Source organism: Hippichthys cyanospilos, chromosome 1 (genome assembly GCF_059441005.1).
Source record: "Hippichthys cyanospilos isolate Australia breed blue-spotted pipefish chromosome 1, RoL_Hcya_1.0, whole genome shotgun sequence".
In the NCBI taxonomy this organism is placed as follows: domain Eukaryota; kingdom Metazoa; phylum Chordata; class Actinopteri; order Syngnathiformes; family Syngnathidae; genus Hippichthys; species Hippichthys cyanospilos.
Genome location: NC_142369.1, coordinates 11,437,890 through 11,681,682, shown reverse-complemented (window position 1 = coordinate 11,681,682; position 243,793 = coordinate 11,437,890). Strand labels below are relative to the sequence as shown.

Here is a 243,793-nt window from a genome sequence, read left to right as displayed (position 1 = left end):
GTATGAGCATGAAAAGGCCATGGGAAGGCCTGAGCAAACTGGAGTTGAATTTGGGAGTCTTCTGCTAACCATTCTACCAAGAAATAATCAAATGTAAGCATTATTTATTTATTTATTTATTTATTTATTTATTTATTTATTTATTTATTTATTTATTTGTTCACATTGAAATATAATTTAGTTTTTTTCTGAGGTTATTTTTTGACCTTGTTCTTATTGTGAAAGTAAAACCGGATCATAAGCGCTATACTGACAGCTTGATCGTAGCCCCCCTACCGGTTGGATTAATCCTGTTCAAAGAGGGTGGAAAAGTGCTGTTTTAATATCGTTTGTTTGTGGGGGTCGTCGCCGGGAGCAGAAATGTCTTCAGGTGTGATTGTTCGATCACTTTTGTCAGTTTCAACCCGCCAAATGCCGAGTTTAACGCAGTCTTTTTATTTGTTTCCAGATTTCTGCATTGACTCGTCGGCGGAAAAGACGACGAAAGAAGAGGAGCGGGTTGTTTTTCGGCTAATGCTGGAATAAAACGCCACCGTTCAGTTAGTTCTTTTACAGGGTGGTTTGTTGTTCTGTGGGGCTTTTTTTCACGCGAGCCGAGGGGACGACAGAGGACAGCAGCAGAATGGCGTTCTTCGTGAAAAAGAAGAAATTCAAGTTCCAGACGCATTTGACGCTGGAGGAGCTGAGCGCGGTGCCTTTCGTCAACGGAGTTCTCTTTTGCAAAGTTCGTCTGCTGGACGGAGACTTCGTCGCTTCCTCCTCCAGGTCATTTTGCACGAAATATGATCATAGTACACCTTTATTCTTTATTATTCGTCACGGTTTTTCCCCCACATCGCCGCTGTTGTGTTTTGGACCGCTGTGGTTGATATTATGAGGTTTGTGAATCGTTGCCAATCACCATAATAACTTAAGTTAGGGGTTCAACACTCTAGGGTTTAAATCAGGGTGTTAAGACTGTTTTAGTGATTCAAAGGAAGGTCTCCAACTACGGCTAAGCAATTAATCGAATTCCAATTGGGATCATAATGAAGTAGAATGCATATGTACACATAGCAAAACCTACAATCTGAAAAACACAACAGCATCTCTGCTTTATTTTGGACTTAAGTAAAGTTGGCAAGATATTGGCAGATTCGGACTTTCGCGATCAATACCTCTCAGATAAAACGTCGTCGAAACACCAAAGTCGCCTTTATGCCTCCTTCGTAACACAGACTACCAGCTACAATGTCAAAAAAAGACATTTGTAAAATATTTAAACCGTTTCTTTCGGTGAAAAGACGCAATTGAGCTCTATGAGCAGCAGAGGCTGGGCGAGCGCGCAAGGGACAGTCTGCAAATTACTAGATGAGGAGGGGGAAAAAAACAATAACGCCACAATTTGTGATTATGAATTCAACGAACAAATCAAAGACATTAACATAATCATATTGGGACAGTGCTTTTGAATAAAAAAAGCGTTTGTTTAATTTTGGATAATTTGTGTACTTAAAAATCATTAATAAACTGTATATTCATCTATAGCTCCAATATTGTTTAATATAAGGAGTCCAAAATCACTGGGCATTCATGACATTTTCATGATCGCACTACGACACTCGTTTTTTAAATGAATTCTTTTGATAAATTTTGGGGCTTTATTTTAAATGCTTGTTAATCATTTATACCCTCAAAAAGAATCAGTGGCTCCCCTTTTTGAGTTGGGGTAAACCCTCCTAAATCACTACAACCATCAATAAAGTACTCCCAATTATGCAACAACTGCTGGTTTTCTAATAAATTCCTTTGCCTAATTTTAAGGATTTTTTAAATGCATATTGACCATAATTTACCAATATATTGATCAATAGCTCTGCTGTTGGTTGAGTTAGGGACTCCAAAATCACCACAGACAACAGTGACACCCCACGCCTTATGCTACATTCTTAGGTTTTCAAATAAATCCCTCTGCAAAATTTTAAGGATTTTTTTATGATTACTGATCAATATTTACCAATATATTGATCAATAGCTCTGAGTTTGGTTGGGTTAAAGACTCCAAAGTCACCCCACACATCAGTGACACCCCTCCCCTTATGCTACATCCTCTGGTTTTCAAAAAAATCCCTCTGCCTAATTTTAAGGATGTTTTTTATGATTATTGATCAATAATTACCCATATATTGATCAATAGCTCTGCTGTTGGTTGGGTTAGGGACTCCAAAATCACCACACACATCAGTGGCATCCTTACCCTTAGGCTACATCCTCTGGTTTTCAAATAAAGCCCTCTGCCTAATTTTAAGGAATTTTTTATAGTTATTGATCAATAATTACCCATATATTGATCAATAGCTCTGCTGTTGATTGGGTTAGGGACTCCAAACTCACCAAACACATTAGTGACATTCCTACCCTTATGCTACAACCTCTGGTTTTCAAATAAATCCCTCTGCCTAATTTTAAGGATTTTTTTATGATTATTGATCAATAATGACCCATATATTGATCAATAGCTCTGCTGTTGGTTGGGTTAGGGACTCCAAAATCACCACACACATCAGTGGCATCCTTACCCTTAGGCTACATCCTCTGGTTTTCAAATAAAGCCCTCTGCCTAATTTTAAGGAATTTTTTATAGTTATTGATCAATAATTACCCATATATTGATCAATAGCTCTGCTGTTGATTGGGTTAGGGACTCCAAACCCACCAAACACATTAGTGACATCCCTACCCTTATGCTACAACCTCTGGTTTTCAAATAAATCCCTCTGCCTAATTTTAAGGATTTTTTTTATGATTATTGATCAATATTTACCCATATATTGATCAATAGCTCTGCTGTTGATTGGGTTAGGGACTCCAAACTCACCAAACACATTAGGTTCATCCCTACCCTGATGCTACATCCTCTGGTTTTCAAATAAATCCCTCTGCCTAATTTTAAGGATTGCTTTATGATTATTGGTCAATATTTACCCATATATTGATCAATAGCTCTGCTGTTGATTGGGTTAGGGACTCCAAACTCACCAAACACATTAGGGACATCCCTACCCTTATGCTACATCCTCTGGTTTTCAAATAAATCCCTCTGCCTAATTTTAAGGATTTTTTTTGTTTATTGATCAATATTTATCAATATATTGATCAATAGCTCTGCTGTTGGTTGGGTTAGAGACTCCAAAATCACGGCACACAACAGTGGCTTACCTCCCCTTAGGCTACATTCTCTGGATTTCAAATAATACCCTCTGCCTAATTTTAAGGATTTTTTTTATGACTATTGATCAATATTTACACATATATTGATCAATAGCTCTGAGTTTGGTTGGGTTAGGGATTCCAAAATCACCACACACATCGATGACATCCCTCTCCTTATGCTACATCCTCTGGTTTTCAAATATATCCCTCTGCCTAATTTTAAGGATTTTTTTATGATTATTGATCAATAATTACCCATATATTGATCAATAGCTCTGCTGTTGGTTGGGTTAGGGACTACAAAATCACCACACACATCAGTGGCATCCCTCCCATGAGGCTACATTTCCTGGTTTTGAAATAAGTCCCTCTGCCTAATTTTAAGGAATATTTGATCATTATTGATCAATATTTACCCATATATTGATCAATAGCTCTGCTGTTGGTTGGGTTAGGGACTCCAAAGTCACCCCACACATCAGTGACATCCATCCCCTTATGCTACATCCTCTGGTTTACAAATAAATCCCTCTGCCTAATTTTAAGGATTTTTTTATGATTATTGATCAATAATTACCCATATATTGATCAATAGCTCTGCTGTTGATTGGGTTAGGGATTCCAAAATCACCAAACACATTAGTGGCATCCTCACCCTTAGGCTACAATTTCTGGTTTTCAAAAAAAATCCCTCTGCCTAATTTTAAGGAATTTTTTATGGTTATTGATCAATATTTACCCATATATTGATCAATAGCTCTGCTGTTGGTTGGGTTAGGGACTCCAAAGTCACCCCACACATCAGCGACATCCCTCCCCTTATGCTACATCCTCTGGTTTACAAAAAAATCCCTCTGCCTAATTTTAAGGATTTTTTTATGATTCTTGATCAATAATTACCCATATATTGATCAATAGCTCTGCTGTTGGTTGGGTTAGAGATTCCAAAAACACCACACAACTCGGTGACAACCTTCCCCTTATGCTACATTCTCTGGTTTTCAAATAAATCTCTTTTCCAAGTTTTAAGGATTTTTTTTATGGTTATTGATCAATATTTATCCATATATTGATCAATAGCTCTGTTGTTGATTGGGTTAGGGACTCCAAACTCACCTAACACATTAGTGACATCACTCCTCTTATGCTACATCCTCTGGTTTTCAAATAAATCCCTTTGCCTAATTTTAAGGAATATTTTATCATTATTGATCAATATTTACCCATATATTGATCAATAGCTCTGCTGTTGGTTGGGTTAGGGACTCCAAAATCACAAAACACATTAGTGACATCCCTACCCTTATGCTACAAGCTCTGGTTTTCAAATAAATCCCTCTGCCTAATTTTAAGGATTTTAAGGATGGGTAAATATTGATCAATAATCATAAATAAAACTCTTAAAATTAGGCAGAGGGATTTTTTTGAAAACCAAAGAATGTAGCATAAGGGGAGGGGTGTCACTGATGTGTGTGATGATTTTGGGGTCCCTTACCCCACCAAACTCAGAGCTATTGATCAATATATTAGTAAATATTGATCAATAATAGTAAATAATTCCTTAAAATTAGACAAAGAGATTAATCTTAAAACCGGGGAATGTAGCATAAAGGGGTGGGATACCACCGATGTGTTTGGTGATTTTGGAGTCCCTAACCCAACCAACAGCAAAGCTATTGATCAGTATATGAGTAAATATTGCTCAATATTAATAAAAAAAAAAATCCTTAAAAATAGGCAGAGGGATTTATTTGAAAACTAAAGAATGTAGCATGAAGGGAGGAATGTCATTGATGTTTTTGGGGAATTTGGAGTCTCTAACTCAACTAACAGCAAAGTTATTGATCAATATATTGATACATATTGATCAATAATCATAAAAAAATCCTTAAAATAAGGCAGAGGGATTTATTTGAAAACCAGAGGTTGTAGCATAAGGGTAGGGATGTCCCTAATGTGTTTGGTGATTTTGGAGTCCCTAACCCACTCAACAGCAGAGCTATTGATCAATATATGGGTAAATATTGATCCATAATCATAAAAAAATCCTTAAAATTAGGCAGAGGGACTAATTTCAAAACCAGGAAATGTAGCCTAATGGGAGGGATGCCACTGATGTGTGTGGTGATTTTGTAGTCCCTAACCCAACCAACAGCCGAGCTATTGATCAATATATGTGTAAATATTGATTAATAATAATAAAATATTCTTTAAAAATAGGCAGAGGGAATTATTTGAAAACCAGAGAATGTAGCATAAGGCTAGGGATGCCACTGATGTGTGTGTTGATTTTGGAGTCTCTAACCTGACCAACAGCAGAGCTATTGATCAATATATGGGTAAATATTAATCAATAATATAAAAAAAATCCTTAAAATCTGGCAAAGAGATTTATTTGAAAACCAGAGAATGTAGCCTAATGGGAGAGATGCCACTGATGTGTGTGGTGATTTTGGAGTCCCTAACCAAACCAAACTCAGAGCTATTGATCAATATATTGGTAAATATTGATCAGTAATCATAAAAAAATCCTTAAAATTTGGCAGAGGTTTTTTTTTTTAAACCAGCGAATGTAGCATAGGGGGAGGGATGTCACTAATGTGTTTGGTGAGTTTGGAGTCCCTAACCCAATCAACAGCAGAGCTATTGATCAATATATGGGTAAATATTGATCATTAATCATAAAAAATATCTTAAAATTAGGCAGAGGGATATATATGAAAACCAGAGGATGTAGCATAAGGAGAGGGATGTCATCGATGTGTGTGGTGATTTTGGGGTCCTTAACTCAACCAAACTCAGAGCTACTGATCAATATATTTGTAAATATTGATCAATAATAGTAAAAAAAAATCTTAAAATTAGGCAAAGAGATTAATCTGAAAACCAGGGAATGTAGCATAAGGGATGGGATACCACCGATGTGTTTGGTGATTTTGGAGTCCCTAACCCAACCAACAGCAGAGCTATTGATCAATATATGGGTAATTATTGATCAATAATCATAAAAAAAATCCTTAAAATTAGGCAGAGGGATATATTTGAAAACCAGAGAATGTAGCATAAGGAGAGAGATGTCATTGATGTGTGGGGTGACTTTGGAGTCCCTAACCCAACCAACAGCAGAGCTATTGATCAATATATGGGTAAATATTGACCAATAATGATAAAATATTCCTTAAAATTAGGCAGAGGGTCTATTTTCAAAACCAGGAAATGTAGCCTAATAGGAGGGATGCCACTGATGTGTGTGGTGATTTTGTAGTCCCTAGCCCAACCAACAGCAGAGCTATTGATCAATATATGGTTAATTATTGATCAATAATCATAAAAAAATCCTTAAAATTAGGCAGAGGGATTTATTTGAAAACAAGAGGATGTAGCATAAGGGGAGGGATGTCACTGATGTGTGGGGTGATTTTGGAGTCTTTAACGCAACCAAACTCAGAGCTATTGATCAATATATTGGTAAATATTGATCAGTAATCATAAAAAAAATCCTTAAAATTTGGCAGAGGGATTTATTAGAAAACCAGCGAATGTAGCATAGGGGGAGGGGTGTCACTGATGTGTGTGGTGATTTTGGAGTCCCTAACCCAATTAACAGCCGAGCTATTGATCAATATATGGGTAAATATTGATCAATAATGACAAAATATTCCTTAAATTTAGGCAAAGGGAATTATTTGAAAACCAGAGAATGTAGCCTAAGGGTAAGGATGCCACTGATGTGTGTGGTGATTTAGGAGTCCCTAACCCAACCAACAGCAGAGCTATTGATCAATATATGGTTAAATATTGATCAATAATCATAAATAAAATCCTTAAAATTTGGCAGAGGGATTTATTAGAAAACCAGCAAATGTAGCATAGGGGGAGGGGTGTCACTGATGTGTGTGGTCATTTTGGAGTCCCTAACACAACCAACAGCAGAGCTATTGATCAATATATTGATACATATTGATCAATAAATTAAAAAAAATTCTTAAAAATAGGAAGAGGGCTTTATTTCAAAATCAGTAAATGTAGCCTAAGGGGAGGGATGCCACTGATGTGTGTGGTGATTTTGGAGTCCCTAACACAACCAACAGCAGAGCTATTGATCAATATATGGTTAAATATTGATCAATAATCATAAATAAAATCCTTAAAATTAGGCAGAGGGATTTATTTGAAAACCAGAGGATGTAGCATAAGGGGAGGGATGTCACTGATGTTTGGGGTGACTTTGGAGTCTTTAACCCTACCAAACTCAGAGCTATTGATCAATATATGTGTATATATTGATCAGTAATCATAAAAAAATCCTTAAAATTAGGCAGAGGGACTTATTTGAAAACCAGGCAATGTAGCGTAAGAAGAAAGATGTCACTGATGTGTGTGGTGATTTTGGAATCCCTAACCCAACCAACAGCAGAGCTATTGATCAATATATGGTTAAATATTGATCAATAATGATAAAATATTCCTTAAAATCAAGCAAAGGGATTTATTTGAAATCCAGAGGATGTAGCATAAGGGAAGGGATGTCACTGATGTGTTTGGTGATTTTGGAGTCCCTAAATCAATCAACAGCCGAGTTATTGATCAATTTATGGGTAAATATTGATCAATAATGATAAAATATTCCTTAAAATTAGGCAAAGAGATTTATTTAAAAACCAGAGAATGTAGCCTAAGGGTAGGGATGCCACTGATGTGTGTGGTCATTTTGGAGTCCCTAACCCAACCAACAGCAGAGCTATTGATCAATATATTGATACATATTGATCAATAAATTAAAAAAAATTCTTAAAAATAGGAAGAGGGCTTTATTTCAAAATCAGTAAATGTAGCCTAAGGGGAGGGATGCCACTGATGTGTGTGGTGATTTTGGAGTCCCTAACACAACCAACAGCAGAGCTATTGATCAATATATGGTTAAATATTGAACAATAATCATAAATAAAATCCTTAAAATTGGGCAGAGGGATTTATTTGAAAACCAGAGGATGTAGCATAAGGGGAGGGATGTCACTGATTTGTGTGGTAATTTTGGAGTCTCTAACTCAACCGACAGCAGAGCTATTGATCAATATATTGGCAAATTATGGTCAATATGCATTTAAAAAAATTCTTAAAATTAGGCAAAGGAATTTATTAGAAAACCAGCAGTTGTTGGATAATTGGGAGTACTTCATTGATGGTGTAGTGATTTAGGAGTGTTTACCCCAACTCAAAAAGGGGAGCCACTGATTCATTTGAGGGTATAAATGATTAACAAGCATTTAAAATAAATCCCCCAAATTTATCAAAATAATTTATTTAAAAAACGAGTGTTGTAGTGTGATCATGAAAATGTCATGAATGTGCCCAGTGATTTTGGACTCCTTATATTAAACAGTATTGGAGCTATAGATGGATATTCAGTTTATTAATGATTTTTAAGTACAAACATTGTCCAAAATTAAACAAACGCTTTTTTTTATCCAAAAGCACTGTCTCAATATGATTATGTTAATGTCTTTGATGTGTTCGTTGAATTCATAATCACAAATTGTGGCGTTATTGTTTTTTCCCCCTCCTCATCTAGTATTTTGCAGACGGTCCCTTGCGCGCTCACCCAGCCTCTGCTGCTCATAGAGATCAATTGCGTCTTTTCACCGAAAGAAACGGTTTAAATATTTTACAAATGTCTTTTTTTGACATTGTAGCTGGTAGTCCGTGTTATGAAGGAGGTATAAAGGCGACTTTGGTGTTTCGACGACGTTTTGTCTGAGAGGTACTGATCGCGAAAGTCCGAATCTGCCAATATCTTGCCAACTTTACTTAAGTTTATTTTGGCAGGCCCGAAGTCCCAACGCTATTTTAAAGCCTTACTTTGAATATGACTTGGAACCTTTGCTTAGATACGTAACCGTGGCTTGAATTTACTTTTGAAACCCGTGGTGCCAGCCGACCTGGTTTGGAATAGAGCTGAACGATTTTGGAAGCGATAATCTAAGATATTTTTCCTCCAATATTGCTTTTGCAATGTATCATGTATTTTTTACCCCCCAAGGTCCTCTTCCCAAGTACTTAAAACGGAACCAATTGCTTGATTTCTACTGCAATAATCAATCAGAATAATTATACATTTGTTTTTGATAATGTGGAAAACTGGTTTGCATGTCCGCCTCACAGTTCAGAGGTTGTGAGTTCGGTTCTGGCTCCATTCTTTCTGTGTGGCATGCTCTCCCCATGCCCACGTATGTTTTCTCTGGGTAGTCTGGTTTCCTCCCACATTCCAAAGATATGCATGGTGGGTTACATTACACATATAATTTCTTTAGGTGTGTTTGTGAGTGTGCATGTTTGTTCATCTTTGTGCCCCTTGCAACCAGTTCATGGTGCATTGCCCGAAGATGGCTGGGATAGGCACCAGCAAGGCAGCAGAGGATGAGGATCAATGCTTAAGGTTTATGCACCAATAGAGGAAAATGAACGATGAATTAATATGAATGGCAATTTATTTAACTAACTTCAATTAAAATGGTTTGGTTATTTATTAAACATTTTGACTTGCAGTGTTTTGAGCCTTCGCCACGATAACTTCAAAACATTCTACCAAACAAATGTGGCATAATGTAAGTCACTAAGTCATATATGTATTTTTTTTTTTTTTATCCATCTCCGGGGCAGCCATTTTCCAACCAAAATTCCACAGTTGTTCTTGGCTTAGGTAATAGCCAATGACAGGTCATCTTGTGAAAGTCACATGACCAAAATCAGTTGATGAGATGGATTCTTCAATTGTGAGAAGACAAAATCAAAAGGGCTAAAACACATCTGCTGCACAATTACACTGCTGTGTGTATGTATATTACTGTGTTTCTATAATGTTATGCTGCTTTTATAGAATGACTGTTATTGTTGGTGATTGCGCTCCCTGGCACGGATATTATTTATCCGAGAAAGACCTTCTCAATGTCCCCATTTCTGCACCCCCACCTTTCTGGATGTTACGTAACTGTCCCAACCCTTTTCTCGGTTATCATATTCACGCATTCAAACAATTCTCTCTCTCTTTCGCTCCCTTGTTCTCTCAACCTATCAGATTAGTGTTATGTCACTAGTGTGACAATGCATGTCTTTGTCCCCCACCCACCATTCCCTCCCTTTTCCTCTCTCTGTCACATGTCTCAAATTTGACCTCGACGTCTTAGTCAGTCCACCATCACGTCATGACATCATCATTTCATCTCGGATGTCAAATCAAATTCCGAGAGGGACACACCCTTGCAGAATTTGTCAATCAAATTTGGACACTGCCATCCCTTTTAGCAAGCACATGCCTGTACAGTTACAATCAATCAAACATGGACACTGAAATGCCTCCTAATCATATCACTGAATAATCATCGCTGAGATAGGTCCCATCCATCAAACATAGATATGGAAACTCCTATCATGTTCATCAATCATACCAACTGGGGCCTGACAGATTTGGATTTTTTTAAGCGGCCAAATCTGCGTTTTGGCAGAGTAAAATTCAGATAACCAATTAACAAGGCAAGTAGTAATTTGAAAATTATATACAATTTAATAACGAATTGTAAAATTTCTTCTTTTTTGGTGACAACGCAGTAGAGTTGTGAACTACAGGCAGAGTATTTGACTGTTAAACAATACTTTGGCCTAGGGCTAGGCAAAAAAAAACAAATTAATTTGATTAATTCATCATTCTGACAATCTACAGTTTGAGAACTAGCTAAACTTGTGAAATTGAGGTTTTGCCAGAATGCTTGATGGGTGGTTTACAATCTGTGTTTACAATAATTCCTCGCGACTTCGTTTTGGTATTCAAATGAATTTTGTCCATTAGGAATAGCTAATATTAGACAAATTATAAATATTAAGTTTATGTTAAAAAGTATAGATTCTATATGTGTGAACATTTTGCGCAGAATTTACCTTCTATTAAGTCAAACCTTCAGCTTAATGTTGGGTTTATTACTTTAGATTGAAATCACAATCGGACAAAATGACTGAAAAAATTGTAGGATTTATTTTATGACCACTTCGGAAACGCCTAGCCCTACTTTGACCTTGAGTTTTAACTTTTACAACAGAAAAACTGTGAAAAATTAACCAGTTTTTTTGTTTTGTTCAAGTTTGACAAAAAAAAAACCTGACCAATTCGCAACCGATTTTTGATTATTCTTGAAGTTCTAATATCAGCAAATTAAATTACGCTGACAGCTGTAATTCACTCATTACTAACGCACCTGCCATTCAATCAATTGCACCGTGACATGTCTATGCTGCATCAAATGTGCGCATGAATCAACTTGTGTCCTTTGAAATTGGTCATAGATTAGCCACTGCCGAAGCTGTCAATCAAACACAGCCTCCTGTCAATCAGTCGGTCACTGAGACCCCTTCCGTCAGAATGTCAAGCAATGTCACCAATGACACGCCCCTGCAGTGCCTGTCAATCAATCACTGCTCAACACTCTTCGGCCAACAGTTGTCAATAAATCCTGGCATCATTCACGCCCCCTTTTTAGTATAGCCAGTTAAACACAGCAGCAGAGACCCGCCCCTCTCAATCAAAGCGACACGCCCATCCAGCTGTGAGACCACGGAAGACAAAAATTTGCTTCGTCATTTTACCCATCGCATCCTTCCCAGCAAACTGAAATTTATGAGAATACTTTTTTGCGACTTGAATGCTACAGTGATTGTGAACAGCTGTGGAGGACTTTGAAAAAAAAAAAAAAAAGATTTCGGAATTCTGACAGGCAGCCAGCTCGAAAGACTTTCATACTGGAATGTTTGGAAATCTGACACGGTTGAAATCTAGAACAGCGCACCGATTTGTAAATGTCCTACTTGTGTACATCTTACATGCAATACGTTTTGTCAGGCTATAAACATGAATCAGAAATCACAATGAATTAAAAAAAAAAAAGTGGGTTAGAAAGAGGACTGAATGTGCTTTGGCCTCCTCTGGTCTTTTTTTTTTTTTTTTTTGGGCATCTGCTTCTTATTCTCCTTCTGAGCCTTTAACATTTTGGACATTTATCAACTCCAAACGTTTGATGACTGCATCCTGGCTCTGCAGAGAAACCACGTGCTTCCTGGGAAGAGCCAACAAAGCAGATGAGAGAACTGAAGGGGATTTCTAATTCACTATTAGCTCACCTAACCCTTTATTGGGCACAGCAACCGTTTTTGGCCGGTAGTCTAAACAGGCAAAAATGAGTTTTATTAGGCACACGTCCTAAACAGGCAAGAATTTTCAGAATTTTAGAAAAATTTAGGGGTACACTTTAAACAATGGCTGTTACGGACGTTTTTGACCATTTTGCAGAAAGCTGCCGTTGTTTCTAGTAAATGGCTAAAGTAGTCTGATTGATAAACCAGCTCTCGTTTGGGAAGACAGCGAAACTTTGTTTATCTTGCAGGATGTTTTCCAGACTCTCAATAGGTGAAAATTTGTGCAATCCATGGGAAAATGTTTTGATAAGTTTCACGCTCGTGAGAAAAGTTACTAAGTTTTAGAATGGCAAATGCATTGTAAAAAAAAAAAGCCATCGGTCGACCCTTTTTTTCATTTCTATCAAAAGGCCCTTTCTTAGTTTTGTTTACAACAAAACTAAAACAACACAAAAAATAATTTGATATATGGGTATGCTCCTAAACCAAAATAGACTTGTCGGGGTTACGTGATGTTGTTTAGCTCCACGTCAGCTCACATGTTGCACACATGTGCGACATGTTGCCGAGCTCATGCGGTCCCAAGTGGATGGCGATGTTGACGCATAGCAGAGGCCCGCGAGAATCTTGTTACGACACGCTCGCCCGCCTCTTTTGCTTCCTGGGATCTGTCAGGTCGGGGGACCTTGTTGTTTTGCCTTTGACTATCCCGCGAGATCCCTCAAAGTGCAAATGTCGGCCATTGCGAGATGGGTGAATGCTCTTTAGATTTTTCAAATGATTTTTATGTCTAATATTTTAGTTTTTTGGGGGGGGGGACTCATATTCTTGGATTTGGGGATATTTTTGACTAACATGTTATTATATGCTACTTTTACGGAGCGATTTATATTGATGCACAAGAAGATTAAATTGACAATTTTGTTTTCCAAGGGGTGTGTTGTTTGAGCTAGAGGTATTCAATCAATTCGAGCCATTTTTTAAATTAAAATTGTCTAAATCCTCTGATTTCAGATGCTTAACAGTATATATTAAAATGCTTATTATTTTTTTGTGAAGGCAGACTAATAATGTTTTGTTTAATCAGAATGATATTTGCAATATCTGCTTTACTTTGAAAATCATTCATGCCAATATTTGGACACGTGAACAAAACCAAAAACTGAGTCTTTACAAATTTATGGGAGAAAACAATCATTTACATTTTACTAAAATTACTGTTATTCGTAGCTGTCGTATATGATATTTAATTCATATGTGTTTGAAGCTGGGGTAATCTCACAAGTGAATCTCACACTGCTAACTTTTTGCATAAATCAATAACTGGGAAGTAGCTCTCAGTTTTGGTTTTGTTTAATTATTAAACAATACTAAAAGAAGTTATTAAAAGTAATAATTACAAAAAAAAGGATTTTGAGGCAAGGTCACACAAAGTAAAATTTTATCCCATTATTATTTGAATTTATTTCAACAGCATAAGCGATAGAATCCACTACTTTGACAAAATTTGTTAGAAAGCCCAGCCGCAACCTCCTAATATTGGTAAATTAAATCAGCCAAGCTCTAATATTTCCTCACATATTTGAAGACTAATTTGTCTTTATGTGAATATGAGTGATTGTCTTTGTAGCTTGCAACCAGTCCAGGTTGTACTATGTCTCTCACCCAAAATTAGTGACCCAAGTTAGGCTAAACGATATACAAAATGAATGATGACATGCATTTCTGGGGAAATTTACAGATGAGTGAGGTTAGCGTCGAGTAGTGGCTTTTCAACAGCTGCTTCCTGTTTTCAGCTTGATTTTTGCCTCATTTGCATATTGTGTGCGTGCTGCTGTCTGTGTGTGATGATTCTGCGTCGAAACAAGATAAATTGGTATAGTGTGAGTAATAAAAAAAGATACACCCAGGTGGAATGAGATGTTATTTCATTTCAGTATGAAATGGAGAAATCCTTAAAAAAAATGACCTGTATGTCATTTTCATGTTTTTTTTTTGTTTGTTTTTTTTCATCTTCCCCCTTTTTCTGTTTATTTTTCGTTGCACCAAATTAACAAAAAAAAAAATGTATTAGAACGACAACCGTCAGTCACACACATCCAATAGTAACAATAATTTAAAAATTATTTGTGTGGACCAGTTTTGGCACAGTTTATCAGTAAAAGCATAAAAGTCTGATGGGACTTGAAACTATCTGCTGGCTTTGGCTTTCCACTCTGTGGGCACATTAGGTCTGACCCAAACTGCCACTCTCAATCCAGTCTTGATGTCATGTCCGGGTCTGCTTCCTCAGCACTGTCCTATCTGACGTTTCTTCTCGTGACCCAGCCCGGAACGTGGCCTGTTTGTGTTTCTGATCAGCAGGCCTCATTGTGCTTGATAACAACTTATGTCCACATATGCGCGTGTTTGTTTAACCTTGTCTTTTAGGAGCAATCACCTAGTTTTTATCTTAAGAAAAATGCTAGTTGTTGCTCCTTATTGACGAGCTGATCAGTTGTCCAAAAGTTGAAAAAGCTTCATGTTTTGTTCTTTGGTTACTGGTCCTTTTAGACGCTTTCCATATTAGCATGTTAGCTAAAGCACTTGGTTTAGCATCCTTATAATCCTGTGATTAAAAACGCCAGTGTGAAGCTGACCAATGTCTGCATTACATTTTTTATTAATGCGGGTAATTCCAATATGTAATTGTTGCATTTGTGATGCATTTTTACAATTTATTAATATGCCAACTGGTCCACAAACGAGAGACACAAGTTCTTTGCTCTGACGTTTACTGTCGTTTTGCACTTTTCAACTTGACATGCTTCATCCACACTTTCCACCAACAGTTCACACTGTAGAAATAACAAGACTTTTTACAATTACAAGACCCCAAGATACCTAAAATCCTCCATTAGGGGCAGGACCTCATCCCCGACCCGTAGAGGGCACTCAACCCTTTTCCGACTGAGGAGCATCCCCCTGCCCCAAATTTGTAATGTTTTTTGAAGTACTTGTTGTTAAACACAGTACCAAATTACTTTGAACCTGTGAACACACAAATTCAACTTGATACTTTTTAGATGCGTTGAAAACCCAAATCTTACTTATTTTTTTCTTTATAAAATAAACCTGTGTTTCGGTCAAGGCCAAGGTGCAAAACATTGTGTGACTGTACGTCAAATGTTATTTTACTTTTATATTTATTTTTTTGTTTATCTTTCTTTCAAAGTAGAATGTAGATTCCATTTTCCAATTTTAGTGTGGTTATCTTATTTTAAAGCGGTGATTGGCAGGCGTTTTTACAAGTCCCACTTCCTGGTTGAAACTGATTAATTGGCGAACATTCTGGATTGGGTAAATGTAGTTTCTCTTTGCCGCTGTTGGTGAAAAGGAGAAACAAACCTTCTGCTTGATGAATTTGTTCTCGTCATGTTGTCATTTGTGGACTAAATATTTAGAAAAGAGTGTGAAAGGTTAGGAGAACAAGAAGGTTGACCTTCTAAACAAATTGGAGACCAACAAGAAGTGGGCTCTGGATCCTTGTACGTCACACGGCGACGTCTCCCTGGAGACCCAACAAAGCTAACACTCCTAAGGAATGTTGTTCTTCCTTTTTTTACTCACTCTGGTCGACCACCCCTGTCGTTCCTGATAAGGACGCTTCACCCGAGGCTTCCCATGAACTCATGGCATTCCTGATTCAAGAAATATTTAATAAAACTGGATAGAATTCATGATATATATGGTATAATTAGCTAGAATGTAAATTATTAAACAGATTTTGTCACTTTTTTGGAAGAGATATTTTGCTGTTCCTGCCTTGTCCATCAGGGGCAGTGGAGAAAGTCTTAGGTGCTCTCTCAGGCAGTAGGAGTTGTCATTCTTTGCAGAGGATAAATAGTATATGACTGCGAGTTTAGTAATTTGCCTTGCTTGTGTTAAAATGCCACAACCCACATGCTGTTCATTAGCCTGTCTTATTGTATTTTGAATTGTTTGCTAGCATTAGGCTAGTAGAGGGTGAAGCTCATTTAGTGCCAATTATTTTCTGACCCTGCTCTACCCTACTACATTTTTTTTCTTAAAAATATATAATTACGTAATTGTGTTTGAATATCTGGACTCCGAAGAGGCATGAATAAACATTCTTGGGTCAATGTTAAATAGGGCACGACCAGTTCGTCTGCTGGCTGATTATATCGATTATATTTTAAGGTCTTTCCAAAGTGAACTGAGTTCACTTCACGATAAGCAGTAGTTTGGATCGGGGACAGTTCTTTCGATTAGTCTTACGGCCAATTGTTATTATTTGGAAAGACCTTAAAATATAATAGCTATAATCAGCCAGCAGACGAACTGGTCGTGCCCTATTTAACATTGAGCCAAGAATGTTTATTGATGTCTCTTCGGAGTCCGGATATTCAATCACAATTACGTAATTATATATTTTTAAGAAAAAAAAAAGTAGTAGGGTAGAGCAGGGTCAGAAAATAATTGGCACTAAATGAGCTTCCCCCTCCGTAAGACTAATCGAAAGAACTGTCCCCGATCCAAACTACTGCTTATCGTGAAGTGAACTGAGTTCACTGCCATGACACCAAGCTCATATCTAAACTTTTTGTTAGTCAAAGCAAACAACTGCTTTCATCTCTAAAAACGCTCACGTCGGTTAATTGGTATCACAAGGCTCCCCTGTGTGTAACAACTTTTTCATGATGGCCACATTTTGACCCCAGCTACAGATTATGTTTTATTTCCATCCCCTTCTAAGTATCATGGTGAGTGTTGCCCACCACAGGATGTTGAAAAGGAGACAAGTGGTAAAAATCACACGCTTAGTTGCGGGACCCACGTTGAACAATGGCAGTGGCAGAGGGGGAAGGGTCGAATGTGAGAAGCAGCTGCCACCACCAGCATACACCGTATTTGTATGCACATTCACGTGTGTGTGTGTGTGTGTTTAGTTTTCGAGTCATGTCCAAGTCTTAAACTACAAGGTGGTCACCATAGAGACATCCTGCCTATCAACAACTTTCCTTGTGCGATAGAAGTCTGAGTATGGAGCCTGTATGGTGTTGTTTTGTTGATAAAATGTCTTTTTGATTACAGTGAACCTCTGTTTTATCATGGGGGATACGTTCCAGAACCACCCCAGCAGCAAATGACAGGACTCTTAAATGATATGATGTTTCAAAATGGTCCTTAATGAACGCATAGCCTTTCCCAGGGAAAAAAAAAAACAATCTTGTCATTTCCAGCAAATTGCCTCTTTCGTGTTTTCCTCTTTTAGCATTAAGAGACGGCGGTAATTATTCTAGAAATAACATAACAGAGTGCTTGCAGCTGTTTGGTCTGCCTTATGAACTTTCTTTGGGAAAGTTTGCATACAATAGTGCGCTTCTATGTTACAGCAATAATCATTACAATTAAAGACAGTTGGTCGGACTCTGACCTTGTTGGCTTAATTTATTCGGTTTTATGGGAAGGCAGTATCTGCCAGTTTTCCTGTGTCTTTTCAGATTGTCTTCTTGCAAACTTTTTGGTCTTTGGATGCTGAATTTTTTCCTCCCTAAAATGTTATGGTTGGGTTATTGGAGGTTTTTTTTTCTTGGTGGCAAGTCAGGAAATTTTGCTGCCACACTAAGCTCACAGATGATGACAAAAACTCAATGTCAGAATTTAGGTTCATTCATTTGTCAAGTACACAAGGTTCAACTTTGGTAGCAATCAGACAAAATCTCTGGAAAATGTGCATTTGCTTTTTCTCCACACATGAAGGCTCAATTTCTCCAGAATGCTTCTTGTGATTTTTAAAATTATTTCTGTGTTGTACTCAGGTGAATGTGGCCTTTCCAAACACACTTTGCAGTTTGTCATTTTTTTTAATCTTGTCATGTTGGTCCAAATTGACCCTATGATGACTATTTTAAGACAAAATGGCAAACTTTGTGTCTTCTCTGACATGGTTGCTTGAGACCTAACCCCCCCCCCCCCCCCCCCCCCCTAAACAGGGTAGAAATGACTTGTGTTGACCACCTGAAGTCAGCTGAAATGAGCTTGAACAATTGGCTCTGGCGGCTGAATTTTCACAATGTGTACATTTATTTCTGACTTTCTTTTATGTGTCAGCTAGTTTTCATCTGTTTGTGCGTTTGCGTGTGCAGGGAGGAAGTGCGCGAGAACTGCGTACGATGGAGGAAGAGGTTCTCTTTCGTGTCCAAGATGAGCGCAAACCCGCATACGGGCGTGCTGGACCCGTCCATCTGCCGGGTTTCTGTTAGGAAGGTAAATACTACGAAAGATGACGTCTTGAATTTTTTGGGGGGTTTCTGCGTGCAACCTACTGTATTGTTGCAAAAATAAATACCAGGTCAATCAATTGCCCCTGGAAATTAGCTGCCTTGCATCTCCATGTAAATCAACAATATCATAGCTGTGATGCAGTCTTTTGTCAATAAATAAAAGGCTTCAGATTGTGAGGTGTAAAATGGACTCCTTAAGTGAACGTATCCTTCTTCCTGTTTTATTCTCCCAGGAGCTGAAAGGCGGGAAAGCATACACGAAGGTAAGAGCCTCACCGGAGGTGGGAGATCCCAAATATAGAAAATAAGTATTTGTCTGCCATCCTGCCGACACCTCCGACACTCTGCGTCCTTTGTTTGGTTTCCTGTAATTTGCTAAATTTAGCCGATTTCCCTCCTTGGAAGTGAGGCTTCCTCGCATGAACCTCGAAGAAAAACAGTAGCTGCCGGTAAAACCCAGGAAACGCAGAGAGTGAAGAATGGCGACCTCTTGGTCAGGTGTCCTGCCATGTTAAAGAAACAACATGACTGCAGATTTTTGTCTGATGAATATAGTGTAAATTTTACATTTAAAACTTGTGTGAATGTGTGCATGGCAATTCTGACTAGAGGCAAACATCTTAAAGGGACAATGTGTAAGATTTAGACCATTTTTCATTACAGACAGCAGAAGGTGCTGGATTTACCATTTTCCGTAGCAAGAACAGTCATGACAGCCTTCGGAGGAGCCCCCCCCCCCCCCCCCCCCCCATGTAATATAATTTAATGATAACAAGACCTACGATTATATATAAAACGTACTGTTGGTCATCAAGAAAACATTTGTTTGCAAGTTTTTGAAATGTATAATCATTTCATTTTTCTTTTTAATAAAAAGTGCTCTAAATCTTACACATTGTCCTTTTAAGATAAGCACAAATTTTAAGCGTCACTGTATTTGTAAAACTAAAAGTTTAAGTGGAAACTTACAATAGATCACAAACTCTCAAGCATGAAGTTGGACTACATAAAAATTGAAAGCCAAATTTAGATTGTAGGTATAATTTTGGATAACAAAAAAGAAGTGGTTTCAGATTACAAACTGTTTTGAGCGGCATTTAGGTAAAAACTTGAATGCAATTACATCACTTCTTGTGAATGCGAATCTTACGTGAGACAAAATGTGTTATTTATACTAATGTTTAACTGCCAATTGAGAATGCTTGCGCTCATTAGTCGATGGCAGGAGGGCAGGGCAGGAGTTGCAATCTACTCTCGCTCCAACTGCCATTCACATGTCTTGTAGACGTGCTCTAGAGCCCTGCTTCCCAAAGTAACACACGCTCTGACAGAGACTTAGAATGGAGCTACTGTAGGGCATTGTAAACTCTCTTCCCGAGATTTCTTTTGAAATGAATTGGAATTTCAAGTGTAAGATCTAATTGTTATCATGTTTGGTCATCCTACAGGCTTCACTTTAATTTGATATCTGGGCGCTGCTAATATAACCGCGGCTCTCCGTTAGACTACAAAGGATGGAGAGGGATAACTGTACAGTTACTGTATAAGGTTTAATAATTTAATTAAGAATGTGTACTGCAATAATATTTGTCTTAAATATGAAAATTATACTTTTCACATTTAAATAAATTCACATGCATGAAAATTCCATGTGGGGTGGGGGGGTGACGCTACTTCGCGGTTGTTCACTTATCGCGGGAGGGTTCCGGTCCCCATTAACCTAAAAAAACAAGGGTTCATTGTATATCGAAGTCCGATTGTGAGTTCTGTCTCGTCCATGTCCCTCAGCTGGGTTTCGCAGACCTGAACATGGCGGAGTTTGCCGGCTCGGGTTCCACGGTGCGCTGCTGCCTGCTGGAAGGCTACGACACCAAGAACACGCGACAGGACAATTCCATTCTCAAAGTTGGCATCTCTTAGCATCTGCTAGCATTTATTTATTCAGTGGTAAAACTTTTTTTGTGTGTGTTTCGGAAAGGTAATCATCGGGATGACCCTCCTGTCCGGTGACCCCTGTTTTAAAACGTAAGGGGTTTTTTTGTATTCAGAAAGTTAAGGTCAGCCTTTTCTCATGAGCAAAAATATATTTATGAATTATTTGGGGTGTGTTTTCCTTTGCTCAGCCCGGCCAGCACGGCCAAGAGCATCTCGGTCCCGGGGCGCGAGCACACCCTGCAGCTGGACTGTAAGGGGGAGGGAACCAAGGCGGAACCCGGTCCGCCGGGAGGGATTTCTCTGGGCCGAACGCCCAAACATCGGCCTTCCATCGTTAGCTCAGGTACATGTCCACGAATGCTTGAACTAATTCTATATCTGCAGGCAACCACTGAATTTCACCTGCAAAGTCTGACAACAACATTTTATGAGCACAAACTTAGATTATAAAGATAAACTGTATGTTGTTTTCCCTTGTTTGCGGACAGGTCTTCTGGAAGACCCTGAAAGTAATCCATGTTGTCCTGGAGAACTTTTCCAGTCTGGACATTCTCGCAACTCCAGCTATGCCAGCCAGCAGAGCAAAATCTCTGGTTTGTTTTCCTTTAGCTAAGCATGTTTTTCTTTAGTTTAGCGTGCGCAGTATAGCTTTAGCCACGCCTCCTTTGTCCTGCAGGCTACAGCACGGAACACTCTTGCTCCTCCAGCCTGTCAGACTTGACCCATCGTAGGAACACCTCCACCGGCAGCAGCACCTCAGGGGGCCTGGGGGGCTTCGCTACCGACACCCCCGTTGACGGAGAAAGAGAAACGGGCCGCTCCGAGAGACCCCCCCGGCCTCCAAGGCCGCTCCTACCCACCAACAGGCCCCCTAGGTACACACTCATCTTCAATCTCAGATGTCAGCATAGCACAAACTTAAAAAACAAAAACATGTAAGTGGAGGTCTTGAAAACAATACTCTTCGACAATGACTTTACATAGAACTAACTTTAGACTATAACTCAAGAACAAAATTCAACATGACTTATGATAAAAACTGGCGAACGCAAATTTAGATTACAAGAATATTTTTAGTGTCAATTTACATGACAAAAAAAATGAACAACTTTTTTTCCTCCTTTTGAAAACAAAAAAATTTGATGCCTGATCTGAGATAACAAAGAACTGTGTGAGCACGAATTTAGGTTAATATCTTGTGCGTGCAAATTTAGAGAACAATGACTTCTCTAGACAAACTTGGAATCTTGTGCGCGCTAATTTCAATAACAAAAAACTTGTGAAAACAAGGAATGTGTCCCAACCTATATTTTGGACATTCAAATTCATATTTTGTGTGTCGGCTACAGGAGGAAGCAGGACTCTGTGGAGAGTCAGCCATCTTGGGTGAACGACACTCGTATGGACGCCGACGACATTGTGGAGAAGATTGTCCAGAGCCAAAACTTTGAGGATGTCAGCAACACTGAAGGTGCTTATACAGTATCACTAGAATAAAAAGTAAAACAGAAAAAACAAATCAGTCTCTCTCGTACAAGGTGTATGCAACCTCAACCAAATTGATAAGAAAAAAAGTTTAAATGTGGCATGTAAAAGTTTTTTTTTTTATGAAATAAGAGTAATACATGTTTGAATAATAAATAAAGGATGATTGTATTCATGTAAATATCTTTTAATATATCTAATTGAATTGTAATAAAAAAAACAATTCCGAATTATAACATGAAAATTAGAAATGTTTGTTTTTCAAACAGATGCCAGTATGAGTATTTACTCTTGTGTACACACTGATACAAAGTAGCTATACCACTAGTATTTATAATGCAGAAAAAAAAATGAACAAGGACCTTTCTGTCTTTCTAACACACCATAATTCACCAGATGTGTAATACGGCTGCAGTGTAGGACCAGCTACTAGCAAGAAAGACTTATTCAATGTCAAATTTTGGTGACTGGTATCGACTTCCACAACAAGTACCCAATACCTTGAAACAGGGCGGTATCACCCTGATGCTGATATCTGACCTTGGTACTTTCTCATCTCGAGTGAAACTAGCAATTTTAATACATTTTTAAAAAATGGACTGATTATGCATCATTAATAGAAAATAATCACATTTCAAGTTTATTATTTACAAATTGCCATTGTATCTCCTCCACTCCCCCATGCAGACAGCAACCTACGTCTCTTTGTCAACCGAGACGGCAGCACTGCACTCAGCGCCATCCGGCTGGGCAACAGGTGAGCGGTCCGCCATCTGCGTCGAATCTGCCATCTTGCGTCTGTAGAAAAGCACTGATCAGTCGCTCCGCCCCCTCAGGGTTTCGGCCGGCGGCTACGAACCTGTGGTCATCGAGACCCACTAAACAGGAAGGATTTGTTTCCCCTCTCCCATGCTGGATTTAGCTGGTCTGAAGACGGCACTGCGGGAGAAACACAGCAGTTTGCACTTTAACCACTAAGTGTCATCTTGTTTTATACACCGAGATCTTCGTGGTGTCCTCGGTGACATGAGCATTGTCAAATGGACGGTAGTGTCGCAAATGTAATGTCGCAGCAACGCAACTGGATCAAAAATCAACATCACAGGTAGGGCTCGATCGAAAAATCAAAACAATATGATCGATTTTGAAAACCGCAAAAATCAGCAACTTTTTTTTCATATTTGCACTCATTTTTATTTTTGACCTACTAGTGTGCTACGTCAGAACAAAGATGAATACATTCAAATCTGCTTTTGACAGATTTTCTTTGTTGTTAACAAATAGTAAAGGACAGAGTATTGTAAATGTTTTTGTTTACATATAATTTAATGAATCAACCAATGAATCACATTTTATTTTGACTTTTTTAATTTTATTTTCCAAAAATTGAATATAAAAATTGGCCTCAAAAGCATCAACATTGGTTGGTCCCTCAAGAAAATTACCAGGATTGTCCCTCACTAAACGTCGAAGATACAAGTAGTTCATTGCGACAGTTCATTTGCGATTCAGCCATGTTCTGTTGAATGATAGGATAAGAAAGGATTTCTGTACTAATATGAAAATTAATGTAACCTGGTGTGACAATTTTTGATGTTTTAATATGTTGGAAATTGTCTCAGGTTTTTCCTCTAACATTTCGAATATTACTGTATTGCGATATTGTCATTATTATCATTGTGAAACTCTTGCGATATCTTACCTCAATCACAACGTGACTTACTGGGGACACCAAGGTGATTTCAATTGTGTTCTTAGTTCATAATCACGCAAAACTTTGCTTGTGTTTGTGCTTCGACAGGCAAACGTTTAGTTCGCTAATAAGCACATTGTTCATTTGAGTGCTTGAAACTCCAGCGAAACACTAGTGACTTTCATGGAGCCACTTTTTACACGTTTTTTTTTTTAAATCCCAGTTCATTGTCCCGTGGTCTAAGGTACTGACACAGATGGTGGCAGTTCCGATAGCTTCCAATGTTGTATCATAGGGGGATGTTACCTGTGTATAGGTGTAACACCATAAAATAGCCATTTCTGCGTTGAAAGCACTTGCTGCTTTCTGATTTTATCTAATTATCCAAAGCTGCAGCGGCAGCGTGAACATGCTCAACAGACACTGCAGTGCCCTGCTTCACACGGGCGTTGCGGCGTCACGTAAACGCATAGCAACCCTAACCCTATTGCTTTAGACGAACCATGGCCAGCGAATCCCAAGTCAGATACGACGGCAGAAGCAAGCAAATTCGCAGGTTCGAATTGGAATCCCCCATCTTTTTCGTACCTTAGACCCAGGATGGTGTGTGTGTATGTGTGTATGTGAAAGAAGCCAGGAGAGTGAGTCCCTGTGGATCAGGGAACCCAAAGTGAGCCACTTAGAAGTTTTTGGAGCCTGTGACTGTTTCTCTTTCTGTGCCCGAAGCATCTTCGCTTCCAGCAAGAGCGCTAATGACGGCCAAGAGACACAAGGCATCCATTTGCTTTTTATTTTATTTTTTTATTATTCAGCCTTCTTGAAAAGTCTAAACCTCATTTGTGGTCGCTCTGCTGCCCCCTGGTGGAGCAACTAGTGTTTACAGCCAACAGTTCACAAAAAGCTTGAGAAACGGCAAAGAAATGTTTACAAACAGCTGGCTGCTTGCAACGTTTTCTTTGTTGACATTTGTTTTGGCCTTCCTTCTTTAGGATTTTTTTTCCCTACCCGAACAGTGACATTAAGTACTGTTGTTTTTTGTTTGTTTTTTCGGTAAGTTTTTGATAGTCACACATTTTGTTGTTGAAAAACGCACATGCATGGTTAGATTTAGTTCACGCATGGGGGATGAACCACTGATTTGTTAGGTTTACACCGCCTATTATTCTTGTACTCTTTAAAAAAAACAACATTTATTTATATATTTTTTTCCTTTTATTCTATGACGGTTTTGTCCGGAGGATGGATGGTTATAAGCTATGCACACGACTCTCCTTCCTTTTTTTTTCTCACACTATTAGTTCTAACAAGAGAATTATAACAAAGCTAGTATTCACCTAAAGTTATATTGAAATACTTTTGTAACACTTCTAAACAATAAAAATTTACTCCATTACTTTTGCACGGAGTACTTATTTGTATATACACATAATGCAATATTTTCACTATCACATGGTCCCTAATTGTCTAGTCATATGAAAATTAAGAATTTTTACCCCCATTGGCTGGCAGTCAAATCATGGAAGGGAAAAAAACACTGCAGACAACAATACGTATGCAAGATATAAGAAATTATCCTTCACACAATATACTGCCCCCTCTTTTAGTGTAGTACAAGGACTGACCAGCAGAGGGGAGTGACAGCCAATTAGTTCATTTTGAGCGGTTTATAAGGAAGTACAGTACTGTAAATCAGTGGTTTTCAACCGTTTTGCAGTGATGTACGCCCGTGAAATACGCCAGTGCAAAGCATTTTTTCGGAGGGGGGTGGAGCTTAAAACATGTCATCAATGTCTGATTTATAAACATTAGACCCGTTCAAACTTCATTTGTATTAGTCCACAAAAAAATAATTAGCCTAAAGAGTCCTCATTTGAATCAGTTGGAAAAATATTAAAGATAAAGCGTCCTGTTTTGGGGTTGTAGTAGAGATATGTTCACAAAAATAAATTAACTTAATTGTTCATAAATATTTCCGCAAAAAAATGTCTACTGTACATAAACTGTCAGACTTGTTATCAAAAAGAAATAATCATAAGTAAATATTTGTCCGCAGAAAAATACTCAACATAACGCGTTCTGTTTTGGGGTTATAGTAGAGATCTATTCACAACAATGAATAATTAACATGATTAATATTTGTCCTCCAAAAAATAATCAACATAAAGTGCCAGACCTGTTTTCAAACAAAATATTTATAAATAAGTGTTTGTGCACAAAAGAATATTCAACTTTTTTTTGATCATAGTAGAGACGTGGTCATGAAAAATAAATCATTAACTTGACAAGTAACGAGTGTTGGCACATGACAAATTGGGTCGTACCATTCTAGTATCTAGAATCCGTTTTTTTTTTGTTTTGTTTTTACAATAATAAAATTGAATAACCTACTGAATATAAAATGTGTTCTATGAACTTGTATTTTCCTGAAACAATTAATTCAATAATTATTTTTTAAAGTATGTTTGCGTGTTTGTTTGTTTAATTTAAAATCTCGAGTACCCTCAGGGGTACTAGTACCCCCATTTCAGAATCACTGTAGATAATGGATGGAGTAACGGATTCATGTCATATTTTTTCCACATATTTCATTATAAATATATGAAGTAAAAACATATCCCCGTTGGAAGGTGACAAGATAGAGACGTTAACAAAAAAGCACATTTTAATACGGAATCAGAATATTATTAGTCTAACAGCATAATTGTTTGTCATTTTAACCAGTCACAATATCAAAAGATACCAATGTTGCAAAAGGTGTTTTGTATATGTGTGTGCGTGTGTGTGTGTGTGTGTGTGTAGCTGAATTTGTGTTTTCCCAAAATGTTAAACGGCTGTCAGTTGGCCTGGTAGGCTTATAATTGCAATCTTAATGTGAATATGGGTCTCGTATCCCCTGCAGCTGAGTAAATAAAAGTCCACTTCATGAATGCAGTGTCAATTATTCCTAATTGGTAATTATCGATCGTTTTCCCACGCTAAAAGCAAGAAAAGGAGGTAAGAAAAAAATGGAGTGGATCACATGACCGTGGTTATTTCCTGCTGCGCTAACTTGTTCTGCCTAGCCGCCACTCGCAGCTGCTCCGCGGCGCTGTGCTCCCTCCTCCGACTCGCTCACACGCCCGCTCCCCTCCCCCGCCCCCCCAAGGCCTCCGTCGAGCTCCACAAGGACCCAAAACTCATCCATTTCCGCCCCCTTGTTTTGTTGGACTCACTCGGGGGTAAGAAGAACAAGAAGCCCACCAGCGCTCATTATGGCGACAGCGGCGGTGTCTGCCACGGCCGGTGGCCCCAGCCCCGGCCCCGGCCCGGGGACAGAGCTGGTACGCGGACAGGCGTTCGACGTCGGGCCTCGCTACAGCAATCTGTCGTACATTGGCGAGGGAGCCTACGGGATGGTGTGGTGAGTGAGACCGCGCGCCGAGCACCCCAAAGCCGCCTTACGTAAACCAGTGGTCCGCCGCCGCTGGAACACACCTCCGGTTAGCCAGTTAGCTTAGCTACACGGCTAAACGCTGTTTGGTTTGCTAGCCTCCGCCGCTACAGCGTCAAAACGGAACAAATTAAACGATTGAGTTCGTTCAGCGACCCCAACTTTGACGCACTCATATGTTTATACTGACATCGCGACAACTCAGCGTGACTTTATTTCATGATTTTGGAGTTGAACTTAGCGTAATCAACACATTTGCTTGTTGAGGAAAAAAGTGTTTTAATCGCCTCTGCTTTGTGTATTTATGTCACGCCAGCGCCAACAAAATGACATTTTAAGTTAAATACATTTACCATGCAGTGTATTTTGAAGACGATATTTCAGAAAAGCACCGTGGCCATGAAAATATCACGCATTATTGTGTTTTTTGTTTTTGTTTTCAAATGCTGACATTACAATTCTCATGATCGATATCGGTACGCGCGAATCGTATTGAGATTTTATTCAGATTTGAATGTGACTCGTTATTTAAATGGTTTGATTTCACCAAAACTTATTTCGCCTTTTCTTAACGTTTTACAGATTTGTGTATCAATCTTGATATCACTGGATACAATATAACAAGATTTTTTTTCTCCCGTTTTGTGTTTTGCTACATTTTTTCTGTAATATGTCTTGTATTAATGCCAGTACGTAACAGATAAAAGGTGTATATGTACTTATGTTTACTTAATATATAATTTATTTGCGCAAATTTCCCATTTTTGGGTTCACATTTTGTTGCTAACACTTACGTTACAAAATTTTCAATGCAAAAATTGCAATCTGCTGTCAGCTTCAGATGTTTTTTATTTTGATGGTTCAATCAAGAGAAAAACGTTTTTTTAGAGTTGATTCAGTACAAGCTGACCGAATGTCGTTATCTTCGCAGAGGAATTAAGTGTAAGAGAAAGGTGCATTTAGCTATTCCAGATATTTTTTTAATCTCATCGTTTTTCTGTAATGCTAGATATCAATTGATACAATTTGGATCTGCTACAGGTACTGTAATTAGGAATTTTCAATACCCCTTGATTTTCAAACCAATACCAGTATCAGTGCACAATTATTTAGTAGTCATTGATACCAATACCACAAGTACTTTTTGATCCAATGACAATAAAACCAATGACAAATAATTTTGAACACATGTCTACAAATCCCATCCAGTTTACCATAAACCTGTGAGAAATTGTCAATTTTCTATTTCAATGGTTTTCTTATTTTTAGCCGTGTGCAAATCCACATTGATTAAATACTGTCGAAGATTTTTCAGGTTTTATATTTGTTTCATTCATTTCAGGTATTACATTTCTTTTTTTTCGGCCGCAGGTTCCCTTTTGATGTTGAATTGTGAATTTAGGCATCAATAAATTTTTTAATTGTTAATTTTTAAATTTCAGAGTGTGGGCAACCTTTGCTGCTTCTTGCGGCCTTATGAGCTCACATTATGTAATTCAAGCATTCTCGTGTATTTTGCCTATGTTTTTGCTTGTCAGAGCAGTCATGGGTAATTCTTACAGACCTCGTACAGTTACATGGTTTTACACACACACACACACACACACACACACACACACACACAAATATAAACAGTATACTGAATATAAATAGAGAGAGCGAGAGATATATGTATGTAAACATACTATGTAGCTGTTAGATATGCACTGCTGCTTTATAGCACTCAAATGCAACATTGATGTAATTCTATTCCTGGAGCCCCTATTTTCAGTAAAACAATTCCTTTTTTTAAATTTCTTTTAACAAAAACGCAACTTAAGTCTGATAATAACCCTTTATCATGCCTGACACTTTTTATATAACTGAACTTCTAAGGATTTTTTTTTTTGTCTTCAAGGTTTTTATTTAGAAAAAAAGAACCTATAGTTATGAATGCAAATAATCATTTTTAGCATCAAACACAAGTTAAAAATGATTCGGAAATACTGATTTTTTTTTTTTTTTTTTCCTTTCGGTCCCTGCTCATTTCCGTGTCTCAGTCTCACGTCATTGTTTGCGATGGGAGTGCGCTTGCGTCAGGGGTTTGAGTGCCATTTATCAAGTTCCCTTGTAAATATAAAAGTCAAAATGCTGAAAATGTTTTCTTAATAAAAAAAATTGACATTTTGCAAAATCTAGAAATATTGGAGAAGTAACGATTTAAATATTTGCAGCAATGACTTTCAAAATACAATACAAAAATAGAGTAGAAAAGTATACCAAAATAGTGCATATAAATTGTCAGTAATTGGAAGAAAATTTTAAAAAGCAATATATTCAAGATTGTTTTTATTATTGTAGGGTTCAGTCTTTTTTTGTTAGTGATTGTGCAACTTTTTACTTAAGTAAACTTTTACCTCGGATACTCGAATGTTGCACTACCACTACATTGAAAATGTGGACAAGGAAATAAGCAACTACAAAAAATACTGTTTAACAACGGCGACCTGAGCTTTTGTTTCTTTTTTTGTGACTTTTTTTTTTTAAACCACAGTTGGTTGCATTCAATTCCATTTGTATTTATTTTGTCCAACTTCAATTTGAGTTACATTTTTGTTGTTTGCAGCAAAGAAGGTTCGGTGTCGAAATTGAAGAGGTAGAGACGTTATCACGAATGTTATCTTTACGAGTGCCGCACATTAAACAGTCCCCCTTCTGTGTGTCTGCATCCACTGTTGTAAAGAATGTGACGTATGTAACGACATTTTCCCCTATCATTTTTTTGGCAAAGTTTGTATGTTTTTAAAAATATATTAATTATAACCCTTTCAAAAATACTTTTTGTCAAAGTTTGCCTCGCTATTTTTCATTCGTGCCAGATTTGTTGTGGACTTCATTGATTTCGATATTTAGCAGAACCATATTTGAATAATTGGTCAAACAAGCTGATTCATTAAAAAAAAATAAGAAAAAGAATGAAATAAATTATTTTCTGGTTCTTTAATGCTTAAAATAATAATGCACCACAGTCAGAACATTTACCTCTTTTCAAATAATTTATTTATGTTTAGCGTCACGACAGAGATTCTTGAATATAGAATACCTTGAAATAAGGCCATGTATCGGCCAGATACCAATAGTTGGTATGGGTACCCGCCCAAGTAACAGCCTACACAAAAGCAGTTATGCTAAAGCAGAGCAACCCCGTTGTTGACTGCACATTCATAAAGCCACATTTAAATGTGTTTTCTATGACAAAACAATTTCCCATTTGTGACTTTAGCGCCTTCTTCATGCTCAAGGCAAAATCTAAACATCGCTTTGCGGCCCTCGTCGATTCTTTGCACTGCTGCGGTCCTCTTGAAACACCATTGTGGTGCTTGTCGCCGTAGCAACGCTTCTGCCTGTGACATCATTAGCAACCCCCCCAGCCTGTCCTCAAAGCCCATGGCAAAGAACGAGAGGCTGCAAAGGAGATGTCGTTTATGAGATTGTGCTCGACAAGCCCGCATAAATGGCAAACTCATTGCTCATTATATGGTGACAAATTTATTAGTTCTGATGGGGACAAAAGTACTACCTTTTTCAAATTGAAGCTCCTCAACTAACCTTAACATAGTCATTGTAATAGTCTCTTGGCTTTAAGATGCCATAATGGGATTGAAGAACTGGTTTTGTCCAATTGAAGCGCCTTGAGTCACTTCAACTTAGTTCTTTGGCACCGAGATAGTGGCAAAGAACTACATTTGTCGAAATGGCACTCTTCATTTCACTTCATTTTGTTTCTTGGCACCAAGTTTCCATAAAATGGCATCAACAAACTATTCTTGTTGAAATGAAGCCGCCTAACTCAACAATTTTTGGTCAATATTGAAATCTCAATTATTCATCATGTTTTGTCAAACATGTTTATTTAGTGCCCTTTTTTAAACAAGCAGTATATAAACAAGGCTTCAAGGCTCGGTACTTACAAATAATAAAAAATAAACTGAAATAAATCAAGTAGATAAAACAAATTCTCAAGACATGGCAATAACTGTTAACACATTTAACTTACTTGCTGAATGTAAACCTATGAAAAAATAAGCCTTAGAACCAAGCACATTATTTATTTTAATGCATTTTAAAATTATAATTAAAATGTCATTTTCAGTCTTTTCAAACCAAATGTATTCAAATTTTTGCTGATTGGATTTTTCAAAATAGATCTCAATTGACAGCACTGAATATACTGTATTAGGAATCAGGTGAGCTACTCAATGCCATTTCACACTGGTAAATAATATATTAGGGTGAGAAAAGCTGAGGCTTTTGTCACGCAAGCATGTGGGAAACATTGCCCCCCCCCCCGGGTGGTAGGGTGAGCTTAATTAATCGTGGCAGCCAATATTGTGATCGCGATTAAAATATGATTAATTGTGCAGCCCTAGGCGGACGTGTTAACCAATGCGCCACCGAGTTGCTCTAGCTGTAGTATCGTTTTATTAAATTTCAGGCACACAAGCTGGTGGGTGTATCTGCTTGTGTTGTGTTCAAAGCCTCCGCACACCCTCGGACTTTGCCACGTTTGGCTCATTTGGTGTCCCCTTATTGCCCTGAAGCACAGCGAGCTGCTTCCTCCGACCCTTCCCCGGTACCCAATCCTCCCATCCACACGTCGTCATGGTAACATTAGTATTACATAACGCGGCGGCTGCGGCGCAAAGCCTTTGCATTTCCGTCTCCATGGCAACACCGCCGAGGACGAAGAAGCAGGAAATGCGACGGAACTGTCATCGTTCGGCAAAAAAAAAGAAAAAAATCAAGGAAACCTATTGTTGTGTTTTCACAAGAGTTGCGGGCTGTCTTTAAAACAGGCATTTGTGAAAATACACCAAGGATATACTATAGTTGCATCCTAAAAAAAACTAAATATAGCTACGCTTACCTTTTAGCACTTTTGTGTTGCTTGAAAATGGAAGCTAATCGCCCACCCTTGTTCTCAAGTCAAGGGTGAGAAAAATCAATTGTGGCAGTCCGACTTTCGGTTAGATCGGTCAAAATTAACTTGGCGGGTTTCAGTTACAGACTCTGGGCGGACTGGCACTCAAACTGCTGCTGACATTGATAGGCAGGTGTTGTAATTGTCTTGCACCCAACTTCCTGTTTTGATTTAACCAAACGAGTCATGCCTGAAACAATACCTCAATTGCTGTAGTTATGACACGGCATAATCTTATTTATTGTCAGGGTCTGATCAGTGTGGAGTTTTTGAAGCTGATGTAGATTTATTTTTAAACTTATTGTTGATTATACAGCCGTTGTACCCAAGTAACTGGTCTCAAAATGTTTTTTTTTTATTGAATTGTATACTATAAACCTATAATCCTAAATATATATTGTATAAAGATCTTTGTTGATAAGGTCATTCTATGGATCTGTCATTCAAAACAAATACATGTTAATTTTTAGCAATGCAAGTTGTGCAAGGAATTGAACTTTCTGCCTCTTTTTTTGACTAAAATAACTCTTTAAATAAAACAAATAGAATCGTCCGGACACATAAAACAAACAAATGTAGAAAATTAATGACACACATTCAACTACCGCACTCCTCTGAATACGAACGAGCTATGTTCTGGGTGCCCGTTCTCATTAGCTGAATTTGTTCGTAAGAAGTCAGTGATAAAAATCAGCCGGGAAAAAGAATGCCAGTCAGAAAAAAAACAAGCAAAACTGTTGTTGTTTAGTACATGAAAGCTGCTCTGGAATGGACAGATCAAGTTGACCTTTGTCACTATACCATGCTTCTGGGAGGAACTTCAAAATAAAAGCATACCAAGGTTGTTTGTTTTCTACACTTCTTGATATGGTACAGTTTATTTTGAAGCAGTGACTGCCCCCCCAGAACATTTCTGCTCCCCTGCATAACATTTCTTGCTTAAATTAAATGGAGAGGATTGGCATGCAGTGCATTATCCCCATGTTCTGTACAGTATTTTATAGCACTCTGGCCCATCCCTATTAGTTACTGCCCGGTAAATGTGTCTATCCTCCCTGGGTCATTTTACTTGTTGTTAAGCAATATCACCGCAAAGCTGAGCTTTATTGGTTGACAGTTGGCGTATTATCTTTGCCCCTTTTTTTTTTTTTTTTTTTTGCCACAAATCGCCCGAAAAGAAAAACCCCACATGCTCGGCCCTGAATAAATACGTTAAAATATGAGCATGTTAGCATCATGCTGAGTGCAACAGAAGCCGCCGTCAGTATCTTTCAGCTCTGCCTCCCACTCACACACACTCTCACACATGCACACGTGCACTCACACACAATTCCTCCCACACAAACGCCTTCTCCCACACACATGCACATTCCTCACAGCCAAGTGGAAAGGAAGGTCAGTCACATTGCCCTGGCAGAAGGCTGGCACGCCGCTGTTTACATTTGGCCATCACCATGGCAACCACTTTTCTTCTTCTGTCGCACAATGTGGGCGTTCTTTGCTCTCTGCGGCGTTTAAAAAAAAATAAAATAAAAAATCACTACGCGGCCGAGGGAGAGAGAAGAAAGCGGCAGCAGTTGTAGTAATAGTAGTCGCGTTTGTCTCTGTTCTTATTACATCAGCACGCTCACATGGTATTGCTCATTTACGCGCATGTCAGGTCTGGGAAGACGGATAACAATCTGACGTATCCAAGCGTGATTAACAAGGCGACCATTTTGTTTATTGCTTGGCTTGTAAGTTGAATTGTATGAGAATATGACCACACTCATAAATGTTTGTGTGTGATTGGTAAACTTCTGCTCGAGAGACACATTTGGTTTTTAACTCATTCACTGAATTGAATGACAGCAATTGATGTCATCGCTCCATTTTTAAAGCTATGTACAATATTGTATCAAAGATGAATAAATAGGTTGTGTTTTTTTATATTTATTCATATTCGTATTTTAATAAACACTGCTCTCTGCAGTTCTAGGTAATAGATGTCAGAATGCCCTCGTGCTTGGATTGCCCAAGTTTCGTAACCAAACACAAACCTTAGGGCTGCACGACTATGGACAAAATAGTAGTCACGATTATTTTGGTCAATGTTGAAATCACGATTATTAATCATGATTATTCATCATGTTTGGTTAAACACATCTATTTCTTGCCGTTTTTTTTTTTTTTACCAAGCAGTGTATAAACAAGACATCAAGGCGTGATACTTACAAATGGTAATAATAGACTAAAATAAATAAAGTAAATCATAATTTAAAAAAATCCACTTAAGACATGGCAAAACCTTGGCGCACAGGGCAACACAGCTAATTTACTTGCTGAGTGCAAACCAATGAAAAAAACAGCCAATATCATGATCGCGATTAAAATTCGATTAATTGTGCAGCCCTAACAGATACCAGGTGAATATAGCACAATAAATACATCATTAACTTTCAGCTTATTTGGTCTGTGTCCCCCAAACCCAGCTCGGCGTACGACCGTGACAACAAGCTGCGCGTGGCCATCAAGAAGATCAGTCCCTTCGAGCACCAGACATACTGCCAGCGCACGCTACGCGAGATCAAGATCTTACTGCGCTTCAAGCACGAGAACATTATCGGAATCAACGACATCATACGCACGCCCACCATCGATCAGATGAAGGATGTGTATCCTTAACCTGCTACGTAGGAGCGTTATTCTGAATTGATTGGACAAAAGAAATATTCCTGCAGATCTGGGAATATTTACAGTAAAAATTCTGAGGATTTTTATTTTTAATTGAAGCAAAGTCTTCAAATGAAACATTGAGTAATAATCAAAGTAGTTGATCAAAATAATAATCGATTGTGTGTGACTGTGGATAGTTGCAACAATCTTAATGCATACTTTGACAGTGTGTAATTGCACCCCATCAGATATTGATAACCGTCACCTTGAGCAGTAGAAATAATCTGGACGTGCAAGTGAGTTTTTTTGCTAGCTGTCAATGATAAGTGCCACCATAAACATTAAAACAGAGTGACTATAAATACTCCACAGTCCAAAAAAAAAAGTAATTGCGAGCACAATTTATGCGTCATGATGAATGGGATCGCTCCTGTCAACTGTAGTTCAGGATGACTACTGTACATGTAGCACAATAGAAATTAATATAAGTAGATAAGTATGATGAAGGACATTTCACTGGAAGTTCTCAACTGTGTTATGCAACGTTTGAACTTCACAGGTCTTTAAATATGACATAAACCAAGAACTACCTACCCCCCATGAAGCACCATTGGAGTGTGGCTCACAAGTCCTTAAGAGAACACAAAGCATGTACTACTTTCCCACACTAAACTCCCTTTAATTACAACTTACAGGCACTTACAGAAAGCACAAAAAATGAACTTCTTTGCCCCCATTAAACTCCTTGGACTGAAGCTCATAGGTCCTTATAGATTATGCAAAACAAGAACTACCACCCTAAAAAGTCAATTTCATCGAAAATCACAGGTGTTTACAAATCACGCAAAACAGTTTTCTCCCACTAAACTTCATCTGACTGATGCTCAGGACTTTTGCGAACTTCCCCAAGTGTGAAGTTTTCCTCAACGATGACATCGCTCAGTTACATCGTACAGGACCTGATGGAGACGGACTTGTACAAGCTGCTTAAGACCCAGCACCTGAGCAATGACCACATTTGCTACTTCCTCTACCAGATCTTGCGAGGCCTCAAGTACATCCACTCGGCCAACGTGTTGCACCGTGACCTCAAGCCCTCCAACCTCCTTCTCAACACCACCTGTGATCTCAAGGTGCAACCCAGCATCCGGTCCCCTATTCACATTAACGTGGTCTTGCGTCCTCCTCACCGTCAACATTTGTTTGGTCACAGATCTGCGACTTCGGTTTGGCCCGGGTGGCCGACCCGGACCACGACCACACCGGCTTCCTGACGGAGTATGTGGCCACGCGCTGGTACCGAGCTCCCGAGATCATGCTCAACTCCAAGGTGCGCTTGTTTCTAAACAAATTGAAAGGAAATGTTGTCTTATGTAAAATGTGAGTTTGACAATGTAGGTAAATGGCTATGTAACAGTGTGCTCGGTTGCGTAACCCGGACCCCACTCTTGAGGTTTTTTCTGCCCATGATTCAGTAGCTAGGGAGAGCCAAGATCTGCCATTTCCAAGAGACTACACTAAAGGCATGTCAAAGGCAAACAGGAATGGATTGCGTAATCACTTGTAGCTGTTGATATAATGGAGGTGACATTATTTGGCTGATTTTTGCCCATCACTAGTGTTTGGTGATGCCTTTTAAATCCCATAGGTCCTTCATAAGTTCCTCTAGAAGACAAAAGAAGGTGCCAAAGCACTACTTTTCAAAACCAGGCTCTGACCTACATAGATGACTTTTATTCGCTCGCATCAACATGCAATATTTCATTGAAACCTTGCTGGTAATATAGCACTACAAATCTTTTTCAGTGAATTATAGAGAATATGAGCTAACTAAAAATGTTGTGAGCAGAGACTGGAGGATGCGGTGCTCCCTTGACCAAGGAAATATAGAATCTGTGCATGCTTGCTAATGCTTTTTCCCCTGAAGTTGGTTTGGTGATCAACTCTCTAAGTAAAATGTATAAATAAGAAAAGTAAATGCTCAATATAAATTTTACATACTGAACATTCTTTTCCCAATTGAACTTTTTTTAAAGTGATCTAAATCTCATCTGGCCTATCTGTCCCTTTTGTCAAATCAAATGTGGCCAGCAATAGCAACTTACTTACAAAGTTACTTTGTAAAAGTCGTCTCATGTCTGTGAGTTGACTTTCAGGGCTACACCAAGTCCATAGACATCTGGTCAGTGGGCTGCATCCTGGCTGAGATGCTGTCCAATCGACCCATCTTTCCCGGGAAACACTACCTGGATCAGCTCAACCACATTCTGGGTAAAACCTTTTTTGTTTGGTTGTTTTAACCTTCATCTTGATGTGTGTCTATCCTCACGTGAATCTTCTTGTCCTCTCTCAGGTATTTTGGGTTCTCCTTCTCAGGAGGACCTCAACTGCATCATCAACATCAAAGCCAGGAACTATTTACTTTCTCTCCCGCTGCGTGGCAAAGTGGCCTGGAACCGCCTCTTCCCCAACGCTGATGCCAAAGGTCTGAACCTACAAGAAAATGCACAACACAAAAAAAATCTAATAAATAAATCCATGGCATGCTCCTTGTATGCGTGCAATGTGCGCGTCGTATAATTATCCATGATAGTTGCCTATTTGCACCGCTGAAATGAAGTCAAGTGACAACCCATATTTAAAAAAAAATAAACAAAAAAAACTTCCATTATTTTTGGTCACACATTAGTCTTCACATGATTTTGCAACCAATAAGAGAAGGAAAGGGATGACGTTAGTTGTGATGTCGACCATGGTTATATTTAAAAAATAGATAAACAAAAATTGCTGAAAGTTTCAGAAGCAAAATCAAATACAAATGAGCGTTTGAAAAAAAACAATGCTTTAAATTTATGAAAGTCAAATGATTTTAGCGAAAATGTGCTGCTTCTGTCAATCAATTTCATGCACGAGCTTTTGGGGTTGGTTTCAAATGTATTTTCGAGTGTTACAGTTTGGCCATACGGAAGGAGGTCGAACATTTTAATTTTTACTTTTTGAGATTACACATTACTTAATGTTTTTTTTTTTTTCTTTTTTAATAAATCTTGCACTCTATGCAGGTTTGGACACCCAACACGTAGTTTCTTAAAGTAATTATGACCACTCAATCTTTCCTTAATATAAAATTTAACAGTTGTTCATAACTGTACAATAGAGCTGTCAGCTATGTAATAACTTCTGCACAACACAACACATAAAATAAATAAATAATCCAATTATTGACACTGATAAGGCACACTGGTAAAATGAAATCCATTTCAAGTGACTCCTGCTTCAAGTTCATCGGGAGAATGGCAAGAGTGTGCAAAGCAGTAATCAGAGCAAAGGGTGGCTATTAGAAAGAAACTAGAACATAAAGCATGTTTTCAGTTCTTTTCCCTTTTTTTGTCGAATACATAACCCCGCATCCATAGGCTTGATGCCTTCACTAAGAATCTACTATGTAAATACTCATCAAAATAAAGAACACATAAAGGGAAGACTTGTTTTTGGAAATTGAACCCTAGTACTAACAAAAGCACTCCAAGAATAACAAAAATGAAAGTTGACATCAAATGTAAAAATAACTGAATAAATGAATTACCAGGATGGAAATTCCTGAACAAATATTATCCTTTTCTGGGCCTTTTTTTTTTTTTTACTGTGTGAACTACAGCTGTAACAATTATTCACACAACTTGGATATTTCCATAGTAAATTTACCAGAAAGCCAACAAAGCACCCCTATTTGCTGACACCTGTGCACTACACTCACATGGTCAGGTCACCATGTTTTAGGTCCTTACTCATACACAGATATTACACTGACACGTGAGGTTGGCGACCACGTGGGCAAAATAATATGCCTTTCATCGTGTTAAAGTGCAAAATTGACCTTTATCCAATCAACCTATCCGTTACTGTAGTTGTAAACTACTCCATTCTCAAACCAGATCAAGCGAGCTCTGTCATTGGTGTGGCTCCCTCTAGTGGACAATATGGTACATTGCGGATATTTTCACGCTGTCTTTGTTCATGTCAGCGTTGGATCTGCTGGACAAGATGCTCACCTTCAACCCCCACAAGAGGATCGAGGTGGAGGAGGCCCTGGCGCACCCCTACTTGGAACAATACTATGACCCCACCGATGAGGTGAGTGACGCCTCGGTGACCCCGCACATGTTTTCAATGCGGTGTTGACGTTTGCGTTTTGCCACAGCCGGTCGCCGAAGCGCCGTTCAAGTTCGACATGGAGCTAGACGACCTTCCCAAGGAGACTCTGAAGGAGCTTATCTTTGAGGAGACGGCACGCTTCCAGCCCGGGTTCCGGTCCTAACACCTCGCGGCAGGTCAGTAAATGGCTTCAGAATGCTTTGCAGCAAAAGCTACACAGTGGCCGAGCATTGCTAGAATCAAAGTGAAATTTAACAATGCATTTAACAATGAAGCATTTAACAATGAAGAGTAACCCCATTTTTTTGTTTATCCTGCAGATGATTCCCTTCCGCTGCCCCCCCCCCCCCCCCCCCCCCCCCCCAAAACCCACTTCCTCCACACTGTTGTTGCAGGTTTTTTTTTTTTTTTTTTTTTTACTACTCGTTTTGATTCCCAGACCCATCGGTTGTTGCTCATCAAGTCCACTTTGCTCAGGAATGGCGTCAGGAATCAATCAGTCTGTCGTTCCAGGATGAGGTAGGGGTGGGCCAGCGGCTCGGCTTCTGGGGGTCCATCGCAGCTAGGGGTGATTTTCAAACCCTCCCCCCTTTTCCTTTCAAAGTTTTTTCTTTTTCCGTCGTCGCCTGCACGTCATGCCCCCCCCAAAAAACGAGTGATTTATGCAAAGAGTCGACATCATCAGCCACAAAAAAAAAAAGCCATGGTTCTGATGGTTTTCCCACAGAATCGTCCTTTTATTGTACATGAAGCTTCTGTTTTAGCCTTCGCGGGTCAGCACGGGACAGTCTTAATGTGTTTGAAAGGGAAAGAAAGAAAAAAACACCCCCATAGTTTATTCTTTCTAAATGGTAAAACGTGTGTTTATGTTGGGAAACTGATTATATTTTCCTTGTGTGCGTGTGTGCGTGGCCTGCTGAGAAGACAAGTGTGCCCCCTCTGCATGACTGTTACCAGCTGTGTATACAAAGAGCATGTCAAGTGCCACACGGGCCTTTACCGTTCCGCCTCCAACAAGGTGCTTCAGCGTCCCCCCCACCCCCTTTTTTTATTTTTATTAATGCATATATATATATATATATATATATATATATACACACACACACATAAAAAGTGTGAATGTGTGTGTATGTGAAAAGCTCAGCCGCCGTCCACGTGTCACAGGAGTAGCGCCTACAAAATCTCAAAATGCGCATTCTGATGTCTAATTGCAACACAAAAACTGGGGGCAGGTGGGTTCGCGTCCGCTCGATCATTTTAAAACGCACGTAAAACTCCGTTTAGCTGGCAGGTAACTAACAAAGTGCGACATTTAGTTTGGGCGGCAGTCCCACAAACCATGAAAGACAAAAAGTCAAAAAGGGCGTTAATTTATTTCATTATTCAAATACATGACTTCAAATTAGCGGCTATCTAAGAATAGTGTGGAACATTGCTTTTTCCTCACAAACATTAATGCCGTATGAAGGGCAATCGTTTTGATTCAATAGTAATTTAGATTATGGGAGGCTATGTTTCCTCTCATTAAATAAATAAAGATTAGGACAAATAAATGTCACTTAATTAGTTTCTCTTGAAATTGAGCCAAAAACACTACAGTGGATTGGGCTGAATTTACGTGTTGACATTTTGAAGAAATTTTGAAATAACAAGTGGATTTATCCCACTGTGTTAATCTCTGGTGCAATTATTACCCTTTTCATGGCCAATCTGTTTGAGGCTGCTTTTTCTCAAAAATTAAAATTCAGCACCAAAACCAACTAGCATGCCCTGGAAAGCATTTTGACTTTTTTTTTTTTTTTAAAGCTTGTTCTACCCCAGGTTTTTGACATCGTAGCCTTGAATTAGTTGCCAGCTAGCTAGCTTGTAGGTGCCGGTCGCTAATTTGTTGCAGCGCGAGGACCAACAAACTGCTACAAAAGTGTATTTTGTGTTTTTCTCACAAAAATGAACATTACATGAAACCGAATAAACTCAACTTGGTTTGCATCACACACTTGATATTCGCTGTCAGCTAACTACGTAGCTAGCAGGTGGTTTGTTTGTTTTTTTTTCCCCCCCTCCCACAAATGGTGACTGCTGCATGACCAACAAATGAGACGAGAATGTAAATGTTGTTTTGGGAACGCTGCTTTCCCTCCAAAACAGGAATGCTTGCAGCATGAAGGCCAACAAACTCAATTCAAAAATCTGTTTTGACAGCTCATACTTGCAATTAGCTTTGGGCGCTCCTGTTGCTAATCTCTTTAGGAATTTTGAAAATAATTGCTTTAAAAAGGTGTGGCCTAGCCAAAAGTTCTTAAAGATACAGTTGACTTAAGTAGTTTTGCACTTTCTCAGCTGAGCAGATAAAAAAAAAAAAAAACAATAAAGCATCAAATGCTCCTGCGGCGGTTTGTACATATATATTGTAAGCGTATTTGTTTGGGGGGAGGCGTTCAAAGGCACCGGGAAGCAGCAGCGTCGGAACGGTTTGTGTGCTGATCAGCGCTTGTGCTCCGTTCTTTTGTGTCTGTTCGTGCCTTCTTTGACAATTCTGTGTGCAGCTTCTGACGTGATCAATCAAAGGAAAAAAAAGTGAGCTTTGTACATTTGACAAAAGATTTGTTGCCACCGCTGTATGCGCGAGTGTATGTGTGCGATTTGTGAAGAAAAAAATATATATTTTTCCCTTTTTTTCCCCCCCTTTTTTGTGCAGATATTTTTATTGTCCAATGAATGTTCAGTTTCTATCAGACACTAAATGATCTTGTTGCTTCACCGTGTTTTGATCAATTGTGAAGAAAAGATTTCAAAAAAAGGACAAAAAAAAAGTCCCGCTTGTGTTTTTAAAAAGTGTGTCTGCTTCAGTTTTTTTGTTTTTGGGGTCAAATGATTTTGTTGTCGTGTGAAGAATTTTGCTCTTACTGTTGAAGACTGTTTTTAAAATGTGAATTACTCAATGGTCTTTTCAAAGCCAAGAATAAGAAAAACACAAAGAAAATAAACAATCAGTATTGAGGCAATTGGACTGCTCTCAACAGTACACAATTGCCAAATCGTTTTTTTTTTTTTTGAGCAATCACTTCTAAATGTGTTTAATTAGAAAATGATTAATAAAAACTAGTTTTACCCCAACTTCTCCATGCTTGGTCACTGTTTATTTTTTGGTGCGTCATCAATGATCATTTGGAAAACTTTTTTTTCCTCTCTCAATAAAATGAAACTGTAGTGTACACTTTAAAGCATAGGTGTGGAACTCCAGTCCTCAAGGGCCGGTATCCTGAATGATTTCCAGGTTTGTCTCCTCAACACACCTGATTCAAATGATTATCTCATTAGTAAACTATAGGAGCTTGTAACTGATCCTAATAATTTGAATCAGGTGTGTTTGAGAGAGGTTAGAAAGCATGCAGAATACCAGCCCTCGCGGACCAGAATTCCACACTGTTTCCATACAAACGTGCACAATTCATTAAAAAAAAATTGTTTATTACGGATTATTTTGAAGACAGGTACATAAAATATTTGATTTTTGGGGGGAGAGGGGCAAAACTTAAAATATTCACAAATTAACATTCATTTTTTAATTATTTAAAGTGAAGATTTATTTTTAATTCTGTTATATACTTTGGGAAATGGGTGCAATAAAATAAATGTGCCCTAATGCAAATCATTGCCATGACCCGACAAAAAAAAAAAAATCTTTTCCTTTCAACTTTTCCCTTCAGGAGTCGCTACTGCGAATCAGTTTTATAGGTTTGATTCGCATATTTGATTGGGCAGAGGTTTTATATCGGATGCCCTTCCTGACACAACCCTCTTATTCATTTGGGCTTGGGACCAGCACAAAAAGGTACTGGCTTGTACCCCCTTGCGTGTATACGGTATACAAATCGGCGGCTCAGTCGGACAGTGGTTAGGACGTCCGCCTCACACTTCAGCGACCCGAGTTCAAATGCACCTCACTCCGGCCTTCCTGTGTGGAGTTAGCATGTTCTCTCTCCGGGCACCCCCACACTCTAAAAACGTGCATGGCAGGTGTTGGCCATACTAAATTGTCCTTGGGTGTGATTGGGAGTGTGAATGGTTGTTCGCTTCTGCGTGCCCTGCAATTGGCCTGCAATCAGTTCAGGGTGCCCCCCACCTACTGCCTGAAGCCAGCTGGGCTAGGCACCAGCAAACCTGTGACCCTTGTGTGGATAAGCGGTTCTTAAAAAATAAGATTAAATGGATGTATACACGTTTTAAATCCAAAAGAGAGCGTGTGGGAATTAAGCATTTTCTATCCTCTCTGCTCGGATGTGGTTTGTTGCCTCACTCCCAGGGGCTGACGCTCTAGTTGTGTTGCAATAACAGCGACTCGCGTTTATGCTTTGATTTTTGTAATTTGAGGATTATGCTCTCGAAATAGATAAATTGGTAAAAAGAAAAAAGAAAAAAAGACGCGATTGTAGAAGGCTCAAAAGTCATATATGTGAATTAAAGGGTGACACACAAACGATAAACTCTGATTTAACAACGGCGTCCTTCTATTGGTCGCTTTTGTTTACTTGCGATATAACCACGTGTTAGTGACGCGGCAACGCATGCACACTGACGTTTCAGACGTCGGGCACGTGTCTTGTCGGCGGCGCGCGCAGTCAAAAACAAGCCAGGTCCTTTTGCCTTCTCTTCTGCAACTTTGATTGGCTTTTTCCTTTTAGCTCCGCCTTACCGTGCCGCCGATTGGTCCGGCTCCCAAAATACTGGTACCCGATTGGACGCTATTTGTAGCCGCGGTTTAGTAGCTAGGCTTCTGCTGCTGCCATCACAAACCTCGATAGAACTCGAAGATCGTCGTTTGTCGTTCTAATTGGAAGACAACACAAACGTTTTCTGATTTATCGAAACAAATAACGTACACCTGTTGAGTGTGACGTTTACTTGATGTCAAGAACGAAAAGAAACGTGTCTGTACATTGTCTTGAAACAAAGGAATCGGATGTCATTATGGAGTGACTAAATTGATCGTCCTTACTATGTAAACATCCGTTATAGTGAAGATTTGGCGTAGAATGGGTTAGGTTTTAGAACTATCAAAGATATTTGAGAACTACATTCCGTTTGACATAAATAAAAGTTGATGTTTCCGCATGACGAGTTAGTCGTGAGAAAATCCCCACGGCGCTTAAAGGCAGCACTTGCTTTAGGAAGAAAAGCTGGTTTATTTGCTTTTATTTTTTTTTTTTGCTTGCTAAGTTTAGCGCTGCAACCTTTGCAATATTTGAACTTACTGCCGCTGGCAAGATTCGCCTCGTTGCTGTTTATCTGAATTATTGATCACCGGAGCAGAAACCAAACAAGTCCCGCGGACTGCGTGGCAGCCCATGGCCGAGAGAGAGACACCTTCGTCCCGCCTGACAAGCCCCCGTCGCCCGCCCACGAGGATTTACCGGAAACCCGAGCATCATCCCACCGCCCGGGCGCCTTACATGGGCGTTCAATTGGCCTAGACGCGTTGCTGCAGCCTGCATGGGACGGTGACCCTCTGTGCAGGCTCCCCGGGAGTCAACGAGTGTTTTCGGGGGTGAGTGACCTGTTTTGGAGGACACGCTTGCTGGTCCTTGAACGTCTCATTAGGATTTCAGCGCGTTTTGGTTCACCATGTTCTCGCTGTTTTGTTAAATAAATATTTCATGCTTGTTTTGATTTGGGACGATATTTTTCACGGTTGCCAACATGAAATTCTTCACAGGGAGTCTATCTGTTATTATTGTTATTTTTTCAAATCACATTTTATGAGAAGCAGCCCAAGGCTGTCTCTGCGGTGTTGTGTTTAAGTGCACCTCGTCCCTCTCGATACTGCTGTTGTTTTCATTGAAGTCAGCTTGGCAGCTGCATTAAAAAAAATGCGCGTCCAAACAGTAGTGACGTAATCGACACTTGTCATGTGAGCTCATGAGTGTTTTGTTTTATTCAATCACTTGCGTAAAGTCAAAATGTCTTTAGCACAATGAGACGTTTTATCGATTGAGCCTGTCTAAAATTAACCCAGCGTGCGCGCGCGTGTGAATGTGTCTGACTTTAAAGTGACCTCAGCCAGCTTTTTTTTTCATGAGTGATTAAATATGACAGCCTAACCTCTTTTATAAGCAATGACGTTCATCTTTATATGCATTGCTTTGTTTTATGATTCAATGACTAGCTGTGACTTTAAGATAAACCCAGGAAAAAACATGATTTGTATGTTTTTTTTTCCACGCGTGAAATTCATATTCTCGTCTTGTATTTATTTACACATCCGGGTACCTGCCTGCCTCCCTACCCCTCTTCCTTCCTCACTTGGCGCGTTCACGTCGCATGGGAAATTATCCTAACAGTAATCACGGCGACCTGGAATGCCCGAAAAGCTCACAAAGCAACTGAATTACGTTTGTAGACCTAAGAATGAATACCAAAAATGTCCGCTCTTCTTGACCATTTTAACAAAAAAACACGTGTAGGCTTAATTATTGACCATTATTTTTTAGTTAGAACATAGTGAATAATTACAACCAAATCCCACTCCTAAAAATGTATATATTCTGCTCTGTTAGAGTAACAGAGTAATACTGAAGTATCTATCTATCTATCTATCTATCTATCTATCTATCTATCTATCTATCTATCTATCTATCTATCTATCTATCTATCTATCTATCTATCTATCTATCTATCTATCTATCTATCTATCTATCTCAAATACTAGGTTAATCTTACTAATAATAGCAATCAGGATTATCAGATTAAGGATATATTGCATTGCCGTCATTTAAAAGTAGTTGTATGTAAATAACGATTAGTAAATGAGTAAAATTAAAGAAAAAAGAGCTACACGTTATGAGAACGACGTAGTTTTATGTGTGTGTGTGTGTGTGTGTGGGGGGGGGGGGGGGCAGGATCGTGGAAAAACATCTCAATGCGTAGTTTCCCCATCTTTCCCAGGGGAACCTGAAGACAGCGCCGTTACTGATTGGCCATTGCAGCCGTCAATCGCTTTCGCAGCGCCCTCCCGCGTGGGTGACGTTTTCGTGCCAAATCGGGCAGGCCAGTGCGAGACGCGCACAACAAAAGACAACAAAAGCTCGCGTGGGGGCCCAAAATGCGAGCGGTCGGTGGCCTAACACTTGCCTATTATTCCGACACACTTCTACTCATGGACCGGAACCGAACGTAATGACTTTTACGAGGAAATTGTGACGACAACAAAGAGCTTGTGTAGCGTTCGCGTGCGTTTCCGTGCTCGACAGGCTGTGTCCTTCTCAACAAACATTCAGGTGCGTGACAACACTTTATATCAGTGATTTTTCGTGTAACAATTTTTGCAAAATCTTGTAACAAATACAACTAAATACGTGTTCTGTCGTGGTGGCTTCACGGATCAGATTAAATGCTGGGAAAAACGACCACGTTGCACCGAGCTGAGTTATCGTCGAAGAGTTGACACAAAAGAGACATTCAATGTTTTATTCGGTCAAAAACGCGAGTTTTGTTGCTAAGTTTTGTCTGGGGTCGGGAAGGCAGCGAGGCTTTTGTCTGCACTTCCCATGTGAGCGTGTTTCTTTGTTGTTGCTTGAACTGCTCACTTCCTCTTTTCTTTTTCTCACCTGTGCAAACAAAAGAAGTAAAAAGGGCCGTGGAAAAGAATGACCAATTGTTTGGGATTTTAAAAACATCAGTAGTTTATGGTCACTAAGTAGACATCGACGTTAATGCGACTTGACAAGTCATTTTTAGCCCAATACAAGCAATTTGCGTGACAACGTAATTAAACTTTTTAAAAACTCGACAGTAAAGGTGTTGTGTGGTCCTGATGGCTTCGAGTGGCCGACACTTGCTCGGAAAAAGCTGTCGCGTTGTTGTACCAGCTCAGTTTCCTTTCTTTTATGCATTGTTGATTATTACAGTAATTAGGTGGAAACGTGTTGCTGAATAATAACACATTAATTGAAGCTAAAACGACAATAAAGGTGTTGTGAGGTCGTGGTGGCTTCAGTTGCCCCAACGGTGCTGGGAAAAAGCAATGCCTGACTCTTTGTTGCAATTTTGCAGTTTACTTCCTTTCGCATTTAGTGCCCCCCCCCCCTCTTTTTTTTTTAAATCTCGAGTGCCATCTCACAATTTGTGGCTCCGGGTAATTTGACGACAAAAATATGTCCGATTTAAGAATGTGCCAAGTCCCTTTTCAGCACAATAAAATGTGTTTCGTGGTGGTGGTTGCTTCACGTACCTTAACCGTGGTGGGGAAAATAAAGCGTTATGTACTTTTTCTTTTTTGTCTGTTGCGAGTGGGATTGCGCATGCGCATCAGTCTTTGAAGGCACAGACGGTGAGCATGGGTGTTCGTGGCTTAATTAAAGTGGGCTAATTAGATGAGGAGATGAGAGCTGTCTGACACACATGCGCACTAAGCGCACACGCAGACGTTGATTGACCGCTTTTGTGTGTGCGTGCGCTAAATGGCTACTTCCTGTTCAGCCCTTTGTTTGCTGTTTTGGTTTTATACCCTTTCCAACTCGTTGCGACTTCACTTGAAACTTGGTATTGTGTGTGTGTGTGTGTGTGCGCGCGCGTGCGCGCGCGCTGTCATGCAGGATGTCAAATATACTATAAATATAAAAATATACTTTAGGCAACAAAACAAGAGATAGTTGCTGTTGTTGTTAGTAGCTGGCAAAGGTCCTCGTCGACTTAATTTTCTCTGTGGTAAAGTCGACTTTTTACAAAATAAGTTCAGACATCCAGGTCAGTGTTTTGTCTGTAAAAACATTTTTTTCTCACGTTCAATACACAAAATGAGAGAGGGGAGAGAAACAGCGACCTCCTTAGGTGGTAGAATTTCCGTCAACAACAAAAAGGACGTCATAGTCCCGCCTCCATGGAGTTTGATTGATACTAAGGTCCGCGAAGGCCTCCTTGTTTTTCCTATCATTACCATTCAATAGATGCGTTGAAGTACATATGGATAATAGAGCTTTATTTTGTATACGGTTTATCATCCCGCCTCTGACTACCGTTACTGGTCACTAAAACGTTAGCTTTTTTGTTGTTTCTTAGGCTTGGCTTAAGAAGATGATCATGAACGGGGTGTAGAAATGCACACGCTGAGTTAAGTTTTAATTTCACTTCCTGATTAGAAATCCAGCCACCAAAAAAATATTTCATGAGAAATTGAATTAGCAATGCACCAAAGATAAGATTTTATCATTTATATTTATATATTTAACTGTGGAAAGCTTGAAATACCACGACATAGGCCCTTTAATGTGTTTATTGTTTAGAAACTATGGAGACCATTTTTTTTTAGTTCTTAGGATGCGCTGATGACCATGGGTGCTTCTTGAACTTCTGAAGTTTTGCAAGGATCTAAAATTCATTTAACATTCATACCAATTAAGAAAGATCAACAAACATGCTTATTGTGCGGTAGTTTGTCCAGTCCTTTGATTTTTACTTCAAAAGGATTTCGCATCAAAGGGAAAGCACTAGGGAGATGAAATTTCACCAAGATGTCAAAGTCCAACATGTCAAAGTCCAACATGGCACGACCACTTAGTTATTAAACACTCCAGGAGTGTGCCATGACCTAAAAGCACCCGCACAAGTTTGACATAAAAAAAAAAATGAAGAATTGATGTTTGTATTTAAATTTTGTTGGTAATTTTTTTCAGTTTTTACTGAAAATGAATATCCGCTTCAAACAGACCCTTTGACTACTACTGACTGTTATTTGTATTGTCCCTGAAAAGAAAGAACAACCCCTAGTTACTTCTCTCCAAACCTAGCAGGGGGTGAAGCGGCAGTAAAACAGGCCAAAAAACAAGACCACGAAATGCAATCAAATTGTAGCTGGAGTTGCAAAAATCTGTTAACAATTCCTAATCGTCTTAGTCTCAGTCCTGGTTCTCGGCCCTCGTAGTCATTGGAACCCGGTAACCCAAGTCACTGTGATGTCGACACGAGTTTAGCGATATGGCCACGCTCTACAACGTCACGGCTCTTCTCTGTCCCCTCCTCTCCGGCAGGCGTGATTTCCTGTCGCGGCGTCGGCGTGGAGCTGCCACGCGCCCCATCCCACCGGCACCACGACGGCCCTGGCTTGCATCCTCCGGTGTCTGTTCTGCCAGCAAGTCCAGCGGAGCTGCAACCCGTCCGGAACGGACGCCGGCGAGGAGCTGCGGCCCTCGGACATGGTCAAGATGACCAAGTCCAAGACCTTCCAGGCCTACTTGCCCAGCTGCCACCGCACGTACAGCTGCATACACTGCAGAGCGCACCTGGCCAACCATGACGAGCTCATCTCCAAGGTATCCCGTGCCAGAGTCTGGATGTCACGTGTGAAATTGGCCGGGGGCCAGGTTTTCAAATTGGGGTTTGAAGACATGGAACTCGGATCCAAGTTAGCCTTTTAAAGCCAGGTTTGGTTTAAAATTGGGTGTATCTTGTTTCTGAATTTTAAAACGAGGTTGTTTCCACACCGGGTTTCAAGATGGGGTTGGGGTTTCAGATTAGGCTTTTGAGACAGCGTTATGGTTTCAATTAGCTTCACAAATTGGGTTTTCAAACCAGCGTTAGGGTTTCAAATTGGAGTTTTTAGTCAGCGTAATGGTGTCAACGATAAAAGAGTTAGGTTTTCAAGCTAGGGTTAAGTTTTGGAATTTTTTGCTCAATGATAGTTTCAAGATGCTCAAAGTTAGGGCTTCAAATGAAGGTTTCAAGCCTGGGTTATGAGCTAGTGGTGTGGTGTCAAAGTTACAAGTTAGGCTTTCAAATTGGGGTTTCAAGCAAGGGTTAAGATTTAAGTTTGGATTTCTGGCCAAAGTGTCGGTTTTAAGACAAGGTTAGGGCTTCAAATTAGGGTTTTAAGCCTGGGTTATGAGTCTGGTATGATGTCAAAAGTTAGGCTTTCAAATTAGGGTTTCAAGGAACCTTTGGGGATTTAAATCTAATCAAGCGTTAGGGATTTGGATCTCAAGCCAACATGTTAGTCTCAAGGCAAGGTTATGACTTCTAATTAGGGTTTCAAGCCTAGGTTATGTGCCATTGGTATGGTGTCAAAAGTTAGGCTTTCAAATGAGGGTTTCAAGCAACCTTTGGGATTTAAATTTGGGTTTCAAGCCAAGAAGATCTTTTCAGGCTAAGGTTAGAGCTTGAATTTTGTGTTTCAAGTCTGGGTTATGGTTTCAAACGGGGCTTCTTCAAAGTTTCATTTCAAACATGGGTTAAGATTCCAAATGAAAAGTTTTGGAGCCAGGATTAGGGTTTTAAACAAGAGGTAGGATTTTTAAATTAGGGTTTGAAGACGGTGCGGCCCGACATTAACGTGAAACTCTTTGTCTCTTTTCAGTCGTTTCAGGGCAGCCAAGGAAGAGCGTACCTCTTCAACTCCGTGTAAGTTATCCCCACGCACGTCACCGCATTAATCCAAAAATCAATAGGATGCCCCCCCCCCGAAGCCAAATTCAAACATCAAAAAACAGCCTGTTTTGGTTCATAACAGCAACTTTAAAACTTTTATTTTTAATCCTTCATAACCAAGAATATCGCAACATTAAATTCATTAAAAAAATTCGTTAAGCCATGCTCGTAATATTCAAGAAAGGTGTTGATTTTGGTTCATAGTGACCACTTTGAGGTCCTTCAGCTAGGGCTGCACGATTATGGTCAAAATAATAATCACGATTATTTTGAAATCACGGCTTTTCATCATGTTTGGTCGTCTATTGACTTTTTTACAAGCAGTATGTAAACAAGGCTTCAAGGCTTGATACTTACAAGTAATATAAATAATAAACTAAAATGAATAAATAACTTACTTGCTGAGTGCAAACCAATGAAAAAAATGAAGCCTAAGCCTACTTTGAACCAAGCACATTGTTGACTTTTCAGCAAATTTTAATCTATTAGCTGTCAATATAATTTTTGGTCATTTCACACCGAATTTCCAATTTTTTTGCCAATCGGATTACTCATAATGGGTCTCAATTGACGGCTAGCACGGTACATATTAGAAATCATATTAGGAAACTCAATGCCATTTCACACTGGTAAATAATATATTAGGGAGAGAAAAGCAGAGGCTGTGGGAAACATTGCCCCTGGTGGTAGAATGACAAAGCGCTTGATTTGACATGTAATCAGACGGCTTTTTAAATGTTTATATCGCCAAGGATCGGCTTAATTAATCGTGGCAGCCAATACCATGATCGTGATTAAAATTCGATTAACTGCGCAGCCCTACCTTCAGCCTATTTTTATTTCAACAAAGTCGATTCCATGTGAGCATTAAATTTGGCGATCACGAACACACCTCATTTTGGTTTGAAGTTTCCATTTTAGTTTCTTGGTCAATTTATCAAAAAAAAATGAAGATCCTAAAAACTCCAGAAATGTGCAATTTTGTTTAAATTTGGGTATTTCCAAGACTCCTTCCAACGTTTTGAAAATTCAGCCCCTGAATTGCCTTTGACTTAACATGAAATTTGGTAGCCATAGCTGATCATTTGTACGTACGGCATGATTGACATTCCCTCGGGTGTGCTCGCAGGGTGAACGTGGGTTGCGGTCCGGCCGAGGAGCGGGTTCTCCTCACGGGTCTTCACGCCGTGGCCGACATCTACTGTGAAAACTGTAAAACTACGCTGGGCTGGAAATATGTGAGTTGACTCGCAGTCCTTTTTTCCTAATGAAATGAGCATCGCAACACTGAAAGCTCCATCATAATTTTAGTTGTTTTAACAGCTTGAGTCATTTATAAAAAGTATTCAAAACACATCAATTCATAATCAAGCAAATAAGCAATTCACCAATAATAATTCTATCCTGGGCTGGGCCGTATGGTTAAAAAAAATACTGTATAATCTCAATTTTCTTGAATCATTCTGGATGATTGATTTTTGATTCTTTGTAATGGAAGAAGTAAACCCCCAAAACATTTAAAGGTTTGATTTATTAAATACAATCCAGTGGAAAATACTCATTAAACTGTAAGAAACTTCAATAACTTATGCATAAAGAAAGTTAATTTATGTAGCAATTTTTAGCAGTAAAAGTTTGTATTTTGTCTACTCAATTACAGATATTATAGATAATTATAATTCTGCACAATTAACCAAATAAAACATATAATTCCCTTTGAGTGAAAAGGACATCACCTGTGCTCAAGGCTTGGGTAACGACCAATAATGCCTCGTCTATTGGTCATGTGACAAGAGTAAACTGAACCGTGATTGGTCATTATCGCGTCCTTATTTGGGATTACAGTCAATTTCTGTTCAATAAATCATTAACTTAATTATTTATAGTCACAAAATATCGTCAACATAAAGTGTCACACCTGTTGACAAAAAATAATAATTACAAATACATATTTGGACAGAGAAATATATTAAACCTAAGGCGTCCTTTTTTTAGGATTACAGTTCAGAAAAATAGGTCATTGACTTAATTATTCATATTTAACCACAAAAATAGTCAACATAAAGTGCCAAACCCATTCACAAAAATAAGATAATTATAAATAAATATTTGTCCAGAGAAAAATATTCAACATAAAAAGCTCCTTTTTTTGGGGTTACAGTAGAGATCTATTCACAAAAATAAACCATTAAATTATTGACCACAAAAAATAATGAAACTAAAGTGTCAGACCTGTTCTCAAAAGGGAATATTCATTAATTAATAATTGAACCTAAAATTTGCTTTAGGAACTTATATTTTCCTGAAAATAATTCAAGGATTTTAGCATGTATGTTTTATTTAAAATCTCAAGAACCCCCTGGAGTTCCTTCAAGTACCCCCAGGGGTACCCGCACCCCATTTGAAAACCACTACTAAATCTAAACAACATTTCCTTTAAAAATGACCTTACAGTAAAGTAGTTAATAGCCCCTATCCAGCCACTTTGACAAAATCCCGTCAATTTTCCAAACGAAATCAAATGAATTTGATTTATTTCTAGCACGCATTTTTCCAAGACTAGACATTTGTAGTCGCGCTAAGCTAACGTTAGCGCGTGCGTTTCAGGAGCACGCCTTTGAGAGCAGTCAGAAGTACAAAGAGGGAAAGTTCATCATCGAGCTGGCTCACATGATCAAGGACAACGGATGGGAGTGATTGTACTCTGGCGCTCTTGGACGCTGGCTTGTTTGACCGCGGCCGCCACATGCACCCCGCCCAGAAAGCCCCCCCCCCCCCCCCCCCCCCATGGTATTGTGACATCATCACGCCGCAGGAGGCCACCCCGCTTTAGCAACTCATGGCGTCATCGTGGCAGCCGCTCGCGGGACGATGATGGACCACTTTTTTTTTTTTTTTTTTTACCTTCGCCGCAAAGCGGTTCGCATCTATTGGCTATTTTGTTTGATTTTCACGTGACGCGTTGCTAGCGCCGACGTGGTTTTGAGAACTACATGTAGCAGCGGCCAAGGAGCTAGCGCCTCGTCAGCGAGCCGGCAGCGGCAAGTTAGCGTTTTAGCCGGTCGGCGAGCTAGCGCGCTAATGTCGGATTTTATTAGTGATATTCACCCCGTTTCGGTTTCTCCCTTGCTCTTTTCTTTCCCCGCGTTCAGATAAAGCAGTATTTATCCATACAAAATTATGAATATATTAATATCTAAATACGACTATATATGAAGAAAGTAATCTGTAGTGTTTGATAAGGTCGAGAGTGGCTGGTCCCATTTGATAAACTGTCCTTAGAAAGAGTTATTTCATGCGTAAAAAACTGGTTACAGTTCCTTCATGCGTAGATTATACATACATTATGAATTTATCGAAATATATATATATATATATTATACAGTCAATGTCTTTCTCATTCATGCACACGCGTGTATTTACATATGATGTGTGTGTTTGCACTTTGCAGAGGCTTCTGCTTCACATCAGCTTGGAGGTCAAAAGAATGTTACATTTTTTCTCATATTTTACATTTTCTCGTGTTTGGCAGTAAGCGCTCCCATTTTGCAACTATTGTTTTTTAATAGGGATTGTTTTTTTTTTTCCAATTAAGTTTTTCCTGAGGCATGCATTTTCTTGTTTTAATGATTGACTTTTATTTGCGTGACATTTTTTAAACATTTGTTGTTGTTTTGTGGTGGGTAAGTTTTGAAAGTTAGGTTATTTTCGGTATTTGTAAATATTGTGGATGTTTTTCACATTTTATTTGTCAGGTTGTAGGCTTGCAACATTTGCTTTTTTTGTTTTGGCTGACGGTCCAACTTTATATCGTTTTACTTGTGTGATGGACAAACAGTTAACGTTTTCAAGTTTGTCATCATGGGTAGTATTTTTATTTTTAGACAGGTAGATAGACAGATGATGTTACTGAACAGTTTTTTTTTCCACTTTAATGTGGTTTCAATATTTTCTTGCTTTTTCACTTTTTAAAAAAACGTCTTTTGCTTTTCTGATCCTTTTGCAACCTTTTTTTTTTTGCCCTCTCGGCATCTTGTACGCTTAACATTTATGATTACTGACAAGTTTCGGTGCACTTTATAAAGTTTTCATCACCTTTGGCCTCCAAGCTGCAGCCAATCACATGCCTTTGCAAAACAAATGATGTACGTTGTGCAGTGCATAACCCCGCCCCTCATTAAAAAGACAGACGCTATATCCACTTGTGCACATTTGGCGGGATGAGAGAAAAGTGATTGATTACTTTGCCGGCGAAGGTCAGTCCGATCACGCCGCTTTCCCCCCTCGGATCCTCAAAAAAAAGTTTGAGTTTAGCATTAGTAACTACTTGAAAAACAAACCGTGGAGAAATTGTCCTTTTTGTACATGGTGACATCATATTTAAGCTTTTTATACATATATTTCTACCGGCTTTCTTCTGTTATAGCCCCAACTGAAGCACTTTTGTGTGTGTGTGTGTGTGTGTGTGTGTGTGTGTATGCGTGTGTGATGCTGGCCCATTGTTTGCTTAGCTTGTTAGCTTATTTGTTTAGTGCTCCGGACATCAAGGGCGAGCTGGAATCTCCCGCCATCTTGCCCCACCAGCCATTTTGGAGGTCTTGTTAGTCTTTTTTTTGGGCCGCCACTTGATTGTATTTCCTGTTATTTATGAGCTTCTTGCTGGCCTTAGCGATTCTTGCGTTCCCAAATCAGGGCTCCTTGCTCCCTTTTTTTTTTTTTAAGTATAAAACAAATAGTTTTCGGGACAGAATCAATTTGTGTTAACTTGGCATCCCCCAAACTGTTCATGTTGGTAGAATTGGGAACATGACCTCATTGTTTACAAGCTCGACTTGAGTTTCATGTTGTGATCATTTTAATTCCGTTGTCGTGGGGCGTTTGTTTTGATTGCCAATGAGTCAAAATGGTGGATTCACGCACTCCGAAAAAAAGTGTTCAGTCAGTGAAGCATTCAAGCGCATGTAAAGTTGGGAACTATCACATCCGTGACTTGGATGATCACACTATTGAGTAATAGCCTTTCAAAAAGCTTCAGTGACAAGCAAAGTGCGTGTTTTACGTCCTTCCCTAACTCCGCGGTGCACTTGCTCGTCGGAATCTTGCACAAGATGTTTATACCTGTGACTTTTGTTCCTCCCGGCCATTCCAGCCGGCCAGGACTTTACATTCAAACACTTGTGCGTTTGGGGACTGTCACATGACCGGCAATCCCACCTAGCGGCAACTTTACAATCAATGCTGTGTTCAAGCGCTCACAGAGTGGGTAGTGACAGAAAAATGGCACACACCATATGACCTGTGAGTGGCGTTTGAAATTTTAATAAACGGGATAAATATTTGTTTTGGTTACCAAGCATCTCCTTGAATCAGTGGTGTGTTCAAGTTTTGTACACCCTGGCACTCCCAACAAGCTGCAGCTTTCCAGTCAATGGCGTGTTCAAGCGCTCTTGTAAACTTGAGAATTGCCCCCTTACTCCTGTGACTGGTTTCTCATCCAAAATGTCTGCATGGACAAAAGTTTCATTTAGCCCACGCCACCTGAGCAGCAGCTTGCCAAAGTGCCAGCGGTGCATTCAAGCACTGCCATGAAACTGAGAAATGAACGTTGTATTTTTAATTTTTTTCTCTAGGAATACCCCAGGAAAAAGAAAAGGACATTTGTCTTGTGCCACCTTGGCACGCCTTCCAAAACTAGGTTTCCAAAACACAAGTGGTGCATTTGAGCGCTTACGTAAAGTTTGGAAACCACTAAATTCATGAAGAAAAAAAACAAATGGAAGTTTAGTTTACTTTGGCGCAATTTTTGGCATAAAGCCGTGAGTCATTAGTTTCTAGTTGGTATTAAGGGAATAGCGTTCATTTATTTTTTTGTGCGCGTAGAAGGACCTCCATCTTGGCGGGCACCGTCGGTGCTACCAAAAAGAGAAAAACACAAATTCTGTCCAAATGGCAAAATCCAAAAACCTGTGGAATGTTTGATTTTTTTTTTTGATGGCAGCAACAAAAATGACATGCGCTGCTGCCAACTTGTTTACTTGTCCGATATCACGGGCGACCGCCGCCGCCATGTTGAAATGGATTGGGGCAGCATGTTGTATTTATGACTATATTATGATGGTTCTTTTCTTGTCGGTGCCTGTTTTCTTGCGTTTCTTCTTGGGATTGTTCTGATGCTGCTTTTTGATTTGCTTTGCATTCTGCCTCAGTAGACCGATGATGTCACGCGTCGTCTCTTTTCACTCGTGTCAACTATCTGATACCACAATAAATTTTCAAAGCTATTCACTTGCTCAACTCGTTTGGAGAGTCGCGCTCACATTTTTTAGTGATGCTGGGATTGAGAGGCGTCAAATTGAGACATTCATACACACAAACAACCCGCCCCATTAAAAGTTTTAACCCTTGTGCAATGTTTTGACAATATAACATCATTCTCACAGTACTTTAACCAGAACATGGCACACAGAAGTGATAAATAAGTGGTCGTGTCTGTTGTCACCATCTGGGTGAAATTTCAGCTCCCTAGTGTCTTCTTTCAATGCTAAATAAATTGTCGTGTCATTTTGAACTGACATGTCACCATCAGGGTGAAATTTCAGCTCCCTAGTGTCTTCTTTCAATGCTTTCCCTTTGATGTAAAGGTCAGGAAATACAAGGTTTAAACAAAAGTTAGTGTTTCAAATTAAGGTTTAAAGCTTGGATAGGGTTTCCATCCATGTTGAGGTTTTCTTAGGTTTTCAAACTAGGGTTAAAGTTTGTTGTAGTCTTTCAAATGAGGTTCAGAGGTTAAAATTGTTAGGGTTTTAACCCATTTTTAGGGTTTCAAACTAGGACTTCAAATTTGGGATCAGGTTTCAAATAAGGGTTAAGGATTAGGGTTTCAAAGTACAGTAATTTCCGCACTATAAGTTGCACCTAAAAGCCTCGATTTTTTTTTTGAAAAAGCTGACGGTGCGCCTTATAATCAGGTGCGCCTTATATATGGATCAATATTGAGATTGGGATTGGTAGATGGGGAATGAACTGATAAAGTAAGCTTTACCTGTTTACAGTTGAACAAGGTTGATCATATTAACATTGAGTTATTATGCTATTGAGAGTTATCATTGTTATTACTTTGAGTATTGCTAAATTGTGATTGAAAAAGTTGTCAAATATGTCATTAATTGAGGGTGCGCCTTATAATCCGGTGCGCCTTATATATGGAAAAAGTTTTAAAATATGTCATGCCTTGAGGGTGCGCCTTATAATGCGTTGCGCCTTATGGTGCGGAAAATGTGGTAATGTTTTTAACTGGTTATGATTTCAAAGAAGGGTTTCAAAATAGGGTTAAAGTTTGCGTTTTGATTTCAGTAAAACATTTGTTTTGACACCATTCACTCGGCTGGGGTAGGCTCTAGCGCTCCACAACCCTGGTGAGGATAAGCGGTCAAGATGGCGCATGGATGGATATTTCATGCCACATGGTGAGCGGGGCGACTTCAGTAAACAAAAATATGGAAATATCGGCACTATAAAACTGAAAAGAATGTAAACGGCCAATAAGCCAAATATCATTTATATGCATGTATTTAATTCTGGAACATGGAAAAAAACATGATCTAAGTCTTTTAATGTTTCAGATGAGGGTTATCTTTTCAAAGAAGCATTTTCATCACGAGATGAGCCCCCGTCAGCACTATTTTCTTGGGGGCATCAATGTCAATTGTTTCCCCCGGGCATCCACATTTTTTTGCATTGTCCATTAAGATTCTGAAAAAGATCTCCATCTTGATGTTTGCGCTCCATCAAATCAGTGATATCAGGAGTCTTGATCATGTGATTTCCAGACTACCCTTTCATGCAGTGATGCTGTCACCATGACGACGGGATTGCCCCCGTCTGCCCCCCTCAACCACCTGAGCTGTAAACCTTGTCAAAAGCGTGTAACCCTCTCCTGACCGCCCTAAATGATGCTGCTGCTATTCTGGGATGTTTGTGATGTCATCGGTGGGAGGGGTTATCCCTCGTGCTCGATGGCGGTGAGTCACAGCTGTAGGCAAGCGAGGCGGGGTTTTAGGGGATGGGTAGGGGTGGGGGGGGGGGGGGGGGGGGGGGCTCTGGCCACTTGTGGTGCCGCAGTGTTGACTCCCAACACAACACGCAGGAAAGAGGAGGCCGTGCTGTTTTGATTCTCTCGGGGGCAACGTCATCATACACGCAGGCAGTACCCGCATCCGCGTCTCCATGGCGACGAAAACATAGTTTGAGCTCTAACTGGTGGGCGGTGTGATTGGCAGTCGTGCTGACCAATGAAAGGCGAGCAAAATTATGTCATTGGGATGGAGGAGCGTAAACAACCGAAGATGCGCTGTCCAGGAACACTTTTGCTGGAGCAGAACTCAGCTGGTATCAGGCACAGACTGGCCAGTACGGACTTAGAAGAAAAAGCTAAATCATTGTTGCGTAAAGTCGTGGGCAGCCATACTGTTTCCCTCAATGCATTAACTGGCTACCTAGGTGGGCCTAAAGTGCAAATCACATGAAAAACTAAACAAAAAAAGGTCATTGCAAAAAAAATAAAAAATTAAAGCACCTTATAAAGCATGCAAAAAAGGAGCAAACAAAAAATGGTGCTAAGTACGCAAGAAACGATGTTTCTTTACATGCATTAATTGGCAACTTCGGTGTACCTGACGTGTGAATCTCACGGAAAACTAAACAAAAAAAAGGTAATTGCAAACAAAAAACAAAAAAAAAACTTATAAAGCATGCAAAAAAGGAACATGCAAGAAAAAAGCACACAAAAACAGCACGCAAAAATAGGATCTTGTAAGAAAAAAGCACACAAAAAAGGAGCTTGCAATAAAACAAGGAACACGCAAGAAAATAGGAGTATGCAAAAAGGGCACACAAGATAAAAAAGACAGCATAAAAGAAACAAAGCACGCAAGAAAAAAGGAATGCAAGAAACTTGACTGTTTGCCTACGAGCATTAATTTGCAACAAAAACCCCAAAAGAGCACGCAAAAAAAGGAGCATGAAAGAAAAGCTCTCAGGAAAAAAAGCAGGAAACATGACGATGTCTCCTCGTTTTTTTTTAAGACAGTATTTTAAGGGGAAAAAAAAAAAAAACAACAACCTTTTATTATAGTAAGGATTTTTACGTATTTATTTTTTAGAAAAAAAGGACCGTGTATTAGGGCTTGGCTATAAATCAAATTTGGGGAAATTTTCATTTAAAAATTGCTGAGGGGAGAAGATTGTTGTATTGTGAAAAAGATTTTTGAAAGGGCTTTTTCGTCTAACTTCGCCCAGCCTCGCTAATATAAGGCATTAAAAATAAACTTGTTTTGTTCCTACCAAAATATTAAAAAAAAAATACTCATCGATATTGTCTGAGTGTACATTGGAAAAAAATTAAACTCCAAATGTATCTGCTTGAGAGCCACTAGAAGTCACAATGGGTATTTTTTTTTTTTTTTTTTTTTAGTTAAGTGGGCCAAGGCTGTATTACAAAAACAAATCAAAGAGCAATTTCTGGGTAAAAGAAAATGTTTTTAGAGAGCAGACCTCATGATGGGTGCGTTGCTTTTGATTGCGGTTTCACAATGGTCTCATTGTCAGACGCTTTCATGTAGGCCTTTTTAAAAGCAACAAATGACAGCCTGCTGCTTTTCCATGCGCACAAAATTTGTTTTGCTTTCTTTGAAGGAACGTTTCAATGACAACAGGATGATGAATATTCTCACCTTCATCATCTCCATTCGATTAAAAAAAAAAAACATCGGCCTTTTTCATTGGACATTACTGTAAAGATGTAGACAATAAAGTGCAGATCGGTCAAAAATAAAAGTATTTATTATTTGACGACAATGACAATTTCACTACGATAATAAAAGTAAAAATGATCAAATGGAGGTTGATGAGATTGCCGCTACCAGGAGCTGAAGTCTCCAAAGGTGCTCTTTCCTTTCGCCTTCTTGGCGGCGCCGGCGGCACTGCTTGTAGAAGGTCCGCTTTCTTCTTCTGTGGTCGGTCGTTTCCTGGTGGACGACAAGACACGCGTCTTATTCGTGATTTTTTTTTTTTTTTTTTTAAACGGGATACTCCAGTCTTAAGTATGGGTAAAACCAAGTTTGCGGTAAAGTTACTGCTAAGGCAAGGGAAATGACTTTAGAAAATATAATAAACAAACAAATGCTCCAAATATATCTTTATTTTAAATTTGGCCTTTAGGAAGACTAAAAACAATGCCAAGCAAGCTTACTGTCAAGCAGAGGGGTTATTGTTTAGGCTTAAGTAGTGATGGGCAAATGAAGCCGCATGAACCACTTGCGGTATTTTGGTACTCCTTTAGATAGTGCCCGGGGTTTAAAAATAAAGGCTAGCGCACCGGGAATTTATTAAATAATGTATTGAATTTCCGTTGTGCCATCTAGAGGAGCAAAAAAAACAAAAAACAAACTTCAAATCAAGACTTCATTTTCCCCAAACAGTAGGGGTTCGGAAAAGTAAAGGTTTCATCACAAAATAAAAAGTAAAATTAATATATGAGAATTAGGTTGGGTTTGGGGTTAGAAAAAAAAAGTTCTAGGATTTAGCATCCATTAAAAAAATGAAGTAAGGTTGGGATTAGAGTTCTGGTTAGAAGATTAGAACCTTGTTATGTAATACAATATATAATTAGGTTACATCATCGATGGGGTTTTGCATATGATGTAAAGGTAAACAAATACGAAAGAACAAATGACCGTATTTCCCGCACTATAAGGCTGACCTTATAATCCAGTGCGCTTTACACAGCGCATAAACCTCGTTTTCATTTTTTGGGGACGAAAAAAAAAAAATCAAATAATTTAATCATATAAATTCTTCCATTTATGCCCCTGTATTTTGGATATACATGTATCTTTTACAATTAAAATTCTTAAAACACAGTTTGAAATTTTGCTATGCTATATATGCAAAGCAATTTATATGGGACAAGACGCAAAAAACCCACGTTTTTGTCAAAAGAGGCACAATTTTATAAAAATGAATCTAGGAACTGCTTTTAACCCCCCCAAAAAAAAGCAACACATTTTTTTTGGTTGCAATTTGATTAAAAAATATTTAATATTTACTTGAATCAATTATATTCTTTTCATTTCTGACTGTCTTAATCATAATGTCTTTAGCGTAGCTCCATCTCGTGGATGCTTAACGCAACCCCAGCCACTACCGTAGCTTCTATTCTATGCGCCTTATAATGCCTTATTCATGAAAACAGTTTAAATTAGGCCATTCATTGAAGGTGCGCCTTATAGTACGGAAAATACGGTAATACGGTTATTTAAAGGATTCGGGACCCAAAACCTTTTACTTATGACATACCTTTAAACTATTAGGTTATTGCACTTACTTAATATACTGCAAAATTTTGGACATGGCTTCCAAAAAATGAATAAATACATAAAAAAACGGCGGGCGGAGTCCTGTTGCGCTTACGCTGCGGTGGGGTTGATGTATTTTCCCACGCCTTGCTTGAAAGTCTTGGGCGCCTGTGCTTCCCGGGCTTTCCTCAGGGTGGCGCTGGCCTGCTCCTCCTCCTCCTCCTTCTTCTTCTGCTCCTTCTCACGCTCGGCCGCGATCTGATTGTCAATCCAAATGAAAACGCGGCTCCGCGGCATGGGGCCGAAGCAAAGGCGAACCAACCTCGGCGTCGGCCTCTTCGTACGGGTCCACGAACACCGTCGCGCTTATGATCTTGATCTCAGACTGTTGGACAGAAAAATAGTAGCTTTCTTGTTTACTATACTAGTTTTTTGTACGCATTTTTTTTTTTTTTGCTGCAGTGTGTTGCAAGGGCTACAAAAACGCTACAAAGTGGCTTTTGTTGTCTCGCGTCATCAAGAATGTGCTTCTTACCTTTGGTTTGTCTGTTTTAACGTCACTCTCCACATTCTCCATGGCAGTCAGCGTTTCGAACCCACCGACGACCCTGTTGGATGAGGAAATATGAAAATGACCTCAAAAATGATCTCAAAAGGACTTCCGGGGGCATTTCTTTAAACAATCATATGAATGATTAACGTTTTAAAATATCTATTAAGACACAAAAATGTGTTCTATTAATAAAATGTGTTTTCTTTCTACAACCACAGCTCCTAATTTCTATTTTAATAACTTGAAAACAAGATGTAAAGAATGTTTATTATGTATATAAATAGTTCTATATTATCTCATTTTAACAAATAATTCTTGACAACTTTTCCGGCATTCAATTACAGTCGCCCTCATTGGTTTTAATGTGGCTCTCCATTCTCTTGGCATCTGCAGTACATATGTTCTGTCACCGGGGGCAGATTTTTTGTTTTTTTTTGTTTTGAATAAGCAGTAAAGAAAACAACGCTCTTGAAATAAAGAGTTTACCTTCCAAACACGGTGTGTTTTCTGTCGAGGTAGGCGCAGGAGCGGAATGTGATGAAGCTGGTGAAAAACAAAAAAAAATGGTGAACTTTTTTGTGGATACAGTTTCAAATTATACAGTCAAGAGATTTTGAAAAAATAGGAGATTAACTACAATCTATAATTAATTGATCAGTTTTTAACCTCACCTAAAAAATTCTGGAGAAAACCCCACAGTTTCTAATTTATATACCATGTGTTATTGTGGCATATCAAAAGATAAAAGTGGGTTCAGTCACGTTTTTCTTGAACAGATGCAGTCATAACTATTGACCTTCTGCAGTAATTGAGACTAGTCCCATGTGCTGGCTGCAACCTTTAGTTTGGACCGTCAGGAAGAATGGTGCTGTTTTCTTTTGTCAATTGCCAAATAATTAGAAAGCAAAATTACGATAAAACATTATCTATACTATCTGTTGAAGACCTGCTCAAATGTGGGTTGTTTTCGAGTTTAGTTCGGCAGAGAGCTTTGCAAGGGCTCGTTACCTTAGCGTCTTTGTTGTTATTGGTAATTGTGTCTGCCGGGTGCTTTTCATTTATGTGGTAGGCTAAAATTCAGATGCTGGTAAGCAAGCTCCTTCATACAAACAAAATGCATATCAATTTGTTGCCTTTACCAAAAGTGCAGTCAGAACATTTTTTAAACGAAATTTACATTTCATCAGACTGATAACTCTCACATGCTCTTCCATTTTCACATCTTCCTACTGCCTCTGGCACACGTTAGATTAACTCAATTAAAAAAAAACACTTAAATATGACTGTAATTAACTCATAGTAATAGATCTGTTCATCTGAAACCCCTCATTTAAAATACACAGCTTTACCGTCAATGTGAAAATAAGTAAAGAAAAAAAAAAAACAGACCAAGAAACATTGCCATTTTATCATGTCTTACAACTGGGACTTGTTGGTGTTTGGACCCGAATTGGCCATGCTCAGAATCCCTCGGCCCGTGTGGGACAGGTTCGGCCGGAATTCGTCCTTGAAAGGTTTCCCCCAAAAGGATTCTCCACCTGGAACGACAACGTAAAAGCATCGCCTTTACGCACCGTACTTAGCAAACCATTTCGTTGCGTATTGCATGTCCTATCGCGAGCGGGCTCGAGGACGAAGCGCCATGCGGGGGGCGGTTCAATTTGAGAGCGGTAGTGTTGAGCTCGGTTAAGATTTTTGTAGGGTCAGGTTCATTCACATAACCGAGCGCATCAAAAATGCTGCTGACATTCCACATTTGATTAAAGATGAAGACTTAGTGAGAACGTAAACGTACACCTAGCAGACAGGTGACATTTGTACATAATTGATCAGCTGGCTGACATTTCACCTCCACGTGTTAGGAAGAAGAAAAACAATCTCAGTAGGAGATCGTTTTCTCTGACGAGCGTCGAACAGAAAAACGTGGCGTGTCTTGCTTGACGTACGGAAAGGAGTAACAGTTCGTTTGGGTGGCCATGTTTCATAGCTTAAATTATTTTGTATCTTGTACCATGAGAATGCTTTTCAAAATACCCTTATCTGACATTTGAAAAGGTTTGAAAAAAAGCCTTGTTACAGATCCGGGTTCGGGTTACTCATGAGTTCCTGACACGATTGCAAATGTAAACAAGCAACAGGTAAGGAATTGTGTCTGACTTTTGAGGTTGAATTCATACGAAATGTCAAGCAAACACTTCAAACGAGGGATATTTTTTTTCTCCCTTTGATGATGCTAGAAATGATGGAAAAAGACCGAAATTGCAGGCGAGGCGGTTAACGGTTGCTACTTGATACGTGTCTGGCAACAATTAACGGTATTTTCATGTTTTGCGGTGTTAGTTCTGTACGCGTGTGTTGTTTCCAAGTGACGAATGAATGTCAGGCACCGGTCTGGAACTCAGCGCCTTCATAAATCTGTCATCGTGCCAGCGTTTATGTGAGGACAGACATACTTTGTGTTAACTGGCTGCCCTTTCGGCTCGGCGGCTTAAAAAAAAAAGTGGGGGAGAAAAAAAAAAGACACACCCAGCACGGCGGGCGGCCTCATACCGCACCCTCCTTCCCTCCCCCCTGCGTCACACGTCTTGAGTGCTTCTTTTCTCCGGAGTAAATTTAGACGCGGCCTCCACTTACATGTGATGTGGCCTCTCTGTGTTTACACACTCCCAAAAAGGAGCTGTGAATAATTGAACACAGAGGGGGTGTTATGCAAGGCTCTAAGTGTGTTCCTGATGGTACCTGTGCCCGTGCCGGTCGGGTCGCCTCCTTGAATCTGGAAGGGAAGAAGAAGAAAACTTGAGAAGTTTTGCAGGAGGTTTCAAATACTTTTTCAGCAACACAGAAGAGGTCTGTTGCGTCGAGCCACAAGAGCTCATCTCTCTGACCTATTGCAAGTTAGGCATTGGTAGAAAAGATTTGACGGTCTCATTCACTATAAAAAAATATATATATATGACATTCAATCCCACATACTTAAGTATCAATTTTAATACTTAAGTATCTGGAAATGAATGTCCTCAATGTATTTAAGTATCTGTGTTCAATGTCCGGATTCTTAAAATACGTCCCTGGCAATGAATGAGTTAAAAGAAAAAAAAGTTTTAAATTTTCAGTTTTCAATTTTCTGCCTTGTTTGTTTTTTGTTCATAGTTGTTGCGAAGAATTACGAACAAGATCAGTGTCTTTTTTTCCCCCCACATAGATGAATATCTTTCATTCGTAATCACAACACGAGTTAAGGTTTTATGAGGTCAGGCTTGTGTGACGGGTTGTCGATCCAAACAAATGTGTTTTGAGGCCGCTTAGCACTCGGTGGCAGTGCATCATGGGATATGGAAAGCGCATGAGTTGTGTACTCACCATGAAATTGCGAATAGACCTGTGAAAGATGGTGCCATCATAGTAGCCTTTTTTACACAGCCCGATGAAGTTCTCGCCCGCTTTGGGGATCTGAGGAAGCACAGGGCACATCAAACTGAAAGTACATCGCTAATATGTAGAGCGCCGTGTAGATTGCGTTAACTTCCTGCAGCGAGTTGAGTGTGATGCACAGATTAGCATGAATGTCTGATTAGCATCACACACATGTGCTTGGTGAAGCTGCTGACACTGCGGGAGTGTTATCATTGCAGGGCCTAATCATTGCAATTTTTTTTAGGCCAATGGAGACAGTTTGGTAAATATATAAACATGTGGTTACGATTAATGGATTAAATATTTATAATGAATTACATAATTTATTTCCTTCTGATGGATTTGAATAGGTTACATGTAGATTTTCACCATTCAAATGGGACCCATTCACTGCAAATACTAAGGGGCAACATTAAATAAGTTGTTTAAACAAAGTATTCAGTTCAACGAATGCATTGTGCGCCACAACTAATGAAGTTATGCGGACATTCATTTTTGTTCTATGTGTTTGACTTACCAGTAGATCAACAGATGTCATATTTAACAAATTGTGCATAATATATGTTGCACTATGCAATTTATGATTTGCTATTATTTTTAAGCAAACTGTGATTTAAGGTTGTGTGTAAATCAGTGACATCCAGGTCAGGTCATTCAATCCAAAGTGCTAATGAAGAATTTTATTTTCAAATAACAAGGGAGGGCTCACTTAATTTTACATTTAATTAAATAACGTACCTTGAATGAATGTCGAAAACCCTTGAAAACTACATACAAATAAGTGTTTGCGATTGAATGAATTAATCGGTCAGGTCCTAGTAATATGTTTTATGTTTTCTTTTTCTTGGGAGGGTGGGTGGAACGGAACATATGAATGGCAAATGGTAAAAATAATTTGAGTTTCATGTTTTGGAGTTGTCAAGGCAAAGCTAAAAATGACAAAGTCGCAGTTATTCGCTTTAGGGTTCCACACTGCAATACAGTATACAAATATCATTTCCTTTTGCACATTGGCGATATAATTTCTGATTAAATATGAGTTTCATGATTGGTTTGAGAGTTTGTATCGCTAGTTATTCTACACTTTTGAGTTGACCCAGCAAACACAAAATGCCACACATCGCGATACAACAACAATTTACCTTTTTCTATCCACAGCATGCTCGTTATGTTGATGCTATTTGTTAATCCTCTTTGATTGCTGCATTCTACTTGACTGTTAAGAGTTGTGTTTTTATTTTCTTTGTCTGCGGAAGCCCAGGGTAACTAACTAGTGTTGACGTATTTGGCCAAGTTTTATTGCACCATTATGCACTGAAACCAATGGTGACATGTACCATATTTTCCACACTATAAGGCGCACCCTCAATTAATGACATATTTTTCTATATATAAGGCGCACCAGATTATAAGGCGCACTCTCAATTAATGACATATTTTAAAACTTTTTCAATCACAATATGGTAATACTCAAATAATAATAACTCAAATAATAACTCTAAACTCTCAATAGCGTAATAACTCAGTCAATATGACCAACCTTGTTCAACTGTAAACACACAAAAGAAACAGGTAAAGCTTACTTATTATCAGTTCATTCCCCATCTATGAATCCCAATCTCAATATTGATCCATATATAAGGTGCACCTGATTATAAGGCGCACCATCAGGCTTTTAAAAAAATTAAGGCTTTTAGGTGTGCCTTATAGTGCGGAAAATACGTTTTTTGTATTCGCTAACTCACTCACTTGGAACATGCTTGCAAAATATGGTCTATCTGAGGCGCTGTCGTGCGCGTGCTGCATTCACATAAAACCAGTAAACAGCATCTTTGAATATTTCATATTGCGTCTTTAAGGCCCCTTTAAACAAAGTGAGACAGGTGGATGTTGAATGTCTTGCTTTTTATACTCAGTATTCTGACTCAAAAAATGGAGAGTTGTTAAGGCGCCGGGGAAATCTATTAAAACCCTTGTGTGTGTGTGCACTTGAGTGTGTGTGTGTTGGCGAAGGTCCTTTTTAAGTCGCTGCCCACACACCACTTTTGGGTCCGTACAAAGCAATTAACAATTAACAATTCACATACGTAAATGATTTGTCTAGACGTTTTCATTTAGTGTCAAAGGAGCTATTATCTTTCCAACAAGGTCAAGTGTGTTTGTCTGTTGAGAAGCTTCGTTCCGAAAAGGGGCAAGCAGCATTGACGTCATTCATGTCATATTTAAACGTGGCCCGAGGCGTCAAAGACATTTGACAACTCGTCTTTTGTTCAGCTGAAAACCAAGAGCCCAGGTTAGGAAATCTTCTCGGTGGGGGCCTGCATATGACAGTGTGTATTTGTGTGTGTGCGCATGCCTTTGTGAGAGTCTGGGCTCCAAAATGCTTGGGATTGGCAATGAAATTTTTGAGACGCGCTGCCGAGAGGCTCCACATTGTCATCAGCAATGCCAGCGTGGGAATAAGGTTTGTTGTAGCGACCGTTCACATACCTAAAGTCTGTCTTGCTTGAATTGCCCTCAGGCTAGCAGGACAAAAACATAGCAAAAGCGGCGACCGCTCCAACTGATTGACACTCATATAAGATGGTGAACTAGAGTGGGCCAAGCCTAAGGTTTTTAAAGTTAGGCAAAAATTATTTGGGAAAATGTCTTATCTTTCAGATGACTACTGGATGAAATCAATTTAGCCCCAATTTTGACAAATTGACAGTCATGTTGCCAGCCTTATTCAATAAATAAGAATTATTTTTCTGTATTATTCATTTCTTTATACGAAAATCTATTTTGAGAACCTCATACACCCTGATATTTTGAAAAAAAAAATCTGTAAATTAATACCTAGGATTGACTATATGTACTCTGTAAACACATATTAATATGTCTTTGTAATTTAATGAGTTAATTGTACCCAGGACTTGAACTGAATCATCAACGCAACATTGATCAACAATCACTTCCAAAATGGCCACACCAATGAATCCTGCCTTACTTTGAGCGCTGTTGATGTAAAAAGTAATCCATGGGAATCCTTATCAAGGAATGCCAATAAGGCGAATTGTCTGAAATTATTTAATTTTAAAAATGGGAATTTAATGATTAAAATGGGGGGGGACTATTTTACTGCAGATCCATTCCAAGTCCTGTGCTGATTTACAAAAAAATATTCACCTTAATTACGATATAAAAACTAATCGGTCTACAATGCTGTTGTTTATCACTCAGACTAACCCCTGAAATCCTATTTTATCCCATTCAGTTGAGGAGTATCCACGGTAACGTCCATTCTGATGTCATGTTATGCCGTGTCCAATGAGCGGTGCTGGAGGTGTTAGTCACATGTCTTGTCAGCAGGGTGGGGGGTGGGGTTTCTGAGACATGCGGAGGAAGGTGAGCTGAGGATTTGTGTGATGGAGAGCGTATGCGACATGCAAGCGCCGCTCATTAATTCCTAAACAGCGGGACGCAAATAGAGCACTGTGAAGAGCACTGGGGGAGGAGAGGGGGATGGGAGTGTGTCCGAGCTTCGTTCCCATTGGCTGGAGTGATAACCAATCATACAAAAATAAAACAAAATAAAGAATACCTTGTCACAGTGTAACTCGACGTTAAGATCCCCTTTGTTTGTGTGCAGGCGAACGTAACCTTTCTTCTTGATGTAGCTGTAGCGCACTGTGTCGTCTGCGATGGCATCTATGGCACAAAAACACATTCACGTCAAGACTCATGGGCTTGTTTTGCTCCTTTTCATCTCGCGCATGTTTGACTGTAGGACAACAACATCTTTGTAAAGATCAGCGGCCAGCAATAAAGCGCTACGCACAAACAGAGGTGTGATCGCTTTCCTTCGTCGCGGGTGTCAGCTGGGCAAGCCAATGGTATTTAAATTGTGCATAATTTTTTGAACAGATGAACACCGCATTTTAAGGTTTCTGTAAATTGCACTTGATGTTGTAGCGAAATTATTTCCATTAAATTTGCAGAGTTGTGTCTTCAAATACATGTACGGATCTCTAATTAACTTAGTGCCACAATTTGTTTTAATCTTATGGCTACAACTATATGTTTTGTTTCTTTCTTTTAATCTAAATGTTTGAAATACATATGGTAAAAACAATAAGGATTTGTTTTATTGAGCCAAGTTACCAAAAACAAAAACTGTATACATACAATAATAAGTAAGTCCTCTTCATCTTTGTACATTTCAGAGCAAGGCTGGGCATCATGACCAAAGCGCGCGATTCATCACTTGTTCAAAAACAAGCTATGGTACATAACCACTTGTAGAAAATCTCAACTTCACATTTTAGCAATCCTATGAATTGCCAAGAAATATTTCAAAATCTGCACTTTTTAAGTTCAGTGAAAAACATTACCCCCGAACCAATTTTGCAATTATAACAAATATTTAAAAACAACGAAAAACAAAAGTCAGCGGTTTAAGTCAACTTTTTTTTTTTCCTAATTTATCCAAACAAGTCAATTTGACCTGTAACATAACAGGAGGGTTAAGAATTTGAATCATGCTTTGTGGTTTTAAACAGTAATCAGTACTTCTCCTGAAGTATGGCATAAGAGCATGTTTTCCACCTGTGTTAATTACCACAGTACTGTTCAGTTGACTTGCCTGCTTGGTTGGTGGTGGCTGGCGTCATGGCCGTGGATGTGAAGGAGGCGGCGACCCTGCCCGTCGAATAATGCGCCTGAAGGACAGACAGCAAGGCGCTGACATCGACTTCTGAATAATCAACATTATATAGGTCAATGGGGCAAATACAAATTTTTGGATAGAAAGGAAAACTCTATGAGGCCGGTTCATGCTAAAAGGGAAACAACATGTGAATGTGTAACATTAGGGGAGATGATTATAAACTCTAGATGGCTTTGTTTAGATCCTCTTTATTACTAAGTAGATACAGTAGATGCTCTAGTTGTCGTGCAGACGCTCACTCGCGTCGTCTGACCTGAATTCTCCTCACTTGCTACGCCAAACGCAAAGATGCGCCGGCATCCAGATTAAAGATATCTCTGCAATTAAGTGGGCACACAGATGGTGGCGCTAGCACAACAGACACTGATTTTTTACCACATTTTTTTTATTGGACTACATTCAAGAAAGACTGCATCAGTCAGCCAAATAAACTGAGTTCTAACATATAGATGTGCATTTTTATATGGGCCGTATTCTTGCTTGCATACAATAATTATGGTAATGGGATGAGCTGGAGGGCAAAAGTTAGTTGGCTGTTAGCAGCCAGCGCACTATGCCCCACAACAAATAACTTTAAATTTTAAATACAACAAAATATATAAAAAAAAAAATACTAAGGTGAGCTTTATTCTGTTTTCGTACAGTTTTTACATTGCCACACTTTTAGTGCTTCCTATACATGGTAACACATAAAATACCAGAATGTGACCCTAAAATTAAGGATGCGTCGTACACCTTTGTTTGGGGAATTATGGTAAGTTTTGTTTTTCTTTACCATGTATGAGTTTGAGTGTTTGGCTCCCTCTTATGGACACAATGGACATAACATTTCGGCTTCCTCAATGCAGCTACGCCACTTGTTCAGTCAATTATGGTTGCAAATATGATTTCAACCAAAATTCGCTATGTACTGCATCCACTGACCGTGTTGAGCTTGTCTGTCTTCTTGGCCTCGGGTTCCTTCATGGTAGCAGCCAGCAGTTGGTCCCCCTTGTAATCCTTGTATAGTTCGGCAAGGGTCTCTCGGGTCTCCAGATTGGTGGTCTTCAGATGGTACGAAGGGTCCTGCTTGGCCTTCTCCTCGTCTGGAACATAACAAACATTCTTCATATTTTTTTAAAAATATATACATACAGAAAAAAAAGTTTTGATGGGCATCTGACCAGGATCAAGCACTTTGAGGTCGTTTTTCACATGGAAAAAATTGGAGACGTTGAATTTGTCCAGGTTTGTTGGATCCTAGCAGAGAAAAATAAATGATTACCAAGTTTCCTTATTGATAAGTATTTCAAAGGACACTTTCAAAGGAAAACCTGAAGTGTGATGATGTCTTTTCTGGTAAATTCTTCATCAGTCAGTAGATCTTTGAAACTTTTGGGCTTGATGTTGAGCTGCTCCACTGCCTGAACATACGCAGAAACACAGAAGACACAAGTGTCCTTATAATCTGCGGTGGCAAAATTTAAAGTCTCTTTTAGCAACATAGCTAATACATTTGTGTGTCACATTTCAAAATTAAGCCTTTATATTTTTTGTACTTTTTCTAGTATTTGGAAATTTTTCCAATCTGCAAATGTATTTTTTAAAAAATGTATTTCTGTGTATGATGTTGTGACTAACCTCATAAGAAAACACATTGCCAGTGACCTTGTTGGCGACGATGTGAGAATTGTTAGTGAAGACAGAATACAGAACAGGACAGTGATATTTGCCTAAAAAAAACACAAGGACAATTCACCTATGAAACAAGACTTTTTTTTTTAGTAGTAGAACAAACACGTAAATTTTGGTTTCATTCTATACCTAACTACAAAAAAAAAAAAAAAAAAAAAAAAAAACAATCAAGTCATAATAATTACCTTCATTGTTCTTGGAAAAGTTCAGTTTGACGAGTGACTTAGCCTCCAGTTTCTGCAAATAAAAAAAGGCAATACTTTAAGAAAAAAACCCTTTCAAAGAAGAACATTTTCAACAAAGATGCGGGAAGATATTCTAAAAGAAAAAAAAAGTCAGTTTTTTAGTTTTGCTTGGCCAAATTGATCATTTCTCAGGGGATTGGGAAAGAAACAAGAACGAAAATCTGTCAATGACTAAAGAAATATATTTTCAACCCCCCCCAAAAGTCACAAATTAGTGGTGATATACCGCCAATATGTATTTTTGATTAAAAATGGAGATTAGCTCGACCCAAATGTCCCTGTTTTAATTTAAAGAATGAAAATAAAATCAATTAATAAGACAATCGGAACTGTGAATATGCAGGCATCGACTGTATTCCACAAAATATTTTGTTACCTCTCCAGATATGGGATTAGTCCCATACTTCTTGATCCAAGGAATAATACTCCTAAAAGAGAGAGTGCATATCTTGTTAAGTTTAAAAGTAAAATCCGCTCATGATGGAATCTGAAAGTACTCACAGCAGGTCAAAGACGATGCCATCTGCAGTACACACAGGATAAGAAAATGGCTGAAGCGACAAGCTGAGGTGGGAGGAAAAAAATGGTTTAAGGTTTGCTTGCGTGTGCTTCGGCATTCAATTTTAACATGAATCGGCCAGTTAACATAAATTGTCCAGTTGACAAAATAGCACACCTGCAGTGGTCGAATGGAAGCCGTCTGAAGTTGGCCCGTGGGATTTCTGACAGCCAAAGCAAAACAAAAGCAACACTTAATAATGACATATTTATCTTATTAGTCTTTGATTTAACTGTAGTTTAAGCATGTGTGTGGAAATCTGTGAGATACAGCTTTACTTTTTAGGGAAGTTGTAAAAAGACAAAATCATTTGTGACAATCAAAAAGGATAAATTTTAATACTAACGTTCACTAACTCATCATTAACACTCTCTTAATATTGTTATATTTTTCCAACTCGTAACATTATAAGAATGAAGACATTTTTTGTATAATTTTCAAGTTTACTTATTCCTGATTAAAAAAAAAAGTGTAATACAACAACAAGTTATATTCTTGGATAATAAAGAAACATGTTTTGGTTTAAACAGGGTAGTATTCATTTAGCTCGGTTGCAATAAGTAAACCCCATATTAAATATTGTGATAATATTAACTAATTTAACTCATCCGAAAACAAAGTTTGAATTTACCTGCCCGCTTGCCTCCATAAAAGTTGGTGTACTCTGTGCACGTAATGTACCTATATGGTTGGAAAATAAATAAACGACGCTTTTAATCCATGTAAACACACAATGAAATGACTTAAATACACTTGAATCGTCTGAATTTACTGTAGTTAGAATGCTCGCAATAGGTAGCTTGTTAACATTAGCCACGAAGCTAGCAACAACAGGTTCGTTTTGACTGTGAGATGACTGTCATATTAACATGAATTTTACGCTTACATTTTGTCCTTTTGATGCTGCCGCTTGCCCATGGTTGCGTCTTTTTTAAGCTAAACAAGCTAAAGGATGCTTTTAGACTGAGTTCCGCGTGCCGCCTAGCTAACTACAAAAAGACCCGGATGTTGATCTTCTTCTTCGTTTCCTTTTTCATAATCGTCATCGTCGTCGTTTTATTTATTTATTTTTTTTCAACGGGAACTCAAGCCCTCTCCACAAGCAAACCATTTTACTGCTTAATTTATGAACTACTTTTTCAGCACGAGTTTAAGCAGTAATATTTTGGTCGCACTGATTATACAGCACATGATATGTATAGTTTGAAATAATTTTAGGTACGTTAATTATTTTAACGAATATCAAGAAATAGTTATCGCTACATCTTTCAAGAGGATTTTCAGTACGTTTTTTTTGCGGAGTTGCACGGGTTTTATATGTAGTAATGAAGGTTTCCGAATGGCGCACCTTGGGTCTTTCTTTTAAAATATCACACAAATCTGGCCTTTGAACAAGGGTGGGTAGGTGATGATCACCAAATCCATCTTCATATAAAAAGTATTTTAATTACTATGATTACTTTATTACTATTACTATTAAGAGTTTAAAACAATTGCCATTTTAAATGCCAGTTTTATCAAATAAAATATTTTGATAAATGCTGCCCGTTATTACAATCAATTCCTTATGTCAAAGGACCGGTCCATATTCAGTGAGATTTCTTCATGCAAAACAAAAACATATTCAGTATATACTTGTAAACATTGTAATTCACACTGTTTATGACAAGGAGACAAAGATTTCAAACTCATGTATATGTATTTTATTTCTTCTTGGCATTTTATCAACAGAATATATTTGCATATGCACATGGAGAGGATAATTCTTCACAATGACTTCAACACGAGGATCGCAAACCAACTTGAAAGGCAAGAACAAGGAGCGAGTAGGTTAGTGGATTTATACATTCACGCTTTCTAAAGCAAGGGCACGCCAAGAACACAAGTTTCTACCAACGCCCTTAAAAAAAAACATTGAGATATTTGACGGGGTTTGCACCTGAGTTCCAACCGTCGTTCACAAATCAAATATGCAGCCCAAACAACCAATTTCATCCACGTCGTCGCCCTTGGCACTTAAATCTGTCAGGCGGAAACTTGCAAAAGAACACAAACACATACAGAACGCAGACAACAAAGTGAACATAAGTGCGATAATGACAATGTTGTTCTTTTTGTGTTGTTCCCTCAGAGAACACTTCTAGTCCGCAGAACGATATGAACGCACGTCCTGAAAACAAAGTAAAAACTCTCTGGTGTGATAAAACAGTCTTTGAGTGTCACCGAAGGAGGAAAAAAAAAAGGGGGGGGGGGGGGGGGTCCTAAAATCACCGCAAATCCATCACAGACACAGCGTCGTTGGAGATGGTGATGTGGCCAGCATGCTGCGTGTGAGGAAAACACACAAATCAATTAGAAATTAAGAAGACGCATTATGCTGTTTTCAAAATTATCCAGTTCTTCCTGCACTTTGGAGTCCAGATAACTTGAAATTCTGATTGATTGATAGATATAGAGATAGATAGATAGATAGATAGATAGATAGATAGATAGATAGATAGATAGATAGATAGATAGATAGATAGATAGATAGATAGATAGATAGATAGATAGATAGATAGATAGATAGATAGATAGATAGATAGATAGAGATAGATAGATAGAGAGAGAGAGAGAGAGAGAGAGAGAGAGAGAGAGAGATAGATAGATAGATAGATAGATAGATAGATAGATAGATAGATAGATAGATAGATAGATAGATAGATAGATAGATAGATAGATAGATAGATAGATAGATAGATAGATAGATAGATAGATAGATAGATAGATAGAGATAGATATAGATAGATAGATAGATAGATAGATAGATAGATAGATAGATAGATAGATAGATAGATAGATAGATAGATAGATAGATAGATAGATAGATAGATAGATAGATAGATAGATAGATAGATAGATAGATAGATAGATAGATAGATAGATAGATAGATAGATAGATAGATAGATAGATAGATAGATAGATAGATAGATAGATAGATAGATAGATAGATAGATAGATAGATAGATAGATAGATAGATAGATAGATAGATAGATAGATAGATAGATACTTTATTCATCCCCGTAGGGAAATTCACATTTCTAGCAGTATCCTCAAGTCGAGATATAAAATATGAGAAATAAAATACACAAAGATACACATAAGTCCAGTACAGAAGTATACTTAAGGTGCTTGTTAACAGTGTAAACAGAATAGTGTGAATCGTTGGAGTCTAGTGCAAGTATAATTAAGGTGCTTGTATAAAGTGAATAGTGCAGTGCAGAGTATGAGTATGAGAGTATGAGTTTGTGCCTTGACGTGTACTCACTGTAAATAGAGGCGGGTCTTTACTGTGAGGGTGAAAGCCCTTCTGCTTACAAGAGGAGATCTCATTAGTTCCTCGATCTGTCAGTCTGAAGTAGCCAATCCTGGAAGAAAAATCTATTTTTAGTTTGGTCAGACCACCAATTTTTGTTCTTGTGGAAAGGCAAGACTTACTCATTGAATTTAGGCGAGCAGACGATGGCGATGGCCTCGGGCAGCATCATCTGGTACGAGCAATGTGTGTGCAGGTCTACGCTGGACAGGAAAGCTGTCTGGGTTGGGTGAGTCTAAGGAAAAGGAGAAAAAAAAAGGGAAATAAATCAATAAATAAACAAATAAAAATGCTCTATGAACATGTATAATAATCATAATCATCATAAACAATCCACTATAATATAAAATATGTATTATAAACATACAATAAAAAAGAAAAGAAAACTGAAAAATTGCTAAATATATACAGTAAGTAGAATTACAATGTACAAAAAATGAATACAACAAAACAGATAAAATATGAAAAAGAACTAACATAAATAAATTATGAATGAAATAGAAAAATAAAATATATAAAAAAAGAAATGCAAATTAAATATATTAATACAAAAGTAAAAAATAAGTCAACTAGCAACAACCAACTTTTACATCAGAGTTTTGCAGTTTTTTAAAATTCAGCTTTTTTTCTTTTAAAAAAAATATATTTTTTTAAAAGTCATTAAATGTCACTTTAATACAAGACATTTGGTAGACTAATCTATGAGTAGACCAACAAAAAGTCACAAAATGTCATGCTCGACATGTCACAGGAAGACAGCCATTGTGGTTTGAAGCACTTTTACGGTACTATTAGTTTTGTTTTTTTAAACAATTATTTACTAACACATTTTCAACATCCTCCAATCTTAATCTTTCGCTTAGATACTTTTTTTTTAAAGTAGGTTTTGACCTCTGCTAATGTTGATGTGTCCCGCTTTTATTTTGGTATCTTTTGAATTCCTCCCACATTGCCTTTAAGTGGTTTTGGTTCAATTTTATCTTCTCCCAATAGTGAAGTTTAGTGATTTTACTGTGGTAAGCAGATTAGGTATCTTAGCTCTGTTGCTTAGGACTTCAAATCCTGTGACTCATGTTTGGCTAAGATATAGCATTACTTGACTCCTACGTGAATAACTGCATGTAGGCGTGCTTGGATACTTGACTCCTCCTCCTCTAAAGTCAAACTTATTGCCTGTGCGGCTAACGCTAATGTCACGTGACAGGTTTTTCAAGTTTGCGATGGAGTGAGAGGACACAGAGAGATTTTTCTGATTCAGAGGTGGACTTACATGAATCCAGCCCAGCGTGATGAGGTCATACTGGTCCTGTATGAGGAAGAGCTCCTCCTCGTTCTCCGTGTCGCAATAGTCCGGGCCGCCGCATTGCTTGGGAACGATGACGTGCGTCACGGTGAATGTGTTTCTGGTCTGCGAAGAAAAAAAAATTGGGAAGACTTGTTCGGCCTTTCGCTACCCTTACATCTGAAATCTTATATAAATATAAAAAGTTTACCATTGTGATTTAAACATGTTTTATGCTAATAAAAATGAAAACATGTTAATGACTGTCAATGTCAATAAGCAAAAACATCAAAATGTGCTATTTGTTTAAACTTGAGTGAGAAAGGTGCAAGGCAAATAATCTTGAGTCTCAAGCATTTTTAGTGTTCCGACTTTTAGCAAATACTTTTAATTTTATGAGCACTAAATGCACAGCTTCCAAAAGCAATGCTGGATTTTTCTTAGATTAAGTATTTTTTTAAAGATAAAAACATACAATTTTGCTTTATTTTTTTTCTTTTCAAAATTTACAAACACAAAAGTGGAATATTTGTGTACAATAGTATTTTCAGAGAAAAACTCTCTCAGTAGTACAGTCGAACCTCTATATAGTGAACCTCTACAAAGTGAATCTCTCTTCATAGTGAACGAATCTTTACGGTCCCTTGCAAAACAGCTATATTTGACGTGTATGTAAAACCTCCTCATAGTGAAACTCCACATAGTGAATAATCTCTTCATAGTGATGCTATTAGTCAGTCCCTTGACAGCATCTACCTCTATATTGTGAATATCTGAATTTATCGAAAATTGTGAAGTTGTAAAATTGGGCGCACTGTCGGGATTTCCTCCCTGCCTAGCCGCTCTCGCGCGCCGCGACTTTCTCTTGCATTTTCACTTCGTCCGCCGTCCACTGCGCACGCGTTTCTCCGCTGGTCATCCCTCCGAAAATTCTAAGATGTCGGAATCTGCCGTGAAAAGTATGGATGCTAGATCTATAAGTCGGAAGCGAAAGCCTTTGTCGTTGGAGGAGAAGTGCGACATAATTCGGAAGTGTGCGAGTGGAGGCATACCGTGCAACCTCGTATTGACAGTTACTTTCTCCGCGCTGATGACATGCACTGATCATGTTTTATTATGATCATATACTGTATTCATTAACTATTGTTGAATAGTAATAAAGAGTTTTGTTCAATGTAAAATGTTTTTACATTAGTTTTACCGCATTAGATTTTAGTGTTTAAACAACTTAAGTTGTTTAATGTACATTTATTTACATATTTATTTTTAAAAAAACGTATATAAAATTATTTACGTATTTATTAAAAAATTATTCACATATTTCATCAATGAATTCTGAACATTTTAGGAAAACCTCTATAAAGTGAATCTCTCTTCATAGTGAACTTCTCTCCTCGGACCCTTGAAGTTCACTATGTAGAGGTTCGACTGTATACGATGAAAAGTGTAAAGACAGAATTGATTTTGACCACAATTGCCGCTACCGGTATTACAAATCACATCTTGTTTAAAAATATTTATCTACTATTACATTAATAAGTTAATAAAAACATTCGCATCATAGATGCAAAGTTATTGGTATATACACAGTACGCATCACGTCTTTTACACATGAAGAACAATGTAATTGTATAGATAAAATAAAATTTAGGTCATCCTATGTGACGTACATATAGTATACTGTAGCTAATTTAAGTCTTAAAAGAGGGATAAATATTTGGACGTTTGACTGACTTACCAGTTTCCCGCAGAGGATGCCGCACGTTTCAACGGCCCGGCTGGTGTTGGCCTCGGCCAGCCGTAAGAAACTTCGGCACAATTCCGAAGGCACGAGCAACTGGCGAAGCGCATCCACTGTCAGTTCTGCCAACAGCAGGTACAAGAGTATGGGGAAAATTATGACATGACATGGACCCAAACAAGACATCATCATATTTTGTTTGTTAATTGTGGTCACATTATCGATATAATAAAAAATGGCACACACAAAATGACATTTTGTGGGATTCGGGCTTGTGGGTTAGGGTATATGCTAAAAATGTTTCAGCTAACTTATCTTAGCTTGGCTTGCTATCACAAACTTACCATTGTTCCCAGGGCTGACCAGTGAGCCAGGTTTAAGGGACCGGTCGAAGCTGGGCGGGGCTACGGATGAGGGTGGGCGGTTCCCAGATAGGTCCCTGGGACTGGGTGGTTGGGTGGGTGAGATGATGGGCGGGCCCTGGATGCCCGGAATGAGAGGCGTGTCTGGGGGAGGTGCCGAAGGCTGGCCGAACTCCAACAGAACGCGTTGTCGCTCTCGCTCCAGGTCCTGGCGACGAATCATCTCCTCGAAGGCGCTGAACTGTTCCTGTTCCTGCTGCCGTCGCTGCATCTCGGCCACGCGTTCTCGTTCGGCATCCAGGGCCCGCTGACGGGATTGCTGTAGGGCCATAGCCTCCTCTTCCGCTTTCTGGAAGGGCCACATGTCATAGTTCAGGTTTTATGACTTTCTAACATCATACTTTTATCATATTTAATGTATCCTTATCTCTAATACACGATGTTAAGCAGTGAAAGCTGTATTTTTTTTTTTATTAAAAGGCACACTGTGTAATATTTGACAGTTTGGATTTTTTTCAGCCGATGCAGGGTTTGGAAAAAAATAAAAAATAATAAAAAAATTGGCCAATTGAATTAAAAGTTATAATGAATAAAATAGCATGTATTTCCCCCTGATGTATTTCAATAGATATCAATTATTTACGGATTTTAACTCTTCACAGACCGGCCTGGCGCTCATAGTCAGAGAAGAGCTGTATTTGTGTCAGATTTAACACATGCAGGCTTAATTTAAGTTGCACAAAATATTTTATGATTTTGTTTCCATTATTTTTTCCCAAACAGAACTGACTTTGTTGTGTGTAAAACACTGACATCCATTCTTTGCATAACTTTTGTGCATTGCTCATCTAATCATTGCTTGAAAAATTTAGACTTGCTTTGCGTAGCGTGGGTCTGCAGAATGAGCTTTTTACTCTACATGTTCAACATGATTGTTTTGCCAACCATTCATACTTGTCTCCTTTTATTCAGTCCTGCTTACCTTCTTGATACGATACTGATCATAGTCTTGTTCATATCTCTTGATAAGTGCTATCTTCAGGATTTCAGCTTGAGGAAAAGCCACATCCTTCAATTTCTGGAAGACACAAAAAAATTAGAAGGAAGTAAAATAATATATATATCCTTTTGTGTGTACCTTTTGCGTGTCCTTTTTCTCTGGAATGTTTGCTGTTTTATAGTCCAGATGCTTGGGAAGCTTTTCTACGAAGAGCCTAGGTGGGAACAAAACCAACAATAAAGTCAAGATTCCTGGAAAACATCTCCACGGTGGCCTGAGGGGGCTTCTCTTACGTGATGTACTTGTTGTAGAGAACGAAGGCATGCTCAATGTTACCCTCCTCGGCGTAGATGTGTGCCATTCGGATCATCTCCATACCCGAGCGGAAGTAGCGACGAAGGGGAACTTCATCATTGATGTCCACCGAGCTCCCCTTCTTGGTCAGGATGCGGACGCGCTCCTCTGGCGGCAAACTGACGTCACTGTGGTCCGTCATGGCCGCGGCCCAATCTTGATTACTATAATCATAAAGGAAGAATTGTTTGCCGTTTCATGAAGATTTTTTAATTGATATTTTTATATTAAATAACGTTGTTCAGCAATATCTAGACTTGCAAATATTTTGTTATTTTTATTTTATTTGACGGTAATGCGCACTACATGCACCTGTTGCCATCCATATGACAGAAAAATATCGTTTTCATCTAGTAAAGACACCAAATTGAGTCGGTGAATTTAACAGTAATTCGAGAACAGATCATCATTATTTTTGTTTGATTTGATGGAATTTTTGCTTGGTATGTGCTGTAATATTTCAATGAAAATGCAAGCTTCGTATCAATGGGATGCACTGATCTAATGTACTGACAGCTAACGCATCTAAAGTTGTTATGATTAGAATAACAGACCTCATATGGGACTTTTTCCATTGGTGTGTGTGAGAGTTTAATACAATCCGAAGCAGAAAAGTCTCACTTACTGCCACTCCGTGTGTAATAAACGACACAAGATTAATTTAAGCGTAATTTAATATCACAACCATCGAAGTAGTTCGAAAGTGTCATGTATGGAAATTTGCAACTTTTGTCTCCCATCGTGTTACGAAATGTCTAACTGAGCGCAGCCAAATGACTTCATACTATCGATATCGTGTTAGCCGCATGTAGCTAACCTGGGGACTTTTTCGACATAAATGGACCAGAAAGAAGACCAAAATGACCATAAACGAGATTTGGCGACTTCCTTACCTGGTCGCAGTGTGAAATTACGATCCTACATACATCTATCTTCAATCGGGATCCAACTCAGTATTCGCAAACTATGATAATGGAGGGAACTGAGCCTACTGGTCATCCGAACGCTTCCGCAATCACATCAACTTCCGGTTAACGCATCTCCACGTGAGGGAAGATAAGGATGTGGTTGGACAACGCGGAGCATACGCCATATGTAGTCGGAAGTTCAAGCAGAGAAACACAAAGATGGCGTTCACGGCATGAACTCACAGTAACTGGCGGTATGGTCCTGAATTTAATTCTTAACACTGCAGCATGTGAAGTGCTGTACGTGGGCCAAATATCATCACAAAATAAACGACTTAATGCTGTACTAACTGGTATTATAAGTGTTAAAATCTGCCCGGTATAGTGTGGCTCGTTGGTCTAGGGGTATGATTCTCGCTTTGGGTGCGAGAGGTCCCGGGTTCAAATCCCGGACGAGCCCTCGTCTTTTTGTAAGACTGTTTGAAAGTGCATTCGTATTCACAAACCTTTGCGCAATTCCAATGAGTATGTGCGAAAGGTATAAATAAATTCAAATTTTTTTTTTTCCCCGGTGAAGGATGTTGCAGTACCCGAGTGAATCGCGCGGAGGCGTAGTGTGACATCACGCCGGAACACAACTCCAGCATTGTACTGTACAGTAGGCGTCTTTGGAGGATTCTGTACGTTTCATCTCAATGGGACGAAGAAGTGAGAAAATGAGGCGGCGAAATCATACCATCATTATCTGACTCATTCCCACTGCCCCGCCGTTCGCCTGTAAACTGAATGTGATATCGCCGGCGTGTCAGCGGGACGTCTGCCTTGGACTAGAGCTGACGTCAAGGCTACTCTTGTGGCAGCATCCGCGGGTAAGGTATGGAAGCTAATGACAGACTGGAAGCTAACGTACGCTACCTGCTCGCTAAAATAGCCCCTCAATGCCACCGAGTGGGCATGTTAAAAGACTATTATAAATAAAAATAGACCATAAGCAGTCGTGCTCGTAATCCTCGCAGCGACGACTCTTGAAAAGGTGTTCTTTTGAATCCATTTGAATCATTTGAACTGGCTGAACGTCAAAGTCATTACGTGGAGTAATGACTCAATTCTTTCCCGCATGTTGGAATATATATTAATCTACAATTTACTTGATTGAAAAAATGCCGCCGGTTATTATCTGTAACTTGCTTCCGAGGTAATCTTTTATTTAGTTTGTGTTCTAATAAACGTCTCAGGGATATAGTTTTGCATAGATTCAAATAACACAAATCACAAAAATTCCTTAGCCAGTCATGAGCTACAATCTGTACTCAATTAAAGTAATGTTTCTTTATGTATAATGACTCATAAAAAGTTAAAAATAGTCCTTCAATAGCAACAATGGCGCCCTGAGATATGAGCTAACTTCTTTCTCAAGCACAATTGTAACTAAAAAACAATGGGGAATCCGCTGCTTGCTCGTCAGTGTCGTAGTATTATTTGTTTTTTATTGGAGTTTAAGATTATACACTTTTACTAATTTGTTCAGCTAGTCTTTACTTTTAATTTATGAAAATACCATAATACTAACAAAAATACTATATAATTAAATATTATTTAAAAGTAACAATACCACAGTAATACAAATTAACCAATGAACTAAATAAAAACTGCTGAAATAATGTAATAAATATTGCAGTAGTCTTAGCAACGTAAATGTGTGGCTGGCCAGATTAAAAATGGCTTTATTTTGCTTATGTTATTAATGCCACAAGCAATAATTCAAATAGGTATGTTTCTATCTGTGTATTATAATCTGATGGTGACAGAAATATTGTGGTATAACTGCATCGCTGTATTAAAATTGCAGCATATTTAGGTACTGAAAAAGAGCATATATTTCCCATTTAACACAATAATTTTATTATTAAATGTAAATATTTGATTTTTGGTACAGTAAGACCCCTGTACCATGTTGGGTTTGGATAAATAAATGTTAGCATTTTTTTGTTATAATTCCTAGCAAGTCAACAGTGTCCCATTGCTAATTAGCTATTTTAAGAAAAGATTATTTTAAAAGTTTAATTTATTCAAAAATAAATTCTGCTCAAAAAGTCCTAGTGAGGTCCACAATCTAACCCAAATCCAAGCCCCTATGTTATGTTTTTTGTTTTTCCACATTTGACAGCTTCAACCTGTTCCAACTTTAAACTGTTCACTACAATTGTTTTGCCCAAATGTCTAAATTTCAGCAACAACAAATTAGATTTTTTTTTTTTTCTTCCCTTCTTGCGTTTACCTGTGGTTTCACCATTTTTGGAGCATTTTTTACTTTGTAAATTTAAATTGTTCAGCTCATCTTTAGCACTAAATCTTTTCAACATTTCAAGAAAAAAGCCCAACATTTTGAATGTATTTTCACTCCAGTTTCTATCATTTTTAACCCAATTGTAACTGTTTTCCTGAAACGATTCAGCTTATTCCTACTAAAATTGTTTCCCCCACATTTCTAAATGAAACGAGAAAAACACCATAATTCACTATCATTTAATATCTTTCCACATAATTAATTTAAACCTTGACTTTGAAACCATCAAATTGGGCATTGGTCCATGTCTAAATTGAACAAATTAGTATCCTTGTTTACCGATTTCAAAACCAGTAAGTCATTATTTTGTTTCGTACATTTAATTGTTGACACAATTAAAAACAATGTTTTCGGTTTCACGCCGTAACTACAAAAAAGCCTGCGACAAAAATGCGGTTGACAGTTTTAATGTACAGTACAGTACATCCTCAGACTCAATGGCACGTGTTGAAGAATCCCAAACTGCCATGATGAGAAATAATCTTTTTGTTTTCAGGCCCCAAATACGCAGCGCTATGTAAACAAACGGCCCAATGACCCAGTTTGATTGTTTTAATGTCAAGCGAGCGCTCAAGTCTGCATCCTGCCTTTTTACCTGTGACGGTAATGTGGAAAAACCTCTCATTTAACCATGAGTGTTCCTTTGTGGGAACAACAATGTGATTGCTGAAGCGGTTTGTGGCTAATGACAGTCCTGCTGTCGCTGACTGCAAAGTTACCCATTAATTAAGGGGGTGTGACTCAATCACCTGGAAGCCCACCAGGATAAAAATGAGATGAAGATCTGATGATGCTCTTATTTTGAGAGTTGGAGAATTCTGCGTACACTGCTGGCACCGTTTTATGTCAGCTCAGAACTTGTTTGGCAGTAAACATTCCCATCTTGAATTCAAAGTCATTTCTTGCTCACGTTTCTTTGAATTCCACACACCTAGAGTGACTCAACTGGGCACCAAACCCCAAGGTAGGATGATTCTCCTAAAAGTTATTCTTGTTTGCGGGCCAAAGTCCAATGCACTTTTGCTGAAATAACGACCTTCTCTGTAAGTAATGAAAAAAAAAACTGTTCTTGTACTATTGTAGCTTTTTTGCTAGGTAAATCTCAAAATACATTGAGCTTGATTAAAAGTACAACTTTATTTTTAATGTCATACTTCTATTGAATGATTTATCCCTATCCCCCCAAAAAACCTTTTGACCCTTTTGTGTCAATAAAAAAAATACCACCATCTTGAAAAATATATATTTTTTAATCTCCTTGAAAACTTTATTTTTGTAAGATTGCTACTTAATTCCTGTTTTATTTGGACTTCTAACAAAAAAATAGATTCATAACTGATAACAATCACAATTTCATCAATTTTTCCTAAAATAAGAAAAATGTCTTTAGAAAAATTTGAATGGTTTTAAAATTCCTATTGTTTCATTTTTTGTCTAAATGAGTATGAAAAAGGAAAAAAAAACTGAAAAGTCCCAAATGTATTTTTATCTCAAGATTGCAACGTAATTCCTGTTTATTAGTACTATCCAACATTTTAGATTCAGAAATTTGTTTTTTGTTAACAAAATTAACATTTCATCTAAAATGTTAATATATTGCAAATTATTGTTCAGGAAAAAAAAACGTTTTTATACGATTTAAAAATATTGCCTTTAAAAACCAGAATTTGTGAACAATTGGGTTATGAAACCATTGTACATACTTTACGTACACATGTATTTTTTTTTTTTAAGTGTGAATGGTTGCATTGTCGGTTTTCTCAGCCACCTGCTTCAGATGCTAACTGAGCTGAAGAAATGGTTCTTTTTTAATAATAGGCAATATAGAGACTTTTTTTTTTTCTCACCACCCGACACTGAGACTTGTTAAGGTTGAGGTTGGCTGCGTGCTTTCCCCTCAAATTGTTGTGGAGTTCTTTAAGTCCCGTATCTGAACGGTGACGACTATCTGTCTGCCCTCAGCGTTTGTTTTATTGTCTGCACCGATCCAAACAGGCCTTGGACTCTGGAACGGTCATATGCGAGCGGACACCCTGACTGCACTTCTGACATTCATGTCATGTGCTGTCATCATTGTTGTTGACTCAGCGGTGATTCAAAAAGTAAAGAGCTGCTTTTATTTTCTTAACTCTTTTAATGCCAGTGACGTATTTTCACGTTTTTTAAGAGTCCACAGATTCAATCCCAATAAATATCCATTTAATACTTAAGTATCTGTAAATTAAGGTCCTCAGTAATATACTGAAGTATCAATTTACTACTTACGAGTTAGAGTTTTCTTATTATCATAAGATAACAGTTGAACTTTTTTTTCTACTTTTTTTTTCTTTTGCTTAGGAGGCACTGCAGGCTAGGTTTCCTCATGGGAAATGCAGTCTTTCTTCAGGCAAAGCACTACTGCTTTTGTCCATATGGTGGTGCCATAATCAACAAAAAAACTTCTTAAGTCTTTTTTTTTAGGTTTAATTTAGGTCAAGTTCAATTAAGTTTAATTGTTGTTGGCATGTTGGAGTGTCGTCACCGTTTAGAGACTCGTCTCCCTCTTCCTTTGTCTGCTAGGAAAGGAAAGCTAAAAAGGCAGCTAATTAACTTCAAAGAGCCAGCTTGTTGACTCTACAAGCCAGCAACTAACCACACCATGTCCTTTTTGTAAGTCTCATCAAAAAAATAAAAGAAAAAGGTAATTACTGGTGGCAGACATGATTAACACTAACTGAAACCTTGACTTTTTAAAATTATAGTAAATCGACAAACCAGTTATCGACCCTTGTCCATGCAACCCTCGTTCCTTGTTTACCTTCTGACTTATTTAAACAAAAGGAAAAAACACCGGAGGCTCAACGCTAAATGTTTTCATGTGCAAATAAACAAGTCAAGTATAACTAAGCTTCATCGTGTTTAACGTAGACTAACACACGGTCAGTTTGCTTTCAATTAATTTAAGGAAGCCTGTTAAGGTAGCAAGGAGTCAATCTTGGCCCAGAACAACAATTGGTTGGTAGTTGATTGAAACATCCTCACCACCACTTCATTAAAACAAAAAAATGTTGTTTGCTAAAGTAAAAATAGGTTTTAACTAACACGTTGCATTGTTAGAATTCCCCACAATTGACAAAAGTCAAAAACACGGTTAGGAAGCAAAGTGAGCATAACTTTCAAGACAACGACTTGCACTAATTCTCTACCATTGACTAAAGAATTATATTCTGCTTTACTGTGACACTTAGTTCACATAGCAGTTTGCACTGATAAAACTCCCAACAACTCACAAAGGAAATCCTTAAAATGATACTTAACATATTTATCCTTTTTTCCGCTGTAGAAAAGGAACATTTTATCAATAATTATTATTTCCTAACCATAATTTTTATTTCAGTTTTTTAAAAACATATTTTGTAATTCACTGTTGACTGAAAACTGCATCACCTGTAGCCAGGGCTCACGTAGTAGACAATCACGGTCGTTACCTGAACCCTGAACATGTGATGTCACTTTCAGTCAACAGCAGATGTGTTTATAAAGACATTAAAACTCAAACAGGTATATGAAAAATAATAACACAATCAAGTTATTTAGAAATGGAAGGGTACCAATGCCAAGTGGAGATATTGGGCCTTTTTTCAAGGTAACTCACGATGGCACGGTGGACCAAACATGCCTAATTTTAATTATACACCAAATAAAGTAATGTTTTACTAAAAAAAATGACTAAATAAGTAACATTAAAGTGTATGATGACGTCCTGTTCCAAGTGGAGGAGTTCAAATGTCTCGGGGTTTTATTCACAATTCAGGGCAGGACAAAGCGGGAGATCGACAGGCGTATCGGCGCAATCTCGCAAGTCGATTAATCGATTAGATTTTGATTTATTTTTGACTGCTCTAGCACTGATCAAATAATCTGATATTGAAAAAAAAGGCTTAAAATCACTTAGCAAAGACTGTACCATTCAATTTTATGACCGCCTGGTTGAGGTATCACTTGACTTACATAACTATATTCTTTGATCATATGCAAGTCAAAAACAACTACGTTTTCTGGCAACGAGTTTTAGCCCCCAACTCATGAAGTTCGAGTTGGCGTATGTGAGAGCAGAACCCAACTTACACTGATCAAGTTAACCCTCAATTGACCCCAACAATCAATATTTAATGAATCATGCCTGTCCTGGTCATGCAGAACATCTGTAGCCAGTAGCATGTCTTGCCAGACTTTTATTAACTTTGTATTCATTTCAATCAGTTTGATGAGCTGAAGACCAAAATGCTTTCTGTTTGTCATCGCACGATGTGCACCCGCACCGAGTAGTCACAACGGCAGCACGTCACTAAAGAAAAGCCAAGCCCCAAAAATGCAAAGTGCATCCGAGTGCTCTATAAATGTCCTTGAAATGGCCAAGGAATGCTCCAGTGTGGTTTCAGAGGAGGAGCTTTGACTCAGTGCTTAACATCGATGTCTGAGCCAAGCGGCCAGTAGTTGTACTCCTTCGGCCGACATCCTCGCCGACTTTCCGGTGAGTGCCTGTTACCTTTTTCCTGCGTTCCACCTGGTTCGGCGGTAAGACCACACCCTCGTCCAGGGTGAGGCACTCGCCTGTTACTGAACGAGCCTATTTGTCACACGTGAATCAATGTTTCACGTGTTTGAAGTGAGCGTATGTATGTGTGCTCGGTGTATATTATGGTTTGGCCTGCAGCCAAAATGTGTGAGAGGGCGCTTGTGAAGCGGTGTCGTCTTTGGAAACATCAACAATGATTCCTCCCACCCATGTCACTCACGTCATGCTGTCAAGTGCAGGAATGCAATGAGAAGGGTAGTACAGCACTCAGATTATCAGGTCTGAGTGTTGAGTTTGGAATATTCCTGTAGTACTTCATTACTGGGCTGAATTGATTTGGTTCACTGACTCATGGTTCGCAACGCCGATTTGATGATTTGGTTTGCACCGAGTAAACATCAGAGACTGAGCCGATTTTGGTGAACAGATTCTGAGGAAACACAATAGTGGTGCTGCAATTTATGATTTTAGTAATCCCTTCATCTGTCGATGAATTGAAGAGAAAAAAAAATCCATCCCTTTATTCAAAAAAAGGATAGTTTTTTCAAATTGATAGTTGAGAAACCATGATTCAGTTAATGCTTGTAAAATGTTGGAAATTGGCATAAATGTTGATCTTTGTTTTCCAAAGTAAAAGCAAATGTTTTATTTTGAAGCATAAAGACGATCAGCTTGTCTTCATGGATGTTGACAGAGATCGAAGAATAGTTTGATTTGGACAATTTTAAATAAAAAAAAGTGCATAGTACACATAAATATGTGGACACCAACACAATTTGCAAATGCTAGCTAGCTAGTTAGCATTCACGATTAGTAGCAATTACCATTTAATGTCAACTTAACTACCCTTTTGTTCACACAGACAAAATGTTATGTGTACATTACACAAGTTCATAGTGTCCAAGTAATTTTCAGTTGTTTCTTTAACAATATTCCATGTGTAAACTTTAGTGGAGCTGCCTGTTAGCTACAATGAGGTTTGAGAAAAGAAAAAGTCCCGTTTTTTATTTTTGTCTTCTTGACGAGCAGACTGGGCTTTTTTTGTTTTGACTGCCCCCCCCTACAGGTTATAATTTGAACACCTAAAACTGAGCCATTAGAAACCATTTGTGACAAGTTATGTCGTCAGATAATACAGTCTTAGTGCTTTTTGGGAAGTATTTGCTTTATTTTGGGAAGCGCTATGTGATAATACTGTATTGTCTTTAATGAAACATGCTAACAACTAAATCAGAGATAGTCTTTGTGACATTTTTTTTTTCTTCTTAAGTACTGCTGTGATATGCCTTTTCCACCTTGCAATAATTTAAGATTTTTTTTGTGACTTCTTTTTTAATTGGAGATTATCCCATACTTGTGTTATCGCCTGCATACATCTTCAAGATAGGTCTGTGTAGAAAACTGTGGTGCAAACATTGTTCCAGTGAAGCTTTGAGGCGGATATATTTAGCTGATCTATTTTTAAAGTTTACTACCTTACTTGGTCAACTTTATTTTCCCCCTGTCCTAATGGTCAAAACCTCGAAAATTTGTTTTGGAAAATTATTACCACACAATCAACAAAGGAAAACTGTTGTCATTTATTGTGCAAACTTTTCTACCCTTCCCTTTCTTATCGGCAGATAGTAGTCCAACCAGCGCAGAAGCCATGTTGATTTGCTGCCGCCATGACCTCACACCTTCCGGCGCCCTCCGATCACTCGCCGTCTTTGCCCTGGCTTTCATCTTGCTGCTCTGTCAAGTAGCTGCACAGGAAAATGTTAAGAGCCCCTCCCCAGCTCAGGTTCTGAAGGACCTGCTGGCCCGTCATGGCGACAACAGCACCATCACTGTGCCACAGCTGCGCTCCCTACTGGCCCTTCTCAGCCAGGGTCAAGGCAACGCTGAAGCCGATGCAGTACGCCATGATGTGACCACCACAACCTTGCCACCCAAACTGAACAAGTCTAAGGTGAGAGGAAAGGAGAAGTAGGTGGTTCCTAAACAACCTAAGTTCATGAGTCAAAATTTGTTTTGCTGTAGGGCTAAAAGTCACAGATATTTTAATACAGCGGGCCCCCGTGTTAGGAGATTCATCTGTTCCGCGGTTGGGATCGTAAGGCAAATTCACCGTATGGCGGGCAATCCAAACCTATGTTAAAAAGCTAATGCGATTAGAACCCCAGGTAAAAATATCAAAATTGTACATACATAATTAAAATTGGTACCAAAATAGTATCGTAAGTGCTATGTATATACTGTATAATATACATGTATACATTTAGAACACATCATAAATAAAAAAATATAGAAAGGATTTATTTACCATTGATTGGCGCTTGTTATGCCCATATTCCCTAGTTCTTGATTATCTACAGCATAGTTTCCATATAAATCATCTTCTTTCTCTCTTTAACATCACTAGCAATCTTGGGAACCCTGGCTAACCCATTCAAGTTTGAATTAAGCAGTAAAATGCACTATAAATACGATTTTGTAACCACTCACGGCAGAACATAGCTTTACCATTCCGCCATTTTGAAACGAGTGTGGCCGACCAATAGCAGACCAGCATCTCTGTGAGGAGACGCCGACCAATATCAGACCAGCATTGTAGTGACTCATTGCATGGAGGCAGTTAGACCGCAACAGAAAATAAGTGCAATTACCTAAAAACGCCTGCAGATGGGGACCAAACCACACAGCTACAGCCAACCCCCTAGGGTCATGATAGTGTTTTTTTTGTCACAAAGCCGGGAAAATACCGTAAAGAGGGGATGAAAACACTCAGTATTCCACATCGCAACATGAAAAAAACGTAAGCCAGGGACGCTGTAACCCGGGGGTCCACTGTACTGGTAATCAGTATCTGTTGATTCTTGTGTCAATTGATAAATCTGTTAAAAAAAAATTAATTTTCACCAAAAGCACATCTGATTTGGATTATAGGGACTCACTGCAGAGTCTGTAGTGTTCTTACGGTTAACTGACTCACTCAAGCACTGTTAAACTGATGATTTGATTAATTGTATTCAATTCTGTATAAAAATCACCGGAATCAGCACAAACATGGTGGGCCACTCCTTAAAAAAGCTGTCTTAAGACTTCACTGGAAGAAACACAGGCCACTGCATATTTCTCCGGCTTAATGTCATAGAGGATTGCCAGGTTCACCCTATGAGTTTCAGTCTTTAATGCACTGCCAAGAACACAAAATGATCAGGTAGAAGGTCAATCTCAGTTCACATGACTAAAGGTGCTGTTATATTACCATTTTGTAACCATCCCTTACAGTAACTGTATTTATTTATTTGTTTATTTGCATTTTCCAGTGCTTGCCAGAGGACACGTTGGCCATCTACAGCATGGGCGAGCAGTCTCGTCTGGACGGGCGGGGCTTGCAGGAGTTGTGCCCCACCATGTTGCAGCAGTTGGATGCCGGCGCGTGCCGTGCCCACAATCGAGACGAGCTAAGCAGTGACATCTCGCCGAGGCCGACTGATGCTGAAGGTACAACATTTATAACAACAGTTTTTTATATCAGGGGCTAGGCCTTTTCCTAAGAGCACTGATAAGTGACAGTAAGATGGGATACAACAATGCTTTCATTGAGAGTTACTTGAACATCAAATGTAACATGGATATATATATATATATATATATATATATATATATATATATATATATATATATATATATATATATATATATATATATATATATATATATATATATATATATATATATATATATAGTTGTATAGTTATAAAAATAAATGTTAATTGCAGCACTAATATATACATATAATCTGTGTGTGTGTGTGTGTGTGTGTGGGGAGGGGGGTCTAATAGTTGAAAGAAAAAGCAAATACAGTAGGTGCAATGTTTTTCATTGGACAGTTACTATAGTATTTCTTGTTTCTGTTTCAATTGTGTTCCCTAAGGTCTCCCATACTTCTAAAAGTCATGCACGTTTCTTTAAAAAAATATGTCAAAAAATTTTATTATTATTTTTACTACAAAAATATAAGAAGCTGTTCTGTGATGTTTCCTCTTGTGCAGTGACAATATTAAGTCCCTTGTTGTCTCTTGATGGCAACAACATAATATGCCATTTCATGTTTGGTGTCATCTTTTGAGTTTTATTTCATAAGATATATGGATTATTTTCACTGAACGACGACACAATCAGCCCTGACACCTGGTCTGATATGAGTTTTTGTTCCTCTAGGTCACACTGAAAACTTGCAGCGGCTCATTGTCTAATGTGTTATTTGTTGCACAGATTCTCCTTATCTAACTCTTTTCACAGGCTGTAACTAACATGACCCAGTGTATGTAGTTTGTGTTGATAATTGAATACCTTAATGCAACCACTCCCACCCCCTACCTCCTTCCCCAGTTTGGGGCTTTTCCTTCCTGAGCGTGTCTGTGGTGAATGTCTTCGCCCTCACCGGAGTCTTCATGGTGCCTGCGATGAAGACGCGCTACATGAAACACATCTTCCAATTTTTCATCGCGCTCGCCGTTGGCACGCTCTACTCCACCGCCGTCCTGCAGCTGCTGCCGGAGGTTTGATGTCCTGACGCCCTTTCCAACCCTGTTCACTTGCATCCCACCTTACGCGGCTAAGTCACAAATGCTCGGAGAGCTTCCCGCAAATAGTTGAGCACACTCCTTCACCTTACCTCAGGCCTCGCTTTTTCCTTCCTGTCTTTGTTGAGTGGCTTGGCTTGCTGCACGGGTTTCTCTTTATCCTGCTAATTCATCCATCCATCCACCATTGTGTGGAAAAAACATTGGGCTCTTCATTTGGGCATGAATGGAAGTTTGTCTGCTTTTCTTGAGTAATTAGGGTTAATTCCCCCCACCCCCCCTCTTTTTTTTTCGACAGGGCCTAAGGCCAGAGCATGGTGCAACACCTGAATGGACAAAAGAATCACTGTCCATATGTGTATATGTGTGTGTGTGTGCTAGTAGACCCTTTTACACACTTTTACAAATTGGCCAATTGAATATTTTACAGAGTGGGATTTGTTAGTCTGCACGTTTCATGCAGAAACTAGCTAGGGGTTTTACAAACCTTTTTTGTTTTCTACAGGTTAGCAGATGAAACATCTAGTCCCTTGGTCGGTGGTCCTGTAATATATTATTTTTTAGGCAAGCACCAGCTAAACGGTGCAAAGCATTTTTGGAAGAAAAAATATACTTAATAAAGAGTGCTGTGCCATCCATGCCTGAGTTATTAAGATTTGGAACTACATTTGTAGTGGTACCTATAGGTGTATTTAATTTAATTTAATTTAATTCAGCAAATCCAGAAGCTAGATCATGTCACACCTGTTTTATTTCTCTGGCTCGATTGCCAGAAAATTGCATCACAATTGACAATGAGCATTTGCAATAAACTTAACAAAATATAGGCATACAACATTTTGCAAATAATTCTTGGACAATTTAGCAGTAAATTAATTGGTGTTCAATTAACTTGCTCTTAATTTGAAAAGAAAAATGTACTGTTCCTGTCAGATATTCACAAGCATTACATTTGCCATCTACAGAAACCCTGTTATAATCTACCACATTTGAGAATCTCTGATCTAGTTGACACGTTGATGTTTGCGCATGCATATACCTCACTGAAATCAACAGGTGGTTGGTCAATGCAGCGGTGCCTCAAGCGTGTGGGAATATGTTCCTGAACATGAGATTGATAACAGGATGACAAACAAAATCTGCAAGTCCACACTCAAATAACCTGTTTGGAAGGGCCTCCTAATGCTAGTTGATGACCAGTTTAAATTTTCACTTCACCTAATTTGCCTCTGACTTGCAGTGTGAACTGGGCTAGTCCCTGTATGTATGTGTGTTTAATTTCCACTTGATTTTCTTCTGTAACAACGAAAATGAGCACAGTCGAAACATGGAATTGGAGGTGCGCAATAAGGCTGCTGCGTCTTTGAGGAAGTCGAGATTCACCGCCACTGTTCTTCTTGTGGTTCATCCGATTCAATCGTTTAACTCATCCCACTAACAACCTCTCTGTCTTTCTCCACTCCCACCTTTCCCTCCCTCCATCTCCTCTCCCCTTCTCTGGTCACCGTTCAGTGTGGGGCTATGGGTTCCTGTGTGTGACTCTCATCTCGCTGTGCTCGCTGGTGGGGGCCAGCGTGGTGCCCTTCATGAAGAAAACCTTTTACAAGCGTCTGCTGCTCTACTTCATTGCGCTGGCCATCGGCACGCTCTACTCAAACGCCCTATTCCAGCTCATCCCAGAGGTAGTCGATTGCCCGAACCTAACAAGGCCTTGTCAGCATTAACCTAAAAATACAGCAAGTTATAGCCTGACTAATTAATTGGCCAGCCGATTTAATTGGGCAGTTGTGGCCCTTCAAACAAAACTAAATAATAGATAAAAAAAATAATTGGCCAAATGGTCGATATTACCTTTACGTACTCCAACCTTTTGCAATAATTGCATGCAAGTAACACTGGTCTCATTAACACGCGTGAATCCATCCAATGACCTTGCATCCGTAAATACATGTTCTGAAATTTATTGATAAGCTCATGCTGTGGACCTGTCATTAAGCACAAATTACAGTGTTCCCTCATTACTTCCTGCTTCATCTTTTGTGTCCTGTGTGCTTCGCACATTTATTATTGTGGAGAGACGTGCTGTGAAAGTTCCCTGCATGCCAAACAGATGAGTTAACTGTAAATGCACATGCCACAGGCACTCCTCGGACATCGACCTACAGAGATTTACATAAATCTTAAATTATGAAACCTTATACAGTAACTGTACTGTTATCCTTTTCCGTTTCTACCCCTTGGCTGTAGTCGGGGAACACAGAGGGCCAGAGTTGCTCCTGGGGTAACGACACTCAAACGTCAAACTAGAGTGGAGCCTGTAGCTGACCAAACATGATAACAAGCAGAGTTGACACTTGAAATTCCTACTTTGGTCCTACTTCGCAGATTTCACTTTTCACAGTTTTTTTCGACCCCCATTAACTGTGAAGAATGAGGGAACACTGTAAGTCTTAATTTTGCAGGCAATAATTTGTTGAGCAATGCGAGGACATTGGGCAAAGAATTGACCTGGATTCAACACACAACCTAAAGACAGAGTTTGTTTAAATATTGTCATACGTATTGCAAAATGAAATGAGCATAAAAACTAACACAAATGACAAGAATGAATATCCTTATAACTTGTTCTTTTCTATAAGAGCCAAAAATAGTTATTTTGAGGAGTGGAGCCATTATTTAGCCACACTAGCCTGCAAGTTAGCTTAGTGCCCAGTAGTTCCCACGACAGTAGCAGTCATGAAAGTTTTTATACATCACTCTTGACCCATGTTTTTGTGTTAGCAAAGGTTGTGCTTGAAGCTATATAAATACTGTATATTTTTCTTCCGCCATGTCAGGCCTTTGGCTTTGACCCGCTGGTCGACTTCTACGTGTCAAAGTCTGCTGTGGTGTTTGGAGGCTTTTACCTGTTCTTCTTCACTGAGAAGATCCTTAAAGTACTCCTCAAGCAGAAGCACACTGTGAGTGACATTAAATTATAATTACTGGGGAATATAAAATAGAGTGCCTTTATTGTAATTTTATACACACAATTAACGCACAATGGGCACATTATTTAGACAGATTTGTGTGACAAATGCACTTGTCACTCAAGAGTTATGTAAGGAGTATATCTGAATCAAACCATACCAATTGATATGATATATAGAGAAAAATAATCCAGAGTTGTGCAACAGTACATTTTTCCTTGCAAGACTACATTGGATTTTATAATTTTATCGGGCCTAGAAATATCCCACATAAAATAATCTACCTATGCATTCACTTTGGGGGGGAAAAAAGTCAGTCTACAGTAGACAAAAGTCACACTTTAAGAGCGTGTTGGTTAAATAATCCATATTTTAATGGAGGTTCTTCTCTTAACTGAAGACTGTCTGTCTGTCCGCCAAAGGGTCATGGTCACAGCCATTACTCCAGCGCCAAACACTACTCTGGACCTGACGGAGATATGGAGGAAGGGGAGAAGTTGCAGCAGAACGGGGAAGTGAGCGGCGGCCATGTTGTGGGAAAAATGGACGCTGGCGAGGGCGAGCTCATGCTACGACACTCACAGACCCAGCAGGTACCGCTTCAAAGTCTACACCAGTTTTTTTTTTTCGCATTTAGGACTCACACAAGCATTTGAGCTTCCTCTCATAGAACACAGAGTGCATGTTCTTTGAGCGTGAGGATGACATAATCCAGACTGACTCCTAAAATGAGTCCATTTCAAACACTCTAGACTCTAAAGACTAAAAATTATACAATCAGGATTCACTCCTACAATGATTGTAGATACAATAATCCAGTCACTCCTGGAAAGACTAAAAATGATAATAACAGGTTTCACACTTACAAAGATTGTAGGTAAAATAATTCAGTCACCCCTTTAAAGACTGTGTCCAAAATAATTTAAAATCACATCTTGAGAAAGCATAAAACTAAGAAACCAGTGTGGCTTGATTGATTGGTTTATTTTAAAGAAGGGCAGTGTAATTTACCAAAACATGATAAACATGGTTTCATAAAAATGCCAAAAGGCTAATTTTCATCATTTATTTACCAGAGTATCAGCAAAACATAGACGAAATAGTTGCGAGTCACTCCGAGAAAGAATGTTGGCAAAATATTTTTGTCACTTCTAAAAAGAATGTAAAATCATGCTTTGGAGAAAGTGTTTACAAAATCATTCAAAAGTTGCGTATTGGAAATCTGTTGTAAAAATAATCCCGTGTGATTTACAGAAAATGTAGAGAAGACAAATTGTAATCTAAGATTCATTTTTTATAATGGACAGCATGCAGTGACATTGATCGCAATGGAAAATATGGCTGCACCTGATTTAGCGAGTGCTGCACCTGATTTAGCGAGTCGCGACTTTCAATCTGTAGTCCATACATAAAACCAGAAGACACAATAAAGAACAACAATGACACATGAAACTGCCATCATATACAGTACACATCTTATAAATCATACAGACGCCGTATAAAATACATTTCCAATAAAAAGTGCAGGGTAAAAAGTTCATATTCTGAGTGAGTGTGTAAAATGGAAAATGTAATTTTATATAATAATTAATCTAGTCATTTCCTAAAAAAAAGTGTATTTTTAAATTCTAGGATCTGCAGAGTGTGGAGGGCGGCGGGCATGCCAGCAGGAGCGGCGGCTGCCATTGGCTAAAGGGAACGTCATACTCTGACATCGGCACACTGGCCTGGATGATCACGCTGAGTGACGGCTTGCACAACTTCATCGACGGCCTGGCCATCGGCGCCTCCTTCACCGCTTCCGTCTTTCAAGGCATCAGCACCTCAGTGGCCATCTTGTGCGAGGAGTTCCCTCACGAGCTGGGTCAGTATTGAGTCCATCGCTGTTTTATTTGTATACATTTTGAGGAATTTAAACAAAGGTTGTATACGTTTAAACAAAAAATACAGACTATATATTGCATTATAACAGTAGTCATGAAACTCTTGATTTGCGTCTGCATGACTGTAATGTATTGCCCCCTATTGGCCAAGTGGCTTCAACTCATGTCACCAGGAACTCAAGGAAAGCATGAACCTTTCAAAATTCTAACACTGCCTACTTCAAAATCCCCCGCTTTTTGTCGATTTTTTTTTCAGTGCTAACTCATCTTTTTGTGATCGGACAAACTGTAAACTGCATCTAAATCGGACAAACTTCTATCAATTCATTCTTCCTCCTCTCTTCCGAATGACCCGCATCCTCCAGGCGACTTTGTCATCCTGCTGAACGCCGGTATGACCATCCAGCAGGCGCTCTTTTTCAACTTTGTGTCGGCCTGCTGTTGCTACCTGGGAATGGGCTTTGGCATCCTGGCTGGAAACAGCTTCTCACCCAACTGGATCTTTGCCCTAGCGGGAGGCATGTTCCTGTACATATCTCTGGCGGACATGGTCAGTGCCTGGTTCACTGATTTTTATCATTATTTCTGCTCCCTGCTGATGCAATAATCAAGTCAGTGCCAAAAAGAACTTCAATGAAATGAATCCATCCATCCATTTTCTGAAGCTCGTATCCTCATCAAATATAGTTAATCGTCAGATCTTTTTCTGTATTGAGTCTATTTCTACTTTATGCATCCGTGGATGCACTAAATCACTTTTTGTTCCAAAAACGATTGTTGAATGCTCCTTTGTTTATAGGCGAGCGCGCCTTCCGTCCATGGAGGTTGACAATATAGCAAGCCGGGATTTAGCGAAAACGTTTTGAAATGCCTCGTATGTAACAATGTCATGGAAATAATGTAACGTTTTGATCTCTTCTCAATGTCGTCATTTCGTGCACCATTATAAAATGATGACACAATCACAATCATTGTTGAAGTGACTTAAGGTGTTTCTTTTGGACTACGTTGAACGCAGAAAAAAGTGTTTGAACCATTAGAGCATTTTCAATGGGTTTAAGATATTTTGTATTCCATGAATCCAAAAAAAATCTTTGAACCGCAAAAGCATTTTCAGTGCTATGCTACTATGATAAAATATCAATAAACTCTCGTTTCACGCCACGCAGATAGCAAATAATCTTGTGATGCACAATCTGTAATTTAATTTCCTATTTGGGTATTGTCATTACAACAACACATACACGCACATACACAAGTAGCAAAAATGAAACAAGCAACTTTTGGCAGATGATGCCTCAGGAGATGAGATGTAAGCTTAATGGATCTTCAAAGTTGTTTTGGACTTAAGGTCAAAATGGCCATTTTTGCCCAATTTTGTTTAGAGGTCAAATTTCCTCAGCATTTAAGTGCATAAAATCTTTGATGATGTCCTTACCTGCTATTGGAATATATTTTTCAGTGGCCTTTGTTTTCATCAAGTCTGGTTGTTATATGCTCAAATGTCACAAATGATTTTAAATGGAATTTAGTGTATAAACAGAATATATGAAAAACAAAATGTTCATTTTTTGACCAATTTTGAACCTTTTGCCAGAGTAAATATTTTATCATATGTGGAAAGAGCATAAACAAAACACGTAAGCACATTGGAGAACTTATCCATACGGATTTTTTTTAAAGTTGATTAATTTCTGATAACCGATTAATCATCAAATGAATGATTTATTTATTTTTAATCTCATAATGCTTACAACAACTAGGACATGAATGAGAAAAACATTTGAGTCGTTTCCAACCCTGTGTCCTGTTTTTTTTCCCTCACAGTTCCCGGAGATGAACGAGGTGAGTCGTGAGGAGGAGGACGCCGGCGGCAGCAGCTTCCTGCTGACGTTCGCCATCCAAAACGCCGGCCTGCTGACAGGCTTTGGCATCATGCTGCTGCTGACCACCTACTCCGGACACATCCAGCTCGGTTAGCCGCCATTTTGCTTCCTGGATGTCGTGTGACCGAGTGACTGTCGATGGCAAGGAGCCTTCAGGAAGTGATGGGAGCTAACGGGCTGGTTACTGCGGCGTTCTTCTTGGGTTTTGGCTCCTAAAGCAAGCAAGCAGGTGTTTTTTTTTTTTTTTTTTTTTTTTTAAAGCTCCAGTAAACCTGTTCGTTTTTCAGCAACTACCAGATAGGATAATGAATCTGCAACTGTGCCGACAACATTGTAGTTATTTAAAAAAAAAAAAAAAAAAGCTCAGCTTGTTGATTTAAAGTGACGTTGCCGACCAAAGATTAGAATATTTTCTCCTCATTGCTTATTTGTACTTGTTTAGTTTGTTTTTAAATTAAAAGTTAAACAGCGTAGCGGCTAACGCTAATTGCAGTAGCAACTTGTTTGGATGTTGTTCTCAGTTATTACTGAGAACGACTATTAGTTATTGTGTGTGTGTTTGTGTGTGTGTGTGTGTGTGTGTGTGTGTGTGTCTTCACTGGCAGTATGTAGACCAAAATTAAGTAGATATATCAATTGAAATCCAAATTCATTGAAATTTAGGCCATAAATGACTTCTCCAACCCTAACCCTTGATTAATTATTTTACCAATCAAATTGTTGGACAACTTCATTTAAACCTAACCCTTTTTTTCATCGTTGTAGTAAAAAAAAAAAAAAGGGATAGTATTGTTACATAAATAAAAGGCACAATTTAACTACAGCTAATATGACTTAATGTATTTAATTTATATTTATAATTCAGCATCAATGAATTAATTTGTGATTCATTCATCATCGAAAAATCACATCCTCATCTCCCGAGTTCATAGATATTGTGATTTTGATTTAAAACAATACTCAAGAAAAATATAATTGTACATGTAGGCCAGCTACTGTATTTGTCTTAGAAACAATGGCTTTACATTTATTTAATTTTGCCACCAAAAAACAATGTATTTAATGGACTTGGACTTGATGTGAAGATACACACACTTTTGTTATGTTTATGTAATTTTTTTTCCCGTGTTTGTTTACTGGGCTGTGTGCTTGAGATGGTTTTCCAGAGTTACAGATGCTGTTACGCACAGTACTTTAGCTGCAGCATCATGTATTTGATATCACATCAAAGTAATGCAGTATGACTTTTCTGTGCGCCGGACGATATGCATTTTTTAAAAGATGATTCTGATATTTGATTAAATAAAATTTCATTCATTTTCCAATCATTGTAAAAAAAAAAAAAAACAAGGTAAAAAATAACTCCTGTTTCGGTATCTCAATGCTTACAGCAATAAAGATATTAAATACAGGCAAAACATTTTTTTTTGACAATACTGTAGTTTGTTCTGTACTGTTTAACTGCAACGAAAACGTTTTATTTTGCCCTCTGATTTAAATCGTGGAAAGTGTCATTAAGATGGAAAATGGATTTTGAGCTCAGCTCTGTTGTTGCTGCTGCTCGACACTGAAAATGTACACGGGAGATTATTTATTGATTCTTTTATGCTTTTTTTTATGCCTACCATGACAGCTGGACATTCTCAATTTTTTTGGAACAGTGAAAATCAATGTGTGTAAGTGGGCGTGCGTCACACTTGGATTGTGTTACTGTGAATTCCAGTCAACTGGATTGATCGTTCGCATTTGTAATTATGTGAACTGCTAGAAGGCACCAGATCTTGTTGGTGCCCCCCACCCCACCCCATTCTTTATCTGTTTTTATATCATATATAAAGAAAAATCTTTTTCCAAGAAAATCAAGATTGTGTGCTATTTATGCCAACTTTATACTTGACCAATAAAAGATTTTTCCATGAATGTGTCTGATTTATTACAATGTTTTCTTTATCTCAAATATACATCCATCCATTGTCTAGAGTCACTTTATAAAGACAAACATGCATTTTTTTTCGATATATAACTGAGATCATTCATGAAATAATAATGAAGGTAGACAAGCAATTTAAATCTTCAAAACGTTTGTGCCAAAAACAGTAATTCTGTGTTTTTATGTATTTGAATTTTGAAAATAAAAGAAAAATGCAAACATGTCACTTTATGTAAAAGGTTGATGACAACTTGTTTTCATTATATAAGAGTAGATTGTAATGTTCGTTTTTTTATAGTTAAATTTTACAATTGTTTTTTTTTAAATGCATGACATGCCACTTATGTAGAATATCAGATACATTTTTCTGTATCTATAAACACTAATTTTTTTAATGTACAAAGCATTTCAGTATTAGGTTTTTGCCAGTTTTGCATTTGTGATTCTTAAAATTGATGTCTTTATGCATCCATGGAGAAAAAATACTAATTATTTTCCCAGTTGATTTCCCCCATTTACCCAATCAACGCATGCTCTCTTATGTTCACTAGAGGGCGGTAAGCAAACAAGATTTCATGTGTTGCCACTCATTTTTTCAGCGAACAAACTTAGAAGCGTGCTCACTGCGCATGCGTTCTTTATCCTGCTCAAGACGCCGTACAAAGATAAGAAAACACATTTAAAAGTGAAAACATCTCATAAAAGAGGTGACATTTCCACTAGGATGCCTTCGGAGAGGGACAGACGCTGATCGTAAGAAGGTGGGTGGATTGATTGCCTCTTGCTCGTCCACACGACCAAGTTTTTGGCGTGTTTAGCCACGTTATGCTAACGATTTAGCTGTCGTGGTTGATTGACGCGCTGTCGTCAGAGGTGATTTTCACCTGTCATAACTGCTACACAACCTCCAAAGTCTGATTAGTGTTGAAACTTCAAAAGGTGAGAATACGGTCTCCTTAATTTTACATAACCGATGGTCAGATTACAAAAAAATCCTCCTATTTGGAATATGAAAAAAAAACACTTTTTCTAGCAAACAAAACATTTATGATCGCTCTCAGAGTCTTTCTCTGTTATATATTAATAATACGTACAAGAGACTATAGTCTCAAAGGGCTTCACAAATACACAACAGCATCCCCAGAACCAAGCTCCTGGAGGGCCAAGGAAAAAATTAAAAGGCCATATGGGGAAAAATAAGAGACTTTGAGAAGGGGCCGCAGCTGTGAGGAGACCCCCTTCAGGCATAACAGGCCGCAATAGGTGCCAAGATAACACATTGTGCGATTATGAAGGCAACATGATGCTGGGAGACATCTTTTCAGTAAGGTCTGTCCATATCCACAGCAGCACCTCCGCGGAGGTGGTCTGCCTCAGAATTCGCTCCGGTCAGACAGGGCAAATATGATATAAGAGTGATGGATTTAGTTTTCATCTTCAACTCATCGAATGCAGCATATGCCTCTTGTCTATACGCTGCTAAAGAACTTGATGATATCTAAAACATGAGAACATTTAGGAGATAAAAAGAGTTGTTTGGTAGAGCTCACTGATTTAATGGTTTCAAGGTGAAGCCATGGCCTGTGCCCGGGTACCACTGGATGAGCAGCAGGTGACAGAGAGAGACTCACTGGGCAAGGAGCGCACGCTGCCCGCTCTGGTAAGTGGCCGTCCCCTATTGTTGGTGTTGATGTACTTGCTGTCTCTCATGGTCCAATTTTTTTATTTATTTATTTTAATTCAGCACCCCGATAGAAAGGAGGAGCGCCTGTTTGTGCCTTACGTGCCGTTGTCAGCAAACGCCTGTCCGGCTGAGGTGGAGGAGTTCCTGGAACGCAGCAGATTCATCTTAGATGATTTGGAATGGCTACTTTCACTGCAGCATGACAAATTTTGGTGTCAGGTGAAAAGTGTTTTTATTACATCCCTCGGCTTACTTGAGCAAACCGTGTTAATTTAGTCTTACAATGTCCATCAGCTTAATGCTAGCGTCAAATGAAAAAGGGGCAAAAAAGTGCTAAACTTGTATTGATATTACAGTTGAATGAAAGCCTTAAGCAGCGTATAATTGAACACAAACAGACGAAACACGCGTTCCCTCCCACATTCAAAAAAAAAAAAGCATGGTAGTCATATTAGAGACTTTAAATTGTCCTTAGGTGTGTCTGTGAGTATGATTGGTCCTTGTGTGTCCTGGTTGACAACCGGTTCAGGGTGAAGACAGGCAGTTCTTGTGATAAGTGTGTGTGTGTTCCTGTACACCTATACTTGTGAGAACCGTTTTGAGTTTTCTACCCACATAGTGAGGACATTGTGGAGAAGTGAGGACGTTTAGCCTCACTTACTCAAGCCTTTTTTGAGAGTCAAGACTTGCTTTTAGACGTTTGAATTGAGTTAGGGTTGAGGCTAGGGTTAAGCAATCATTTCTGATGTATTGTTTCAATAAATGTCCTCACAAGTACAGTGTGTGTGAATATATATATATATATATATATATATATATATATATATATATATATACACACACACATATATATGTACATATATATGTATGTATGTGGCTGGATGGATGGGGTTCATGAATTAAAAAAAAATCTTTCTCTTTCTCAGGTTGTGTTTGACAGGTCGTTACAGAATTGCTTGGACTCGTATGTCCACCATGCCCCTCGGAGCCTCGACCTGACCTCTGCAACCTCATCTCCGTCGGTGACGGAAACTCAGCGTTCTCTTCACCGTGCCGTCTTTTTCACCTTCCTCAGGATGGCCACTCATAAGGAGTCCAAGGTGCGTCCAGTGTCATAATCAACAATGTCCTCATACTTTGAGTCAAACTGCTAGAGAAGCAAAATCCAGCGAAGCTGCTTGAATTTTTATTTTATATATAAATTGACTTTTGCTGTAGTTTTTTTTTCTCAGGACAGATATCAACGGTGTTCTTGTTTTTCAGGAGAACTTCATCACGCCCGCCGTTTTCGGGGAAATCCTGTACGAGAACTTCCTGTTTGACGTTCCCAAGATGATGGACCTGTGCGTGCTGTTCGGGAAGGGCAACGCACCGCTGCTGCACAAGATGATTGGTGATGATTGCCACCTCAGATAGTTGAAGACTCGTTTTTGTACTTTGTGTAGCTTATCTCATCTTCTGCTGAACTTGTTTATGTCCAGAGAACATCTTCATTCAGCAGCCATCTTACTACAGAGACCTGGAAGACACTGTGCCCACTGTTTTGGAGGTGAGACCAATAAATTACAATAAATTAAGTTGAAGAAATTGTGATCAATTGAGTTGTGATTATGATTCAGATAACATCAGTCAGAAAACGACTGATATGTTGTCGATGGATCGATTGATTTTTGCACCTCGGTTTAATACTGATCATGTTGCCCGTCAGGTGTTTGACACCATTGTAGATAAGTGCGGCCTCCGCTGTGACGGCGCCGTCGCTGCCGAGCCCATGAAGCTCAACGCGCACAAGCAGCCGACCGCCGTCAGCATGAATGAGCAGGTCAGACCGCCGCAGTGAAGGTATCAAAGGCCAGTTGGCATAACATGATCACTTTCCATTCATTTCTTGTCTTTGTAGGACTTTGTGGAAATTGTTCTGTACTTGTGTGACACAAGCAGTACTTTGCACGCCTTCCTCAGCGTCTTCCCCGCCGCTTGTGCCACTTTGCACTCGCATAGCTTCCTCTGCAGGTAGACTGATGTAGGCTGGCAACTTTACGCTGAACGGTGATGCTCGTTACATTTACTTTACGCTTTGTACTTTCCTCCTGGTGCAGATTGACTTCTTTTTACGAGAGCGTCGTGCCTGAACTGGAAAAGGCCTTGAAAAAGAGGAACTTTGAAGATAAAAGGTCAGTGTCTCATGACCTAGCTAACACAAAGTTAGGGTGTCTCGGAGAGATCACATTTCAGAACGCTACTATCGCTATGCTATATTTGTATTATAGTTCTTAATATTGTTGGAATGTTGGCACTAAATGTAGCCAAATCGGGCACATTGTACTTTTTTTTTTTTTTTTTTTTTTTTTGCTTGGTTTCTCAGAAAATATAGGAAGGTTCAGGCCCTAAGCCAATTAAGGCCTGAAGCCAGGATGACTCCAAACCATGAAATTTGACAGACTGTCAAGGGTAGATCCACAAAAGTCTTAAGAATCCATATCTGAAGAGACAGAAGTGCCATATTTTATTGTGTTTGACCTTTTTTTTGGGTTACATCAAGTTTGATTGGAAATTCAACCCTGAATGCATTGTCATCCAGCGAGATGAAATTTGCCTAGGGATCATTTTGGGCTGTATTTTGGATGTTTAGAAAATTCAGTCCTTGGCACAAGTTCGAATTATCATGAAACTGGGCAAGCATGTCTATCATAAGAAACCATGCCTCAAAAGACTCAGGAGGTTGGTCATTTTGGGATGAAGCAATTGCTTTAGTGTTAATTTGGCATTTCCAGGTGTCCTTCAAAGTTGAACTGGTCCTAGAAATGTTATTACAGATATTTGCAAAAAATGCCTTATGAATCTGAAAATGTCTTTGCAGTCTCCAGGAAGACTTGTGGCGGAGGTTGTCCCATTCTCGCCGCAAGATGCTGGAGACGGCTCAACTGCTGCTGCACCACACCTGCCTGCAGCCCATCCTGGAGGGGTGAGGCCACCGCGTCTCAAAACACACTAATGCTAATGCTAACAAGTGCGCATGTCGTCCTCCAGGGTAGAAAACATGCAAACATTTGCCGAAGAGCTGCTGCAACACTTCACCTCATTTTTGTCTGAGAAAAGGTCAGGGTGCTTTGGCTCTCACAGCTTGCGTCATAAGGGGAGATTGATTTGTTCTGCGCTTATGTTTTTGTTGTCCTCGTAGGTTTTTGTGCGATTACGACGAGCTGTTTCCCATTGCAGATGATGTCAGCCTCCTTCAACAAGCACTTCCTACCGTGTATCCTCTCATCGTCCATGTGGCCAACAAAACAGTAGCATTATTTAAAAAAAAAACTAACATTGGTTTCCAATTTTAGCGTTAACATTATTTTCTCACATTAGCTTACAATGTTATCTTCTTATTGTGAGCTTCCTTTATTAGGTTCGATGTCAGCTACTTTCCAAATATTAAGAGCTAAACATGACCAAAGATTTTGAAATGTGCTTCCAATACTCCCAACTTTAAATATTAGCTTTTTAAATTGGTTTCCAGGATTACCACTCACATGAAATCAAATGTGTAGCTTCCAACATCAGTTTCCAGTTTCATTTTCTAAACAAAACCAATGTGAATTCAAAGTAACAAAAGAATGTTAAAACAAAAACACATTTTGTAGGAGCCTCAACTTGTGCGCCTCAGTGATGAGACCAGGACGTCTTACCTGCTCCAAGGTGTCCACAGTGCTTGGGACAGCATGGGCAAACGCAAACCGCAATCCTTAGTGTCCTCGTCGCAATCAACCAATGAGGGCGCAACGGCTGGAGCTACATCCTCCATTGGTCGGGATTTGAGGGAACCACAAGGCGGCCATGAAAGCCCCAAAGGGGCTGAGGCCAGGTTGGATACCCCCCGTAAAGGAACCAATGTAAGCTCTTCCGGAAAAAAAAAAAAAAAAAAAAAGTCACCTCATCATGTAATATAAAAGGCTGCATTTTTATTTCTCTTCCCAGGGTGATATTTGTCCAGTGAGTGAGGCGGAGCTGGAGTCGCTAGTGTCTTGCATCCGGGACCTCTTACCCGACCTGGGCGAGGGCTTCCTACTGGCATGCCTGCAGGAGTACGGCTACGACTCAGAAGTGGTCATCAACAACATACTGGAGGGGCGACTGGCCCCCAACTTGGATACGCTGGACCGTGCCATGCCTAGGTGGTCTCACATAAACGGCATCATATTCTGTATACCAACGTAAATCGTAAAATTGGGGAGAAGTAAGCACTGGTAATTAAATATATTTAGGTTAAGAGCACTTAATAACTCTCAAATTTAAATTAAGGATGCTGGAAGTCTTTAAAGGTCCTGAATTTTAATTGTTCTCAGGGATTACGTATGACTAATTAAGTGAAAATTCTAAATTTGCTTCCCTAACATCTTCAGATGTCACCGTATTTGCAATGTCAACATATTGAGACTTAAATGCATCGAGTAAATTTCTGGGTTTCTTTTGTGTGTTTGTTTTGAGGCCGGTGAAAGAAGCTCTTCCTGACGTCCTGAACAGCAGATCCAACGTGTTTGACGACGACGAGTTTGACGTCTTCCGCAGGGATCGCGTGGACATGACACGCGTCTGGAAGGGGAGGAGGTGCGAGACCATTTGACTACGCTGTGGTTTAAAGCCTTAAAGCCTGGCTTGAAATCTTGATTTGAACTTGAATTTAAAACCCACACTCATGGCTTCTAATACTATAATGAAACCCTCAAATATTTAATGCCTCACATTTAAATATCCATAAATAAAAAAACTCCAACAGGAAAGGCGAGAGCGTGGAGGAGCTACTCAATGACAAGCAGCACATATCTGAGCAACGTGTACGCTACCAGGCCTACCAGACAGTGGTGGATGAGGTTGAGCTACAGGCAGGAGATGCGGCGAGGGCGTCCGCTAACTACGCCATGGGCGATGACTATGACGATGAGTACGATGACACATACGACATGAACCAAATCGGAGCCAACGACCTGGACGGTGACAGTCTGCTGAACAGGAGGTATAGTACAGTGAGGACTAACATTTGTAAATTTGTCATATAGCGTTTTTCTTTGAGGTTTGGTTCTGAGTAACTATTGAGGAGCTTCATTTCTGAAGTCAGTTTATTGAACAATTTAAAAAAAAACATCTGAAAAAAGACTAAACAAAAATTAAAAATAAAACATAGGTGGACCTCGAACTTAACCCTGTGGAACCCCATAAGATATCTTAGCATGTAGTCTTTTGCTGCCGTCATGTGGAAGCTATGAAGATTACGAGGTAACATTCATACTTGAGGTAACATTCGACTTAAAGGAAAGAGGGAAAAGAAGGGACTCAGGTTTGGCACAGTGTCTTGCCTGGAGTGTTGGATGTTTGCGTTCAGCCTTAGTTTCCTCATTTGTATGACTTCTCACCACTGATTTAGACAAATGCTAACTGATGAGTTTCCACTTCAGACCCTTCACGCAACCCCGAGTCCTCCAGGCAGCAAGTAATGCTAGGGAAGTAGAGGATGATGAAGAGCAGGAAGAGGACCAAGCGCTCCAGGTAAGCATCCACATGAATGTCTTGTTGCAGACCTCTTTGTTTGAATCCTTAATCTAGGCTTGAAACACTAAACCAGGCTTGAAGCTCTAATTTGAGACCCCGAGGACTTCTGATGATTTTAAGCCTTAACCCTGGCTCAGAACTCAATACTTCAAACCTTAACCATTACTTAAGACAAACCCAGACTTGAAACTAGTGAAGGACAAATGAAGCTATATGAAGCAATTGCGATATTTCTTGATTCCTTAAGACATCATTCTAGGTTCAAAGATGCAGTGGAAATGCAATAAAGTTCCACTACACTAGTGTTGATCTTTCAACCAAGAGCACCATCTAGAGAAGTCACTATTACATGTATTTACAAGGCTTTAAACCTGACCGGGGCTTTTTTTCCCACAGAGCAATGTAAACAAGGACCAGTTCATTCAGGACCCGGCGCTGCTGAGGGAGCGAGCCGAGGCCAGACGAGCCGCCATGCAGCAGAGGAAAGGGTAAGGCGCTCACAGAGAAACCTGCGCCAACAACGGACACGTTTGCCTATTAAACTTCAAACCAATCCTCCTCCTTAGCTTCCAGCCACAACGTTCCAGCCAAGTGGTGGGCCGGCCCAAAGGTCAGGGACAGACGCTGGAAACATTCCTGGACAGACGCAAAAAAGAAGCCAACAAGGGCCGCGGGGCCAACCACAACCGCCGCAACATGGCCGACCGCAAGAGGAACAAAGGTATGATCCCCTCGTGATGGAACGTTCCAAAGAAGATGACGACTGCTGCTTTTTTTAATGACTGACACTCTCTTCTTGGACAAATAGTTTATTTGATCGGAAACCAAAGTGGCAGCACAGTCAGGACATGTTTATTTTTGCGATGAGAAAGCAAAATGTGACGTTTGGAAGAAATGGAAGGTTATTGCGTTAACCGTTTTGCACCTTCGCAAACCACAAAGTAACAGTTTTGTACACGGACCTGATCGGACAGCACTTTGTAATCACAGCTCATGAAAATGCTTACAATAAATACTTGAATAAGGTCTCTAACCTGCGTCACACTTTTAACATGTAAAACACACTCAAGGCTTTAAGCTGATAGCGCCTTGACATTATTTTGGACCCATCGGTGCCGGACTTGCCTGCTGAGGTTTTTTGTGGCTGCAGATGCAAAAGCATAAACACCAGAACACTGTTCTGATTGTGGGCAAATTTCCCTGATGAAACACTGGACAAGAAACAGAGTTTGATCCCTTGGAGGAAGCACTGATGTCCTTAAAAATAAAAGAGTGTCAAAAAGTGGAGTGTTCCCACGGTGGCTGCTAACTGTCTCTATGGATACCGCCTGAGCAAGGAAAAAGACTAAAATGGACCTTCTGTCAATTTAGGAGGGAAAATAAACAAATAAAAATGGATCTCAACTTGCAAATATTTTGAAGCTCTCACCCAGGATGCTGCGCTTGCACAGCGGGCAGGTGTGATGCAGCAGCAGCCAGGGATCCACGCAGTTCCGGTGGTACTCGTGCCGGCACGGCAACACGCGAAGACACTACGGACATGCACGCGTCAATCATCTCATATTCAAGTAGATTTATCCATCTTACCTGATTGTGGTTGAAAGCCTCCAAGCAAACGGCGCAGTTGTCTGTCTCGCCGCGCCGCACTTTGGGCCTCCTATAAATTTTGGTCCGGAGGGAGGACATGGTCTTCAGGACGTCCTGTTTCGGGAGAGACTGAAGGCGACGCGGTCATTAATGATCCATTTACAACTTTGGAAGCCTACGCGGACTCACCTCCATGTTGTCGCGGAGTTGGTTATCGTTGTTATGCCGATGGGCCTGCAGGATGACGCCGGTGCTGAGGATGAGCGCCACCCACAGGATGGTATCCCACAGCTGCTGCAGGTACTTCTGAACATCATAGAGAAATGAGAGGAATCGAACTGATCTGATCTTAAAATGATGTCATGATAATACACACCTGCACTTGTGAGTTGGTCTCCCCTGTGCAGATGACGCCCTGCCACTCACCGTAGCGCCCTCCTCTGGAGCGCCCGCAACTTGACCACAGCGTCAGTGTGGCGCCCTGCCCCCCCCACACACACACACAGACGGCTCATGATTGTTCTCCAGGGCTCCATGGGCCACTAGATTTCAGTCTCACCAGGTTGTCATGTAGGACGCTGGTGAAGGTGATCTTCGCAGTTGCGTGGAGGCCCCTAAACACACACACACTCACTCAGTACATCAACATGTCGGCATAGTGGCGTGCTAGAATACCTGAGCAATGCGCCGATGAGCCTGGTGACGTTCTCCGACGTCTGGATGATGATGACGGGCTTGGACAGAACCTGTGATAGATCCATCTCAACCAAAACACAGTTTTTATCATTATCTACGTATACACACACACACACATTTATTTCCTTCTTACTTCTCTGACTGTGTTTTGGTTGAGCGCCAGGATGATGAGCGCTGATGCTCCGAGTACTAATGCTCGCTTCATCTGCTCAACAAATAAAATGGACAACATTGTATGGATCAATAAAAAGTCTGCCCCCCCCCCCCCCCCCCCCAAAAAAAAAAAAAAAAAGTATTTACTGTACAGATGATTCCACACATTTTCTGCACTCCTCATTATACCTTTCCCCACCAACTCAAAGGACAACGACAATTATTTACACCCACCCCAAAAAAAGTTTTTTATATTGTTCCACAATATTCAATGACAACATTCCAATATATTTCATGACCAAATTTTAACCCAACTCAAACCTTTCCAATTAATCTGACAGCATTTTACTTATAAAAACATGTACACGCAATGTCCGCAGAAATTCGATTCTCTAGTCTTATTACCCTGCTGACCACCGCCTCGGCGAAGGACTCCTGTTGCTTCCCAAGGGACCCTTGGTGGTCCTCCACGGGCATCACGCCGATCCAAACCTCCCCTTCCTCCGTGTCATCAGAGTTATCCTGCTGCACCACGTCCCGAATCTAAACAAACAAGATTTAAGCGCACGCACGTTGGGTAATAACATTCCGATAACTTAGTGTACTGCACAGACCAGAACAAGCTCTCCCTCCAGGCTCTCAGGATCTTCGCCCGGGCCTTCGGTGCTCGCTCCCTGGCCGGCGGTCACCACCTCCCCGCGGAGCAGAGCGCCTCTAAGCCGCTCCTCCGCGTATACCTCCACTATGGCGATCCGCGGAGGAGCCGCTGCCGCCGCCGCCGCCAAAGGCAGCAGCAACCCCAGCCACAGAAGCACCGCCAGCGGGGACGCCATGGTGGTCCAGTCCCGTAGCGAGAAAGCAAATGCGTATTCAATTGGCTTTTTAGCACCGATGCGCTTAGCTGTCAGCCATCGTTTTACTTGAGCAAATGCGAAAGAATGTAAACAAGCAAATAGCACTTCCGGACCATACCGGAAACTGCGAGGGATTACTATCAACATCTCAACTCTAGTCTATAGTACAATATCTAGGGCTACGAAACGTGTACACAGTTTGTATTCGCTAAAAAATATTTAGCATGACATGTATGTCATTTCTACATTAAATGAGACCGGGCATTCCTTCAAAATAGTGTTTAGGAATCATGTCTAACTCAGAATTCAAAGATTTTCATACTCACTTCCGGTGTTGCGGCAATTTATTTACTTAGAAAATTGTTGAATGCGTCTCTGATTTTTCTTGTCAAACTACTTTTTTTTTAATCCACGAAACCCCCGCAATGTACACATTTAGGAATCGTTGCTGTTTGGTGCATTGAATGATTGAATTTATTTACACAGAATGTTGAGCTATTCGACTTGTGAGAGTGGTCTTTGAACGCACCTCCAGTCAATCGCTACCGCGGTTGTTCAGTGCAATACTGTCCAGTACTGTACTTGCTTTCTTTTCCTTTTCCTCGCAGGCATCGATCGTTGAAAGAAGGTACTTTAAATTTGCAAAACTGTTTATAAAAGTGAAATAAAATAGCATCAAAGTTTGTTTTTCGTGTCTTTAAATTAATAAACGCTACCTCCCCTCCTTTCGCACGTTCTTTTTTCCACAGGCATGCGGATGATACTGATGCAAACGCAGACTTTTGCACAGTTTAAAAGATATACAGCTTACATCAATATTCCTGATATTACGTGTTTTTACAAACACACTAAAAAAAGACTGAAACACGCAACGTCAAAATCCCAATTTCTGCGCGCTGTCCATGAATGCAACATAAGAGCCGCCCAGCTCGTCGGATTTATCCTCTTTTTAATCGTTTGCGCGTGTGCGTGTGCTCGCACGCGCGCGTTACACACTGCGAGACAGTCAGTCGTACCTGGATCAGGCGAGACCCACAGCATCAAGAAGACGCCAATAATGACGACTTTTTTGGTACCGCTTGCACTCCACGTTGAGTGGCGGGACTCGAACGTGCTTGGAGGCTGTGGATGTGCAACAAGTGACTGACGGAGCAAGAGTGGAACTCCCTAAAACACCCCGCTGCGATGTCGTTGCTGTGTGTCAGAGGTGAGTGTACTCTCTACCTTTATGAAATAATCGTTATACGTAACGCGGAGCTAATGTACTACCAGTAATAGCGAAGTCTGAAACTCCCATTGTCCTTGGAGTGGTCCACCTGTGCAATTTACGAGTGGGCGACCGGATTTTTTCAAAGGGGGACACCTGTGTCACCAGAAGTACTACAGTTGCTATTTACACCATACTTGCGTTAGAGTCCGCTAGAGTTTAGTGGGGGTTTTTTCAGCAAATGTAATTTTTTTTTTAAAAAAGTATTTTTTTTCTACATGCTAGATACATCAACGCGCCCTTCGAATTACACTTTCACGTACATTTTTGCCAGCGTTCGCCCCTTAGTGGGATAGGGGCTAAAGCATTTTAGGTTAGGTGGGAAAAAAATTAAACATTCTGCCAACATTGTCCTATTTATTAAACTTTAGCGCTTGATTTGTGCACATAAAAATTACCAACATAAAGCGCCCTCCTTTGGAATCATATAATAAATAAAGATGAGGATTTTTAAATAAAGTTTTCAAGCTATTAACAGGTGATGCTAGGTGGCATATGACAGTTAAGATTGAAATTTTTGTGAAATTAAATAGCCTGCTGAATATGAAATTATTTTTATGAACTTACTTAGCATATTTTCCTATATATAGTTCCTATATGTAATTCAATAATTATTTTTAATGGGTTTGGTATGGATGCAACGTTTTAAGTTTATTTTAAAATCTCAGGTACCCCCTGAGTGCCTTCAAGTATCCCCAAGAGTACACATACTCCCATTTGAGAGCTACGTTTAGAGAATGTTCGCTGATTATATTTTCTGAAGATGAAGCAAAAATAAAGTAAATAAAGTAAAACACTTTCACACTTGTGACAAATGTCACATGTAGCGTAGAAATGTGCCATTTAAATGGTCAATTTCATGCTAGTCTTTAGCCGCAATGTTTTCCGTAGTAGTGACATTAGCATCAGTTCTGTAAAAGTACGTTGTTTTTACTGTGCAATTAATTGCATTTCTCATGAGGTAGCCTGCTGAGCTGAATTGCTCAGGTTCCGTATGTGTTGTTAGTATTGTTATTAGTATTAGCATGTTTGTGATGTTATGTTTCCCATATGCGGTATTTTTCACAGCTTGACACACAAAACAGGTTTGTGCTGCTCACCCCCCCCCCCCCCCCCACACACACACATAACACACAATTAACACATAACTAGTGTATGTGGGGTTAATATTTATTGTTTGAAAAACACCATAAAATCATAATGAATCTGATTGTGGTTGCACTTTTTCAAGGTTACAATGTTGTTTTAATGGTATACAACATCAAGGTGAGCCATCGTCGTGGTTTTTTTTTTTTTTTAGGCGTTGTAGACACTTGTTTGCCATTTTTGTGTGATTGATGCCAGAGGCAAGATCACCCCACTGCCCAACTCGCTTCTTCTGGTCTGATAAGACTGCAGCTGGGTCCGGTTTTGGATCAATAACTAGTGTGTTGTACATCTTCATTGTGAGTGTCTGATACACAATAATATCACGTTTTGATCATGTCAAATGTTGCCCTGGGAGAGAAAGAAACTCAATCTCGACAAACCAGAAAAACAACCTGTTAACATTTGTAGTTTTCCCTCCTTCCATTTTCTAATGTCTGGAGGACTCTTTAATAATTTGAACAAAATTCAAATTGAACTTGAAATTTAATCCAATTTAAGGCTGTATGGAACCTAAGGGGTACAACAATTACTGAAATACAGTATTTAGTTGCTATTATCATTTAAATGGATATTAAACTTATTTAGCCATTTTCATTAGTTAAAACTTACTGTTTTGTCAATAATTATTTTGATTGCTTAATGATTTTTTTATATGCAAAAACAATATTTACTTGCTGTTGACTGAGTGACATCGCATGTGCTCAAGCATCAGCTAACAGCCAATCATGGCTCATCTTGCAAATGTCACATGACTAAAGACATAAAACAGCCTTGATTTGTTGTTACCGGAGCCTTGAGCACTTGTGATGTCATTTTCAGCCGGCAGCAAATGGAAAATGTAGGTTTAAGGGTATTAAATGTTCATGAAAAAATAATTTAGTTGACAAAATATTAACGTTTTACTTCTGAAAATGGCAAAATAAAAATGTTGTATCCCTTTAAATCAGGTGTTAGCTTTAGAGGCAGTCTGACATTAGCATAGCGTAGCATTTCTCACATAATAACTAAATGTCCTCCATTTCCTCCATTTTTTTTATCAACAAAACAATGTAATTAAAAAAAACATAAAGTTAATGTGAGATAAGGAAAGGGCCACGTTGAAGAAAAGGAGGTGACCACCAGAAGGGCACAGCTCTGGATAAAAAGTGACCACTAGGAAGTGACAGGTGACAACAGGAAGTGCAGAGGCAACAGGAAGAACAGAACAAGGAAGTAAGATTCACGCGTGGTGGGAGGGGCTGAGCGTGTAATCCTTTAGCCATCTGCTGCTGTTGCGTGTGTTTGCGATGTGTGTTTTGGAATGTGGAGCTCACATGGGCCGGACCTTTCATGATAATGCCACTTCCTGATCATCAAAGTGATGTCACTCCCTCACGCTGTTTTACCGCCGACCACGATGGGTCCTTGGGTGTGCTCATTATAGCAGATTTCCAAAAGCTAAAAATAAATTTCAGGCAATCTGAGTTTCTGTCACGACCCTATTTTTTCCCTTAAAGTATTTATTGATGGTATTTTAAAGTCAGTTCTCAGAAAAACCTAACTTCCTATTATCAGATCCGTCTTTTCCAAAGCCCAATCTTTGCATGACTTAGCATAGCGTGCGCACAGTAAAGAATATGACATCATAATTCTCTGACCATTTAATCCCATGCATGACTCATCACATGATCAGATTACGGTTATTCCCTTTTTTTTTGGGGACAAAGCTCAGTCTCAAGCTCAGCGGGTCCATGTTGACACTCTGCTTGCTAGCACGCCGGTTAGCTTGTCGTTAGCCTCGGCGTGGCGCTTAAGGCATTATCCTGTCAGGATTATCTGTTTGCAAACGCTGGCCCGCTGTCACACAATTGCAAGCACGTGCGCACTGGTGACCCGTTTCTCCCGCCTTCTAATCGCAGCGTGGCCCAAAGCCACGCTGACCTGTGATGCCCACGAGATGTCTGACTCAACTTTGACGGCCGCCGCCAGTCGACATCGCCGCAGAGTCCATCGAAAATCCTTTGTGTCTGCTTAGCCTTGTCTTGTTTTCTCAGCGCGCTCCCTGATTTTCCAGCTTGATTGAATAAAACGTCACTGCTGATTTGCATGGAAACCTCATCGAGATAACCACTTTAGCTTTAATTGCCGATTAACTTTTTCACGTTAAAAGTCATTTCACGTCAGCGCTACACGTTTTTTTTTTGTTAGAAAACTGCAATTATGTTTGTGTGATACAATGATATAGAGCTGAAATCACCATTATTCATCGTGTTTGGTCAAACGTGTCTATTTGGTGCCCTTTTTTTAAGCAAGCGGTATATCAACAAGACTTCAAGGCTTGGTACTTACAAATCATAATAATAAACTAAAATAAGTAAATAAATAAAGTACATTCTTATTAAAACATATCCACAAGACAAGGTAAAAACCTGGCACACAGCTAACTTAGTTGCCGAGTACAAACCAATGAAAAAAAGAAGCCTACTTAGAACCAAGCACATTATTTACTTTTAAGCAAATTTTAATCAATTAGCAGTCAAAAGGTCCTCTTCGGTCATTTCAAACCAAATGTATTGCAATTTTTTGCCAATCGGATTTTTCAAAATGGGTCTCGATATATATTAGAAATCAGGTGAGAAACCCAAGGCCATTTCACACTGGTAAATAATATACAGTATTAGGGTGAGAAAAGCGGAGACTTTTGTCATGCAAACATGTGGGAAACATTGCCTCCTGGTGGTAGGATGACAAAGTGCTTGATTTGACAGGTTGGGAGCCAGCTTTTTAATCGTTAATATCGCCGAGGATCATCTTAAATAATCGTGGCAGCCAGTATCGTGATCGTGATTAAAATTCAATTACTTGTGCATGATAATATATCTTTTTTCTCCACAGTGAAGAAAGCCAAGCTTCATGGGCCACCAGGTGAGAGTTTTTTTTATGCTTATTTCCTATTTTGTCTTTTCATGCAGCAAGGGATTCCATCCATGAGCCTGTCTTGATACAGAATTATAGTGGTAATATTGGTATCTGTGGCTAATTTTCCCGCACTAACGTACTGAAAATCTTAGGTTTTAGAAAACTGTGATTACTTTTGCTGTCAGTCACCCTCACCACCTACATAAAAGTTGTTCAGAACTCCCTCTGTACATCTTTTTTTCAGAGGTGCGCATTTCGTTAATACTTGACGTAGTGTCTATCAGTTCATCGCCGACAAATGCCCGTTTTGCTGACGGCAAAATACGGCAAATTAAAAATGTGCAATTTTCATCCTTGGTAATAATCGTCGTAATGTCCGTCATATGTCTGTCAGCCCGTTAACGTTTACGTAAACGTTAATTAGATGCAAATGAGTTCTTATCAATGCAAAATCTTTGCATGTGCTAGCGCGTATCAAAGGGAAATACCTGGTACCATCGAAAATGCTAACGAGCTAAACGCATTCGTTTATATGACATGCTGAAGTTAAGAACTAACATTAGCTAGCTCGTTATCCACAGTCACAAGTTGTTGGATCAACATACTAACTAATTTGGGACACGTTATCATAAATGACAAAGACAGGACAACTTACAGACAGTCGTGGGCCAGATTTGACAGAGAAACATAACAACGTGTGCATCACTGACTGACTGCTCTCAATTAAAGCAATACCGCCATTCTCACTACAAAATGTAATACCAACATCGGCCATAGGTGGCGCCAAAAAACTAACTCAAGCCAAACAAAGCACACATGAATGAACTGTTAGACTAAATCAGTTCGAAAACATCATTATTTCAGGTGCGGCCAATGCGATCCGGTCCCAGTTGATCCATGAACCGGTACCAGGCCGCCGACCGGTGGCTGGAGACCAAAGGCTCAACCCTTTCAAATATTTCAAGTGCGCTGTTATTTTTGTGTTTCTTTTGCAAGAAAAAAAAAAAAAAACTTTTCAAGCCAGTTCTTGTCGACACTTGATTCGTACAATTGCAAATTTTAGAGACCCCGGTGTCGGTATTGTCCCCTGGTGCAAAATGCTTTCCAGTTGGGTCAGACTTGACGAGCACCAGACGAAAAAGAGGCGTCCCAGTCTGCTGTTCTACTTTAGCAAACTTGATCTGATTTTTATTAATAAGCGATATCTTTGGTCGCCCGTGGGGAGTGGACGCTCAAATCTCCAAGGCGCGATGGGACGTCCCTAGAGCCGATTGGCCTGGAAAACGCGTCGCTCCTTAAATTAGTCCAACAATCACTTTGATTTAATCTTTGTCCGCTGTGGACATTGTTCCGTTCCGTAAATCTTTTCCATGTCCTCTGAGCAGAGATTCAGAATGACGCTTTAGAACTTTATTTTGAAAATTCAGTCCCTGAAGCCATTTTCACTTTGCAATATGAAATTTGGTAGACTTGTCTATCATAAAAAAAAACAAAAAACACTAAACATTTTCTACTAGCCGTGCTTGATAAAAACATCTGCTTCATTGGTTTGAAGCGGCCATTTTAGAATAAATGTAGTTAGTGTTCAGGGGTCCTTTGACATTTGACAGACAAATCTCTGATGAGCAGACCCACAAAAAAATCTCAAGACGCCTTAAAATTTCTTAAAATTGAAACACTGAAAGCCAGTCGAAGTCAGGATCGTGATATTTGGCCGGCCTGTCTACCATGAGTGGACCCACAAAAAAAAAAAAAGTCTCCAGAGGGCATACCAGAAAGCAGACGGGAAGATTATATTTGGATTTTAAACAGGCGTTTTGGGTCATAGAAGCCATATTCCACAACACAGAGGAAGACTGGCATTTTGATATCAAGCATCATTTTATTTTGCACAAAAATTCATCTTAAGACCGTCTCTCTTTCCCCGATCCCCCTCAACACTGGTAATAGAGCATTTGCTACCCACCGAGCGCTGACTAAATGTCATCTCGGCGCGCCGTGCTGCACACGTCCATGTGTGACCGAAATATAACTTATTTATTTTCATAAGTGGCCGAGGCTTAATTATAAATGACACACGCTGCTCCCCCCCTCGAGAGGCCTTCAGCATGCTGGGATACGATCTGCCGCTCATTGAATGAAAGTGCATAATAGTAAAATACAGAGACAGGGAGAAAATAAACACAATGTGTCACCGAAGCGTATCTCATTAAGTGATTGATAGATGATACGACATGAATTCTTTTACCCGTCTGTCACCGGCCTTCTACGTTTTTATTTGACATTTTACAAGAATCTAGCAGGAGTTATTAAAACATTAAAAAGTATATGTTTTCTTCGCATTCCACTCGGCACTTGGGCATTGGTACTCTTCTCCTTATTATTTTTTTTAAATAGTCCAGACATTCAATCACGGTACTTATTCACTTTTTTTTAATGTTTCAAGTATTTGGCTAAAGGAGTACCTAAAAATGGCTGGTAACCAAATGAATTTAAGTCCTAAAGGAAATTATTACTTTTGGGTAACTATGTACTAAAGTATTTGATTACTTAAGGGACTAAAATAATAAAGTATTCATTTACTTTAGGTTCTCAAGGACTTAAGTTATCAAGCACTAGTTAATTAATACTAAAGTAAAGATTACTTTGGGTATTAAAGCCATTGATAAGATTTGGTTGATAAATAAAAAGTTACTTTTAAGTACTGGGGTAAACAATTACCTTCGGTAACTACATACTAAAAAACTCTAAAAAAAAATTACTTCAGCTGACAAAAGTACTAATGTAATTGATTACTTTCGGTAATCAAGTACAGCCAAAAAAAGCCTTACTATACATTATGATACTATACATACTGTATACTGAGTTACTTTTAGCCAAAACATGAACTTTTAACTGCTAAAATGGCCAATATCTATCTATCTATCTATCTATATATATATATATATATATATATATATATATATATATATATATATATATATATATTTATATATATATTTATATATATATATATATATATATATATATATATTTATATATATATATATATATATATATATATATATATATATATATATATATATATATATATATATATATATTTATATATATATATATATATATATATATATATATATATATTTATATATATATATATATATATATATATATATATATATATATATATATAGAGGGTTAAATGGACTCTTAAAAAAATGTAAACACGTCTTTAGTATTGAATGAGTTGAAGAGACAATCACATGATCTTGATCCGTAGTTCTAATCCTATGGTGGCAGACGGGGCAGAGGCGTTTCAACCACCATAACACCACAGACACAGGACTGAGGCAAAACACACAAACAAAATTAAAAAAAACAAAACAACTGAAAACATTAAAAAAAAAAAAAGCAGCAAGAAAAGCAAAAATCAAAATGGAAGCAAACAACAAAACAAATTCAATATATATATATATATATATATATATATATATATATATATATATATATATATATATATATATATATATATTTATGCCTGGCAAATTAGATTAAAAAAAATGATTTTGTGATTTGTTTTGTCTTTCCAGATAAGTTCAACGCCTACGTGACACTCAAGGTTCAGAATGTGAAGAGCACGACCATCGCGGTCCGCGGCAACCAGCCGTGCTGGGAGCAAGACTTCATGTTGTGAGTAGCAAACCTGAAAACCAATGTTCGAAAATGCCATCATATCTGATTTAGAGGACTTGGATTTTTGTCGAAACACATTCAGATGACTTCCTATTGAAATTGAGGCCGGACGCCGGTGGTCGGGCTCCGAGTACCACAGCGACTGAATGCCGCTAACATGCTAATTAGCGCCATTTGTCTCATTAGTAATGGTAGGGCCCAATGGGGGGGTGCGCTGGGTTGGCGGGGGCTGTTTTTGTAAGTGGCCTCCTCCAGATGACATGTGTCAATCAAACACGACAACGGCATGGCAAAGGCTGGGAGATGTGCGCATCTTTATTTTGTTTGTGTGTGTGTGTGTGTGTGTGTGTGTGTGTGTGTGTGTGTGTGCGCGTGCCTGTGTACGCACCAGCTGTGATGAATGACAACCAAAGTTAGATGGCAAACATCATGAATATGCAAATCAGGAGGAGACAGCCTAGATGCCACCTCTGTGTTGAAATCTCAAATTGTGTTTTGGGCTGCAAAATTGTCCAAAAGGTTGTGTTTGAGGATATAAAGTCAGGTTTTGGCACCTCTTCCTCCAAATCATCAATCGTGACAAAAAGGAGGTTTCTACTAGAGCTTGATCGACAAGGATTTTCTTTATTAGGCCCATAACAATTTTTGATAGAAAATTATATAGATTAAAGATTGATCGTCCAATTAATTAAAAAAATATATAATAAAGAAAATAGCATGTGTTTCCTCCCAATGAATTTCAATACATGTCAAATCATACGCATATTATCACTCTTCATGGGCTGGCCTGGTGCCTACTCAACATTCTCAAATCAAGAGTAAATATATTTTTCGAAAACTTTCCTTTTAGTTCCCATAATGCATTGCAAGGAACAATTAATGAAGTTGTTAACCCTTTCTAATTGATCCTTGTCATATGTGTTTGTGTTATTAGCAGTTGACCGGGTGTCATATTTAACACAAATGCTTCGTTTATGAATTAGGAAATAAACGTCATAAAAATCGTTTTCAATTTAAACACTTTATGTGTACAGTGGACCCCCGCCATACGAAATTAATCCATTCCGGAGTTAGGATCGTAAAGCAAAATCGTCGTATGACGGGCAATAGAAACCTATGCTAATTAGCAAATGCTTATAAAACCTTAGTTAAAGACATCAAAATTGCATATACATATTAAAAATTAGTAACAAAATAGTAAAGAAAGTGCTATTTATATACAATATACATGTAATACATGTATATAATTAAATAACATCATAAATAAAACAATTATATAGGAAAAAGTAAATTTTATTCACCTTCGGAGTGATGTGACTTGAACTACCGTAGTTACGGCCATATTCCCTAGCGAGGGTAGCCTAGCCTAGCCTTCTTCGTATTTCTTGACTATCTCCAGGTTCATTTCCACACTAATCATCTTCTTACTTCTCCCTTTAACATCACTAGCAATTTTAGGACCCGTGGCTAATCGACAAAAGTTTGAATTAAGCACTAAAATGCACAATAAATACCATATTTTAAGCACTCACATGAGATCAAGTCTTTGGCATATTGGCATCTTAGTGACACTGTAACGCCGACCAATAGCAGACCAGCATCTTGGGACGCAGTGACGCTGACCAATAGCAGACCAACAGCTTAGTGACTTATGCAGTGACGCGTGTAGTGACGTATGAGCGTGGTGCGACTCGCAGAGTCATACGCAAGCACACTGACAGCCAAGTTTGAATTTTGTAATTGTTATTGATGCCGTAAAGCGGGAAAATTGCCATGAAGAGGGGACGAAAAACTTAGTATTCCACGTCGGAACGTGAAAAAAACGTAAGCCAGGGACGTCGTAACCTGGGGGTCCACTGTATATAGTTTTCAAACACAAACGTGTACCAGTATTTGTGTATTAGTGTATTTTTTTGTATGTTCACAAAAGTGCTTATTTTTCCAATAACATAATCGATTTTGCTTTGTTGTGTATACATATCACTATCCAACCTTATTGATTTTTGCTTTCTTTGTAGTGAGATCAGTCATCAGGATTCTGGCCTGGTGGCTGAACTATGGAATAAGGGGTTAATTTGGGACACGTTGATAGGCACGGCCCTCCTCCCGCTTGACACCATTCCACAGTCTAATGAGGTAATACACACACACGTCACACACACTCACACACAGACTGTTCTCTAACGTGTTGCGCGTGTTATAGGAGGGTCCTGGAGAGTGGACTTGTCTGGACTCTGAGGTTCTGATGAGGGAAGACAAGATCTGCGGTACCAGCAAGCCAACTTCGCACCAATTGCTGCTGGATGCGCGCTTTGAGATGCCTTTAGGTCAGTTCACAATTTCAAAATGAGGGTAACACATTCAGGTTTCATTCAAAATTCCAAGTTACGTTCTCTTTTTTCCAAATAGGGTTTCAAGACAGGGCTTGTGTGACTTATTAAAGGGCCCGTATCATGGAAATCCAACTCTTTGGAAGGACTGTATTAACATGTTAGATTATGCCGATTACATTGCCTTTACATACCCACCTTATCCGAGAAGATGTTCATCCGGACAATTACTGTTGTCGTGCATAATTCAACCGGAACTTTTGTCATGAGTAGTGGTTTCCCAAGGGGTCCAATTGGATGGAGGAAGGGGTATTGCTGTGTGCACTCTCTTGACACGTTTTTTTTTTTTCTTAGTTGGCAGCTCCAGTTCATTTCATTGTCAGTAAAACACCTGTTTTTGCCTTCTTCGTTCACCCCATCTCTGACACCCATTAATGATTTCTATAATGTTAGCTTTTTTGTTGTTGTTTCGTCGTGGCACTCGGCTTTTGAACAATTTCTTGAAAGGGGCACAGCAGTGAAATAGTGAGAGGTGGGGTTTAGAATTCCACCCACCAAAATCTCATATTTCTCAAGAAATTACATTTCCAATACACCAAAGGTAAGATTTTATAATTTATGTGCAGGAAAGCTTAAAATACCATGATATTGTATCTTTAAATTATAATGTCAAGTCTGGGTTATAAGTTTTTGCTTATTTCGTGCCTAAGTCAGGGTTTCAAATTTAGGTTTCAAGTCAGGATGAGGGTACTTTCCAAATTGGGGTTCAAGAGACGGTTTCAAAGCTATTTACAAATTTCAAAGTAGGGTTTCATGTCAGGGTTGCAGTTTGAAGTGTTTTTTTGTTTTTTTTAAATAATAGTTACAGGTTCAAAGTAGGGTTTCACACAAACCCAAGTCCAAAAAGTGTGAGTACATTTGGAGTAATAGTGTCAGTTGTTTCTGGATACAGTATTTGTAACCTCTCTTTTGTATATTAAACAACACATATTTCTGTTAAATCACATTTCTACATGTCATTTTACATATTTGTCGGTTTTTTGTTGTAGAAATCCCAGAGGATGAAGCTCAATACTGGACCCGCAAACTGGATCGCATTAACAATATGAACATCGACGAGCAGGACGTGAGTTCACGTCTCTTCCCGTGCATTTTGCTGACATCTAGCGGTGAACAGTGCTCATTACAGTCATCAGAACACTGTTGAAGCAGTAATGGGAAATTTTGTTTTTTAAATCAGTATCCGCCACATGACGACAGCATTCACGGAGGACGGATGGCATCAGCGCCCTCGCAGTGCTGTAAGTAGCACTTTTTCATATTCATAAATCAGTCAAAATTCATACTCATTGTGTCTGTGTTAGAATTGTAAGTTTGGGTTTTGAGACATGGTTTGGATTTCAAATTGGGGTCTTAACGGTCACACATGCACTTGTGTGCATCTTCTTCTCTTGGTCTTTCTTTTGGCGTGAATCTTGAATCATCATCATCATCAGCTACATCATCAGTGGTCTTAATTTCCCTGAGTGACTTTTCTTCTTGCTCTTGTGGTTTTTCTGCTCACTTGCCATCAGGCAACTGGACTTATTTTGGATGGACTGACCGGAAAAGTACGTAACATGGAACTCCAATTTGGTTTGTGAACCAGGATTCTTGTTTTAATCAAGGGTTAGGATTTCAAAATAGCTTCAGGCCAAATTATTTTTTTCCTTTAATAGCTTCAAAACAAGATTGTGATTGGGTGATTGTGAAATTTGGATTTCAAGTCTGGATTATGCCTTTGAATAGGGCTCAGTGTTTCAATTGAGGGTTTCAAGGTTGGGTAATGGTTTTAAGTAAGGACTACGCTTTAAAAATTAAGAATTAGAAGACAACGGTTTTGAGTTGCAATATACCTTTTCACCACTAGAGGAAAGCATTTCTCTAACTTTACTTTCGTCCATGTTTTCCAGTAGATCTTACAGGGCTTGCTTGATGGCCTGAGATCGAATAATTCATCAACATTTGATCAAAAAAAATGAATTAAAAAAACACATATAGTAAGTCTTCTCTTGTAAGGAATTTCATTTGCTTTGTCCAATCTTTCCTTATCACAGAATTCTCTTACGTGGGAAACAATGGTACATTTCCTGCTCAAACGTGCAAGTACGTCATCAAAACACAGTAATGTGTAACAACACAAGCAATTAAATGAAAAATATATTGTCCAAAACCTGTTCACTAAACAAAAACAAAACATGTTTCAAAAACTGCACTATTTGTAGAATAATGCAAATACAGTGCAGTACTATACTTAACCTCAGTATTATATACTGTTCTGTATTTTTAATATTGAGTTTTGTCCGTCTTGGGAACAAATGAGTCTATTTTGAGTTGTGTTGCCTTCATTTTTATGCATTATGAAAATGTTTGTTTCCCTGCATATCATACAATGATGCTAATTACAAGTAATTGTCCCGTTGCTCATCACTGATGTCTGCTGATTCTTGTGTGTTGCGCCACAAGCAGTTTCCTCTGAGAAGGTAAATTGCCAGAATTATACTGAGCAAGAATGGATTTGTTGTTTTTCAAGGTCTCGTGCATTTGAGCCTTTCCGACTCCTGAATGTTATTTACTTTAAAAAAAAAAAAAAAAGGACTAGGGACTGTGACTTTTTTTTTCCAAAAGTGGTGTGTGCCATATTGTCCTCCTTTACACAGCTTTCGACGACCACGACAGCGCAATGGATGACCAAGACAGCGAAGCTGGTGTCCGAGTGCCACCTCCGCGCTACCACAACGCCTCACAGACCAACTCTTCTGCCCACCAGTACCCCATTGGGGGCCGGGTCCAGAACCGGCACCTCTTGCGGGACTCTGACTCGGTGAACAGCTTGGATATGGACTATCCAAACCTCCGGGGTTCCAGGTAAACATGGACTACCGTGATTTGTTTTCGCCTTGATTTCATGCTTTCTTTTATGTCTTCTATATTGACTTTTTCTTTTCTTTGCGTTGACCTTCATTGCTGTCGCACATTTTCTTTTCCTTTGCATTCCCGCCCAGGCGGTCAAGCAGCAGGCGCAGCATAAGAATAGTCCCTGTGGACTCAGGCATGGGTGTAGAGGATTGGGAGGGCAAGTACAAAGTTCCTGACCCAGGAGTACTCGATGACTACTTGGACCAGGAGCAGAAGATGTGGGAGGATGAGGATAAGAGCATCATCTACCGGCTCACAGATGCATCAAACTCACATGAGTCCAGAGGCAGCAGGTTCTACCAGACAGTGGAGTGTGATGCGCTCTCACCTGAAGACCGTGAGACGCACCACCGGCCACCTGGTTTCAGTACTGGGGACGTCCGGTTGGTTTACAGGGAAGCCGGCAGCTTTGAGGACGAATCGTCCCCTCCTGAAATCGACATTATCCCATCCATCAAACGCCTCCAACAGCATGTGGACCGGGAAGGTCTGCTCTTCAAGACCAGGTTATGGGCTAAGACCGCATTGGAGGACAGTTACGCAGCTTTTCGTGAGGAGGAAGAGGCCCGAGAAGTGGCCAGGATCAGAAGTGAATTTGGATCTGTGGGTTCCGATGAAATGCAGTACTCCTTCGGATCTGACGAGGAACTTGAGGACGCAATGTTCACTGAGGCTGATGTCACATACGAGTATGAGTCATACCATTATCCAAGCAGATATGGGCCCCACCTTGGAGGGTCTAGAATGGGACCAGATCCCAGCTTGTTGCCAGAGGATGAGTGCTGTGAGGACTACATCGACCCAATGGATGAACTCAAGTGCTTGGTTGACTCCGTTTCGCAGTACCTGGCCGTGAAAGAGGAGGAACTCAACAGCTTTGAGTCTCAGCAGAAACCACTGAGGCGGAAACTGCCATCATTGCCCGTTGTGCCGCCCGACAGTCAAAGTGAGCATGTCAAAGCTGACGACGGCATACCTGAGGACGTTAAAGCCGAAGCGGTAAAAGCTGAGGACATCAAAACTGAGGACATCAAAGCCGAGGATAAAGCCGGCATTAAAAATGTCATGACATCATTGTTCAGTACAATTACAGGATCCAAAAACACAGCTGAAGCAGAGGCCTCAGACCTTCCCAAGGCCCCCACTGCTGAGTCTGGTGTCTTCAAATTGCTATCTATAATCCCCAAAAGTAGCCCTGAACCCACGGAAACTTCCACAGGGACGCCCACTGACCCACCGTCCACCAAGGTGTTCCCCCAGTCCGAGTCTGGCATCTCCAAACTTCTTTCTTTCATCCCCAAAAGTGGTGGCATGTCCCCCCCTGTGGCAATAGTTCCTCCCGCCTCCCAGGAGCCACCTACTGAGAAGAAATTTTCTCTGCAGTCTCTGATACCTTTTCAATCATCAGAAACCTCTCAGCAAGCTGAAGCTAGTACGGCTGCTACGAGTTCAGAGGCACAAGGTGCTAACATAGCCACATCTGGTTTAGAATCTGTGTTGGGTAGGCTTAGTCCTATGAGGCTGTTTTCAAGCACACCACCATCAACAGAACCATCCCCATCAAGAGGGTCTTCCCCTCAAGCATCAGACCCACAAAGTACCTCGGCCACCAGGAATCAACCTGTAGCCCCAATTCCAAGTACTAACAATAGTTCAGAAGGACAATCAAGGCCAAATTCTGGGAGCGGATCCCTTGAACTCCTTCCAGACACAGGAAGTGGATCAGTAGAGCTTCTTCCAGAAACAGAATCATCTGGTGAACTACCGGATATACAGCAGATAACTCCCATGTTACCAGAATCAAATCCTGAACCTGCTCCAGAAGATATGGGCTTGTTCAGTCCTTTTAGGAAATCTCTCTCCAGTCTGATATCCACAAATCCTCCTGAAACCTCCACAACAAGCACCAAACCGGCAGAGGAATCATTTTTAAGCAGCAAACTCAAAATCCCATTCTTCTCCTCTGAAGAGCCTCCCACTGCAAGCCAAGCCAAACCTGAGGGAGGGGTTCTCTCTGGGTTTCTTAAGTTTGCCACTGGGGATGACAAAAATGTGCAGCCAAGGAGTCCATCCCCAAGTACCATGAGAACACCCTCTCTTAGCCGCACAGCACTACTTGAAAGCACTCCAAAAGGCAATGCTGAAACAGGCTGGTTTTCAAACCTGTTCAAAGTGACTCAAAGTGAAGTAGCAAAGGAACCCACAAAGGCTCCAGTGACTCCCAGTGTGACACTCACAAAACCTAGTGGGCTAACGGAACCACACACTCAACAATTAGAAGGTTCTACGGACGGGATAGAAACATTGTTGGCCAACAATCCACCGAGTCAGACTGATATTCAAACTAAGGATCAACCAGAATCACGTCCAGAAACACCACAGCCTCAAGGGTTTTTGTCTGGGTTGTTGAAACTTGGCCCTACAGAGGAGTCTAAACAACACCAACCAGGGGACAGTCAGCCTCAACAGGGGGGACTCTTTTCAGGGATATTTTCATCACCTTCTTCACCTTCACCTCAAACACAGAACCCTACTGCTCAAACATCAACAGGACTCTTATCTGGATTCTTAAAATTCGCCTCTGACAACATTACGGCTCCTACAAATCAGCCATCAGCAACAGGGCCACAAACCCACTCTGGCCAAGTACCTGGTCAAGAACAAGATGCAGGTACACAAACCCCAATAGGCGGACTGTTGTCTGGGCTCTTAAAGAAAGCCACAGACTCTGTTACTCAACCTAGTCAACCACAGGAGGTCAAAACAGATGGGGTGAATGAAACGACTAAAATAAGTGAAAATAAACCAAACTTTCCTCAAAGGACACCTCAGTCAGAGGTTCTGTCAGGAGAAATAAAATCAGGTTCGTTGGAAAGTTCGCAACCTGAGAAGCTCGACCAGCAGATAGAAGTTACCTCAGATCAACATAAAAAACTAGCCCCAAAAACCACAGCGACAACACCTCAGCCACCGAAAGGACCTTCAACAACCCAAACTGCGCAGTCAACCAATCAGCAATCAGGCAATTTGTTGTCTGGGCTATTTAACAAGATAGTAGAACCTACCACTTCCTCACCTCAACCGCAGTCTGCAACCCCACAGCAAGGCGGCTTCCTCTCTGGCCTCTTTGGAATGGGAAGTCAAGACCCAGCCCCTGAAAATTTACAAAACCAGCAACAAAGTGGTACATCAGGACGGCAAACTTCTCAGCAACCAGGCATCAGACCGAATTTACACAGGCAAAATCAAATACCCCCACAGCAGCCCCCAGGCAGTCCTGCAGGAATGCTTTCTGGATTTTTTAGTAAAATCGCAGATGTAGGAACACAGTCAACTTCTTCTCCATCAGGTACTCAACAAGATCAGCAAAAAGCACAAACCATAGGTCCCAAGGCAGCTCAGCAATCTCCCAGTCAACAAGGGGGTTTCCTGTCTGGACTCTTTTCATCTAGTCCTCCTACTCAAGTTCAGCACCACCAGCAATCACCTGTGAGTCCTTCCAACAGGCAGCCACTGAGGAGGCAAAGTCAGATACCTCAGCAACCAGCTGCCCCTGTGGCCGAGCCGCAACAAAGTGGATTATTGTCAGGGCTGTTTAGTAAATTAACAACGGATAACACAGCTCAACAACCAGCCTCGCAGGGGGGTCTTCAACAGGGTGGTAAATCAAATGCTACTGGATCCCAGCAAAATTCAGGACCACCTGGTCACCAAGGAGGATTCCTGTCTGGTCTATTAAATCAAACTCCCTCTGCCCAACAGCAACCTCTGGGAAAAAGTCCTCAGCCTGCAACAAATGAACAACCCAGTCAGAGTGGAAGCCTAATCTCTGGCTTTCTGAAGCTTGCATCTGGTGAGAGTGCACAACAGGTTCATCAGGCACCCAAGACTGAGGGCGGTCCACCCGGCCAAAGCCCAGCCGCATCGGAATCGGGTGGGATATTTTCTGGCCTGCTCAACAAAATTTCCGTTAATGTGGAGCAAGCATCGTCTGCAGCTGATCAGGCAAATCCCAAACCAACACAGCAACCACAGCCACAGCGTGTAGTACAAGGACGTCCACAAATTCAGAGAACAAAACCAGTGGAAATGCAATCCATACATGAGGTGGTAGGAGAGAAGGACTCAAAAGATCAAAAAGGCTTCCTCTCAGGTCTGTTTAGTTCCACGGAAGACTCATCCTCAAAAAAACCCATCCTTGTTAAGGGTGAAACCAAACCATCCAACATGAGTAGCACATCGCCTGGTCTGTTGTCCACCATCTTTAAAACCTCCCCCAGTGACAAGAGCTCGACTGCGCAGGAAAAAGAGATTGAGAAAGGCCTTCTTAACCGTTTGTTGCCCAAGATTACAGAGAATGCTCCTTCAAGTACATCAACAGTCACATCTTCTGTTACAGTTCCCATTGGTCTCAACCCTTCAGAAGAACCTTCGCCACAGGTTTTGAAAATTCCCACAGTGTCCCCCACCCAGCGTTACCTTGAAGAAATTCAGCGTCTCTTGTATGGAACGGCAGAAGAATATGGCTACAAGGACCTTTTGTACAACTTCACAGAGCATGGCGTGATTCCGCCCGAACTCTACGAGCACCAATGTCTCATTGAAGCACTCCTGTGGCAGCAGCTCAACGACTACGCGCTCGCCGAGGCTCTGGCTGCTCAAGCTCATGAAGGCTACCAGGAATGCCGAGCAGCTTCGACAGTTGTAGGCAGAGCATCCCAGTGGGATGGTCACTCTTGGCCAAGTCCTAAAGAAATGGATGTCAGTCATTTTAATGTTCCATCCCATCCGTGGAAGGATGCTGCTGGCCAACTTTTTGAGAACAGAAATCGTTTCCTGGAACCTGATGAAGACCTAGTTTTATTTGACATGACCTGCAGGAACAAGATGCCATGGACCAGCTGCGACCACTTGGATGAACTTGGCAGGAAGCCGCAACCATGGATTACACAGGGTGGAGGTTTAAACCTGTCTAGCGCAAAGTCAAAGACTAGACTAAACCGATGTCAGTCCCTTACAGAGTTCAACTATGTGGCGGAGAATGCATCAGTTATTAAAGATAGGACTATTGATGACTTTAGCTTGAAGTCAGCGACAGACTTTTTAAAACAACTCGCTACCAAAAAAGGTCCGGTGGATCTAACTCGTTGTGCCATGGATTTAAGCAGATCAGCTGGGGCCTCTGTGTTTACCGATGATCAAATGCTCTTTGAGGACTCTGAATGGTACCAACAGTGGCTTTCATTGCTGGATCAAGGGCTGTGGTGGCCAGCAGAAACTGGGGACTGTGGATATTACGTATACACCAATGGAGACTTTATTTACTCCCTTTTAACTGATAGAGCTGGTAGGCACCTTTATGCTTGTGCAGCCCCAGAAGACCTACAGACACTCAGTAACATTTCAGAAAACATTGCACACATTGTGACCCAGAAAGAACAGGAAAAAGTGACCTTGTGTGGATTTAAAATACCTCTCTGCTCGGACGAAAAAGCTTCTTGTTTTCCAGAGCAACTACACACCAGTCCAGGACTTATCGATTCGCCGGAAGATCTCACCTCAGCCCTACGTAAAGGTGAAAAAATCATGAACATGAACTTGGAAAGTTTCTCTCAGATGTTTCAAGAATCCCTTTCCTCACAATTAGAAGCGCCCGTGGACTTCACCATGTATAAACTAAAAAAGATCACAGTAGGAGCATCAGATAACCTTCACAGCCACTGTGAGCCTCCATTGAAACCCACTGATCTGACCACAAACTCTTCTAAAGCACCTCACGGAGGACCATATTGGATGAATCAACGGGTGAAGGAAGCACCAACACCCCCATCTGTACCCTCTCCAAGGTCCTACAAGCCTCTGTCTCCCAAGAACCATCAACAAATTCCTGAAATTAGGATTGGGCATGTGGATGATGCACCTGCTGACCAATCTCAACCAAAGACAAAATCTGTACCTTCAAGAGGAACCTTTTCCAAGGCAAATGATGCTGATAAGCATAAATCTCAACCACTGCTACCCTCATCACCTGCATTAACTAGCAAGCTGTCCTCAAATGTTGCCAGGTCCCTTCCCCAGACTCCATCAGCATCAAAGATACCTGAACCAATTCAAAAGAAACTCCCCCATTCATCAAATGTTACTCCGGTCTTTTCAGCACCTTCATCATCAATAGCTCTAGTTGCTTCAACTACAATGATTTCTTCTCGGAGACCTCAACTAGCAAGGCAACAGTCTCAGGCAGGGAAGTCCAGAGACTCAATGCAAACCACCAAGACTGCAGTCTCTGGGTTTTGCAATGCGAGTAAGACTCCTCTTGCTGATTCTCCAGCTTCCATTATGAAAGATTCTGGCAAAGGTTCACCGCAGCTCCACATCCTGAATCCCTGTGCAAATGATGAAGCCAAGCTTTTCAACAAAAATCGTTATATCGGCTCACCAAGTGGCCATTGGTCAAGTGAAAACCTCTTGGATTTTTCCATCACAAGCACTAAGATTGAGTCTTCAAATTTAAAAGATCAAACAGAAGCTTTGAAGCAAAAATCAGCAATTGTTGTTGACTTTTCCAAACACAAGTTCAAACGATGTAAGGAATCAGAGAGAAATGTGGACTTGACTGACAAGGGAGCTGTTAATCTTACCAAACAGATGGAGGAGGAGGAGGAGGAAAAAGAAGTAGAGTGGCATTTTTCAGGAACTGTAACTATTCCGAGAACCTCAGGGACCACCTGTGTACCTCCTCATCGGCACTGCACACCTGTAGGACAATCATCCAGTACTCAAATGCATGATAAAAGATTGCCTGCAACCAAAAGCACTGTTCAACCTGCTCATGCATGTAACAATGTGGCCTCATCTGCCAGGAAAGAGAGAAATCATACCATCCGACCATCTTCTCCTCAAATGAATCCGGATCCCAAGCAAGTCCACATTGAAGAACAGCAACCAAATTTCACTTTTAATTTGCAAAGGCAACCACGTGGACCCTTAGTTGCGGAATTTTGGGTTGACAGTAAAAGAGCATCATTAAAATCCACTTCTTGCCAGTCTCTTGAAAACCAGATCACAGTACCGGCAAACTCAGTCAAAGCTGTACAAGATATGTCAGCTAAAACAGCAAAATCCTTGTCTAAAGGAGACAAACTTGTGTCAAAAGACACAGGGTTGCCCATTGAAGCACTTGCCCTGACAAAGAGAAAAACAGTCAGTCCAGAGAAAAAACACCCACATCTGTGTCATCAGGAATCCCTTGACTTGTCATATAGAGAAGTAAATGATGTCTTAGGACATCCTCTGCCTGTCGAATCCCATGGAAACAATGAAAAACACTCAGCAAGAACAGAGGCTCTTCAAAAATACCACCAGAAGGTCCAGTTACACTCACAGCATTCTCTCAAACAATCCCAAAAGCAAGTTTCAGCACCAGCCAATTCCATTAAGGCTGCACTTGACATGTCCTCAAAACCAACAGACGTGAAAACATTGGTAACAAACATGAAAATGGATGATGCTCAGACCAAAGGAATTTCCTTAATCAAAGAAAAACAGACTGACCGCCACCTGGCAAGAAATAATTCCGTTGGTGTTGCTCTTATCAAAGACCCTCCCTCTCAAGAATCCTTTGATTGGATTCAATGTCAACAATGGCAGAGTATAGTTTCCCTTCAACCCCAGTTAACTCATTCGGATGCCATATCACCAGCTATGCTCTTAGCATCCACTTCGGTAGTTGCCACAACAGGAGGTCCATTGGATATGTCACCTAAGCCAGTTGAGGGCACACCAATAAAACCTACACAGTCTTACTCTGATCTTCATGAAGCAGTTTCTCTCATTAATAAGCCAACTGCACGAGCATTGGCTAGAAAAGATTCTGTTGGCCTTCCACTGGTAGTTGAACCAGAATCTATGTATAAAATAACTCCAGCTGAACCAGGGCAAAGAAGGGTTTCTTTGACTGGACTCAGCACAACAGAGACCCTCCACAGGCAGATATCCAACTGCCATACCACTGAGCTTTTGCACTCCACGCACCAGCAAATCCTGCAAGGAAACAAACCAGTAGACTTCTCAGGAAAAGACAGTGTAAAAACAAATATCCCCAGTAATTACTCCGAACCAGAACATGGACTTCCAGTAAACTTCACTAATGTGAGGAAAGAGTCTTTTGAACGAGAAGAAACTAGTAAGCAGACCAAAAATAAGTTTTTGCAAGGTTTGGTGGATCTGACTGTGGATACTCAAAGTAAGACCACAAATAGTCAGAGTCATAATGCAAATGATCTTTCCTCACCTACTTCATATCAACGCTGCCTTTCCCAGCAGCAGGAGTGCAGAACAATTCATACTCAACAAATATACAAATATTCACCCTATCATCACATTACTTCTCAACAAGGTATGACTGACCTTTCAGCAACAGAATGTCCAATTGTACCAACATCTGCTGTTCAAGCTACTCTAGATGGCGCATCCTCCAATGGCAGGTATCACCAGGCCAATACGGGAATTGCTGAAGCCAAGAAACTTGACCAAATACATTCAGACATACCAACACAAATCAGCTTTGAAGGCTATAGGAAACCAGTTGATTCAGTTACTCCACTATCAATGGTAACAATTTTGCCAAAACAAGATCCTATGAAACCTAAAATTCTCAACAAGCAACCAACTGTTGGTAGCTTGGAGGAAAGCCCCATGCAAAGTGTCACAACAAGTCTTCATAAATCATCCTTTATGCAGATACAAGTTCCACAAAGTATCAAGATCTCGCAGCCTTTGGATCATCATTCGTCACCTGTGTCAGTTCAAGCATCTGAAAAACAAAGACCAGACAATTCATTGAGCTCAGTAGATACTCAATCTTTGGGGACAATTGCATCCCCTCAATTATCAGAACAAACTAACGCGACTGTGCAAAGTAATGTACCAAATGTAATTTCAATTTCTACCAGTTCTACTCAGCTTGCACCAGGATTTACTCTAGACTCACAACCTACAACCTTAAAACACGAGCCTTTAAAGCAAATAAATGAACAGAGTTTTAAATCTGATCTCCAAACAGTCGAACGGGGTATTCAACCAGAACTACACAGGCAGAAAGTGATGCCTTCATCCCAATCAGGATCCTCTTCTGTCAAAGGGTTGGTTTCATTGTTTAGTGGTCAAGGTTCCCAGCTTCATGTCGGTGTAAAACCAGCGGTGGTAACACCCCAGCCCACTATAGCCCACAAGTCTACACCTGTACATCAAATGTCTCAGGTTATGTCCATGGGGATTGTTCATTGTGACCTTGTTGCGCGTTCTGCTGATGTGAGCATACCGTCGGCAGTGGGTACCTTACCATCCGAACCAGCAACCTCAGAAAAAGACTTGCCAATCCTGCCATCTCTCATTCCTGGATCTCATGACAAAGTTGATATGAACGCATCCATTGACTTGACCAATCAAGGATCCGTGACATCATCATCCAGTATCACAATTCAGAAAGACCAAACCCCACCAAAAACAAACCTATTAAGCTCAGAATCAGCATCAAATGAACCAAATAGAGCCACACGTTCCAAAGTCACCCTCTCTACAGACACTTCAGTGGAACCCTCACTTAAACTGTCTGAAAGTTCATTCGAAGCTTTGCCAGAAGAACCCAACACAAAATCCCTCGATCTCTGTCTCGGAAGGGACCAGTCACAGGAAAAAAGGAACCTAGCCAAATCTGTTTATATTGGCATTAATGCCACAGACACGTCGCCTGTCGATAAACTGATGGATCCAAGTGAGCCAATACAATATGTCAGACTACCCCATATATTTGTCTCAGCTGCTAGTTCACCTGAAGATGAGTCAACTGAAGACGATCCCAAAGAGCTCAAACAAATCAGCACTGAGGAAGATAACACTGCAACTGCTATAACACTGATAGAGTGTAGGAAGGATTCCGAACCTGCTGATGAAGATATACCTTTTGATAATGGGGTTAAAGGTGTCAGTAGCACCGAGACCACACCCTGCTCATCCGAGAGGTTACCACAGACCACAATAAATGATTTGAATGTAGATGACCAGAGCCAAGAAAAACAGCATTCATCCACGGAAGCCTTCATCTCAGAAACGGATCTCAAAGCAGAGCGCCATGATGTTTGTGAACCACCTGTTGAAAACCCAGTCATACAACTCGATGAAGATAAGCCACCTAGTGACCTGACAACGTCTACCCATGAACCTGAAAAAAGTGAAGAACCTCCAAATGAGGGAATCATAACTACAGAAATTGTATCAACTAACAAAGAGTCTTTCAATGAACTGAAAGAACCACCAAAAGATGTAAAACCATCTGAAGAAATCCAACAACTTGATGACAAAACAGAAAGTAATGCAACCTTTCTTGATTCTCAAGTCAGTTCCGTCAAAGAATCTTCCAAGGAAGACAGTCCAACAGCCAAGCCGGATGAACAAACCGATGAACAAGAAAATAGACTATTTTCTATATTTGGCAGCTCTACTGCTAGCCCAGAGCAAACTGCCTCCATGTCCGGACAATCAATACTTGGAGGTATTCTCCCTAGTACAGCTACCAAAGATACAGCTGGTTCTGGTTTACTCTCAATGTTTGGTGTGTCAAGTCCCCCAGTGTCCCCTGAAACTAAAGGACCACTGCTCCATTCAAAACCACAAGAGCCACAAGGAAAAGGTATACTCTCAATGTTTGGTGGATCAAATATCCCAGCTTCTCTTGAAACCAAAGGATCATCACATTCTTCGACCTCACAAGAACCACAAGCAAAGGGTTTACTCTCAATGTTTGGTGGGTCAAATGCACAAGCCTTCTCTGAAACAACAGCAGCATTACCCCAGTCAACACCACACGAGCCACAAGGGAAAGGACTACTCTCAATGTTTGGTGGGTCAAATGTACCAGTGTCACCTGGAACCAAAGGGCCGTCACCTTCTTCAATTCCTCCAGAACCACGAGCGAAAGGATTACTGTCAATGTTTGGTGGGTCAAATACCCCAGCATCCCCTGGAATCAAAGGGCAATCACCTTCTTCAATCCCACAAGAATCACAAGGAAAAGCTTTGCTCTCAATGTTTGGTGGCTCCAGCAGTAATCCACCAGCTGGGCAAAGATCAGCTGGACCAACTGCTGTAGGTGCGCCACCAAGAGGTCCTCCACTCAAAGAACCTCCAGGAAGAACATTGTTTTCCATGTTTGGGGGACCTGCACCCCAGCAGGGGCCAAGTCCAAGAGGTCCTCCTCCATCTAGTGCTGGATCTGCTTTATTCAGTGGAATTCTCCAAGGCTCATCCAATAAAGAAAGTCCAGGTACAGGCCTGTTTTCCAAGTTTGGAAGTTCCAGTTCCCCAACTCAGATTGGACCAAGAATGCCTGCGGCAGGAGAAACAGCAGCATCGGGACTCAGAGCTTCAGAGCCCCCCGGAAAAGGACTGTTTTCGATGTTTGGTGGACAGAACCAACAGAATCAAACAGCAGAATCAGAGGGCAGTTTTAAAGTGTCTTCTGTGTTCTCGCTTGGAGGAAGCTCTGATGGAAATAAAACTAAAACTGGGTTTGGGATGTTTGGAATGTCTTTCATGGAGGAGTCCAAAAAAGAGCCACCATCCGTTGTTCTTGAGAACAGGGATAGTCGTACAAATGAAGATGTAAAACCCCCAGAAACAAAAGAGGCTCTTGAGATGGCGGCCATACCAAGTGAAGACTTAAAACCCCCAGAAATGAAAGAGTCACTTGAGATAGAGCCCATCATACCAAGTGAGGACTTAAAATTCCCAGAAATGAAAGAGGCTCTCGAAATGGAACCTACACCAAGTGAAGACATTAAACCTCCAGAAATGAAAGAGGCTCTCGAAATTGAGCCTACACCAAGTGAAGACATTAAACCTCCAGAAATGAAAGAGGCTCTTGAAATGGAACCTATACCAAGTGGTGACCTCAAATCCCTAGAAATGAAGGAAGCTCTTGAGATAAAACCTAGAGAAAGTGAACAACTAAAACCCCCCGACACCACAGAAAATGTAGACCCTCAGCCTTCCCCTTCAAACCTGAACGATATTTTGCCAGAAAAGCAATGTGAGGAAACCCAAAACAATGCCAAACAGACTTCTGTCATTGCTGTTCCTATACCAAAAGAGGAAATACATGATAAAATTCCATTGTGTGCTGAAAATGATCATGATGTTGGGTCAGAAACACAAAATTTACCAGCAGGCCGTGACACTGTACATCAGAAAGATATGGCTTTGGAAGAACAATCAGAAAAAGAATCAAGCAGAGAAGGTGACAAAGAAGTCAGTGAAACAGAGATCGAAACAGATTTTAAGAGAACTTTAGCATCAGACATAAAGGACAGTGTAAACAAATCTGAAACAATTATGACTTGTGAAAATGAAGATGTCAACATGATTGCGATGCAGCATTTGCAACCTGCTACTGAAAACATACCAATATGTGAGTTGAAAACACATGAATCAAAAGTAACCCCAAGCATTGTCAGTGAAAACGAAGAACTCCACATTAAGCAACCAATTCAGAAAGAACAAACAATTGACGCGGAAAAAATAACCACTGAAGCATCTGAGGTTCCTGGTGATAAGGTAGAGGAAGTTCCTATAGTTAAAGCTGAGGAACCCGCTACAGAACCAACGACTTCTCTTCCACCCTTACAAATTTTAGCGACTGCAGAGGAACCAATTAAGGCAGAACCTTCGGAGGAAATGTCATTTCAACCAGACCAACCCTCTGATAGGTCTATTCCAGTGGTGTTGACAACAGTTGAAGATAAAAGTCTTGAAATAAACTCACCAGAAATCTCATCAGACTCAATGCACATAAAGGCTACACCATCGAATTTACCACCACTACAGCCTACACCCAGACCTCTTTCAGGTAGACCACCTATCCCACAAGGACAAAGGATGGGATCACCAAGACTAGGAGGCCCTCCACAAATGGGGGGACCAAGAATGCCTGGGCCCAGACCACTGCGACCTCAAAAGCCCCCTGAGCCAACTCCGTTTTCTGGCTTCATGTCTATGTTCTCCAACACTCCAAGCACACCTAGTAAACAGCCAACTGTTGGTGGATTCTTCTCAAGCTCACCTGGCTCTCTGTTTGGGCCCTCTGCACCTCGTCAACAGCAAAAACCACAACAACAATCACAGAAAAGCTCATTTTTTGGTTTTCCAAGTAGCATTGCCCCCGAATCCCTAACAGGGGATATTCTTGGTATGTTCAAGAGTCCCGAAGCAACTAAATCTGAGGAATTGCAACCTTCATCTGCAAATCCTGATGAATTTGTGAAGACCACTGAGGACACCATGCCTGAGAAAGGTTCTCTAGAGGAAGTGGAGCATACAGATAAGAAAGATGGCGAGGAAAGTCCTACTCCTGAACAAGAGATAGAAGTATCAGAGAAAACTTTAGAGCACGAAGAACAATCTGACGTGTCTGACAAAGCAGTGTCACTTCCTCTTAGTGAAGGCGAAAGCTCTGTACCCGAGACCAAAACCACCCTCGATATGCCAAACATTTCTGCACCTAAATTTGGCTTTTTATCAGTTGCTGCTGAAGGAACATCATCAATCGGATCCTTCTTCTCATCTACATCAACAACGGTGGATGTTAAAGCGTCTCAGCCTCCACAGACTGATGGGGGGCTTTTCTCTGGTTTGAAAAACCTTTCAGTGGGCATTTTCCAGGATGAGAAGCAACCAGGAAAGGAAGAACCTCCATCGGTTTTTGGCGTGAAACTTGGTTCAATGTTCGGCGCTTCGGATTCTCCCAAGTCTGCTGTTGTTGTCACTGCTCAACCGCAGCCCCAAACAGTGAAACCTGCTGATGAACTGGACAAACTTTCCCAAGGTTCAGGAGACACGGAGAGTGACACGGAAGGGCCAAGCGGGACTTCCAAAACTGAAAGCTGCGACAGCCTAGCCGAGTCACCGCAGACAGGAATTGCTTCAGAGGTAGTGTCATTGGCAGGAGGTTCGGATGAACCGCAGGTACGAGAGATTCCGTTTGAGGGAGATGATGGCCCGTCTACACCACCGAACAAAGAACCTCCACAGAACCTACTGATGCACAAAACAGCTCCAAGGCCAGTGCTTGTCATCATGCTAATGCTAGCTTTTCCTTTACTTTGTTTTTCATTTCCTACCCTTTCTGACTTCCTATCCTTTTGGTTAAATGTCCTTGTGTTTTAAACTAAACATCACAAACAGGAACTGACTTGTAAGGGACTTAGGAGAAACCAGATCTCTGCCAAGTTTTGGTGTTGGCAGAGGTCTGGTTTCAAGAGTCAACAATAAACTTTTTCTCAATGTCTTGAACCAGTAAGCTTTTAAACTGCTGAACCAACAATTTAGAGGCTTTAGCGTCAATTATTTTTTTTATCAAAACATGCATGTAAATGATGTACAGCATGTAATTACATTACACCAAATTACATTACTGAATGTTCTCATAAAACTTTACCCACTTTTTTTTAAATAGAAATATCGACAACTATTTAGAGTAATCAGTCAATCTCATGCATTTTTTTTAAACTTACATTAGTCCCCAACAACCTTAACATACATTTGAAAACAGATTAAAACGGACATAATGTATTAAAACCCACTTGTTTCAAAGTATCCATGATTATCTGTTAAGAAATGAGAAATGATCATAATTGAAAGGAAACAATGACAACTCTTATTTTTTCTTCACTTTTTAACTTGAAGTTGAACTAGAAGTTGAAAACTTACTTCACCAATAAAAGAGAATTCAACATTGTTAATTTAAACACCAAAATGTTCAACCAAACAGTTTCATTTGGTCCAATGAAAGTCTTAACTCATGCATAGCTAACATGATATCACGTTAAACGATAGAATGGTAATTATAAACCATAGATCAGCAGCTGCTTTAACATGCACCGAGCTGGAACACATACAAAGAGAACAAGTAATAGTTATCACAGGCTTAGGTCCTGCCATAATAAGTCATAAGAAGTTCTGTGATAGAGACTTTTTGTAGGTCTTTCAAGAACTTAACATGGTTTGTTTCTTTGCAAACGCTCAAGACGATTACGAGTCCGGCGCAAGTTTGATCAAAAACGACTGGTCCGAGCCATTGCAAATGAAGAGTGCAGATGAAAACCTCTGCCAAGGACTGCTCAGCATTCCGTGTCCAGCTACATCAGCTAGCACCTACATAACAGTATTACAGCTTTCTTGACAGAGATGAAGAGGCCGAAGATCTTTTTATTTGTGAGGTGTGTGTAATTCGGCCTACGTTCACCTCCCTGAACGACGCTCTCAGTCGCGGCCAATTTCTTATATGAATCAATGCGGGCGCGATAGATTCATGACTGCGTGGCAGTGCAGACGGGAATAAAAGGAGGGGCGGGAGAGGCTGTTTGGAATGCGGCCAAGACAAAGTAAATCACCGCCACTTTCCTCGTTAGCTGTCGGCATCACGGAGCAGCCTCGCAGACGTCTGCTGGGTTTCACCTCTAAAGCTTCACTCTCAACAATTAAATATTGTCAGCAAGCATACAGTAGGCTGCATTGAGGATTTTTTTGGTTGAAAATCCAGCCCCTGAAATGATTATTATATCAAAACATAATTTGGGAGGTATGTCTATCATAAGTAGACCCACAATAAACCACGCCTGAAAAGGTAGTCGGACATTTTGGGTTCAGTTGGATATGTTAGTTTGAATTAGGACGTTTTTAGGCCTACTACTGAAAGATTTTTGGGGAGAAAAATTCAACTTCCAAAGACAGTTTGCCTCAGTAGAATGAGATTTAGAAGGCCTGTCTCTTAAGACCTACGCAAAAAAAAAAATTGAAATGGCCAATGCCAACAAGATATTGGAAGTCTACTATATTTCTAACTAGCCTTTATATTGGCCAATTTTGAAATCTAAAGAGTCCTTTGAAACGTTTGATTAACATTCAGACCCTGAAGCTTTATGAAGCCAATCACGAGCAGACCCACGAAAAGTCTTCCCAACTTGTTTTGAAATTGCTTCTTTAGAGTAAATTTTGTCAATTCTAGTGATTCTTCAAAGAAGTTATTTTATTTTTTGAGGGAAAATTCAGCCCCTTAAGTCAATTTCACTGAGCAACCTAAAATTTGGCAGGCACGCAAAAAATCTCTGGAAATGTGCACAAAAAAGACACGAAAACTCTGTCATTTTGGAATAAAACAATGCCCTCCCCCCAAAAAATTAAAAACACCCTCCCTTCCAACCCACAGTAGTTTCCCACCCTCGCAACCCACCTCTGTGCATTTGGTATTTTTTTTTTGTTATCTTTAATACTAAACAATAATTTGCAGTATTTCATTGCGCATGATACTAAAAACAGGATTTCGGCTCTTCAACAGCCCGCCTCCAAGCAATCGCTTGGACTGTTCGGGCAACCTGAGCCGGAGCAGCTCCCAGCTCAGCTTCGAACCTGAGTCGGGACGTCCACTGGGGGGATGCCTCCACCCCCCTGCCCAGGATAGCCAAGCGCACATGTGGGACCAGGAAAAGGTTGAAAATCCCACTCCAGAGACCACTGAGTTGAGGGACACCTCCATTCTGACATCCAAACCCATCTGGGACTGCGGTGATAACAAGACCAGAACTGACATCAGGTATGTCAGCTGACCTATGGATGCAAAATGATATTGCAATATTGGCAAAATTGTACAATGCCGGTCCAGCCACAAAATAATTGATTTTTCATCCGGTTAGGACGTCGCTGGACGACACTCCTCTGTGTTCTCCTTCGAAGATTCGTTGGCTCAAAGCATACTACAAAGTCAGGGCCAATCTCCTCCTGGTAGGGCGATTCACACTGTTCTTTATTTTCCCCCACCACCCAGTTTCGCTTTCATCCCGAATGCACTGTGGCTTGGTTGACTTTCTGCTTCCGGTTTTGCACGTTTACTTTCAGGTTTAATCTTGGTTTTGTTTTGCAAGTCGATGGAACGATTCAGACATGAAAGCAATGTTGATTGATCTCCTGCAAATTGGTGGATCATTCCAGGCTTTAATTGTTATTAGATAGTTGCCAACTTTTTGTTTATTTTTGCTGTTTGTGTTAGGATATGTATTGCCACGTTTTAATGCTTATTGATGTACTTCAAATGTTGGGATCATTCCAGACTTTAATGCTGATTGTTATGCAAGTTGGGCATGTGATTCTTTGATTTAATACTGATAGCTGTGTTGCAAATCTTTAATTCTGATTGTTGTTCTGAAATTGTAAGGATAGCTCCAGGTTTCAATACTGATTGTTATGATGCAAATGTGCTGAAAGCTCCAGACTTTAATGCTGACTTTTGAAATGAAATAATACATATGCATACTTTAATTTTGATCGCTGTACTGCAAGTGTGCGGGAATCCCAGGCTTTAATACTTCTTTTTTTTTCTTTTTTTGATGATTGTTATGTTGCGACTGTCGATAGTTCCAGACTTTAATAATAATTATGGTCGTCGGACTATGCTTTAATGCTTGTTGTTCTAACAGTGTTTGGAGAGCACCAGGCTTTAATGTTCATTGTCATTCTGCAAGTGTTCAATTGCTTTCTGACTTTAATGCTGATTGTTGTGCTGCAAGTGTGTGGATAGTTCCAAACTTTAATGTTAATTGTAGTACCGCAAGTGTGTAAATAGCTTCCAGACTTAAATGCTGATTGTTGCACCAGTCCCAGGCTTTGATTCTGATTCTTATCCTGAAAGTTCATGTACAGCTTCAAGCTTTAAAGCTGATTGTTATGCAGCAAGTGCGTCGATCATTATCACCTTTAATGCTAAATGTTGTGCTACAAGTTTGGGGTAGCTCCCAACGCTAATACTAATTGTTGTTCTGAAAGTATAAGTATAGCTCTAGGCTTTAATTCTTTGTTATTCTCCAAGTGTGCAGATAGTTTCAGACATAGATGATTATTGTTCTGAAAGTGTATGGATAGCTCTAAGTTTTAATTGGGATTGTTGAACTGCCAATGGGCGAGAAGTTCCCGACTGTAATGCTTATTATCCAGCTGAAAGTATAAGGTAGCTCGACTGCTTTAATGGTGATTGATATGTTGCGAGTGTCCATAGTTCCAGACTTTAATGATAATTATGGTAGCTGTACTTTGCTTTAATGCTTGTTGTTGTTCTAACAGTGTTTGGAGCGCACCAGGCTTTAATGCTCATTATCGTTCTGCAAGTGTTCAGTTATTCAGACTTTAATGCTGATTGTTGAGCTATAACTGTAGGACAGGTCTGGTCCTTCAAGGCGGTCAAAATACTACAAGCGTGGGTTACAGATTTTAACATTGCGAGTTTAAGGCTTTAATGTAGATTGCTGGACCACAAATGATGGGATTGGTCATAGGCTTTAATGCTTCTGCAGCCTTGCTTTCATAGTGTTTGTTGTGCTGCAACTGTGTGGATCTTACTTTCATCCTCTAATTATGATTGCAGTGCTGTAAAGTGTATGCTGTTCCCTGTCATTTTCCTGTCATGTTTCATTGTTTATTGTGTATTAACATCAGAATGAAACAAGTGGTTTTCCCCCGCAGCATCAAAAATAGCTTTATTTTTCTTTCTCCATGGTCAGTGTCAGCATGGCAACCATGTGACATTTCTGTCGTCCCACCGCTGTCTCTTTATTTATCATGCACACAGACAGCATCTATACTATTTTTCTACTCACCTCACTTTCGTGGTTGCTGTCTCGTGTGCTGATGTGTCAGCTTTCATTTAATGAGTTTATTTCTATTGTGCAAGATGGCAGCTCTCGTGACCAGAAGAGTGACTAGTAATAAGAAGAGTAACATGTTGAAGGTCAAAACATCATCTTGTGATGCCAACAACAACATCTAATCTAACCATCGAGGTACAAATGAATGCATGCAATTAATGCCACTATAAAAAAATGAATCCCCTTGTTATTACCTCTGCCAAGGAGTTTTCAGTCATGTTTTTTTTGTTGTTGTTTTTTTATGCTTTTGAATTATCAGGATGACACAAAATTACTTTACAGAATAACTTTGAGAGAGGAGGAAGGTGGGAGGAGGAGGGTGGGTGGAGGGGTCCAAGGAAGAAGCCATTACATTTTGGTGGGGATCCAAGATTTTTTTTTTTTTTCACTTTTGTTAACTTTTTTTTTTCCTCTTGGCAGACGTTCGCATTGGATGGCAAAGTGGTCTTGTTCTAAATAAGTTATTCGGATGGATGGATGGATGGATGGATGATGGATGGATGGATGGATGGACGGATGTGGTGTTTTTTCTTAAACACTTTCCAAGTAATGATGGCAAGCCAGTAAGTGTAGGAAATCCTCCGCTCCCCCAAATTTAGTAGTGAGAGAGAGTGAGTGAATGAGTGGGAGACTGAGAGAGAGAGAGCCAGATAGTGGGATAGGGAGAGATAGAGTTGGAGAAATGGGGTGGTGGTTTAGGGAAGGAAAACGATAAAGAGAGAGAGGAAAGGGAACAAGGTATGAGAGAAGGAAGGAGGCTGGACAGAAATGGGTGGAGGAGAGAAGGAAGATGAGAAGGAGGGACAAAGTGAGAGAGCGGGTAGGAGGGGGGAGAGAGAGAGAGAGAGAGGGAGTGAGATTAGTGCAAGCACTGAGCGGCTCCAGCAGTGAGAAGAAGCAAGAGAAGGAAGAAGGACAATGAGGATGATGATGATGATGATGAAGAGGGCACTTGCCGTGATCTTGATTGGACATACAAACTGCTTGAAATGGCTTTGATTGACCACCCGGTGAAAACATGCCGGAAAATCCACTTTGGAGGATTTGTCCGGCAACTGGCGCGCCGCTCTTCAGGGCTCGGGTAAGTGCATGGCGACTATTTCTTCATTAAGGAGAGGAGACATTTGAAGAATGAATCCAAGTTCCGGATCCTCCACCTCATTCACATCTTCCAACCCGACCCGTTGAACCTCCATCTTCAAGTGACAAGTGCTTTCTATTTTTAACCAATCACGGTGCACTTTCACCCTCCTGCAAATATGTCACTTGCCAGGAGAGCGAGACTGCCTGTTGGGGTCTCGGACACGTCTCATGACTAACACCAGACAGACCGGCAGTTTGATTCTCAATAGTCAGGAAGACAAGCAAAAAAAAAAAGTCCTGACAATAATTTCAATAGATATTATTGATAATTCGCTTTACCACAGAGCAAACAAGAAGTCGATTGAGGGGTGGGTTTTTATGCCTTTTCTAAAGCTTTGAACAAATGGCAACCAATCAGAAAGGATAGCAATCGGAAGTAATGCAAAGAACTTGTACTTGAAATTCCAGGAGCTTTCCATCCTCCCTTCTCTTTGAACTAAATGGAGCGAAATGGTTCCAATCTAATATATGTACTCACAAACGTTCCCGGACTGCTTAGAAAAAAAAAAAAAAAAGTATTACAACTCCACACATAGCAGGAGCTCTTTTTTAACACCTGATAAACTACCCTGTAACTAAATTTTGACTATGACAACAGTTTTAATTAGTTTCTAGACCGATAAAAACATTTTAGGCTGATTTTCATATCTGGCAGAGTGAAATTAATAGGTAGATAATTTTGAATAAAAAAAAAAAGCAATCAAATAACTTGTATTTCGGATTATTTATTGCTTGCACATTTTTAAGGGGAGATGTTAGCATGTAATTTTCTCTAATATAATGTGTTAATATGTAGAAAAAAGTCAGGAAAATTTACGAAAATTTGTCTCATTTTTATGGGTAAAAAGATTATTTAATGGTTTGAGTTCTTATGGTCCAAAGGCACAATGATCCTCCAGAGGTTCCTAGTTCCATTTAAAGCTCCTGACACCTTAAATTATTTGTACTTATAAGAGTAAAAGTCCTGCACCTAAAAGGTTACGATCAGATATGAAAAGAACCGTAGGGTACTGAACCACTTGGGCCCTGATGAACTACCCTGACACTAAATTACTTCCAAACACATTCCACAAAAGTTCCTAGTTCCACCTTTTAGTTCTAAAACTTTTAGTTAAAAAAAATACATACATACCCGTCTCAAAGTGCTCAAAAGTTCTATGCATTTAGCAGTCTTTTTTTTTGCCCTAATTAATTTCTGTGTAACTTTGTTTAGCTAATGATTTTTGCAGTCCAACCCAACAAGAGTCATCAAAAAGTTCTGACTTCCTGATAATGTTCTTTCAACTTTGAGTTGGGAAACGTACAACGTGAAACCCTGCCTGAAGGTCTCCAGGAGCTCTTAAGAGTACCAGCTCCGTAGCATTGTCTTTCAGTAACTATTTTGGAACTAAGTATACAATATTTGTAGTCCGATTCCAAACATACATTCGTCATCCAAAATTTCTCTATTCAATTTCAAGTTCCTGAACATCCTGATACTTGGAACCTTTTGGTTTTTGGTTTCAATCATGTACAGTAGAACTCCTCTACAACAAAATCTTGTTGGCAGCCAGAAATTTTTCACAACAGGGGACTTTTCACAATAGCAAATCTATGTCTCGGATGTAAACATAAAAAAACATGTTGTGCAATCTACAATCTGACTGAAGTTAAACAAAACTGTCCGACATTGAAAAAAAGAAAAATACATTTTCATGCTTACGTCATAATGTTTTTCACGTTACTTCATCTTTCACATTTATTACTTTGGTCCCGTCTTCAAGTGTTTAGTCAGTTCAAGCTTGACACGTCCGTGAGCTCCGCGCAGCTACACACGTCAAAATACATTATTTCGGCAACCGCGCCCCTCCATGCGGAGTTCATGCAGGTCAGATTTTTCGGACCACTACCTTTTGGAATTTCTTTACAAATGGAAAACATGGTGGACGAAGGGAAAACATAGCTTATGGAAGTTCGCCGGTACAAACACCTTTATGATTGGTCTGAAAAGGACTAGCGTGACCTAAATACCGTAAACAACTCCTGGCGGGCACCACACTGTGGAAAGGTGAGGAGTCTGTCAAAAAAAATGCTTGGAAGAATTTTGATCGTCTGAATCTACTAGATTGTCTACCTCTGTTATAGAGTAGTGTTTGGATGCTGTAGACTCCATTTACGGCCACCTATAAAGGGAGAATATAATCTAATATAATATAATCTAGACTGCGGGGGAAAGCCGCACCGAGTGTAAAGTCCTGCAAAATTTGTGCTGCAAGCTTGTTTTTGCTGTAGTGAATTTCAATGCAAAGCAAAAGCATAAAAAAACAAACATTTTGTATTGTAAGGGGAAGTAAGAAAGAGGGAAAAGATTATTTTTGTTTCATTGTAGAGGAGTTTTACTGTATCTGCTGAACCGACCCAAAAGGTGACCCTATCAAAAGTACTAGCGCCCCTAATGGATCCGCTGTTGAATTGCTGTGCACCAGTTGACATTTGCATCTTACGAGTATCACTTGCAAAGCTAAACTTAACTCACAGGATTTTTCAATGTCGCACGCGGTTGTTACCTGACCTTGCAAGTAACATAGTTTTTTTTCTACTAGTAAAATTGTTTGTTGAGCTCAAGCTAAAGCTGTTAGCACCGGGAAGCTAACAGTTTGTCATTCACTTGAGTGGCACAGAGGGGGAAGAGAGGGCTGATTGGATTACACTTTCCAGAATGCACTCTCGACGGACATGCCTTGAATACGTGTGTGTGTTTGTGTGTGTATGTCGGTGTGTAAGGAGTGGCGATGCTAAATCAATTAGCTTGCGCGGGACAACCAGGCTAATGAAGGCGGCAGACATGACTCAGTCCCATAAGTGTGTGTTAGGTGTGTTGTGTTGTTTTTGTTGTCGTTGTGGGTGGGTGTGTACAGTACTTTCCTGTCTTTCTATCCTCGGCCGACATGATGGGATTGATTTGAAAACTCTATAATTTCCACTTTTGTGTCTTTGTCTTTGTGTGGTAGGTGCAGTATGGACAGATTTAGGTGGTCATCATTGTTTTTGGGTTCTTTTCTTTCTATCTTTGCGCATTGCAATACGACTATTTTTTTAAACTCCATTTTGTATGTGCAAGTTTTTGTCTTTCTGTCTTTGTCAGACCCAAACGTGAAAGTTTTGGCTGCTTCACATTTTCTTGTTGTGTTGTTCTGTGTTTTGTCTCTTTTTGGTACTATATCTACCAATATGGGTGTCAAACATACGGCAGAACCGGCTCGTGAAGGGGCTTAATCCGGCCCACATTATTGTCATGTAAAGTATAAAAAAAAGACTAATTTTCTAAATAAATGAAAAAATGGACATTTTTATGATTAATAGTAATGGTAATGTTTTATGATTAATTGTGACATTGTGCTTGTACTATTTTGGACAGTATTAAAAAAGAATAACAAATGTTGTACAGAATCGATAACTAGACTATAAAGCGTTGACGTTCAATAAGATTATTATCTTCAAAAATTGTATACCTAAACCGTTATCCTTTTTTACAATAACAAAAGAAAAAAGCAATATAAACCAACTTTCAACAACTGTCAATTATTTTTTTACAGTGTTTGTACGGGTTACAGCTTAGTCTAAAACAGAACAAAATAACCAAGTGAATCAAAGTGCCTGAAACTAAAGAAAAAAAAAGAACATTTTTATTTTATTGCAATAGTCTTGACATGACAAAAACAAAGCCTTTTCCCTGGGGTCATCTGCGCCCGCCCAGGGGGGCCTGCCCCGCTATTTTACAAACACTGGTCTAAACCTAACTTTATGGCCCACTAAAAAGTATTACCTCCCAATCAAGGGTCTTCTTTTGGTCACTGGAACTAATTCCTTTTCTCCATTCACACCATAACTCTTCAGGTACTCTTCTAGGTACTTATGGAACATGTTTTGTAGTCTGATTTGGTCAAAATTTTCCATCACAATTCGCTTTTCCCATTAGCTTGATGTGGTTTTATTTTGCCCAGTCAGCCTCTATTCATAAACGTTCGCTAAACCTTTAATATTTTTTTTTTTCTGGTAATCTCGGACACGCAGTCCCTCCAAAATGTTATGTGGTTGTCAATGAAGGGTGTTTTTGTCTCTGGTGAAGGTGAGCAGAGGACGTTTTTATATTGATGTCTGTCTTGTTTCATACGCGCTCTTTTCTTTATTGCCTCCAATAGAAAAAATCTGATTGATGGCGAGCGGATGCGCTGCCTTAAAACTCTCCCATTGATTGTCTCTGCGTGAAACGGTCACAAGAGCTCGACTGCCGTTTAGCGACGATCAATATCGTCTTAGGAAGGAGGAAATCTTGGGAAACGGAAGATTGGCGTGTCAGTTGCGATGCGTTTCAGCGTCAAAATGTTGGTGTTTTTTCCCCCCTCCTGTAGCAATTTGTGTACATTAAGAAACAGAAATGTGACGAGAGCATGACAGCGTAAAAGCCTGGTAATGCACCACGATGTCAAAACAGCCATTTCGTTGTCATAATTCGTCACTCAAACCTACAATTTAAATTTCATTTTACTGATTGATGTATGTAAATACAATTGAACTGCATGCTACACACTTGTACTATAGTAGATTGAAAACACGTTTAAGCTATTGTGCAATGTAAAATTATGCACAATTTAAATATTTCATTCAGTTAATTTTTTGAAGACATTTTTAATACTAAAATACATTCCGGTATTTTACTTGATTTATATACTGTATATTTTTTTATTGTTTGTAACTGGATTTTGTTCTGCCTCCCATTTATTAGCGGTGTAGTACCAATGTTGACCTCTAGAAGGTGGCAGTCTTTTCTATTTGATACTGTGAATTGACAAAGAAGAATGAAAGCAGCAAGTATCGCAAGACAGCCTAGTTTTTGTGGAATATTACCGAATGTGAAGTGGGGCTGACAAGAGTCCTCAAGTAATTTGACGCCCTCATTAAAAAAAAAAAAAAAAACACTCAAGGCATTTTTATTGCTCCTGATACCTGCTTTTTAGTATTCACATCAGAAAATGTATAAATGTATAAACACATATGTATAAATATATCAAGCCAATCCCAGGGACAAATGTTAATGTTCTGCATGACAGTAAGACGCGCCAAAAATGTAGCCAGCTTCAAAATAAACCTAGTTTACCAAATAATATCGGAACACGAACGCCTCAGTGTGCTTTTATTTTGAATTTTTTCCCTGCAGTGTATGGTAGCTTGACTAGTCTTTCTGCTGCAACTGTTGCTCCCGCCCAGATTAAAAAGACAAAACAAAACACAATGTTGTTTTGGAATCATGTTCACTCGCCGATTCAGACTGCTAACAATTGCCTTAATTAAGGCACCTGTTGCCAGCTGTGGCGCTGGCTCCACTATAGCTGCGTCCAGCGTAAGCTAACAATTAGCTAGCAGTGCTCGAGTGCTTCATTTAATATGTTGTTGACGGCATGTTCCTTATGAGCGCATTTTAAGAAAGCATAGACCAAAATTTGTGGGGAGGAAAGTTTGTAGAGAAAAAATTAGTGTCCTGCTCAGCACAATTTAAGATGAAGGAAAAAGAAATGTTGATCATCAAAAATTAATTAAAGTTGGCTACTCATAATTAAGTGAAAATGTGTTGTTTGGTCTCTTGTGTTTATACTTGTTTTTCCACATAGCAAAAAAACATTTTATTTTTTTCCAAATGTTCAATATTTGGTAGGATTTTTTTCCAGGACATCTGAATATGTCCTGAATAAATGAATAATGAATAAATGAATAAACATACTCGATAGAGGCAGCCCTAATGTGAAGTTTTCATCCATCCATTTGACTTTTTATAAGAAAAAAAAGCCGTTGGTTCATCTCATACTGTACATCTTTGGCCATGATTATTAATATGTATATTGTGAGATTTGTTTGGAAAATAACAGAATTCATTTTATGCTGCTTATTATCCAATTATATGCATGTTTATATTGTCTGAGGAATTCAGATTTACTACTGTTATGACTAACAAATCTTTAGAAAATGAATCTGCGAAAATGAAATGTAAATTTCAAGAGAAAAAAATTAGATAATTTATAGAGTGAATGGTGAAATTTGTGTAAAAAAAATCTGGAAACTATTTTATACTTTTATATAACTATTATATATTTGTAAACAATTATTTTCTCATCAAAAGACATTCATTTCCCAGTCTATTTTCTTTTCACCAAAAGAAAACATCTGAGTATAAGCTTGCTTACTCTGCTTTTCTGGTCACTGATGTTTGACGGTTGTTTACTGAAGCGCAGAAGATGCTTGAAATAACTTTTTTGCAAGAAAAAAGAGATACTCCTCTTTCTTAGTGGTTAGAACACAATTTTCTTGCAGAAATGCTCAAACAGGAAAATCCGCCCTGAAAACGACCGGCATTGAATGACTTCAACTTATTTCCAACACGCCAGTCGGCGCACAATCTCTCTCCTGCGTTCACCTTGGAAAAAATGTCATCATATAGCCTAGCTTCAACGCTCATATAATCGACTGGAACAGAAGCCAAAATGTGCATATAAATGTATAGACACACCAAAGTTAAGAGCGATTCCCAGAGAGACCAAATGCCTTCGGTGCCAGCAAATTGAAATATTCCCAAATGTGGAACATCAAAGGAGCGTCAAGTGTAGAGATGAAAATGTACTTTAACAGGAATCAAACTTAGCCTGAAGCTAACGCCAGTCAGCACATTATTGCACTTATGGACATGCTTAACGATGTCAAAGTGCTTTGGCGTGAAAAGAGCTTCCCAGGCTGATGAACCTTTTAACCAGGAAATGTGTGGGTGTTGGAACACCCCCTAGGTAAAGTCTTTGAAGTTTTGAAATGAAATTAGGGTTATTTCATCATGAAAACATTGGTTGTTTCTTATCAGATTGTAAGCATCTGGTTTAACTTCCTTCTTGAAGGGGGGCATGAAGGATTTGGCGCGTGATGAACAACAGTTGCTGTGATTTACAGTCACCCTTTTTTTTGACAGCAAAGGACTTTGGAGCGCACTTCCAGGATGCTGACATCCAGTCAATGTGTCAGTCAATGAATATAATTAAGAGTATTGTGTGAGGGCTATAAGTCAACAGTCACATAAAAAGACATGAAATATTCCCAATATTTCCTCCTTGGGGCTCATTGCGACATGCAGGAGCTTTCAGAAATCCTTAATTAGATCAAATCCAGATATTGTACATGGTAACCATTTCATTAAAGCAGTGGTTCTCAACCATTTTGCAGTTATGTACGCCCAGTGAAAGTACCCCTTAACCAGTGCAAAGCATTTTAGGGAAAAAGACTTAAAACATGCCCTCAGTGTCTGATTTATTAAACTTTAGACCCTTTCAAACTTCATTTGTATTGGTCCACAAAAAATAAAAAAAATCAACCAAAACCGTCTTCTTTTGGATCCTATTAGAAATCTGTTAAAAAAATGCTCTATGTATGTGTATATATATATATATATATATATATATATATATATATATATATATATATATATATATATATATATACATATATATATATATATTGCTATATGTTCGGTATTACACAGTTTTGCATAAACATGTCAGGAGAATACCTTGTCATTTGTTCCATGCATCTGTGTTTATATTCTCTAAAAGTTATCCTTATTTTTGCAAAAAAAAAAAAAAATCAAAAAAGACTTGCGTTACACTTTCATTATTGCACAAAATGTTCATCAGGAACATCATTCCTCAAATGTCTCAATTTTCCTATTGTATTTTGATATACGGAAATATTTACTAAATTAAATAATATGAATATGGATATGAATATTTTTACTAACTATATAAATGTTATTTGTTTATATATTTATTTTTTAGCCAATTTGCAGCCTGCTGACTTGGGATAAAAAAACCTACCTCCTGTGGGTATAATTTGCAGAAATATGGTTGTCGCCCTTTGACGATAATGTGGGGGACACCGTAAGGAAAATGTTCTCCAGAAATCGCTCCGGTGGGCCTCATGGAGCCAGTGTTCCCCCTAAGGGAGGAACCAAGAGCAAGAAGCGAGCTCCTAACCCAAAGGTTGCACTGGTCATCCGTGGGAAAATCCACCGGCTGTTACAAGGGTCCGTGGACCACCAATTGCCCGATCCTCAGCATTATGATGTGGACGAAGCTGATCAGGAAAAATGTGCAAAGGACCACAGACAGCTGTATCACAAAGCGGCATCCAAGGATGAATCCTGCTCCTCAGCCGTTGTGTCAAACGGCAAAGAACACGCACCCCCACCAGCCCAACCGTGTGTCGGTGAAGTTGAGCTCACTCGAGAAGGGTGTTTACGCATCCCCTGCACCCTGCAGCGCAAAAGCGGAAAATCCCCCGCCAATCGGAAGCGAATCTCCTTCGAAGGTTTGCTCCCATTATCTCCGGAGCTTCCTCCCACCACCAGTCCGCTTTCTGGTTCCACTAGACCAGACAGGAATGGCATCTTGGTCACTTCAGCCCGTGCTCGACCCAAAAGACCTTACTCTGCTGGGGACACTTTGGATTATGACTTTACCACTCCCCTCCCAGGACCACCAGAGCCAGAAGAAGAGGAAGGGCGTCTGGGTGAGGAGGAGTCCAGTGCCATCATTGATCACATTCTCAAAGAGCTGCGCGGGATCAACAAGATCCAGGAGGAGATCTCAGACCTGAGAGATTACCTAACCTCAGTGAAGGGCTCTGTGGAGGAGGTGTCGTCCTGTGTAGATGCAGTCTTGCTGGAAATTGAGGGCATTCGCTCCAGTGGGAAGGAAGATCAAGGGCAAGGTGCATACGCGGGTACCTGGTCAGGGGCAGTGCGCATGGATGGGCCCTCTGCTCGCAGGAGGCCAGCTAGTGCCTACGGCAGTTTAGGGAGTGGCGCGGGAAAATCCACCCATTTCCTTGACGTTCACAAAGGGGAATTGCGACGGCCGAAGGCAAAGGACTACTCTGTAGCTTCAATTGCGGAATCAGCCAATCATCTGGACCCAGAGGAACTTGAGGATACTTCGGACCTCAGCTCGGACATCCCAGAGGGTGCGCTAGCCAGAAAGCTGAGCTTTGGCCAAGACTGCCTGAGCACCACCTCCTTGTCTTCTCAAAGTTCAAAGTCCGAGTCGGATTTGGAGAGACCTGATGATCAAGCAAAGGATCACTGGGCGACCACCACACTGCCACACCAGGCTGCTGGTGAGCGTCTTTGGGACGTTGAACCTTCATACCTGCAGGATCATAAATCAGAGGCTTTTTATGATGGAGCAGTTGGTTGGGATCACTATGCCACCAGGATTTCATCAGATCATGGCTCTGGTGGATCCAAGCCACATTACCCCAACTCATCTTCACGTCGCGAGAACTGGCAAACACGAAGGTCAAAATCCCAGCCGGGATTTCAGACAAACTTTGGAAATTATATCACAGATTGTTCGTACCCTAAAAGTTCTGGTTACCATTCTTTTGATGGTCATTATGAATACTCAAATGGATTTGACTATGACCAATCAAGAAATCAGGTAGGTAGTTATGATGGAACATATATACCACATGAAGACACCACAGCTGGGACATGGACATCACAGGGCAAGCCCTTTGTACCACATTCTGACAACAGACTCCCTCAACCCGGTCAGGAAGATCTTCAAACGAACTTCAACGTCAGGCGTATAAGTCGGGCTGTTTCCGACTTTAGTTCGGCTTTGCGAGGAGCGCTTCGCAAACTTGAGCTCCCCCCAGACCAGAATCTGGAAGATGTAACGGACTTTGACATATCCACGCTTTCTGACATGCCTCCAAAATCTTTTAGCTGGGACCTGGTGAGCCAAAACCTACCTTTAGAAGAAGCTGAAGAAGACTTTGCAGCCACCAGCCAACATTACCCAAGCTGTGACCTAGTAGCCTACTCCGAGTCCATGTCCACCAGTGTGCCAGTTCAAACATCTGTTCCTGAGGAACTGCCTCTGGATTGGAATGTCAAGAACCAACTGTCTCAGGGTACCACCACTGAATCCTTGTCAGTTGCAGAACCAGAGGAACAAGGAGAAAGTGTCCAAGTCAAGTCAGCTACCCAAGACGTGGAACAAAACCTGGAGATAAGCCAGATGGATGAACGCAAGTTAAAATGTGTCAGGAGTTTCCAGCAGATACTACGGGAGAAGCGGGAGCTGAGGCGAAACCTTGCCAGTTTGTCCACCTCCTCTCAGGAGGGCTTTGAAGCAGGTAGTCCTTAAGTAGAAATTATTTCATCTTTATTGCACCTCCATTCAAAATACAGTTTCAAATATTTTTAATAGAGAAAGGACCAGCCCCTCTTGTCCAAAGACAGAAAGGATAGACTCACAATTTTGTTGTACCGACTGTACTATCACAGGAAAGGATTTGTTTTATTCTCTTCTACCCTAATGACAGAAACTTGGTTTGTTTTGCTCAATAAATCCCCCAAAGACCTGTTTCACTTAGTGACGTGAAATTTTGTAGGCTTGTCCATCATTAGTAGACGCACTCTAAATTCTAAGTCATGCCTAAAATGGCACAAGGAAGCAGGTGTATCAGTGGGAATTTGGACATTTCCTGGATTCTACAGTTCATTATAACCTTGAGAATTTTGGAAACTAGAGCACCAGAAGCTAGTTTTATTTTAGCAACATGAAATATGGAAAGCTTGCCTATTAAGAGTTGACAGACAAAAACAGTCTCAAGAAGCTATTCATTGCCTGACTGCTACCAAATTCCTGTTTCATCATACACAAACGGGCGGCACTATTGTAAATCTACATCAGTATAGGAAGGCGGTGATTATTCTCCATATGAACTTTCACTATGATGTCACAATTCTGTGAAATTGAGAATCTTTCTTACAGACACATTCAGGAAATTGGCAGTCCACAAAAGTATTACTTTGCTGTTTAAATTCAGTTTGGTTGGGTCGGCAGGTACTTCAGACAGATATCACAAAACTTTAAAAAGTTCATTTTTCATGCAGCTTTTTCTCTGTTAAGAGATAAACACAAAATGCTCAGTCATAACTTCAATATCATTTTTACTCATTCTGTGTTTTCATTTCATAGCACTTCCGAGGAGTACAACTGTTAAACGATTCGCACTAATATCAATTTTACGCCGTCGGTCTTGTCGTCTCCGCTATAGCCAAGATTTTCGTACCCCCACGAGGGTCATTCATCCATCACCTGCCAATGAAGAGCACTGAGCTCCAGCTGCGTTGGCCATTTGCTGAATTAGAATGTATGAATTATCTCCTGGGGAAGCAAAGATATCTTTTTTTTTTTTTTAATAGCCAGATGGACACGCTAATGAACACTGATGAGCTCAGTCATCTGTTAGCGCTTCAGCATTCCTTTACACTTTGCCGTATGTCTTGTGCTGTCTTGCAGGTGGAAGTCAAGATGGAGATCAGGTTTCTGACTGTGTGGTTTCTCTGCCTCCCGACATTACTAACATTACATCCCCCCAAGATCTTGTTCATGTGTAATTTGATGGAATGTTTCTTTGGTGTCGGGTTGAATTCAGACTGTTGCGTCATATTGCCGTATTGATGACAAATAGTGTGTATTTCGGACCTGAGTGTGACGCTCCTCTTGCAAGTATTTTTATGTTCTTCTAAATTATTATTATGATGGTAAATGGCCTTTCACTTATATAGCGCTTTTCTACCTTGGGTACTCAAAGCGCTTTACACTAGCTAGTCATTTACCTACTGATGACGCAGCATCAGGAGCAATTAGGGGTTCAGTGTTGGCTGGGGGTTCAGTGGTCTTGCTCAAGGACACTTCGACATGGTCTTGACGGTCGGGGGATCGAACCCACAGCCTCTTAGCTGGGAGATGACCACTCTACCACCGAGCCATGCCGATGATCCATCCATTAATTTTCTTAATCAATCTCAATGAAAAACTGTTGCATTGAAAAATCAAATACAGTTTCGGGAGTAGATCCACAAATAAGTCCCATTTTCAGTGATTTTTCAAAACTCTTCTTAGAGAGCATTTGACAATCATCCTCCCACAAGCAGTTTTATTTTGGAACATCAAGTTTTTTAGACATTTATCATGACTAGACCTGCAAAAAATAGTGTCAGCCATTTTCAGGCCAATTTGAACATTTCCAGGGATGTTTCAAAAATAAAGTTGGGGGAAAATTCAACCCCGTAAGCTGTTTGAATTTAGCCACAAGAACTCTAGGTATTTCATTGGAACTGTCATTTCATTAGGAGTGTAATCATAATTGCTTTTTAATGCAAAAATGTGGGATCTCCCAAGTCTGAGTCACCTGATTTTGAGGATCTAGTCCTATTTGATATTTCCCTGAAATATTAAGGGCTGTTTTATTTATTTATTTTTTCAAATGACTTGTCCAACACTTTTTTTTAAATGATTAGTGATGCACTGTTTTACACCAAGTAGCCTAAATTATTTAAATGTTCTCCCCACTGGTTGCCATTTTATTTTTCAGGTAGGTTGCTATACTGCATGCAGTACAGGCAAACTTCCTCAGAGACTATATTGAAGTAAATATAATCTGTAAGGGGCCAGCGCTAAATTCATAGACAATTTGTTGTTTTTATAGAGCAAGATAACTCACAGAAAAAATTAGTTTGTTTTCTCGCGAGATATTGGAATGATGCTGTCTTTAGCATGCTGTGCTGAAAGTCAACCAAGCCACCTCTATCTTGACTCGCTTCCATGTGCATGCTCCTTGTCGTGTCCATAAACCTCTAAAAAGATGTCCATGTATCCCACCTGCCTTGAAATCTTTGACTTTTGACTTTGTGTTTCAGAGCCAAGATGGCGACCCCAGCAGGCAGCCGTGGACAAAGTCGGGGTCAGTCAATGCCCTTTTGTACTCTGTTTGGGAATATCCACTACAGAATGTCACCCATTTTTATGTGTGTATTTGTTTATAGAGAAAACGCACCATTTGGCATTGACAGCATGCCGGACCTCCGAAAGCGGAGGCCCATTCCCCTTGTTAGTGAAGTGGTAAGGTCAAATAATTGTCTTTAACATATTATTAAAAAAAGACGGGAGCAATCATAACGATTTAAAAAAATATATGAATCAAATAATCAGAAAACAACATGAGCTTGTTTTTTAGCTGCTTGCTCATTCTGTACTGTAACCTTTGATTTTCTTCCTCCTACTCCTCCTCTTCCTCCTCTTCTTGCTTCCAGGCTATGGTGAGTAAAGCACACCAACGGTATTTGTTGTGTTTGGAATAATGTGGGACGAGCTTGCACGCTTTTACGCGTTCTTTTGAATTTTTGCAATATTTACCGTAGACGCCCACATCTTTGCTCTCTCTGACTACGCTCCTCGCAAACAAAATGAACTCATATTAAGTCATGAAAGCAAGTCCTTGCTCTTCTGTTCAAGGAGATTCCTCCACTGTTGACTCATGGTTAAAGAGCTCATTTTCAGTCGTTTACTCAAGGTTGTGTTATGACTCGGCGGCCACGGTTACACAAGACATAGTGCGGCATGGGATTTTTTTTCTTCGAGTCCTGCTATGTTTTGTGGGATGCCAAAGAATTAAATATCACTCCATGTCCCACTGCTAACAGCTACATTTTGTTGCATTGAACACTTTTTACTATTACTCACTAGATTGATTTTAACGACAAAATACGATTTTTGCTCGACATCTCATGGCTCATCACATTCGCCAATTCCGTCTCCCATACATCCTGTTTTGTCCATGGTGTCCCTGAAATGTGACGGCCATGGCCAGCAGGAGCGTCATGCATTGTGAATGTGACTTTAGACAAACTCCAGTCAAGATTGTTTACCTTCATCAAGGCAAGGCAGTGGAAATTGAATAACGCATTTCATGTACTTGGTAAGATTTAGATATATTGGTCTCCATAGGGAGTTCATCTTCAAGCAACACATTTTAAATCAATATGCATTATATATTTGAAAGTAATCCTTTAAAAACCAAACAACTGTCGACATTTATCAGTTAAGCATTCAAAAAGGTGCACAAATTTAGCTTTTGTATGACTACACAAATCTTGGGCTGCAAATAATGATCATTTTCATAATATATTAATCTCTTGATTCATTTGTTGATTAATAGATGAATCAGATGTTCCCAAACTTTGCAATAAAAAAAATTCCATATGCAAGCATTTAGGAATGAAAGCATTTGCCTGTTTTCTTAAATTCTTTAATTGTTTTAAGCCTCCTAGTGCTTCTTTTTATAATGCTTTTTAGACATTTCAAGATCAATGGCCCAAAATAAAAGTAAAAACGGATAATTGCATTGTGTGATTCAACACAATGATAGTCAAGGACACACCTAATTTGTGCAACTCTATCCTTTTGTTTCTTTCTTTTTATATTTTAATAGATGGACATACAGTATCCTAGTTAAAAAGACTCACCCCCTGTGGCGTGATATGTAGAAAAGGTCCGCACTGTCCTTACTCTTCGGCAGTGCAGGTCTCTTTTCTTTGCTTTGGAGGTTGCAATAAGATTAACCAATTCGATCGATAATCTGAACATTTCAAGTTCATTTTAAAGGAAAACACATTTTTTCAGGAGTAAATCCCCAATTGGATTCAGTCTATTATAATATTTTGCGAGTCCAGTGACCGGGTCAGTGACAAGTCTGAGTTCACCTGTTTGCGTCGGATAAGAATACAAGAACCTCATTCTTCTGGCTACATTTTCCAGACCATGATCCAGTCCAGAAAGGCCGGCCTGTCCCACACCCTGGCCACACGGACCTCTCTCAAGGACAAAGAGCTTGTGAGTCAAGACGTAGCACAAAACGAGTCCCTCAAGAGTTCTGTGATGTCTTGGATTTTTGTTGCCATGGATGCAAATGAACATGAGCAGCCAATGAATGTCAGTGGAGTCATTGGTGACTGTTGGGCATTTCCAAACAGAAGTGCCACGTGTACAAGAAGACGCTTCAGGCCCTCATCTACCCCATCTCCTGCACAACCCCACACAATTTTGAGGTGTGGACCGCCACCACGCCCACCTACTGCTACGAGTGCGAGGGGCTGCTGTGGGGCATCGCTCGACAGGGCATGCGCTGTGCCGAGTGTGGCGTCAAAGTCCACGAGAAGTGCCAAGAGCTGCTCAATGCCGATTGCCTGCAGCGTGAGTGGAAAGAGCTCCCCGCGCCAAAATCCAATTCGAGACGTCGCACCATCCCATTTTCCGTTGTCTTCCTCAGGAGCCGCGGAGAAGAGCTCCAAGACGGGAGCCGAGGACAGGACTCAACACATCATCATGGCCATGAAGGACAGAATGAAGATTCGTGAGAGGAACAAGCCAGAGATCTTTGAGGAGATCCGCAGAGTGTTTGACATGTCCAGGACGCTCCATGGACAGCACATGAAAAATGTCAAGCAGAACATCCTGGACGGGACCTCTAAGTGGTCAGCCAAAATCACCATCAACGGTACGTCTTCTACTCCAGAACATCATTGCACCTTCCTGTTTGGGTTACTCACAAAAGGCCCACGACTATTGGGCTTTCTGATGACATTTGGGGCCGAGTTCCAGATAAAATATTAAACGTTAAAACATCTCACATTTTTTAATTGGAATTAGCATCCTAACAGTCTTCTATTTTGACATTGTGAGACCAAGGGGGTGCTTAACAATTGATCAACAAGTGTAAACAGGACCAACCCTAAACCCTAGCCCTTAACTCTAAACTCTAACCCTAAAACCTAACCCTAATCCCAAACCCTAAACCCTAACCCTCCAACCCTAACCCAGGACCCCCCCAACCCTAAACCCTTAACTCTAAAACCTTATTATACCTAACCCTAACCTTAAACCCTAACCCTAATCCCAAACTCTTACCCTAAACCCTAAACTTGCTTATGGAACTGCCTGTTAGCTGCAGCTATAACAATAACAATATCTATATCAATAACTCCCTGTAGGCCATCATCTCCCTGCACGTGGAAAGGACCAACTTGGTCAACTTTTTTTGCCCCCAACCCTAATATGTATTTTTAATTATTTATTCTGAAGTTGACAGCCAGCATGGGGAGCTGGCCTACGTGGTTTGTATGGCCATTTTAGCGCACCTCATTGCAAGCCATGAGTGCATGCACATCATGGAGAGAATGATGAAAAGAATGAGCATGGCAGACTAGCCCAAAATTTGGAACAACCTCTTGGGCAAAAGTGCCATTGTAGTTTGTGTCTGCAGATGAACAACAGTGTCAGCTCAAACCTAACCAACTTTACCTCGCTGCAAACCGTTGGCACCTCCCGCGCATCCAGGGTGCCACTGTTACCACGGCAACCTGACACGTGGCAGCATGCAATGGCAGTGGTTGTTGCTGTGGCAACAATCACACCTTGTCTCCGTAGTTCATCAAAGGCAGGGACGTCATTCAGACTTTTTTTTTTTTAACACGTCTTCATAGATACTTGAGTGGAACTGAAATAGTTGCACAAGGTTGCTCAGGAAGTACTTCTATTCATTGTCTTTGAAAATAGTTGGTATTAGATATTGAGTGTTATTTTGCATAATGTGTGTGTGTGGTGTGTTTTTGTTATGAAATTTGAACAGCCTTGTACTCCCTCTGGTCTCATAGTTGTAAGTGCGCAAGGTCTCCAGGCCAAGGACCGAACCGGTTCCAGTGACCCGTACGTCACCATCCAAGTGGGCAAGACCAAGAAAAGGACAAAGACCATCTATGGAAACTTGAATCCGGTCTGGGAGGAGAAATTCACTTTGTGAGTTCCACCTTTGACATCCGTCATCAAGGATATTTTATCTCAAAGTTTGTTCTTCACTCGCCTCATTTTTCCAGCGAGTGCCACAACTCGTCAGACCGCGTGAAACTGCGCGTCTGGGATGAAGATGATGACATCAAGTCGCGGGTGAAGCAGCGACTCAAGAGGGAGTCGGACGACTTTCTGGGCCAGAGCATCATCGAGGTCCGCACGCTCAGCGGCGAGATGGACGTCTGGTACAACTTGGGTACGTATGCTCCACTGCAGCAGAGCATCACTGTGGACTACCTTCACAGAGGTCCTGCTCATTTTTTGTAGTCCATACAAGGCACATTGTGCAAAAAATACAAAAGCATTAAACCATCATGATTCAGTTATTGGTTTGGCCGTAACATGCCAGGAAGTAGGGAAATAATTGAGTTTAAGTAAATGTTTTATCATTGAATGCAAAAACATTCAGCCTGAGTTGATGAACCACAACAGAAATCAAAGAATGTTTACTGTTGGGAAGTTGACATTTCAAGCAATTGAACAAATTTAATTTAAAAAGGAGTTTAAATGTTTAATCGATTATTGCAATAATTATTTTTTTTTATAGCAACATGGTTATGTGAAGAGACTATTTTGGCATTTGGAACAATTAATTTATTATTTATTATAATAAATTAATTTGTGTATTTAATAGATGAATATTTTCATCCAAATATATTTTACATCTATTTAAATGTATTTAATTAAACTTCATGAAAAGTTACTGTTGAGAAGCAGAAATTTTGAGTAACTTGTCCAATTACTCAAAATTTTTGCTTCTCAACAATAACTTGTCATGAAGTTTAATTAACTATATTTTAATAGATGTAAAATATATTTGGATGAAAATATTCATATATTAATTACATAAATTAGTATGGACTACAGAAAATGAGCTGGACCTCTGTGAAGGTAGACCATTTTTAATCAGTTAGCAAGCAGTTATTAAAATCAAATATATTCTTACATTACTATGTTTACTAAATATGATATATCCATATATATATATATATATATATATATATATTTATACAGCATATATGTTATATATATCTAATTATATACATCTAAATATGTATATTGAGGCAATACATATTGTTGAGAAGCTAAAATTTTGAACAAATGTAAATTTTTAAGGCATCTACAATAAAGGATTCATCAGTTATCAAAATAATATAAATTTATAGTACAATACAAAATAATTTACAAATGGATTAGTTGTTGATTCATTGTTTCACCTCCTTACTGAAGCCAGACATTTGACATGCCTGTCAAGAGTAGACCCACAGAAAATGTCTCAAAAAGCCTTTCTGATAAAGATGCAAGAAGTCCGCCATTTTGGTTGGAAGCGAACCTTTTGACCATTTTCAATAGCTCGACTAAGTCAATGGCTCTACAACCTCTTCCTTATGCATTTACCACGCCAAAGCAGAAGCTGTATGTCGTCTGCCTTTTCTCTGTTACAGGAAGGTGCAAAGTCCCCGTCGGCAGACGTGACGATTTAGGCAGTCCGTCGAATTGCGTTAGCGGATGTCTTGTCAGACAGGTGTTCATAGCACTTGCGCTTTATTTAGCTACAGTATTTAAGTATATTTGAGGATAGACCTAACGCATTTTTAGCTGCATGTTTTCACACGTCTTGAGATACCTCTGCTAGATTATTCAGCAAGCAAGCACTTGTTGATTTCAGTGAGAAATCCATGTTGTCGTAACGTGCGATTCCCAATTGATCAAATTCAAAGAGACTACTAGACAAGCTGCGCTGTGTAAGTCAGCCAGAGGCGCTACGCCAAGAAAGGCTATCACATTCTTAGTGTATATGATGGAAGGAGGAATTCATATCTGTCGAAATGCATCACAAGGCAAAATTTAAGCCAGGTCCTCCCAAAAAAAAAAATCACGGAAACTGAAATAGTGAAAAATGGTTACCGACTATGTTCCCCCCTTTCGTGTTACAACATCGATCTCAGTCTTTGTAAGTTACTGTTGATAGGTACAGTACAAAAGTACTGAATACCTTACACAATCTCCATTCTCGATTAACTTTCCACTAGGGCTGAAACGAGTCCTTGAGAAATTCAAGTGTCTTAATTAAAAAAATAATGCTTGAGGCATCCTTTATTGCCCGAAATACTGGCTTTTTAGTGCAAACATTCTAAAAGTTACCTCAAGCTGAATGCATTGTTAATGCTCTGCATGACAGTTAAACATGCTGGAAACGAGAAGGCCAACTTCAAAATGTTTTTCGCTTACTAAATAATCAATAGACACACACTTTGGTGTGCTTCTATTTTGAAGTTGTTCCATGCAGTGTTTCACAGCATAATAACTAACGTATTTTTCGGACTATAAGGTGCAACTTTTTTCTCATGATTTGAGCCCTGCGGCTTAGAACATTGTGGCTTATTGGCAGGTTTTTTTTTGTTTTTTTTAAGCCTCCAGGAGACAATCGGCTGGTAAAGGAAATGTGTCTGTCTGTTCAAGGTGTCAACTTATGGAAAAATTAAAAACAAACAAAGAACATAGAACTGAAAAAAATGTGAATCAATAGCTGTGCTCAAAAAGAGTTTGAAAAATGTGAATATTTATGTATAGATTGAATAAGATCTAGTATAAAAGTTTGTGTTGTGTAAATATGATCTATATATATATATATATATATATATATATATATATATATATATATATATATATATATATATATATATATATATATATATATACATATGAATTATGTGCAATGTCTTTAACAATTAACAGTAATTAAACAAGGGAGACAGAAAAAGACGCTACCCAAGTATTGATTTTGAGTTTGAACTACATGTCGTTCGTTGTTTTGTTGAAAATGCACATCCATCCATCCATCCATCCATTTTCTCTAAACATGTTGGTGGTAAACATGCAAGCGTGTTCCTATTGAAGATAGGAAGTTGCTGTAAGCAGGCGATTAAAAAATAAATCTTAAATAAAAATGAAAAAAATGTCTATACCACATATTTCTGCGTATATATCTGATGTTACGACCTATGTCTTATAGTCCGGTGTAGCGTATAGTCCAAAGAATACTGTAGTCTTTCTACTGCAATTGTTGCTCTTAACTCCTGATACACAAACACAACATCCTAATGACATATTTAATCACCAATTCTGGGGCGAACAAACAACTTAATGACAGTGTTTTCAGGAGTTACGTGTGGCTCAGTCTTTGTCATAGCTGCGTTTAGCATTAATTAGCTGCTAGCTAGCAGCGCTCAATTGCACAAATAGGCTGGCGTGATAGACTTAAACGACTGCACACTTTAAGGCTGACAGCCTGAAACAGTTGCCGTTCCTACTGATCACATATTACCAAACCATGCTGATTCAAATGTGCTTTTTCTGCCCTTTTTTTGCAGAACAAAATTTATGGGGCGAAAGTGAAAAATGCTGATCATCAAAAGTTGGTCATTCAAAATGAAATCGAAATGGGTTATTTGGTCTACTGTGTTTGGAATTGTTTTTCACCAGGCAAAGAAACATATATACTTTTTATTTCTATCCGATTACATGATATTTGATTCAGATTTCACAACAGGCTTTCTGAATACCAATAATACTTGACAACTGCAGCTTACCTCTCTGCAGGTTGAGATTCACTAAATTGTTTTAACTTGTGTGTGCGATTACAGAAAAGCGTACCGACAAGTCAGCGGTATCAGGCGCCATCCGACTACAGATCAGCATGGAGATTGAAGGCGAGGAAAAGGTGGCGCCATACCACGTGCAGTACACCTGTCTCCACGAGGTAAGTCGCTTGCTCCACCTCTTGTTAGGCTCCCAGGTGGAAACAGCTACCTAATGGGCGGTTGCGATGATTTCCCGTAGAATATTTTTCATCTGGTGACGGACGTGGAGGGCGGCGGCGCGGTGAAATTCCCGACGGCGCAGGGCGACGACGCCTGGAAGGTTTACTTTGACGAGGTGCAGCAGGAATTGGTGGACGAGTTTGCCATGCGATACGGCGTCGAGCCTATCTACCAGGCCATGACGTAAGGCGAATGTCAGTCATTCACATTAAGTTGAGGTTGTAGAAGGCACGGTACCAATTATGGTCTTGCTACAAATTTACAGCAGCTTACTGATCTTTTTAGTTTGTCTGAAGTTACAATATTTACCATATTTCTTCAACACTTTTTTTCTTTTGTACCTCCGGTCAGCCACTTCTCGTGCCTGTCGTCCAAGTACATGCTGTCAGGTGTGCCGGCCGTGATGAGCACACTGCTGGCCAACATCAACGCCTTCTATGCACACCCCAGCGCCACCACCACCAACGTCTCCGCGCCCGCCAGGTTCGCCGCATCCAATTTTGGGGTGAGTGCCATTCCCGTAAAAAGGTTCGTCGTTTGAGTTATAGCATCAGGTGTTAAGACCCTATCCCATTGAGATGAGAGCATTTTCCTAACAAAATTTTTGAGGTTAAACGATAGAAGATTTAAACTACAAATTATCAGTGAAGATACATCAAATTATGAGTTTTGAAAACGGTAGCAAATGCGCATTCATGTCTGGGTTTGTTAAGGTCACAATTGCTCTTAAGGCATTCATGTCGCAAAAACATTTTGAAAATGTGACAACAACAATTAACCCATTCAAGCCCAAAATTTTCCTGGACATAAAATCATCCAAGTCTTATGCCATTGTATACTGGTATGTATTTTTTTAAATAAAACTTTATTCACAAAAGACAACAATTAGGATTTTCATGCAAAAAACAGAAATGTATGTATAGTGTTTTTTTCCATCCAAAACTCTGACTTTATTCTTAAAAGATTGTGGCATTTCTTGAAAAAAATGCAGCTATTTAACCGCCATACAATTTTGATTATTTCTCAGAAAAAAATAAAAAATCTCTGTCATATGGTTTTTGATTTGGTTCTCTCAAATTCGGACTTCATCCATTTATAATTGCTGTTTTACCACAGTTAAAAGCTGTTTTCCTCTCACAAGATTACAACATTTTTCTTAAAAAAAAAATTGTGTATTTATTTTGTGGTAATAATGTATTTAAATTTAACATTTTCACAAATAATATAACATTAGACACATAAAATGACAAGTTTCTTACAAACATAGCTATGTTTATTATATTTTATTTTAATGTTATGAGATTCTATCTTTATTTGATGACTTGACTAAAAGAACAAAAATTCTTGCGCGCTTGCAAGTTTTTTCCACATAAAAACTTGGTGGGCTGTCACGGAAAGAATTATATTATTATATGATTAGAATTTCTTTTCATGAAAAAAAAAAAAAACAATACTTTTTATAGCAACTTCCACAAAATCCACCGCAGCCTTAATAGTAGCGCTTACATTTCTTCACCTTTTATATATGATTTGTTTAGGTGCTGCGCGTGATAGTAGACGGGTGTAAAAGTGGCAGTTAAGGCAGGATGACAGCGTGGTCCCGCTGTGAGCTGTGAGCTGTGCCAACTGTTTGTAGTCCAATTACCCGCACACCCACACCGGCCACGACCAACTTAACTGAAGTCTAACGAGAAAAAATTGTGAAATTGCACCATGCTGCCAAGCTTATTAGTGAGCAACGGCTCAGGGAACAAACCTTCAAAGTTCACCAGACGCTGGGAGATGGCGGCAGGAACTGCCGCTTACCACCGCCAGGGAGTCCTGATGCTGACCTGGCGTTGACGCAGGCCCCAAGAGAGGTGACGGCTCTTTTTTCATGAGCGAGTGCGCCGGTCCGCATCGAACTGAGGCTGTTTGACAGTCCTGTTGGACTTAAGTTCAGCTTGGCCATTTCCCGGATTTCGTCAAAGACGAACTATAGGAACAGATTTTTAACTAGTGGAACAGATTTTATCCGGTTGATACACTGTGGCAAATTTGAACGAGTCAACATACAACACAGAGTTCTTAAAAGTCGAAACCAAGAAATGCCCCTGAAAGTATATTTCAACTAGAAATATGAAATGTAATAGCGTTGTCTATCATGCGTAGACCCACAAAAAAGTAGCAAGACGCCCTGCCCTGAAGATGCAAGAAGTCTGATCTTTTACTTTAACTCCTGGGTGTCGATTATCATACAGGTGCCCAATTCAACTTTGGCATCAAATCGGTTCAGTCCGTCTGTGTATTTTTGCCCAACCTTCCGCCACCACGAGAGGGTGACATTTGACAATTTTTTTTCTGGTCTGTCATTCAGCAGGTGCTGGAGTACTGCACTAACACGAATTCTTTTTTCTGTTTCAGTACTTCTACATAAAGTTAACACTATGTTTCTGCAGTTACACTGCAAACGAAATGTAACACAGTAATATAAGTGTAATACGAAAACAAAGCCAGCTAAGGGGCAGGTGACAGAAAGACAATTAACAAACATGTGCACTGGATGGCATTAGCATGCATTACATCAGTGGTCCCCAACCGTGGATCAACTGGTACCAGGCAGCGTGGGCTGCACCCGAAATAATGTTTTGGAGATGATTTAGTTTAACAGTTTATGAACTGTTAAACTAAATCATCGTTTGTGCTTGATCTTTGTTTTTTTGGCGCCGCCTCTGGCTGGTATTGATATTACATACATAGTGAGAAGGATCATGTGGATTTTAGAGCAGCCAGTCCCTCTCCTCTAAATCTAAGGCGTTGACCGGTCTGTTGTGATAAAAAGGTTGGGGACCACTGCTTTACATGACATTTAATTGGTGGGTGTCCGTTCTCATTTATAACTGCCTTCCCTACAGGTAAAGAAGACTGTTTCATTAACATTTGTCTAAATTTCATCTGTTACATACACCACAAGTAAAACAAAGTATTGCTGAAGTTGAATCTACTTAAGAATGCCTTTAAATAGGGAATTATAAAACTATCTCAAGAAGCTTCTTTCTTTCATTGCCTGCCCAACGGCCAATCAGAGAAAGAATGCAAAATTGTTCTGCATTCCCAGAATGCTCTTCTGGGAAAATGAAGCCAGGACTGAAAAAGGGAGCAACTACAAATAAATCTTGCTAGTGGCCAAGTTATGACATTTGCAATCCTTACAATGACTTTGATGATTGGCTTAGTAAAGCCATGTAATGTTCCCAATATGAAACAAAGGTGAAACCCTCTTGTTGTTTAGCCCTCATGAAAAAGAGATAAATTCTTCTTCTGGCTGTCATTTGGAGCTTTTTTTTTCTTTCCAACAGAGAGATCGGTTTGTCAAGCTTTTGGATCAGCTGCACAATTCCCTGAGGATTGATCTCTCCATGTACAGAGTGAGTGTGCAGGAAAATCTAACTATTTAAAACTACATAGGAAAGAGAAAAGCAAGCAGCTCCATTTTTAATTGTGTTTTAAAAATCCAATTTCAATCAAATAATGTAGCCTATGTCCTAATGTTATGTCTTATTTTCTTTAAACCATGACATTTATTTGATATTTTTCATTAGAAAGCTTAAACTTTAAAAAGTCTGGTAATTCCATTGAAAAATAAGTATTTCCCTTTTTCTCACATTTTGGTTTTTGTTTTATTTATTTTATTTAAAAAAATCTTTCATGACTTAATATCTTGGATGATGGAAGAAAATCTGAAATATGTAGTATTTACATTTATCTGCACAAGCATATATTTGAAAACCTGCGAAAAACACTATTTAATATGTTTTATAAAACTTAATTGTATTCATTTGAAAAACACTTCTCAAAAACTGCCAAATTAATGAATACTTTATTGTCAAACAAAAAGCACTTTTTCAAATTTAATTTTTAATTCAATCACAACATAAAATGACTTAAATGGTGTTTGGGATAAAATATGTAGCGGCTTCAAGTCACATGGTGTCCATGAGCAATAACAATAAAATTTTAGACACACTTTTTTTCCTCCATTTTGTTCAGTGCGTATAAAACACTGCTTTTAAACTCACAAACATCTAATTCATGTGTCCTTTTCCTCAGAACAACTTTCCCGCCAGCTGTAAGCCCCGCCTCCAGGATCTCAAGTCCACAGTGGACCTTCTCACTAGCATCACGTTCTTCAGGATGAAGGTACAAACCTGTTTGCACTAATTGCTTACATGCTAATATGGTAAATGCTAACATCCTGAGGTGTGCCATTATTTGCTCGCTTTTCACAATCAACGACAATCCAATTTTCACCGCTTACTCAGTTAAGCGATTGGATTATCGGGAGAATATGCCTTTACAAAGATATTCTGCGACAACATGGTCTTGTCCATGTGGTCCAGGTCCTGGAGCTGCCTAGCCCCCCCAGAGCGTCGTCGGTGGTGCGTGATTGTGTCAAGGCTTGCCTCAACTCCACCTACGAATACATCTTCAACAACTGCCTAGAACTCTTTAACCGGCAATTCCAGACCACCGCCCCAACGGTCAGTAAACCGCGAGAACCTGCGTGCATGTGGTGGGAATACCTACAGTTCTCTTGACTTTTTCCAAACTCCTCGTGAATTTTATTCTGCAGCTTGAGCCAGAAAAGCGCAAAAAGAAGAAGAGGGAAAAAGTAGAGGGAGAAAATGAAGAAGAGGAGGAAGAGGAAGAAGATGAGGAGGAAGAAAAAAACGACGAGAGCCAACCGCCAGAGGAGCAGGGCCCGAGCATCCAGAATCTGGATTTCTGGCCCAAACTTATCACCCTCATCGTTTCCATCATCGAAGAGGACAAGAATTCCTACACGCCTATCATCAACCAGTCAGTCGTCTTTTGTTTTTAAACCTTTCTTTTAACAATTTATCTGCCATTGATAGTTGAACTCCTTGACACCTGAATTTACTGTATTTTTGATCACGTAAAAATAATGGGTTGCGTTTAAGTAGATACTAAAGTAATTAAGTTGAGAATATTTTAAGTTCTGCACATCAAAATTTCACATACTTTATATACTATATATATATATATATATATATATATATATATATATATATATATATATATATATATATATATATATATATATATGTATGTATATATATATATGTATGTATATATACAGTGTATATATATATATATATATATATATATATATATATATATATATATATATATAAACACACTTTCATTATTGCTAATATTGTTCATTAAGGCCATATGGCGTAATAGTCTGTAATGTATGTATCCATTTTCGCTCAGCTGCCAGCCTTTGCTCCCGAGTCCAAAAACCGTTCGTCTCCAATCCAATTCCTGCCATTCCATTGGTGTATCCATTTTCCTCCTCCCACAGTTCAACATTTTCCCACAATTCCACTTCTTTCTGTATTTTCCTTGTATCTTCTAGATTATTTGGCCTATTCAAAACATTCCAACCTTGTAATATTCAAAATACTTCACAGAATCAAGCCATTCAAACATTCGACATCATTCCACCATTCATCGCCTCTCCCTGCAGCATTTACACCTTCACACGCAATTTATTCAGGAATTGCACCTTTTCTAGTATTATTTTCAAGAAGTTGTGTTCTGGGAGCCCAAAACTATTTTCACTTGGCTACATGAAAAATCATGAGTTATGACTGAAGACATAGGATATCTTCCATATTTGACATTTCCGGCGCATTCTGTCCAATTGCTACCAAATTTTGAACCATATAAACTAAACGTAAGAAATTACTATATGAGCACCACAATCTCTGCAATCTCAACATGAAAAATCACCCACAACGGAATTCCTTTCCCGCAGTTCTTTGTAATAGAATCGAAGGGTCGTGTCAAATGTGGGTCAAAAATGGCGTCAAATTTTGATTATTCGCCACTTGCCATAAAACATAAACCTCATTTCCACTCCTTTCAGGTTTCCTCAGGAACTGAATGTGGGAAAAGTCAGCGCTGAGGTGATGTGGACACTGTTTGCTCAGGATGTCAAGTATGCTATGGAGGGTAAGCTTATTTGCCAGTCTGTATGTGTGTTTTGTGTGTGTGTGTGTGTGTGTGTGCGTGCGTGTGTCAGTATATATATATATATATATATATATATATATATATATATATATATATATATATATATATATATATATATATATAAAAAATATTTTATTTTCTTATTAATTTTGCTGAGTCTTTTCTGTTATTTGATAATCTTTGTGTCTCCAGTTTTGGCTAAAGGTGGCCAGAACCGCAGGATTGTTGGTGAGCGTTGTTGGCTAGCATTGTCAGTGTGTATTATAGACATATTTTTAGTCTTGTCTAGAAAAATATCTGTGGTCCTGGATTTCTTCAGAGTTGTATTTTTCTACTTTCAACTGTCATATAAGTGTAAAAAGAAGTTTGACCATCAAACCATCAACTCCTCAACTTCTGTTAGCGTACCAACTGTTAGCATGTTAGCTTCAGAGCAATCCTGATTTTAAATGATACCTAGCAGAAAGACAGAAACTTGTTGTTGATGATCAGTAGTTTTTTTCGTGTCCATCGTTTCTATTCTAAAATATGTTAGCATTTCATTATTTCCTATTTAAACTAATACTTCACAATGTAATACTTATCCTGAACTATTTGGTTTAGAGATTTCTGTATTAGTTGCTAGTTCATTATAAATAAGCATCCCAATTGTTGGCATGTTAGCATTTGATCAAGTTCTACTTAAAATGCTGCCTGACAAATGGACGTGGTGCAAAATCCTGATTGATCTTCATTCGCACTTACTGGACTCCGGTTGCCATATGATAGTATGCCAAATGTGAGCCTATTATCATTTTTTATCCACCAGCTTGAGCACATTTTCCCCTAAGATCTTACAAATTGCAAGCACGCTGGTTTCGGGGATTCGTTGCGTCACCCGGTGGTTAGCATTCTACTTTTTATGCTTGTATGGCAGTTAATAATACAGGATAGCGTTGGTGTAAAATTTGTGAGGGTGTGTTTGAAGATGCATTTTTGAGCGTAGCGATCCATCATTGTGGCTTTTTTGCTGCGTCGCCGCTTTCTCCATAAAGTTTATCATCACCATCATCCTCCTCCTTTTCATTTCTGCTGTCACTTTTTTTGTTGTTGTTTTGTTTTTGTTTTTGTTGCCACTTTGTCGCCATGGCAGCAGCAGCTCCCGGCACCTTCCGCATCCGCAGAATAGACTTCCAGCATGGTAAGCCCACAAAATGGAGATGTAAAGATTATTTTACATCTTGGTCCTAGAAAGTATTATTTCCATCGTGGTGTTAGGATAAAAAAGAAGGGACTGGAGATTTGCGGACAATTTTAGAAATGGAGGGATGGCTGATAAGAATGAAAAAGGTGGGCTGGTACGTTAAGGAAAGAGTTGGTTGCTGGTATGTTCAGGAAAAGGGGGATTGTTGATATGTTTAGAAAAGTGGGAGTTGCTGGTATGTTTGGGAAGAAGCGGTGGTAAGAAAGGTAGCATTGCTGGCAAATTTAGTGGTTAAGTCAGGAAAGGGCCGATCATTGGTAGGTGAAAATGATTGTTGGTAAATGAAAGAAAGGCCAGTTTAGGAAAGGATTTGATTATAATCTTTGGAATGGTGCTTTGCTGGTAAATTTAGGTAAACCGGTTGCCGTTAATTCATGCTTCTTGTGGAAAGTTAGGGAAAGTAGCATTAAGAAAGAGATATTACTGGTAGATTTAGGAAAGTAGAATTGCTAGTAAATAAGGAAAATGGTGTTCACTTGTAAAATTTGAAATGGAGGAGCTAATTAGAACATGCGGTCAGAAAGAAAGCGTGAATTTCTGCAAAATTTAGAAAAGGAGAAGAACTTTGTAAAGGGAAATTGCGAGTAAATTCAGGATTGTTGCGTTGCTGGTAAATTCAGGAAAGCGATGTTCTTGGTAAATTTATGTAAGCAAGCAAGTGGGGTTGGTTGTAAATTTTAAAAAAGGTCTGTGTTCGCTGGTAATTTTGGGATGTAAAATAAGTTTGATGTTAATTTGTTTTCCCTAGAGCACAATCAACATCGTCTGTGCAAGGCTTCCGATTACATGAATCTTCACTTCAAGGTCAAGTGGCTCTACAATGAGTACGTCTCGGATCTTCCCGCCTTCGCTGACGTTGTTCCCGAGTATTCTTCGTAAGCCGCCATCTTACTCGTGTGGATCCATCTCATCTACTGTGTGTCCGCGACGCCGTCCGCATTCACTGGCCTGTTTTGGTTGTTGTCTCCAGGTGGTTCCTGCCGTTCGTCTTGGCCTGGCTGGCTGAGAATGAAGACGTTTCCATGGAGTTTATGCATGGAGCATTGGAGAGGGACAAGCGGGACGGAGTGAGTCAATACACACACACATAAACTGTACCTTTGATCAACATACCTGCAAACTCCCCTTTTACCAAATTTAACAGAAATCTCTCTATTCAAAGCATAGAAGCAACACTCCCACCAACTTCCCTCTTCCTAAATTTTCCAACCTAAATTTACCAATAGTCTTCCTAATGTTTACTAGCGAGGTGGATACTAAAAGTTACCCGCAATCTCCCCATTCCGAAAGTCCCATTTTCTAAATTTACCTGCAGTAATCCTCTCCTAATTTATGAGTTGTACAGTAACTTCTTCCCTAATTTACTAGCTATAACTTCTTCACTAAATGTACTAGCAATCACCCTTTCCAAATTTACAAGCCACAACCCCATTTTTCCTAAATGTATCAGCACCCGCCATTAACCTGTATTGCAATTGCCATTTCATGAATTTACCAGAAAACTTGCTTTTAAATCCCCAGTAATAACTCTGACCCTAAATGCACCAGCAATGACTTTTCCCAAATTTCCTCGTAACTCCACCTTCCAAATCCTAACTTAACCCCTGGGAGAAATTTTGACCCAACTTGGGTCAACTTGGTCTAATCCTTTCTATGGCAATTTGTGAACAGGGTGCAATAGAAATTTTTGTGTCGAGACCCCAAAACCACTGGGTAGTACTAGTGGCCAATTTATGACATTTACAAGCCTTTCAATTTCTTCATTGATTGGTTTAGCCTGACTCCCTTAATGCAAAGTTCTTGCGATGCATTGTTGGACTTGAAGTTGCCAAAAGGCTTCCATCCAAGAACTAAATGTTGCAGGAAAGCATTTATTTTGCTGCAGGGAAGCATTTTATTACATGCAATTATTTTATTGCAGTCGCCCTAATACCTAAGTTTGCCAACAATCTCCTCTTTTGCACAAGCAAAATCCCTTCACAAGTCGACTTTCCTACGGTGTAATGAAGAACAGCATGAATCTCCTGCCTTCATTTTCATCTCCTTATTTTTCCTCGTCTGTCCAGTTCCAGTCGACGTCGGAGCACGCTTTGTTCTCCTGCTCGGTGGTGGACGTTTTCACTCAGCTCAACCAAAGCTTCGGGATCATCCGCAAGCTGGAATGTCCCGACCCTGCCGTGCTGGCGCAGTACAACAGACGATTCGCCAAGGTGACATCAGCAGCCATGACATCACATCAGTATGCTCAAAACCCATTGGTGGGAAGTGGTGTGAACGTGACTCCCATGATGCCTTGTTGCATTATAGAGCTGTTAACATGGTTAACACAAATGATTATTATCAGTCGTTAGATGAAAAGATTATTATTGAGGATATTTTTTTTTTTGCATGAACTGGTTGCTCGCTGTGCTAACATTCTCAGTTAAAAGTGATTTTTTTCTTGCTTGCTTGTTATTGTTTGTTCAGACCATCACCAAAGTGCTGCTGCAGTACTGCGCCCTGCTGGCCAAGAACTTTCCATCTTACTGCGACAAGGAGAAGATTGTCAGTATACAATGTCATAGATGTCAAATTTTTTGGAGCGTACGTGACCTTGTGTTGTTTTTGTGTCCGTGTTCCTGTTTTGTAGCCGTGCGTACTGATGAACAACATCCAGCAGATGAGAGTCCTTCTGGAAAGGATGTTTGAGTCCATGGGAGCAAAGCAGGTTAGCCAGTTTATTTTTTCAATTGTAGTTCTTGTTGTGGTTTGAAGTTTTATCTCTTGTACTTTTATAAGTGCACTTTTAAATGGACTAAACGAACAAGCAAGAAATGACAGCAATCAAGTAAATGCCGATAGAAAATATACAGTCTGAAGAAGGATGTCCTTTTTCCATGCTTTTCACTCTGCTTTGAAGATGGTTTTCTTGATTTTTGAGTGCTTTGTTTTCTTGGCAGTTTACAGTTGAGGAAGAGAGGGTATGTTGCTTCTTTTAGATCCCCGAAGCCCAGTCTTCATTTCCTCTCTTGATCCTAATAATTATCATTTATTTTCTCATGATAAAAGTGTGTTATTATAATTATTGTCACAGCAGGTACCCCTGTGCTCCCGTGTGTGGACTTTTTCATTGTGTTCAAGCTTTAGCTCGTCAATAACCCATTATTTAAAATAATCGGTGGTCCCCCAACTTTCCTGAATTTACAATACCTATTGTGTTTAAATGTACAACTATGTCCCATACCTTATATTCACCAGCACTTCCTATTTTCCTTAAGTTGCCTATTTCACGCTTTTCTCATTTAATTATCAATCTCCTTTTTCCTAGTGACAGCAATCCCCCTTATTTAAATTCACAACAATCACCATTGTCATTAATGTACCAACAATCTGACTTTCCTGAATCTACCCCGAATCTCCCTTTTGTAATCTTACAATACCCTTCACTCAAATATACAGCAATCTCCTTTCCGTAACCTCATGACAATTTCACTCTCTGAAACTTACCAGCAAACTCTTGTCTGAAATTTACCTACAAATCCATTTAAATTGATCAGAAATCCACACATGGTAAAGGTTTGCTGCTATTCCTTTCCTTAACTGGTTAGCATCACCTTTCCCATAGTTAATAGCAATCTCACTTCCCCAAATTCATCAGCAATCTTTACCCTTCACAAATAGGCCAACAATCTTCCTTTCCCTTATTTGCCAGCAATTCCACTGTGAATCTTATCGGTAAAGCACATTCCCAATTGACCCTTTTCCAAACCAATATCCCCTTTCCTTTACTTAGCAATAAACCCCTTTCGAAAATTGACCAGCAACTAAATTTTTATCTAAACTTGCCAACAATCTACCTCTTTGTTACTTACCTGCTCCCCGTTTCATTAAGTTCCCAGCAATCTCTTTTGTTTTTCATTTAACTTTGAATATCGTTGCCTCTTTCCAAAAGTTGGAGAATGAGGAAGAGGAGGAGTTTGATGAAGAGGTGCGTACATCTGTCGCACGATCATATGGCCCCACCTCCTCTGTAGATATGTCAAACATTTGTTTTTTATTTTTTGTTTGCGTTTGCTAACCCTACCCCTTGCAGGCCAATAATGATGTTGAAGGCCCTGAGGATGATGAAGGGGTGGGTATGCTATGCTAGCGCAATAGCGACAAAGCACCCTTTTCAATTTATTATTTAGTAAATCATTATTTCCTTTTTGGCTCAGTCGGGGTGCTCTGACTCGGAAGGCTCAGAGGTGAGTGGCGGCGGCCATTTTTTAGCATTAGCATAGTTAGCTTTTGATTGTTCCCTCTGATGATTAAAAAGTTAGCAGCAATATAAAGCAACTTGTTTTTACCCTTTGATGATGGTGAGGAAGAATAGCTAAATCCACTTCCTGTTTGTGGCTTCCTGTCTCATTTCTCTTCACCTATGCGCTCAGATGGACAACAAAGAGAAGGAAAACAAGGTCCGACTGACTGTGTGGGCGCATGTGTGCGAATTCAGGCGTGTGTGTCTGTGTTTATTAAATAATCAGTGTTTGTGCATCTGCTGGGAACATTTGGTTCTTTTTGTATTTATACGTTTGTTTTGTTGTCATTCTATAGATCGAAGAGGAAAAGGTGAGCCATCGCATTGAATGTTTGACATAAATATTAGTTTAAATTGAAAAGTTTCACATTATTTAAAGTGTTTTTGTTTTAAACAGTCATTTAGTAGAAATTATATACATTTGTCATTTATATTTTTATTTGTTATTTGTCCAGCAGAAATCCGAGAAGGAAAAGGTGTGTGCGTGTCTTTCTGTATGCCTGTTGATTTTCGTTTTCTTATGAAAGTTAAAAATTCATCTTAACAGTCAGTAGCACCTACATGTTATTTGTTTCTTTTTTTTCATCCTTGAACAGTTGGAATCAGTGGAAAAGGTGTGTTAGTGTGTATCTATATTTATGTACATTAGTTTCTCTTGTTTTGTGCAAGTATGCATATTTACGTGTGGTGTGTGTTTATAAATGTTCAATACTAAATGTCATTGCAAAAATAATTTGCTATCAGTAAATGGAAGATATTTTAGTTTAGTGTGATAGTAGTTTGTGTAGTGTGTGTTACAGCGTGTGATGCGTGTGCGTTGTTGTTTCAGGCTGAGAAGCAAGACAAAGAGAAGCAGGTTGGATGTTGTTTTGTTTTCCTCGCGGGTTGTTTTCTATACTGCCCCCTTCCTGTGGCCTCCTAGTATTCCTCCGTTGTCAGTGTGCAAAGCAGACCGAAAAGCTTTAAAAAAAATGCGGTGGTAGACCATCGCTTTTCCTACCTGGCATCCTTCATCAGACTGTCACCTCAAAGTTTTATTGTGCAAAGTCCTGTCCACCACACTCTAGAGGTCCCTTAACCTTTCCTGATCAGAGCAGTGTCTTTATTTCTGTTTTTTTGGGGGGCCCTAAACTCAAATTCATGCATGTTTGGTGTAGTTGGACACAGAGGCTGCTGACATTCTCAACGATCTGCAAATGAAACTCAACGATGTACTTGACAACTTCAGTGGTGTCTTTGCCAAGAGGTACGCAAGCACACACACACACGCACTAAAACACACATTACTTCATTAACACATGTAAAATGTAACATTCAAACTGTTAAACACAACTTGACAATATTTAACCCACAAAATGTTGTAACTATTTAATACACAGTTTGTCACAATATTTACCACAAGCAACAGGCACATAAACACATGTCTTCACACACTTGCACAATGTAACACTCAAACTATTTCACACACTATTTGAGAGTCTTTAACACACAGGCATACATCAAATATAGTTAACTATTTAACACTAACTAGTTCACAGCACACACTTAACAGATATTAATGCACACACACGAGCTCGCACACTCACACTTTACTTAAAAACATACAGCATTTACAGATACATGTTCACAGACATTCAATGCACACAATTTGAAAATATTGACCACACACTAATGTAGTTCACAGACAAATTAACGCACAACATAATCTAATAGTCACGCTGTAACACAAAATATAGAACACACAAACTTTGCAGGCCTTTTTTTTTTCCTCCATGATGACTATTGCTGGAGCTCATCGTTCTTGCTTGCCCTCAGCTTACAGGCGCGCATCAGCGCGTGCATGCGTCAGATGTCGGAGCTTTTGTCCCAGATGAGAGGCCCCCCCAACCCCAACACGGCCGAGGCGGACGCAGACACCATTTTGAGGCCGCTAATGGACTTCCTGGATGCCAAGTATGACCACCTTGTCTAACCACGGCAAAATAACCTTCTCATGATTTTCCTCGCCCGTGTGTGTGCGCGCGCATGTGCGTGCAGTCTGAGTGTGTTTGCAGACGTGTGCGAGAAGGCGGTCCTGAAGAAGATCCTGAAGGACTTGTGGAAGGCGGTTCTGAGTGGTCTGGAGAAGAACATTGTCTTGCCACAGAGTAACGACAGTCTGGTAACAACAAACAGCATTAAACACATGGCAAAGCGAACTCAGCCTTGAAACCCTGACCCTTGTTTAAAACCTTACCTATCTTAAATCCAATGTTTGAATACAAAACTACATTGAAACTCCAGTCCTGGTTTTAAACCCTAATTAAAATCCCCCACTCTACCCTGAAACTCTTAATTTGAATGAGTAACCCAATCTTGAAACTCGTAGTTGAAATCCCAAGCCAGGTTCCAAACTCAATTTAAGACCCAATTTAAAACCCCAACCCTTGTTTAAAAATTTAACCCACTCTTCAAGGCCCTATTTGAAAGCCTAACCTGAATTCAAAACCCTAATATGATACCGTAACCCTGATTTGAAACCCCAACCCAGGCTTAAAAGTCTATTTTAAAAGTCTTAGCCCGGTTGCTACAAACCCTAATTTATAACACCAAGCCATGCTCAAAACCGTACACTCAAATTCTTCTTTGGACTTTGATTCATTTTAAACATTAACATAGCCTTGAAATTTTGATCCTGGCTCAAAATCCAAATTTTTGCCCAGTTTTAACTCTTTAGGTGCCTGTTTTTGTTTAATTCTGTTTTGTATCACTATTTCAAAATTGTACCTTGAAAATGATTAGTGCTAATAGGATATTGTAAAAATTGCTTGACGCAATATTGTGACTCTGTCACTTAAAGAGTTAAATTCTTAATCTTTCGTTGAAACTAGGACTTATTCTTCAAACCCAAACTTGATTGAAACCCTATTTTTAAACGCCAACCTTAATTCTGAACCCCCGAACCTTGCCAGTCTCTTTGTTGATGAAAACTGTATGAATTTATGCAGTTGCAGCGCACTGTCGCCATCTGCCGGTGGCCATTAAAAAAATTGTCATCCAATCACATTTTTTCAAAAGATGACATAAAAAGAATAATATCAACGAGAATAATAACCATTGCTCTTGGTGACCTTGTAGGGTGCACAGATCCTCACTGCTGCCAAAGGACTCTCCAACCTCAAGGTAATTTATCTCGTGACAGCGATGATGACGGTGACATTGACCGTGTTTGTCTTTTAGGCCGGCGCCGGAGGCGAAGCCAAAACGCTGACGCCCAAGCAGTGCGCTGTGGTGGACGCTGCCCTGGAGAGCCTCAAGGTAGGTGGAGCCATCCAGTCACATGATCAGGTGACACGATTTGGCTCTTTAAAAAAAGGGGGTCTCTTTCGGACTAGATTAGGAGTTTCAAAAATGGATTAAGAGTATTCAGGTTTCACAATTGAGAGTGAGGGTCACAAGCCTGCGTTGTGATTTCAAGACAGATCTAGATTTTAAAGTTTAAGGATTTAAAAATGAGATTAGGATTTTAAAAGTAGGGTTTCAAATAAAGATTAACTTTATATGTCAGAAGGTGATAAGGATTTTATAGTAGGGTTTGGATTTTAAATTTTGGGTTTGGGGTTCAGGGTTTCCAGGGTCCAGGGTTTCAAATCCACTTTGAGGTTTTAAAATAAGGTTTTGATATTTCCAAGGCTCTGTATGGATTGTAAATAAGGATTCTAAGTGAGGTAACATTTTAAAGTGGGGCGTTGAGCCTAATTTCGGGTTTTAAAGTAAGATTTGTAGGCTGGTTTAGAGTTTGAAAATAGAGATTCAAACCTCGGTTAGGGTTTCAAGGTTAGGGCTTGTAGACTGTGTAAGACTTTCAGAATAGAGACTCAAGTGTATGTTAGCATCTCAAACAAGAGTGTCAAGTGCAGGTTAGGGATTCAAAATAGAGCCAAGGTTCGAGTTTGAAAATAAAGTTTCAAATTATGGCCACTATTAGGATTTGAGATTTCAAATCACGTTTTAAAGCTTGGGTTTTATGTTTTGATTTGGGTTTGAATTTAGGATTTCGAGACATGAGTCAGCTAAAAGTTGAAGGCAATTTACATCTATATTTTATTGTTTTGTTGCAGCAATATTTTCACGCCGGCGGAAATGGCTTGAAGAAATCTTTTGTGGAGAAAAGTCAAGAGTTGTCGTCCCTGCGTTACGCTTTGTCGCTTTACTCACAGAGCACGGATGCGCTCATCAGGACATTTGTCACCACGCAGCGGGAACAAGGTAACCCCACACACACACAAACACACAGCAATTTACACAATTAATATGTGTGTGCGCGCATGTCTTAGTGCACAGCGGAATGGGCATCAGAATCACGGCTAACGAGAAGGTTCGACCCGATCGAGGTGAGCTTCTTCCCCCAAATGATGTCATCTTGCACACTAATAATTTTGCATACATGCGACGGTTCCGGATTTGAATAAAGGTTTTGGTACTTGGTTTTGTAGTTCTGAACAAGTTGTAAGACTGATAGGGTTTTAAGATAGAGGGATGTTTTTAAGGTATGATTTTGTTATCTTTGATTTTTCTGCCATTTTTACATGGATACAGTATACTTAGATCCCTGTGCTACGTTTATGTAAGCAATGGTAGTATCATATGAAAGATTGATTTCCATTCCTTAATTTGAATTACAAATATGTAATGTTTTTTTAGTACATACGTGAGCAACACTGCCATCTAGTGGTCACAGTTCATCACTACAGTGTGCTCAGTTGGCCTAATATTAAAATAAGCACTCGTCAAGGTTGTCAGCTACCCTTTCATAAAAAACGTATTTGACCTAGAATTCTCGTCATTGGCGCACGATGTAAGTGTTTTTAAAGATGAAAATTCTCGTCCATGGCACTGAAAGCGTTAAAGTATGAGTTCAAGTTGGGGTTATGGTTTTAAGTTAAAATTTCAATCAAGTGTTGGTATTTTCAGTTGGCACCACAGGTTTAAACAAGGCTCAGCAATTTGGGCTTAGATTTCTGAGCCAGGGTTAGGCTTTCAAATTTAGTTTCCAAAAATGGGTTAAGGTTTTAGATTTGGGTTTTGACTAGGCTTGGAGTTTCAAGTTATAGTTATGACTTTAAAACAGGGTTTCATGCCAAAATTGCCGTTTGAAGCAAAGAGTAGCATTTTAAGTCAAAGGTAAGGTTTTGAATGAGGGTTTAAAGTGTGGGTTCGGGTTTCAAACTCGAGAGAGGACGTCGAGACAGGGTTGGACAGGGTCCATCCTTGGTTAGGTTTTAAGGTAGGTTTCGAAACCAGGGCTGAGATTTGCATGGCTGATTGTTTGTGTGTTTAAGGGTCAGGAGTGGAGAACCCAATCGGCGAAGTGGTGCTGCAGGTGGACGTCGTCGCCAAGGAACGCAAAGTCGGCGTCAAAGGTGACGACCGCTCCGTTCTCACATAAGATCCTGTTGATGATGTTGGTGATTTATTCAATGGTCGCCGTCTGGCCCGTCAGTGATCGGCGTGAATGACCTGCGCTGGCAGACGTCTGGAATGTTCCGCCCCTTCGTGGAAGTTTCCCTGCTGGGGCCGGGACTGGCTGACAAGAAACGCAAGTTCACCACCAAGTCCAAGAACAACTGCTGGAGTGCAAAGTTCAACGAGAGCTTCCTCTTGTCAGTTGCACACACGTGACATGGCATGACATACGACATTCAAGTAGGGGTTTAAGCAAGGGTTAGAGTGTCAAACTCCAGTCCTTGAGGGCCGGCATCCTGCGTGTTTTCCGGTTTTCTTTCCCCAACACACCTGATTCAAATAATTAGCTCATTAGCAAGCTCATCAGGAGCTTCGAAATGATCCCAATCATTTGAATCAGGTGTTTTTGAGGGAAAGGGTTTGAAAACATGTAGGATACCGGTACTCGAGGACTAAAGTTCGACACCTGTGGGTTAGACTGTCAAAATACGGTTTCGGGTAAGAGTTTGATGCAAGAGTTAAGGTTTCGATTATGGTTTGGAGCCTGTTAGACTTTCAAGACCTGGTTAGGGTGTCAAATGGGGGTTTTGAACACGACTTAGAGTCTCAAATTAATGTCTTAAAATTATGGTTTTCAGTCACAACTTCATGGGATTGGGCAAAAAATGGGGTTTGAATATAAGGTTATAGCAAGTTTCTGTATCTTTTGACAACAATTGTGTTGCCTGAGTCATTTTGTCACTAACACGCGGTGTTTGTCCTTGTCAGCGTGTTGGGCAAAGAGGGCAGCGAGTCCTGCGAGCTGCACGTGTCGGTCAAGGACTACTGCTTCGGGCGAGCCGACCGCGTGGTGGGCGTGGCCGTGGTACAGCTGCGCGACGTGGCCGGCCGCCGCGCCTGTGTGTGCTGGTGCCCCCTGGGTCCCGCAATTCATGCCGACCAGACCGGGACCACCGTCCTGCGCATCCTGGCCCAGCGGCCCAACGACGACGTCGCCAAGGAGTTTATCAGGATTAAGTCAGAGACGCGGCCTCCCGAAGAAGGCAGGTGAATAACCACCTACCCGCCCACCTGCCCTCGCTTTGCCCCGGAACCGGGTCCGCTAAGAGATGGTACCAAGGGCTAAAAGAGCCTCGAATTTCGGAGGACTGTGGTACGTTGGTACTGAAGGATTGATTGCCTCATTATAGATCTGGAAAAAGATCAATATTGCTCAAGGCCAAAGGAAGGCCCTAAAAGGCGTAGTTCTTTAGAGGGGTTCAGGAACTACAAGTACCAAGAACAAAAGGTTTCAGAAACTTTAATGGAACTAGCAACTATTTGAGGATCACTGAGTGTTTGTATTGTCAAAATTTATCTTTAGGGTAGTTTATAAGGATTAAAAGATGATTCTCCCTCCTGTTAGTTTCAGGAATTACAGGAACCGAGGTCTAAAACATGACCCTAAAAGGTCTAAAACATGACCCTAAAACACATAAAATGTAATTTAATTTCCTGGAACTACAGTACAGTATTTGAAAGGCTAGCAACATTCAGAGGATCATTGAAATTGATCAAAATTAAGTTCTGAGGCAATTTAGAGTTTTTTTTAAAGATTGACTTCCAACATATATGATTGAAATATTTTAGTTCTGGGAACTACAGGTACCCAGAACTAAAACGTCCCTGAACTTTTAGTTTTTGATACTTTTATATGTAAATACATACAGTATTTACTATATACAGTATTGTGTTCTGAATGCAAGAACTATTAACAGCGTGTAATTCTGGGGTAATTTATTGGGGCCAAAAGGAAGCCCCCTTCTTGGGCACTGAACACTAGTATTGTTTAGTTCCACTACAAATAACAAGAACTAAAATGTTTTGGAATTTATAGGATCTGAGCTAAAAAGAAAAATTCCAGGGTAAATTGTGGAGGTTGCAGATTCTACATGGGGTCCAGAATTACTATTACCAAGAACTAAAATATTCTGAAACTTTAGGTGGAGTAGAACCTTAGCTATAGTAGCGACTAGATTTAAATCCATCTTAATTAATCGCGGCCAAAAGAAGACCTTGTTTCGCGAGTAAAACTTTCCAGTGGGCCCGAACGCTTTGGGAAGACGCACATGTCCAGGAAAAGTTCCTGGAGCTTTACGACTACTGGAAGAAAAACTATCAAAAACCATCAGTTCTCGAGTAATTCATTACGGTTAAAAGAAAACTCTGCTTAGTACTTTTGAGGATTCTCGGAACAACTGAATGCCCCTGGAAATATTTCCCACATTTAGTTCCAGGGAAATTTATCAGGGCCATTCCTCCAAAATGGCCATCCTGATGTTTACAAACATTTAGATTTCTGCGTTAGGGAAAAACTAAAGGCTAGCTTGTTAGCTTCTAGCTGTGCTCATGTATCGTAGCTCGTGGTGACCATTTTGCAGACGTTTGCCGCCATATTGTCGGTGGAAAATAAAACGGTAGCTCACAAGCGCTTTGAAATGTCGTTTGATACAAAAGCCTTGATATGAATTATCATTAATTGTAACGAGGAGCCGCATCTGCATCCGGCGGCTGGTATGAGTACTTTCCTTCACTCTGTGTCCTTAAATCTGGTGCTTGACGACAACACTCGTGGATTATCGAAGGCGGGAAGGCAGATAGTTACAGTATTTGTGTTGCGTTCCAGACAAAACAACATCCTCATTTTCTTGCTGCCTTGTAATCAAGCTGCGAAAACTGCTGCCAAAATGAGGACAGACATTCAACTTTGTAACTTTACAGTGTCTCAGTCTCAGTGTTTGAGTTGGATTTCAAGCAAAACAATGTTAGTTAGGCCAACTTATATATTTATGATGCCGTGTGTGTTTACAATGTGCCAAGTAATGCAAGAGCTTCTCTTGGATACATGTTTGTACATATGAACATATAATAAAAGCATGTATTTGAACAAAGTGTACAAAGTACTGTTTAAATGGTGAACCATTTTGACATGTATGTAATGTGACATATGGAGACTGATCAAATATGTAATTAAGTCATTCAACAAATCATGTGATATAATAGTGGAATAATATTTTGTACATGAAACATTTATGACTGAATGCAAGGGTGTGGTCTCTTCTTTCAATAACATAAAAACTCAAATAACAGGAAATTTGTTAGCCTCTCTATGGCGTTTTCCATCATTTTTTAGCATTAGAATAGCAGACTTTATAAAATAATGACATAGGTGTTTTACAGTTCTGTGTAATTTGCTGGATTACTGTACTTTAAGATACAGTCTTTACTGCGTACTTTCACCACCAAAATGTAATGTGAAGGTCTCGTTTTAACAAGATCGCAACACAGACGTTGAAATCTGATTGGACCAGAAAAAAAAATCTTATTAATGCATGTCACTGGTAAGAGGCGAGGCTAACTGAGCGATGAGTGGGTGATTTTTGGTTAAGGTGACAAAACATCCCGGTTAAAATTACTCCTCGTTTACAGTTTAGATTCCGCTCCTTCTGGTGGCAAAAACAGAAAATTGATAAACCAATGTGTCAGTACTATACACACACACACATACACACGCACACGCTTGTTTATAAACAACGTCACCTAATATTGTCGGTACATTGGAAATAGCAATATATGTGACGCAAGAGATAATTGTCTATTATATTATATTTTTTATTGATGTTAATAATGATTTTAGGAAATAATATATCAGGCAACAAGTGTCTTGATAATTGTTAGATAAGGTGGCGCGTTCCCCGCGCATGCGCAGAGTGTTTTGTCCGCCAAGTCGACAAGCATCTTCGTCGTCGTCCGGCGGGCACACGCATTACACGCACACCCACGAAAAACACAAGACATTGGCGGTGACACCCCAACTCCGCTCCGTTTACCACCACTCGGAACAAGGTGTGTGTTTTTATTTCATCCTTGGTGTCGTTCTCGTTCGGTAGGTAAAAGGCAGTTCGAGAAATATCGAGCGGAGGTTCGGGGCGGTTCGGCTCCGCAGGTTTGCAGGGCTCTATCGTACCGAACTGACGGCGCCTCCCTTTGCCTCCTCAGATGTCCTTTCTCTATGTTCGTTCATCTTTTCGTCTAGTTTTATACGACGAAGTTCGTCATAGAAGATGTCCGTTTGTTTTCGAAAAAAATGCAAGGTTCGGTCCATTGCTGTCGTACATTTTGTTATTCGTTTTGAATCGCGTTGACACAAAGAAACGTTTGTGCCAGTATCACCAGTAGCATGATTTTTTTTATGTATTGTCAAGTGTTGACCTTGAGCAAACGGACCATTATCGTTTTATATCTGATTACTGTGTTCGATTAATGACGCACTAGAGGCCCCAGATTCTCATTTGATCACATATTGATCACGGTATGACAGAAACACACAGCCGTTGAACGAAATGTACCAATGAATACTATTTCCTTGGTATTTCAAAATAAAAGGACTATTCAATTTTGACGCATATTAACAATTCTTTAAGAACGTAACTAGACGTAACTTAGCTTTGTATGAGCTGCGAGTGTAGATGCATTCTATTCAGTTATTTTATTTTGAAATCAGGCGGAAAGCTATGCCCCGATTCGTCTTAAGTGAGTCTTGTTGATGTTCCACGCTGGACATAAATAGAGGAGTGTGATGTAGATGTAGGTTAATTCCTGCTGATTGTCTACCTGGACGTTTGAGCTGTGGCATGTCACTTCCTCGTTATGTAAACTCAACACTGACTACTACGTACTACTAGTCGACCACTGCAACTATATATTTTGGCCAGTGTGACTAGTTAACCAGTACACAAGTTGCACAAGATATACACAAGCGTGACCACTGCGGCTACTTGACCCTAGTCGAGTGACTACCGACTAGTTGATGATAGTGCCTAGCTGACTGGAATTCGAGTAATTGGGCTAGTTGTCTTGTTAATCTTTTCAAGTGGTTGTCGCCTATCCTGCGGACAGCGGGAAGATGTTTTTAGTGTCTGCATGGCTCTTGGAACAATACTCCTCACATTATGTAACTGGTGGCCTGCTCTGCTCTGGCCGGATGTGCATATTTTCTTTTTGGTGTGTGTGTGTGTGTCAGGGTGTGAGTGTTGATGTCATACACTAAGGCCTGTCTATGTATAGTTTCCTACAGCTGCAGCCTGTCTCCCTGACGCCCTCGTTGTCCACTAGTCACAAGCCAAGATGCTAGCTCAAGGCAGTTAGTGACAATGACGGTGAACTCTTACATAAGCATCTCTCATCTAATTTACTTGAGACACACAATCAGGTTTTGGAACCAGACACAAGTCATTTGGGAAGCGTACCTTCAGGTCATGGGCATCCAGCAAGTCGCTTGTAGTTTGTGATGCTAAGTGTGACTAGTTGACATGTTTGACTAGTTGATAATTGTAAGTTGATGACAAGAAAGACAGATTGATAAATGGACCAGCAGACTAGAAGGGTGGATAAGTAAGACAAGTTAAGGTCAAACATTTTTCATTAGACTAGTTAGCAAGACAGTCTAGTTGAGAAATAGGGGACAGACTAGATGACAAGCGTGTCTGGTTGACATGACTAACAAATTGATGAGAGAATACTTTATGGGCAATTGGTTGTCAAGAGAAGCTAGTTGATAAGAATGGCTGGTTTACATGAACAATTTGTTTCTAAATATGAGTGGTTGATTAAGGAGACAAATTGACAAAAAGCAACAAATTGATCAGTTGGCAGGTATGACTAGTTGTTTTGTATAACTGTTCTAGGTTTTCAATTACTTAGCTCATCTGCTAATTGACATATTTGACAATTTCATGTAATTGACTACTTGATGTGTGCAACTCATTGAGAAGTGTGACTAGTGCATTTAAGCTGACTTTGTGTGGTAGGGGCTAGTTTACGGGTGGAGCAACTTGCATGCTAAGTGCTAGTCAGCATGGAATCGGTGCAGTAATAGCTAACATTAGCTTGGTATGTCTTTTTGAGATTTAGCATCTGTCTTTTAGCATCTGTTATCTTCCGACTGGTCCACGCCAACTGAGACTGCTAATCGTGGAATCCCTGTCTGGGTTGTGGGGTTGAATTGGCATTTGTCCCACGTTGCTCCTTTTTCTGAAAGTACATCCGCAGTGTTGTAAGAGGGATTGTCCTCGAGCTAGAGATAGAATCGATTGTTTGATGAGAAGCCTGTATTGGCATCATCACTGCTTTTTGTTGCAGTATAGTTTATGCAGACTGATACTTGCGACATGTTGACTCGAGTTGACCCGTGAACTAATAGATTTGTCCATTTATTTTATTTTTCAAATTACTTGACAAGTTTGACTAGTTTCTGACCAACCAACATGACTGACTAGTTGCTGTGAAGGATTTGGTGACCTGGACTGTATGTATTACTGATTTGCACTATCGTGACACATTACACAAAATGAGAGAGAGCAGCAGTTAATAAGTTTGACTACTTGACCTTTGTGGCCTTTTGACATTACCAATAGGGGGTGAGCTACACTAGTCTATGCATGTGGATAATTAGCATGTTTTGCTAGGTGGCCTGTGAAACTAATTGATGTGCTTGACTTGTTGTTGACTAATTGAAGCAGGTAACTAGTTGACAAGCTAAACAATTTGATGCACCCTGAAAAGTTGGTATGTAATTCGTCTGTAGGTGTGACTAGTTGACATGTCTAACTTATAAGTCTGATTTGTTGACCAGTAAAACTAGTTAACACATGCAACTATTTCATGCCTGACTTCTTTATACGTATGACTTAATGATACACTGGTTAACGTGTGTCGAGTTGACCAGTGGGGCTAGTTATGACAATTAACACTCTGTAAAACATATTTAGATGTGAAGAACACTAGTTAAAAAGCAAATACCTTCAATCAAATAATATTGCAGTCCTCAAGAACGCCCTAATAAGATTCCGTCTTAATCCACTGAAATGACGAAAAGATTTAGATTAGCTTGAATCCGCCCACGTGGGATTTCCTCTCCACTAAGCAGCGACAACAAAGCACATATTATTATAATAGTGTATTATTGAAGGTTTGAGTGTTCATCTGGATATGGCAGATCAGATAAGATCAGACAAGTTTGACTAAGTGACTTTTGCAACTAATTGACACCTGACTCCTAGACCAAAATAGGATCCATTGTGTTGGGAATCGCATTAAGTGAGTTCTGTGGTAACAAAAAATCAACGGAATCTAAAAATAGTAATACAGCCCCTTTGTTTGTGTCTACAGATGTCTCACGCCATCTTTGACATTGTGTCCTATTCTGACCACACCCTCAAATTCCCCCACCACTCATTCCAAGTCCCTGGCGGCGCCCCTGAGCTGCAACCAGCCTGCCGCCATTGAAGCCTAGTATCAACGCACCGCATACTGACTTTCGTTCCGACTGCGCTCCTTCCTTACTATGGACGACCCTCCAAAGCTGTCCGGCGAGACACTGATCGTGCACCACATCCCCCTGGTGCACTGCCAGGTGTCGGGACGGCGGCAGGGGGTCTGCGGTGTCGGGGGCGGCTCCCTAAAGAGGAGCAATCCGTTTAGCTCTCCGGAGAACTTGGGCCTGAGTAGAACCACCTCCCTCCCAGAGAGGGACATCCTCCAAAGGGATGCCTTGGTGTACAGCAGCCTGATCCAGACCTCCGCCCACAACGGGGGACCAGAAAGGAAGGGCGGCGGCAGCACGGCTAGCGACGACTCCTCCTTCACCTCCAGCATCTCTGACGAGCAACTGGTCGCGGCGCATACGTTACCCCGAGTCAAGACAAGGAGCCGCCACCCTCTGCGTCGGAACCCGTTTCTGATCAAGACCGACAATGAGGATTATGAAGATGATGAGGATGACGACAACCTGAGCGGCTACCACGAGGACTCCTCCTTCCACCTCCACAGCCACGCCGACGCCACCACGGCGTCATTCCGCCTGCATGACCTGGGCTTTGGCCCAGAAGCGTGCGCGACCCGAGACTCGCACCCGCCTGAGCTGGGACGGCGGCACGGCAGCAGCGGATCCAACATGTCGGTGGACTGCGCCGAGCCCGAGTGGGAGGACGACGAAGACGGAGATCATCCCATGCCGTGCGGCCAGCGCAGCAAAGCGGGCTCTTACTCTTCCGGGTCGTCGACGCACCACTGCTCCTGCTGCGCCTTGGCACAGAACTTCTCCCAGGACTTCCCCGACACCTTCCTCGAGTGCCCGCAGGGTTACGGGAGCGATTCATCATGCAACAGCTCGGACGGTGTCTTGGTCAACTTCAGCACCATTTACAACAAAATGAACAACGGCGTCCCAGAGAGGCCAGGCAACCTGAACACCCCCGCCGAGCGCCTCGCCGCGGTTGACCAACGGGACCCAACTGGGGGTGCTTTTTATTTGGATCTCCTCACATCACCTACGGAGCCTTCACTAGCCCTCCCGCTTGGCCCAGAGCCTCCGCTTTCCACCTTCTCCACCTGCTCCTGCTCGGCCGAGCACCGGGCCGCCCCCGAGCTGGACGCCAACTGTAACTCGTACTGTCCGCCGCCCTGTGACTCCGCAGGCGGGCCGGTGTCCTGCCTGCAGAGTCAGGCCCGGCTGGTGGTGGCCACCCAGAATTACTACAAGCTGGTCACCTGTGACCTGTCGTCCCAGTCTTCACCCAGCCCCGCCGGATCGTCGGTCCACAGCGGCTCCGAGGAGCACAGCAGGGGTAGCCCCTCTAGCCCCACGCAGCCCAGTGAGTACTTCCTGTTCCGACAGACGGCTAATCAGGAAGTGGAAGAAGGTGGCCAGGATGAAGAGCCAATGAAGGTGAGTGCTCAGTTTAACTGTCAGAATTTAACTGAATTGATTATTATGATTGTTTTTAATGTATTTATATGTTAACTGCATTGCCTTTTATTAACTTATTTGTATTTCGAACTTGATTTGCACTTTGCACTTTCAATATTGATTGTTTTAATTAAAAAATATTTAGATTAAATTAAAATTATGTTTTAGTTGTTGTTTTTTTAAAATTTTGCCTTATTTTAAAATTTCAGATTTTTTTGTTTTAGTTTTGATTTTTTAAGTCTATTTGTGATGCGTGTTAACAAGATCAGGCTTGTATCTTTGAAAATTGAGTGATATATTCTTAATCATGCCATCATGTCCTATTTGGCCACACCTGTAGTTGCATTTGTATGCTTAGCTAATATTAGCTTGCTGGGCTCTGTGTTTTTATTTTTCATTTTTCTATTTCTCAAGACAAAAAGTATTTATTTGACTTTATTAGTCCGTCTCTTTTTTTGATCTTGTGTCAGAGAAATCTCAGAAAAGAAGACTAGGACAAGCCTAGCTGCTTAAACAGCAAAAAGAGTAACTCAGACCAGCCAAGATTGACTTTTCTACGCCGGCGTAGGGAAAAAAGGCTTGAGCAAATGTAACTCGTGGGTCTTCCAACGCCAGTTTTCCACTTGCCCAGCCGTTCCCCCCGGCTTTTATTGAATAGAAGCATAGCAGATTACAAGACACAACAAAAGAGCCAGCCGGGCGCCACCGGCAGCTGGGCCAAGGTCCCGGCTCACACTTTCGTGCGTCAACAGTTCTATCTAAGGACAGGGTCAAGATGAACTAGGATTGCATAAATGGGTAACAATGAACTAAGAACATAATGATAACAACCTAATATATGATTCCCTTCACATCTTGCTAATGTCATTTATCTAGTGTTACTTGTGTGTGGTATATAAAATTAGCTAGAGTTAGTGCTATGAGTTGTGCATGTAAAATGAGTAAAAAGCAAGTAAGCAAGGAAAAATGAGTTTGCGTTTTCTCCTTCTTCTTTTTTTTTTATTTTGGTCACATGATGGTGCCTGTGGATTCTTTTAGTCTGATGTCTGAATTTATTTTTACATCCGTGACACTCGGTCACAACATCTGTTGCGCTAAATATTCGAGTGACTCACAATCATGCCAAATGAGTCAGAAAGTTCACAAAGTCGTTGTAGTGATGGAAGAATGCAGAACACAGCATGCGGACTGTGGCCCTAAATTTGTTTCATCTTCTTTTTTAAGGGACATGTGGCGGTTAAAAATGAGGATGAAGAAGAAGAGGGTGAAGACGAGGAGGGGGCGGAGGAGCCGGACGCCCCTCCCGTCCTCTTCCAGGGCCAAGTGTACGTCAACGTGTCGCCCCCGCAGGCCGACCGGGACGCCCCGGAGGCAGGCGGCGGCCGGCTGAGATCCCGCAGCTACGACCGCAACCTGGACAAGTCGCCGGGGCCTCGCCTTGGCTCTCTGGAGCGCATGCTGAGCTGCCCCGTGCGCCTCAGCGAGGGGGGCGGCGCTTTGGCCGCGCCTCCTCCGCCGCCCCCGCCCCGGGTTACCTCCTTCGCCGAGATCGCCCGCAGCAGGCGGCGGCACGGCAGCTCACCGCCCCTCAAGGTGGATCCTCTCTCCTCCACCGAGTTCTCGCCCGGCCGAGAGGGCGATGCCACGGCGCCCCCCGCAGCCTGTTGCGGCCAAGACGTCGCCAGGGAGACCGATGTTGAAGGTTTGCCTTTCATGCGCCATTTCTTTGTCCACGTTACCCCTTGTCCTCTCATCCTTCCCTTCCTCATTCTTGTCATTTTTGTCCCATTTTTTTCTTTGGTCTTCCAGTTCTTAATTTCTGCTTTTTTTTTCTTTCCTGACTTTTTCTTTCCTTTCTGCCTTTTCCATCAATTGTTTTTTCCTCCGTTCCCCCAATCTGCTTTTTTGTTGATTTCCGCCTCTTTCTTTCTTTGTTATACCTTCCTTTGTAATTTTTCCCTTAATTTCTGCTTTTTGTTACCTTCCTTCCTGGCTTCATTATTTCTTTTCTGCTTCCTTCCATTCGACCGTCCTTCATGTCTTCAGCTTCCTTTGTGCTTTTTTTCTCATTTCTGATTTTTCCTCCCTTCCCTCCTTTCATCCTTGTTGACATTCTAATTTTTTTGTTTTTGACCTACATTTTTGTTCTTTCCTTTGTTTTTTCATTCCTTCTGACCCTCCCTCCTTCCTTCCCTCCCTCTTTTTTCTTTAGTCTTCTTTCCTTTAAACTTTTTTCTCCTTACTGCTTTTTTAATTCCTTCCTTCCTCCATTTCTACTTTTGTCCTACCTTCCTTCCTGACTTCATTCTTTCTTTCCCGCCACCTTCCTTCTTTGATGTCTTCAGCTTTCTTTGTTTTTCCTTTTTTCTACTTTCTGCTCATTCCTTCCTTCCTTCCTTTCTTCTGTGTTGACTTGTAAACCTTCATTTTTGCTCTTTTCTTTCTGTTTTTCCTTTTCATTCCTTCTGTCCCTCCTTCCTTTGCCTCTCTTTTTCTGGAGGGTTCTTTCTGCTTTTTCCTTCCTTCCCTCCTTTCTTCTGTGTTGACTTGTAAACCTTAATTTTTGTTCTTTCCTTTCTGTTCTTCCTTTTTCGTTCCTTCTGTCCCTCCTTCATTCCCTGTCTCTTTTTCTGGAGGGTTCTTTCATTTTTTCTTTTTCTTTCCACTTTTTTTCTCCTTACTCATTTTTTTTAATCTTCCTTGCTTCCTACCTTCCTTCATTTCTTTAGCTTCCTTTGTTTTTCCTTCCTTTGTGTCTTTTTCTCCTTTCTGCTTTTTCCTTCCTTCCCTTCTTTCTTTCTTGTTGACTTGTTAACCTTCATCTTTGTTCTTTTTCTTTCTGTTCTTCCTTTTTCCTTCCTTCCGTCCCTCCTTTGTGCCTTCACATTTCACACAGTCAGTGCAAGGTTTCTTTTTGACGCCGGTGTGCATGTATGAAGATTTTTTTTCTGGGAACCAGAGCTGCAAGCAGAGACAACATTTTGTACTTTCATAAAGTAACCCGGCATCCTGCAATCAGATAATCAGTCAATGTCTCAATAAGTAACACAAGAGAGTTAAGGAATTAGGTCAGCTAGTGTAAGATGGTTTGCGCCTTCTTCTCCTCCTTCAATGCTTCCATCAATGGTTTGGAATGTTAATGAGAGCTCTGTGTATGTTTTATTCATCAGGCTTCCCTTCACTCAGCCGGGCTTTGTTTTTAAAAGCCTGCGGGGTGTCAGCCTCCACAGGAATTGTGCTAATGATGCTAATGTGAAGCTAATAAAAAAAAGATGGATGATCGAAAAGGATATGATAAGTGAAGATGGCGTCAAGGGAAGATGGAGAAGGAACGTTTGTGAATGCACATAGTGAACGCTGTTACCATTGGCACGCTAATGCCTCCTGTGGCCGAGATGGATCATTACATTCTATTTTCTTGCTGTTTTTCAGCTCTACTCTACTGCCTTGTTTCCCTGTCGTTCTTTTAATCTTCCTGCTTTTCTCTCCACCATCATCCATACTTTTTCCTTTACCTTGTTCCTGCCTTTCTTCATTCATGCTTCCTTACCACTGCATTCCAACTTTCCTTTCTCACCCTTTATACCTTTCCCCGATTTTTGTGCCCTCCTTCTTTTCCTTTTTATTTTAATCCCTCTGCCTTTCTATCCTTGCTTCTTTCCATCCTACCCTTTGTTTCTTCCTTTCATATCTTTTTTCCTTCAATTGTGCTTTCATTTCCCTGCCTTCCTTCCTTTTTTGTTACCTTCTAGCTTATTTTTTTCTTTCTGCCTTCAATCCTTTGTCCTTCAATCCCTCGTTCTTTTGTTTTCTTGCTCTTCCATTTTCCTTTCTTTTTTCTATTTTGTATCCTTCCTTCCATCCTTCCTTCTCTCCTTCCTACTTTTCTTCTTTCCTTCATCAATTCCTTCTGCCTTCTTACTCTTCTTTCTTTTTTAACCTCCTTCCTTCCTTTGTTTACTTCCTTCCTTCCTTTTGTTCCTATTTTTGCTCTTTCCCCTCCTTTTGATCTCCTATCTTCATTCTTTGTTTACTTTTCTCTTTCATTTCTTAATTCCTACTTTTTGTCATCCTTGTTTTTCTCCTGCCTTCGTTTTTTCCTTTTTTCTATTCATCATTTTTATTCTTCTCCTCTTTCCTGAGATAGCCTTTCCCCCTCCCTCACCCCCTTTTTACAATTTCTCCCTTCCACATTTTCCTACTTTTTTCCAATGTTCCCATAACTCATTGCTGCACCCTGTGGCAGCAGACATTACTGCGCCCATCTCAAATTATAGCAGCAGGTCGGCCTTTAGACTGACAAACAGGTTGCGCAATTCTGCGAGGAGTTTCAAACACACATGTACATACTCTGTGTGTGTGCGTAACATTTGCTGTGATTTGAGAGAACAAATTCTTCTGATGTTGGACCTTCAGGTTTGTGTAGCTTGTACTTGTATTTTTTATGTGTGTGTGATGTTTGAGCACTTTCATGACGTCAAACCTTAATATTCTGGAGTAATGAGGCAAAGCTAAGCGACGCTAGTGAGTGTGTGCTTCTGTTAAGCACTTGGCTAGAAAGTGGGAATTGCTTCAATACTGCTGATCGCTAATGACAACTGTTGTAGTTTGTATTAACAAGTAAACAGCTTTAACATACCCACTTGCTTCACTTGAAACCACATTTTGGTGTTTTCATGTTTAAATTAAGTTTACGGTCCACGTCCACCCCCTCTAATCATGTGGTTCTGCTTTTTATGATCCAGGTGGCCCCTCCGGCTGGTCTGACGTCCATCCAGCTGTGGTCCGCTACAGCAAAGACCAGCGGCCCACAACCCTACCCATCCAGCCCTTCACCTTCCACCACCAGTTGGCGTCCAAGCCGCCGCAGCCCAAGCCTCTGCTTCCCCTGCTGACTGGCTACGTTTCCGGCATGCAGGCCCGCTCCAGCTCCGGCGGCACAGAAGACGACGAGAGCGAGCAGGGCGCCGGAAACGAGCGCTATGGGGACAGCCTAACCAGAGCCGCGGCCCCCCCGGGCTCTGTCCGGCCGTCACCCCTTGGGAGTTACTCCCCCGTGCAACTTCAGGAGGGGGTCGTCAGCTCCGGGACCTGCTCCACGTGCACCCCAAGCCCCCTGCCGCCTCCGGCTCACAACCTTTCCAGCTGCCCGCCGAGCAACACGCACATGGGGCCGCTGCCGCCCCGCACCCCTCCCCCTGCCAGCCTGGGTGTGAAGAGGGGGGTGGTGCCCCCCACCCTGCCGCCGGTGCATAGGGACACTCTCAGCCCGCTGGGGTGCGTCAAGGCTGCGGGCTTTGTGGAGGGAGCTGTCAGGATGCAGAATGGTAACTTAAAAATGCTTTCACATCACTTCACTTTATTACCTCCATCTAGGAAAGATTCTGTCTGGTCGTCTTGCTAAAACTGTAACAAGAACGTCTTTGCATGAATCCCAACTCACTGAGAAACACCAGATGCATGATGAGAAAATGTATTCATGGTTTGAACACAATGATACATTTTCACATTAAACCTTGCCTAATTCTGTAGGCTTCAACTCTGAACCTGTAACTAAACCAAACCCTGCCTCCCAAACCTAAACCTATCGCCTTCATCCTGACTCATAACTCTTAAACCTTACCCAAACTCCATAATCTCCAAACCCCAATTCCTAAACCTAACACTTGCCCCTAAATCCTATGCCTAACCCTGCTTGCTTAACCCTTAACCCTTTACCATAATCCCTAGACCTAACCCTTAACATTAGTGTTCCCTTGATAAAATGCGATTCATTATTGGCGACCGCTCTGTTCTGCAATTTTTTCCAGTGCTTTTTTTTTCTAAACGGCATGAACACGCGTTGTGGTCTGCATTGTAACAGCTCAGGAAGAACCCTCTTTTATGGTCGTTGTCAATTTCTGTGTGCCAGGATGAAGACGCATTGGTCAAATGAATAGTGAAATACACGCCGTGAGTCACTATCGATAATCTGTTATGTGTACAACTTCATAGACTGAAAATAGAAAATTAAAAGCAATCATAGACATTTAAATTTTATAGGACGCTTATACCGGCTTGTATTAAGTAAACGGATGAAGAAAATTAATCAATGCCTTTTTGAATTAATTTCTCTAAAAAAATGGCTTGACATCTTTTTTCTTGCATGTATACTAATAAGCTATACGAACCAAGGTACTTGGTACTCTAGTTACTCAAGGGGTCATTTTACTCCTTGGATAACAATAATAATAGTTTAGAAAGGGTTTTTCAGAACGCGCAAGATTGATAACCCGGTAATGAAATCTGAATGAAAATATCAGCCTGCCCCCTTACCCAAATACTCCTAACCCTTTGATAAAAACCTTTAACTTCCCTTTTACTTTTTTCTCGTTTTCGTCATCTTCTTCTGGTGTATATCTATCCTATTATCTTGTCCTGCCTTATTCTTACTCTGCACCTTTTCTTCTTGTTTTCCCGTTCTTCCTTCCTCCAATTTTACCTCCCGGACCACCCGACAGCGCACCACCTTTCCCCCCAGGCCTTGAAGTGGCGAGAATACCGACGTCAGAACCCTCTCGGTGGCGAGAGACCGGCTAGCGTCTCCTCTTCGTCGGATCCTCGTCGTCCGCCCCGACGCAATGTCTTTGATTTCCCTTCGGCTTCCCACTGCCAGTCGACGGGACGCCATCATGGTGCGGGGAGGGTCATGTTACTATGTACTTCCTCTTTAGGGTGTGTAATTTGGTGTCTATTGCTATGTTGTGTGTTTTTAGCCAAGCAAATGCAACAGACTTACGGCGACTTCCTGCCGGATTACTTTTCCATGACCGAGAAGCCGCCGGAGGAGTTCTGCCTTTCCCCCGATGCCTCCACAGCTTCGTCCTTTTCCTCTTCTTCCGCCGCCGCGCAGTCGCAGATTTGCATCGATATGACACACAAGAGAGGTGAGCTATCACGCAGGTTTGATAGGCAAGTGTTTAATAGCAAAAGACGAGTTTTTTTTATTATTAAGAAGGAAAATCAATTTAGTGAAAAAAAGTCAACTGGCCTGAAACATTTTCCTGAAACATTGGATTTCTCTCTATATATACTGCAATTTTTGTAATCAAATATAGTCTAGAGGAGCAAAAAATATCACAGGTGGTTCATGCGGCTTTCTGGGTAAACGTATAGCAGTTTTCTGCCAAAAACCTTTTCATGCCTATTTTTTTTATTTTTTCATGCTTTGTTACCAAATTCAACATTTTTAAGGTAATAAGAAAATAGTCAGTCGTTTTTGATTTTCAGGCAATGTTTAGCATTTTTCTGCTAAAATTGACCTTTTTACAGTCAATTTCAGGTTTCTTTTTGCTGAAATACATCAGTTTTGTGGCAAATGATAGCTTTTTTTGTCATTTGTTGGCAAAGTCAAGCATTTTTTCACTTCAAATATTCCTATAATAAGTTTTGCACTTTTTTGATCAAATTTACCTTTTTGGAATGACAGCTTTTTTTTCTCAAACATTAATTTTGGATACATGTTTGGATACATCATTTTGTGGCAAATATTGTGTTGTGGGTCATTAGGATTGCATTTTTTTGTGTCATAGTACAACTTTTTCCACCTAAAGATTTTTTTGCACAAATCTTGCACTTTTGTGTCCAAACATATTCTTTCAGTGACCAAAGTAGCATTAAATTGGTCTGAAATGTGTGACACGAAGTATTTCTAAGAAAGGAAATAAAAAACAAAAAAGACACCCCTCCCACAGAACATGCTGGGTGATTACGATTTTAAGCAAGTTTAAACAAAGTAATGAAGCCAAGAAACATTTATTTAAAAGTTTGATTTATTAAAAAATAAATCTTTTGTCTAATGCTCAAACAGCAAAAATATATACATATTTTGAATATTTTAATTATATTTTAATAGTAAACTTGAACAATCATTTTGTGCCAAAAATAGCAATTCATAGTTAACCTAACTTGCCACAATTGAGTTAAATAATAGCCACCATTTAAAAACACGCACCCGGAATTTTACCACCTGAGCAAAAAACTGTTTTTCACAATTTAGTTCATTTTAGATCATCAATTCATAAAGTGTCAAATTAATGAGATTAATTTCATTTATTGCAGAGTCCGACTTCTCAAGCATGTTTTGTGTCCAAAAATAACATAAAAGTAACAGCTAATATTCGGTTCGCTGAATCCATTACTTGCGTGACATCCCAGCCAAAGAGCACAACTTTTTTTTTTTTCAATCAGAATGATTGCATAGTTTTTCAAGTCAAGAAATATTTGAATGACACCAATTAACTTGTTTTCAGACCCCCCCCTTACCCTAATAGTATTAGGAATAAAAGTAAATACGGGTACCTGGGATTGAATCTCTGGACTCTGTAAAGACATATGAATAAGTTTTTGGCATTGAGTTAAAATTTACATGTTTATTGACAAGGAATGACACAAACTTTAAATCTAATCTAAACGGTTAAACTTCGCCTCTTCCCATCAAGCTTTATCTCACTTTTTGTAAGTTGTTATCAAGGTAAGCTTTGTACTTTACTTCAATTTGTTATGCTTAAGTTGTTGCCTTTTTGTCTTTTGATAGGTTTGGTGAAAGCCGTCAACACAGCAGTCGATCTGATCGTAGCTCATTTCGGCACAAGCCGAGACCCCGACGTCAAAGTAAATCCGACGTCATTTCTGTGCGTCGACGCTAGTCTGACAACACTGACTTTTTTTTTTTTTTTTTTTTTTTTTTTTGCAGGCTAAACTCGGCAACAGTTGGGTGAGTCCCAACGTGGGACACCTGATCCTCAAGTACTTATGTCCGGCGTTGCACGAGATTCTGCAGGACGGCCTGAAGGCCTACGTGCTGGATCTGATCATCGGACAGCGCCGTTGTCAGCCCTGGAGCTTGGTGGAGGCCTGCACGCAGCTGGGTAAGGACGACCGTCCTCCCACTTATTTAGTACAAACTACTTTAGTACAAAGTACTGTTAAAGAGAGGATGTTGCAGTTGGTAGACAGTTAAAAAAATATAAAGAAAATTTTAAAGATTCATATTACCACCATATACCTGCAGTTTATACTCCAGTGCGGCTTATCCATGGCAAAAGATGTTTTTTTTGCTCAATTTTTGTGTGTGGAGTGTGCATGTTCTCCCCAATCCTGCATGGGTTCTCTCCAGGCACTCTGGCTTCCTCCTACACTCCAAAAACATACATGACAGGTGTATTGGACATATTAAATTGTCCTTAAGTGTGATTGGGTGGTTGTTCATCTCAGTGTGCCCTGCTATTGTTTCGCAACCAGTCCAGGTTGTCCCCCACCTAGTGCCCAAAAACAGCTGGGACACTCAAAGACATAAAATTACATCTTTGGGATTGAATGAATTTGATTTGATAGCTAAATTGTTTTTTTACATACAATGAACATTGTATTGGGGTTGACATCAAATCAAATGTGCTAAAGGCTCAAGTAACAACCAATCAATCACAGTTCAGATTATAAAGGTCACATGACCAACAAATGGCATGAATGGTTGCTATGCAAACCTTAAGCTCAGGTGACGTCAATTTTTTTTGTACAGTAAGTAGAAAAATATGATTTTAAAGATGTTTATTTTACATGAAAAATCTAAAAAAAAAAGTGTATATATGAAAAAAATAAATGGACTATTTCTTTAAGCAAGTTCTGCACAAGATATGATTGTTAAGTTTACATTAATGTTGCGTTTAAATCAGTAGTCGTTATTGTTGTCTGAAAGTTTTCCAAATTTCTATATAAATCGAACCTTTAAATAAATGTTTGTTGGAGTTGTGTCTTCCTTGTAAATTGATTAAAATCCTAATCGTCCAAAGTGACTAAAGAATGTTTGGATATTTTTAACCCAGCCATAGTTCAATTAATTTGCTCTTAATTTGAAAAGAAATTTATACTGTACCTTTAAAAGAAATCCTGAAAAAAAATCTCACATACCCATTGAAGTGGGGTACACACACCCCAATTTGAGAACCACCGATTTAGGAAATCCCATAACCATGCGTGTTTTTGTGGGTCAGGTCCATCTACGCGCATCCTCCACAACCTGCTGACGAAGGTGAACCAGTTCACGGAATTGACCAGCCACAGCATGAGACTCAATGCCTTCATCTTTGGCCTCCTCAAGTAAGTTTTCCTCCTCCTCTTCTTGTTTAAAGATGCACATTTTGAGCCTCACATTCATCTCGTCACTCTTCTTCTTCAGTCTCAAGTCTTTGGAGTTCTGGTTCAGTCACCTCTTGACACATGAAGGTGAGTACTCATCGTATTATCTGAAAAGAGAAATAAGGCTGTCAGAAAAAGGAGCATGTAGTTTGAGCAGTCAAAAAAACAAAAGTATTCATGGCAAATGAATGTGCCAGCATTATGCTCCACAGTCTCCACTTGGCTAGACTTCATGGCACCACAGGAAACTTGGGAAAGAAAAAATAAATACATATAATATCCAAGAGGAGACTGCGGGCAGCAATAAAATAAAAAACATGCCACTGAAGCAACGTGAGTTACTGGAGTACTGCTAAGAAATGCAGTGGACCCATCCATTTAAATTAAACAAGCTAACAAATAGTCACAATGGAAATAAATGATTACATTTTATCCAAGAGGAGACTGAGGACAGTAAGAAAATGATCATTTACATTAAACTACAGACTGAAGTACTACCTAAGCAAAAGTGACAAGATTACACTTCAGTTTTGGCGACACCACATGACCACGACTCCACAGTCTCCTTTTTTCTGCAGCAGTCCCAGATAAGCTATCGCTGTCATTCCAGACATCATCGCCGCCCATTACAACGCGTGGGGGCTGGTCCCGCTGGCTCAGGGTGCGTGTCAGCAGATCTTCAGCGAGCTCCTTCTGTTGCTGCAGCCCCTCTCGCTCCTCCCATTTGACTTGGACCTCCTGTTCGAACCCCGCCTTCTGGCAACGGGGCGTGAGCAGCAGAGGCGGCGTAAGGAGCTGCTGTGCTCGGCGGGACAGTCCACCACCCGCTCAACCCTGCAGCTGATGAGGGGCTGGGGCGCTGCCGTCGGGGAGATGGTAACGGGGAAGGAGAGGGTGGCGCTGAGGCGAGATGGGACGTGGCCCAGGACGGATGCCCCCAGAAGCGGGAGGTTCCCTGAAGGAGGTGGTAACGGGTCCAAGGAGAGAGATATTGGTGGACAGAGGATGAAGGGAGTGGGGCAAGAAAGTAAAGAAAAGGACGTGGGGAAAGAACCCGTAATGGCGGACGAGGGGCGGCAGCGTCAGGACCGACAAGCCGGGTGGTGGTACCAGCTCATGCAGTCCTCCCAAGTTTACATCGACCAGTCCGCAGAAGGTTCCAAGTTTATCAAGACAGACAAGCGCAGGGCGTCGGCCGAGCGCCGTCCCTGTCGACCGCCGCCCACCAGGGAAGGCGTGGTGGAGGGCGCCGAATCTGGATCTGGGATGAGAGCTCCGTGGATGGGAAGCCCGCCAGAGTCGGTCTTCAACCAGGAGGCGATGACAGACGGCAGTCCCTCAACCGAAGCCATGCCGGAGAACACCGCGCAGGGCCAGGGGCTGCGCTGGGGGCGACTCTTCGGATCCGGTGTTGTGTCTCCTACCAAGACGGACGGGACTGAACTGAGGGCTAAAAGTCAGAAGAGCAGGTAGGTACCTTCTATAGAAATCCAAATTTGCCAGGTTCGCTAATCAGTCTCATGAATAAGCCCTTTTTTCACATGGACAGAAATCGAGCTTGTTGTATTTTTCAGGTTGCCGTCTGGTTGGCTCGGCCTGGACTCATCAGTTTTGAACCTGATGGCTCAGACCATCGGCGCCGGAGGCGGCAAAAAAGTAGAGCCTACGGGCGCCAACCACCTATCTGAATCAGTTTCACCAAACGAGATCCGACCCAGCGAGACTAAACTCTCGACATGGTACGAATATTTTCAAAACCCAAACCTTGTAATCCATCCTTCCATTTTCTTAACGGCTTGCTCTCAGAAGGGTCACGGGCTTTCTAGTGCCGTTCCCAGTTGTCTTTGGGCAGTAGGCGGGTACACGTTGAACTGGTTGCCAGCCAATCAATGGGCACACAAAGACCAATGACCACTTATACTCACAAACACACCTAAGGACAATTTGGAGTGTCCAATATACCTACTATGCATGTTTTTGGGATTGTGGGAGAAAACCCACGGAGGCACGGGGAGAAAATGCAAACTCCACACACCTTACTATTAAAAAAAAAAAAAAGAATCAAAGACCTATGTAATTAAACTTCAGCCTAGAATCTCTCTAAGGCAGAGCATTTTAAATGCTGCAGTCACACCTCTGAAACTAGCAAATTCCTTGTATAGCCCAAATAAACCAAACGATTAATTGGTTGGGCTCTAGTAGTCTAATTTACCCATTAACTGCCAGCCTAGTTGATGATGTCTATAGGTGTCTAGAGCCTTTGTCATGGCGTAGACCCCAAGTCTACCTCGGAACCCAGGAAAATCCTGTCTTAACTGTCCAAGAGATGGCGCCAAGGAGGGCTCAAAGTGCTTTTTTTTTTCCTTCCCTTAGCGAAGTCAGAGCGCTCTGCCATCACATTGCCACGGAGGCGGGACAACTCAGCTTCAACAAGGGCGACGTCTTACGAGTGCTGAGCAAGGCCGATCCGGATTGGCTGTTGTGTTCTACGGGCGCCACTCGGGGTCTGGTGCCCATCGTCTATGTCTCGCTCTGCAGCATGGGAGAGAGCCAGGATGGCGGCGGTGGCGGCGAAAGTGGTGTCGGCCAGGAAGACGGCTCTAATGGGAGCTGCAAGGGTACCTGCGCTACTGGGGGCTCCGGTGGCGCTTGTGATCGCAGCCAGTGTTGATCTCAAAAGTCCCCCCACAGAAAACAGGAAGTGATCGTCGTCATATTCCCGACATGACAGTGCGGCCGCTATTGACACACGTGAGCATGCAAACATCCAAATAACCAAAACCCAAAGACACTTGCACATCAACTTGACCTGTCATCGTTGCGCCGATATTATTATTATTATCATTATTAATATTGTGAATATTAAAACATCAGGTTGGACTTGCTGTTAGTCACTTACGTGTGTTTAGGTGGGAGGAGCCTATCAGTTGATGATGTCATAGACGTGGCTGCTGTTTCCTCACTAGAGGACCCAGCAGGGACTGGCTGCAAATATTTTGTGCGATTGTCCAAAAATCGTGTCTTAAAAACCTAGAGTCAAACGGATAAATTATAATGGCTCCATCATGGAAACATAGTAGAATGCGGATCCCATACTTCGTGCGACGTCACTGGAGTTAGCCCACGTAGCTTAGCATGTTTCACTAAAACCATCGTCGTGCTAGCTACCTACGGCGGGGTGGAGCGCTAATTGCTTGCAACAAATATCTACCTGACAATTTCTCAAGAAAGGTTTGAATGTGTTTGGTTTTTTTCTGCACTACTTAGCATCCAAGCCAATTTTAGGTTAAAGCGCTACGGTGAACAACTTCCTTCAAAGTGACATTTTTAGGATTATGAGATAAAGAACGTCGTTTGTTAGCAACATTTGCTAGACTTTTTTTTTTTTAACAGTTTATTCCGAGGATGTTAGCTTCTTTTTACTCATTTCACAGTTAAATACGTAGAACAAATGAGATATATGCCATCGTTAACAATGTATTTTTACGCCTGTAAAATGCTAGCATGTTACCCCAGAAGATTGCGCAGTGGATACTTTGCTAGGATCTTCTCATTCTCATTCTATCGATGTTAATGTTTCCGCCATATTCGCCCGTTTGTCACAGTAATGGCTCCCGAGTAATTTTTATCAAGCTAGCATCCGCTAAAAAAGAAGGGAATTTTGCACTGTTTGGACACTTTATTGCCAATGTTATTTTAATTTGCCTGCTTTTCTTGTACAGTTGAAACTATTTAATAATGCAGATGGTGTTGAGTTGTAAATATGTCATTATCCAGGAAGCGTTAGAAGGCGGCACTCGTCAGTGATTGGTCGCTGTCTTGGCCCTGTTCCCCCCGCCTGTAAATACCTTTCAACATCATCTTGTATGTATGATGCTAACCGGCTAATATAGCTAACTAAAGTGCTCTTGTGTTCATGTGACTTCTGTTTTTTTTTTTTCATCTTCTTCTTCTTCCTGAAAGTACCATCATCTCTTTCCAATTTGGAAGGACTTTGTCTAGCTCACATCTTGTATGAATTTCCGTCATAAAAAGTTCAAAAGTTAAAAAAATGAAGACGCAGTGGCAATGTAAATTTTTTGACAATGTATAAAAAACAGTAAAAAAAAAAAAAGTTACCTTTCAACCTGACAGTGATTAACGACCATTGGGCTTGTCACAGAAAACATCATTATCTTCAAGTTCCTTGAACACAATTTAAATCAGAACGTTGGGTTGGACAAAACTTTATTGAGAGTCATTAACATTGGCAGACATTTCCCATTTTCCATATCGTTATTGGCTTCTCCGACGTCGCTCCCGTTTAACGCCCGTACACCGTTTAGCCTGCAGGCACACACAAAAATGTCCATTTCTATTCACAAAGAACAAAGTCTACGTTTTATAATTCATTTCTCAGTTTTGTCGTATCAGATCTAGAACTACGACAGTCTTGAAGGGACATGATTGGGGAAAAAAAATGCCCTAGCATAGCATTACTTTTAGCTAGCCCACCTTGTAATTGTTTTTACGGCAGAATTTCTTGAGGCGGTCCACACGTTGAATGGCCTCTTCCACATCAGGAGCGTCTGGGGCCCAACAAAGTTTGGCTCCACGTCTGGTCACAAAACTAAACCACAGCATTGTTTTTGTATTAGGAGGCATTTGCCACGATGAAGTGACATCACATCCTAAAATTGAAACTCACACGATGGCATCAATGCTGCAGCCGGAGCCGGCGACCTGACGTTGATAGTCCACCAGGAAGTATTTTCTCTGTATTTCCTTGTCAGAGGCTGACAAGCAGCAGTCGCGGACCATCTCGCCGCGCAACACTGACAACAAAATGAACGGAAAATCATATTACAATCAGAAAAGCTTTATTGTCATTCTACCGCAGGATGAAAATGGAGCAGACACTGTCCAAGAGACATAGAAAAACAAGGACCAATGAGGCATATAAAACGTGAGTCCGCAGTAGTCTGGAGCTTCTGTAAGGTGAGCGCAATATAGATTTTGATATTTAAAAAAAACCGCTGCCATCACTTCACCACCACATCAAATTCTCCAGGTGCGCCATAATTGCAGGAGATATAGAGCAAAAAAGGCAACACATAAAAAAAAAAAAACCCTGAAATTTTAACATTTCAAATATAACTTAAAAATGTAATCATGACGATTTAAATACAATAAATAACAGCTAAAATGTCAATAATTAATTGTATCGATTAAAAATAATGTAAATATAACAATCAGTACAGCTTTATTTATGTGCAAGTTCTGTTCAATAATTCACATTTTAATTAAATATAAATCAAAACACTTTATTATTTCTGTTTAATCCAAATTCACTTCCAACACTTCAATTAAACACCTTTGAACAAATTAGTTTATATTTAGTTATAACAGTTTTTTTATGTATTCATTTAAGATGTACCCAAATTGCAATTCAATTTAGTTGTTATTTAAAATATAATGACTTAAAATTTTTAACTAATGAGAATGAAGTGTCAATATAAAATACTGTTTATACTATAAGCTTTAGTCTCATTTGAATGTCATCAATCAAGTAATCAAATTTGTAATCAAATATCATATAAATATAAAAAAATCACAACAATTTTCAACTAAATAAAATATGAAACAAATATTCTCATTTAAATGAAAAAATCAACATAAAAAATATTAAACAACTTTTTTCATTGCAGTTGAATTAAAAAAAAATACAACAGTCATTTAATTAATTCAATATCTAAATTATTTTGAAACCAATTCAAAGTACATTCAACTGACTTCGACCTTCATGAGAAAAAAAACAATTACGTATCAAATCATTTCCGACTAGATTGAATAACTTTTGCGCATAATTTACGCAATACTTAATACACAAGAACCATATATTGACTGACCCATGCAGTAGCAGAAGAGAACCAGGAAGAAGCCGAGGAAGATGTTAGGCGTCATCATTGCGCCTTCTGACCAAAAACAAGCTGCCGCTTGTCTTTAAATACATTCTGAAGCCAACTTTCACTTTCACTTTTGACATCTTCCCACTCGAAACTCCCTCAATTTATTGGCACGTTGTGCTGCCGGGCCTGGCCTGCTTCCACTTATCCATATGCGTCTTATGTGGGTGGGAAATTCCTATCCCCGGCCCATATCACCTTCATGTGGAGGTTGACAACCTGACGTGACAACCAACTGTGGAAATATGTCAGGGAAAAAGAACACAGAAGGAACATAAAATTTGTTCAATTTGGGCTTTGCATAGATGACACAGTGTCACAAATCAATAAAAGACTCGGAAACTAGATAGGACTTTGACCACTATTGCGCTGATCTCAACTACAGAGAGCACGAGAAGGCTAACTCCATTTTCCTGTTTTTCAAGGTCAAGTTCAGAAATGAATCAAAAAGGGGGCGTGTTGATCAGATGAATTCTTTTCGGGTGGCTTAGTTCCATTTTTTTCCCTGATTCATCATTGCAACAGTGGGCAAATGTGACTTGTTAGGAATCAACAGTACATGTCATGGGTGTCAAACCCAAGGCCCGGGGGCCGGATCCGGCCCGCCACATTTTTGCCTCATGCTGATTTGACTTCAACTTTCAGACTTAACTAATCAGACTTTAACTTAAAAATCAAGCGTTTTCTTATGTAGGGCTGCACGATTATAGCCAAATAATAATTACAATTATTTTGGTCAATATTGAAATCACGATTATTCATCGTGTTTGGTCAAATATTTATTTATTGCCCTTTAAAAAAAAACAAAAACAAAAAAAACAAGCATTATATGGACAAGGTGTCAAGGCTTGATACTTACAAATAATAATAAAGTAAAATAGAGTAAACAAAACAAATGGCACATGGCAGCACAGATAACTTGCTTTAGCTGAGTACAACCCAATGAAAAAATAAGCCTACTTAGAACTAAGCACATTATTTACTTTTAAGCAAATTTGAATCAATTAGCAGTCAAAACGTCATTTTCGGTCATTTCAAACCGAATATATGCCAATCGGACGGCATACTATATTAGGAATCAAATGAGAAACTGTATGCTCATGCAAACGTGGGAAACAATGCCCCCTCGTGGTAGGATGGCAAAGTGCTTGATTTGATATGTAATAAAAAAGTGCTTGACTTTTTAAATGTTAATATCGCCGAGGATCACCTTAATAAATCGTGGCAGCCAATATCGTGATCGCGATTAAAATTCGATTAGTCGTACAGCCCTATCCCAAACTCTTTTGAACAGTTTTTGCTGGCCACTAATTTTAAAACTAGGTCATTCCGGCCTTCTGACAAAAACTATAACTTCAATGTGGCCCACTATCAAAATGAGTTTGACACCCCTGCGATAGCTCAAGTAATTAAGTACAGTATTGCTTTAACATCTAGTGAATTCTTGATAGCGGGGATGGCAATTTTCACTTGATTTTTCAGTGTGCAGCGAGAGGCAAAATGGCCGCCCCCTCAGATGGATAAAAATGGGAGTATTTTGCTCCTTAATTAATATTCCACAAACAGTATTGATCATAATATTAGTGTCAAATAAAACATTTGGGGTTGACTCCCCTTTTAAATGCAGTAATGGACCGTATGTCAAATATGACCTGGACCTTCATTTAGACCAGAAAATTGAATTAGTCCGGTGGCTCAGATATCAGCGACATCCAAGAATGCATTTCCTGTAAACGTGCCTCATTTGTTCGAAATTTGTTTCAGTTCTATTTTGATTCCCGATTCATCTGTGTAACACATGGCCAACATTCCGAAAAGTTCAGATTCAGAAATTTCTAATCCAGGAAAATCAAAGTAGATCAAGTTGGGCTTTATTGTTCTGTCATGTAACTTATTAAGCACGTTAAAATTCCGTTGAGTAATAATTTCACTTTCATCACCACTTATCTCATCATTAAAAGGCAAATAAAACATTAGAATGTATTTTCCCCCCAATAAAAGTGTCATTCGACATGCAAAGTAAAGAAACATTTTCTGACTCACTTTCTCGATGCTCTGGAATTTGTGCAAGGAAATAATTCCCAACACATAATAATCATAAAAATTCTTAAGTTGGCCTTGTGCTCAAAGGTCAATCGCAGCTTAGGTAACAAAACCAAACCAATGTAATATAGAGATTTATCATCTATTAAATTATGCTAACATTAAAATCCACTCACAGCAGGACCTTTTAAGAATCATGTCATCATACTTTATTCGTACAAACATAAGCACAAAAAGTTGACAAACTTCAGACAAATGCAGAGCGGTAGAATGTTTTTTTTTTTTTTTAAATAACCAACCATTTAAACCATCAACAGCAGGAGATTAAAAAAAAGTAAACAATTGTGAAAATTTCACAAAATCAATAAGACCCAATCACAGTAAGATTCATAACTTTAACACATAAAACAGCATTTAACGGCCATGGAAGACAAAGGACAATAAATATACAGTAAAAATCAAAAAGATGATGTTATGCATTCCCCTTTTTTTCCTCTCCTGTGAGAAAACAGGTGGAATATGAATAGGAACATTTTCGTATCAAAAAAAAAAGAAATATGAAATTTCTTCTAGTAGTCGTTATTTCTTATTGTGCTTGTTCCTTTTGTCCAGGTAATCAATCAGCGCTTGAACACACTCGCTCTCGTTCCGTGGTGGGGCACAAAGATTTCTACCAGCCTTGGTCACAAAACTACAAGAAATAACAAGAAGTAAAAAAGAATTAGAATGTTTTGCAGATCATAAAATGAATTCACAGGATTTGAACAAAAATTAAACAGCGACAAAAACAATTAAGCCATTTTAAAAGATATTCGAATTGAACAACAATATTGTTATTATTGAAATAAAAATTGACTTTTGACATTTTTCAAAAATTTAAATAATTATTATTTTATAATCATGTCAAACGTTGCACATTTATTATTTTTAAGTCAACAAAATAAACATTTTTTTGACAAATAAAAAATAAAATACCTAAATAATTTAAATATTTTTAAAAACAGTAAAATGTCCTTTTTTAAAAATTACATATAATGAGATGAATGAACAAAATATTTCCAAATAATTTCAAACTATTTTCAAAAAATTACAACTAAATGTACAATTATGTAATATTTTAATTATATCATTACAAATACAAATAGTTTAAAATGTATTTTTTAAAACGTTTAATTTTTAAAAATAATTTTTGACTTAGAACCTACAACTGCACAATCATAAAATATAAAAAATATTTTAAAAAATAAAACGTGTGGTATATATTAAAAAAATAAGGCTTATAATTTCAAAATGTAAACACTAAAATATAAAATATGTCCATTTTTGGCGCTTACACAGTAGCGCTGTGTTTGCATCCCTTGCCGGCTTCCTGGTTGTAGTAGCTGGCTATAATTTGGCGAGGGAAGCACTTCTCACTGGTGGCTAGACAGCAGCTCTCCAGCCTCTCACCTGTGGGGAAGAACAACATGGCAGGATGTCAGAAACAGGAGGTCGCGGACAAGCCGCTTCCCATCGGTCTTACCCGCTGCCGTGTGAAAGCAGAGGAACGCCACGAGGAGCAGAGCGACGAGTCGAGAGTCCATGATTTGTTGGAGCTTGTGTGCTGGATACTTTGTGCTGGTCCATGGCTGAATTTATACTGTAGATGCAACGAAAGTAAAAGTCACATTCCTCACCTCAGGTGGCGGAACGGATACGTGGGCCTCATGTTCACGTCCTTGCCAAAAAATTTTCCTTCCAGATCATTCCCCCCGAGGCCTTTATTGCATCAACTGGATGCACCCTTCATTAGGAGGGTTGAAGTCTCGACGTTCATATCGTGAGAAGACGCATAAAAAGTTTCAAGAAAGCCAAGCTTGACAAGAATCGAGAAGTGTGACAATGTGAGGAGGATCAATTCCTTCATTTCCGAGGGGTCACTGAATATTTTTTAAAGTTCAGCCTTCTGAAGCCCATTTCACTTAGCAACATGAACCTTTTTTTCTTTTTTTTTAAATATATACCCTGAAGCCTGTTTCAGCAGTTGACAAGTCTCATCGGCAGACCCACAAAATTGTTTCGGGAAGCCATTCCTGAAATGATACAAGAAGTCTGACGTTTTGGGCTCAATGTGACTATTTCCAGGGATCCTTCAAAGACAAACTCCTTCTAAAGTTTGTCATTTTAGCCCCTTAAGCTCGTTTTACCAAGCAACATGAAATTTGATGGGAATGTCTATCATGAGTAGACCCTGAAAAGATCTCGAAGAAGCCATGCTTGACAAGAAACAAGAAGTGTGACATTGTGATGAGGATCAATTCCTCCATTTCCAAGGGGTCATTGAATATTTTTTAAAGTTCAGCCTTCTGGAGCCCGTTTCACTTAGCAACATAAACTTTAGTGCCTGTCAGGTGCAGATCCACAAAATTGTCTCAGCATGAAATTTGATGGGCACGTCCATCATGAGGAGTCCCCGAAAAGATCTCAAGAAACAATTCCTGAAAAGACACCAAAGGGTTTCCATTTTAAGTTCCATTTGGGTTACTCCACGGGTTCTTCAAAGAAGAACTTCTGCAGTAAACTTTGGTCTCTGTCAGGTGTAGATCCACAAAAATGTCTCAAAATCTCTCAACATGAAATTTGATGGGCATGTCCATCATGAGTGGACCCTAAAAAGATCTCAAAAAACAATTCCTGAAAAAACAACAAAGGGTTTCCATTTTAAATTCCATTTGGCTTACTCCACGGGTTCTTCAATGAAGAACTTCTGCAGTTTTTTTGAAAACACAGCCCTGAAGCATGTTTCACTTCACAATATAACATTTGGTAGACCACTGAGTCATTAATCGACCCACAAAAAGGTCTCGGAAAGCCACGGCTATAAGGAAACAGGAAGTTTGCCGTTTTGGTTCACAGCGGCCTTTTTTTTTTTGTCAATTAATCCAATGCTAATTCACCTTTAAAGACAAACCAGCTGTTCTTCTAATTAGAGTTCAGTCCTTGAATCCCGTTTCACATGTCAACCTGAAATTTGGTGGACAACGTCTAGCACGATTGGACCGCCAAAAAAAAAAAAAAAAATCTCAGAAGCCAGTCTTGAAAAGCCAGTCTCCCATGTTAGAGGTAATTTGATCATTATGTGTGTTTTTCCTTCAAAGGAGTTTGGAAAAAAAAAACCGTGGCGCAGTTCAAAATAACTCAAAAAACTCAAACAACAATTTGAGTATGTTGATTCAAAGTTCACAAAAAGTTTGCCGTTTTGATTGAACGTCCCAGATATACATAGCCATTGGTATGCATACTTGTGCAAACGCATCATCTCACTCGTTTTATTTACTTCCCCTTGTGAAGAAATTGCATGTTTACTTTCAAATGAGTTATACAAGCTCTAGGATACGTGAGTGGAAAGTTTTGCAATGATTTGATTTCTCTTTTGTTTCATCAAAAACATCTGGCATTTGAATCGGGGTGTGCAGACTTTTGATAGCCGCCGCATGTGAAAGATTTGTTGTGTGTGCGTTTTTATTTGCGTGTTTGTGCTTGCTTGCCAATCAGATAAAAAAGAAGACACTTTTGCCAAGTGTGATGAAAGAGGTCTGTAAGATTCAAAATGATGATGATAACGACAATGAAGGTTTGGTTTTATGGGCTTTAGAAATCACATGATTTCTCAAGACTCAGTTGTGTTTAACTTTCCCTTCGGTGCAATAAAAGCAAACACATGAGAAAGTTATTGGCAGGAAAAAGATCATTTGATGACGATAAAAATGAGTAAAAACTAAGAAATTCCCACGCATACGCTATACATCAATCTAAAACAGCAAGTAACCTTTTGGTAAAATTGGGTAAGAAAATCCCTTTTCCTTGGGGAAAAAAAATCTTGCAATGACTTTTTCTTACAAATTATGTCACAAATTTAGATTTTTATTGAAAAATATTTTCTTGTTGAATAAATGTTTTTTTCCTTTAAAAATCTTCAAAATTAAACATTTTTTTCAAACTAAAATAGTTCTTAAAAGAACCTTTTCTTTTAGCAACATTTTTTTCTTGAAAGTTTTTTTTTCTCAAATTACATTTTTCCTCATTTTAATGTGTAATCCCAGTTTTACACAAATATATCTTCACCCCGAAAAAAACTTACAAACTGAAAAAAAACCCTTTAAAAGAATATCATCTGTATTTTTAACCAGTATCAGATTGAATACAACTTTTTGCTTGAACAAGTGCGGCTTTCTTAAAAAAAAAAAATACGGCCTCGTTATGAGAAAAACATCTTTATAAGAAATGTAAACTTTTTCTTAAAAACATTTGGCATAGGGATTTTTATGATTTTTAAAAAAAATCTACAAATTTCTTTCTAAAATAGAAACTAAAAAAGTGAAAAGTATTGAAACTTTTTTCTCATCCATTTTTTTTTCCAGAAAAATGCACAAATTTTTCTAAGATTTCTTTTTAATAAAATTAACTTTGTTTCTTGGGAAATGAGCCTTAATAAACTCATATTAAGAGAATCAGACTGGGAGGATATTGTTTCGCATTTAATGGAAAAATCCACCTGAAACATGCCTTGAGGAGAATTCAATCATTATCGGCATCAACATGAAGAGTCATGTGCCACTCCTGCTTGTTAAAAAAAACAAAAAACCTCTTTCATTTCATGTAAATGGTTTTTGCTTCAGTGAAAGTCAACATCCATTTGTGATCCTTGGCCAACATCCCGAAAAACCAGTAGCAGTTCCTGGAAGCATTCTGATTTAAAATAAAATCCACAGCATCTTCTGATACCACTTTATGGAGTGAGAGGAAATTGGGTTGACTTGTCTATCATGAAAAGACGGACAAAAAATGTAAGGGATCCGTGTTAAAAAACTTAAAAAAAGAGTCACCCAATTGAGTTTGAAAACAAAGTGAGATTTGGTGGGGATGTCTAGGGATGCACATAACTGGTACACCGGTGCACATGCGAGATAGAAATCACTGATGCGTGCTTCACTCTGTGCATTTGTGTACTTAACTTTCCCCCATGACAACAACTGAGCCTGAGCTGCACATTTTTTTTTCCTGAAAAAAGGCACCTCACAAACGGTGCCCTGCTAATGTGGGAGTGACCTGAGAAGGACTTTGAAGAAGACTGCTTCTAAAGATAGAAATTGTGCGTATTAAATACTACGTTCTGGTACTCATGTGAGTGACCCTACTAAAAAATGATGTGCACCCCTGGACATGTCGGTCATAATAGAGTTCACAAAAATGTCTAAGGGAACTGTGTCCATAATATATTGTGAAATTGGCCCTTTTGGTTAAAACGGCCATTTTGCAAGCTTTGTTTGAAAGTTTGAGAAAAAAAATCTGTCCCTGAAAACACTTTCACTGACACATGGGAAAGTTACATGTGTATCAAAACAAATAAACGGGTAAACTAGAAAGACACGTCACAGTAAATGAAGCTATGTTGCCTAAACCAGTGGTACTCAAATTGGGGTACGTGAAGGCATCTCAGAGTGTATGTGGGATTTTAAAAAACAAATCTAATTGAATCCTTTTTAATTCTGTGATAGGAACAGTACGTTTTTCATTTCAAAATTAAGAACAAATTAATTTGAACATGAATCAACATTGCTGAACTGTTGTAGTGACTCCTTTGCAAAATTTTGTATGCTTTTATTTCATCAAGTTTCTTTCAGATTAACATTGTCACTAATGACACGTTTTCAGTTAGTTAGTTTCCTGAAATGTCATGATCATGTTTATCCAGGCGAGAGGCAGATATACAGGCAGACATGTACATCATACAAACATATGGAATTGAAAGAGAATTTGCCAGTACAAATAAGACTTGTACAGCAGTTTCACTTTCACAATTTTAGGTTATGTGGATGTGAAAGCCTGAAGGAAAAAAAGCATGATGATAAACATCCTGAACCACAATTTAAATATTTTGTTAAAGCAACATCCTGTCCATATGTCTGTTCCTTGTAGGAAAGGACAACTTTACTCAAGGAGGTGTTTTCCTGCTAGATTTTACACATCAACAGTTGAGGTTCTGAAAATGGTTACAATACGTTTTTTCTTCAAACTGTTGCCATCTAGAGGAGCCAAAAATTACAACGGGTGGTTCATAAAGCAAGGTTGAGGCTTTATTTTCCAACTAGTTGGCTCCCTTCAAAAAAGAAAACATCAAAACAAACACAAAAAGGCTTGAAAAATAAACAAATTCTTTTAAAAAATTGCAAAAAAAAATTAATCAGAGGAATCTGCCATAGCTGAATCGCAAGTATGCTAAGAATATACTTCAAAGTCTTGTTTTCACTGACCGTGCTCTACTTTACTTTACTCTTCTTGACAAAAGCCCAGTTCCGACTGAGAAATTTACCCGACTCTACTTGCTTTTTTGGTTCCTAGTTGCCCAGTTCCAAAACATGACATAAATGCTTTGCATTTATAATTGATTGGTCAGAGTCAGATTTGATTGTTCAGCAGCGAAAAACGAAAAAAAAAAAAAAACACAGGGACAACAGCCACCATTAACGACGAACAACGAAGAGAAGAAAAATAATGAAAAATGTTATGCTTCCAAAACCTTCCTTTGCTGGACTTGAAGTAAATATCATCTTCTGGTTGATGAAACATTCCAAAACAGCCACAACCCAAGTGCCAGGTACAAAAATTCTTCTCTATTGTAGCTACCCTTTCTCTCACAAGTCTGTTAAGACTGTGAAAACATAAAAAAAAATTGTCACTCACTGTACACTGTTTCTACTTATTGTAAAAAGGGTTTAGGTACCCAGAAAAATGCTGCTACATCTGAAGATTTGTATTTATTACAAATTATAATTCGAAATGTGGATAGTTTTAGCAACACTCGTGGAAATTAGTAGACAAGATTTGCTTTGTGGACCACACAAAATGATGTAGTGGGCCGGATCTAGCCCCCGGGCCTCAGTTTGATATCAGTGTCACCGGGTTCGTTATTTGGCGAGTGGGCTCAAATGGAGGTGGCAGTCTTTACTGTGGCCCAACGGCGCCCTCTTGTGTCCGCTTTTGAGTGTCCTTAGTCGGCCTTGTCTTCTTCCTTCCCCCCCGGCAGATGTCAGCTTCGCTCCTCGGCGTGTCGTCCCCGACGAGCTGGCTGCTCTCTCAGTCAGTGCTCAGCTCTCCTGGAGGGATGCTCGCGGACCGGCTGGTACGTCGAGAAGGTCTACGCTAAGCTTTTTTTGTGTTGTGTATGAGTGCGTGGCTCTTAAGCGAAAAAATAATGGGCACCGGCCGGCGGTGAAGCATCATCGGCGGGAGCGGCGGACCAAGTCGTCCCGCGTATCCCTATGGATGTACGTGGAGGCCGCCCGCCTGGAGCAACTCGACGTGCCGCCGCAGTCCTGCCCTCTCATTCCGGGCCAAGTGTTTTGCTGTGAGCGCTACTCGGCCGGTGAGTCTTGCGTGCTAAACGGAGGTTTTTCGGGGAAGCTAACAGGCTAGCGGGCGACTTAGCACAAACAAGCGCTGTGCATCTCGGCTACTTCCCCACACCCATTTCGGCCTTAATATATTTTATCCGTCGTCGTTTTTTTCCATTCATGTTGTGATAGCTACTGTATTATTTTTCATAACAGAGGGCACATAAATGTCACACTTTATTAAATGTCGCGAGTGATGCTAGCGTGATAAACTGGTGGCTAGCAATCGGACCTCCGTGCACAGGAACGCCGCCTCCCGAGTTGCCTAGACCCGGGAGGTGTTTTATGGCTCGAAGAAGCCCGAAGCGTCGCTGCTACGGAGGCAAGCGAGTAGCCGACACTCGGGGACGCCTCTGATTTAGCAGACAAACATGACGGGGGTGTGGGGGAGGGGTGTTACGGTCACGGTACCGGATGGCTGGCTCGGTTCGAGAGTGACGTTACAGAGGAAATGACTGGCATTTTAGTTCGCTCGCGTCGGGCCTCGGTGCGGTTTTATGGCGGTCGACATGGGATTCGCTGCGGGATTACTACCGGCGACGAGCCTCAGTCTGGTGGAAAATGTGTGCCTGTGTGGAGCTCACTTATCTGTTTCATGTGTAGTAGACACACAGCAGGGTAGTTGACGTATGCCGTCATGGAAACATGCGTTATATATGTGAAAATGAACATGGTCAGATACGTGTTACAAACAGATAGCGGGTTGCGTTCGTGTGTAGCGCAAACGCGATTGTTTACATTTCCTTTAATAGCAACACATTAACGCGTGATTACAGAAACTTGGTGATTTTAAGCATACTGTGACGCAATCACATTTTTCATGTGTAACAGCGATATGATTCTATGCAGCTATATAATACAATAGAAGCATTTTATTGGTTGCGTGTCTGGCACAATCATGGTCATAGTCGTTGCACACCTGTACAATGACAATAAAGTCATCCTATTGTATTTTATTCAACATATGAGGCGTTACATGAGTAACTGTGCGTTACAAAAGAGGCTGTTTACATGTACCATGATGCTACATGTGTAATAGAAATAGGATTTTTTTGTACATGAATATTAGAATCAAATTCAAGCATTCTAAAAATGTCTTGCTACATTGAAAGATGCAGTACCATATACATTGTTTTCAATCGAAGCCTCATGAACCACTTGTGATAGTTTTAAAAAAACATTCCTTTCCACCTTTAGACTGGTTAGCACATCCGCCTCACATGCAGACGTCATGGGTTTGCTTCCAGCTCTGGCCTTCTTGTGTGGAGTTTGCATGTTCTCCCCACGCCTGTGTGGCTTTCCTCCCAGATTCCCACTCTATATCCACTATATTGCCTGTATACTTTATATTGTCCAACCATCCATTCTTTTTTCATAGCTGCTTATTTTCCCTAGGGCCACTGGCTTGCTGATGCCTATCCCAGCTGTCTTCAGGTTGAACAACAATTCACACACCCAATCACACCTTAGAACAATTTAGAGTGTCCGATATACCTAGCATGCTTATTTTTAGAATGTGGGTGGAAGCTGGAGTGCCTGGACAGAACCCCCACGGGCTCGGGAAGAACATGCCGGAGTGAGCTGGAATTGAACTCTATACTCTGAACTGTGAGGCAGATGTGTTAACCACTCTTCTACTGAGCCACCCACTCAATATTGTCCTAAGGTGTTATTGTGAGTGTGAAAGGTTGTTCATCAGTGTGTTCCTTGCAATTGGCTGGTGTACCACACTTACTTCCTAAAGTCAGCTGGGATAGGCTCCAGCAAGTCTGTGACACTCATCAGGATAGGTGATAAAGATAATGAATGGATGTATCTTTGAACCAAATGTGCCATCCAGAGGAGTAAAAAAATGACCAAAAGTAGTTTGTGAGGCTTCACGTTCCCATCGTTATTATCGATGTTACACCAATATTTGCAGCCGCACCATTTATTCGAAACTTATGACAAGTTTCAGAAGTATAATTCTAACATATGACGTGCAAGCTACTTATGATTTCACATGTGGAAGTGAAACATGTTTAAAATCCACAGTAGAAACATGGTTATGTTTAATGTGTGGTAGGAACAAAAGTCGGCATGTGTTTTGAATATACATGGTATTAAACCTGATGTTACATGTAAAATGTCGAACAGAAGTATGTAATTGTTTACACATTTATTAACATTTGGTAAACTTTATTAAACCTATTATGTCACACAGTCTACTTTCTAGTCGGTAAAATATGCCTAGGGTTCATGTATCAGTAATTTGTATTAAAAATTAGTGACAGGAACAGTACATTTAAAATTACAAGCAAATACATTGGAACATGACTTTATTGCATACATATTAAAAATTAGTAACAAAATAGTATAGTAAGTGCTACAAATAAACAATATACATGTATATAGTTGAATAACATCATAAATAAGAAAAAAGGAAAAAGGAAATTTTATTTACCTCTGGAGGGACATGACTTGAGCTAGTTATTCCCTAGCGCTGGTAGCCTAGCCTAGCCTTCTTCATATTTCTTGATTATCTCCAGCTTCATTTCCATACTAACCATCTTCTTAAGTCTCCCTATAACATCACTAGTCAATCGTGACTAACCAATTAAAGTTTGAATAAAGCACTAAAATGCACAATAAATATGATATTGTAAGCACTCACGCAAAATCAAGTCTTTAGCATATCGGCATCTTAGTGACACCATGGCGCCGAACAATAGCAGACCAGCATCTTAGTGATGCCGACCAATAGCAGACCAGCATCTTAGGCGCGGCGTGACACCGCCCAATAGAAGACCAGCATTTAGTGACATATGCAGTGACGCATGTTGTGACTTATGAGCGTGGTGCGACTCGCAGTCATATGCACACACACTGACTGCCAGGTTTGAATTTGGTAATTGTGCTTGATGCCGTAAAGCGGGAAAAATGCCGTAAAGAGGGAATGGAAAAAACTTACGATTCCATGTCGTAATGTGAAAAAAAACGTAAGTCAGGGACGCCGTAACACAGGGATACACTGCCGTATTAACTAGGAACAGAAGTTAGAAGTGTAATGTACGTCATCTTTCAAACATCATGTAACAAGTCTCATACTATTACAAATTACACGCGTAACAGAAAAAAGCGTGATATAAGATACGTTACATATAACAGAAACATAATGACAGACTGCTTATATAGTACAACAGACTCATAATAGCAGGTTACGAATGAGGCAGAAACTTAATGACAGATTACATACAGTATGTGCGTGAGATGTGTCGAACTTAAGTCACTTACAGTGACGTTGGTTGACACGTCGCACCCGAAGCAAACTTCCCTCGCATGTGTATGTGCAGTCACACACTCGGGCCGTGTGTAAACTGCTGCTTGTTGTGCTTCTTGAGAAGAGGCAGCCATAGAAGCGTGAGAGGAAAAAATAATAATTAGCGCCCGGGGGAGCTTGTTGTCCCGCTCGTCACCTGAGTAAAAAAAAAAAATAAAAAATCGTGCTGCAATTTTCTTGTTTTGCTGGTGGGTGGAATCACTCCAGATTAAAATTTTGAATCTTTTTTTTTTTTTTTTTTGACAGAAGACAGCACTCTTCAGTGTTTTGTAACAGTCAGTCTTTTTTAAAGTAAACATTTTGTTTTCAATATGAAATCAAGACACCTGTTTCAAAACATGCTTATGATTGCTGATATGTAATGTTTGTTACAGTGAATATGTGATCCCAAAACACTTAAATATAGTTTATACTAAATTAATATGCTCACAAGAATTCCTGCACATTGCTAAAATACATGGTAATAAAAAATATACGTTTTATATTTTTTAATATATCAGCTATGTAAACTTTGATAATCAATTAATCTGGTAATTATTTTCTGAATTAATCAATGAATCAGATTTGAAAAAGTTTTGTTTATCATTTGTTTATTCAAATACAGGACATTATTTCAAATTGTTAGTGAAAAAAAACTCATTATGATTCAGTTATATCCTTGGTACTTAACATGTTGGACAATAGGGTAGGATCATTGTTTTCAAAGTGAATGCAAAGGTTATTTAAGTTTTACTTCAACAAAATTTTCTTTTTCATAGAGGGCGACAGAAAGTGTAGAGTAATTATGAATTGCACGCTGAAATGTTGAGGATTTGGACAATTTTATATGAAAAATGCTAATGCTCTAAATGATTCATTGATGAACAAAAATCATTTACGATTAATTTTGATTATTCATTAGTTTTCATTTATCAATTAACCATTGCAACTCTAGTGGCCTGATATTGGGCCACGGACCAGTAGTTTGGGATCTAGAAGACCAAAAACACAAATGTAAGGGCATATATTCTTTATCCTCTGCCGAAAGACTTCTGTGAAATACTGGCCCCTGTTGGCCAAGTAGTGCACATTAGGAGAAGGTACAATGAATTCACTCATTCACTTCTATTGTTAGCTATTTTGGTCAAAAATCACAATGAACTGGGATGGCAGTGAATGAATTAACTTATTCACTTTCTTGATGTCTATAGCAGTCAATGGCAGTAAGTTGAATGTGATGCGAAAAGCTCTTAAAAATTCTTTACGTTCTATTTACTATGTTCTATTTACTCGTTGAAGAGCATTTACTACTTTTGCCTGTCACTCGTCACTGGCATGGATAAATGAACAAATAAACATTATTTGGAGAAAATAAACACAAATCTTTTGCAGAACAATTCAATAACATTGAAACAGTGGTTGTGAATCACTGCTTTTAGGATTTGCCTTGCAGCCATCGCAGATTTTACCTCCAATCACAAGAAAATACCCCCTGGTGTTTTGGAACTGGTTTTTCCGGTGTCTCGCATTTTTAAAATCATCTTTATTATTTGACATGACACAAGTTGCGAGATAGTAGAGCAAGTAAATGAGTGGCAAGGTTCATCTGACCTGGTTTTGTTTCCTTCTTGTAAAACGTTTGGGATCGGACCCAATGGGGACTTTGGGCGAACGGGTGTGGCCCAAGCTACAAGGCTCCCGCTGTTAAACGAGCATTACGAGTGACACTCCAGTTACGTGACAGAGAGGCAAACACGCCACAAGAAAAGGCAGCGCTGCAACAAAACCACCAATGGTATCTTTTTACTTGCTCGAGGGCTTCTTAGGGCGGAGAATGTAAACTTGTACAGTTTCCAAGTCGGAGTCTGGAATTACACTGCTGATCTTAATTACCATTTTCTACTGTTTATTTTCAATTTGTTTCATTCACTGGATACATGAAATGAAATGAATTTTAGGTCTCAACCTTTAATCTATTATCAAAATGATCATTAATTCATTCAATTATACATTTATTGTCGAGTTGCACCTCTAAATATAACAATTACAATGTGAATTATAGGCAGAACATTTGACTCTTTTACAATACTTTGTTCTTTAGTATGCTTTTAACGTAACTTTAACATAACAACCGTGAAAAATCTGCAAAAATCAACCATTTTCTTAAATATAATATCGACTTAAATAATTATGTAAGGGAGAAATGTTTGATTGTCATTATCTTTCGCTTTAATGTGTTTGAAAAACAATGAGTAAAAAAAGTGTTTCTTTCATAAAGTGTCATGGAAAGTCAACTTTTGGAGCTTTAACCCATCTTCCAATGTTGATTTCGCATCCTAAACACTCCCAATTGTTATTTTCTAAGCATTCCTTGCTTATTTTGCGCTCTTGCACCAGCCCCATTCGTGCAGATGAGAACAGCTTGAAATGCGCTTATGAGCAAGACAGGAGCAATTCGTACCCCCCCGCGCGCACTACCTGTGCTAGAGAAAATACACACCTCTCTTATCCACGTCTTTTAGTTTCTTTTTGGTTGAGGAGGAGAGATTTTGCATCGAGTTGGCCAAGTAAACAGCCACGCTTCGTTTATTAGCTACAATGTTTTACTGTAGAAATGCTGAATTGGCCAAAATGTGTCTTTGGGAGCACGCAGCTAGACAATTAGCGTCAGTAGTAAATAGTTAATCCGTGGGCGGACCTATTGTTATAAAAACTGGGTTCCTATGGGGACTGATTTGATAGGAGGAACGCGTGTTTGTGAGAGTGATGTATTGACGATATTTCACATTTTAATGTCAGTAAAACACCTGTTTTTGAACCTCGTATTCACGCTGTTTGAATAGTCTCTAGAAATATCGGTACCATAAAACTCATATTTAATCAGAAATTAAATTGACAATTCACAGAAAGTAATTTATATGCACATATTACACTGTGGAAATAATAACATGTAATGTTATAGGCCCTTTAAAGTGCTTACGTATACCAGCTGAATCAATTGCTCACCTGATTATTCTGTTGGACTCTGTTTGATTTAAAAAAAAATCACTGCAGCTCTACTTACATGTGCTTTAGTAACATAAAGACAAATATAAATTACAGCTTTTGCTTAATGACAATGATACATGTGTAGCACAAACTTATTCTATCTTGAATAGTACATACCACTGGTGTAAGCCATTATTTTGGATTTATGAATATTTTGCTCTACACCAGCAATACTATAAAATACTGGCCTTGGTTTGAATCAGTGGGATGTATTACTTATAAGTCCAGTCCAATTTGTTGAACTCATTCAGCGAGTGAATCCTGATGGATCTTGCACACGTACGTTGGAAGGTGATGTACTGTATATTACATACAAGACCGTGACTCATGTTTGCGCTTGAAAGTAACAATCACTGTAAATTTGGTTCACTTTTGACAACATAACACAGAGTACTTTGTGAAAACTGCACTTAAGTTCTCCACCCCCTATTTTCACACCTAAATGGCCCATTCCTCTGGGCGCACTGGCCACTTGCCTCCGCCAGTTCTTATTTCAAAGCCGCGTGCACCCCACCGGTGTCAGGGGGGGATCAGCACCAGACCCTGCAGGCCACAAACACACGCACGCGCGCGCGCGCACACACACACACACACACACACACACAGCGGGCCGGCTGGCAAACAAAGCCACTGGCACTGCCATGCTTCTCCTCTTCTCACGCCGATGCGAAGGGGAGGCATGACACCGGCGTCACTGGCACTGCTTCTTGTAGAAAAGACATCACAGAAGGAAGGAAAGGAAGAGGAGTGAGAATCTAACGAGAAAAACATCCCAAAATATTAATTGTCCCTGTGTGAAGAATAGGGATGCTGGCCGGGCACCTAGAGAATAGCAGGTAGGGATTAAAAACAACAGCCTGTCTCTGCGGCAACAGGGATGTTTACTGTGCTTGTGCTGCACGCTTGCCGTGTTTTGTTTTTCTCGAATTGCATCTCCCATTCGATCCTGTCCGCCGCACCCATTAACATTGTGGCCCGACATTAACATGGACGCAGCGATGCATGGGAGATGGTCTGGATCAGCAACCCAGCAGGCGGGAGGCAGTCACAAGCCATGATGATGTGGATGATGATGATGATGATGTGGAATTGTGCACCAGCCTTAAGATGTGAGTCTTTCTCATGAAGAGCAGCCAGGTCCCACTGTTTCCCAGGCAGCTTTGTGTTGTGTTTGTAGTGGAGATAACAGTCACGGCTTTAAAACAATGGTGACAAATCCAGTCGTTTACTCCAGGACAAAGAAACAGCCCATGTGTAAACTCAGTTTTTTCCCTCACCTTAATTGTATCAGGACTCTGCTCTTTGGTTGAAGATTTGCTACCTCAAGAGAAGTTGGAATAGTCTTGATTATGTCATGTTTAAGTTGAATTTGATGGTCCGGATTCCAAACTCAGATCCAAACTTTGCTGATCTGAAACGGGGGCACTCCCACCCAGGAAGTTATTAGATGTTTTGAACGTTATTTTTTTGTGTGTTCAAGGATGTTCCAATCACATTTTTGGCATCCTAGTCACTTGATTTTGAGTGCTCTGCCGATATGATTCTGGTTTCAGTGTATACAATGATTTTAAAAAGTCCTGGCTTCAGAACAGTTAAAACTGTCAGTGACAAGAGCTGTCAATCACTCATTGACAAATTTGAGATAACATTAAATGTGAAATTTGTGTGACTGTAGATTTTCTAATGGCTAATGTGGAAGTCATAGTCCTAAAACAGGTCCTCGAGTAATTTGAGTACCTTGATTAAAACATGCTTGAGGCATTTTTTTGTTTTTTGCCTTGCTTGTTTTACACATCAGAAAAAAGGTATCACTCAACAATTATTAATGCTCTGCATGACAGTAAAAAATGCCACAAATACAGTGAGAAGGCCAACTTCAAAATTGTTCACCAAACAGTTGGACGCAAGTGCCATGGCATGCTTTAATTTTGAAGTTTAATTTTGAAGTTCCCATCAGAATGTCACAGTATAATAACATGCTGTTTCAGCTGGCAAGTTCGTCTCATAGACTCTGAATATTTGGTTAAAACATAGAAAAAGAGATCTGAATACCAACAAGAATTGATAGCTGCATCCCTAGAAGATAGCATGGCTAACTAGAATTATTACACCTGTCACAATAAATACTTCATAGCCAAAAAAAAGCACACTGTATTTTATTTAATGCAAAAAAGTGTTCACTCGCTATTTTGCGCTTCATCTCCCGTGCTCTCAGTGCTTTGTGTTTTTCATTTAAAAAAACATATTGAGGAGAGACAGAGAGACGCACAATGAGAGTTCCCTGCATGCCAAAAAGATACTTTGACTGTGATTGCACATGCTACGGGCACTCCTCGGATGTCGACCTAGAGTGGAGCCAATTGCTGAGCAAACGTTATAACAGGGATGCAGAGTGTCCACTCAAAATTCCAATGTATTACAAAAGCATTCTAGGTAACATCTTCACAACATTTTCTTTCTTTCTCACCGCTGTCCTTCTGCAGCAGTTCTCACTCGCGTATGAGCTTCACTCAGAAAAAGCTCAGAGTAACAGTCAACAGCTTGAACATGACTGGCCAGGCAATCTGTCATTCAGCTCACGGGCAAGACGCATCTTGGCTCCTGGCGCGGCCAAACAATGAGGGCAGGAAATGTAATCCGATCCTGCCCAGGAGTTGTAATCCACTCCTGCCTTCATTGATCCATGAGGGCGATTTTCACATTTCAAAAATTGTGGTACCCCCATACACATGCATGAACATTTCTGAGGGGTGGATAGGTCATACTTTGCAGATCTCACTTTTTCCCGGGGGATTTTCGGTCCCCATAAACTGCGACAAACGAGGGAACACTGTATGACCATTTGCATGCATTTGTTTGTCATCAATGTTTGCTTATGTCATCAATGTATACTTGACCTATTTCTTCCCTCTTTTGTCAACTTATTTGCCACTGTGTGCATGGGCTCTCACTATTGGATACAAATTTCACAAGCATTTGCACACACACTCATGGAAGGACTGGCGTTTGAAAAACGATTCAGTTCTACTTCTCCTGTTGGCTTTGATTTTCCTTTATATTTGATTTAATTTAAAGGCGCGTTCCGTATCAAATTTTTGTAGTGATTTTCTTCAGAGTTTTTTATCACTTCTTTTCTTTTTACATTTCTGTAACTTTCCTACGCATTGGAAAAAATGTTCTTTTTTCCAAACAATCCAAACAATTGGATTGCAGTTGGGGACTTTAAACGTCCATAACAGTGAATGAGTTTAACATCACATCCCCGTCCCGAATTTCCGTTAGCCATCCCCTTTAACACAGCTGTCATGCTTGATTCTACGACGACCAGATTGACCTGATCTGACCCGGCCTCTGTGCCAGACAGGGAGAAAACTTTATTTTTACAGGTTGCATAAAAAGTGCTGCAGACAGCCTGCTTTGAATGGATTTGAATCTGTTTTGAATCTGTTTTGTCAGAAAGTGTGTGCACAACATTGCAAAATGTTTATATATGGCGTGTTAATGAATTTCAGGTTAGTCTTTTATCTAAATGTCGCTGTCAAACCGAAGCTCCCCGGTGCCCACGTTCTCCCGGCAAAGCGCGAGACGTTCCTGCAGTTACGTCACGTTCTCGCACTCCTTTGAAGACGTCGGGTTTTTCCGGGATGTGTTGCTGCCTTCATCTCGCTCACAAGTTGCCGCTAACTCCATGGGAGACGCTCATCGTATTTGACGTACACTTTGAACAGCGTCGGGAGGCTCGCTGAGGAGTTCGCATTCCACAGACGCATTCGGCTGACTTGTTTTGATTGTTGGGGAAATCAAAGTAATTTGTTCACAAAAAGCTGCTCTAGACTGGCTGAGCTCCTATTGGAAGCAGGTAGTGCTACAAGCTGACATAGCAAAACAAATTTGATCCAAAAAAAACTTATCTTTAAATACACACATTGTTCAAAGTCAGCGATTCCACAACTGCAGAACTAGCCCCCAATAACCGAACTTTTACAACTGAAGCATGCCGAGGACTTAGAAAGTGCTGCTATCACTTTACCTACTTCGCTTTAGCTGTGTTAGATTAGTCTGCGTACCCTCTCCTTTAGATTTAGCTGTCTGTGTGTAGCTTTAGCCATGTAGCTTAGTATAGCTTTACTTGCGTAGGATGTCTTTGGCAACAAAGCTTTGTCTGCATGACTTTACCCAGGGAAGGCTTAATTTTGGGAACAGAACCAATAAAGAAAAATTCTCTCTCTCCTTTGCTTGTTTGTCCATGTGTGCCGTATGCTGCCTTCTTGTTTAACATTTGTTCAGCCTGGTTTGCGGTCCCGGCCCTTTGCCCGGTGTTGATGCTCATGGAGTTATTTACATGCAGTTTCTGTGTCTCGGATCCTTCTTGTTTCATGTGTCGAGTGAACATAAAGACTGTCATATTGGATGTGTCACTTGAAATGGCTCGGCTCATGTGATTTTGGAGGGCTTTTATTTTGTCTGAATCAGGGTCTATTTATAACATGTCACCAGGTGCCGTGACGCCAGTCGTCCCTGCGATGTTCTTACAGCCATGACTCAGGGAGCATCATGCTGATTTGGGGAGGGGGGGGGGGGGGGGGGGGTAATAATAATTGTCTTATTTTCCCCAGACATTTTGTGTTGTACTGACAATCTTTCAAAACTTTCTATTTTAGCCGGTCTGGCTTCGCGCATGCTAAATGCTTAGCTGCTTGCTTAGCATCTTTGTGTTTTAGCATTGAAGGATCTGAATGTGAAATACAATTAAAGAAACTGAAGGAGACATCATGAGTGCTAGAAGTCTTTGATGGGTCAGTCATTACGATCCTAAACTTCACTTCCTGTCCTGTCAATTTGAGGAACTGTGAACCACAATAGCAGCAGATTTTTTTTCATATCCTGTTTCAAGTCTTTTCTATTCCTGAGTGAATGCGGACACAAGCATCAAGACTACACGCATGGACGCGTCTGTTGATTTAATGGAGTGAGCGCCGTGTGTGCTTCCTTTAAGGCATATGTACACAAAATGGCCTGTTTGTACAATTTGAAGTTAGATGCAGATTACTTACGTCCAATTTACTCTCAGAGGTTTAATATGGATTGAGAAGTAATCAATCAATAATAGTACATGCAACACAAGAATCAAGTGAAACAATAGCACATAAAACATGCAATTGGCATATTCGTTGATCTTAAACCATTGGACATCATTATTTCTGGTATATTTTTCACTAAGTTAGATAAATTTGCTATTTGGGAATTGTGCATGATTGGGTTACCACTTATTTGGACTTGCTGTAGCAGTTTGTGATGATTGACAATCACTGCTAATCATTCCTGAATATTACTTGTGGTATCATCCAGGGCTCAGTATTGGGGCCCAAGTTATTCATTATGTACTGCACATCGATGATATTTGTAAGTACTGCAAACAATTAATCTGTGACAATTGTTGACATTACAATAATTATACCGGTATGTATTTTGAACTGTAGCGTTTGGTTATTAATGATCTTGAAGCTAGGGGTGGGATCTAGATCAGACAGCAGTGCTCAATGCTCAAATCTGATTTTGTTTTCCAATATTATTTCGTATTTTTTCAGTGCAGAATTGTGATGTTTGTCGCTTGTTAGTCACATGCAGATCGGATGAAAGCGACCTGGCATGTTCAGACTGAAGTCAGATGACAAAAGATCGGATACGGATCGGTTGCAGGACCACATACAGTACTGTATACCCAAGTGGCTTGGGTCGCATTTGAAAAATGGCAAGTGTTGCTCAAACGACCATTACATGTTCAGATACAAATCCCGTAGGCGCAAAAAAATCTGAATTGGATCACTTCAAACTGCTGTGTGTACGTAGCCCTCGTATGACTTCTTCCTACTTTTTTGTTTTCTTTTGGAATTATTCTGTTGTAGAGATGTGTTTGTTTTGGTGTGTGTGTGTGTTGTTTTAACGGGTACATGTTAGAAATACACTTCAAACTACTTTGATGAAACTACCTGCTGCTTGCTTTCATTTCATCTGTAATCTAACATGCAGAAAACCACTGTCCCTAAATATTAATTAACTTTACCAGTCAAATATGTCAGGTAGGGTACTGAATACTAATATGATACTGTCTAGATGTTTTTCTCATGATTTTATTGGGCATGCACAAATACCACTTTTCAGACTGAGCCGTTACGTGAGGCTATTTTTCCCCAGATTTTTTTTTTTTCTCCCTTGGCCTTCTGAGGGCTTGGTTCAGTTGATACCGTAGTGAATTTGTGAAGCCCTTAAAGAATCTTTTGTCATAAAAGGCTAAATACACTTGACTTAACTATTTCATAATGATGAAAATGTGTGAATTTTATAGTATCACCAATATGAAACTTTTGAGTGGGTTTGGTGCAACCCTAGCAATTTTCCAAAGAAAAGCATCTCCAATACAAACCAATATCTATGTAGACGAAATAGATTCAAATTTATGAACATTAATTCACAAAATTAAATAATTTCATTTCTCAGAATAGTATTCTATACAGACCTTTTTCATATTCAGATATTGTTGTAGTAAGGGCAATACAAAGATGATTATACAATTAAACAATAATACAAATTTATTGGAAATTGGGAATTCTAATGTCAGTGCCTTGTGCTGATGTTTATGTGTAAGAAGGAATGAAGAAATGTTTAATAACATACAGACGTGGCAAATTTGAACTGTTGTTTACGGTTTCTCACGACTGATTCTCCCCCGCTTTCCTGTGGTACTGCAAAATATGCTCACTCGGTTAGACAATAATTTTTTCCCGTCGATATTTTTATTTTTTAACTGCAGAGATAATTTGCATCCGTTCTTTGTTCTGAATTTCGGCTTTGATAACATCTCCTAGCAACCGTCTAGCTTGTGAACAGTTGCCAGAAAAGCAGCCAGAAGTATACTGACAAACTATACTGCAGATGTTATTAAACATCAAAGAGATTGGCAGCTTGTTTGTGAAGATCAACCTTCTGCTGTGGACTGACGCATTGATCTGTTTGAATTTATTCATAATTTAACGTGTGAAACATCAGCCAACTAAGCTTTGAGATCAAACAGTAATCCAACTGATTCTCACCCTTGTTTTTTTCCTGGGAACTGCTTTTGTTCCATAGTACAAATAATAACTTTAGGTGGCTTTGTAATAGATTCCAAGTATTACCAAACAACCATCCATTTTCTTTAGTCGCTCACAAGGGTTGCTGGCGTGCTGGTGCCTATCCCAGCCGTCTTCGGGCAGCAAGTGGGGGACAAGTGGTACAATGCTGGGTGGGGTGGTTTACAAGGCGTGTTTACAATAGTTGCCAACTCTTTCTACGTCATTTTTTTGTCAGCAAGCGGCAAAATGGATATGTGTGGCTTTTGCTGCTTGATTCATATTACACAAACAGAAAATTAACCAGAATACTGTGTTTCGACTTGTGGGGGTGCATTGAACATAGCAATGTAAAGCAAGTTTTTGGGTTGACTTATTAAAGCAAGTTATGCACAAGCTATGAAAAAAAGTTCAATCTTTGAATGTTAAATTTACATTAGAATTGTATTAGTATGCACCATTTTTGTGTGATTTATAGTGTTATTTCTTTATGAAGTAGCTTTAGGTGGTTTACCAAATAAAGCAGGGGTGTCTAACTCATATTTATCAGGGGCCGCATTGTAGTTATAATTTTTGTCAGAGGGCCGGTATAATTGTGAAATCAAATCAATTTTAGGTGTGTTTGTCACACTTCTAACTAGTTTTGAAATAAGAGCCCGGTAAAAATTGTTCAAAAGAGATATTGGGAACAAAAAGTGCTTGTTATTTTTACCCCCAAATTTTGAAATGTTGAGGACAACTTGCAAATTTGGTATTTTAACCAGAAATTTGAAGTTTGCCCAGAATTTCGCGGGCCACATAAATTGATGTGGCCGGCCGGAACTGGCCCCCGGGCCTTGAGTTTGACACCAATGAAATATAGTGTCCAACACGTGTTTTGCATAGTCTCCCAAGAGCTTGCGTGAGTCTCATGAGCATTATTGGGTTGTGTTCAGGGCGAGCTTCGTCCTGAGCAAGCCTCTGAAGATGAACATGGTGAAGAGGATCATGGGGCGGCCGCGTCAGGAGGAGTGCAGCCCCCAGGACAATGCCCTGGGCTTGATGCACCTACGCCGCCTCTTCTCCGAACTCTGCCACCCTCCCAGGCACATGACGCAGAAGGAGCAGGAAGAGAAGCTCTACATGATGCTACCGGTCTTCAACAGGGTAAGTGAAGCCATTAACAAAATAGCTTGAATATATCAATTTCCCCCCAGAATATTCTTATACGATGGCCGCAACAAATGCTAAGACTGGCTAATGGTTAAACATTTAACAGCCGTTTACTAACCTGAGCTCAAGGCAGCTGATTCTATCTTTATTTGCTGACACTCGCATCACTCAGCAGGCCCAGCCCCGCCTTTTAAAGCCATACACAATCATGGTGCGAATTAATCAAATACAGTAGTGCACAACTTGAACATAGCTACCACAAGTGGATAATGATAATAATACCGACATATCACAAGATTTTATTTGTATCTGATTAGTTTATTGGTTAATCAAGTAGAATAATTAGTTCCATTAAATTGTATTAACTTATTCCCAACTGTCTATTGGACTTTTTTTTTGACCAATTAGGTTTCAGCATTTGTGTTGCTATGCCGATATAATCTGTCTAGGGTTTTCACAATTGGTACTGCTGGCTGTCGAACTTCATCTTTCAAATTAGTGTCATTATATTCAACAGTAGTATCATTTTACCATCCACTGAAGATCAGAGCCAAAACTGCAACAACCACCTCGGACTGGCAAAAAATGCTTCTAATGATTTGCACATATTAATACATTTAATAATTAGAATCTCTGGTGAATATGAAATCAGACGCAACCGGTTTGCTTTTTGTATGTTGCATGTTTTTGGTCACATTATTAGCTAAACATTTGCGGCGAACAGCTGCAGGTCATTCACATGGCGTTGTTGTGGGCTCTTATAAAGTTTTTTTTTAACGTGTGTCCACTCTCAGGTGTTTGGAAATGCGGCGCCCAGCAGCATGACAGAGAAGTTCTCGGACCTGCTGCAGTTCACCACGCAGGTGTCACGCCTCATGGTGACCGAGATCAGGCGCAGGGCCTCCAACAAATCCACCGGTCAGTGCATAGTTGAGCACACCCTGAACTTGTTATTAGCCAATGGCAGGGCACCTATACACAATCAAGCATTCTCAAACAGCTAAGGATCATTTTGAATATTTAGTGACACAAAAGTGACATAGCAAAAAGCAGCCTTTTGACAAATTTTGAAAAATTCAAATGCAGTTCCTGTAAAAAGAAGGCTTTCTGCCTATTGTACTCTAATTATATCCCACCGTGTCATTTTGGGTGGGTCTTTTCAACACAAATAATAATATTATCCTAAATAAGGATTAAAGTTGAAGAATACGAAATAATAATTTAAAATTAATCCACATCATAATACATTATTTATAGCGCCCTAAACACCTGACTTTCCTCCAGTGAAATGTTCTCCTGTACTAAAATTTGTGAATTTGTGCTTGTGTGTACAGAGGCGGCCAGCCGGGCCATCGTTCAATTCCTTGAGGTGAATCAAAGCGAGGAGGCCAGTCGCGGCTGGATGCTCCTCACCACCATCAACCTGTTGGCTTCCTCGGGGCAGGTTGGTGCAACACAACCTTGTACTTTGCTTAGCTGAGTCTTGGCAAATGTCTGAGAGGGAGCGCAAAAGACGGATGTGGTTGCCAAAGACGAACGAGATCATTTAGAAAAATATTCCTGACTGCTCATTATTCATCTGATGCTGAGCTAGTATTCGTCTATTCCCTTTGTTGGATCACATGTGCTTGCACGAGGTTTCGGCCAAAATGTGTGTGTATCTTTGTGTTTCACCTTGCGTGTGCGTGCGCGTGTATGACCAAATGTTAATGTGTACATATTTCCAAGGGCGGTTTGTTTGTCCCAGTGTGTGTGTTTAGGACTCGTATTAGCAGTAGTGTGTCCGTCTTATTCTTTATGCATGCATATGTCTAAATGTGTTTGTGTTTGTCTGTCCTTGGGTCGGAGCAAGTGTATGTGTGTACAGTTGAGTGAAAAATTGAGATAGTATACGTGTATGTGTGTGCATGCTTTTGAGTGTTTATGCGTGCATGTGCGTGCATGCGCATGCAAGGATGCATGTATATGACCAAATGTGTATGTCTTTCCATGGCTGTGTGTTCGTCCCACCGTGTGTGTAGTAGTAGTAGCAGTAAGTAGTATTGCTAGTGAGTCCATCTCACTTTATGAGAGAGAAGTCCCATCATGTGGCCCACATTCATGCTGATGTCACCACTTTTTTTCCTTCCTCTTTGTCTTCCTCACTCATACTGAAGCAATGTCTATGTATTTTTTTTCGTCCATTTTTTTCTAATGCACATAAGAACGCACAAGTGTTGATTTTTCTTCCAGAAAACGGTGGACTGCATGACGACCATGTCTGTGCCGTCCACACTGGTCAAATGTCTCTACCTGTTCTTCGACCTGCCGCACATGGCGGAGGCCCCGGTGGGTCCCGTCTCGCCCCCGCCTCCACCGCCCCTGGCTCCGCCCACCTCCCCGCCGCTCTCCCAGGACAAGACTCCGGGCCCAGGCCAACCCCCCACAGAGCTTCCCCTGGCCGACCGCAGGGCGCTGCTGCAAAAAGTCTTTGTCCAGGTAAAAAGAGACGTCTCGTCTCTTCAAGGGACACTTAAAGCATTCATAAATCCACATTAGTCTTTCCACCCTGGGTTAGGGCTTCAAATACCAATTCTGTTTCAAATGTGTTTCTCCACCCAAAGTTAAGATTTCAAGTCGAGTTCAGCATTCATATTGGGGCTTAAAAAGAGTTAGGGTTTCAAATTCAGTTTTCGAACTTAGGTTAGGGTTTCAAGTTGAGTTTCATGCTTCAAATAACGGTTTCAAGCCTGAATTAGGGTTTCAAAAAGGGCTCAATGTTTCAATATTCCAAACATGGGTTAGGGTTTCAAATTTTGGTTTGGATTTAAGGTTAGCGTTTTTAATTAGGGTTTCAAACCTCCCTTGCAAGCAAGCAAGGGTTAAAGTTTCAAATTAGGGTTCCAGGGTAACTGTTTCATGCTTGTACTTCATTTTTTAAGTCTGGTTTCAAGACTGGGTTTGCGTTTAAAATCCAGGGTTTTAAGTTCGGGTTTGCGTTTTAAAATTAAGTTATGAAACCAAGTTTCCGGTTCTGATTTGGATTCCAAGCGGTATTGAGAGTTTCAACTTCAGGATAGAGTTTGAAGACCGGATTGGAATTTAAGGGTTAGGTCTTCAAATTTGGGTTTCAGGCCTGGATCAACATTTCAACACAGGTGAAATTATTATTTCATATTAGATCACGCTTTTACTCAAGAGTCAGGGTTTCAAACAATGAATATGGTTTCAAATTAGGGTTTTAAGACAGTGTTGAAGCTTGTGAGTTAATGTTTAAATCTCTTTGGTGCGGTACGTTTTCAGATCCTGGTGAAGTTGTGCACGTTTGTGTCTCCGGCTGAGGAGTTGGCACAGAAGGATGACTTGCACCTCCTGTTCAGCGCCATCACATCCTGGTGCCCGCCTCACAATCTTCCCTGGAGGAGGAGCGCCGGAGACGTGCTCACCACCATCTCGAGACACGGGCTCAGCGTTAACGTGGTCAAATACATACACGGTAGGGCTCCACTTTTGAACGTGGAAAAACGAAGATAATTGCCAGTATTGTGAGTCATATTGAAATCACAATTTAAAAAAAAACACGATTATTCATTGTTTCAAAGTTTACTATGCAGTGTTTTGTTGCTGTAACTTGCGGCTTTGCTTTTTCACAGATTTTTTTTTTTTTTTGAATTTTTTAATGTGAAAAAAATTCAATGCCTTGAATAATTGACAAAATAATCAACTATTTAAAAAACATTAGTTGTATCCCCAATAACAGCAATAAATAAACTAGAAATAAAAATTCCTTTTTTTTCCCCCCTGCTTTGCCTTGGCTAAAATGTAAATTGTGATTTGATTCCACACAACTGAACAGTTCTAATACACAGTACTTCTGAAGGTTGCCGTCAAATAGGGAAATTCCATTCATTTTACAGACTTCTTTTCCAGTCTCTGCACAAACTGTTTCATTTTCTTTGTTGCCCTTTTAAAAAGCAAACCGGTTGGGTCTGATTTCATCATCAAACATATAAAAATGATAATTGTTCATATTTAACCCTTGTTGCTTCCAAGTAGCATACTGTATGTATGTGATTCTTAATGTCCAGCAGATTTCCTTCTATCTTGCCAAAGCATAAAGCTTGCTTCCTGAATGCATTGCTCCTTCTTATGTCCACAGAGAAGAAATGCTTGTCCACATGCGTTCAGAACATGCAGCAGTCTGATGATCTTTCCCCTCTGGAGATCGTGGAGATGTTCGCAGGCCTATCCTGCTTCCTCAAGGACTCCAGCGACGTGTCGCAGACGTTGCTGGATGACTTTCGTATGTGCCAGGGGTACAGCTTTTTGTCTAACCTCATGCTCAGGTATGCACAAAAATGTTCTTTTTCAGAACTTTTTTTAAATAATCTAACGTCTTTACACATATCAGTGTGCCACCTGCAGGCACCTGGCTATTACTACACGTAGTCATAATTTTTGCTCTTTTCTGTATTGGCAAGTTACCAACGTATGTGTTGAAGCTTACACGTAAATAAAAGTATCTAATGGTGTCATCAGAAAAGTTACTTTAATCTCGTTATTTGCTGGAAAGAGTAACGCACAATGCATTACCGGCAACACCGCCTGTTGGATGTATTCGTCTTCTGTTAACTTTTAGCCTTTCTGTTAACATGTTGGCACTTTTATTTATTTATTTTTTTGATTACATGTCGCAATGTCATCCGATCTACCAACACTACCTTCACAATCGATGCATCGATTACATTAGTTCTTCCACGTTGGAAATGTAAAAATTATTTTTTAGAAATTTTTGCTACGTTACAGAAAATGAGTAATGGGGAACTAATTCAGAACTAAATATTGCAGCTGTTGTGCAGTTTCTCCCAAATGACTACTTTTGAGGAATTCAACAACAAAAAAAGCAATCTTGCTATTATATATTGTTGTCAACATCAAGACAAAACAACCCCTAGGTCCCTTTCGGTTTCTAATTTAATATTTTTGATAATATTGCCAATTTTATTTCATCATATTTTATAGTTACATCCTTTTCCTAACCTCTTTTCAAAGGTCTTAAAGCCATGACTAATGCAGTTCAAAAAAACAAACTACTTGCCCAAAAATTTGCACACAAATAAGCGATCGTTGCTGACTAGTTCCTTCTGCACCAAAGCATTACATCAAATAATTTTGAAAACAGATGTACTCAAATGTATACAATCAAAGTATTTTCCTCCATTATTTTCTAAAATTTGCAGTCTAAAAATACGTTAAATTTTGAAGCCATATAGTGTAGTACTGCACTGGTCCCACAGAGTGAGAAAAAAGGCGGAGGTTTGCAATATTTCTCAGACACGTTCAGGTAATTTTTTAAAGATTGTTTTTTTTTTTTGACAGGCTGGAGCAGGCCAAGGAAGACGAATCAAGAGACGCCTTGAAAGATCTGGTCAACCTGGTGACCTGTCTGACCACCTACGGTGTAACTGAGCTCAAACCTGCCGGCCTGACTACCGGAGCGCCCTTTTTGTTGCCTGGATTTGTTCTCCCCCAGCCTTCTGGAAAAGGTAGGGCTCTCAAACCAGACTAGATGCTTAGCCCAAAACACAAAGGATGGAATTGCAGGCTGTGGATAAAGGTATGTGGCAAGGCCAATTTACATTTGACAAAGCCAAGGGTAGGGTTTCAAATTAAGGGTGAAAGCCAATTTCAAATAGTGACTTGGATTTGAAGACAAGGACAGGTGTGTAAATTGAAGTTTCAAAGCCAGGGTAGTGTTTCAAACAATGGTTAGGGATTCAAATTAGATTTTAATGTCAAGGTTAAAGTTTCAAATAAGAGTGTTTAAAATTAGGGGTTCAAAATTAAATTGTTCACACACTTGCGTTTCAAACAAGCAATCAAGCAAAAAAGCTGGAAGTTTAAGTAAGGGTTTCAAATTAATGTTTGAAAGTTGGATTAAGGTTTGAGATTAGGGTTCGGGTTCTCTATTAAGATTTGAAGACGATGTTACTGTGTGACATTAAGGTTGTGAGACTGCGTTAAGTTTCCAAATTAGGGTTTGAAAAAAGGAGGTTTTCAATGCCAAGGTTAGGATTTCAAGCAAGGATTTAGTTTTCAAGTTAAGGTGTAGTTAGTAGGTATAGTATAGAAGGGTTTTGAAATAAGATAAGCCAACGTAAGGCTTTTAAACAAGGGTTAACGATTCAATCCTGGTGTAGTGTTCTCAAACAATTGATATTCTGAGATTAGAGTTTGGAGTGAAAATTAGAGTGCCGAATTAGCCGATACTGGTATTGACCATCATGTTGAATAACAGTACCTTGAAATAAGGCCAGGTATTGGCCCATTACTTGTTATTGGTACTTGCCCATCCCTAAAGCCTGGATTAGGGTCTCAAATGAGGGTGAGGCTTGGGAATTTAGTGTTTGAATCCAGTGTTTGAGATGTTAAATCTTGGTTATGGTTATTATTTTTTTTTTCAGTATGATTCAAGCCTGGGCTGGGTTTTTCTATTTGAGTTTCAAAAAATGTACATCTGTAAATCTTTGTGATAGTCCACTGTTGCTAATGAGTGTACGTACGTTTGCTGTGGCATGCAGGCCAGACAGTGCGCAACATCCAGGCCTTCTCGGTGCTGCAGAACGCCTTCCTGCAGGCCAAAAGCGGGCGTCTGGCATGCATGCTGTTGGATGCGGTGGGCAGCATCTACGCCGCCGACCCGGCCAATTACTTCATCCTGGAGTCGCAGCACACCCTGTCGCAGTTTGCCGAGCGTGTGGCCCGCCTGCCTGAGGAGGCTCAGGCCAAATACTTCCAGCTGCTGGAGTTTGTGGTCTTCAGCCTCAACTACGTGCCCTGCAAGGAGCTGTTTAGTGTCAGTGTGCTGCTCAAGGCTAGTGCCTCGCACGCCTGCAGCGTTACGGCCGTGCGCGCCCTCCTGAGGATGGCCCGCCACGACCCCGTCTTCGGCGACGTGCTGAGGGAGGTTGGCCTGCTGGAGGTGCTGGTCAACCTTCTGCACAAGTACGCTGCTCTGCTCAAGGACCCCGCTGCCCAGCAGCAGCACCACAATGACCAAGGTACAAAAAATTTACTCCCAATTCTGGGTGCAGCGTTTCCTCGATTCATCAACAGCAAATCTGTAATTGTTTTTGATCATTGATTAATTGTCTTGAAGAGGAAGTCAAGGCCAAAATTTTCTTTACAATATGTGCTATAGAGCCCCACGAGTCTAAGCACTGCATTCTGATTATTATTGTGTTTGTATGATATGAATCAGCAAGCAAAATCCCTTAGTTTTTCTCAATCTCTGGGATACAACAAACAGAAGCAAAAAGATTTCCTGGTGCCATTTTCCTTGATAAACCATATATCATTTAAAGTCTGAGCAGGGAGCACTGAAAGTACACTTTCAATTCAATGAGTCAACAAAACAACAGATTCATTGATTTATTAAAACAATCGAGTTGCAGCCCTAGTTTGGATTTAGAATAAGAAAAAAGTAAATAGGCTTTTCAAAGTATATTCCTGAGTCATATGAGCGCAAAAGTCATAATATAAGTCAGAATTACAGGACAAATGATCTATCTCTATGCAGCTGAGCCTAAGAACAACACGATAGCTGAGGAGCAGAAGCAGCTGGCCTGGCTGGTCATGGAGACGCTCACCGTGCTCTTGCAAGGGTCACACACCATGAACACCAATGCAGGTAGTGATTTATTTATGTATTTTGACCTCATCCACGCATGATCTGGCCAATGTCTGTCAATGTCAAATGAGACCCTTGAGTAGCAGAGAAAAAAAAGAAATCTTTTTGATTATTGCATCACAGCGCAAAAAAAGTATACGACCAAAGTGGTTAATTCTCTCTAAATGATTTTTTTGACCTAGTTACATTCAACGATCATTCCTAAAGGTCAAAGATGACTTGCACCAATATCTCTACAGCCATGCAGAGATGTGTGTACTATACACCTGTCTTGTTTTGAGCCAGTTAGAAAAAAAAGCTTCAGTGAATTTGATAGTTTATGTAATCCAGGCTTTCAATCTTGCTCTGTGAGCTTGATGTTTAACATTGATCTTTGACCTTTACATGTGCAAAGCTGTAATGCCAAGAAACAAATGACGCAAATATCATTATGCTGGTTCAATGTATGCATTGACGATATACTGTAATGACGCCTTCTTCCTGGCTGTGTAGCGTTATTCAGGGAGTTCGGTGGAGCCCGGTGCGTGCACAACATTGTGAAGTACCGCCAGTGTCGCGAGCATGCGCTGCTCATCATCCAGCAACTAGTGTTGTCGCCTAGCGGAGACGACGACATGGGAACACTGCTGGGTCTCATGCACTCGGCGCCGCCTGCCGAACTGCAGCTCAAGACCGACATACTCAGGGTGAGCACATGCAACGTCATCAAACTTTTCACACCTTTACCTATGCTGAAAACCCTACTTTGAAAACCCCAAGTCTAATTTAAGACCCTTACCCTGACTTGAAGTCTTTTTTTGAAAGTCTAACCCAATACTGAAACCCTAAAATTTTCTCTGAATCCTACCTTCGAAAACCTAACTCTACTTTAAGACTTTAGCCCAGGCTTCAAACTCTCTTTTGAAGTGCTAACCCAGATTTCAAACCATAAAACCGTGTTGGAACCCTACCTTGAAACCATAACTCTACTGTAAAACGACAGTTACGTATGTAACAGCGGTTCTATGAGCCCCGGATGACCGCTAAAGGCACGGAATAAGCCTGATGCAAGACGGACGCAAATTTGAAATACCTTTTACTCTGTAATCCACTCCTTTGAAACCTTAACCCTGAGCCAAGCTTGAAATATCTTTTACACAGTGATTTAGCAACTTGAAACCCTAACCCAGGCTTGAAAGCCCTATTTTGAAGCTGCAACTTAACCTTGAAAACCTAAAACCTTCTTGGAACACTTACCTTGAAAACCTAAACCTAATTCTAGATCCTAGGCCAGGCTTGAAAGCCTAAAACCCACTTGGAAATCTAACTTGAAACCCAAGCACTACTTTAAGGTCCTAACCCAGCCCGGAAAGCTTTTTGAAAATGTAATCCAGCCTTGAAACCCTAAAGTTGTCATGGGACCCTACCTTGAAAACCTATTCTGAATCCCTAACCCATACTCGCAACCCCAATTGAACTCACAGCACATGCTGAGATACTGCCGTTTTTTTCTTGGATTCAGGCCCTGTTGTCAGTGTTGCGTGAAAGCCACCGAACGCGGACGGTCTTCCGCAAGGTGGGCGGCTTCGTTTACGTGACGTCACTGCTGGTCGCCATGGAGCGCTCGTTGAGTCTGGTACAGCCGCCGACTCCCACCTGGCATGGCACCAACCACCACCAGAACTCCAACCAGAACCAGAACCAAGTGTTTGAGCTGTTGCTCACCGTCTTTTGCACGCTCACCGCCGCCATGCGATATGAGCCCGCCAACTCGCACTTCTTCCGCACCGAGATCCAGTATGAGAAACTGGCCGACGCCATCAGGTACTTTTGGGCGGAAAACGTTTATGCTAATGTAGGGTTTTTGTGATAAAACTTTGGGAGGGAGGAGGGGGTGTCACAAATTTTTGTGATTGATTCATAATTGTATTTTTATGCACAAATATTAAACTCCATGGCCAATTATTACATTATTTTGTGATTAAAACTGCAGTTTTGTGACAATCTGTGTCATAGGTATGTGCCAAATTGCAAAATTTGTCATCAGCTATTCCAAAAATATTGCTTTTTGTGGCCAAAATGTTTTTTGTTGCAAAATATAACATTTGGTGACATTATTTAATGGTTTGGGTAGCAGAGGGTAGCACATGATAACAAAAACCTTTTTAGTTTTCAGCAGCAGTATTTTTGTGCTCAAATTCTGTTTCGTGGCCAATGGTTACCTTTGGGGGCAAAATATAGCATTCTTTTGATTGTTGGGTGGCAGAGTGAAGCATTTTGGGCCCAAATAAAACTTTTGTTGCACAAGCAGACCACAAGCAGAGATTTTTGATGAGTGGTCAATTACATTCTTGTGAGAACTGATCTTTCATGCAAAAAAAAAACAAAAAAAACTGTTGCAAAGACTTATTGTACTATCTGCCCCAATGTAGCATTTTTGGGGGCACTTATAGAATGTTTGGGCTCGTTATTTTAGTACAATTTTTGTTTCAAAGGTAGCGTTTTTGTAACACTTGGAACAACCTTGATTCTGTCTGTGCTTTAACTGTGGTTTTTCCTTTTTATGTGACAGTGAGAGACAATAATTTTAAAATTAAAAATAAAAACTTTAAAATCTTAAAAACCTTTCAGAAATATTAAGATTTTCAAGTTTTTAGTTTTTAATTTTACATGTTTTAATTAAAAAATAAAAATGTTAGAGTTGGGGTAAAAAAACAAAACAAAACTTTGTGTTAATTTCTGAGAGGTTTTTAGAAAGCGCGTAGCAGACCGAACAACAGCTATTTTTGTAACAGTTTTGG

The 243,793-nt window shown here is 39.9% G+C and overlaps 13 protein-coding genes, 1 long non-coding RNA gene and 1 other non-coding gene across 29 annotated transcripts in view; 9 read left to right on the top strand and 6 right to left on the bottom strand.

Moving 5' to 3' along the window:
- Positions 1–258: 258 nt before the first annotated feature.
- Positions 259–25,165, top strand: LOC148429138 (early estrogen-induced gene 1 protein-like). Its single transcript, XM_088434421.1, has 12 exons — positions 259–370; positions 449–765; positions 18,522–18,642; positions 18,893–18,922; positions 20,448–20,564; positions 20,638–20,684; positions 20,783–20,937; positions 21,083–21,187; positions 21,271–21,469; positions 21,944–22,065; positions 22,767–22,836; positions 22,916–25,165. Exons 2-12 carry the CDS (start codon positions 623–625, stop codon positions 22,959–22,961), a joined length of 1,155 nt encoding a protein of 384 aa, XP_088290547.1. The 5' UTR covers positions 259–370; positions 449–622; the 3' UTR covers positions 22,962–25,165.
- On the bottom strand, positions 21,606–27,313 carry LOC148429137 (uncharacterized). Its single transcript, XR_015867899.1, has 4 exons — positions 26,985–27,313; positions 22,939–23,018; positions 22,779–22,877; positions 21,606–22,082 (listed from the first exon to the last, which is right to left on the bottom strand). It is a non-coding gene; the product is annotated as an uncharacterized LOC148429137 (long non-coding RNA).
- mapk1 (mitogen-activated protein kinase 1) lies at positions 26,954–42,089 on the top strand. The gene is made up of 9 exons (XM_088434410.1): positions 26,954–27,172; positions 34,634–34,816; positions 35,761–35,950; positions 36,031–36,147; positions 36,974–37,088; positions 37,171–37,302; positions 38,842–38,951; positions 39,019–39,148; positions 39,293–42,089. The coding sequence occupies exons 1-8, from the start codon at positions 27,024–27,026 to the stop codon at positions 39,133–39,135; spliced, it is 1,113 nt and encodes a 370-aa protein (XP_088290536.1). The 5' UTR covers positions 26,954–27,023; the 3' UTR covers positions 39,136–39,148; positions 39,293–42,089.
- Positions 42,090–43,768: 1,679 nt separating this feature from the next.
- Positions 43,769–56,671, top strand: ypel1 (yippee-like 1). 2 transcript variants are annotated; one of them, XM_088428778.1, is made up of 5 exons: positions 43,769–44,520; positions 48,998–49,279; positions 50,320–50,363; positions 51,520–51,628; positions 52,998–56,671. In XM_088428778.1, the coding sequence occupies exons 2-5, from the start codon at positions 49,163–49,165 to the stop codon at positions 53,085–53,087; spliced, it is 360 nt and encodes a 119-aa protein (XP_088284904.1). In that variant the 5' UTR covers positions 43,769–44,520; positions 48,998–49,162; the 3' UTR covers positions 53,088–56,671. The 2 variants fall into 2 exon arrangements, with proteins under 2 accessions (XP_088284904.1, XP_088284895.1); XM_088428769.1 differs by lacking the exon at positions 43,769–44,520 and adding an exon at positions 45,997–46,249.
- A 3,537-nt stretch (positions 56,672–60,208) lies between these two features.
- ppil2 (peptidylprolyl isomerase (cyclophilin)-like 2) lies at positions 60,209–73,915 on the bottom strand. The gene is made up of 20 exons (XM_088427027.1): positions 73,784–73,915; positions 73,529–73,578; positions 73,015–73,060; positions 72,840–72,902; positions 72,715–72,766; positions 72,279–72,330; positions 72,040–72,131; positions 71,733–71,822; positions 71,583–71,658; positions 71,344–71,504; positions 70,336–70,411; positions 69,295–69,401; positions 65,658–65,747; positions 65,037–65,070; positions 63,718–63,835; positions 62,784–62,840; positions 62,280–62,352; positions 62,067–62,129; positions 61,860–62,002; positions 60,209–60,415 (listed from the first exon to the last, which is right to left on the bottom strand). Exons 1-20 carry the CDS (start codon positions 73,813–73,815, stop codon positions 60,307–60,309), a joined length of 1,584 nt encoding a protein of 527 aa, XP_088283153.1. The 5' UTR covers positions 73,816–73,915; the 3' UTR covers positions 60,209–60,306.
- A 670-nt stretch (positions 73,916–74,585) lies between these two features.
- Positions 74,586–82,024, bottom strand: LOC148429133 (STAM-binding protein-like A). Its single transcript, XM_088420371.1, has 10 exons — positions 81,887–82,024; positions 80,933–81,157; positions 80,778–80,853; positions 80,622–80,717; positions 79,622–79,988; positions 79,275–79,399; positions 77,525–77,662; positions 76,377–76,489; positions 76,207–76,306; positions 74,586–75,221 (listed from the first exon to the last, which is right to left on the bottom strand). The coding sequence occupies exons 2-10, from the start codon at positions 81,133–81,135 to the stop codon at positions 75,165–75,167; spliced, it is 1,275 nt and encodes a 424-aa protein (XP_088276497.1). The 5' UTR covers positions 81,136–81,157; positions 81,887–82,024; the 3' UTR covers positions 74,586–75,164.
- A 109-nt stretch (positions 82,025–82,133) lies between these two features.
- On the top strand, positions 82,134–102,038 carry slc39a14 (solute carrier family 39 member 14). Of its 6 annotated transcripts, none has more exons than XM_088420350.1 (10): positions 82,134–82,155; positions 82,479–82,770; positions 90,433–90,757; positions 92,118–92,295; positions 94,893–95,062; positions 96,218–96,340; positions 96,772–96,942; positions 97,982–98,213; positions 98,598–98,782; positions 100,060–102,038. In XM_088420350.1, exons 3-10 carry the CDS (start codon positions 90,455–90,457, stop codon positions 100,210–100,212), a joined length of 1,515 nt encoding a protein of 504 aa, XP_088276476.1. In that variant the 5' UTR covers positions 82,134–82,155; positions 82,479–82,770; positions 90,433–90,454; the 3' UTR covers positions 100,213–102,038. The 6 variants fall into 6 exon arrangements, with proteins under 6 accessions (XP_088276476.1, XP_088276468.1, XP_088276460.1 ...); XM_088420342.1 differs by having other exon boundaries at positions 82,479–82,775; positions 90,429–90,757; XM_088420334.1 differs by having other exon boundaries at positions 82,135–82,155; positions 90,429–90,757.
- On the top strand, positions 82,290–82,361 carry trnap-ugg (transfer RNA proline (anticodon UGG)). The gene has a single exon. It is a non-coding gene; the product is annotated as a tRNA-Pro (tRNA).
- A 629-nt stretch (positions 102,039–102,667) lies between the features above and the next one.
- On the top strand, positions 102,668–110,303 carry ascc2 (activating signal cointegrator 1 complex subunit 2). Its single transcript, XM_088428964.1, has 19 exons — positions 102,668–102,809; positions 103,617–103,708; positions 103,793–103,951; positions 104,659–104,832; positions 104,996–105,125; positions 105,214–105,281; positions 105,441–105,554; positions 105,633–105,745; positions 105,832–105,906; positions 106,593–106,697; positions 106,763–106,831; positions 106,914–106,988; positions 107,391–107,616; positions 107,702–107,898; positions 108,212–108,331; positions 108,501–108,737; positions 109,177–109,267; positions 109,667–109,758; positions 109,837–110,303. The coding sequence occupies exons 2-19, from the start codon at positions 103,625–103,627 to the stop codon at positions 110,006–110,008; spliced, it is 2,301 nt and encodes a 766-aa protein (XP_088285090.1). The 5' UTR covers positions 102,668–102,809; positions 103,617–103,624; the 3' UTR covers positions 110,009–110,303.
- On the bottom strand, positions 110,064–112,682 carry rnf215 (ring finger protein 215). 2 transcript variants are annotated; one of them, XM_088428979.1, is made up of 10 exons: positions 112,321–112,682; positions 112,112–112,249; positions 111,687–111,758; positions 111,533–111,618; positions 111,418–111,471; positions 111,234–111,348; positions 111,047–111,163; positions 110,858–110,986; positions 110,700–110,802; positions 110,064–110,615 (listed from the first exon to the last, which is right to left on the bottom strand). In XM_088428979.1, exons 1-10 carry the CDS (start codon positions 112,537–112,539, stop codon positions 110,344–110,346), a joined length of 1,305 nt encoding a protein of 434 aa, XP_088285105.1. In that variant the 5' UTR covers positions 112,540–112,682; the 3' UTR covers positions 110,064–110,343. The 2 variants fall into 2 exon arrangements, with proteins under 2 accessions (XP_088285105.1, XP_088285115.1); XM_088428989.1 differs by having other exon boundaries at positions 111,234–111,338; positions 111,417–111,471; positions 112,321–112,681.
- An 882-nt stretch (positions 112,683–113,564) lies between these two features.
- Positions 113,565–187,432, top strand: LOC148429128 (protein unc-13 homolog B-like). 3 transcript variants are annotated; one of them, XM_088414085.1, is made up of 51 exons: positions 113,565–113,767; positions 117,851–117,880; positions 121,465–121,564; positions 123,586–123,703; positions 123,771–123,894; positions 124,947–125,023; positions 125,138–125,198; positions 126,597–126,804; positions 126,942–133,614; positions 133,726–138,540; positions 138,658–138,762; positions 138,877–140,969; positions 143,258–143,500; positions 143,601–143,688; positions 159,532–159,575; positions 159,658–159,733; positions 159,925–159,930; positions 161,429–161,503; positions 161,644–161,863; positions 161,940–162,167; positions 163,324–163,465; positions 163,543–163,712; positions 167,164–167,279; positions 167,360–167,523; positions 167,692–167,845; positions 170,679–170,747; positions 171,430–171,519; positions 171,720–171,860; positions 171,953–172,179; positions 173,276–173,361; positions 174,515–174,562; positions 175,374–175,500; positions 175,596–175,692; positions 176,692–176,835; positions 177,092–177,169; positions 177,255–177,332; positions 177,565–177,585; positions 178,557–178,592; positions 178,698–178,736; positions 178,822–178,851; positions 179,737–179,763; positions 180,065–180,153; positions 180,723–180,860; positions 180,945–181,068; positions 182,025–182,069; positions 182,127–182,204; positions 183,008–183,155; positions 183,224–183,280; positions 184,229–184,309; positions 184,390–184,549; positions 185,121–187,432. In XM_088414085.1, the coding sequence occupies exons 1-51, from the start codon at positions 113,746–113,748 to the stop codon at positions 185,401–185,403; spliced, it is 18,693 nt and encodes a 6,230-aa protein (XP_088270211.1). In that variant the 5' UTR covers positions 113,565–113,745; the 3' UTR covers positions 185,404–187,432. The 3 variants fall into 3 exon arrangements, with proteins under 3 accessions (XP_088270211.1, XP_088270220.1, XP_088270228.1); XM_088414094.1 differs by lacking the exons at positions 126,942–133,614; positions 133,726–138,540; positions 138,658–138,762; positions 138,877–140,969; positions 159,925–159,930 and adding exons at positions 179,038–179,064; positions 179,204–179,218; positions 179,366–179,383; positions 179,504–179,521 and having other exon boundaries at positions 143,246–143,500; XM_088414102.1 differs by lacking the exons at positions 126,942–133,614; positions 133,726–138,540; positions 138,658–138,762; ... (6 more) ...; positions 178,822–178,851; positions 179,737–179,763 and having other exon boundaries at positions 143,246–143,500.
- A 676-nt stretch (positions 187,433–188,108) lies between these two features.
- On the top strand, positions 188,109–207,238 carry rusc2 (RUN and SH3 domain containing 2). Of its 2 annotated transcripts, XM_088423552.1 has the most exons (13): positions 188,109–188,237; positions 191,562–193,119; positions 194,365–194,842; positions 197,886–198,467; positions 199,641–199,814; positions 199,896–200,066; positions 201,716–201,792; positions 201,875–202,049; positions 203,172–203,277; positions 203,357–203,403; positions 203,927–204,785; positions 204,891–205,055; positions 205,690–207,238. In XM_088423552.1, the coding sequence occupies exons 2-13, from the start codon at positions 191,737–191,739 to the stop codon at positions 205,985–205,987; spliced, it is 4,515 nt and encodes a 1,504-aa protein (XP_088279678.1). In that variant the 5' UTR covers positions 188,109–188,237; positions 191,562–191,736; the 3' UTR covers positions 205,988–207,238. The 2 variants fall into 2 exon arrangements, with proteins under 2 accessions (XP_088279678.1, XP_088279685.1); XM_088423559.1 differs by lacking the exon at positions 199,641–199,814.
- A 306-nt stretch (positions 207,239–207,544) lies between these two features.
- LOC148429126 (C-C motif chemokine 19-like) lies at positions 207,545–209,259 on the bottom strand. Its single transcript, XM_088424462.1, has 4 exons — positions 209,205–209,259; positions 208,004–208,130; positions 207,811–207,925; positions 207,545–207,642 (listed from the first exon to the last, which is right to left on the bottom strand). Exons 1-4 carry the CDS (start codon positions 209,257–209,259, stop codon positions 207,592–207,594), a joined length of 348 nt encoding a protein of 115 aa, XP_088280588.1. The 3' UTR covers positions 207,545–207,591.
- Positions 209,260–211,495: 2,236 nt separating this feature from the next.
- ccl19a.2 (chemokine (C-C motif) ligand 19a, tandem duplicate 2) lies at positions 211,496–212,921 on the bottom strand. Its single transcript, XM_088428495.1, has 3 exons — positions 212,827–212,921; positions 212,639–212,753; positions 211,496–211,995 (listed from the first exon to the last, which is right to left on the bottom strand). The coding sequence occupies exons 1-3, from the start codon at positions 212,885–212,887 to the stop codon at positions 211,884–211,886; spliced, it is 288 nt and encodes a 95-aa protein (XP_088284621.1). The 5' UTR covers positions 212,888–212,921; the 3' UTR covers positions 211,496–211,883.
- A 5,451-nt stretch (positions 212,922–218,372) lies between these two features.
- Positions 218,373–243,793, top strand: part of wdfy3 (WD repeat and FYVE domain containing 3) — a 58,860-nt gene continuing 33,439 nt past the window's right edge. For all 5 annotated transcript variants that reach the window (XM_088416153.1, XM_088416146.1, XM_088416137.1 and 2 more), the window contains exons 1-12: positions 218,373–218,709; positions 233,128–233,338; positions 234,139–234,262; positions 234,679–234,788; positions 235,577–235,822; positions 236,627–236,819; positions 237,483–237,669; positions 238,703–238,869; positions 239,905–240,384; positions 240,903–241,013; positions 241,506–241,699; positions 242,515–242,816. In XM_088416153.1, coding sequence (XP_088272279.1) covers positions 233,159–233,338; positions 234,139–234,262; positions 234,679–234,788; positions 235,577–235,822; positions 236,627–236,819; positions 237,483–237,669; positions 238,703–238,869; positions 239,905–240,384; positions 240,903–241,013; positions 241,506–241,699; positions 242,515–242,816 — 2,294 coding nt within the window. In that variant the 5' untranslated portion in view covers positions 218,373–218,709; positions 233,128–233,158. The remainder of the gene's footprint in view (positions 218,710–233,127; positions 233,339–234,138; positions 234,263–234,678; positions 234,789–235,576; positions 235,823–236,626; positions 236,820–237,482; positions 237,670–238,702; positions 238,870–239,904; positions 240,385–240,902; positions 241,014–241,505; positions 241,700–242,514; positions 242,817–243,793) is intronic.

Bases quoted from the DNA above. Each gene is read 5' to 3' on its own strand.
- rusc2 (XM_088423552.1), top strand. From the start codon at position 191,737: ATGGACGACCCTCCAAAGCTGTCCGGCGAGACACTGATCGTGCACCAC. The intron at 193,120-194,364 runs GTGAGTGCTCAG...TTCTTTTTTAAG, and splicing joins AGGATGAAGAGCCAATGAAG to GGACATGTGGCGGTTAAAAA. The intron at 201,793-201,874 runs GTAAATCCGACG...TTTTTTTTGCAG, and splicing joins GCCGAGACCCCGACGTCAAA to GCTAAACTCGGCAACAGTTG.
- ccl19a.2 (XM_088428495.1), bottom strand. From the start codon at position 212,887: ATGGACTCTCGACTCGTCGCTCTGCTCCTCGTGGCGTTCCTCTGCTTT. The intron at 212,754-212,826 runs GTAAGACCGATG...TCTTCCCCACAG, and splicing joins CTGCTTTCACACGGCAGCGG to GTGAGAGGCTGGAGAGCTGC. The intron at 211,996-212,638 runs GTAAGCGCCAAA...TATTTCTTGTAG, and splicing joins TGCAAACACAGCGCTACTGT to TTTTGTGACCAAGGCTGGTA.
- rnf215 (XM_088428979.1), bottom strand. From the start codon at position 112,539: ATGGCGTCCCCGCTGGCGGTGCTTCTGTGGCTGGGGTTGCTGCTGCCT. The intron at 111,472-111,532 runs GTATTCTAGCAC...GTGTGTGTTTAG, and splicing joins CTCATCGGCGCATTGCTCAG to GGGCCTCCACGCAACTGCGA. The intron at 110,803-110,857 runs GTAAGATGGATA...GCATGTCCGTAG, and splicing joins AGGCTTTCAACCACAATCAG to TGTCTTCGCGTGTTGCCGTG.
- ypel1 (XM_088428778.1), top strand. From the start codon at position 49,163: ATGGTCAAGATGACCAAGTCCAAGACCTTCCAGGCCTACTTGCCCAGC. The intron at 49,280-50,319 runs GTATCCCGTGCC...GTCTCTTTTCAG, and splicing joins ATGACGAGCTCATCTCCAAG to TCGTTTCAGGGCAGCCAAGG. The intron at 50,364-51,519 runs GTAAGTTATCCC...GTGTGCTCGCAG, and splicing joins GCGTACCTCTTCAACTCCGT to GGTGAACGTGGGTTGCGGTC.
- ppil2 (XM_088427027.1), bottom strand. From the start codon at position 73,815: ATGGGCAAGCGGCAGCATCAAAAGGACAAAAT. The intron at 72,331-72,714 runs GTAACAAAATAT...TTTTATTTGCAG, and splicing joins CTAATCCCATATCTGGAGAG to AAACTGGAGGCTAAGTCACT. The intron at 69,402-70,335 runs GCAAGTCAACTG...TTTGTGCCATAG, and splicing joins AGCCACCACCAACCAAGCAG to ATGCCATCGCAGACGACACA.
- LOC148429128 (XM_088414085.1), top strand. From the start codon at position 113,746: ATGTCGTTGCTGTGTGTCAGAG. The intron at 172,180-173,275 runs GTCAGTCGTCTT...CACTCCTTTCAG, and splicing joins TACACGCCTATCATCAACCA to GTTTCCTCAGGAACTGAATG. The intron at 182,070-182,126 runs GTAATTTATCTC...TTTGTCTTTTAG, and splicing joins AAGGACTCTCCAACCTCAAG to GCCGGCGCCGGAGGCGAAGC.
- LOC148429133 (XM_088420371.1), bottom strand. From the start codon at position 81,135: ATGACGGACCACAGTGACGTCAGTTTGCCGCCAGAGGAGCGCGTCCGC. The intron at 80,718-80,777 runs GTACACACAAAA...TGTGTCTTCCAG, and splicing joins AGAAAAAGGACACGCAAAAG to AAATTGAAGGATGTGGCTTT. The intron at 79,400-79,621 runs GTAAGTTTGTGA...TGCTGTTGGCAG, and splicing joins GGTCAGCCCTGGGAACAATG to AACTGACAGTGGATGCGCTT.
- LOC148429126 (XM_088424462.1), bottom strand. From the start codon at position 209,259: ATGACGCCTAACATCTTCCTCGGCTTCTTCCTGGTTCTCTTCTGCTAC. The intron at 208,131-209,204 runs GTCAGTCAATAT...TTTTGTTGTCAG, and splicing joins TCTCTTCTGCTACTGCATGG to TGTTGCGCGGCGAGATGGTC. The intron at 207,643-207,810 runs GTGGGCTAGCTA...GTGTGCCTGCAG, and splicing joins GCCGTAAAAACAATTACAAG to GCTAAACGGTGTACGGGCGT.
- ascc2 (XM_088428964.1), top strand. From the start codon at position 103,625: ATGGCCTGTGCCCGGGTACCACTGGATGAGCAGCAGGTGACAGAGAGA. The intron at 105,746-105,831 runs GTAGACTGATGT...CTCCTGGTGCAG, and splicing joins TCGCATAGCTTCCTCTGCAG to ATTGACTTCTTTTTACGAGA. The intron at 107,617-107,701 runs GTAAGCTCTTCC...TTCTCTTCCCAG, and splicing joins CCCCCCGTAAAGGAACCAAT to GGTGATATTTGTCCAGTGAG.
- slc39a14 (XM_088420317.1), top strand. From the start codon at position 85,092: ATGTCAGCTCAGAACTTGTTTGGCAGTAAACATTCCCATCTTGAATTC. The intron at 96,341-96,771 runs GTGAGTGACATT...TGTCCGCCAAAG, and splicing joins TCCTCAAGCAGAAGCACACT to GGTCATGGTCACAGCCATTA. The intron at 98,214-98,597 runs GTCAGTATTGAG...CGCATCCTCCAG, and splicing joins GGAGTTCCCTCACGAGCTGG to GCGACTTTGTCATCCTGCTG.
- mapk1 (XM_088434410.1), top strand. From the start codon at position 27,024: ATGGCGACAGCGGCGGTGTCTGCCACGGCCGGTGGCCCCAGCCCCGGC. The intron at 35,951-36,030 runs GTGCAACCCAGC...GTTTGGTCACAG, and splicing joins ACACCACCTGTGATCTCAAG to ATCTGCGACTTCGGTTTGGC. The intron at 37,089-37,170 runs GTAAAACCTTTT...GTCCTCTCTCAG, and splicing joins TCAGCTCAACCACATTCTGG to GTATTTTGGGTTCTCCTTCT.
- LOC148429138 (XM_088434421.1), top strand. From the start codon at position 623: ATGGCGTTCTTCGTGAAAAAGAAGAAATTCAAGTTCCAGACGCATTTG. The intron at 18,643-18,892 runs GTAAATACTACG...TTATTCTCCCAG, and splicing joins GCCGGGTTTCTGTTAGGAAG to GAGCTGAAAGGCGGGAAAGC. The intron at 18,923-20,447 runs GTAAGAGCCTCA...CATGTCCCTCAG, and splicing joins GCGGGAAAGCATACACGAAG to CTGGGTTTCGCAGACCTGAA.